The sequence below is a fragment of the Nipponia nippon genome, unplaced genomic scaffold (assembly GCF_047370975.1).
Source record: "Nipponia nippon isolate SJK-2023a ecotype South Korea unplaced genomic scaffold, ASM4737097v1 scaffold_3, whole genome shotgun sequence".
Taxonomy (NCBI): Eukaryota; Metazoa; Chordata; class Aves; order Pelecaniformes; family Threskiornithidae; genus Nipponia; species Nipponia nippon.
The window spans coordinates 27930099-28218456 of record NW_028262347.1 but is presented as its reverse complement, the minus strand read 5'-3'; the positions used below and the strand labels follow the sequence as shown (position 1 = coordinate 28218456).

The 288358-nt window shown below is 41.7% G+C and overlaps 4 protein-coding genes across 10 annotated transcripts; 2 read left to right on the top strand and 2 right to left on the bottom strand.

Moving 5' to 3' along the window:
- The first annotated feature begins 7927 nt into the window (after positions 1–7927).
- Positions 7928–39742, top strand: CAPZA2 (capping actin protein of muscle Z-line subunit alpha 2). 2 transcript variants are annotated; one of them, XM_087764064.1, is made up of 10 exons: positions 7928–8078; positions 23622–23685; positions 25766–25817; positions 26531–26594; positions 27091–27297; positions 28452–28531; positions 31380–31458; positions 35085–35156; positions 37789–37851; positions 38761–39742. In XM_087764064.1, exons 1-10 carry the CDS (start codon positions 8040–8042, stop codon positions 38899–38901), a joined length of 861 nt encoding a protein of 286 aa, XP_087620190.1. In that variant the 5' UTR covers positions 7928–8039; the 3' UTR covers positions 38902–39742. The 2 variants fall into 2 exon arrangements, with proteins under 2 accessions (XP_087620190.1, XP_009464384.1); XM_009466109.2 differs by lacking the exon at positions 7928–8078 and having other exon boundaries at positions 23577–23685.
- Positions 39743–57429: 17687 nt separating this feature from the next.
- ST7 (suppression of tumorigenicity 7) lies at positions 57430–213233 on the top strand. Of its 6 annotated transcripts, none has more exons than XM_087764673.1 (16): positions 57430–57613; positions 116667–116756; positions 141436–141518; positions 151184–151343; positions 155930–155984; positions 156555–156670; positions 157790–157865; positions 160226–160380; positions 163653–163750; positions 176067–176181; positions 186239–186311; positions 187850–187952; positions 197989–198139; positions 203038–203130; positions 206217–206356; positions 212909–213233. In XM_087764673.1, exons 1-16 carry the CDS (start codon positions 57463–57465, stop codon positions 213002–213004), a joined length of 1755 nt encoding a protein of 584 aa, XP_087620799.1. In that variant the 5' UTR covers positions 57430–57462; the 3' UTR covers positions 213005–213233. The 6 variants fall into 6 exon arrangements, with proteins under 6 accessions (XP_087620799.1, XP_087620800.1, XP_087620801.1 ...); XM_087764675.1 differs by lacking the exon at positions 116667–116756 and adding an exon at positions 90869–91100 and having other exon boundaries at positions 57473–57613; XM_087764678.1 differs by lacking the exons at positions 57430–57613; positions 116667–116756 and adding exons at positions 107845–107958; positions 110937–111131.
- Positions 213234–219996: 6763 nt separating this feature from the next.
- On the bottom strand, positions 219997–237553 carry WNT2 (Wnt family member 2). The gene is made up of 5 exons (XM_087764609.1): positions 237474–237553; positions 235895–236118; positions 232085–232362; positions 228790–229054; positions 219997–220313 (listed from the first exon to the last, which is right to left on the bottom strand). Exons 1-5 carry the CDS (start codon positions 237551–237553, stop codon positions 220084–220086), a joined length of 1077 nt encoding a protein of 358 aa, XP_087620735.1. The 3' UTR covers positions 219997–220083.
- Positions 237554–245711: 8158 nt separating this feature from the next.
- On the bottom strand, positions 245712–287114 carry ASZ1 (ankyrin repeat, SAM and basic leucine zipper domain containing 1). The gene is made up of 13 exons (XM_087766661.1): positions 286992–287114; positions 285383–285479; positions 279929–280051; positions 276647–276758; positions 266410–266521; positions 266005–266139; positions 263448–263560; positions 259740–259815; positions 259301–259357; positions 253527–253639; positions 248271–248376; positions 247722–247835; positions 245712–245858 (listed from the first exon to the last, which is right to left on the bottom strand). The coding sequence occupies exons 1-13, from the start codon at positions 287094–287096 to the stop codon at positions 245712–245714; spliced, it is 1410 nt and encodes a 469-aa protein (XP_087622787.1). The 5' UTR covers positions 287097–287114.
- Positions 287115–288358: the final 1244 nt, after the last annotated feature.

Genomic DNA, 288358 nt, shown 5'->3' with positions numbered 1-288358 from the left:
ATCCTAATCCTGCTCTATCTCTGTATTATCAATAGCTACTGGTACAGCATTCCTGATGTCCGAGTAGAAGCTGCAATAAAGGCAGTACAGAAATACAGCCCTCTTGGTACAAAGTCCTTTGTGGGTAAGTGTGTGATTTACCTCCCCGAGTACAGGTTCCCTGAGGAGCACAGAGCAATGATGAATTACAGATATGGTCCTTTCTCCCTTCCCTTAGCCTTGTAACTTCAGCTGTCCTTTGTGGTTTTCCCTTAGCCCCATCCCGCTTCCTTGGTCCATCACCTTCTTGCCCTTTGATCTAACACTGAAAGGGGGTTTGGCTGTCATAACACAGGCACCTAATATTTAGACAGCCGGGTCTGAACTAGCCACCTCATTACAGCCAATAATCCTATCCTAAGACAGACATCTTAACTAGGTCAGATGAATCTCACCCTTGGAGCGCTTATTTCTCTCTGTTGATGTAATGGGAGCCAAGGGTCACCAGCTCAGACTCAGGTTAAGTATCAAAAATACTCCCCAAATAATCCCATTTCAAATACTTTACTAAACCTTTTTACAGACCTTCTATTTGACCCTGGTCTTCCCTGTTTCATTAATACCCACTCTAACCTCAGTAATTTCCCTGGTACTTTTTCTTCGCTCCCTTTTAAAAGCCAGGTGCCCTTCTGTACTCCATCCTCGCTGGATCCAGTTTATTACACTCCAACTATACTCTCTCTTTGGCTTTTCCATGGAGCCACTTCCATTCTCACCTGAGTTTCTCTCCACCGGTTGTTGGACAGGAAAAGGGCTCAGAGAATCACGCCGTACAACATCAGAGAGATGCTTCAGGATCCTCCTTGCTACTTTCTTCTGCAACACAGGCCACAAGACTCCTTGCTGAACTGTAGAATATATCTTTTAGAAAAATGGTCAATCTTTACTCTAAAATTGCTAGTGCCAGTGTTGCCTTGGTTAAATTGTTCCAGTAGTCAACTACTCTGACAATTAATACTAAGTTTATTTATTAATACTAAGTTTATTTTTAGCCTGACTTTGTCCTGTTTTAACTTCTGGCCATGAATCCTGTCATATGCTAATACATCAAAACATCCTATTAACAAATTTCTGATCTCCCAATAAGTACTCACAAACCTTTAAGCTTTCTGCTGATAAACAAACCAGATTGGATTGCTCACATTTTCCAGTCTCTGATTATTTTTTGAACCTTTTGCAATTCATAAATGTTCTCCTTGAAACCCTCTAGCTCTACCTGTCTGTAGCTAATTTATTTATCTTTGAAAAACAGGCTGTAAAATAGGCATGCTAATACTCTTCTTTCCAAAGCACTGTCACAGCACATGGCTATGATATAATTTATTAATAAAATATTTACCACCGTAGCACAGACTAATGTTTAAGTTAGAAACTTTTCCACAGACACTGTAAACAATGCTAGAGAAAACTTTTCTAGTTGTCCTGTTTTTCCTGAAAACTCCAGTGCTGTAATTTAAACCCTAAAATTGCTCGGTACTGGCAATCCATCACGCACTGCTAACTTCAAAAATACTTTTAGAATGCACTTTTACTATGCTGTTGTTCCTTACATTGCGTCAGAATTAAATAAATTAGCATTGAGAGAAGATATTCTGTAATGAAAGATGTTTTATAAGCAGTCACTAATCTTCTTTGCTTGACAGTACTTCACTGTACATTTCAGAAGGAAATGAGGATTCTTTCATCAGAGAATTTTGGATGAAGCGCTTTTGCAAGTCTGACAACTTTATCAAACAATACACTCAAGAAGTCAACGGGCAGGTGAAGAAAAGAAGCTGGTGGGTAGAGACAACATTTTAAAAGCTAATGCTGTGGCTTTTAAATAGTTAACATACTAAGACAGCAAAGATAACAAACACGTTAGGAGAAACGTACCAACACATACCCCATGTATGAAGACTACAGGCTTCAGAATCAGCAGAACATGAAATTTTTGGCACCTCTGAAAATTTGTACATAATTTGGAAGCATCGCTCCTTCCAAAAGATAGCTTGGGACTGACTAGAATCAAAAGTGGATGTTTTAGCATGCAGGACTTCATCCTTATCATCTTCTTGTTGCCTTCAGCTCTTTGCAGATGCAGCTGCACTATGGCCTGTTGCCTTCAAAGACCTGCAACCTCCTTATCTCTGCTGGGGTAGGAGTAGCAGCCAACAGGACTTAGGTGTATTTCCTTCCTTTGGTTGCCTTCCCCTAAAATGCTCAACACTTGCTCTTTTTCACCCTACTTTTCCGCATTCCTATCCCGGAATAAAAATTCTGTATCATCACAAATAAACAATCCCACTCGTAGTTCTTGAAACAGTATATCTGCTTCAAAGCACCTCAATTTATGGGAAAACTAAATCTTGCTGTAACCAGTGAAGTAAACTACTGGACTGCATTTTAAGATAAATTTAAGAAACAACATGGATATCTAATTCCTAAAACCTAGGTACATGTCAAAAGAAGGCAAATGCAAGACTGAATTTGAATTACATAAGGCAAGATATATAGCTGACTATTCTTGGAGGGGATGGGGTGGAGAAAGAAGCCAAGAAAACTCCCAAGAATAGAAACAGAGTAGGAAGTCACAGAGTAGGAAGTCACAGAGCAAGCCTGCATGAGATCGGAATGCAATCCTAAGAGGAACCTAAAAGAGCTTCTAGGGTAAATGTGGTAATAAAGGCCCCTAAAACTGACCAAAAAATCCACTCTAAATATTGACTTTGTCATCTAAATAATTATGACATGCATGGTCTCCATGAAAAACATAAAATATGATGCAAAATTAATAAAACTTGTAAAAATATTATGGTTGTGAAGCATAAAGAATGTTGTGACAATGTTAAAAATGCCACAGTAAGCAAGACCGTGAACTTGATGAGCAAAGAAACTGAAGGACAGTGGATTCTAAGATATCAACAAAAACCTTGATGTAAGAAAGACATTTTTTACAGTGAGAACAATCATTAACTGGAACAACCTCCCCAGGAAAGTGGTAGAGTCCCCATCAGCGGAGGTTTTCAAGATGCAATTGGACAGGGCGCTAGATAATCTCACCTATGCTCCCTTTCCCGTGAAAGGCTGGACCAAGTGATCTTTCAAGGTCCCTTCCAACCTGGGCTGTTCTATGACTCTAAATGGGACCTCCACAGTAGGTGAAGGGCTACCGAGTCATTCTCTGGAATGTCTGTTGTGGCCTAAAAGATCCCAAGTGTTATCTAAGAAGGAAGCTCAGTCTCAGGTTTGCTCTACAGTTGCACTTTATTATAGTTTTCTTCCTGTCACAGCTTTCTTCCCAACACTGTTGCAAGGATTTAACATTCATCTTCTGTAGAACAAACCTACTTGCTTTCTTCGCTAAGGTTCTATATAGTACAAATTGCAAGGTTTGCAAACACCAGTTCCCCCCAAAATCTGGACACAAATTGGCAGGCAATTCCCAAGGCCCTAAGATCTGATGGGTATTTGGGAATCTCAGGAGCTGGAGTATGCCTCCCACCAACCAGAAGGAATGTGAGGATTTATACCAACAGGTATCAGGATGCAGGGAGACGCTTCCCACAGAAAGGAGGAGGCAACAGGGACGCAGCCCGCCACACCTTTCTGGGCGCTCCTCCTGTCCCACTGCCAGGAGCACCACCTGAGTGGGGCTCAGAGCTTGGCCAGAGTCCACCTTTGTCCTAGGAAGTCTCCTACAGAGACTAGGAAGACTCCTACAGAGTCAATACAGAAAGAAATGACAGAAGCAGTACAGCAAAATAGCAAGGTACTTGACTGGTAGTTCTATCGTGTCCAATTAGATTAAGTAGAACTCAATAGCTGCTGGTTTTTTTTTAATTAATTTGTTTTTCGCTCATCAGTAAACCACACACTGCTCATCAAACAGATCTGCTAGCACACAGAGAGCTTCATGTAGTGGAACTAGACATCTACTAAGACATGAGCTAGCTAGTTACCAATAGGATGTTTTGCAGTTCTGTATGTGATTGTAGTGCAAATTAACCTTTGATCAACGTGTAGAAACACTGGCACATGAAAAAGATCGTTAACGTGGGTGAATTTTATAGCGTGAGAAGATTTACTGGCTGGAAATTGGCTGCATTCAATTTAAAATAGCACGTAAAGGTGTATGACCTCAGATAAGATGCATATAAATTCCAAACTAAGTCAGGTATCATTGCTATTTCCTAAGTCACTTCTTAATCTTGACATCCTTAAGCCTCACATCCTGAAATTTGTTCTGCATCTTCAGGAATATTTTTAGTCCTCCTTTAAATTCCCTCTGAAATTTCCATATTCTTCCTGAAAACACACACAAGCACTCCAAAACACTGAGTCACAAGGCAAGAATGGTACTTATTTCTGTGCAATTATTCATTTCCCATTAAGTCCTAAGGTCACGGAAAAGTACCTGCCAGGGTACTATGCAGAAGGTTCCCATTAGTATCTACGATGACTACACAGTCACTCTCTGAATCATTCACTTAATCATGCTAATTTCAGCAACCTTCAAGAAAAAACCTGGTGTAAACATGGTACGTCCAACAGACAGATATATTAACTTATGAGAAAACTATTCATGTGCACCTGGTAAGATCTACCTTTTTGAACCATCCTCTTAATACATTTTAAATTAAGTAACATGCTTGGCAACATCCCCTAGCTGGCAAATCCCAAGGTGTGTTAAAAATTAACAGAAGCATTTCCCAGACCTCCTCAGCCAGTTATTGTTAAGACTCCTGGGTGGAAGTTATGAAGTCCTGCTGCGGGAAACTGAATGTTGTGCAATGGTTTCCCCCGCTACAGACCATTACCTTTTATTATTGAGTCCAAATAATATATGTGAGATGCTCCAAAACCAAACATCCTTTAGACGTACCTCTTCTGCTCTACACTTCACCACTCTGCATCTAGCAGTGGCCTTATCAAACACTAGGTTTGGTTGTCCTTTATTTTGTTCCTGACATGAATAAACTACTGCCCATTATCCTTATCCTCCATGGCTACAGGTATTTTAAATCCCTCTTCAACCTTCCTGAATCGGTCACATTGCTCCAACTTGTACATTCATTATTTTGACTTTTTTTCATTTTCATCCTTTGTTCATATATTGATTTTTGGTGCCACTGTAATTTACACATATCCATTTGACTGTAACGACTTCTTGTCCAATATCACCTTCCTTCACTTCCACGCAACAGTCCTGTTAGGGCATGTAGAATGATAGCCTTGAAAAACTCTACAGACATTGGCAATATTTTGCTATACTGCATGTGACAGCATTAATTGTTGTGTACAAATACTCACGCAAGAAAGACAGATGTGGAGAAACTCTATAGCATAACAAGATCCTTTGGCTAGAAGCTGGCTACATTCATACCACTAACCATGACCAACTTTGATCATAGAATCATAGAATGCTTTGGGATGGAAGGGACCTTTAAAGGTCATCTAGTCCAAGCCTCCTGCAATAGGCAGGGACATCTACAACTAGATCAGGTTGCTCAGAGCCCCATCGAGCCTGGCCTTGAATGTTGCCAAGGACGGAGCATCTACCACCTCTCTGGGCAACCTGTTCCAGTGTTTCATCACCCTCATCGTGAAAAATTTCTTCCTTATATCTAGTCTGAATCTACCCTCTTTTAGTTTAAAACCATTACCCCTTGTCCTATCACAACAGTCCCTGCTAAAAATTCTGTCCCCATCTTTCTTATAAGCCCCCTTTAGGTATTGAAAGGCCGCAATAAGGCCTTCCCGCAGCCTTCTCTTCTCCAGGCTGAACAGCCCCAGCTCTTTCAGCCTTTCCTCATAGCAGAGGTGTTCCAACCCTTTGAGCATTTTTGTGGCCCTCCTCTGGACCCACTCCAACAGGTCCATGTCCTTCCTGTGCTGAGGACCCCAGAGCTGGACGCAGTACTCCAGGTGTATCTTCACACCTCTGATCTTCCAGTCAACGATCAACTTTTCCTTGTCCATCATAACTAAGGTGAAGTAGACTGTGCTGGACATTAAGAAAACGTATTTGTTAAATGTTACCAAAGAGTTATCACTGGACATAAAATTCCTCCACCATACTTCCTTCAGTTTGAAGTAATGATAAAAACTTTATGCTTCCCACACATTAGGAACAGACTGTTAAGAAGTTCAACTTATTCTCTAGCAAGATCAGGTGGTCCATGGCAATCATATTTCATTTAATGAACTAAAACTTTAATTTATAAATAATTTCTTATTCTTCTGAAGGTTCTCTGACTTTGAAACAGCTAATGGCCACTCTGGCAAAATACACCAGCCTTTTTACCTTTTCCATCCTGAAGAACAAGGTTTAACCATCAGTTTCAACACCATACAAGACTCTACCCACTAACTTTGTTATACTAATCATATAGTCTTTCTCAAGCTCCAAATCGTCTTACATATTTGAGTTTCCTAACACGATAAACTGAAAGATGTACCCCTTACAAACAATGCAACATTTGGATTTACTTCATAATGCTTTAGGGTTGTCCTTTTTTAGAACGTGGAATAAGGATATTTATTTTGTTCTCTCAGCTGTCCTTGCTCTTGTATCATTCAGGAAATTGGCACCCATATTAATGAGAGGAAGCCTACAGACACACAATTTTATTCAGACCTTATCACAGTGTTCCGCAAAACCCAAACACTCTCTTTGGCTAACACCAGTATTTCCCATGTTCCTTCTATTTCTCTACTTGAGGAAGGATTTCTCAAAAAGGTCATCTGACTCCTCTTTTGGTTTCCTTCTTAGGCCTCTGCATTTTTTCACCTTCTGCAGAATGGAGTCTGCGACTGTCTCACTGTTGCCAGAACAGATCATTATCAAAGCAGCTTCTCCTGGTTATCCGTTTTCCCAATCTGACTTTGCTCCTAGAAGGAAACAAAACTTCCCACTGTCTACCTGACCCTTGAAGAATAGTTCAACAGTCCTCGTTAGAAGGAAGTCACTGAGGAGGATGACCATTTTCTGCGCCGCGGCTGGCTGGAAGCGAGGGAGCATTCCCAGGAAGTGCCAACACGAACTGCCTTGTTCTCTCACCGGTCCCTGGGCATCTGCCCCTGGGGCACTGTTGGAAGAGGATACAGAATTGCACTGGCCTCAAGCCCACATGGATGTTTTCTCTCCTCTATTAGTTTTCCTCAAAACTTCTATTATGTTTTCTTCCAGGCAATCCTTGCAAGCCGTCATCTCAAATGCCGCTCTGTGTACCTGCAATGTCACACCGCTGGAAGACACTCTTCACATTTTCTTATTCTTCTGGTAGAAAATTTCCAATCTATTTATTTTCCTGTTTCCTCCTCTTGACCACACTCCTTTTCCGTGTCCAATCACGTACAAATCATTTCACGCAATCTATTCCCTCAGCCTCCCGTTGCTGGCATCAAGCTGGGGGTCCCAAAATCTCCTCCGGCACCCTGCAGGGTAGGCCAGAACACCCCGCCGGCCGGCGCCCCCACCCCAACGCTCCGCACCCGCATCCGCTAACCCGCGCTGCGCGCTGCCAAGGGAGGTCTGAAACCTGCCCATCTTTAGTTCTGCCTGCCCCAGTTTCCAGCGATCTGACTTAAATGACTCATTTTGCTATCAAATCAGAGGTGGGAACCCCTACTCTTCACTCCGAAGACGCCCCGAGGGGCGCAGCAGGCCCTGCCGCCCTGCTCCCCCCCGACTCCCTCTGACACCCAGCCACCGGCTGAGGCCCCCGCTTCCCCCGAGCAAGCACCACCCCAAGGACCGCCCCACGGACACGGGCACCGGCACCAGCACCCGCACCGGCAGGAAGCCGGAAACCCGCCCGCCCTCGGTGCCTGGTGCCTGCCGCTCCCGCTCCCGCTCCCGCCCCCGCCCCACAGCGGAACGCCCGCCCCCGGCCTGCGCATGCGCAGAGAGGCCGCCCCAGGCCCCGCCAGCCGCTTACCGAGCGGGGGGGCCCCGCCCTTCCTGCCCGGGAGGGAGGAGACGGGGGCGGCGGCGGCGGCCGGAGCCAGACGGGAAGATGGCGGACCTGGAGGAGCAGCTGTCCGACGAGGAGAAGGTAGGGGTAGGCGGGGGTGCCGCGCCGAGCCGCGCCGCCCTTTTGTCCCCGGGCCCTCTGAGCCGGGAGGCCGCGGGGCGAGCTCGGCTCTCGCCCCGTGGTTCGTATTTTTACCGTCGCCCCGCGGCCGGGCCTGTCAGTCAGGGGGGCGGGCGGAGGGTCGGCGGGGAGGCCGGGCGGGAGGGCTGGCCCGGCGGGCTGGCCCGGCCGCCGCGCCGGCCCCGGCGCATCTCCCGCCGCTCCTTGTACGGCGCGGGCCCGGCGGGGGGGCGGAGCCCGGTGCCCGGTGAGGCGGCGGCCGCCGCTCTGCCGGCTCCCCGCTGCCGCCGGGGCGGCGGGCACGGCCGCTGCGTGCCGCCGCCCCCGCCCGGCGTGTGGCGGGGGGGACGGTGAGCGGGGAAGGGCGGGAAGAGGCAGAAAAGACGCGGAGGGACTCTTCCCTCCCCTCCCCTTCCCCCACCGCCGCTTCCCGTTTCCGAGGCCTCCGGCCCGTGCCGGCCGGCCGCCCCGGAGCACCGGCCCCGTCCTCCCGAAGGGGGGTTCTGTGCCGCCGGCCTGGCCCCGCAGCGGGGCCGGCCTGGGCCGTCGCCTCCCCTGTCACCCCCGCAGGCTCCCGGAGATGTGGGAGAGGAGGGGGCTGTGGGGATGAGCAAGGCTGTTTTACTTCCGATTAGACAGCAGTTGGGCAAGTGTAAGGTCAAGGGGCAGAGGGTCCGTGTTAACGAGATGTACGTGTAATCTCTGTTTGCGGAGGTTGGAAGCTGCTTAGGTTTAAGATTTTTTTCAGAAAAATCTCAAGGAGCGGAGTGTCTTGTAAGACCTCAATTATCCGTGTCCCTTATCTACCTCTGTTGGATCTAGCTTCATGGTAGCTGCCTGTTTCACAGCTAGGGTGTGGTGTTTTGTGTACATGGTGCTGGTGCACTGCTCGTGTCTTTATGTAATGTGCTGTGTTATTAATTTTCAACTTTAGAAACATGGGTTTTCATGGCTGTGGAAGCTGTGAGGTGACTTACATGGGAGACATCAATAAATGATGTTTCAAACTTTTTTGAAGTTGGAAGGAGGATGTCTAAAATGTCTGCGTGGTTACAATAAGGCAGATTTTCTGCGTGCTTGAGGTCAACAGGACCGTGTTTCAGAACTAGAGATGCACTGGTATGCCGAGAGATGCATAGCGCCAGGATCTCACTGTCTTTTTTCCCAAGAGGCTTTAAGACTGTGCCTTCCTCTACTTAATTCACATTCAAATGCCACCTCTTTGTTGGTGCAAGTAGTAATGTAATCAAGAAGTATATGTGCTAATCCGTGATTTTTTTAGCCTATTGTAGAAAATACAAGTAACTCTAATTCAGTACGTTGTTCCTAGAGGGTATGCTTGAAATACTTAGACTACAAGTTATCTTGGCATCACTGAATGGTTGAGGTTGGAAGGGGACTCATTTTGTCCAATGCTCCTGCTCACGCAGGGTCATCTAGAGCAGACTGCCCAGGACTGTGTGCAGGTGGCTTTTGGAAATCTCCAAGGAAGGAGACTCCACAACCTCCCTGGGCAACCTGTGCCAGTGTTTGGTCGCCCTTGCAGTAAAAAAGTGGTTCCTTATGCTCAGATGGTACCTTCTGTGTTTAATTTTGTGCTCGTTGCCTCTTGTCCTCTCAAATAATAAAAGATACAATGACAGTTTTATCTTGCCTCTTTATGATCTGAGAAGCGCCGCCTGTGCTTTTGTGTCTGATGGGGTTAAGTTCTGAACTTTCTTCTATCCATTAATTCCAGTTTTTCTTTTCTCCCAAAATGGGTACAGACCTAGAGACGCTTCCTGCATCAGTGTAAATGAAGAGAATCAGCACTCTTCCATTGTAAATTTAAATTGATTCCTTTATCTGCTTCAGTCCTATATGAGTGGAATTTTCCAAGCCTGACAGTATATTTTATTGGCTAATAAAGCAAAAATGGGTAACACTGCAAACTCTTGGAAAAGGAGGCAAATATCCATGCAGATCTTGTGATGCTTTAAAATTTTACTTCTGATATGTTCAAGTTGTGCTATTATTTTACAATAAAAATGTGTATTGCTTAAAAGCTTTAATCATTTTCTGATGGTATTAAACTGAGATCTAGATGATTGTGCACTCTAAGTGGATTAAATAGAAGACATACTCAGTTTAGAGTAAAATATTTTGGGGGGGTGTAAGTTACTGTGATTTTAAGTGGTCAGATTTGCCCTTTACTGAGCCACTAATTGAATACTGTATAAGGAATGAAATTCAGAAGTGCAAGTTATTAATATATATGGAGATCTTGAACTGGATTTCTTCAGTTTTGATTAATTTCTGATGTCTCACTTGACACTTGTTATGAAAGATAACTGCAAATATTTTTGAAGTTAAAACTTGTCTAACTCCATAAAAATGTTATCTCAAACATTCAGTTTCACTGAGCTAAAAAAAAAAATCAGCTGGATAGCATTTGAAAAGCACAGCCTTCTCACCTATCCAGTTGGGACTATAAATAAATGTAGGAGTAGAGGCAGACAGACAAACATTCATTTTCACAGGGAATAAATCACATTGCTCCTTTATATACTTTTCCCCCATGATATGGAGCTGATAGTATTGAAGGCTGACACAGATAATGGTGGTGGTATAGTTTTGTAGGTAACTTCGATAGAGGCATAGCTATAACACTGGTCAAAACTGCTGAAATTCAAGGAGGGAAGAAGGTGAACAAAATAATGGAACTTTTTTGTACTAGACTCCTAATAATGCTGTAAAAGCGTAAGTAAAGAGGAGATCAAGTGATGTAGTGATATGACAGGTTCTGGAAGGTCTTTGATTCATGTCTTATTTGTGTATAGTCAGTAGATTTAAGTGTTGCAAAGGCAGTAAGCAGTTCCATTTGCAGCGGCTATACCTTCCTGTTGCTGTCTGGCAGTCACTTTAAGATGGCTGTATTTAGCTCTAACACAATTCAGGTTTAAAACTTGCAGTGTTTAGCATAATTGAAGATACAGAAAGGGCATGAATTGGAATAGTGGCAAAATGGAGAGTTACAGTTCAGGTAAAGAAGCTTTAAAATCAAGGAAGGAGAAGAGCCAGTTGCCAGAAATAACGTGATTTCAATATGCAAGATTGCGTAACTGGTTTTGAACCCAGTCTTGTTCCTCTGATTCACATTTTAGCATGAGATTTTTGAAGCCTTGCTTATCTTTTAAAATGGTGATAGTGAGTGTGAGGATAAATTTCAAAAAGCTTTTTTAAAAAATTCTGAGAACTATTTCTAGCAAATACGGTGTGTAAGATATGTGTACGTCCAAAGGTTTGAAGTTGGGCCATTGCCAGTGAAAGTTACTGGCTTTAGCATCCAGTACCAGAGACTTCCCAGTGCTGAAAACAGCTTTTGTGAGGCACAGTGTTTTGTAGATGCTTTATTCACGTAGGTCACTGAAAGTTCAGAAGCTTTTAGATAGGTGGAAAAACATGTTTGTGCTTGCTTCAGTCTGTAAATAAAAATTAGGTATGAGAGGTGGAAATCTTGAAGCCCTGAACTCTTAAGGGAGATAGCAATGGGAAGTTGTCACTTCTGTGCCCTTCCTATGGGTAATGCATCCTCACTTAAGAAGTTTTGAATGCAAAACCTATTTATTTATCTGGCATATTTGAAGTAGTTTTGTTAAAGTCTAGTAACCATTTTTTGAAGTTTAATTTTATTCTAGTTTCTGTAGAAATTGTTTTCCTACCTGTGGTGATGTCAAACTAATAAGTATATATAAAAATGTTTTTAATGAGCATATTAGTGTGAATATAAAAGCTACAATTTATCTACTTGAATATAGGCAATGATTAATGGAAGGTACTGATTTAACTGTAAAAGTTGCATTTACTAATGTAAATATTCATTAACAAACACCAGGGCAAATGCAAAACAAGACTAAAACTATTTAAATCATAAAACTAGTGCTCTGCAGTCCATTTTTGGTGACTCGAAGGGATGTGTTTACTGTAGATTTTTTTTTTAACGTGAATCCTGTTCTCTACAAAGCACAGGAGTTAAATAGCTCTGTTGATATCAAGATAAAGCCTGAGAAAATCAGGATGCCTTCAGGGAGGAAAGGGGCGAATCCTCATGGGAAAGGATAACGCATCAGTTTTTTAATGCAAAATTAGCTCTTGCATTCCTTAAAATGGTAAGCATATAAATATGGGAATTGTCCAACACGATTTTTTTTTTTTTTTTTTTAAAAAGAGAAAAGAAACCACACCTCTTTCAGTAAGGTTATGTCTCAGTAGTTCCACTTATTCAGGAAGGCATATTGACTAAGGTGGAGTTTGACACTAGGTGAGCTTGCTGTAAGGAGAGCAAACCTTCTCTTCCGATGAGGACATAGTCCCATTTGTGAAAATGAGCCAGCATTGCTTCCAGGTATTTCCTGGTGCATTGGGTAACTGCAACTTCTTAAATTAGGTGTCAAAACCTACAAATCTAAGTAATAAAGGTGGATGTCTTACACCAACAAAACTCAGCAGTGTAGTTTTGTCAGATTGTTTAAGGAAAACTTCTTTCTTTAGTCAGTGCTTTGAGATGAAAAGTCTATGCCAGTAAAATGCATTCTCTCGTGTGTAACTCCATCTTTAAAATGTAATACATTGACAGCAGATCTCGCTTGCACGTACAACAAGCCCACAAATGCGGGAGGTTCAGGTGTTTCCTTAATGCAAACATAAACCTTTTTCCTGAAACTGCTTCGAAAGTATTAGCAGAATTTTTTGACAAAAACTGCTTTTAAAAATCTTTACATGTATTAAAGAAATATATGTGCTCTAAATCCTTCATTTTGGAAGGATCTTGAATTCTGGCTTCGGAATTGCCCTGAATGAGACTTGGAGACCATTGACGATTAGAAGCAGAATATGTTGAAGTAGAAGCAGGATTTGAATAGCCTTTTCTGGGTATAATTGCACTGTAATCTATAAGGTAAACTTAAGGTATAGTTTTGCAAGTGTCCTTAATGTTCTTTCTTTGTCGTTCATCAGTGTATGCTTTGTTTTCTATTTAAAGGAGCAGCTTTGCTAAGGTGTCTAGCAGGAGGACCTTGTGAGCTCTCTGGTTCTTTTTATATTCAAATTCTGAATGGAACTGGAAATGCTGTAGCAGGTTCTGATGACAGGTTGAAGAACCTTTAATACTTAAACGTGAAATAACTCGGTTACTGTTTAAGCATATCTTCTGTTTAATTTACTACATTATCAAAGCTGTGAAAATTAACATTTTTCCACAAGTGAAATGTAACAGAAGTTGCGTAGAAGGAATTGTTTTTGCAAAAGTGAGGTTCAATTCAGTGGTTACGCTTTGAAAAGTTTTTGAGGCAATTCTTATTAAAGAATGAGGAAGTTGGGAGTGCTTGTCAGACTGACACGTAATTCTGAATATAGCAGTCCTCCCAAGGTTAAGATTTTTATATACATCCTGAGGTATCGTAGTGTGTTGACTTGAGTTAGGAATTAATTTTTTTAAAAAATGCACCAAAACAGAACAGACATTTTAATCACTTTATTGGGAAATTACAGAAGTGTTCAACACTGTCTGAAAAAATGATCATATACTGTATGTATAGCTGCAATTAATAACTTCATTTATTTGTAGAGTCATGCAGGCTGGAAGAAACTTCTGGAGGTAACCCAAATGCTGCTTGCTCAAAGCGGGCCAACTTAGATCAGGTTGCTTAGGGACTTGCACTTTGAGTTTTGGATATCTTCAAGGATGGAGACTGCACAGGCTCTCTGGGTAACGTGTTGCAATGTTTGACTACACCCATGGTCAGAAACTTTTCCTAATATTTAATTGTTGCAACTTGTGTCCAACGCTGTTTATCTTTTCAGGGTGCACTGCCATAGAAAGTTGTTATGCAAAGCAAAATTGTCTGCATTTTTGACAAGTTAAAAACAATTATCTGAAGCTTGAAGATAAATACAAATGAAACCTGTTATTCTAAATATAAGATCAGTGATTTCTAAAACTGCAGTTCATATTCTTTTGTTATTAGTATTTTGAAGAAATTAGATACTTCTTGTGGATTACAGCTTTTAGTGTGTGGCACCTCAGGACCATCAAAAGCCCTGTTCTTGTTGCCTTTGTGCTTGCAGAACTCTTGCGGAAGGTTGCTACCCAGGAAACCTCATAGTCTAAGTAGATAAGAGAAACAAATTGAACCAAAAATAGACAAGAGTAATAGAACGAATTATTAGAAAATCCAGTAATGAAACTGGAGACAATAATTTGTGATATAACAGATAAGGTTCTATTGCCCACCAGTACAGTCATCAGCCTACAGTTCTGCTGTGAAATACCATCTTTGGTTGATTACAATTTTGGCAGCCAAAGAAGAATAGGGTAAGGATTCTGGCCACATTATTTAGCGAATCAGTGTATTTTTCTCAGGCAGCACTGTATAATATTCACTTCCAGTTTCTGAAAGCAGGGCATAAAGGAGTTTGACTTGCTCATGCAGAAATGAAAGCAGATTTTTCAGCATATGGAAATTACTTTTTTTTTATCCTTGAGTAAAAAGCTTCTGAAATGTAAAGTATTTCAAATACTTTCTTAACTTGACAGAAGGCATTAAAACTTTCAAAATAGGCAACTTTGAGAGAATTTTAAGACACTGGAATTGGGGGGGGAGAGGGACATACAGTTAAGGTAGCACCTTATTCTATGACTTTATTAAAGACATTTTTCGTAGAGCAAGCTGTGATCTTCCTTTTCTCTCCCCGATGCTATTGAATCCAGGCTTGATGTCCTTGGAGTATTTAATTATAAATAATGAACTTGGAGCAGTAGGAAGGATCACTTTAAAAATTTAGGCTTTGTGGTGGAAGAATGCTTTGCAAATGTCAACCAAGTGCTTTTTAGGTTATGGCAGATACCACTCTGTAAAGACTGCTGAGAAAGAGAGGTCTCGTTGCTGCAACTGAGGAGCACGTGCATTGGGCTGACAGAACATCTTGATTCTGTATGTGGGAGATGATGCTATCAGTTGCTTTCTTTGTGAAGTCTGTTAGCCATTTCTTATACCTTTTACTTCTCAAACAAAAGTTAATGCTTTTACTTTTCACTAAATGTAAAATTTTACTACTTTTTCAGTTTTCAGTTAATGACTTTTGCAAGGAAATTCGGAGATTTTATTTATGCTTATGATCTGTTGTCTACCTGATCCATAAGCAAAGTATGCAATTGCTCAGCTTCTAAAGGTTTTATGGATAAGGTTTCCTCATAAATTTACATTAGACCAATGTCTGCATTAGACCCTTGTCAAATCATGTGAGATTTCTATTTAGCGAAGGGAGTCCTAGCCTCTAGCATGCTTCCCAAAGCAATATTTTTTTCTTGAGTTGGTTACATATGTTGGGGCTTGATCCGACAATAAAACAGGAAGTACCAAAGAATGATGCAGTTTGAGATACTGGTATGTTAAAGCACCCAATGTATAGTCTCTTGAGACTGGAACTTACTGCTACTTTATGGGACATACCTCCTATTCATACGTCCTTTGGAAGTTACTGAAAGCAACTTTTGTCTGAGTTGTGAACCTGAGATGTTATTAATCTTTTTTTTTTTTTTTCCCCCTGGTTGCTCGTATTATGAGCTTTCATGTACATATCTCGAAAAAGGACTACTACATTAAAGATGAAAACTTGCAGTAAAGACGCTGCAGGAAGCATGCTGTGTATGACAAATTCGGGAGATGCAGCGCTATCAATAATTTCAGAATTATTTTTGCATGTATGTGGTTTTCTCGGCTTATTTGTTTTCCAGCCAACTACTGAGAAGACATAGGCTTTCAGAGAAATAAAGATATGGGGAAAAAAAATATAATGTATTCTACTGTCTGTATTATAAGCAATTTTTTTCAGTTCAGAGCTTTTAGTTATTAATGGTGATAGCTGAAGCTGAAGTTTCAGGTTGGTCTTGATCCTTTAACGTCTACAAACAAAACATTCTTGTTTCACTAATTTGAGAACAGTGCAGTTCTTTCAATATGTTTCTAAACTAATATATGGGAAGTGCATGACATAAAAAGGTGTCGAGTTAGATATCATCAGGGGTAATAAAAGTAACTGCAAAATTACATGGGGGAGATTTATCTTCCCTAATTTTTTTTTCTACTTAGACCTGTATTTTACCCAAGTAACATACATTGCTTTTGTATTCGTCTTTGCTATCTGTACCTGATACAATGACTTTCAAAAGTCCTGTTTCGGGTTTGTTTTTTAATCCTTCATCTTAATATGATCTTGTGTTTAAAGTGATTTTAAGATGGAGACTTTTATAATATTTAGATACACTGCTGCTGAAAGGCCCTACAGTGAAACAATCAGCACCTCTCAGAATGGTTATTTTTGTGAAAATAAATCTCATTATCTGAGTCGCTTCTTCAGGTAGAAAGAATGCAGCTAGAATACCTCACACTGTGTAAGATTTATGTTTTGCACCACTATTAAGTGCTGGTACTGCTACATACTCTTAAGTACTTGTGTATTAAAATTGAGGAAAACACATTCTACAAATGCAATGCAGCTTCAGGCATTACTATGAAGGAAACGTCTGTTCAGTCGAAGCCATAGGCATGGAATGTGCCCCTCCTTTCCTGTGCCACAGAACCACATTTTTGCAGTGTTTTCTTCCTCAGCTCTCCCAGAAGCAGGAGTGAGTTGAATACTACAGTGCGTTTTTTAGTTGAGCTTGGTAGGAAAGCAGTTGCAACACTACTTTTTATATTAATTCCCTCTCTACCAGAGTCACTGTCTTTGCTCCGTGTTTGTGTGAGATGCTGCTTGTTTCGGGATGCTTCTTCACCATGTGAAGTTACGCCTATGGGTATGGATGAGGTTTCATGAGATGCTGAGAAGACGGTTTGCTGCTGACATGGGGTAATCCCTTTCTCGCGTATTTGTTCTCAGTGCTTGTCTGGCTCTTTGAAGGTTTATTCACTTCACTAAACTGTTAGCAGCAAGAAGCAATAATTATTTAAAGCTCTCTTGATAAGTGAATTTGTTGCTCTGTTCTTGCCACCTTCTAAAGCTGTTCTTTAGCTGGATCAATTTCCTTCTCTGGATGCTTGCATAAACAGATGAGCACTGGTGATACAGAGGAGTTTGTAAAAAAAAATGGATCACAAGGCTTATTTGGGCGGAGGCAGGGAGATCAGTCCTTTTGGTGGCAGCAGCGGCATGGTATTCAGTCACAGTTTATGCCACTTATGAAACATCCCCAAATCTTTCTTATTTTTAAAAATGTATTGTAATTGCTGGTGTAACATCCTGGGAAGTATCTAACCTAAGAATTTGATGAGCAATTGGAGCCAGTAATACCAAATATTTACCTGTCCAAAGGAGAAGCCAGTTACCTTTTTTTTAAACATTGAAGGGTTTGCAACCTCAAAAACTATGTTGATGTTTGCAGTACTGACAGATCATCAGGCATGGTATCTTGCAGATGATTGACACTTAGACTGTGTTCCTTGATGTGCTACATGTGTCAATGCAAAATTAATTTTGACTGGTAGAAGATGTCAGAGCAGTTTCGTTGTTCATTAGAAAGTAAAGCTGGATATTGAAAAATAACAGCTCAGCTGAACTCAAAACGCAAGTTTGAATCAAACTCCAAACGCAATAAAACTAGACAAGCCTTTTGTCCCGTATCACTCCAGGTGGCACAAGCAGGATCCCTGAGTGACTTGTGTTATTCTGAGTGTGAATTACAGGGTCCTGAGAGAATTGAAACTTTTAGCACAGTTAAGCTGATTCAAACTAGATTTTAATATTTCTGTAACTACAGGCTAATTGTGAGAAACCCCAGTAGCTGCCTGTAAATAGAGTTGGGTGGGTCAAGACAAAGCTGTTTGCTTAGTTGCCAGCAGAAAGGTTTCCTGACCCAGCAAGGAGAACCGTGGCAGAAGGCGTGAAGCCAGGAATGGACTCGTTACTGTACCTAGAGCAGAACCAAAGAGCTCACTTCTCCTAAATGTGATGTCTCATCTACTTCTTTTGCCAAACATGGGTTCCTGTGAATGGGAGATCTGGTTTGTTTTGTAAGGAAGCAAGGGTGCTTTCAGGAATCCAGAATATAAATGCATGATACACAATGCCTTGCTCCTGCTATAACACTTTTTATAATCACTGATAAAAGTAACTGCTGGAAGCTCTTTTTTCCCCCTCCCTGTGATTAGCAGTAAAGTTGTCTTTGAGTGGAAATGTATTGTGGAGGTCTTCTGTCACTTTTTTTTTCCTTTCAGATTTGCATGCAGTTTTTAGGTAAAAAGGGCTTTTAGTATGTACTTCACTATTTCATTTGTATTGCTCCAGAGCAGTGAAGTTTAACCTGTTATGAGTGCAGAGGAAGGGTGGGTCTCCCTGCTGCAAGGAGTTTGCACCTGAACTTGAAATAAGTGATGTGTAGGAAAGAGTAAGGGCAAAGTATGTGGTTTCACAGCATCTTGCTTACCAGCGTGTTTTTGCTGCGCAGCATGGTTGTTGATTGAAGGAGTGAGCTGTCAGGGTGCCTGGCAAATACAGCTGTATTTCAGTTAAGTTAAAAAGCTGAAAAGAAAAAGGGAAGGGGAGGGGGCGGGGGGGGGAAGAAAAGCTAACTTAAGTTTTAATGTCTCTTTTATTGCTAGGTGTACTCTAGCTGATTATCAGGAATGAGCATATCTTAGCAGAGCTGACCATGGCGTGGTAGGAGTCCCTGCACTTCTGGGAGCACACATTCATGACCATATATAGGCACATACAGCGCAGAAGGTCGGGCTTTTTCAACCAGTGTCAGTTCCGATGTGCCAGGAACAGGAAGAGTGGTTTGGGGGCATTTGAAGTCACTGTGCATAACTTCTTTAAAATAAAGCAAACTTCAGAATGTCACAGACTGGAAAAGGTAGAGAAGTAGGATTTCTCTATGTATCTGATGGGTGTCACACCTTGAGAGACATTAGATTGTGAAATAAAGGCAGAAGTATGAAAACAAGGCAGATTTAGCGTAACTAACACCATTCTGTATATTGCTACCTTTGTGCATGCGTAATCTGAAAACTGCAAATACCGTAGTAACTGAGTGTAGGCATTTGATGATAGACTAATCATTTTAATCTCTAGCAGAATGAGGAATTAGGCATTTTATTATGCCTAGTATCCATGCGCATCGCATACAACAAACCTGTCCTTTTCTTTTTCACTAAGCTCCTCGGTCTTAATTTCTACCTTAACTGAAATAGTTGACTTTATAAAATCAGAAAGCTTGTAACTGATGTGATGGGTAGCATTTGGCTTCACTTGAATTGAGGAAGTAAATTCACTAGCTCTTACCTATTGATACCAGACTTCATTTAAGTGAGTCTGTGACTGGTGTATATGTGAAAACTGGGTAAAGAGAACGCCTGCAGTGGATGCTTCCCTTCTCGGTGTTTCAGAAGTCTCTTTTTTTTTTTTTTTTTTTTTTGTAACTTCCTCTCAGCTTCTGTATGATTTGTCCAAATTAATGCTCAAACCTGCAGGAAGTCATGTTTCATGAAAACATATTTAGATTGGTTTTGTGCATTCAAGGAATTTAATATAGTAAATGTGCAATTCCTTACATAGGCTTGTGGTAAAAGCTGTTTGCAAGACCTGTTTTTTGTGAATCATTGATGATCAGAGTTCACTAATCCAGAACATCTGAAGTTTATAGTTTCTTGCAAGCTGCTCTGCAGACATTTAACTGAAGACAGTGGCTGTAAGTCTATCTAATCTTGGAAACTACATCATTAAAACACTGTCTTAAACTTTAGGTGGTGTTTTAGGAATAAGTAGAGTAAAAAATGGAGAAACTTCAGGTGATTTCTCAGTCTTAGCTTTTGAGTTTTCTAAAGGAATACTCAACTGTAACCTAATTTTTTGTTACTTGCTGATATGTGTATAAGGCGCTTGTACTGTGTGTGAAGGTGCAGTTCTCTTGAATGAAAAAGGTTTTGTCATTTAGACTTTGAGAATATTATGTTTTTTTCTGTTTTGACTTGTTCAAATCAGTTCTAATCAATTTTTTAAAGTCTCAATGTATTGAATAACCAGCATTGGTTTCAACTGTAATGCATCTGATTGAAGTGTTTTCTTAATCAGTTTTCAGTAAAAATAACTTCCTATCTCAACTGGACTATATTGCAGTTAAGTTTTTTACCTGTTGCTTCATATTACAAGTAATATGCCTCTTGCTATATGTGCATTTTTAAATTTTTTTATTTGCCCATAAACACCACATTTTGTATGGACTGTCCCTTTGTTTAAATTGTGCTTCCTCAAGTGATAGCTGAGCCAGTGGCTTTTTACTGCCAAAAGGGGGAGATCTTCATCTCATTGAGGCTCATGAAAGTGCATTCACTTATCCTTCGGTATCAGTCTGGTTTTGGAAAACAGAGGAACCTCCTTTAGAGCATTTATTTCTGGAAAAACTCAGTGGCAATAAAGAAGCTGTAAGTCCTTTTCAGTTCTTATGTGTTAAGTGAGACTACTGGATGTAATTCTTTTATGTGGACTTCTTGTATGTATGAGTTGGGGAAATACGGCTTTTTCAGATACTCATCTCCACAGATAAGTTAATTTGGTTTAATTGCTGAATAAAAGTGGATTAGTTTTAAATGGACTTAACAAAGGCAGGTTAGCAAAATGCAGTGTCTTAGCTGACAGACTCTCATCTTCTGAAGACACATTAGGTTTTCTTCCTCTGTAAGGATGAGTATACTTTATACTTCTTGATGAGATATTCATTGCAAATTTGCATGATTGTGTTTATCTGTCCTATGAAAAGTGGCATCTATGAATAATAATCACACTGAAAAAGTTCTTATTGAGGAATTGAATTTATTAGTAAAATGTTCATTAAAAGCAATGTTTAGGTTGGTCTGTCCTGAGGAAACATCTGTTACTATTGAATATTTCTGAATGGATATTACTCATACTATAGCTAATCTGACTGATGAGAATAGTTCTTACTGATAGCTAAAAAAGAAGCAAAACCAGTTTTACATTACCAAAACAGCTGAAAATGAGGTATCGTTCCAGTTTTAGTACAGACTTAATATCTCACCTTACAGATACTACCACTTTAAAGCACATGGTCATTCAGAGTGCAGTTTGGGCACCTAGATTTTGCTTACTTTTGCTCATTTAAGCATGTCTTGTTTCTCTGCTTGCCCAGAGCTCACCCAGCCATGGCAGGGATAAGCAGTCCTGTTCATGTCCTGAAGTCACGTTGGAACCAAGAAGTGGTGTGCCTTCATCTAACTTTGAGCTGGGAGTCAGCCTGACAGTCATGCTGAAAGCACAACTAAATACCTGCCCTTAAGCATGAAGCCTAAATTCTAGTCTGATCCCAGACTCTGTTAATTGGTCATTTGATAAAATGGCCTTGTAGTAGAGCCTTGGAGCCTGTCTTGCCCTTCTCCTTCATGAGTGCTTTAATAGTACTGTAGGTTAGCTATATTGCACATCCTTTAGATTGCTTTGGGTTGAGCATTCAGCTGTGTATACCACGTACAGAATGCCCTGACTTCAGCAGGAGAGGTATGGAATATGTCCTCACTTGGAAAAAGTGTACAGACCGGTGGTTGGGGTAATGTCTGGCTAATGCAGATGAGTTTGCAGTCCTTTGGGTCGAAGGAGACAATCCAAGTCGCTTTCTAATCGGGGCAAGTGGTTTAATAAGCTGCCATAGAAGAAGATGCTCTTGCCTCTCTGTGTCTCTTTTGAGAAGAGTAAACCCTGTGGCATTTATCTCGGTATAATGCAAATTTGTTTACATGGAAAGAGGAGTTCTGATTTAGGTATTTGAGGTAGCAGATAAATGCTGTCTGCAATCCAAAGTGTAGCATTCAGTTCAGAAAGTTGGGAACTGACAGCCTTTCCATTTCCATTAGCCAGCTCTGAGTGGCTGTGTGCTGACTGTTAGGGAGCGGAAAGCTGCCTGGGCTAGTCATTTGGGATCTCATTGAGGTTTGAACACTGCTAATGAGGCAGCTAAGTGCTCTCTCAGGGCACTCTTAAGCTTGAACCATCTCTCCTGGAGACTCTTGCCTTAACCTTGGGCCCTGTCAAGAAGCTGGGGTCCGAGCACTGGCTGTATTGCAACCCTCGACTATAAAAGCTATTTACAAGTCAGCTCAAGAGCTCTAGCATGCTCAGACAGTTCTTCTGTAGTTTCAAATATATATAAATATATACATGTAAAACATCTTTATTTTTAGATATTTGTTAATGGAGTATGTGATTCTCAAACACCTTAATTTCAAACAGGAAGCCCAGAGAGTGCAGACACTCCCAGCTCTTTATTCCATAGAAATATAACCGAAGGTATTAGAAATGAGAACTATGGTTCAGGTAGTATCCTGTATTTGAACAGCAACATCGTATCAAGGATGCAAGAGAGCATTGTATGTCTCCTGAACTTAGATAACTGTAAAATGTGAAGGATAGGAACTTTTGTCAGGTTAAGTTAGGAAACCAACATTTATTTACTTACTTTTATATTGGGTCCCTTAACAGTTTAAGGGGGAAAGAAGAATGAATGAAAGCAAGTCTGCTGAGTGACATTCTACAAGTAAGGTAATAGTTGAAAAGTTTTAAGGTTGCTTCACATCAGAAAAGCATTTTTGTGTTCCTTTTGCAAGCACATGTGTCTGCTGCTGTGCAGTGAACCAGTTCAGGGACCCTGTCTAATAAAAAAAGAAAAATAACCTTTCTAATTTTGCTCACTGTACAGTTGTACAAGTGCTTGTGCAAGCAGAAGGAGGGAGAAAGCCAGAGCAGGTGTATGTACTTTTAGTGGAAGTACTGGCTTGTGCCGTGTTTTGTCTGCAAGAAGTTGTGGCTGAAGGCAATTGCTTAATACAATTGCTTGAGGACTTGCATTAAAGAAGTTCTCAAGGTGGTTTTTTTAAACTTTAACTGCTGATTCTGTGATATTAAGAGACCTTACAGGTATATGCAGGTGAAATTACATGCTTTAGTGTCTACACAAGTGTTTTTAAGCTTATGTAAGCTATTGATTACTGTCCACCTATGGGCCTTTTGGAAAGTTTAGAACCATAGGATGTGTAGTTAAATTATTAGAGGAGAAGCTTTGAAGATTGAATGTATCTTCACCATGGTTGGTTTTTGGCTCTCTTGGAATGTGTGTTGACAGGCATCCATGGACTGAAAGTTGAAATAGGTTGTGAATATATTATTGATCTCATTTGTTATATTAATCTTTTCCTTTTTGCCATAATACGAAACATGAGTGACTCAATTTCTCTATCTGCTTCCATCACATATAACCTCCTCTGTTCTGTTTGAAGAGGTAGAACTTTATATTCTGTGTTTCTAACAAAGACAGAGTAGTTTAAGTAATGTGAACAAATACATGAAACAGTGGGAGCTGTACAATTTCATGTCTGGGTATTAAAGCTATACAATGCATCATTGGTTTGAATAGGAATGAATACAAGTATATACAACCACATAATTGTTTTTGTATTTAAGGTGCGTATAGCAGCAAAATTCATAATTCATGCTCCTCCTGGGGAATTCAATGAGGTGTTCAATGGTGAGTATCTGTCTGCTATGTCCTTTCATTTAAGGCGTCTATATCCAAAGTTGTATTGCCAATTACTCTTCTGAATTTCATGTAGCTTATATTCTAGCAGCTCACTTGCTGTAAGAGCTGGTTTTGTAGCTTGGCATAATAAGCTTTGCAGTCACAAGACAGCTTGGAGTTTAAATGCAAAAGGAGGAAAGTACCACTTTCTTTGTGATGTGAGAATGAGCTTGCTTTCTGTTTTTTAATCAGTCATGAATTAACAGTTGCTAGGGGTTTTGTTTAGAAGACACACGTACTCTTTTTTTTTTTCCAGTCTTCGATAGACAATTACCTTTTTCAACAGAAATTAAACTAGCTGAAATTAAAATGCCCCCCCCTTTTTTTTTAAATAAGGAATATAATTACAAATACTTAACCTTGAATATACAAAGGACTACTGCTTAACGCCCATTGTGGAAAGAATATTAATCTTCTCCAAACATTTTTAACCCTTAAATTTTGGGCACACTTCATTTTACTGAGTGTATTGGTAAGCTGAAAGGAAACTTGAAATTAGCTTCTCTCAACTATTGTTGCCTGAACTTTACCTAAGATGTTATTTTTCTTTAAAAATTGTTGCGTATGTCTTGCATCAAGATACATGGGTGTCCATACTATGTAAGAAGGTATACATTTTGTAGCTGTAGCTTACAAATAGCTCTGGTGCTATTTAAGTAAAGAAGTAGGTTTAGTATACTAAACTTATAGTCAACATCAGGCTGGAGAGAGCTTAAATTTGTTAAAGAATGTAATGTTTTTAGAAGTACCTTGCTCTTCAGTTAGACTGTGACAAGCTGATTATTATTTAAGCTTAGTTTGTACTGCATTTGTGAAATGAACTGTTGGTGAGCAGCTCATTAACCCAGCTCCCTAAAGGTTAAAGCAATTTCTTATAGCAGAACTGCTACGAACCTTATTGTTAAGCTAGTTCATAGTTGCAACTACCTGCTCAATAACTGAGTATAATATGTTTGGAAACACATAACAAAACATTTGATCATAAATGTGCGATGAGTGTTCAATGAGATTCAGACTGACTTCTTAGAAAAAGAGAGAGAGAAAGCTTTAAATTCCAATTCTGTAAATTGTGATTTTGTTTGGTTTGGTGTTGGGGTTTGTGGGGTTGTTGTGGATTTTCTTGTTGTTTGGGTTTTTTAATTTTGGGTGTTTTGTTTTGTGTTTTGGTTTGGGTTTTGTTGTGGTGTGGGGTTTTTTGTTTGTTTTTTGGGTTTTAGTGGTGTTTTTTGTTGTTTGTTTTGTTTTGTTTTCGTTTTAGGAAAAATACTTCAGATACATTCTGGATTTTTTTTTTTTCTCCTTGCATGATATCTTGGGAATCTTCAGAAGAGTTTAAAATGTTATAGTGAGAATAATGGTCAGTTAGTTAATGATCAGTGCATTAAACTGGTATTAAGATACTACCTAGTAAATAATAAGGCAGTAAGTCAAGTACAACAAGTAAAGTAAATAACAATTTACTGCATAGAAAATAAGAAGTCATACTGAGGAGAGTATTGACTTTATTCTGTACTCCTATGTTTCTTGTATGATGGTAGAAGAAAAGGTATTGTGATATATTGTGCTCTGACTACTAAGTGTCATTAAAGAACGAAAGCAAAAATGTTAAGGCTAAAAAAAAAACCCACATGCCATATTAATGTTGTCAAAATACAGTAACCACTACCATCAATACAGTGTGAGGGATTTGGTAGTTTACATCTTAAAAGTGAACTCATTTGAATCCTGTGCTGTTCTCATTCAGAACTTGTCTAAAAACTAGTTTGACAGATTCCTAGAGCTGTCACACAGCCTGTAGAATATGGCTTATATGTGTTTACTGGATTGTGTTGGAAGGGATCGTACTAGTTTTCTCATTTTGTTCAGTCAAAATTATGAAATATGAAGCAATAAATTTCCTACCTAGTAATCTGTATGGGTATGGGGTGGTTTGGGTTTTTTGTTTTGTACAGTCTGTTGACATTTGTCATGTGACTGAAACAAGTTTCTGAGTTAACTGTACTTTTACGTTGTAAATATCTCCTTTCAGATGTTCGATTGCTGCTTAATAATGACAATCTTCTCAGGGAAGGAGCAGCCCAGTAAGTACCAGATGCCACATATTCAGTTGCATAAAAGCAAGATGTTTTTCAGTAAGACTTTCACTGTCAGTAAGTGATTCGTTTAAAAAGATGTGTGCTTGGCAAGTAAAACCCTATTATGTGTGTTGTGCATCTTTGATCAAGATTAAATTCTTGGCAGAGGAGAGATCTGTATTGTATCCTAATGATTAGAGGAACTGTTTTGGAAATGGGTGACCTGGATTTTGGAACTAGTCTCCACCTTTTTGGATTTCGTTTTCTGTTTCCTGGTAGTTTTTATAGGCACTGAACATCTGTAAGATACTGCTTCCTTAGACCCTACTTTTATATCAAAACATTATGCCTACTGTGTTTTATGCCAAAATTAGTTTCATCTGTAAGAATAAAGATGTCTGGTGTAGTAGTTCGGATCCCTGTGGAATTTAAACTTTATCTGTTCCTCCAGTTTCTATGGGTTACTGTAAAGTTTATGTGTTTGTCAGGTTACTTTTGAACAGAAATCATTGTGTAATGGTGGTTGGAATCTGTAAGATGAGCACTGAATGAACCAAGGTGATTCCAAGAATTTGGGCTTGCTAGATAATGAAGCATTGATATAATTCTTTGATGCATCATTGCCCAGATTATTAGCTATTATTTAAATCTCTTACAGCTACTAAGGAAAAAGATTGTGCTTGCTGCAGGCTTTTGATTTTTTTTTTTCTCTCTTGTAGTGCATTTGCACAGTACAACTTGGACCAGTTTACTCCAGTAAAAATTGATGGTTATGATGAACAGGTATGAATACAATTAAATACTTTCAATGCTCCTTAAACTGTTGAAGATGTTCTGGTATTGGAACATATCTTGGCAAGAAAATGGAAAGAAATGCATCTTGCCTGTCCAAATATAGATACGGCCAGTACCAGTTCCATAAGCTAATCATTTAGGGCATATAAAGAGCTTGAAATTTCATTCTATGGTGTTGTCCTGAATTCAGTCAGACCTGATTTGCAGCTGTAGAAACAATTTACTCCATCTTTACTACTAGAAGACATGAATTTCTATATTGCATTTTTTATTGCAGTAAGAGGGTAAGATTCAGGATTTTTTTTCTGAGTCAGTATGTCATGTTAGCCTCATTCTCTCTTGCTATATGCATATTTTGTTTAAAATGTGAGTCTTTGGGTATGAGTAAGCTCCAGTTAAATGTGGGATATAATTAGATTTGGCATGGTATTTTTTTTCTCTTTATTCAATAGCAAATGTTATTAACTAAAATTTTATAATACAGGTTTTGATAACAGAACATGGTGATCTGGGAAATGGAAAATTTTTGGATCCCAAGAATAAGATCTCTTTTAAATTTGATCACTTAAGAAAGGAGGCTACTGATCCTAGACCCCACGAAGTTGAAAATGCCATAGAATCTTGGAGAAATTCAGTTGAAACAGCAATGAAAGCATATGTGAAAGAACACTACCCAAATGGTGTCTGCACAGTAAGTACTAAATTATATAACCACTGTACCACTACAGATAGAAATCCAAAATAAAAGTGTTACTCTTTGTAAACCAGGAAGATGGGTGGTTTCAACTGTAAAGAATTTAGTCCTGTCAAGGGTTCATACAGGGAAATGAGGGAAAGCTTCAGAAGTTTAATATTTTAGCTATTGGATTACTAGTGGGTGGTTACTGCAGGTCATAGTGAAGACTTACCTCTCGGTTCTGATGAATTTTTATTTAAATTTTTTAAAGCATTAAGACCTTCTGTAGATGATTGCAGGTTGATCCCGTTGATCCTGGTTACTTTAAAAAAAAATAAAATCTATAAGATACAAACGTCTGTCTTGGCTCAGTTTATTGACAAAACTGTCAGTAAAGCAAACTGTGTTCTCTCCATCACATTTCCTATATATGAAAGTGCTATATTCTTACCACCAGAATCAGTGGCTTCTGATGGCTTCTTAAAATAAAACCTCTCAGTCTGGACTAAAATAGCATTCATTTGCTGTTAGGAGCCCTATGACCATTTAAAGTTCACCAAACTGATCTAATGATAGCTGTCCTGTGCTTTATCTTAACCTGATGGGAAAAAAAAAAAAAAATTGTTCAGTTAACATATGTAATTCAATTGCCAGGCAGTCGGATGAGTTCCAGTTTCTGTAAAGGAAACCAGATTGCGTGTTCATTGAGATCATTTTGAGCAGTATTTGATTTTAGGGGATAAAGCAGAACAGAGGACCCAAACCACCCTTTTAATCACCTTTTCACTAGTCTGTAAAGGCTTAAATCATCACTTAGTTGTAGAATAACTGGTATCTGAAATCCAGCTGGTAATATATATTGCCATAGCAGTCACTCTTATAGGCTTAAAATTCCTATAGTTGCAGAAAAATGAGTTCGTAGTATATAAAATTTCAGTTAAGATGCTTGACCTTCACATTTTTCTAATCTTAAATTTTTCTGTATTGTAATATACACTTTAATGTTTCAAGTACTGAATATTATGTAAGAACCATAGTGGTTGTAAAATTAAATTTTACAGATTATGTAATGATAATGGAACTAGGTATCTCTAAGCAGTTTGAACAAGGCAGATACTGAAACTTTAACTCTGTTCTTTTTTTTTTTTTTCCCCTCCTTTCTAATTAAGGTGTATGGTAAGACAATTGATGGACAGCAGACCATTATTGCATGCATAGAGAGCCATCAGTTTCAAGCAAAAAATTTTTGGTAAGTTTTTCTCTATGCGTACAAATACAGTAAAATACAGCAAACTGAATAACTGTGCTAGTGCCATTACACTGATAATTCTTAGTTCAGAGAAGGAGGTGCATGCACATCTTGCATGTAACTTTTTTCTCCCTCCACCCCACCCCAAGTTTTTCTGCCAAAACTGTGTAGAAATCTCTTCCTTTGTGGTAGGTAAAATGGCAGACTGCACGTCTGCATCTCCATTACAGAACTTTGGGAACTTGGTAAAATTCCTTATGGCTCTTCCAGTTTATCACACCAGCACCAATACCTATGCCTGTGTTCCCTCATACAGTTGCTTCTGCTCATGTTGCTTCCTTTGTGACTGACAGAATAAAAACAACTCCATCTAGGCATGTCTCGGAGAAAGAAAGTGACCAAAGGTGAATTTACTGTAAGACTTGAATCATTGATTTTTGGGTTAGGTAGATAAAGGTGATCTTTGATGAAATGAACTCTTATAAACTGCAGCTTGATTTTTTTTTTTTTTTTTTTTTTCTGTACTTGGTTGAAAGATGTTTTCCACAGTCTGGAGTGAACTTTGGATAGCTCCTTGGAGGAAACAGGCCAGAGTTGAGACAAATATCACAGTATGAGATTTGGGTTAAGGAAGTATCTCCTAAAGATAACGAATGTATGCAAATGTCTGAAGAAATGTATTTCGTTATTATTTTATTTGCTATTTTGCATCTGCTTAAAATTATATTTAGTAATCCCACGGGTAATGAATGGAAGTGCAGAAATTTTTTTCTGATGCTGAAGGTGAATATTACGTATGCATAGTAATTTCAGCACGTGTCTATATCAGTTAAATTATTTGCCCAGTATACTGTTCCATAGATTTTAATTTAATTTGCACAGTTTAATGAATAGTTTTTCCTACTGACTTAAACCTGACTGGTTAAGTCTGCATGTTTTACATCAATGTTAAAAGTAACTTGAAATAATACTGATTTTCTTTTTAGTTCGGAAGTACGAATAAATTCCGGTATTCCAAATAGTTACTTTAATATTATAGTCTTTATATTAAAGAAGACGAACAGATATGCAACAACGTTTTACAGATGGAGAAAATCTTTCTTGAAAGTTTTCTCCAATAAAGTTATGGTCAGACATCTATGGGTAAATATTGACCATGTTTCTAAGAGTTTTACAGGGGGATAATCAGACTAATTCTCATTCTTAGCAAGTTTTAATAAATGCATATTGATTTGGGGGATTTGAGGATGGAGGAATAGATTCAAAGTTAACCACGCTCTTCAGCTATCCAGCTGTATGTCTGGATATCCAGCCCAAACCACGGACATTATTTATTCTCAAGGTGTCCTAGCTTTTTAGGCATTTGGAAGGCTGGCAGCCTACCATGACAGCAAGTTTGGTGGATGATAGAAAACCAATACATGCCAAAGAAAAATGTTCTATGAATTTCTGAAATACGATCAACATAGTAGGATAGATGGCTTATTAAAGAATGTGAAAGAAAAGGAATGACACTTAATCTTTTACAAAATATCTTACGTCAGCAGAGGTAAATAAAGTAATGACACATTGTTTTTAACTTAGAGCATTTCCTACAGAAGGATCCTTCTGAACTTGAACTGTTTTCTTGGAATAGCATCTTAAGGACAAAAAAAATATCCCAGGGTGGAAACATTGTGGTCATCTTAACTTCAAGGACCACAAAGTGACTAAGAAGCAAACAAACCTGTTAGCTAGTCATTGAATCCCATGCATTTAAAAACTAATATTGTACCTAAAATGTAGTTCAGCATGTAAGCTTTCTTATAACTAATGGATCGGTCTTAAAGTTACCAGTAATATTAGCGTCACTGAGTTGGGTGACCCTTTCAGTTTTCCTAGAGATTCCAACAAGCTTCTGAATTGCCTTAGTCTGAATTTTCAGTGATAATCTATAATTTGGATAGTGTCTGAAATAATAACCAATGGCTTTATAATTGAGTTAATGTTGTTAATATCTAAGGTGTGTCAATATAGATCCATTAGTAGGTGTTAATGTCTTTATCTCTTTCTCTTCCCTTGTTGAATGCACTGGAATCTACACCTAACATTAGTAGGAATGGAACTCATAGTATCAACTTTCCTTCTTTAAATCCAAAGGAGAAATGGAGAGACAGCCGCAGTACATTCTTAATATAGCTCTAATGTACTAACCTTCTAATCCACTAACTTCATAACTAAATAAGAAAATGTCTCGTCTACAGGAAAGAAATCAAGTGAAACTACAATCTCCCCATACTGTTTTCCAGATGTTTGAAACTCCCTTTAAGCAATTTGGCAAGGATATTGAATTTGTGGAAGGAAACTGGAAGGAAATAGTTGTCCTGGAACAGAAATGCTAGAAGAGCTGAAAGGCCTGGTTACAGTTCAGCATAGCGGAAAGTTTTGCTACTTTAATGTTCCTTCCATTCAAGGTTTTCATAGCCTGATGCGAAGTATGACTTCGGCTGATCCAGGAAGTCATCCAGGTCCCGGAAACAAAAGATTGACTATGTATACACCTAATTAATAATAAAGGAGGGAAAGAACATTGGAGGCTTTAGGTATTTTCAAAAGTTAATTCCTACTGTTAAAAGGTCCGTACTAATAAATCTCTTTGGTCCACATCTAAAACTGAGGGTAAATATTTTGGGAAACTCTCTTCTCTTCTTGACTGACTATGGGGCTGAATCTTTAGGGAAAGATCTTGTGCACGTGTGGCTGCACAGCGTATTTCATTCTCTGTTTTCCCTTGACTATCAGTTGTATGTTCGTGGTTTTTTTCTTAACCAGTGGGGTGACATCTGATTTCTATGTTATTTTTTTAAAGGAATGGCCGTTGGAGGTCAGAATGGAAGTTTACAATCACCCCTTCAACCACTCAAGTGGCTGGCATCTTGAAAATTCAGGTATGCTTATCTCAAACTGTGTCCTGATCAGTAAAGTCTCCAGTTATTATCAAGGGAGACTCAGGCCAGTGTATTAAGTATTCTAAGAGAATTTGGAGACCCAATAAGCAAAGCAGAGATGCCCATTCAGTTAAGTGTTAGCGGCTTAATTGCATATTTACCTAATCCTTACAAACACAAAATATGTGTTTACTGTAATGATTCAGAAGAGTTCAGAAGGTATATTCACCTCAGCTAGGTAGTATACCTCTTTGGTTTCCTGTTTCTTGAATTCACAGTGGCACAAGCCTTTCCTGAGGGTAGACCCTTTCTGAAGTAGAACTTTTTTTCTTTTTAACTGATAGTAGCAGGTTTTTTTCATGTTACCCATCCTATTGTTCAGAAAGGTGGGAACCTTTGGTTTTAGTCATTCCACCATCTGAAATTTTTGAATCCATGTTTCCTTCATTCAGAATTTGCCCTTCCTGTTGGCTTTAGGGCATTCAGAAAGGAGTACTGTCTAAGCAGGAATGCAAAGTCTGACTGTCATGTGGTCGGCAGGGGGACTTGACTGCCTGGATTGGTTCCCTGGAATGTGTACACATATTTTGTAGGAGTTTATTAAAACGATTCTGGGATCAGGGACTAGAATCTTAGTGCAGTTTGGCATTCAGTGTAGTACTTCATTATTTTTTTACAAGACGTAAAGTCAAGTTCTCTTTTCCTGCTCTTTTTGTGCCCCCATGAGTTTTGCAGTTCCTTACTGCTCAGTGACTTGACTTCAGAAGGAAGATGCAATGGAATGTTTTTCTAGCCATAGCCTGAGGCTAGGATGTTATTTTAGGATGTGGTAGCTGTGTTCAGATCCACCCAAGCAGGGGGCCTGAATCTGATTTCCCTTTCTGGGGCGAATTCTATAACAACTGGAATGATAGTCAAAGTGGGGACAGCCATTATTACATTATCAGATCAAGATGGTCATGGTAAGCACCCTAAGTAACTCCTAGGCTTCTCAAGACATTGGGAGAATCTAAGTAAACTGTCACTTAAATCCAGTCTGCAGCAAAACAGGCATTTTCTCCACAGCATGCACTTTTGGTTAAATGTCTTGACATTAATTTTCCAGAACAAGCAGGCAGGTGTCTACCTAATTCTGGGAAAGGTTAACCCAGTAGCTTAGAAAATAACCTGACTAAATTCCCTATTCAGGCTTTAATCGGCACCTCAGTTTGGGCACCAGCTGATTTTGTCTTTTATTACTATTTCACATAATTAATCGAGACATTATTTACATTCACTAAAGTCTGTGTTTTGGGGATTGATGAAAAGTTTTACTTTTTTTGCTTGTATAGGAACTACTTGTTTCAGCAAGGAATTTTGAACTCATTTTCAAATTTTTAGAAATTGTGTACAATTTCTTCAATGTATGTGGGAGTGCTCCCCTTCCCCTTAACAAACAAAGTGCCTTTTTTTTAAAGAGCAAAATCATTTTCTAGAATATGAACTCACCACAACATTAGTGAAGTTTCAGAGTACTGAAATTTCAGTGTTATTTGCAGAATCTTTAACAGCAATACGGCCCTGGCCCTGTTTCTGATAAGACTTTTTGTGAATATGTTGGGGAAAATTCCAGCATCACCTGCTGTCTTCAGGTGTCTTCAGTATTTTTAAGGTCACTTGCACAACTTCTTCCTTTTTTTTTTTTTTAAATTCTGTTGTTAAATTGTAATATAACAGAGTCTCAACTGTCTTAATCTCTTCTATTGTTTAATTTTCTTGTAATTATCTGTAAGGGGAAAACTGCAACAGCAGAGTCTTTTACTAAAACTAAGTCCCCGTGGTGCTTGACATGCTCCAACTGTGCATGGAAACAACTGATAAGTGTACTGGTTACTAATTTTATCTCTTAGATAATTTGTTATTCTCATCCCTCCTTAGTTAACCTTTCCAAGAGATTCTGTTCATAAACATCATCCTTCTTGTAGTCTTCTGAACCCAGACATAGCATTCTAGAAGGATGTCAGCAGTGAGGTATAGTACAGAACAGTTGCTTCTCATATTTTGTATAAGATATAACATATCCCAGAATTAGATTTGACTCTTCATTGCTGTTAAGTTTTTAGGCCTGAGTGTTTGTCAAGAATGTGAGTCGGTGAGGCAGATGTTCATGCTGATGTTAGCCTCAGAGCACAGGGGAAGTTTGGCCCCTCTGCAGTGGATTGTGATGGAGAAGGGGGGAGAGTTATACCTCTCTCCGTTCTGCTGTTTTTTTGGGAGGTCTCAGAATTTTGCACTGAGTAAGCACTTCTCATCTTTTAGGAACTGGATTGAAAAAGTCTGGCAGAAGTTTCACTTAGTAATGTTTGATTTGAAAAGAAGCTTATTTTATGGTTAGGATGATATCTTTTTTGAAAAACAACTATTTGACAATAAGCAAAATAAGAATGTAAGATGAATCATAGGAAATAATGCTTTTCTCGTATGGGAAACCTTTCTTTTGCCTAAGTATTATAGCTGTCTTACTCTGTGTCGTGTTTTCTCTATTGTTGTTTATAAAACTGAGGGTCTCTTGCACAGATCATGATCATAATGTGTATGAAATTATAGCATTGTGCATTAATCTCCAAATTAAAACGTTATCTTGCCTAATAGGGCAAGGCACATATTCTTCAATTCCTCATATCAGCTACGTTAACTTTATCAAAATTGTAAAAAATCCTTAAAGATACGTTTACATGTCAATGAGCTGCATAACTCCTGTGCATCAGTTTTTGTGAATGACTACATGTAACTTTATGTATGCTTCCTATTTTTTTTTTTTTTAAGTTTTCCAACAGTTGCATTAGAAAATGAGTTTTCAGATCCTTCCTAACTGAATTTAAATGTACTAAAGCTAGCTTGGGTAGAGTTTTTACTGGTCTCCTCCTCCTGCAAAATAATCAAGCTGTTCTGTAGATATAACATTTCAGGAGTAAATAGATTTCATTCTGCTTTGCTATCTAGCCTTGGCAGACTTTGTCCCAAAGAGCTCCTTTATCTAGATAAATACCAGCTTTTGTTATGAGCCATATCTAATAGAGGAAAATACCAAAACCAAGCAGATCTAGACAGGAAAGCTTAATGTTGCACTGTCCCTAGGAAACAGTTTGGATGAAGCAAAAAACAACTTCACAGTATCATGAAGCCTTGCCAAAGCTATTCTCGTTTTAAATCTATCTTCACCATTTCAAGAGTTTCTAGTAAGGTCACGTAAATAGTATGTCATCTTCATGATGTTAATCAAAACCTTGGTTTAGTGGTGGACGTCGCAGTGTTAGTTTTACGGTTGGACTTGATAATCTTAAAGGTCTCTTCCAACCTAAATGATTCTACGGTTCTGTGATTCTAAACTTCTTTGCATGAAATACTACTTAAGGCACATCAACACAAAAATGTTTCCAGAGTAGCTTCTTTACTATTCCCCCTCAAAAATATTTAAATAGTACAACATTTTGGTTTTCCTGTTTTTGTTGTTCTGTAATGGTGGGTGTGTGTGTGTTTGATTCATATAGGTTTGTTATTATAATAAATAGTACAATAGTTTGATTTTCCTTTATGTTGCTGGTCTGTAACATTTAATATGAGGTTCTTTGTTTAATTTTCTGTAGGTTCACTATTATGAAGATGGTAATGTTCAGTTGGTGAGCCATAAAGACATACAAGATTCTCTAACGGTGTCTGTAAGTGAACTTTTAAAGACCTTAATGTGTATAGTGAATTGACTTTTTTAATTTAAAACAGAAGCAAGCTTAAAAAAAATCAGAAGTTTGGAGGCTAGTTTGCTCTTCTGCATGAATGGGAATTAATGTTCTACTTTATAAATATTTTGTATGTGATATTTACTACTTTTACCTAATATGTAGTTGCTGTTTTTTAAAAAAAAGTTTAAAAAAAATTAATGTATGCTTGCATGTGGTGTATATAAGCTCAATTAACTTTGATTGTAAATCTTTAATTAGCTTGCTGTCAGTCTTTCTGCACTTCTGTTGTATTTAAACTTTGATCTGCAGAGTGACCTGTAGAAGTAATTTTTGAATATGAAGGAGGTTTGAGTTAGAATAACACAGTTAGTAGTACAGTCTCTAGACTGCCTCCTTTGCTCACTGGGAGAAGACCAGTATGCTAAAAATAGTAAACAAATGCTACCAGTTGAGTAGTAGTGGGTATTCTCCCTTCATTTCCTCCCTGTCTGTAACTGGTGCTGTCAGCCTCTTGCTTTTCTGTACGAAAAGCCCTTTCAGAGATGCTTCAGCCTGAGAAGCATAACACTATATTTAAAGCATAATTTTATTCAACTTCTTTCCAAATGGATCATTATAGTAATGAGGAGCAGACAGAAATAAAAGTTGTTTGGAAATAGTGCCAGATGTATTCTTTTCAGAGCTGGTAATGTTGCGACATGAACAACTACTTTTGAAATAATGCTCTTCTTGCCTACTGGAGATTGTGTTTATAAACAGTAAGATTTTCTGTTGGAGTGTTCTTTAATAAAACTTAAGCCAGTGCAGTTAAACTGGCAAAGGGAAATTGTAAAAGTGAACAGTAGAAGTATTTTGATGATAATGACTGGTAGTGACCAATTTGGCTCAAAAGCTCAATTCATCAATAAAGAACATTGTTTGTTAATATAAAGCAAGGCTTGTTGGCTTTCCAGTTGCAATAGCACCATAAAGAATGGGGGAGTGTGGTGCCAATTGATAATGCTTCTGAAGCTGTAAATATAGAATTACTTTTGACCTCCTAAGCGAAGGGATCTGTTTAGTCTTCCGTTCAACTAAGAGTTGCTTCAGGGAAGATTATGTGGAAGAAGTTCTCCTTTCAATAGCTTTTGCTTCACTTTCTATTGGGAAGAAACTTAATCCTGTTCCGCAATTTAGTAAAGCAGCAGAAGACCGATGAGTAGAAAAACATCTTTTACATAACTTTCCTACCTCCTGCTAGAACAAAAGCAAGTATGTTGCTGGTTACCAATTTTTAGCCTTGGCTTTGAGCTTCATAGAGGGAAGAGGCTGTATGGGCTCTTATTTCACACAGAAGGAATGGTAGGTAGATTTAAAGGAGTCCCAATGACTTCTCTTTTTTGTTGTACGGCAGGGAAAATTCTGAGCCATCAATGAGCACAACTGAAATAAATAGCTGAAGAGTTCTCTTGTTGCTAGAGCTATGAATCATTTTGCTAAAGGTTACGTTCTTATCCCTAATTTCTCTCTGAGCCAAATAAGACCTCATACCCCTGAATACTTCCTTTCATTAGCAGAGCCTTTGAAATCATTGCCTCAGTTCACTGAAAAGTCAAAACCCTTTCATTTGTTCTACTTGTTCTCTGCCTCCTCCTTCATCTCTTCTTGCAATGTCCAGGAGCACTTTCACAGCTGCTAGCTGCAGTTTCACTGAAACTTTGAACGAGTTGTAGTTGAAGCTGCCATAGCTTTCTCCCAGTCTTTGCCTCTGTAGGAACAAGGGATCATGTGGGGCAAGAACGCTCCTATCTTTGAAGAGCATCTGCAAAAGCACCCTTAGGAATGTCTCCAACACGAAGTTGGAAGTTTCGAAATTCATGAACCTTGACTTCCTTCTTGAGACTTCTTTCAAGCACGTCAGCGAATCTGTCTCCAGATTGACTGATGGGTCACTTTTTTATTTTTGCAACAAACACACACTTGAATACTTAAGGATGAGGCCCAAAGCCAAGAAACTCTTTATCAGCCACGATGAAATTTGGACACTGGTGTGTTGCACCCTCATTTTTGCAAGATATACTTGGGGATGTTTTTAGAAGGTCAGGTATATGAAGTCTAGTGTTTGCCTCAGCTTAGTCTCCAGATTCAGAATGTTTAGAGGTGAACAAATTTGTTTTGGTTTTTTGGTTGTGTTCGCATACTTCTGGGTTAGCTGGTGTTCTTTAAGTTTTCCTGAATTTGTACTGGAAATTTAACACTGATAATGTTAATATCCATACTTTGCATGTTTTTAGACTTGTGTGTATGCATTCTCCTATTTCCAAATGCTGTTCTGTTCCATTTTTTTTTATCGTACCATAAAATTTTAAATCTAAATATCTTACTCAGCTCCATGGTAATCTTTATGCTTGTTGCAGTTGGACTGTTTTTATTTTTTAATATAATAATAATAATAATATAAATATAATAATAATGTGGCAAATGCCTTTTGGATGAATGTTTTTGTTCAGTAAATGGTCGTGTTCTCATGGAGTCTGCCTGCTGTGTCTCGTAACTATAGGAAAAAACCATAATCCAACTGGTCTTAGAATCATGCTGTACATCAGACCTAATTCAAATGCTCTTTTTCTAGAATGAAGCCCAGACAGCGAAGGAATTTATAAAAATCGTAGAGGCTGCAGAAAATGAATATCAGGTATGTTGGAAAGAAACACGATATCCTTGCTCACATGTATAACCAAAGCTAGTATTCTATAATTAGCTAGCTTATGATAGTAAGATAATGCAGTTCCATACAAATATAAATAGATTGCATGCTGCTATTAGCTGTATCCTCCCTTTCCATACCTCTGGTGATTGCACTCACCTACTTAACGTTACATTAGAAGTCATTTTTTTGAGAGCAGAAAAGTTCCTAGCATGATCAAATATCAGCAATTCTGATCTCTTTCAGTATTAGTGCATTCCTTAAGTGGAATTCTTTTACAGATTCTGTTCGGAGGCTACTCTGTTAGACAGCTTTGCTAAATACGACTATAAGCGTTATCCATTTCAATTAGTCATTTTAAAGTTAGAAAAGTATAATTGTACTAGATATCCTCTGTGGAAGTGGATTCATGTTCATTTAGGTCTTGAACATGAGGTAAATTTCAGACACCATGTTCTGTCAGTTTAAAAAAAAAATGCTCTTTAATAAAAATTTACTAGGTATGTATCGTATGCGTTATATTCAGGTTCATACAATGTTGTGGACTGACTCTACCATCCCCACAGGAAAAACGGTGGAAGACTTTGGTGTCTGAAATTAATGATGTATGAGCTAACTCTGATCAGCACTTTATTCAAGCCGCTGATTAACTATACACTGTGGTTTGCTGAAACACCTAGGCTACAGCCAGGTTTATTGCATCTGTCTCACTAATTTTCTTCACATAGTTTCAATCTAGATCTGGTGGCTTTCCTTCATAAAATGTTATTTTAATTTAGCATATTTTTATTAAGCTTGTTTAAGAGGTAACAGACTACTCAATCATTTAACTTTTTATATAACATTCTAGTTCTGTTCTTCATGTGTCTTTGTTTTGTATGACTTTGTGTTTAACAGACTGCTATCAGTGAGAATTATCAGACTATGTCGGACACTACTTTCAAGGCCCTACGTCGACAGTTGCCAGTTACCCGCACCAAGATTGACTGGAACAAGATCCTTAGCTATAAGATTGGAAAAGAGATGCAGAATGCTTAAAGTGAACGTTGCATGACTGGATCATTTTAGTGTCCTTGTAGACAAATAAAAATTTATTACAAAAAGTATTCGGAACTGTCGCATCACCCAGTCAGCATGGGCTTTTGCCATTGAAAATCACTGTAAGTAGTTTGGTTAGAGCACAAAGCTTAGCTAATTGACTTTTTTCCTTTTTCTTTCTCTTCAGAGGGTTGCAACTTCAGTATAGCTGAATATCTTTCTTTAGAGTTTCTGTTGTACCTTTATTTTTTTATAATGAAGAGACCATGCCTTTAGTTTTCAATTACATGTTAAGAACAGTTTGAAAAATATTTTCGCATATGATAACCCTTTCTCTTGCTTTCATGTGAAATGGACAACTTCCAAAATCTGCTGGATTCCTTGTCGAGATCAGTAATGACCTGTAGGTCAAGGTCAACGTGGAGTTAGCCATAGGTGCTGTTTTTGAAATCATCTGTCCTTTCATTGTATGTAAAATTGGGAAAAGCATTTTCTATGTCGTTTAAACCTTTCAGAATACTTATTTAGCTAACTCCGTGGTAACTAAATTTTTTTAAAAAGAAAAGGCCAAGGTTTAATGCTGTTTTAAGATTTTGAAATTAAATAAAAGTACTTATTTCAGAATTGCATTTAATGCTTTGTTCCTGACAGTTACTTAAATGAGCTCAAACTCCGTCTGCCCTTGAGGTTTTTTTATCATAAAGCCACAAATGTATTATAATAAGGCATACTGTAATATATATAATCCTGTACGCATTACTATGTCTGTAGGTTTATTTTTTTTCTTGGATTGAAATGTACTAAAATGCAATGTGACATTAAAATGCAAATTTTCTATTTATTTGAGTATCAGATTGGTTCCTGATATAGCCTATTTTTGGTGTTTCTATATGTTTTTAGAATACCACTTAAAACAGCCACAAACTTGTGGCCTATTGATATTTTCTCAGTGTATGTGGAGATTGTTGTAATATCATCATCCATTGTTTCCATCTGTGTTTAAGAAACATCTGCGTATGGAAGTCTACTTAAAACAGGTATCTTTTAGCTTCCTATTGGCTACAGAGGATGGAAGAAATTACAAGACCAAAACCAAGACATTTGTCTGGAGAATACTTTCCCTGTCTGATATGTCATATTGAAAATGGACATCAGGTATCTAAAAACAGATTTCATTAAAAATGCTGTATAATACTTCTGTGAAATGCATAGATTTCATTTTTAATTGGATGAAAACCTGTTTTAAAATATGCTCATGATGGAAAACTAAACAGCTTGTTTTGTTTTTTTTTTTTAGAAGGCAGGTATTTATGCACCGTCCTAAACCAGTAAAGCTTACACAAAGGTTTTATATCTTTGTTTACATCATGATCCAATTAATTACCTTAAACTGTTAAGTTACAGCATAGCAAGAGAAAGAGTTGAGACTTGTACTGAGTATAAAAATGTACACACAAAGTGGTTTACTGTTTGAATTGTAATAGCAATACCCCTATATTCTGTTCTTCAGTGCTCTCTTATAAAGGGGTATAGAATTAACTGAAGTTCTTGAAACTGCTGCTACTTTACAGTACTAAACTGTATAGTAGAAGAGTGGGATTTGTTCTGCCACAGTCTTCCTGGAGAGTTGCCCTCCTAATTGTCTCTATAGATCAGCTATTGAACCATGTTGTTCTTTAAAAGGAGGCTTATAAAAGCTGTATGTGAGCTAATAACAGATGCTGAGTCACTGTCAAGTCAGTCTGTCAATCTTAACTAAGATCTAAATACAGACCTTGTTTGAAGAATTTCTTCAACATATATAAGAACAAGCTAAAAAAATAAGACAGTGCATGGACAGTTAGGAGAACTGTTAATGGGCAACAACATTGCAAATAACTTTTCTAGCTGTTAGAATATAGTGTATGACCGAAATCAGCACTGGCTAAAAGTCAGAATGCTATTTTTCTTACCTGAAATAAAAAGCTAATTTTAAATATATTCCTAATAAAGAGGTGTTTTACTGTAAAGTACTCTATTACTGTGTTTCCCTCTCTGTTCATTCAGTCCTGTGATAGTCTTAATTCCTTATCTTCAAATAATAGCATCCTACAGGTTCAGTTCTACCAGTAGGGTGATACAAGTAGATTTGTATTACTTACATTTTTTTCCTCTTGTGTTAATTTTTAGTCTGTGAGATAATTTTACACCTTGAACATCAAATTTATTAAGTTATAGCTTCAATAAAGCAATTTATAAGTAAATCAACTATTCTGTTACTTTTTTGCAATGGTATGCTGTATCATATTTAGGGGTAATGACTCCCCAGATGAAGCTGACCTGAGTATCAGCTGAGGCAGATGGCACATTTGGAGTTCTTGATTTCTCTCGAAATTTTGGATGTCACTTGCCCTTTATTTTTGTTTCTACCCCTATCCCTTTTAAATTGGAGAACTTTAGAGCTTGCTTGGTAGGCTTTAGGGTGTTTTGTGTGGGTAAAGCACTTCCTCTGAGAAATTTTGCTGTGGCAATTGTCTTAATGTGAATTACTATTTGTTTATATTCTATTTTTAAATATAAAGACAAGCTTTGTGTTGTGGAATGTTGATGTACTAGACGTTACGGCTTGTAATATGGACTTGTAAAATGCTTGCGTTTATGAAGTGTATTACATCTTATGCGTCTCAGTGCTCCTTTATACGAAGGAATTTTTAACTTATGCAAGTAAGCAATTGTTCTTTCTGAACATCTGCAACAGGAGTGAGAATTCTGCTTTCAGTTTCTCCTGAGTAGCCCCTTTTTTGTATGTCTGTCTTAATTCATACTGCAGGCAGAATGAAACTTTAAAATCATTGTAATTTTGGTTACATCACTACTGCTTCTTATGCTCTACAGGCTGAAAGCAATTCTGCTGGCTGGTTCAGTTGGGAGCACTGCAATGCAGTTCATTAGTAAATGGTCATTCAGCCCAGGGTTAAAAGTATTGTATGAGACTGCACATCCTAATAGATGTGCTCTCTTTAGGGGATGACTCCAGCCGCATCTACGGCAGTGATGTAGTTTGTGCAGTTTGGGAGTAAATGCCTCGCTCATCCCCGCTTGCCACATACTGGTTTGGCTGAGAAGGCAGTTTTGGTGCTTTTGCATTCACTTCCTTTGCAGAAATCTAAACTGGGAACTGGGCTCTGGGTGTGCACCAAATGCCTTGCAGCTCCTAATGGTGACCTGAGTCCATAGCGGTTTCCTTCAGGCAGCTGGAAGCCACCTATGCATTGAGGATGTCCTGAGGATCAGGCTAAACCTGGCCTTCAAATTTCCAGACTCTATGTACTGTTGGCATTGAGTGTGAACATCATCTGTTTGATTCTATGGATTCACTGCTATCATACTGAATTATTTGCTGACACAGACATAGCTTCTGTTGCATTCGTTTACTGGAAAGACTGAAACTATTCTTCCTCTGATGCAACTGTAAACTAGGTTTAGATTAAACTTAGTTTGTTCATAACCTTGAAGAAGTGTCAATTTTTGCGTGATAGTGTCAACTCTGAACTCTTTTTTTTTTTTTGAAAGGGGAATATTTGCATCAGATTTAACCAAAAAAGTCAATTTTTTTCCACAGCTAAAGGAAAGGAACTGTGAATATGTACTTTATTCCTTCTGTGAAAAGGAATGCTTAATACTTGGTAGGGTTTTTTTTTATTAGCAATATTTTCCTCTGGTACTATGATTGGCTTACCTGTAACAGATGTTGCTTAGCATGATGTTATCTACGTGTTCATCACAAGAGAGGAGAAGAGCAGTAATCGTTGCCTTAAAGGATATATTCTGTAAATACGTTTAGACTTTTCTGTGCATCTTTTCCTTGCAAATCAATAAAGTTGTGCAGGGGCAAATCTTAGGTTTTTTCCTCTTAAGTCAAGAGGAGCACGTAGGGACTTATGCCTGACTAGTTGTAGTTTGAAATAACTTCAGGTCTGAAACAGCTTCCAGCTTACGGGGTTGTAAATGTGCCTGCTAAAGTAGCATTTGGTTGGTTAGCATGTGGGGGTGTCCCCCCAAACCAGTAATGACTTGTGCTTAATATTTTTCAATGTCAAGTGTATGCTGAGTACAGCTACTGTAGGCATCAGTGAAAGAATTGAGAGTACTGCCTTTAATAAGTAGTTCCCCAGTTTGAGTTACCCTTCAAGATTATTTCAGAAATTACTTAGGAATGATAATGTAGAAGGCTGAGCTACAGCTTTGACACAATGCTATGAATGCAAGACAAGCAGTGTTGTGAGGAGGGGTTCAGAAAAACATGCTCACGATCTCTTTCTTAGCATGTAAAAATGTCCTCAGAGGGATTGCTGGTTATCGGCAACAGCCTGCTAAGGCGAAAGTTATCTCTTGTGGTAACACCTGGAACCTCGGCTACTCTTCTCAGATGCAGAGAAGAGAGTTTTGGTCCCATGAGTTAAAAGAAGGGACTCAGTCTCTCTGGAGCAAATGTTCTTAAAACTGGCTAAAAGAAAACCAGGCTATCTCCTTTTTGCAAGTAAAGCGTTTATGAACGTAACTGAAAAATCACAGCCGCAAGCTTTCGAGTGCAGGAAAAACACTTACCTTTCACTCTCTTGGGCTGCAGTGGATTTAAAATGTTTTCCTTCTGCCTGCTTGAGCTGCCTCCCTGCCCGGTGTGCTGGCTTTCTTGGGTACCCGATGGTGGTGTGTGTTGTCTTGGACTGGGCATCTGTTGCAGAAGTTGGGTACTAAAAGTTAAGTCCCCAAAGGCAGAAATGTTCAAATTCTTGCTGTGCTGTGAAGGTGTCAGAAAGGCCAATGGTGCAGCAAGGGGCGCAGATCTCAGCCCTGGGATTTGGCATGCCGTCATGCTGCCTCTTCCCAGGTAAGGCAGTCCATCCAGTTATAACGCAAGGTGTGCCAGTAAGACTATAAGAGGTACAAGAATGTGATCTATTATGATTTTCCTTAAGGAAGAAAGGTGCTATGTGTTTCCACTCAACCAAGTCTCTTGTTCAGCCTGAGAGTGGGAGCCTGGTGCCGCAGCTCTGGGGAAAGTGTCGGTTCAATTCAAGTTGCGCTCCAGGAGCGCAGGTCTGGGGCAGGCTGTCGGAGCACTTGCGACAGAAGTCGCTGGTACACGGTGCCTGTGAGCTACAGCCTCTGCTGCCCGCCTCTCTGGGTACGCATGCTGCTCCCGAACCTGTGCTTGCAAATGGCAATGGTGTGCTTTAAGTATTGCTTGAGCTGCTGTTCTTGTCCCAGCACAGTCTGTCTGAACCCAGACAGAACTCCTGAGGGTGCCGCTCCAAATGCCCCTGTGTGCCTTCTGTTAATACCCTGCGATTTGTGTAGTGACGGAGCACCTCTTTCTCTTCTCTCTTGGTCTAACTGTGCAGTAATAACTTCCACATCATTTAGAAATTAGGGAAGGAGGCTTGGAAAAGGAGTAAGCTAATTACAAAATAAATCAATATTCAAAAGATGAACAGATTTTTTTTAATACATTTTCAGCTTTGCTGTGACATTTGAGGTTACTGCCTGCACAAGCAACTGGCATAGAAATCTGAGCTTTCAAGAGCCATTAGCAGTTTTAAACTGTAACAGGAGAAAAATCTGCTTCCTTCTTTCCTTTTACATGACGCTGCATTGTTAAACCAGCTTTCAGATGCTGTAAAACTGGTAAGCTGTGCAAGTCTTTCACTTCATTGTAAAAACAGGAACATGAGGTAGCAAAAAAACAGTTGTGGTTAAAGACTCCAACGTTCAGATATTTGATTGGAAGATTTCTGAACAGCAGTGGTGTTGGAAATCTTGAAATCCTTGAGTGGAAAGCAAAAGCTCATCTTGTTTTTTATTCCACAGTGTGGCAGGATCAGCTGCATCTCAGCCATACGTGGCAGGACAGAGACTTGTCTGCTCCGCAAGAAATCGCTAATAATAAAGATTATTCTTCTTTTCCAAGTTCTTGTAGGGCTTTGGTGTTACTAGTATTAAGGTAGATATTAGGAAAAGTTAAATTGTCCTTGCTGGATCTAAACCTCTTTTTATCTTAGCTATGGGCATACAGAACAGCTTGTTCCCATTTTCTTTGCAACATGTTTGATGTATTTGAAGAGCATCTCCAGACCCTGTAGCTTTTAGGCTAAAGACTGAATCCAGCAACTCTTAATTTCTCCGTGAAATCCAATACTTCAAGTCATTTCTCTACATCTTGCTTTTTTGTTTCTGTTCATTTTGAGAAGCTTGTTTTTTCTCTGCATATTGTTTATTTTGGTCCTTCTGACTTGGCAGGCTATCATGATATTAACACAGTACTTAAATTTCCTTTTGCTAGAATCTGGCCTTGAATGCTGTAATACTTTCTAGCATTGTCTTCATCAGCAATTAGAAGATTGCTGTTACAATTTCAAAGCCCATGCTAAATTAAGGAGGGGAGAAAACCCCAACCAACCAGTACTACGTATGTGTGCCTGCTGTTATCCTTCTCTACTGACAAAGTAGGCGCTGGCAGCGTACAAAAATGAGACTGTTCCGTAATGATGTGGACCAGCCAGCAAACAGATTCTGAGCTAAGAGCATCCTGGAATGAAGAGTCAAGGGCTGCTCTGAACTTGTCGAGGGTGATGAGCTGGATCCTTGTTATCTGGGATATTTGTGCCAACAGCAGGCGGTTTGTCTGTATTTTGTAGGCATTGATGTCAGTCAGAACTGAGGAGGTGAAACGCGCAGCCCTCTCTTGTGCTAGGAAGTACATAATGTGCTGCTTTTCCTACCTTTTTTCTATGTGGAGGAAAAGAAAAGGAATCAACGATCAGAGTTGACAAGGCAGCCTGAGCTGGGGGTCCAGGAGGATAACTTGTCCTGTTTGCAGAAGCACACCTCAGCTCTCCTGCCATGCGCTGGTGAAGACTGGATGGTAGCTGGTGTAACATCCATGCAAGCATTTTCCATATGTCCAAACAGTTCTGTGTGTAGGGATAGGTAGTATCCTCCAGCAAGCTAGCCTGAACTTCTCATAGAGTACCAGAAAAGCCTGTGTCATTCAAAAGCCTGTTTAAAGTTCCTGTAGGCATGCACTTAGTATGAAGAGTCCTTCAGCTGTCACAGATGCCTGGAGCCAGCTGAATTGCAGAAGACTAGACCTGAGAGATGCTGCTAAGAAAGTAAATGCCATATGCTCATGAAGAATTGAAGTGCTGCTCCTGTTCCAGGGCTTTGCTGCAAGGCAAAGGCAGAGGTTGCTACATAACTTATTATCTGGGTGCAAAAGAATCTGTTAAAGTCAGTAACAAGTAGGTGTCCTGTTCCAGTGCATTGCTAAATTTAGTGAGCCATCATCTTCCATTTAAGAACTTGTTTGCCTTTTCTTAGCTCTTTCATAGAATCTTTATGGTTGGAAAAGACCCTTAAGATCATCGAGTCCAACCGTTAACCTAGTACTGCCAAGTCCACCACTAAACCATGTCCTCAGGCACCACATCTACCCGTCTTTTAAATACCTCCAGGGATGGGGACTCAACCACGTCCCCAAGCAGCCTCTTCCAGTGCCTGACTACCCTTTCGGTGAAGAAGTTTTTCCTAATATCCAACCTAAACCTCGCCTGGCGCAGCTTGAGGCTGTTTCCTCTTGTCCTATCGCTTTTTACTTGGGAGAAGAGACCAGCCCCCACCTGGCTACAGCCTCCTTTCAGGTAGTTGTAGAGAGCAATAAGGTCTCCCCTCAGCCTCCTCTTCTCCAGACTAAACAACCCAGGTTCCCTCAGCCGCTCCTCACAAGACTTGTGCTCCAGACCCTTCACCAACTTCGCTGCCCTTCTTTGGACACGCTCCAGCACCTCGATGTCCTTCTTGTAATGAGGGGCCCAAAACTGAACCCAGTACTTGATGTGCGGCCTCACCAGTGCCAAGTACAGGGGCACTATCACCTCCCTGGTCCTGCTGGCCACACTATTCTTGATACAAGCCAGGATGCCATTGGCCTTCTTGGCCACCTGAGCACACTGCTGGCTCCTGTTCAGGCGGCTGTCAACCAACACCCCCAGGTTCTTTTCTGCCAGGCAGCTCTCCAGCCACTCCTCCCCCAGCCTGTAGCGTTGCATGGGGTTGTTGTGACCCAAGTGCAGGACCCGGCACTCAGCCTTGTTGAATCTCATGCAGTTGGCCCCGGCCCATTGATCCAGCCTGTCCAGGTCCCTCTGTAGGGCCTTCCTGCCCTCCAGCAGATCGACACTTCCACCCAACTTGGTGTCATAATGGTGTCCACTTTCCGCTGGATACTGTGTGCCTTGCAGTCCTACCAGCAGTTAGTGTGACCAGAGTTACTCTACCTGAATGTAAAGGAAGAAGGTAGGGAGTGCCAGTACGTAATTTCCCAAAGAACAAATCCAGCTACCTGATACTTCACCCTCCTGATAAGATCCTTCCAGATGTAGTAAAGTTGCTACCCGAATTGTAGCTGCTGACACAGTGCCTAGTGTCAAAACACAGATGATGACAAGGCTGAGAAGCAGGGCAGTAGCAGATGCAACCTTGGCAATCCTACAACCAAGGATCATTGTTCTGGGAAAAATCAAAGTTACCAACAAAGTAACGGACCCAGTGAAAGACGTCCTAAGGTTATCTGTAACAGTGGATTTTCGCTGCAGATGATGGGTTTGCTATAATCACGTGGCCATCTTTGGTGGTGGAGATCACCATAGAAGCTGAAAACATGGGAGCAGCAACCATTACTATGTCCTTTGCTCAGAACCTCTTGTAGTCTGTTGGTGAAATTGTAAGGAAAAAACCCTTCAATGTGGCCATTTGCACCTGCCAGCAAGGTTAGGAAATGCTGAGGGGAAAGAATGGAAGTGTACGGGTGAAGCTCCCTGCTTACCCACCAGGGTTTTCATCTTCTTCCCTGCTGCCATGCAGAGCAACTGATTTGGTCAGCAGGATGAAGACAGACTGGCTTCTTTAGCGGCACTGATTGTGTCTAAACAGAAAGTGACCTGAGCCAATGCTGGAGTCAAATGTTAACAAGGATCCATCAGATGTGCGTTCAGCCGGAACCGAGAGGGGACAGAAGAATTCCTGTTGGAGCAGCAGAGGGGAAGGTATGCCATTGAAACCAGTTAGCCAGAGCAGACTGGGGCTAGCCTGTAGCAGAGGGGTTCCTAAAGATTTAAAATCTCCTCCGCACAGAAGATAAAAGTGCAAAATAAGATAAAGACTTTGGGAACAGTCTATATCTCAGGATGGAAAAAGCCTAACAGCTAATTTTCTGGGGTGTGGGAGGGCAAGAAGAATAGACAACTATCTCTAGTAAAAGCAACGAGGGAAGCAGAAGAAAGTCTTCCTTCCTGAAAATGGCTAAATAGCAGCAGCAGGAGTTAATACTGAGTCCTGTTTCTAAGCGGCAGTGTGTGGAAAGAGCAGGGTGTATTGAGAAGGGAAGGAACTGGAAGGCACTCGGATAACGACCCCTACGTGTGTCGCTTTCGCCAGCGCGCAGAGCACCCCTGATGCCGGGCAAGTCACTTCTGTCGCACCTATCGTGGGGGCTGTGGGAGGGCAGCGCAGGCTGCCCTTGCGTGATCACTGTTTGGCAAGGAGAACGAGCCGGCAGTACCCAGCCTCTCCTCTCGCAGTCTGTATCTGCACAAAGCTCTGGTGTAAGTACTGCTGTGCCTCAGTTATGTGGTCAGAGCCATTGCACAGCGTTTTGGCGCCAGACCTGAGCCTGCTGCCCTGACCTCGGTGCCCTCTCCCAGCCGCTGCAGCACTCTGCTCGCCCTACAGCTGCAGGGCCACGACACTTTTCCCCACGCAGCAGCAGCTGTTGGGATTGAGGAGGATTTTGTCTCCATTTAATGCTCCTTACAATCCTCCTTTGCCATGGGTCTGCTCATGTTCCTCACCTTGGGCTGTGCAAGCCCCGAGAAACCCAGATGTGCAGAAGCACTCGCTGTTTCAAACTGATGTCGGGCTGGAGTTCAACAAGAATGATGTCGTGAGTATTCAGCAATGTGCAAGATCCCATATTAGTGACTATATTTAGTGTTATTCCTTCTCCATCACAGCTTTCTGTTTGCAAAAGAAATTATGGAGAAAGTCCGTATGAAGCCTATGAAGTACTTGGTACGATAGTGACAAGCCTCATGAAAGAAGCCATCAGGGAATGAACAATATTGTATGTATAGCAGGATTTCAATAATAGGTGTTAAACGGGGCCAGGGATGTGTACTGAATAATGGGACTGCAGGTGTCACCTGGTGCTTGAGCACAAACACACCTTGTCCCCAACAAGCCGGTTGGGGTATGTGAGAAATCCACGGTGTTTTGGGGCTGCAGGCACCCACCTCGTCCTTGCGTGTGTAACAGTCTTGGCTAAGGCTGTCCAACTACGTCCGGCTGTGCAGTAAATTCGGAGCTGTATGATAAGAGATAGTAAGCGGGATGTAAGCTAGCAGTAATTTATGACAGGGAAAGTCACTTCACTTTGGGCTTACTAACACTAGTGGGTGTGAGAAGGAAGAGAATCTTCTCAAACCAGGTGGGACTCCGTTGCATTACTCTTCTGCGTTCTTCACAATCAGAAGGAGGCTGAAATATTAAAATGTTATATAAAAGCATATCTATAATGTAGAATTTGCCTATGTCTGAGTTTGGCTAAAGAGCATACAACCTATTTGAATAATGTAGAAGAGGAGAGATATGAACTATTCAGATTAATATTAACGAAATATTCAGATTATACTAAGAAGGGAAGAAAGGCCTACTCTGAAATTAATGAAATTTCTTCTTGAAACATGGTTCAGGTAACAAATGTGAGTATCCCACTTCAACGCAAGGTAGGAGGCTGGCACCAACAATTAACGCTGAGCTTGGTTTTAGGATGTTGGGCAACCCAGGGGCCAAGCTTCTTTCTCTCTTTCCTGGACCCATCACCTGCTCACACAGGGCCTGAGACAGGCTGCGGGGTCTGTCAGCTCCTGCTGATGAACAAGAGATGTTTTATAGGCAAGGGCGGCATTCCCCAGCCACCTTGGAAGTGAGAAACGCTGCCCGCGGGGTTATTCTGCTGCTTCGTGAGCATTTAGAGAGTGGATTAGCTTAAATCTTAGGCCAGGCTTACTCTGAAATGTCACTTTTGCAGCCAGTCCACTTTTACTCAAGAAATGGCCATCATGTTTTTTCCTTTCCAGAAGTCTCTTTCTCCTTAAAGGACTACATCAGGGTTATCAACAAGGCTTTCTGTTTAGGCGGAGATTATTGGGTACATTTTCTCACTACACATCAGCAAAATATGTTCCTCCTTTTTCCACAATATTATAACCTAAATATAGTGAGGTAACTGTAATTTGGGATAGTGATTGCGTCATTACTAAAAAGGGAGGCAGGATGGGCTGAAGGAAGGGATGCTGTGAGAAAGGAACGTGGATGTGAAGAACGACTACTGGGTGCAGAAGAAAGAATGCCATGAGCCAGCAAGAATATAGATCAAGCAAAACAGACTGAAGAGCAAAGGAGAGAAGAAAGTAGGGTATGATGACGCTAACATGTAAGAGAGACAATTGTTCTGTAGCCCAAATTTAAAGACAAGAGCTCATGGAGACCTTCATCTGTGGAGAGGGAAAGAAGGTGGGGGCTCCATGGTCTGCAGAGAGAGGTTTTCTCAGCAGTGATGTACTGGATGGATGTGAAGAGGCGAGACAAGCAGGCCAAGGAGGAAAGAATTGTGTCAGGCAAGGCAAAAGGGTATTTTGGGACTTGATTTTGCAAAGGTTTAACAAAATTTGGCTCAGGAACCAAATCTAGCTGTCATCTTAAGGAAATTTGGATGCTACCTGCTTCCGTGGCAGAGGATGTGCTGCTTGCTCCATCCCCGTCTGCCTACAGCCAGAGCTGTTCTTATCCTCCGTAATAGCTGCCAGCCTCAAACAGCAATAATTATCTGTACGTGACCCAGCACTGTGAGTGCTCAACTGCCTTCATCTGAATTTCTGGAGATTAAGTGAAATGTAACTGTCAGTGGATTTCTGTGTTTCTGCTGATACGTAGCTGGTAAAGATGCTGTGTTGACAAATGATAGGGGAAAAATAAACTGTGCTCTGCTAATTGCAGATTTCAGAGGAGAGTTGAGACCTTTTTCTCTCATAAAAAGGTTTGCTTATTAAATATAGTATCAATGCTCAGCAAATTAAAGACCACTCTCAACGTCTTTTTTCTTAAGGAAAAAAAAAGGACAAGATACCAAACAGTGAAAAAATTCCATGTCTTCTCCATCTCCTGCATCCACAAGTGCATCTCCTTAAAAAAAAAAAAGGCAGATTTACTGTTTGGCTTCAGTCCAAGGCATGGGTATGGGAGGCTGAGCTCTTGTCCTTTCCCTTAACGTAAACAGGGGAGGGAGAAACCAGGGCTGGTTCCCTCCGGGCTTTTTGCCATCTGTCTCTGCCTCCCTGTTTCTCCCACAGCCTTGTTTGCCTCCCGTGATGTACAGAATGCACGGATGCAGATGCCAGACACTGACTTGCCGAGAGTTCTTTTTTGACCAGGGGCCAACCTCACAGCTCGCATCATTCCTTTATGAATCCTAAGCACGTACCATCTTGTATGAATACTGACGTGTCTTGGTCCACCACCTGATTTTTTATAAAGGATCTTCATAAAATGCCTCAATGAATGTGTGTGTCCACCTACTGCATAAAAATATGTAAGTGCTACTGGGGGATATTTCCACGGATTTAAAAAAAAAAAAATAAAATTTCAATGTGCTTTTAGGAAATGCGTGTGTTCGGGTTGAGGCACTCTGCCCTGCGCTGATGCCTAAGTGTGCCGACGGTCAGGGTGGAATTCCCATCTCATTTTTAGGAAGAAAAGTCATTTGTTAGGCAAAAAAGCGAAAGAAGAAAACAGGTTTGGGTTGGTTTTTTTTTTTGTTTTGGAGTTTGGTTTCTTTTTTTCTGGTTAAGATTTATTTTGAACACTACCTGAAAATACTGAAACGCTGCTCTGAGTCGCACCAGCTATTTGGTAACACCTTTCTTTGCCCTGTCTTAGCATTGACATCTGATCCTTAACTGAGCCAGTTCTAACTCAGCTTTTGTGTCTTGTCTTGCAATTAAGGCAGGTTGTTGGTTCATTTTCTTGACAGTAAAGATCTTAAAACGACTTTCAGGCGGTCTTTCCTCCCTCCCCTACAACTGCCCAGACACGTTCTGCGTCACCTTGTTTTCTGGCAGAGTCCCCATGGCCATGGCCAACCCCAGGGGTTTAGGGGAGTTTGCTTTCCCGTCGTTTTCTCCATCCTCCTTCGGTTTAAGCAGATCTGGGAATCTGAAGATTCAGCTCCCTCAAACTCAGCTCCCCTGCTTTCTGAACTGATAAAACAGGCAGAGCTTCATCCCCATGTTCCCACCTTCATACTGCTTTGGAAGTAATAAGGAAGACAATTTTTTTAAGCTTTTTGACAAGCAGTGCTCGAGGCATGTGAATGCTTATTTGACTTTTCCTCATTAGTAATGGTGGCACATATTTAAACATTACTGTCTTCCTTTAAGCTGAAGAATATTCCTGTAATACCGTAATATCTCACTTTTAAGGTGGAGAACAGAAACTTCAGCCTGGGCACACTTTTCAGAAGTCTGTAGTTGCATACTTTTGAAATATCTTTGCTTTAATGAAAATACATTGATTAAATTGTAAAGTAAGCATGAATTTTTATTTCAGTCTTTCTTAGCATATTTTCAGTTCTCCAGACTGTGACTAAGGATCGTGTGCTTTAGCTGAAAACAGGTTTTTCACATGTGTTTAAGCCATTTTATTCAGACTTTAGTATGTCTGAAAGGTGCTGGCTATGGGATCCCATGAACTCTCCTCCCATGCTTTCACATTGGCATCCTGTGTCTCACCATCACTGACTTCAGTTTAGACTGCCATCTCCAGTTCATCCCTGATATTGTTTAATATGCATCTGATAGCGTTTAATATGCATCTGATATGTTTAACATGCATCTGATACGTTTAATAGGTGCCCTATATGCATATGTATTTATGTGTGTATACATACACGTGTAGATATATGCATGCATGCATACGTATATATATTGTTGGTTAACATGTACCTAGATTAAAAGGTGCTGGGCATAACACTGCTCAGCTGGATTCAATTGCTAACCGGGCATCAGCTGCAGGTCGGGGGATGTCTGCCTCCTTTGAACCAAGCTGGCAACGCTTCCCAGCACTCACCGATGTCTGGAGCCGACGTGGGTCCTGTTCGTGCCCTCAACGTCCTCAACAAATGTGCCTGGCCATCTCTCGCCTGCCAAGAACCCTGATGCAATCTTATTTTATAGCTGGGCTCCAAGAGGATTGTACATTGTGGGCCTAGAAAGAGTTATTGATCTCTGAAATGTTCAGACAGAAGATATTTTAAGGTTTATTTAAAAAAAAAAAAAAACAAAACAAACAACATTAAAACCCCCACTACTTTGGATCGTGACCCATAAAAAGATCAGGTGGGCAGAATTTTCAAACTAGACTTTTGCTGCATAGTGGTCCCATCTATTCTTTCTTACTTGTGACGACCCAAGTTCAAGAGCGTTTCTTTCTTCTGGAAAAAACCAGTAACTTCACTGTACCTCACGTTTAGTAACTGTCATCACTTCTACTTCTTGATTTCATTTAGCAAAGTCATCAACAGTCGCATGAGAAACTAGGAACCCTGAACTCAGTTTATGGCAAACAAATTAGTAGTGTTTGCACTTATAGATATTATTTTGAGGTAGGAACTGCGGTACCTGAGGGGTTGTGTGACAAAACACTTAAACGAGTGAGAGAATTGAGTGGCAAACCTTAGCAGAAAGGCAAAAGACTCCTTTCAAAATGATTTTTGTCCAATGGTCACTTCAGCTGTATTCTGTTATGTCTTGACTTAGCAAATGAGTGCCTGGAGCCAGATGACACTTAATAAAATCGTGCCTCTTTGTAGTACTGGACAGTTTGCTTCTTCGACTTGCGAAATGCCTGTTTTAAGGCTTTGTATTAATCCTTGGCACTCCTTTCGAACAGAACCGAAAGAGGAGATAATTTGTGTTAAACAGAGCCTGAACTGTGAACTTGTCTTGACTGTCAGCTTAGGTGGTGCTTCAATGGGGACAACAGAAATGTAATTTGTCATATAAGTGCACCAAGCTAGCCATGAGTCAAGAGATCCTAACGGGTAATTGCTCTTCACCTATGCAAACATCTGAGTTTGGACACATGTTTTTTCTTTCCTGTTTTTTTTTTATTATTGTTGTTGTTATCAGTTTTTGTGTGTAGCGCCCAATGGGAAATCCATTGGAGTGTGCTACTGGGAGCCTGAAGAGCTGGACTCCGTTGGCAGCTTGGTTTTTAAATACTTTATGCTCACTGTAAAAACACTGGAGATGCTGGACTGCAATGCATAAAATTACTGCAAAATATTAATAACTGCTGTAATTCCAGGGGAAGAAGAAACAGTGGTGCTTAAAGGAAAAAGACATAAAATTTGTAACTGTGCTTTAAGTGGGCACAGTTCACAGTGATTTGATCTTCTAGTGATACAGAGGATATAAAGAAAGCATAGCTGAAGAAACCAACACAGTCCACTCCAGTCTTTCAATAAAAGACAGCTTAACAGAATGCAAAGGAAAAGTTGTTTATAAAAATAAATTATAAAAAAGCCCCATAAGCCACCTCTGCCTTTCATACATAACAGGAATTGATCATAGTTAGTTTTATAATATAAGGAATAATATTCTGAAAATTAAAATATGTAGAGGAAAATTTATAAAAGTGAAAAAATTGCTTAATTTTTTTGGCTTTTTACTAACACATAAGAGAACGTGAGATGAGTATTTTGATTTATAAATAACTGCACGATGGAATAATGCTGAGTTTTTCAGACGTGACTTATGTGTTAAGTATTTCTTGCCTTTATAACTGGAGGGGGAAGCTGAAATATTTCAAATGTGGTTTTCTTTGGTATGTAATTAAACTATAAATGACCTTTTTGTAGTGAAAGGCCATTTGTATATTCTAATTTTAAAAGTTTTCTGATGTATTAGCAGGAAAAACTTCTGTCATTCTTGCACCATATTCCGATCTGGGGACCGCACTCCCTTAATCAACAGATCCTGCCATCTTCGATTGCACAGGACACAGCCAGCTTCAAGTTTCCCCGTCCAGCTTCAAGTTCCATAGCATAGTCTGGAAGAAAAGATTTGTGAGTTTTGGTGCTTTTGCTACTATATGAGAAGGTATGGATTTGAATAACTACAGATCTATTTTGGTTTAATGTCTGTGGATATAGTAAACATTCTGGAAAAGCTCCTATGTTTTTCTCCATGATGACTTTTTCATTGGCAGACTAGAAAATCCCAGGACAGAGTGGCTATTACCAGTTGGAAAAATTCTCCAGGATTTTTTGTTCTTTTGGTACTGCTTCAGAAATACTACCTGTTTCTTAAGATGCTGGAAAGTATTATCCCACTCCAAACAGATTGTGGAAACACAGAAGGCGAGAGATCCAAAGAAACTGCAATATACAGCGCGTGTCTGCTTAAATGTTTGTAACTCGCGTAACAGCAAAAAAAGTAGGGATCAATTGTATTAACTGGCCTCTGAATTTTTGTCACATTCTGTTTAATGTCTTTATCAATGATCTGGATGAGGGGATCGAGTGCACCCTCATTAAGTTTGCAGATGACACCAAGTTGGGTGGAAGTGTCGATCTGCTGGAGGGCAGGAAGGCCCTACAGAGGGACTTAGACAGGCTGGATCATGGGCCGGGGCCAACTGCATGAAGTTCAACAAGGCCAAGTGCCAAGTCCTGCACTTGGGTCACAACAACCCCATGCAACGCTACAGGCTGGGGGAGGAGTGGCTGGAGAGCTGTCTGGTGGAAAAGGACCTGGGGGTGTTGGTTGACAGCCGCCTGAACAGGAGCCAGCAGTGTGCTCAGGTGGCCAAGAAGGCCAATGGCATCCTGGCCTGTATCAAGAATAGTGTGGCCAGCAGGACCAGGGAGGTGATAGTGCCCCTGTACTTGGCACTGGTGAGGCCGCCCCTCGAGTACTGTGTTCAGTTTTGGGCCCCTCACTACAAGAAGGACATCGAGGTGCTGGAGCGTGTCCAGAGGAGGGCAGCGAAGCTGGTGAAGGGTCTGGAGCACAAGTCTTGTGAGGAGCAGCTGAGGGAGCTGGGGTTGTTTAGCCTGGAGAAGAGGAGGCTGAGGGGAGACCTTATCGCTCTCTACAACTACCTGAAAGGAGGCTGTAGCGAGGTGGGGGTCGGTCTCTTCTCCCAAGTAACAAACGATAGGACAAGAGGAAACAGCCTCAAGCTGCGCCAGGCGAGGTTTAGGTTGGATATTAGGAAAAACTTCTTCACCGAAAGGGTAGTCAGGCACTGGAAGAGGCTGCCCAGGGAAGTGGTTGAGTCTCCATCCCTAGAGGTATTTAAAAGACGGGTAGACGTGGTGCTTAGGGACATGGTTTAGTGGTGGACTTGGCAGTGCTGGGTTAATGGTTGGACTCGATGATCTTAAGGGTCTTTTCCACTTCTATGATTCTATGATTCTGTTGACAAATCTTATTTCATGAGGAAATACCTCATTGACAGAGTCATGGAAGAAGAAAAATGCATTTCACAAAAGTACAATTTTGTGACTGGATGATTATGTGTCATCAACGCTATTTTAATAAGACACACTTATTTCTCGTGCCATATAATATTTTGGGGGGGGGGCAGTTTTACAGTTCAGGACTCTGCTGGGCACCGTACACACAACTATGTCCAAGCAAAACTGCAGTTTTATGCCTGTGATATTATCCTAGCAGGACTCTCAGGCGAGTAAACTGCAAAAAAAACATCCTACGAGAGCCCTTTTTAGGCTTAATGTCCTGCTGCATGGTGAAAACACCGCCTGAAATTCTTCCTCAAAGTCGCAAAGACGTGAAAAAAAGTTGCACGGCCTTTTTCCGTTTCTCTTTTTCCCTTTCCCCCCCTCCTCGTCCCCGCAGCCTCTCGCCGTTTCCCCGCATTTCATCATGCAGCTGCCGGGGTGCGGAGCGGCGGGGCGCGGCCGGGGGCAGGTCCGGCGCTGCCGCCGCGGCGCGTCCCTCCCGTCCCCCCCCTCGCCCCGCTTTTGGGGACCGCCGGCCGGGGCTTCTGGGCTCGGCTTTCCCCTTCCCCGCCCCTCGGCGGCGGGAGAGGGGGGAGCCCCGAGTTACAGCGGGGGTGGCTTTGCCTAAAACCGCCCCGCTCGGCGAGGGGAGCTCGGAGGAGTCCATCTTAGCGGGCCGGCCCTCGCCGCCGGCCGCCGGGGCGGGGAGAAGCGGCAGCGCCCCGGGGGGACGCGCAGCCCCCCGCGGCCGCGCCGCGCCCCTCGGCGGGAGCTCCGGGAGGGGGAGAAGCCGAGTCGGGGAGGCGTGAATCATCCCAGAAATACACGCTGAGAGGCTGTGGCAGCAGAGAGCAGCGTTTGGCTTCTGTTTCTTTTTTTTTTTTTTTTTTTTTTTTCCCCCACCGCCTTTTTTTTTTTTTTTTTTTCCCTCCTCCAAAAACATGGCTGAAGCTGGGACGGGCTTTTTAGAACAGCTGAAGTCTTGCATCGTTTGGTCCTGGACTTATCTCTGGACGCTGTGGTTCTTCATCATGCTCTTCCTGGTCTACATCTTAAGGGTGCCCCTGAAGATCAATGATAATTTAACCACAGGTAGGGTGCGATCATCCCCGAGGGGCTCTCCCATCCCCGCTTGCCCGACGTCCCCTTCCCCTTCCCCCGGGGGGCGGCTCCGCCGCCCCCCGGGGGAAGGGGAAAGGGACGTCGGCATCGCCGCTGCCCCCTCGGATGCAGGGGGACCGGCCATTGCCTCCCCCACCGCCTCCCCTTCCTCCGCGATCGGCGTAAAACCCGCGGCGGGGCGCGGAGTCGCTCGGCTGTCCCGTCCCGTTAAGGCCGGAGGAGGGGAGGGGGTCCCTTCCCCGAAACGCTCCGGGGGCGGTGGGAGGCTACCGGTTGCTTGGTGTTTTTTTGTAAAAGGGGCTGGGGTGGGGAATGTTAGCTTGTGAGTGACAGGACTTCAGAGAGCTTGAGCAAAAACCTGCAGCTTGTTCAATTCACGCGAAGTCGGGAACAACCACAAGTAATTTACATCTCGTATGCGCCTGGTCTCAAATCATTTCCATACCAGGCTTATCTTTGATGTAAACTGAGTAACTATGTAAATAGTTCATCTTTAGTTGCAGGGCAGTTCATTCTTTCTGGGAGCTCGCTTAGGAGCAGGTGGCGTACGCGTCTGCGAGGGGTTCCACGGGAAAATTGTGTTTGTGGAAAGTCCTCGGCTTCTTTGAAGGATAAAAAAGGACTGGTTATTGTGGGGAATATGCTTGGAGTCGGGCAGTATATGGAGTGGAATTAATATCTTTTCCTGTACCGTTTATATTACACTTCAGCATTTTTTAACAGGATTAAACTTTTATTATGTTTATGATAGAAATTAGATATCTGCTTATTCTTTTGAATGATAATAAATAATATGCATGCAAGTTTGCTGGAAGATTATCACTGGTGCAGTGGACTTTGATCGTTACGACTCACTAAGGCAGTATGCCGCTACTATACTGAATCAGCAGTAACTTATGTAGTGTTAGCCAGTCTGAATTGGGCAGTTATGTCTTTATCCTGAAATTGCTTATTTTTCCTTCCTGTCTACCGTGATCATTTAATTCTGCCCCCCCGCCCTGGAGAAGGCTGTTTGTTTTGGGGGCAGATGAGTTGTAACCCATGTGGCATCCCTGCTGCTGGGAAGCCGAATGTTATCTGAGCGCTCTTCACCCGCCTTTCTGGCCTGTAATCATTCGATAAGCCTTTGGCAAATCCAGCATCAAAGAAGAATTAAGAAAAAAAAATTCAGCATACTGCAATTTTCACTTTAAGCGTAGACAGTAAACACAATTAAAACCATTTTTGAAATACAATTTTGGTCAAACTTTCTCAATGTGTCTTTGAACAAGTATCCTGTTTCTTTTGACATCACTGCATACTGATGAGAACAGGGTGTAATTCTTGTTGCTTGGTTATTAACAATGTATGTAATATGTAAGTCCCAGGTAAGCATTGCAGGCCCTCGTTGTCAAGCAGCAACACAAGAATGCTTTTTATGATCATTTTCACTATTGGAAAAAAATTGCAGGTGTCCATCTGAGACCTAATCAAACCCCTCTGATTTTTTTCCTGAGTTGGAACAAACTCATTCTTGATGCACTTACTTTCTCATTTGAAATGTTTGTTACTCCAGCCATCTTCAGCTGAGTCATCTTGGTTTTCGTTGAAATGTCCCAAAATGCAAGTGAAATGGCAGTGTGAAATCTGCAGATCGGAGAGGCTTTCACACCTGTGTGTTTTAAAGCATTGAGGGGGTTAAAAAGACTGACGAAATTGCCCTTAAGTCCCAAAGCGCGTGAGGAAAATGAGTTACCAGGGAAGGACAACAGGCACAATATGGCCTTCATGCATCATCTGTTCCTAAATGGGGTTTATTAAAAAATCAGCACTGGCAATAACATGAGGGTTTTTTTTTGTTTGTTTTGTTTGTCAAAGCTTTTGTGAATGGATTAAAAACAATATGATTAATTATGGGTTTTGTTTTTTGTTTTTCCCAATTGATCACAATGGGATACTGTCAGTGGGTTAAGGTTGCTCATGAAGTACCACAGCAACTGGCCCCAGATGCGATACTAATGGATACTAAATGGATCTCAGTGACGTGAAAATAAAAGTATAAATGTTGCTACTAAAACTTCTGCATGACGTAAAGAAATAATAAGCTGATTAAAACCAATGACTGGGCTTTTGCCCAGAACAAGCTGGATCTGTTGGTGAGTCGAGGTGAAACAAACTGGTTTTCAGTACCACCAGACGCAGGCTTAGACAGCCGGTAAGGAACTGCTGTTCCACAGGTATGATTTGCACCTCACGAAATAGTGATTTAAAGAGATTTGAGGTATTTAGCTCAAACGTCTTAACCTGAGTCCACAGCGGGCTGCTGTGATATGAGGGACTGGTGTGGCATGTACGGGAGAGTACCTGCCACAGGGACTGGTGCTTCGTACTGCTGTGTGATTTTGTTTTTCCATGCCTGACGTCAGTATTTTTAAAAGGAAGTTGAAAAGCTGGAGAAGATAGTGGAAAAATTATTTAAGGGCTGGAGAGGATCATCAGAGTAAGAGATTTTGCTTGGGAGGTGACTAGATTATAGTAAAGAGGTATTGCCATGGGGGAGAAATAAATGGCCTTTTAATCACGAAAAGAATAGTAAGAATTGATGACTGGAAGCAGAGGGCAAACTCAGTTTAGTGATAATCAGGCATTAATTTTTAATGAACCGCAGATCAGCTGCTAAAGGAACCTTTGGGTTTCCCATGCCTGGAAGTCTTCAAATAAGATGGCGAAATACAAGTCCCTAGTGTTCATACAGCCTTACATCGGTTTTCAGCGAGGACTTGGGCAGTGCGCTGTGCAACGGCGGCCGTCAGAGTAGCTACGGATGGGTTCACCAAATAGTCCAGTGGTCACGTCTAGCTGTAAGTTTTGTTAAGATGAAGTGTGGAGCCCTTTTTCCCCCTCTCTTGCTGTTGTACAGATGTGCGTGCCCCGAGCATTTGGTAGCTCTGGTAGTGCAAGTCAGTCATTCTGTGTGTTTCATTGCGCTTCCAGGCTTGAAAGTCCTCGCAGTTTGGGGCAAGCGTAAGTTCAGTATCATCCTCAGCGGCGTAGATTACTGTGATATAATCAAAGGGAAATGTAGTCTGTCATACCAAAATATTAATGTTAAATCTTATTGTGGTGTTTCATGGGTTTTGCATTTTATTGAAGCTTGATATACAAATCAAATCATAAAATCCTTTATGAATAACAGTGTTTCAACTGTTATAACTGTACCATACCATTAGCCAGGAAGCAAGAGAGGAGATTTAATATGCCAGGCGAAAATATTAAATACAGAATAAGTAGTTGAGGAAGCGGATGTTATCATCTTATTCCAAAATAATTAAAATAAACATGATTATTTTATGTAACAGGCTGTATTTTCCTCCCATGTTGGCACCTGCACAATTTCTGAATGCCACATTAATCTGAACTAAGACACACCTCTTCTAAAAATGTGCAACCCTGCTTGTTTTTCCTGACATAACAGTTTGGCTTTCTAGTCATATCCTAAGGAGAAAGTCCCAGAAGTTAAACAGTTTCTGATTATTATTTTATTTATCCTTTCGAAGCGCAACAGAAAGACGGATTTAATAACCAGAGCATTAAGTGCAACTGGCTTGTGACGAGGCAGACAGGAGGAAACCTTTGGGGTAGAGAAATCGGCAAACCTGATTTCCTGAGAGTGTGAATAATAAATGTATGGGTATGAGCTCTGGGTTGAACCTGGCTCCCTCAGTGCTGCAGAGTATTACTGGCTTTCTGTGGGACGTCCCGCTTCGGCTGCACTGTAGCAAGGCCCCGTGCTGTTACCGGTTGAACATCTAGAGAAGGGAGGGTTAGAAACCTACCGCGGGAAAGGCAGTGAGTAACGTTGTCCTGCCGGGCCCCCGAGGTCAGCGAGCTGGGGAGAACCGCAGCCGGAGGAGGAAGGGAAGCCCACGTCGCCTCGGTGAGGAGCTGGCGGCTGTGACACAGTTGTGTTCTGGGGAACGCGGTGGTTTTCTTCATTATGATTTTTTTATTATTACTCTGACGTTCCTACTGAAATAGTTACCTAGAATTTTAATTAATGTGGGATTTGTGACCGTGTAATAGGCTTCTCGTAGAGCCCAGAGCCTGAAACACCGCGCATGGTGCCAGCCACCTGGAGAGGGGAAGAAAGGCTGACGTGCACCGCGCTTGCGGCAGTGGCCAACGCCAGATTACTCACTCGCAGTCAGGGCTTGCGCATGCATGGGCAGGAGGACAGAGCAGACGTGATCTCCTCTGTTCCCTGTAAAATTAGGATAGTGACACTTTCTCTTCATCCAGGAGTCCTTCTGAAGACACGAAACGGAGAGATTTTTAGGCAGCCAGATGCTACGGTGATCTGGTCCACCTCAGATGCATTCACTGATGTGTGCATTCCACAGGCTTCAGTAAATAAAGCAGTTGGACCGCTCCTGTCTCACTGAACCCTCATTTTACGAAAACGATCCAGTATTTAACCATGCAAGAAAGCTGGGTGTGATTCTATAAGCAGAAATACCGCGGGAGATGGAGAGATGGAGCACCCCTCTCAGGTTTAGGCTATGCTGCCTTAGGGTGGTGGTTGCTGTCTTAGGGGGTGGTTGCTGTCAGTGAAGCTCATCTCACCTTCTGATCTTCCGTTTCTGGGCTTCCTGACCTTGCAGATACATGCTCTGTACTGGTGCAGTGTGCTCCAATAGGTTGCAATGTGAGAAATAAGTAACTTTTCGTTCCCATGGTTTCAAATTCAAGCAGCAGAAAACATTCTCCTGTTATTAAAATTTAGCTAATGGTCACTTTTTTCCTGCCGGTGCTGTTTGGCCATCTGGAGCTGCGTGTGTGCAGACCTACGGTGATAAAGCACCCTTAGGGCAGAACCTTTTTTGTTAGCCAGGGATTTGTCCTCCCCATGGCTGTGGGTGTGCTCGGTAACCGTAGCCACCGTGCGTGTCGCGGTTTGTTTGCTGTGATAGCATCTTGACAGCACGGTCAGGAGGTATTGTTCCCCTTCATAAATTTAAGCCCAGGAAGGTAATCATGAGGGTTGGAAAACATTAACCTGATGAAGGCCAGGGAATTTCAAATGGATTAAAAACAAGTGAACAGCTTCTTTCTTTTGAGAAGAACCGAAGGACAGTTATTTTTACATTCACGGACTTGCTGGTAGTTGCTTGGCCTTCTTTCAAAGTCATCTGCCATCATTGGGATGGGTTTCCCTGTAAGCGCCTGCTGTGTGAACTACAGAAGTGAGGGTGGTGATGTGACCACAGAAGATCTGGAGCAAGATTCCTATGCCGCCAAAAGCAGCTGGAGAACCTCGTAACTCCCTGCAAGTGCAGTGCTGAGGTTTTTTTTTCCATATGAGCTAGACTGTTGAAAGTAAAATTTTAAATACACGGCCACTTCTGGCAAGGTCAGCATTAATTCTGCATATGGATTTCACAGAATAAATTATATCAGTTATATATAGTTTGCCCACTGACAACAAATCACTTGTCTTTTAATTTTTGTGTTTTGCAGAATGTAAATGAAGTCTTTCCTAAATACTGATCTTATTTTTCTGCAGTCCTAATGGCACTAAAGTAAGCAGTGTTTTGTTTACTCTTAACCTCCATCTTCAGTTGTATCAGCTACTGGACCGTGAGGCATTCACAGTGGCTGCTCAGCCTCCAGACAGGGTTTGGATGTTAGAAGTTTCTTTGATCTGCCTTTTGGGGTTTTGCAAAAAATTAGTTGTTACCTGGATATAGGATAATATTCATTATTATAAAACAGATTTTAACCGTTTTAAACACGTGTTTTTTCAGCATGGTACGCTTGGAAACTCTAACTTTTATGGAGAAGGATATGATGTTCATGAAAGTAGTGTGTTATTTTTGAGAAAAGTCTTTATAGATGAAACTTGGGATTCTTGTGGGGGTAAAAGCCCTAACAAAACTTGTTAGATCAGTTCCCAATGGATGCAATGTACAATGATACTTGTTTTCTACAAATTTTGGCATTTCTTCATGAGCTTGATTTTTTTGATTGAGCTTAATTTTTCACTCAGCATCAAATGCAGGAAACTGAGTGAAGTTTGTAGCAAATGCAAGGTTTTCAGAAAATACCTCTTTAAGAAATTGACTTTCATACTACAAAAGCTCTAGAAGATTTGCAGCCAGTATTTCAGGGGAAATGTGTAAGCCAGAGCCTTCAAAATAATCCTTGATAAAATCTTGAGTGAGCTTACTGTGGCACTGGCTGATACGCAACCACGGAGTTGTACTGCCAGCTTCTAACTGAAGTTAAGTGTCCTCCGTGTGCTGACGAAAGTCTTCAGAAGTGCTCCTAAAACTGCATGTATTTAGTGGGATTTTCCCAAAGCATCTGCTGAGTGCCCGGATAAATTTAGCCCGAAAGAACATAAGCCCCGTTGTTCACAGAGGTCGTAGGTCCTAATTGTCTGAGCGGCCGCAAAAATACTACGATTCTAAATTAAAAGAAAAATTTAAAATGGATTTTTTTTATGGTTATTCTGTAAACAAAGCAAATATAAAAATATAAATCATAAATTTGCATTTGTGAAAGATGCAAGAAGTGCTAAGTGGTGTCAGTGCCTAAAGGACTGAAAAGAGGGAGAAACACATAATTCTGTGCCAGAACTCTACATTAAGTGAAAGACAGAAGGACGTGATGCTTGCCTTGAGAGCAACACCTAGCAGGAATTAGGAAGATGATGTTGGATAAAACAGGGCGTTGGGGTGGAATGGTATGCCTGTGTTTTAAAATGGATTCTGAAAACTGCAGCATCTCTGAGAGGAACTACGCAGAGTCTAGCAAAAACACATTGCTAGCATAAGGAAGCTCAAACTGTTTACCTAATCACAGAGAAGCTACAGAAGCAACTTGACAGTAGGGAAGGAGTAAGAGCTTTAGTCTAGTTGACAAACATATAGCGAGCTTCCTAAATATTTGGAGTTAAAATGCATGTGATACACTTGGCAGAATTGGGGCCAAATCATTTGCGGTCTGAAGAAGCAGCCCGGCTGTGAGACATGCTGCGTGCAATGCCCTCACTTTAATAGAAGCAAAGATTTGAGAAGTGGTTGCTTACACTGTAAACCATATGGTGGGAAGAAAATAGCAGGTACTAAAGTAGCCTTTAATACAGGGGAGACAACTCTCACAAAACTGGGTGGCTGCAAGCTGAATCCAGAGGAATTCACATGCGAAGTATGTTTCTAAAGGAAATTTTTGAAGGTATGTGTGTTTGGACCCAGCTGCTATGGCAAGCGATGCTACTGCTTTGCAGCTTTGGCTGTGGTGGTATTAAGACCGTCAGCGTGATGAGGATTGCCAAACTCAGTAGACGGGGAATGGGAGCAAAACCTAATGGCCTGTGATAAACAGGAGAGCTGACTAGTAAAAATGCTATCATGTTGAGATTAAAAAAACCCAACACCCAGCTGGAAGCGATTGCTGAGGGTGTGCAGGTGCGTTGTGCAAGCACGGAGGCTCCGACAGTCCCCGGATCTGCCAGGACTTCTGTGCCTGCGCCAGACCGCCGGCCCCGCCGAGTCCAGGGCTTCTGTGCGCAGCTCGGTCAGCTGGCAAGCTCTGTGCTTAAGGGAGAGTTATTTGTCTTGTTGGCAAGCGGTAAAGCAAATAAAACCACCTAAGTGGTGACTTACACTGGATGACTGAGCAGTTTCTTCTGGACTTAAATCTACAGAAATAAACATCACTGTCAGAAAATGAAGAAGATATAGATAGTGTCTTTTGTGCAGCAGTCACAAGTCAGGATTCAGCTTTTTTATAACAAGGCTAGTTGCTTAAGAAGATATTTTATATTTAACAAAATAAGCCCCTACTCCAGACATCTGTTGGTATGTTGAATACTACTGAGAGTTACGTTAAACTGTACAGGGAGAACCAAGGCAGAGGAAAATGAGACCCTGATCCTGCAAATCTTTCATGGCATGATTGCTTCTGCAAGCCTAGGTCCAGGGGTTTACTGCAAAGGTAATTAATGGGCATGAATTCTTAATGACTGGGGCATAAATACTTTACAAAGGTACTGCAGGAAGCCTGTAGCAAAATTGGGGATGGAGTCCCCAGTCTCTTCAGTCCAAAAGCAGTTTTCCCTCTTGTAATTTGGCGGTCACATCTAAGTTTTACCCTTTTTACCGGAGCTACTTCAGGAATGTATTTAGGGCATTTGTCAGAAAATTTAAGATAAAACCTAGCTTGGTCCTGTGGCCAGACTGAGGTGCTTGTGGGGATGTTGCTCCTTCGTTGGCTGTTAAAGGGGGTGTCTGAAGGCCCCTTCCACCTGTTTTTAAATTAGCTCTTTGTGGCACTGGAGGCATCTATTGAAAGATTGTATTATAAACTCCAGCTCGTCCTCGTGTCTCTGAAGTGTCATGTAGACCAGTGATGCTGTGTAAATACTAATGAGTGAAAGGTGCTTTGTAAACTCCCAGCACGGGCTAATTGGATTTTTTTTTGTGTTTCTTAGTTGGGCACTGCAGAAGGGCAACCAGTTTTGACACCGAGAACACTAAGCTTAAGCAACGATAATGCATTTAAAGGCAAGAGTTAATGTGCTCTCAGCAGACAGAACAAACAAGTTGTTACTGTTAAGCCTGAGGAAAGGACCTAAATTCAAAGGCCAAATCAAAACTCGCCAGCTGCTGTGAGAAGACAAAGATTTATTATTGTAGAGTCTAAACTGGAGATTTATCACTGCGGCAGATTCAACGCTTAAGTGATTAAGTGCTCTTAAATATACCAATTAGAAGGATGAAAGCTATAGGGCAAAAATGAAATGCAGTCATCATAAGATTCCTCTTCTGCATAGTGTGCCAACTGCAACCATGAGATTTAATATCCAGCTCACTTTCTAGAAATAAACTTGGCTTATTAAATGTCAAGCCTGTTAAGTTGATATGTTAGGTCTTGTGCTCAGCAGCAAGACACTCAGAGATCAGATTTAAAGCACAAGAAATGTTATTGTCATCGTTGTTTTATTTTGTAAGGCTGCCATTCATTTCTCAAGAAAATGTGGTTGTAACCTGAGAGTGCCATAGATGTTGATCTTCACATACCTAAATGTTTTGATGGCACTGCCTGTATGTTTTATGCTGAGGACTGAAAATTGTTTACAGCGCAGCTTGGTCTGGAGCAAGGTTATATGATCTACTAATGCACTTAATCTTCCATGTGAAATTTCTCTTGCTATTTTTAATTCCGAAGTGAACTTGATAGCAGCGTACCCAGCTGATATGTTTTACACAAATCTCAGCTTGGAGTCCCAGACTAGTCATTTCCTCGGTTTTTGGAGAGAAGGTTAAACCAGACCCCGTGAGGAGAGGGCGTGCAGCTGGCCCGTCGTACCCTGTGCAGGGGACGAGGGGCCGGACACCAGCCCTTGGTGCTCCTGGAGCAGAAGCCGCCTGTGCGCAGCAGCAGGATGCTGCAGCGGAGCTGACGAGCCTTCCCTGCTGGGAGAAGGAGCTGAGGAGGTCTCGTGCAGTGCTGCACTGATGCAGACCTACTGCTTTTAGGAGCAGAAGTGTCTCCTCGATAACACTTGACTTTTTGGATTTATCTGCCCACTCGAAGTAGGCTCCTGTACCGTGCTGTGTTGGGTGGTATAGAAGTGCCTTCTAGTCCTTATGTCTGTCTGTCCAGCTCTTTGGGTTAGGACAAAAGAGGAATGATAGAGGCAAAGGAGAATCTCCTTCGCAGTGAATGTTGTCTTACATACTCCTGACTTGGATTTCCCTCCAGAAATCCTTGTCAAGAGTCTGTGGTTTTAAAATGCTGACTGCAGCCATGTTAGCAGCAGCCCCAAAAGCCGTGTAGTCTTGGGGGAAACACAAGCCATGAGGAGCTCTCATTAGCTCCAGGACTTCTGAAGATGCCCGGACTGCAGGATTTGCCTAGACCTGGCGAGCGAGGCTTTGACCTGTCTTACAGTCGGGTTGTTTTGTCAGTGGCTCCGCGGGAGCCGGGGTTTTCACCCTTGATGTCCTAGCATAGCTCCCCTTCCTCCTGCGAGGAGTAGGTAGGAGCTGTGCTGTGTGGGACTAGAGAGGTGGATGGGGCTCTCTGGGTCCCCGACTGCAGTCCCCAGCCATATTTTACATTATCTTCTCATAAACCACTTCACTGAAAGATATTTCTGGAACTTGATCGCTCTGGTGGTTAGAAACCTTGGTCTTACTCCAGCCCAGATGTATTCATGTCTGGTTTGCACGCATTTGCCCTCATGACAGCTCTCTCCTTTACCTTCAGAAACTGCACCACCGCCATGAGGACTGGTTCCCCATGCACGTACATGGGGTTTTCCCTCCTCGTCCTCCCCTTGTGAGGCTGAGTCAGTTAGGCTGTCCTAGCCTGCTCTCCTAAAACGGCTGGATGTCCTTGATCGTGCTAGTAATACTCTACTCTTTCATTTTTTCATACATTTCATAATTGGGTAACCAGCGTTGTACGTCGTATGCCAAGGTAAGGCTTCATTAACTGCCTTAGGTAGTGTAATTAATCTTTCCCTTCTTCCACTGGAAATATTTTGCCATGTAGTCATATGGTTAAAATTGCCTTTTTTTTGGTGTTGGTATCTCCTTGGTGGATCGTAGCAGTACGTGGTCATACAGGAGGTGTGGACCTGTCACGCCAGCTGACCAGCTGCGAGCAGAAACCCTTGCTGGCCCCTTGCCATTAATGCTGATCTGGTTTCTCTGGCAGCTCATACCAGCCTTCTTCTGCACCCTTCTGGTTTTGGTAATGAAAATATTCAATAAGGTTCAGTTGACAGCTCCATGGGCTCTCCTCATAGCTCAGTGCTCCCAGGCAAGCTGCAGGTTTCTCCATCTCTGCCAGTTCCACCCTCCTCCCCACGTCTCCTGTCATAACTAACTTCCTATGGCGCTGTCAAATACTTGACTGAAATCTAGATGGTTTAGAGCTACTCATTTTTCTTGGCTAGAAAACTGGTTATTTTTAATAAAGAGACACGTCTGGTTGGTCTGGCATGACTTATTTATTTTGTGTTTTATCCAGTTTTTCATTCACCTCTGCTTAATTTATTGTTACCTTTAAAATTCTGAAGTTTCGCATAGTACTGCTTTGTCAGTAGTGCAGTAGCTTTGGGTCTGCATATTAAATATAGAAATATGAGGCATTCTGGCATAGTTTGGGGAGTTTCATCAGTTTATTAAAACTGATTGATTTATTGATGATTTATGTGTATTCCCTTCATCTCACACTCAGCCGTCTCTTGAACATGTTAAGCTCTTTGCATTATGTCTCTGTTTCTCCTAGTACAATATCTCTTTTCTTGCACTTACTTTTATTATTTCTTTACTCCACAGTCAACAGTTTTCTTCTCATTCAAAAATGAAGTAAGTATTCACTTTGTTTTGGGGGCTACTGTATCCTATTTCTTACCTTGCTGTCTCATTATTTACTTTGTTGAAGTAATCTTACTGGTTTGCTGGGTTTGTTTTTTATATATATTAAGTGTTTTTATACAACTCTTAAGGTATAACTCAGTCTGACTTTTAGCAGATACAATTTTATTTCTGTGCCTTTTGTCCTCACCAAAGCAGAGGGGAATCTCTGAACATCCCAGTTCTTGTGGGTGTTACTTGTACAACACTGATGTTGCTTTATTTTAAAGCCTTGGCTGATAGATTGGCGTCTGTGAGGTGGAAATGGAATTTAACTTTCCATTATTATTTTGAGAAAGTCTGTGTTGCAGTTCGGGCCTCCTTGAAGCAGTCAGCAAAATTCCTACTGACTCTGATGAAACGACTGTGTTGCCCCGAAAGTTTTTTGAGGTTAGGTCCTGGGAGAAGAAGGTATTTAGTGTGAATGACTCCCAAACACCCCCCCAGCAATTTGCACATTTGCTGCCTTCCTGTGCTTGGAACATCATAGGTATCAAGAAACTGAGAACTGATAGCAGTGCAGGTTAGACAGCATTAAATAAAGATATTTAGTGAGTATTATGTGTTAAAAAAAGCTGGCTTGTCTAAACCTAAACTGCAAAGTTTCTCAGGTGCTTTTATGTTTAAAGAGTTTTAATCAGTAATCTTCCCACAAGTTTTCTGAAGTTCTTGAAGTTGCAAGATAAATTTTCAGTTTTACAAGGTATTGTAAGCTTCCTGACAATATGACAAATTTTACACAATATAAGCCAAACCCAGTAATTAGTAAATCACTCAGCTGAAAATTTTGGGTACTTCAAGTACTATTCTGCTGTCTTCTAAAACTCAGGTAGATCTAAAATTCCCAGTTTTTCTGCAGGCCACATTCAAGCTGGCAATGACTGATTATGGAACCACATCCTTATTAGGCAACTGGTTTTATTTAGGTTTCTGAATAATTATATATTGCTGTCCCCCTTGTGTTTGAGGGTCTAAGTCTACAAGTACACAGCTTTACAAATGCTCTGTCAGTTGGGGTGCAGATTCAGCAATGTGCAGGACTAGTCAGCATCATTTGCTGCTTTTCCTTACGTGAGCTAGTAATACAGGCTTGAAATAAATATCCTATAAGGTCTTCATTACAAATCTGTTCTTCCCTTAGGTGTGGTGGAGTTCTTGCTGGATGGCAGAAATGCGTGGGTTTGTACACCTCTATACTCTCCACTTTATCGCAGGGCTGTTAGGGGCCATTTTGTTTGTTGGTGCAAATGAGACCAGCTGCTGGTCGGTTCTTGTAAGGTGGCTCAGTGGCTGTAAATGCTGACCCAACTTGGTTCATCGGGAGGGCAGCTGCCACCTTGGGGATCATCCAAGGTGGTGGGATCTCAGATCTTCCTATCTGGGTTGCGACCCCTTTGCATCTTTGCAGCGGACTCTTAGAGCTACAGCGGAGTCTTTGGTTTAGCCCAGGGTGAACACTGGACACTTTCTTAGTTTAAAAAAAAAACCACCCCAAAACCAGGCACAGAGAGAATCCACACAGGGTTTCTCTGGCCATTGAGCTCCCTTTTATACACAGCCCTCTGTAAATTGCAGTCATCCTTTTTCCAATGGACGTACACATGACCCTTCTGTACAGGTGCAAAAATCAATAATAAACAGTAAATGGATAATGAAAGGCCTGCCAAGCAAAATCTCTCTTGTTTAATTTTGCATTTCTTTTCCTTTTCTAATCTAATGTATCAGAGAAGCATTTAAGGGAGAAGGATGCCGGGAGCAATGCAATTTTATGAAGCCTTTTCTCACAAACGCCTTTGTTTTAGGCGCGCAGGGGCTGGTGGTGCCCGGGGGGCCGACGTCCCTTCGCAGGGCCTCGCGCGACCGGCACTGCAGGTTGCGGCAGCGGGGGTCCCGGGCTTGCCCCTTCAGAAACCTTCTCCTTGCATAAGAATCAGAAACCCGTTACGTTGACGGAGCAGGTAGTGATGTGTCTTGTGCAGGACGCGCTCAGCAGTTCTCTGGACCTATTTTTATTTGTATATGGAAGCAGTACCATATAGCTGTGCCCTCACCAGCTGTACCTGAGCCCACCTGTTAACTAAGGGCTTTGTCCTCTTCCTTTCCCCCTCCCTCCTTAGATTTTTATCTGCCTTTGGTGTTTAAGGTGAAAATAAATTGGTATTAAAAGTATCTTCTCTGTTCCAGTTTATAGTGTTAGTTTATTTGGGGTATGTATTTTAAACACACAGACTGGAATTCTGTCTACAGGGCAATGTTTTCAGAAGCACCCGTGGTGTTTCATCATCTAGATGCTTTAGTCAGCCATTAGTTTACTTATTAACATGTGCTTATTTAGATATGCTTTATAATAAGCATAGTAATAAACCAGAAAGTGCTTTGCTAACTGTAAGAAAATCATTACATATCTGATATACAATATAATATGTGCATCTGTAATGGCACAATATCGTTTTACTTGTACACTAGTGTAATTCTCTACTGTGCATCGTAGCTGCTGATTTTGCAGGAAGTTACGCTGTCAGTTTGGAATAAAAGTTAATATTAATGAGAGATGTGAGAACACCATAAAATAATAATAAACCAAAAATACACGCCAGTTCAAACAAATTTGGTTACGATGTGTTTTCTCTCTGAATGCTGTAGTTCAGCAAGAGGAACGTTGGCTGACTCGGGTCCTCAACATTGTTCTTAAAATACGCGTCCCTCTGGTTGGGGCGGATTGCAACGCTGCATGGCAGTAGATGGGAACGGTCTGAAGTTTGAACTCTGTTCTTAATTTATAGTGAACAAAAGAAACTGTATATTTATTTACAGAGACCATTAACATTACCATTTGGGATCTTGCAGGTTAAGTTTGGTAGAAAGGATTCCTTGAATTTGTTTAGGAAGGGGATAAAATTATACTTTCGATTCTGCAGATGCTTATCATGCAGAAAACTAACTAGAAGCCAAAGCACTTGCATTTGAGGCACTTGCATTTCCTAGTGGTTGCTATTCAGGTAGGAACAGTAAGATTAGACTTTTGTTCCACACTATTGGTTTGTAGGTATTTTTTTCCCCTTGTCTTTGCTAGTTCCCTTCTGGTCCTTTCCTTAGTGCTTGAGCTGGGCCCTGCAGTGTGCCTTGCCTAGGCCTCCTTAAACAGATTTTGCATTTTATACGCAGTAATGTGGGCAGAAGTGTAAATGTCTATGTACAGTTTACGCACTAGAGGGCATCCTGTTAAAGATGCAGGAGACATCCAGGGACAGGGAGAGGTGGCTGCGACCTGTGGGAAATGTAGTCTGAAAAAACCTTAGGCCTGATTGTGCATCAGAGCCCTAACGAAGGGTCGTCATCAGTTGCCGATAGTGGACACATGCACACACAGAGACAGCCCCACGCAGCAAACTTGTGAATGTGGTGGAGCCCCTTCACACACAAGCGGAGATCCGTAACAGCCGTTATATTGCATCAAATTATCCACAGAGGGGAAGTATTAAGTTCAACACAGTCATGTGGTAGGTAAGAAATATAGATGTAAGGCCATCCTACAGCTGATGTAGCTGTAAGGCAGAGTCATGTCCCACCCTTGAGCTTCAGAAGTCTGCTTGTGAGGTGATCCTCTCGATTGCTTTTACAAGGTCAGACGAAAGATGAAGTCCTGGGCTTCGGTAAATTGGAGCAACAGTGGTGCCTGCAGTAAAGCCAGACTATCTTAAGTAGGACAAAAGGTGAAAAATACAGGACTAGAAGACTGATTGTTGACTTAAGGTGTCTCATATTTGTCTTCCTGAAGAAATCACTGCAAAATAAGCTAGACTGCGGGTTTGAAACAGTTGTGGTGATGGGTGCTACATCTGTGTGCCAAAGCTCCTGCAGACTGGGGGCTTAAAGACAGCGGGGACAATTTGCATTGAAACGCTGAGGAGGTAAGTGCTCCCGGCCTGCCTGCCTTTGCTCAACCCACTGCCTCAACCGTTAAGGTCACGAATTTTTAAGGCTCTGGAAAACTCATGGTAGTTTATCCTGCAGCGTTGGGTGGCAGGCTGCAGCGGTCGAGGAGCTGCCCCCAAACACAGAGCACCGCCTGCGCTGTGCGGCCGGAGCGGGTCGGGCAGTGGGAGGGGAGCAATTCCCTGCCAGAGCCTCCGGCTGCCCTCCTGCAGCACAGCCTGGCCCGCGGCAGAAGGCTGGTGCAGAACATCTCTGCACATACAGCCCTTCCCTGGACCACGGCTCGGGGTGCTTTCTTGTGGAGCCCAGTATGGGCACAGTCCGACGTGTACCCAACGCTGGCTGGCTTGTTCTGTACAAACGGCAAAATTAGCTTCATTTCCTGAAGGTTTGTCTCCTCCTCAGCTGTTATTAGATAGATCTCCTGTATCGTCTGTCTGAGCGTTTGTGTAGGCATTCAGACAAATTTTTTGTTGTTGGTTTTGTATATGTACAAACAAATTAGAGGTGGTGGTTATTTCTTCCGCCCCCCAAATACAGCTGATCCATTCAGGCACCTGTGGACACTGATGCAAGTCTTAAAAAATGTCCCCTTTGATTCCATGTAATCTTTATAAAAGAAGAATATGTGTGTTGGTCATTTTTAGCATTTGACATTTTTTATCGGGGATTTGTCAGGAGAGAAGTCATCGCTTTTCTTTGATGCTTATGTCTGCCTTGCTAAAAGAACCTTATAGAAGATTGTTCTTTTATAAACCATTGTTCTTTTATAAATCAAATCAGCCGAACTCTAATTCTGTTCATTCAGTTTGTTCCCCAGCTGCTTTATCTTCTTTATCTGGACTACCATTGATATTTTGTTTATGTACAACAGCATCATTTAAAAATAGGAGTATGTAGGTGGTTGCAGCTGCTGAGACAGTTAAAACAGACTCTTCAACATCAGGTGCCTCTGGAATAACACACATCTGCTTCACTGGGGTTTTATCCATGAGTTTTATTTGGGGCGTTCCAACTAGATTGGGGCTCTGGTGACTTGTCTTTATGCAGCTGTGTATTAAATGCTAGTTCCCACCTTTATGTGATCTATCCAGATAGACCAAAGATAAATGTAAGCAATAAAAAATGAAAAATAGCATTGCAGGTATGGTTTAGAAAAGGTTACAAAGAGCTGAGCAGGTCTCAGTGTTTTGTAATGCCAGGTCCCCACCTGCTTTGTGGTTATTAAATTGATTTGTGTGTGTGGCTTGTTTTAAGTGAAGGACTACCTCAGCTAAGGAGACTTATAATGAGGCATACTAGGTAGAAGCAACTTGAACACTTAAAATTTTTGTCTGTAAAGTATTTTTGTAAGAGCAGTCTCAGCTGTGATGTGGTTTTATGACAGATATTCATAAATGGAACAAAAGTATTTGCTGGTATCTATCAAGACAGCAGCTTAACTAAGATTTTAGAGAGATTTCAAAAAGAGAATACAAGAAAACAGATTTATATGGCTACCAGCAACTCACACTGAATGTCAAGGGTGTAGGGATAGGTGTTCTGGTCTGGTGACTCATCTGCTACATCTCTTTGCATAATATATATTTCAGCCTTGTCCTCTCTTGCATTTAACATGGTATAAAATAGCATGTTACCTGGAAGGGCAATGAGTTTTAAAGAAAGCTACCTTGGGAGACAAGCCCTTGGCCCTTCCTTAGCTTACTATGTCTTCTAATGCTGAACAACAATGGCAAGGTCAGAAGAATTAAAAGAAGTTTACATGTTAAGTTGCTTCCTATGGAAGTAGTTTGAAAAGCTAAATTTGTCCAATTGTATTGTAACATCTGAAGCGGAGAACATATAAGTGAATGTGAAATATCAGTGGGGCTTACTGCATATTTTGCATGAAAAACAGTTCTTCATATGTGAAGGAAAGGCCAAATAATGCCTGATGTATTGATTTATTTCTCAAGTGTTGTTATCCAATATCATTTTAGCGTCAAGTTCTCATTTGCTCTCCAGATCTTAAATGAGTGATAACTTTCACACTCCCCCTCCACTTGTGTTTGAATTTACTTTTCTTTTGCTTCAGCCATGCCACCCCGGCCCCTTCCCAAATTGTGCAGCACATGGAGGAACACGGACAATGATACGGAAAGGATTCAAAATCCATTTATCACTTTCTTTTTACAATTTTAAATGCAAATTTAGGTGAAAACCTTTTAACATCTAATTCTGTGGGGAGAGTGAGAACATAAGGCTTGCTGTCCATACTTGCATCCTTTGTGAAACCCTCGCGGAGCCATTGCAGATAACGTAAAAGGTATTGCGTCTTTGCTAGCATACATTTTAATTTCTTCTACTCATGCTTGGAACTAGGCTGTCTGCTTTCCTGGGAAAGGTCCTTTGACTGAAAATAAGTAGACAAGAAGGATGGGGTTTTAATTGTCATGAAAGTTCATTTTTAGTGATCAGATGTATGAGTTCAGTGCGTTGTAGGGGAGAGTGGGAAATGATGCTTAATAAGCTGGAGACTGGCATCCAGAGATTACCGAGAAGCAGTGTCTTCATTACCAAAACAGTGATTTTTCTCTCTTTCTGCCTCATGCGCTATAATTAACACCCATTTGCAGTACTGCTGTAAAATCTTAGTGGAGGCAAAATCTTGACGTTTTTACTCCAAAGGCAAATGAATCCCTGGCTGTTTTATAGCCCTGGCCTGGGAGTACGGAGGGTAAAAACCAACTGAATCATGGTTAGATTTCATTCAGCGTGAAAGCCAACGCACTTGAAGCCTCCTGTGGGAAATGCCACATCGCCATTGCCCACCTGGCTTGTGCTGCAAAACCAGGTGTACATCTGGGCAGATGAGGCAAGACGAAGTGATCTCAGTTAGCTCAAACGCTTTTTCCATACAGTGGGTTTGCTTGGTTCTGGTTGTGACCTCCATCCCTCAGCAGGGCTGGCGCGTGGGTTGACTGTTGTGCTCTGCTTTGGGGGTTACCCCAGGTAGGGAGAGCGGTGACGACAGGCCTTTGCAGTGAAAAAGCACTTAATGCCTGACCTGCAGCCAGAAATACCTGTCAGACCGCAGCCTTAGTCTTGCTTTTGCTTTTGCAGAGTATCACATAGCTGGAGTAAGCGTGATGGATTACGGTACTAACTTGGCAAGAAAAGACGGTCTCCTGTTCAAACATAATGTAATGTATGTTGAAAGCTTCTTCAAGTTAGTCTGGAAATCATCAAACAGTTTCTTATTATCTGTAAAGTGGGGTTTTTAACGTGTTCTTGATATTTTCGAGCAGCATAGGGGTTTTTGTGTGTGCTAGTAGGCTGTGCTCCAGAAACTAGGCGGAACATTGAAACCTCTGTGGTGAGGTCACTCAGGGCATTTCTAGTGTTGTTTTGCAGGAGGTGGGAGGTTCGTTATTTTGGGGGAAGGTGTATTTTTTTTCCTGGGAATAGGTAATACCAGATGCAGCCGACAATGTAAAATCACTCTTCATGAGCAGGTGCCAATCGTAATCTGCCTCTCCTTCTTCATTTGTAATTTACTTTCACATGCAAGTTTGCCACTTGGCTTTCCTTTTGTTCCTCTTCTGGACAGTCTTATTGTAATTCCAACTTTGAGTTTTGCTAGTTCATGACTTCAGCATCATCTTTTCGTAGTGATTGCTGCAAGTAAATTCTGTGTTTAGTGAAAGCCTGTTTGCTTGTACAGTTCTCAGTTTGTTGCTTACTTTATTGAATGATTGCTTTTTTGCAATTCTGCTTCTTTATTCTACATACACTTGGAGTATCCCATCTCCTTTAACTCTTACATGACCTGAACAATACTGATTTTTTTAATCTTGCCATTTTTATTGCCACTGCTACATCTCCCTCTACAGTCATCCTTTTTGGATAGAGTGATAGCACTCATAAAGTACAGGCGATCTACAATATATAAAAGAGATTATATATTTCATATTCTTTGGCATTCCTAATGTTGTGTTGGTTGGCTGGTTTTGGATTTTTTTTTTTTGCTTTTTGTTTTTTCTTTTTTTCTGGCTTTGGCTGCAGCTGTTCATGGAGGGAGGGGATTCTGTTGAGCCATGTACAGCAGCGCTCGGATTTTCTGCTCAATCTGTTGCTTTGTGTGGGGAGAGAAGAAAATGTAGTCGTTGTGTTTTAAATTTAGTAACTTCTAGTAATTTTGATGATTACTAAGATCACTCTTCCGATTATAAATAAACCACATTGTTTAAAAATATTTTTTACCAGACTGAGTTCTGTCCCAAAATTGGAACAGGCTGAGGAGAGTTTGGGAAAGAAATTATGGTCAAGTTTTTGCATTCTTAACCGTAAATGGAAACAGAAGGGCATTGACTGTCCAGAAGCTTTAATTTTATAGCTCTTGTAGCTAATGGAAAACATTATTTACTAAAAATGCTGTCAGATTTAGTTTGTCATGCTTTGGAGGTTCCTCTGGAGCTCTGTAGGTGGTTGAAGCCTTGAGCAAACCCTTCTGTCTGATGCTGCTTGGTCAACCTGAAGAGCGCTGAAAGCTGAATGTGAATAGGTGTTAGGCATCCTCTGGTGTGAGCGAAAGAGGTAACCCAGCATCATTGTCACTGGGAGAGTAAGGCCAAGCTGGCAGACACTTGAGAATAACCATGGGTTGCCACGAAGCCAATTTCAAGTCATTGAAAGCAAAGTCTGAGGAATTCATTGTCTTCCTTGTCCAAATTGCTAGGAAAAGTCTGCAAAGTTTGATGAAGTAGCAAGGTGATTAGTTGAGCTGAAGGAGAGCTTGCCAGGAAAAAAAACCCAAATCTGGTCACTGCTTCTGTAGCTATCTTGAATCCATTTACTTCCATGGACGAAATTGGCTGTACAGTTTATTTACACTGCTTGAGAATCATCCTTCTTTTTACGTAGTTTTGCCAAGATTTATCAATGGAGGAGAGGGATAACATGTGGCAGACAGGAAGGTCATTGAGATGAAGTTATTGATGTAGCCGAACATGAGCAAACTGGTGGTTTGACGCTCTGGGCCGTATCTTTGCCCTCCAAGAGACTCACTGTTTGCTCTCCTATGCCATGTGGCATCTCTCTGTGTGCACATTACGCGAGTCTTATGCCTGGGAGATGGAAATGAATCTCCTTCCAGTGTCCGACCTTTAAACATGATGTGTGTATTGAGGTGTCACTTCTGATCTCTCATCCTGGGGCCAGAACACCTCTCCTATGAAGAAAGGCTGGGGGGCTTGGGGTTGTTCAGCCTGGAGAAGAGAAGGCTCCGGGGAGACCTTATTGCCGCCTTTCAATATATAAAGGGGGCTTATAAGAAAGACAGAGAGAGACTTTTTACCAAGGCCTGTAGTGATAGGACAAGGGGCAGTGGTTTTAAATTGAAAGGGGGCAGGTTTAGATTGGACATAAGAAAGACATTTTTTACAATGAGGGTGGTGAGGCTCTGGAACAGGTTGCCTGAGAAGTTGTGAATGCCCCATCATTGGAGTTGTTCAAGGTCAGGCTGGACGGGGCTTTGAGCAACCTGATCTAGTGCAAGATGGCTCTGCCCATGGCAGGGAGGTTGGACTAGATGATCTTTAAAGGCTCCTTCCAACCCAAACCATTCTGTGGTTCTATGATCCTCAAATCGGCCTCTTTGGAAAATCTTTACAACAAGGTGCCAAAGTGTTTTACAGTGTTGGGAAATATAAATAATTGTGGATGTTAAAAGTTTGACATTGTAAGGTCATACACACGAATGTTTCAGCCATAACAAGATCTTGACTGTGTATTGTGGTTTTGACTGTTTAATTTGTATGATGTAGACATTTGATGAATTTTTCCCTTACTAATTTTCTCTAAAGCCAAGATTAAAGGCCTTTTATGCACTACTTGATACTTCTTTTATGGACTTGGAAGAGTCCATAATCTTGGAAGAAATTTCCAAACAGGAGGTATGTTTGAAAAATCTTGCTTCTCTATCTCAAATCAGTATGTAGGGCTCTATTTTAGGCTACTAGGTATTTGTCTTCTTTCTGCTGTTGGTTTGTTAACAGTTTTTCATCTTCCGCATTAACCAGAAACAGAAACTTAAGGAATCACTGTTACTTTTTCCTTTATTTACTAGTAAGTGAGAAGCTCAGGAGCTTTTAGGCGTGTTTGTAACCATGTGTGAAATGGTTATATATCCCTGTATAAAGTTATGAATTCCATTCTGGTGTATGAAAACCATTGATAGTTGTAACTTGTGTTCTGGTTCACAGCATTTCTATCTCAGCACAGATGTGATACTTCATGGACAGTCAGGGCCAGAGGAGATTTTCTGGCACAGCAAGGTACGATCTGAACTCAACAGCTTTTCCATGCAATTGCGGCAGTCGTTTTCTGCCAGTGAGGCCCCCGGCTTTATAAAATCTCCCCGTACAATTAGGCAGAGATCAGCCGTGCTGGGGAGCCGAGATGGATTTCTGCTCTGTGAACTGCATGGATAGCAAGAGAAATACCTTTGAAAAAAGGAGATCCCATAGGCATAGAGGCCTTTTACCCTAACAAACAAAAATCAGAAGAGGCAAGAAGGATTGTGGGGATCTGGGGTTTTGGGTAAATCCAGGGCTTTAAGATGGGATAAGGTCCAACTGGTAGGGTGTGTTGGGTTTATGTTGTTTTTCAAGGTAAGACATTTGTGGCTAAAAACTTTGTTTTGTTCAGCCTGTTTCTTTGGATAGATTGTCCCACGTAAGTACAAGTAGGGCAGTGGGACATCCATTCCCCTTCTCTGGGAGACATCTGCCTTAAATACCCAGGGGCTCCAGGAGGCTGCGTCTTGAGCCCTGGGTCTGAGACCACTGGACTCTGCTGGGAACATGAGGTGAGAGCCTGCTCGTTAGTGATGACAAATAGGTTTTCTGAGGGAATCTAATTGCAAAAATAACTGTGGAGGTGCAATTGCTTTTCTTATTTAATGTCATGTTAATACTGCCGTGGAAGGTAGATGTCCTTGAGAGCTCCATGGCTATGGAGATGAATGTCCTCTCCTCCTCAGAGTACAGCAGGTACTCAAGCAGGGTCCGGTCTGTGGATGTGTAAGGTCTCGGCAAAGACACAGATACTGTTTTCTGCAAATACTTTCTGTCAGGTGCAATGTATTCTCTAAGAGAAATCCTGTTCTTTCCACTCGGCAAACCATGGTGTCAGCAAGGCAGCAAATGCTATAGCTTTTGAACATCAGACACGGTCCATGATTCTGCCCATGTTGCCTCTGTTAAGCCAATTTTAGAAAACAGTGTATTTATTACTGTCTTTAACCTTTTAATAGAGTTGACAGAACTTTCATTCATTTTTTTATGAATGGTCTGACCTGCTCCTAGTGGTGTCAATAGCTGATTTCTCACTGGCTTCTATAGATAAAAGTTCATGGCAACAGGAATAGAAGTATGTTTTCATGTTTGGTCATGAATTTGTGGTTTGAACCTAAGTGGTGTGTCGTTTTGAATAATTTTGTATGAAATATAGCAGCATAACTTTTATTATTTCATATACAGCCTATTTCTACTTGTTTTTGTAGAAAAAAACTTAAAAATAAAAAATTGTGACAGTGTGCAAAGCCAAAGTAATAATTCAGCTAAAGGAGAGAAGAAATGTAGCAATTTAATGGAAATTTATTTGCATTTCCTATTTTTTCTCCTAGCTGCACGCAGTAAGGTACATTTAGTCAATACAGTAACTTATTACCTACAAGATCCCTAAGTGCAGTGGAGAGATTAATCTGCTTTTACATTATATGGCAGGAACACTTTTGTACCAAAGTGTAATGCAGTGAGCAGGGGAGCAAGGAATACTTCCTGATTGTGAGAAATTGCCTACCCAGACTCATGGGGTAGCTCCATGGCCTTGGCATTTATAAAAGCTTAATTTACAGAATCTTAAAATTTGAACCTGACACTTCAGACCTGACATGTACCCTTCCTCATCACTGACACAAAACACGCTTACCTTTATTTATCAGTGCTATGGGGAAAAAGAAGGAGGAATGAACTAGTTTGTTGGAAGTACCAGGCATTTAACCTCACTTTCTGTGCATATATGATGTGCTTTTAAGAAGTAACAGGGCATTATGGTATAGGAGACCTTCTCTCCTCATCTGGGATAGAAAACCTTCCTTAGGCAGGCCAGTTGGGATCAATGAGAATTTGTTTGAGGAAGGCAATCTAGTTTTAGACCTGTATTATCTCCTATTAAATATTAAACTTTATTTACTTGAACACCTAGAAGGTCTGTCATGCTCCTAACACAGACAACATAATTTAAGTGTTTGTTTCAGTAGCTGACCAAGTATGTGCTACTGAAATATGGTATACCTTTCAGACAGATCTCCAGTTGTTGATTAGTGCTATTGCAAAGAGTCGTCTTTAGTCAAGTTTTTATTACTGCAGTTTTTTATTATTGCTGAGATTTGAAATGAAGAGCTGTGGACACTTGCTAATAGAAAACTGTTGTTTTTTATTCTGTTGCTGTTCTGAATCATATTTCCTGTGAAGGGGTTGAAATATTATGGAAATGATGACTAAGACCATTTGTTTTAAAATATATTATGCTGCATTCTCAGCCATGGATTTAAAAATAAATTGTCTACTGAGGAAAAAATGTTGGGCATGTTCCAGTTTCACAACAAAAAGTGGGGGGTGGGGTCAGATACTCTGCTTGGGCTGAGAAGGAAAAGTGCAGAGAGGCTGGGTAAAAGGCATTTCACGGAGAGCCAAAGGAGATGTCCAGCTGCACGTCTTGCATAAGGGCAAAAAAAGACTTTCTCAATATTTCTGAAAGTTGGTTCAACTCTCTCTCTATAATCGGAAAAGGAGAGTCGATAGATAAAGGTGGCAAGAACTCTATCACCAGATTAATTCTACTTTTCTTATTTTTTTTTTTTAACGTTGCTCTTCTGAGGCTTAGTTATTTTGTGTACTGAGGCTGTGCTACAGAGAATGGAGTTAGTCTGAGTGTAGAAAGCCGTAATTTGATCTGTTCCATGTCAAGTGTAACATAGGAGGAAACTCTTCTGTGAATGTTGCAGAAGATGCTTTATTACTAAATGCTTCCAGCTTTTGGACATCATCCTTCAGCCTCTGGTTTTAATCCTAGACCTTCATAGTTCGTATGATTTAAACAGGTGTGAACACACAGACCTTTCTGGCCTCTGCAGCATTCACCTGAATATCAGTGATAAGAGACTTTGGTAACAAATGATCTGGGTATGGGTTAGTGGTACAGGTGAGCTACTGGACTGGTTAACGTCTCCAAAACGAAGTTGTTCTGAATTTCCTTCCACACCGTCACGCATCTAAATCCTAGTTCCAGAAGTGACGTGACTTTCTAGGAAAGCCAATGGTACTTGAATAAAGATTTTCCTAATTAACTTTTGAAAAAGACACTTAGGTTTCTAAGAGTTTCAGTGACACAGCTGAACCAATATTTAAATGAATACATGTAGGTAAGGCATGAAGTGTATTTTGAAACAGTAAGAACAGGACAATAAACAATCATGAAAGGATGAATGATAGAAAAATAGATCTACCACATGCAGAGCACATGGTATAGTGATTTTGATAGCATTGGACATTGCTCCTTTCAGGGCTGTAATTTCTTTCTGTCTGCAATATGGGCTTTTTTTTTCCCCCTTCAATAAAAATCCAGTGGCACTAGATAGGATGAAACTAAGGTATGTATAAAGGTCCTACTGAAATGAAACAAGCTTCGAGTGGTGTTTTGGAGTTCTGCACACCCGAACAAAACACCACGAAACGATGCAAGAAAACACAAGGCACCTTTGGGAAGCGGGCCAGGCTGGGCTGGGCTGCGGGTGCTGGTGGCTGCATCTCAGGACACGGGTGCCCCGCTTCACATCTCTGCCTTGCCTGGCCCCGGGTCGGTTGAATTGGCCAGAGCAGGGTCTTGTGGGGGAAGAAGCTTTGGTCAAAGCCTGACTCAGAGTGACCCGAGGTGAAAAAAAGGAGATTGAATGCATGTGCTCATCAAATAGGGTCAAGTCTGGTCTGTCTTACCCCAGGCCAGTGCCCTGAGTGGGGGGCGCTGAGAGGTCCTCCTTGTTCCTCGTGGCCTGCAAGCCTGTCCGGCCTTCCCTGACAAAGTGTTGCTGAAATTCGCGCACTTCCATGAGATATGTTGATACAGTTGAATACGCTGCCAGCAGAAAAATCCCTCCTCTCATAGGGAGACAGTGAATAGGAGGCTACTGAGAGATATTTATTAGAATTAGTCTTATAAACCTGTCGTAGTGTAATTTATGCTTTCCTCTTCATGTAGGCCACAGCTTTCCTGCTGTAAGGACTGTGAGAAAGCATAGAGTGGTCCCAGACTGAAAGAAAAACAGAGTGGCTGTGAAATCCTGTTCTCATATGAACGCCGAGAAAGATTACTTGAAAAATGTGTGGGAAGAAAAATAACAGTGACCATTACAGATAAGAAGAAAAGTCTAACTTTTAAGAGGACGTAAGCTTTGCCACATGTTAGGGAAACTTAAAAAAAGAGCCCTGAAAAAATCATTGGAAAAATTAGGTGTTTTTTTCAACAGTGAAGCACGCAGTGTTGTCTCCGTGGCCATCACCATGTTCTCTTCCCACTGACAGATCTGTGAGATTGTACAGGTAGAGAAAGCACTTCAGGTTCTTCAGTGTTTCTGTTTCTTGTTTATTCTTTTTTTTCTTCTTTTTTTTTTATTTTTTTTTTCCCTTTTGGTCATGTACATCCATAAAATTCAGTCACTTGCTTTAATCTAATGCCTGGGGATTTCTGGCCTTTTTCAGCTTTCACTTGAATTCACAGGTAAGGTCAAGCTTGGTTGTTTGATCATCAGCCTTTTAAGGTTTATTAAGATCTAGTCTCCGTTGTTCACCTGAGTTCATGTCACTGTGCTTGGCCATGTGGTCAACATGTAAAATACCTGCTGTAGTGCAGCCAAAAGAGCATTGCTCCTCATTGCTTCAGCTGCTTCTCAGAGTTTGCTCGTGGCTGAGGTTGGATGTTTTTTCTCCTGTCTGCTGGAATCCTGGGGACGTGACAATGCAATATTGTTCCTGGCACAGAGTGATGAATGTGATCCTTACTGTGGGAAAATGCCTTTGACAGCCGTGTTGGTTCAGAGGAGTTTTATTGTTGATGCTCTCTTCGGTCACAGGATGTGGCTCAGGCAGCCGTGATCGCACAGAGGGACGGGTGATGCTCCCTGCCATGTTACTCTGTAAACTTTTTCCCATCTCCTGCCGTTCATTTTCTCTTGTGCTCGCACCTCCGTCTCCCCTGACTGTCTGCCACTTCTCTGTGGCCTGTTCTGATTGCTCTGGCTTTTCAGCAGGGCCTGGTCCTTGAAGCGCAGCTGCCCATTGCAGTCCCATAAGGATTTTAGATGAAATGGCGTTGCAAATGCAAGTGCATCCCTGTAGCAGCAAAAGCCTTGGCTGACCTGTAAAATAACCCTGGTCTGTTGTGTGGATCGCTGCCACACAGCAAGCCATCAATATTTAGCTTGGGTCCTTCACTATTTGCTGGAAAGAGCTCTGCATTGCACTGCTGTGGCCACACTGGACAGTCTCTTGCATAGTGCTTTCATTAGCCGCTTATTTCTCAGACATGGTTTTTGCTGTCCTTTGAGTCCTGTGAAGGTGGGTTTTGATAAGAACAACTCATGGATAGTTTTTTAGCTGCCTGCCAGAGCAAAATCAGGGATTTTGAAAAACTGGGATAGTCAGGTCTGCTCTGGGGATGGGAGGTGCGCTCTGAGGCATGCAAGGAGGCTCGTGATGTGAGTGATTTTTTGGGGGGTAGGGTGAGCGATGGTGGTTGATGGGGAATCTCTGGACCCTGGCAGGGTGGGCGCTTGTCCCCTGTCCCTTGAGTGGCCACTAGTTTCTTTCCTCAGTCAGAGGAAGGCTGTGTCTGAACTAGAAATGAGAGGAATAGGAGCACAGGGAGGAAGACTTCTCTGCAAGGCTTCAGTCATGTCTCTGTAAAGGGCAAGTGCTTGCCACACAGGAGAGCTAATACTTATTACTGCAGAAACGCATCTGAGTACTGCATAGAGAGCACAGATTTGAAATTTGACAACCCAGCTCCTTCTGGCAGGGTCTGAAGCTTTAAATAGAAACTTTAAATAGAAACTGTAGTGGAGCTCCTGGGAAGCTATTACCCAGGATCAGTATCTGGAGGTAGGAGAGGTACTAGGAGGCTCATGGCACTCTGCTGTCAACATTTTCCTATAAGTTGTGCAGGTTGTAGAAAGAAGTCTTGAGAGTTGTGGGACGGAAGAGGAAAGAGAAAGGGTTTCTCTTTGAGTGCAGGAGCAATTAGGTGAGACTTTGAAAGGGCGAAAGCCTTCCTAAGGTCCTGCTGGCAGCTTGAAGACAGCAAACTCTATGCAATAAATAAATAAATAAATAGCTAAAAGGGCAAAAGAGTTAGAATGAGTGAAAGATGCCTGGTGAGCTCACCCTCCGCGGTAGGAATTCAGAGACTGCACCAGATCCACCTTTGTGGGACTATCCTTCACTTCCCTCAACTACCTTGTGCCTTGAGACCAACTCTTGTCATTTGAGGTGGAATACTCTGGTCCCGTATAAGCAGCACCTTTAAATCTAGAGAACCTTACATTTCTTTTCAAACCTTATTCAGAAATCACTTGAACCATCATTGAAATGAAAAAGGATGGTTTATATTTCCCATAAGAACTGTACTCTTTTTAAAAGAATAGCTTATACATGTGGTCTGTTGGTATCTAAAGGCTATTTTATCCAACAGCTGAGTTCTGCCTGTTTGGAGAACAGTATGTTAGATCTGTTGGTCTGGTATGTAGGGGTGCAAAGGTGACCGAAGGCTGTATTTTTAGTTAGATTGATCATGACCACAGTATTTGCTGCATTAATAGCATCACAGGTGACGGGAACCCACAGATCAGTAAAGGTGGCAGAGATGGCCGTGAGTCAGTGGTGAGTGTGCTCCATTGAACAGCTTTCTGCAGGTGGGCAGACGGTCTCGTTGTGTGCTCTTCCCCGTGTTCTGCTCAGCCAGGTCCGTTCCCAGACCTGGTTCCCCGCATGCCGCGCGGGAGAGTGAGTACTAAAAGGTGGATTTAAGGAGCACGAGTTCACACAGGTTGAGTGAGCACATGGCTGCTGAAAGGGGAGTAGCGGTGCTGGGCCACAACTGCATGCAACCAAAGGGGATCACAAAAGAGCTCTAGTAGAGCCTCTAAAGGCGTGGGTTTTTGAACTTTTGGTGCTGAGAAATACAGAAATCCATAGCTGGCTGCTGTAGAAGCGATGAAATTATGCTGCCGTGTTGCCAGAAGTAGTATGGATTTCTTTGATTGTGAAAGAAAATTAAACAACTCAGTTTTCAATATTCACCCTGAGCTAAAATGATGCATCTTAAGAGGATGAACAGTTTTGTTCATTGCCAACAGTATAATTCATCTATTGATTGGAAGAAAAAAATAAAGACTTGATTGAGAAGGTCATCTTTTTCTTTGAGGTCAGTGATGCCTCAAATCAAGGAAATTCAGAAACTCTCAACTGTTTTGCAACAAAGGCAAATAAGTAAATCACTTCTGTTATTATTTTCAAGAAACAATAAAAAGCATTGTAACTTTCAAAAAATATAAACCATTATTTGTTTCTGAACTACTGTCTAGCCTGTGTACTGTGCAATATCCCAAAGTACATTACGGACAGGTCCTTGATTTGGGAGGATAGGAAATCAAAGGCTTTAATGAACTTTCTGTATCTGCAGAAACTTGAGAACTGCTCGACACAATCATCTGTTTCATTGGGCCTGATGACATGGAAACGTTTAGTCATGTCTTCACAGCATGGTTTTTCCCTTAGGCTGCAATTGAAAGAGTTACTTCTGTACTACCAGGTCTGCAAAACAGTCCTGTTAATATTGCAATTTCTGTCTTTTTTAAAGATGCTGAAAGGGGGAAAGCAAAGACACTTTCTGTGGCTTATAGCTAGTATTTATTAATGTAATAAAAACTATTTATTCTACACTCTGAAGCGTAGCTCAGTCTATTCATTAGCATTATGGGGGACTTAATTTGGCAAAATTTGACTTTATTGTGTGTCTTTTTACCTCAAATACAGTGATGGACAGAATACTTTTCTTGCATGAATAGACTTGGGCAGATTACAGAAGTCTGAAAAATATTCAGCTGTTAAGGCTGAGTTTCAGTTTGAGGTTAATTCCAAAGGCATGTGCAAAACACATGATTTTTTGATTTTAGAATAAGGAAGAAAAAATAGTTATATGGACATCTGCTTTAAGTGACATTATTTTAATAAACTGTGCATATTGTTGCCTCCTTATTTTTATCCAAGGGACCTCTGCCTGAGATGGAAGGGTATTTTGACTGGGAGATGGCAAGGAATGGTGGAGTCTGGGCCAGGAGGTGCTGCAGCCTTTGAGGTGGACTGGATACACAGATTGGATTCCCAGTGGGGCCCAGTGGCAGGACAAGAGGCAACGGGCACACACTGAAACACAGGAAATTTTGTCCGAACAAGAGAAAACACTTCTTTACTCTGTGGGTAGTCAGACACTGGAGCAGGTTGCCCAGAGAGGCTGAGGAGTCTCCATCCTTGGAGACATTCAAAAAAGCTGGCCCTGCTTGAGCAGCGGGCTCGGACTGGATGATCCACAAAGGCCCCTTCCAACCTGTGCTTCTGTGCGGTGATTTAGGAGAGGCTTAAAGCAGAGGATATGGAGCAAGGCAGAAGAGAGGAGCAAGGAAGGTTTTTCCATGGGCTGGAGAAGAGGAGGGACTTGGCTGTGCATTGGGAAGGGCTGGGTGCTCCCCAAGGGGAAGGACGAACACTGGTACAGCAGAGCTGTGGGTTAGGAAGCGTAAGGCAGGCATGGGGTAGGTCTGGGAAGAGCAGGGATGGGACCTGAGCTTGGCTGTGACTGGGCAGGTGGAACAAGTAGCCACCTTATTATACCCATTTCATCTAACTTGGATTTTGGCTTGAATAAAAAGATCTATGGACATGACAGTCTTGCTCTGTTTCAGCCATCCTCCAAGAGTGATTTAGCACTTTGCCGTGACTTTTTGCAAGGGGCCTGTCCACTCTATCCGTCAGCTGGTCCTGTAGGTTTTTATTTGATTTGTTTTTGCTTCATGCTGGAGACATAGTAGTCCCTGTCTGTTATAAACTAGTAAAGCACTCTGTTTTAAATAGGCAATATTGATAACAACACAAGAACAATTAAAAAGAGAGATTTTAAAGAAAATAAATGCTTTAACTGCAATTCACTAACTAGGAAATTACCCCTTCAGAAAGCTCCTGACCTGGAGACATCTCCTGGCTCTGTAGCTTAGTGCATGTAAATCTACGGCACTTTGTGGCAGAGCTGAACTATTGACTGTGGGTATTGAAAGTAAAATATTCCAGTTGCCTTTTGGCTTCCACGGTGAGCGTGCAGTGTGTATCTGTCCACTGCCTGCGTTAGCGCAGGTGCTTATCAAAGGACACGTAGGGCACATTTCAACAAGTGGGGTTTTTTAAATCCTTTATGTTATTTCAGAGCAAAAGAAAAGTTATTGGCATTTCTTTAAGTGACTGTTATCTAACTAACTGCGTTTAAATTGATGTTAATTCAAGCTAGGAAATGACAATGAAAAGCTGGTGAAGGGTTAGTTTGCTGATGAAATACAAATTCATGTATGTGTTGCTTTCATTTGCATCTGTAATGCAGAGCTAAAGTTGAATCGAGTTAACTATTTTTTTTGTGGAATATGTTTTGTAGAAATAATTGCTCCGGTAAGAACCAATTATTGCGTACAATGAAAGCAATGTTCCAGAAGAGTCTTAACTCTCTGCACAGACACGAGAAAGATATTTGGAATAAGGGGCATGCTAAGCATATGATTAAGGCATAGTGGGACTTTCCACTGAGGTCCTTTCTCTGGGACCTGACACTACATGCCAGGGGAGACTGTATGTTCATAGTTGGGACACTTGATATCATGTACCCTTTTCTTATTAAAGTACTTAACCCTTTGCTTTTCCCTACCTGTAATGTGTTGTACCAATTTCAGTCAAACATGCAATTAGCAACAAGAAAAGTAATAAAGCCTGAAAGTCTGTTTTTATCAGTTTATAAAAAGATGCAAGGGTTGAGATCAGGGAAGGTGCCATACTGGACTGCGTTCATCCAATGCACTGTTTCCAGTGATGTTTGGTTTGAGCCAAACCAAATGTTTGGTTTGAAAGACACAATAGCCCCTGTCATTTATTTTCAAATACATTTTCTTGAGAATTTTAATAAAAAAAGATGAAACTATTTGCACAAGTTATTTCTCATGCTGCTTGACTGAAGTTTAAAGGACTGGTGAGCCTCTGACCTCGGGGTGCCCGCAGGGGTCCTGCGGCGTGGCCGCCGTGGTGTGGAGCCAGCCTGAATCAACTGAATGCAGGAGGAGAGTCGCTCCTTGTGCTTGAGGTTGTGTTTTGGCCAGCCACCAAACCATCTTCCGTGAAGGGTAAGTGGTGTCAAATGCTACTTGCCTGTAGTGTAAACAGGGCCGGAGGCTGAAGTGGGTAAATAGCATTGCCTGACAACAAATAGAGCTAAGCAGAGCCCGTAGCCATCTGAAGGCTGATGGGTTTCATGAAGCATCAGCGAGGAACGCTCGGAGGCGATCTTCCTACCGTGCAGGCTGAGCAGAGCTGTATGCACGTGCTCTACCAAGCTGAAGCTCTTCAGTCTGGTTTGACAACTGATTAGGTGGCATTAAGTAAACAAATCAGGTATGTCAAAAGGGCCACAAACCCTTTGCCTTGAAGAAAGGAATGCATCTCCATGCTTAAATTTGTTAGGAGGAGGGATGTCTCCGACAGCAGGGGAGACTTGCTCTTTGGTGAAGTGACACCTGCTGATTTTATCCGCTTTGCCTATCTGCAAACGCTGTGCTCAGCATGACCTTCCTGCCTGGGGTGGTGAAGTTGATAAACTCTGTGTGCCATCTAGTACTGGACACAAGCCCTTGAATCTTGCATGATATTGAAGCCAGAGGAGTGGCACAGTGCTTCCAAGTATCGAGATACTGTTAAATCACTGGTGTCATGGAGCTGCAGCGGGGAAGAGGGTGTTTCTCTCAGCTAAGCACCTGCTCTTTGGGTGACTTGATCATGCGGAAGCCTGGGACCTGTTCAAGAAGAACTTGCACCCGTAGTCAAGGTCGGTTTGGAGTGCAGGGATCTACTTTTCCTTCCTTGAAGTACGGGGCCGCTGACCCCAGCACAGCCTTCTCCTTCTCCTATGCTTCCCCTAAAACTCCCAGACACATAGGAGTCAGTTCTTCTACGCATATGTAAATGTCTGCATCTGAGCTGCTCCAGTCTGACTCTGTGTGTAGTCTCTCTGTAGTCAGCAGAGAGGAACAGGCACTGTTGGGGTTGGCAACCGCTGCACTGACAACAAAAATACTCGGAAAATCAGGTCTCTCTAATCATGCTGACAAGGACTTTCCTGGGATGGGTGCTGTGGAGGTTGGGAGCCGCAACCTCCGTGTCTCCATCCTCTCCTTGCGCTGCTGGAATACAGCAGCTCCGTGGGTACCACCACCCACCTCTCCAGGGGAGAGGCTGGGAAGGGGGATACAAGCACCTTGGCCCTGGGCAGTGTGGGCTGCTCAGAGGGAGGCCCACAACTAGTATCACGTTTCTGTGAAACTTGAATAATGTCTGATCATGTAATTGCCGCTAAGTTGCCATGCCACTTGTTATTGTGCCTGTCTGGAATCACGGTTCTGCCATGGTGTTCATATGTTGACCATCAGTGGGCAGAAGGCGTAAGCCGTAGTTACTGAGGTTTCTTTGTGTTTTGGCAGCACGGTGGTTTGCTGTGAGAGGAACCCTGTGAACCAGTAAGTGCCGTGAGCTCCTAGTAAGGGTCTGCTGTACGTCCTAAGTTGAGTTCCTGCATGGAGTTGGACATGGGAGTCTCTGCAGTTTTCCCTTGTGACTCGTGCCTGGCGGGAAGGATGTTGGTGCAATTGAATCTGGTGAGAGGAGGGCAGATGCCACCACCCTTTCCAATCTTATTTTCTTCTACCTGCATAGGTAAGCCTTCCGTTACCATGACTAAGTGCCTGAAGTTTTCTCTAGTGCTTTGTTTAGGAGAACATTTCCAAGGTGTCTGTCAAGTTTAAGAGCCTACTTCTCCTAAGAGCCAGTGGGACTATGCTTAAGTGCTTCAGTGGAGGCTTCCTCTTCACCATACGTTTGTTCCTCAGGCTGGCCCTTATCCAGATAAGCCTTTTTTTAATTTGGAGAACGTTGCATTTCCAGAAGAGGTTTTACTCTTCTGCTGTTGAGTGTTCAGCAAATGAGACTGTTGTGTCCAGGCTTGCTGCCTGAAGCCTGCAGTCTGAGCCTCATTGACGGACGTCTGTGCCTGCAGGAACCTAACGCCGATCAGACTGCAGGTTCAGGAGAGCCTCTTGCTTGAATTGCTTTCTCGACTCTTAGAAGCTCTTCTTTCTCAATAAAAGCTATGATAATCAAGTTATCCAAACATTTACTGAATTTTGTGGTTAATTTTTTTTTTTCTGAGAGAAAAATTTTACATCTCTAGTCCGCTGGGCTGGTACTGCATGGAAGCTGGATGGAACCCATAGAAAGAGGGCCTGGGACACCACTGCAATGCTGCGTCTTGGGAAAACTGAAGTCCTTAAATGACTACAGTTTTGTCCAGTGGAACTAGTGAAACAATTTCCAGTGGACTTGGTTTCCCCACTGAGTCCACAACTGTATTATATTTACGGCTGCAATGGCAGCTTATCCACTGTTAAGTACGCAAGTATCCGCATAGGAAAATAAAATTCTTGTTTGACATTTTTCCCACGGTTATATTATGGATTCTTTTATGTATCCTAGGGAGTGTGCTCAACACAGCACTCGCTCATCCAGCAGGGACCTTCATAAGTTCTCTTCCCTATCTAATTCCTTGCTGTCACACCGCAGACGGGATAACTTTGTTTCTCCTATCAGTTTGCTAAATTGGGTTGCAATGGCTGGCTGGTTCCTGAGTTACTAAGCAGGGACACACGGAGCATGTTCATGTGAACAGCAAATTCCTTGGATACCTTCTTACACTGTTTTGTGGGTATTCCCTCCTAGGCTTAGAAGTCCTTCTTAATTTTTCCCATATGTACGATGAAATAATTGCTATTTATAATGTCAGATTTAACGTTCTTACTATGTTTACTCAGACTGAGAAGTAATTTAAATTTGATCTTCCTCTCTCAACAATGAAACTTACTCCTAGCCGTGAAGTTCTGGCATTAGATCAGACATTATTAATGTGGATCGTAATGTAATGTTGGCAATGTTTAGTAGTGTTCTAAATCTCTCTGACTTATTTTTTATGCATATAAATTGGATACTTGTGTTTTTTCTGGGGCACACACGTTCCCTCTGATGCCAGTTTGCATGCGGTTTATTATGAGTCGGCCTTAATCCTAATCTGTGGTCCCTCAGAGTTGCATAAAAAATGATGATAGTTTGTTTATAATCTGTTCTTTAATTCGTTATCCACCTCTGTTCACTCTGACATTTGAGGCTTTCATGTGTACCTTGTGTGCAGTCCTGCAGCATAAATCCTTGGAAATGACCCTGATATGAGGATACAAGAAACCCAAACCAAAATATTTCGGGTATTTCCCTCAGTGTAGAAAAGACACACTTTGTTTCTTCTTCTAATACTTTACTCTTTTAAAAATGCATTTAAACAGGTGGTTATTTAAATATATTTAATTTAACCACAGTGCTGATTGGTTGCTTCCTTTGTTTTTAAGTTCTCCTTGGATCATATCGAAAGGTAGTGTGTTCTGCTGGTGCATTTTCAGATATGGTAGTGGCCCCATTTCCTCACAAAATTGCATATGTTTGGGATAAAAACCGCTCTCAGACTTTAACGAAGCCATTATGTGTGCTCTGTTGAGCCATGGGGCTTGATGTTATTGAAAAAATAATGCATTTAATTTGGATTTGATATGTCATTTGGACACAGTGAGTAGATTGTCACACTGTGTTGGTAACGGTCTTAGATATTTGTGGATAAACAGTTTTATGTTTAAAATGAAACCAACCAAACTGAAAACCAAACCAACAAAACTGAAATAAAAAAGAGGTGAATCATCATCCTAATCTTTTAACAGTACTATGCAGAAGGTGAGCTATACTCTGCCACTTATAAAATAATATTGCCTTGTTTTCCAGTCTCACGCTGAATATTGGAAGGGAAGTGGTTGTTGAAAATTCAAGATTTGTTCTGTATCGTCTGTTGTAGGGAATGGAAATATCTTTCTGTTCTGTTGCTCCCTGTTACTAGACCCCAGGTATTCAAGTAGAGTCCAGAGGTTACTACCAGAGGAGAAGCAGATACTGTATTACTTAGTATCTCAAGGCTCTCTCGCCTACAGAAGTTCCTGGTTCCTATGAGAAGACAGGAGCCCAAGATTTGGGTTTTGTTCAAGATCATGAGACTAATGAGGAGCAAACACCCAGCCCTCTGAAGAGAGCTAGGCACCTGCCTGGGATCCACAATCTCAGCCTTACCCTAGAATTGAGTTCTTAAACTGGGCTAATCCTTTCCTATTTTCTTTCTTGTACGCAATATTCTTTACATATAGCTTTCTGCATGTAATACTCTACCATAACTGCTGGAGCTTCATGTCCATTAGATGTGTCCCAGAAGAGAGGCAGAACACGCAGAACTTCCTCTCGTAATTGCTGAGCATCTCCTCGGAGCTGCCTCTTGCTGCTGGTAGTGAATGGCTGGCAGTAATCATCTACAGAGCAGTGCTGAAGCAAAGATCTTTGTTAAAATTGAAGTTGAAAGACATTGCAGTAATGTAATGATTGGCCACTATGGTTCATTGTATCTCTTTTTAAAAAGGCAATCTGTCTTTTGAACTTCATCTCTCAGGTAAGGACCAACACAGACATAAAGAGAATTTTTGGTGGGGAAATTAAGTACTTGTTCTTCAGCCTTTCTTGTCATTTGTGTATCTGTGTGCATGCATATGTTTACTCAAAAAACTTAGTTGTTCTAGGCATTAATTGGCTAAAAATGCAGCAGAAAAAGAATTTTTACATGAAATGGGGTTGCATAAATGGAATATGGACTACACAGAAATATTTGAAAAATCAGTACAAGAGCAAATAATAATAAAAGGAAAAAACATTCCTGCGATCAGTAAATCAGTCTGTTCTAAAATCCTCTTTGTATGTTGAACAGGACAAAGACCTTGACTTTTTTTCTGCTGTCAGACTCTTTCCTTTCTGTCCCAATGCAGTAAGGGAACAGCGAGTTGCAAAGAGGGAACGTGGGTGGAAAACCTTGAACAAAAGGTGATAAGGGCAGGCTATGAGGAGAACGCTGAGGACTTCCAGACAGCTCAGATGTGCAGGGATATTTTCCACTGTCCGGCTAGCCAGCCCCTTTGCCTCTGCGTCAGGGCTGCCTGGCGTGGTCCTGGCTTGGCCACCTGCCTTGTGCTCGGGCTGCTCTTCTCCCCGCTGCCCAGCCTGGCGCCCAGTGGGAATGTGCTGGCATTTTCACAAATCATAGAATCATAGAATCGTTAAGGTTGGAAAAGACCCTTAAGATCATCGAGTCCAAGCGTTAACATATCACTGCCAAGTCCACCACTAAACCATGTTCTTGAGCACCACGTCTACCCTTCTTTTAAATACCTCCAGGGATGGAGACTTAACCACTTCCCTGGGCAGCCTGTTCCAGTGCCTGACTACCCTTTCGGTGAAGAAGTTTTTCCTAATATCCAACCTAAACCTCGCCTGGCGCAGCTTGAGGCCGTTTCCTCTTGTCCTATCACTTGTTACTTGGGAGAAGAGACCGACCCCCACCTCGCTACAACCTCCTTTCAGGTAGTTGTAGAGAGCGATAAGGTCTCCCCTCAGCCTCCTCTTCTCCAGGCTTAACATCAGCTGCTCCTCATAAGACTTGTGCTCTAGACCCTAATGAAGCACCTCCGACATTTCCTTCCAGTGGGATACGCTTTTGTTTGCTCTCCGTGGCTCTGATTGCCATGTAATCCAAGCCACAGACCCTGGGGGACCCTCCCCGCGGGGCCCCTGCCCCGCTGCCCTCTTTCCTGCCGGGAAGTGGTCGTCAGGGCTGTCCTCCCTCCCAGCCACGGCTCCAGAGGTGCTGTTTCCCAGACAGCGGCATCATTTAGCGAGGGAGGTAGGAACCTGTTTGGAAAAATACCCTGCAGATGGGTAATCGCTCACACCTCTGTGTTGGGGACTCGGCGTTGTAGCATCAGCGCAGGCCGCTGGGTTTGGTTGTTTGGGGGTTTGCTTGTACCTTAATTACAGGATCCTGTGAGATGAGAAGCTGGCGTTGTACCATCACGTTAGCTTCTCCCTGGTGTAATTGTGATGTCAACCTATTTCACCAGAAACATTTGTTAAAGCTAATTAAGGGTCAGTGAAGTTGAGCACAACAAGGCCAGAGAAAGTGTGAAGTCCAAGAGCTGTGGCTCAGTGATGCGTGGCCTGCTATTTGGCTTCATTTTTCTCTAGGGCCTGAAAAAACACCTTTTTCTTGGTGTCATGTTGATCAATAATTGGTGTGGCAGCTGTTGGCAGAGCTGACAAAAACTGCAGAGGCTGGAGGTTGTCACAGCATGGGTGACTGGGGGTCTTGCTGGGATTTTAGGAGGGGTAACATTCCTAGAGGCAAAATAAATTCCTTTTGGGGGTTGCTGAATAGTGTGAATTAAGTACACAGTCGCTCAGAGATTTCCAGTAGCACCTTAAATGCATTAAAATTTTTAATGCCTTAAAAAACCTCCAGTGCCCTTACAGAACAGGAAACTTGGAAAGTGAAGTTTAGCTAACTTAATAAAAATCCTTACCCATCTTTGAGGACAATGAAGGTTGTCCTCTGCTTTCCCTGTAGAGGGGACCTGTTCCTGTTCTCCAGGGGGAGACAGGTGAGACCTCCCCTGTTGAGGGGAGCCGCTCAGGGCAGTAGGGCGGGAGAACCTCACAGGTGGGATGGATTCGTTTCCCATTCCCAGAGTTTCTCCTGTGGAAAACGAGGTTAAGCTCAAAATGAAATGCTCCTCTAGTGACAAAGAGAGAATAAAGATTTCTAGTTTAGTGGATCAGCATAAGGCATGTGTACAGATCTACCTCTGTTGGTAGCTCATGATTTCCTGCTTCCACCGTTTTTCTTCAGAGAAATTACTCAAAAGCAGAAATTTAGAGCTGTATAAAAATTTAACATTTCATTATCCAGCCTCTTTGTTAAAACTCAAACTCTGCTTTAGGCTTTAGACACACATCCTTACAAAAAAAGTAAAATATATGTATTATTTTTCTGCGGTAATAGAGGAATAAAGAATATCTGCTCAATATTGGCAATGGTTGAGGAGCACATCCCTTTCTCTGGAAAATGTGAATGTATAGCAGAGAGCTTTGAATAGCAAATATATTTGCTGCTTTAAATATTTCATGCTGGCTTGTGGGGAAATGTATGGAAGTTACATTGTAAATGAATCTAACACTTGAACAATGTCTTTTGCCCATTGTAAGCACATCAGCAATGCTAACACTTGCAGGAGATTTCATTTGATGTTCTCTGTATGCTAATTTACATTATCTTCACCGCTGTATAAGAGAGAGAAGCTTTCTCATAGGAGGAGATTAAATTTGTTGACCCTTCTTCACAGAATAAACCAACAGCAAAACTCAGGGTAGGAAACAGAAATCTGTAGTTCTGCTACCCAGTTAGCCTAACTATAAGGTTATGGTCTTACAAGAGCTGTAGATCAGAAACAGATTTTAACACTTTCTCTAAGTCATTTTACAAAGTGTTTTAGGTAGACTTGAAAGAATTTCAGAGAAAGTCAAGAGTCACCTTCCCCACAAGGCAAAGCACTGACCTGGCAAGCCTAGCGCTGGCGAAATAGATCGTTATGAAATCCTTCCACAGATACTGCATGGGTCGCTTAGGCTTTTCAACCTCGTATGTGCGTCAGCGTAATGAGAACTTGGCAGAGGGCCTGGGCTCCGTGACACCTTCAAGGATGTCGCTGGAAAGCCCTGAGGTTTTGCATCTTCCTTGGAAACGATGTTGTGGGAAGTTCAGATCTGCGCATCAGAGCGAATCTTATTCTTCAGCCATGCACATGAACACTAGGGTTTTTGTTCCAGAGGTTTGTGTTTAAAGGTGCTGGGAGACTGGCCGGTACATAATAGACATGTCTCCTTTGTGAACTTGGCTCGGTTGCTGGAAAGCGAAGCCAGAACACTTGCTTTGCTGCCTGCAGCGCAGCTTCTTGTCAAGCTGTTATGACTGAAGGAGGTGTTACTGGCTCTAAATAGTCAAAATAACTAGTTCAGTTCTGGGAACAGCAAAACAGGGTTTGTGCCACGGTCTTTATGGCATTATGGTCAAAAACAATTTGGACATGTCTTCCTGGTGCTGAGCATCCATGCACATGACTGCAAATATTCATGACGGTTGAACAGCCAGGCCATTAATTCAGGTGCTTAAGTACAGACTTGAGGACATCTGGTTAGTCATTGCCTAAGGGTTGATTTGAGTCACCATGCACCCGTGTCCTGCCTGCCAATGGAGAGAATAAAAGTTGCCTGTTAGAGAGTGTGTTGTGAGATGTCTTACCCCAGGGTGTGGCTTCTCCCGTGGCTGTCTCCCAGAGATGAAATGCAGTTAAATGCTCCCAAAAGCCTGCTGGTCCTAAGTATTCTCATGGTGAGTGCAGAACACAAAAAGACTGTTCAACGTGTGGGGTGGAAAGCAGGGAAACAGTTGAAGAGCGTTTTGTGCCAAGGGAGGTTACCAGGAGAGGAGCTCGGTGTGCCTTGCAGGTGCCCCCCACCCTCTACACCAGGATGGGGAGGACAAGGAGGTCAGGAACATACAGCTTTTTGATCTCTCTCCTTCCTCACAGCACCTGTGGGCCAGAGTTGTTGAGGGTCCATACGGACATTGGTGGGCACGCACACTGTATGAGCGTGGGGCCGTGGTCCCCCTCCCCAGGAGCAGAGGGATTGGCGTGGCAGCAGATGGCTGTGGCTCCGACCCATACGTTGCTTTCCAGTCTGCTCTTAGGGCAGCGGTGGCCCCAGCCAACACCGGCTTGGTTCCCTAACGATTTAAGCACATTGAGATCCTCCAGTGGCAGGTCCTGCCAGCCTTCAGTGTTACTTGTTTTCCCAGCCTGCCGCTCGAGGTGGCATTGCGTATTCTGCAAACAGCACAAACCCCCTTCGCGCGCAGAGCAGCAGGAGCGTTTGGGAACGGTTAACCCACAAAAGCTCAGAAATGCAGGGGTGGTGGTTTTTCTTTAAGTGCTTCACTTAATGAACTTGCATCTATCTTCTTTCTCCTCATCCACCAGCAGTGCTTTTCAGTCTTTGCCATTTTTGGAGCTGCATATACTTGTTTGGTGAGACTTCAAAAATGTTCTCGGTTTTGCCCCCTCTGGACAGCCATTCCTATGGATGGCCCCAATGTCTGGTAGCTTCTGACCATCAGCTTACTGCTTGGCTGCTCTTGCCAGCACAAGCCAGGCAAATTCCTTTTGTCTGCGGGAGGATCGGAAGCAGCCAGCTTCGGGCTTTGTTCCTATGTGTGAACATTTTTAAATGACTGAGTGTCAGAAAAGAATACACTCAATGCACTCAAAAATGCACTAGCAGAGGCTAAGAAACACTCAATCTAGATGGTCTAGAAGAATAAAGAAGAAATAAGGAAAATATTTCTTTGGTTGCTAGGATGCCTTTTTATCACTTAGATCAGTGTGGTTTGAGGTTTTTCTTTTTGTTTAAATGTGTGACTTACGATGGTTAGAGCATTGCTACAGTATATTCTGACAATACATTTAAGTAAATGAGACAGTTGGTTAGCTCTTTGATGTGAAAATTAGGTTTGAAGTGTAGATTGGCCCAGGATTTTAATTTTTCTTTGAAGGAAAAATAATGAAGAGAATTAGTGATAGCAAGTCATGGTTATTCTTTATTGTAAGTGCTGTTAAGTGGCATTTCCTTGGACATTTGTCCCCAAAATTTATTCTGTGTGATGTGTTTGCACAGAAACACTTGGCATCTCGTGCAGCTGAGGAAAGGAGGGTGAATACAACGTAGATATTTTCCTGCTAGCATTACAGCCCCGGGGTGGGGGTTTTATCACCACGGAGGGAAATATATGTCTGGTTCTTTGTCTTCTGCTTTTTGTGACAAAGGAATTCCCATTTGAATTGCTCTGCTCTGTTCAAGCCCCCTCCGAGCCTCTGGGTTAGCAGCAGTCAGTCTTTGCAGTGTCCTGACGTCATCCAGTGTATGCATAAGCCCTGCTATTGTCTTACGGAGAGCAGGGAGTGGGGATTGCAGTATCTGGTGGCTGCTACCTATTTATGCCTGCCGGTATCACGGAGGGGACGCTGGCCTGCCCTTATCTCTTGGATTTAAAACAGAAGCTCCTGCTTTTTGCTTCCTGAAGAAGGACCTTTGCGGCGGTTGCAAGGAAAAGCTGTCTGCGGTGTGGAGCAGAGGAGGGGAGAGGAGAGAGGAGAGGAGAGGATCTGGCAGCTTGGATAGCCTGGACTGCATTGTCTGGCTTCATGACCCCTGCTGTGTAGCACTCATCCCTACTCTCATACACTCCCTCTCTCTTCCACTCTTTTTTCTTCTTTCTTTTTTAAAATAGCAGCATCTGGGGCCAGCCATGTTTGGCACTGAATCTTCATGTAAGTAAATGCATCCCACTTACATCCTTTTTCTGTTGAGAATAGGGCTTGTTTTATCCTTGCTGTACCCACCGTGCTTACATTGCCTTTGCTGTAGGTCGTTGGCTGAAAGCTGCGGTCCTCGCCTGTTTACGAAGGGACGAAAGATGCCGGAGGGGAAGCATCTACCTCCTAACTGTGGGTGCATCCTCGGTGCCGGCAGCAAGGCAGCCTAGGGCTGTCAGCGCTGCTGAATTCAGGCCACTGAAAGATGGGGAGAAAAAGGCAGTTTCGCTTGAATGTGTTAATGGATAAGATCGCATCTGTCAATGATCGGGAGTTCGTAATGCTCTAATGAATGCGCTACTCGGATGATATGTTTGGGGACTGGGAATGCTGCAGCATTAGATGGGCGAGAGCTAGGGGAGAGTGATTTAATCAGCAGGAAAAGACTATCTATCTCATTTGCTTCATTTTTGTTTCTGGGAAAAAGGAAGCTTGCGTGGGATTCCCCCCTGTAACTGCAGAATCCAAAATTAAATCAGGTGGAATTCTAAATATGAGGTGAAAATTGCAAAATAATAGGATCATTTATTTGTTTCTTCCTAATCTTTGTGCTGGAAAATCTTAACTGAGGCAGCCTGCTGTATACTAGCAGTGCAGACGCATGTCATTGAAAACAAGCCAGTTTTGCTTCAACGGGAACAACAATTACCTACCTGGCAAATCTGGCCGCGGAGGAAGGCTGGGGGTTTATGTATAAATAACGTTGCTGGTGACAGTGCGGCTGTGTGGAGACCAGTCTGATCCAGTGACTATCAGGTGACTGACAAATACAAAACAGTCAGTTTACACTGTGTTTTGTGCACAAATAGTACTGCATGTTGGAAACGTGTCTCATTTGAATATGAAGCGGTGGCTTTTTGAGAGCGTTATAACGTGCAGCGTGGTGTAATGCCTCCGTGCCGTTAGGCTGGGGCCCGTTCTGCGGCTCGGCTCTTCCTGCGAAGTGGTAAGAGCATCGGGGTACCTCACCTCCTCCCGGCTGTCAAATCCCCATGCTCCCAAAGGGTTAATCGGTCCTGTTGCCTGGCTCCAGCAGCTCCCCACCTCCTCTGCCACAACACCTGGTCAAGGTCAGGCAGCATGAAAACAAAATTTGCCTTTAGATTTCTTTTGTTTGGGGACCCGTTTTTCATGGACGGTTGTAAACATGTTTGCAGCTCTGGGTCAGTGGAGCATGAGCAGAGATGCCGAATGCTGTAGCTGCATCTGTTTATACCCTGCCAGATCTGTAAGCCCCAGCCTGTGCGTCTATGGGGTCTGCCTCTGCAAAATGCATATTAACGTGCTCTGAGATAAAATCAGCGGCATGCCTGCCCTCTTGCAGAAGGCGCGTACTGCATACCTGGAAAGTCAAATTATTCAGCCGTGTTCATTTTCGTGGTCCTCTCTTGTTTTATGAGGTGCATTAATAAATGGGTTGCTTGTCACATCGGGCTTGTGGCTTGTGGCTAAAGTCACTGGGCTGTACCACCAGCAGCTGTGGCTGCTTTTGTTTCCATGGTTCCCACAATTTAGAAAAGGGCGACGGGAGCTTCCGCAACAGCCACTACCTGTTTCCCAGAAGGGTCTAGCGGCATTATTTGCCTTTAAAAAAGAGGTTAAACGCAACATGGCTAGTTGCCATCGATCCAAGCAAAGGCTGTGGCCAGTCCTTGTCTGCACTCGCTGGCCTGATGCAGGTGAAGGCAGTGTGATGGCTTCGCCTTCGTTCAGGCCCCCCCCCCCGCACCTCTGCCTAGGCCTGGGCCTCGTAGCCAAGGGGCCACTTGGGCCAGTGGTGTTCCTCTTCAGGTTGGACTGGCTGTCCAGTTGCCTGCTGCCGCCAGGTGCGGGCAGACAGGAGGAGAGCGGGGTCAGTGGTGATGCCCCCTGCGCGCCTGCCTGCACAGGGCGGCCCTTCTGTCACCAGCCCTGCCCGCGCCACCGCCGGAGGAACGGCGGGTTTGCTTTCAAAGAGAGAAAATTTTATCAAAATTAATTTAATCACAATGCAGTTGCAGCTAGGGGTTTTTGGTCTTCCCTCTCCTCCTGTCTTCTTCATATTTCCAAGCTGTCACATGACAACAGTGCATCTAATTGTTAATATTTCTGTTCATTTAGAACATAAAATAAATAAAATAAATTAATAAGATTCAGCATCATCTGGTCCTTGAAAACATGACAGGAGCCATTTCTGGTGCTGTCCAAAAAGCATGAAATGAGCAGATTACATCTTTTTAAATCCTGCTGTTTACACTTAGTGTTTAGGCTTTTATTTCTCTTTTCTCTGATTAAAAAAACAAGAAAAATGGTCAGAAGCAAATCCTGGTTTAGAACCTTTATTCTGTCACTCGGTATCAAAATATTTTAAATGTCCGATCAACTCTCATTCAGCAATCCTGGTTTTTCTTTTTGCTTTTAACAGCAGTCAGAAGGGCAATAAAAGCTAGTCCAAAGGCCATTGTAGAAATACAGGCATCTGCTTATCGCCTCCTGGATGCAGGGAAAGACAAACAGCAGGCGACGTTGGCCTGTGAAGGGGGATAAGGCAGCAGGCGATGCACAAACAGCTGCTACCGCTCCGGCGCATGATGAGCAAGGAAGGAGCGCGCAAAGCAGAAACCCCGTGAAGTGTCCGTGGGAAGGGCTGCGCTGTGGCCAGGGAGCTGCCGTACGGTCATGCTCAGTGTTTTCCATCGGTCACGTGTCCTCTTTATAATCCCCACGGGAAATGTATGTGCCGGAGACCCTTCATCTTCAGTGCTTTTGTGCCGACCCCCTTGCAGCCGCGCCGCCGGGGGGGTGCTGGGGGGCTGTATGTGTGTGGGGGGGGCAGCTCTCCATCCCACGCCACCTCTCCGGCTGACCTGACAGATTTATCTGCTCATCATAGTTGTTTCACATTCTGTAGCGGGTAAATAAAACTTGGTTTGATAAAGCATGGGGTTGAGAATGAAGTCTTTCTGAAGGTGAAATGATGTTGCAGCGCTCCACCAAAGCAGGGAAGTGGTGGGGCTCTGAACAAGTGATGAGCTGGTCCCTGCGAGAAGGACACCCTCAGTTCAGGGAGAAGAGATAACCCCAACCCTAGGGGAAATAGCCAGCAAACATTCCTTGTCTAACTTGTAATACCAGCAGCTGCAGGCCTACAGGGGAGACAACACAGACACAGATTAAACCGAAATGTGAGAGCAGCCACAGTCGGTGGGGCTCACCAGTGCTGGGGGAGGTCAGGGCATTGCGGCTCCACCAAATCTGTCTGTAATGGGAAGAAATGGGGCAGGGTGCGGTTCAGAGCCTGTAAAGCGAGCAAAGAGGCGCTCAGGGAGCCATTTCATGCATATTTGAGAACGCGCCCCATGTGTGCTTCAGATACCCCAGACAGCAGGGAAGCTGTGAGGAGGGAATCGCACACACATGTGTATGCCGCTCGCCCCGACGCTGTTGAAGGGACCCAGATGCGTGCTGTGGAGGTCTGAAGTGATGTTCTCCATACTGCTGCGTTTGTTCATGCCAGGGTATTTTAACCTAGCAGCAACGCTGAACTGTGAGGGTTACACGGGAGGTTGTCTGGGAGGTGCTCTTCCAGCCGGGGCTGTTCAGGGAGATGCTCATGGTGGTCCCTGTCTGGCAGATCACCAGCTGCACTCTGGAAAGCGGAGAGGCTCTGGACCGAAGGAGAGCTGACCAAAGGGCAGGAGAATTGCCAAACCAAAGGGCAAGCGGCGCTTTCCTTCGTCGCGAGGCTGATGCTGGCAGGCTGCTCTCCATGGGGAGGCTGGGGAATGCTGTGGAGAAGGGGAAGCCCTGCCCACTTCAGTGTGCCAGGGAAAGCTGCTGTGCTTGTCCCAGGCTCACTGTACTGTCTTCTGCTCTGCCTGTTGAGAAAGTGCTTTTGTTCCTGGGCAATTTTTTTTCCCAAAGTCTCTTCCAGCCGGAATGGAATAAATGGGAAAGGTTGCACCAAGATAATTGATTTTATGGCATCAGAAAAGTAGTCTTATAAACCCCTGCAAAACAGCAGCAGCCAGCAGTGAAGAAACGAGTGATCTTAGCGTCAGATATTAAGAGCAAGGACGATCCGATCGGCACGGGTGCTGCCATCCTGGGCTGGTGTGCCTGCCTCCTCCTCTCCCCAGCACTGGTACTCACCCCCACCTGTGGGAGAGCCAGCCAAAACCTGACCACTTCTGCAAGCAGTCAGTTTTGAGCATGTTGGTTCCTCAGGCTGGTTCATGGGGTGATTAAATGAGCTGCGGCACAAGGGAGGGTGGCACACGGCTGTTGAAATTCTGGTGGGACGGCAGCCTTGGTGAGAGTGGGCTCCACTGAACCAGCAGATGACCAAAATGCTCCTTTTTTGAGCATAAATAGCCCACTGCCGTCCTGAATTGCCAAGACCAGTAATAAGAGTAAGTGCGGGTACCTGGCATCTGTTTCTCAGGCAACTGTATGTCAAAGAGAGGTTACAGGAACGTACCAGAAGCTGTAACTTTAAACGAATATCTTTGGCTGCTGAGGTTCCCGCTGTTTCCCATAGTCAGGACTGTTGAACAAATTGCAGAACCAGGTCAAAGAGAGGCTTGGCCACAGCAGCATCAAATGCCAGAGTAAACCTGGATTATGAAAGGGACTGAGATTGCAGGAGCTGTAATAAACTTGACAAATTCAGCAGTGAAACTTCTAGATATTTGCAGGAAAATGTAGTCTCACCTGCTACTTTACAGTAGATTTTGAGGATTTACCGAGTGCTGTTATTGTTATTTTTTAAATAAATGTATTTTTAAAAAATACAAACATGAGATGAAAGGGTTCTGCAGGTTCTGTAAACTTTGGCTGTATTACTTTGTTAGATGCCCAAGGTGATGTCTCCAAGGGCTTGACTGTATGTGTGCTCAGGAGGACGCGGGCTCGAAGCTCAGCCCTCCGCCTCAGACAGCACTGCTGGCAGTTTGAATGCGCTGTGTTGAGCTGTTTACAAGCAGGCGGCTGTTGGGAAAGTTTAAGTGCACCTTGCCCTTTCTTCCTCCAGAAAGAAAAAGTGAACGGAGGCATCTCCCAGGCTAGATTTGACTCATACCTTTGACAGCCTTAGACGGTTTGGCTCTTGCAGCCCTGGATCACCTTTCCTATCTCATTGGTTTAGAGGTTGGAAGGATCTGATGTAAAGTTACTGAACACAGTGCTAGTCTCCAGTGTAGCTGTGTTCACACACAAGCTTCTGGAACGGGGAAGAAATCTCAAGGTGCATGCAGTGAATAGGGTAACCTTTTTTTTTCAGATTGCCGAATTGGTTGGTCCTTGCCATAGCTAAAAGCGTGAGCTGTCTCATTAGTGGAGGGGTTTGTGATTGGTCAAAGGTGCAAAAGATCTTTCAGATTTAAGGCAAAAATCATAGAATAATTCAGGTTGAAGGGACCAGCCTCTCCCTCAAAGCAAAAATCTCCAAGTTAGAGCCAGTGAAAGATACCATCCCAGTCCATCTGCATGGTTGCAAAATGGCCTCAGATCAAAACAAGCTTCAACTTTGACCAGTTTAATTTACGGGACCAGAAATAGGGATAAATCTTTATGCCCGAGGACGACTGAAAGATTATTAGAGTCCCTTTGAGCTGTGTGACCCAGATAGGCAGTGCAGTACATGCAGCGAGGACTCTGTCATATTATTTGAGCTGGGGTAGACGCAGTAGAGTTTCATGTAATTTGGGGGTAATTAATGGGTATGCCCAGCAAAAAAACCCTTATTTGCAGAACAATCTAAGTCGTCCCTTTTCATTTTAGCTAGAATACCCTGCTTGATCCCTGAAGCACCAGGAAAAGGTCTGTAAAGTGCTACGAAAAGAGCATGTGGGATTCAGGGAGACAGAGTATTCGAGGTTTCAAGATTAATGGATATCTTTCCTGTTTGGTGAAAATACTGATGTAACATCGCTGTTTAGACCCTTTCATATGAAGGTCACTATCTATAATGAGAGATTACAGAATCTTAGAAATGCCATTATGTCCCCTATTGTAAAGGATAGGATGCTGAGGCTCTATAGTAGGGAAATAAGCTGTACAACTACAGAGTATCCAGAATCTGGTGTGGCTCAGTGGAAAATTGGCTGGTTTTTCTGTGTTTGATCAAGGTGAAGCTTATGCTGAGAGATCAACTTCAGATGCTCAGAAACCGGGAGTGCAAGTGAACCCATATTCTACCTAGACCAAGAAATGTGCCACTGCTTCCCAGCATTAGATGGAAAGTATTTTAGGAGTTTCTAGGGCTCTCTATGGATTTCATTTGGAAATCGCATCTTGAGGTATATCGAGTGCTTTGATCGGTACATGGGAAGTAGAAGGGAAGTTCTTGTGAGACTACGAGGCAGCGATACAAAATTAAAGTCTGATACGTTTGACCTCTTTTGAGAAATCCAGTGGCTGGGAAGATCTTTCCTCGGTGCAATGAAATGAAGGATGCTAAGGTGACCCTCAAAGCATGCTTAGATAGTGTTTCAGCCCAAAGCAGGAGCCTAAGGTGAAAACGGTACAAAGTTGGTGAGCTTTTCAGAGAAAGTATATAGCTATAGTGGGGACTTTCCATGTTTAAATAGCCTTTACATAGCTTTTGTAAAGGTTTGACTGAATAGCGAAGAAGGATGAGAGAGTGGTGGGAATGAGCTCTGGAAGATCGTGCCTTGTGCTCAGAAGATCTGTAGCCTAAGAAGCCATGAGGAGGTTTTGAAGATGCCAGTGGAAAGATTATCCACTTCCCTTGGCCTCTCATGTTTAATGTGCCACTCCTTAGCCCAGTGATTTTGCAATCTACAGTAATGATACGATTTCACGTATATCATCACTCCAGCAAATGCTGACTTACATTTTACCACTAGGAATGAGTCTTGGAAAGCTGTTGTGTATTTGGACTTCCTGCTGTACTCGCCTGAGTGTGGAAGCACCTGTGTTGTGGTGCATCAAGGAGTTTTGAGAGGATATGGTCTTGAGGTTGATGAGTTGTGGATGTGCAAGTGCAGCAAAAGGAATCTTGAGGTTGATGAGTTGTGGATGTGCAAGTGCAGCAAAAGGAAAATGTACTCAATTACATATTTTAAAAGTTCCTGGATGGGAGTAGAAAAAGGAGATCAGATATTTTTCGCTTTATGTGTTTGCTGCATTTTTTAAAAGTAGTAAGGGATTATATGATGAGGACACCACTAGAAAGCAAATTCTGAGGGGAAGGGCATGTATTACAGCTCCATGGAGCTCAGAAAATGGCAGCTGACTCTACTTGTAAGATCTCTGCTACAAGAAAAGGAAAAACTGCTGTAAGAAGATAGCATCCCAAGCAGAACCTGAACTGCGTAAATCACTGGCTTACTGATACTTAAAACATGAGTCACACTGACTGAACTGACTTGGCACAAGGAAAATACTGCTGGTCGCAAATATTTAAAAAAAAATAAATAAAAGCATTGTAATTAGCAATACTGAAAGATGCTAAAAAGGTATATTTAACATTCAGGAAAAGAGCTGAATGTGGAAAATATTAGCACCACTAACCTTTTCCCCTGTCAGCTGCATTCATTACTGGCATTAGTAAGGTATCTAAGACTGTCACAGTGGTAGTAAATTGTGCCACTGTATTTGCATAGGGGTAGTAACCAGTCACTCAAACCATCCATCTGCTGATAAAATACTCTCAAGCTTTGATTTAGATTATCGAAGAGAATACACTAGATTAGAAATGTCAAATGAGCTGGTAAAGAAGTGTGTCGAGTTGTGTGTGAAGATCCCATGCTGTGCTTTGCCATCCACAAGGGCATGAGCCCAAACAGTTCAGCTAAAAAGCCCTGGAAATTTTATAGGCAGTGAGTGGAGGCAAAGGTCTGCTAGAGGGTTAACTAAGCCGGGGAAAGTGTTCCTGTAACTCAGCAACGTATATCAGCCTGGTTATTCTCTGTGTCCTCTGCTGCTTGCGTGGTCCACAGTGATAACTCCAGATAAGCTGTTATTATTATGTACAGAACGAAGAGGGTGATAATCAGGCTGCCTGTGCAGATGGATGGAGGAAAGCTCCGAATGGTGGAAAAGAGCAGTCGGATAAAAAGCAGCAAGACCTGAGCTGTAAGCGTCGCATTCAAGAGTGGAAGTCCCTCCAAGAAGTCACCCAGGTGTGAGAGGCCTGATGCAGGTTGTGCGGGAGGATACGGTGTCTTTTGTCACAGGACAGAAGAGAGGCTCTGTGACAGTACAAGTGGGAGCAGATTCCTCTACGACTGCTGACCTGCTAGTGATGTCTTTCTGGGGCTACAGCTGGGATGTTATGATAGCACAAGGAGATGGCGCTGGGATGAAGGATTTCTCAAGTGTAGACATAGTATATCCTCTTTAATATTATTTACACATGCTGTAGTGGGACTACTGGGTGTTGCCCTAGCCCATAGGGATACAACAGCTACAATGACCAAGAGATTAAGTTGCCTACCCAGGATAAAGTGCTGGTGGTCTGTCACGGCAGAGAGGGGTCGCACAAAGAATGGGCGTTCAGAGGCCTTTACAGAGGACCTTTTCTAGAATTATCTTCATAGGTACAAATAGTTTCACGACTGGGGTTCTTGCTATGCTAGGATGAACCTCCATGCCGTGGAAGGTGGCATTGCTGTGGGCATTGCGTGTCACAGCCTGCTGTGACCTGTCTGGATGCAAAGAGACATTAGCTTGGTTGCTCTGGGGCATTGCATGTATGCTAATGACTTAGAGCCTCTGCGGGTCTTGGCTGCGTGTCAGAGAGGAATGAAGCTGTAGATTGAAAACCAGTGCCCTGTACTGCGGGAGTTGAGTGCACTACGTGCCTGGCATTTAGTTAGGTTATGTCTTGTTTGTGTGTCTATAGAGACATTCAATTAATTCTTCCATAAAATAAAGTATAGATAAATACTCACACAAATTATGCAAAAAGGCAAGAAGAAAAGGCTCATGTTTGGACTTGCCATCCTTGATAGTATCCCCTTATACACCAGGCTTCCCCGAGGGAACGAAGAGATGTGACTCCCTAATCTGGAACGTCGGCGCAGCCACCGTCACTGTAGAGCGAGGCACTGCGGGCAGCAGCTGCTGCCTGCAGCCTGGCAGTAAATACGCGGTGGCTGCATTTTCGGTTATTCTCCTTTAGTTCACTGATTTGCATGTACTCCAAATGTGTTTCGGTTTACACTAGGAAGAAAGAGGTGTCTTTATGTCATTGAACAATCGAACTATGGATGAAGGAGTTAAAAAAACCTCCCAGTTTTTATTTATGTGTGTAGTATGTGTATATATATGTTTTTAATTTTTTTTTTTTTTTTACTTTGATGGCTGCTGTGAGTTAAAACTGTAACTGCCTTGTTTTTATTAGGATTGCAAAACAGACTAGTTGGCCAAAGCTAAAGCAGTTTTTTCCTAGTGAAGGGAGAGCCTGAAGCCATCTCCCATATAGTGGAGATGCTGGTGTGAAGCTGTGGTCTTACTGCTTCTCTCTGGGAACGGGAAATTCAGTACCACGGTAGCTAGTAACTCGTGTTGTTCCCCTGTGTGGGGAGCCCAAAAGTGTTTATACATCTGGAAATCGAAGTACCCTCTTCTCTCCAGAAGCATTGCAGACATACTGACAGAAGAGGGTGGAGGTCTATCGTGGGCGGCATGGGCAAGCCTGCATTGCAGCTGACTCATGTGCTGCCTTATGGATAGGTAAGGGAGGATTATGCTGCCAAGTTGGCTTCCAGAAATTGGAATTTCATCTCTGAAAATCAGCTGCTGGAGGTTATTGATTGCTTTGTTGGTTTTTTGTGGGGTTTTTTTTGTTTTTTTTTTTTTTAAATAGGCTAAAATCTGGCTGTTAGTCCTGTCTGTATTTCAGAAGTTCAGTCTAGAAATAACTTTCAAAGGGAAAGTTGTGCAACAATTAACTGCTAAACTTGAATCATAGTCGTTGGGACATGCTTCTGCTTTCCAGCATCCAAACTCACAGAACTGGGCTGATTAAATAATTTTGAAGAAGAAAATGAGGATGGCCAGTCAAATAATAGCAAAAGTTACCAGTGGATATAGTCAGAATGAAATCAGATCAAAATAAACTTGTGATCAGCAATCTGAAACACTAAACTATAAAATAACTGGTGAATGAGGTAATCATGATATGACAAGAAATATTTTAGAACATTTAAAAAAATCACCTCGTTTTCCAACATTTCATTTGCTTTCATTCTTTGTAAGAAGAATAGAACGCTAGCTATGAGCAAAAGTAGAGGTAACTTCCTTTTTTTCTTTATAAAGCTGCTTTTTCCAGGGCCTCATACATGACCCCAAGGCAAAACATGGCCTTCACAGACTCAGGTTTTATCTGATTGCTTCTGTGCAAGTGATTTCACACCAGCTACTGCAAGATGTTAATGTCCAAAAATAAGCCAACAACAGCAGCTGACTTATGGTAGGAGTCACTGCAATTGAGTTTGAGTATTGGCCATTTACAGCTGGTCACCTTTTCTTTGGGAACAGTGTGTCAAGATGGTTTCAAGCAATTAAAGACTTGTCCTAAATAGGTGTTGAAAACCTTTGTGCTGGGCTCTTAAGAGCTTAGGCTGATTGATGAGATCAGTCTTTTCTGTGATTACTATTCTCAGAAATAGTACATGATCTCTTACAAGGTTTGCCTGTATGTGTCCTTACTTAGGTTTAAATAAAAGTGTGATTTTTTTTTTTTTAACAAGGTTAATTAAGCTGGTACAAAAAAAACCTACACAGATTCTCAATTAGGACTATATTGAGTTAACAAGGTTTAAGATTAATTGAAATAAATTTTCTTAGCTGAAATAAGAATGTCCATGATCTATACTGCATCAAAATATGAGTGCAGGCAGGTCAAAGTACTTTAAAGTAATATTCATGTAAAAAGGTCAACACGGTTTATTGTTTCTGTTTTTAATGTCTTCTATAACAATTCTTGTAGTTTCCAGAAACTCAAAACGAAATAGCTGCTTGTTTGCTGTGCTCTCAGATTTCTTAACAAGCATGAATGACCTTTGATAAAGGGTTTGAAGTTCACATCTGCCGAAGATGAACTACAGTTTCTAAGCATAACAAATGAATAACTTTGTTTTCTTTGATCTTGCAGTCAGCCCTTTGGTGATGTTTCTGCAAAGCTAATGATACATGTTTGGAGGACGCCAAGAAAATGGATACTAGGTAGTGGTAATTGCCCTACCCCTAGATATGGCCATGCTTCTCTGAGATGCTTGCTTGTAGGAAGGTCTAGAGACATTTCTATTGATCCGCAGTGGCAGAGCATCAACCATTCTGAGAGCATGAGGTGAGAAGGGCCTTCTTAAATTTATGAGGGTGTTATCTGTCATAGTTCAGCACTTAAGCCATTGTCCAAGGTGGTCTAAAAGTTAGTCTTTACACCAGACAGCCTACTGTTTATGTTCTGTTCTTGATCTAAACTTGAGCTGGTTTTAAAACTTTTGAGATTCTGACAAAAACAAGAATCGAGCACAAAATATATTTTGCAAGCTGTTGCAAAATCAAGGACAAGCTAGATGGCTGATCTGTGGAGACTGAAATAAGCTGAAGAATAAGAACAGTTGGAAACCTGAAGAACAGTTGGGAACCTGAAGGAGGAGGTCAGATCATCTTCATTCTTGAGCAACAAGAAAATTGAGGAGGTGTGATGAGCTAGAAGAGAGAAGGAAGTCTGCAACATGGAAGATCCTGGAATAGTAAATTCTCGAATTGTGGGGGATTTGGAAAGTGTGAGAGCTAAAATCTCATATGCCGAATAGACAGCCAGGAGTATGTATGGGTAAGAGAGGGGGGAGGATGAGAGAAGCAGTAGGAGAGGCAGAACAGGTTTGATGGTGGAATGCTTAATCCTGCCCACCCTTCCTTCATGAAGACCTGCTGCCATTCCCATGAAGAAATCAAGAGACATCCTTAAGATGTAAAATGGAAATGCTGGAAAATGCTGGAAATGCTGTTGAAGTGATTTTAGTAAATGAGGCCATTTTAGAAATGAAAATCAAGACACCAGTCTCCCTTTACTCTGGTACCTAGATGAGAAGGTGGATAGCAGGCAATTTGCCGTACTAAATGTTATCATGCAGTCCTTGACTGCTGTATGAACAAGAGTTTATCGTTTCATGGAGCCGGTCCCTCTGCTCCTGCGTGGCGTGGGAAAACAGGGCAGCGTCTCTAGTACTGGGGTGGTGAAGCTGTGACAACCCAGGTGATGCAGGGTTGAGGGGGTTGACACAAACCCTACTTTATTTCCAAATCTTTTCAGAGTTTGGAGTGGAAGCAGGCTCCTTTTTCCTTCCCTCACTTTCTGATGGCTGCTTTTGTGATTTTTCTCTAGGTCTGTCAATCCCGACTGTACCCTCTTTTACTGAAAGCACCAATTAAGTAGCTGAGCATTTGCTCTTCCTCCCAGATGGTTCCCTCTTCAATGCAGGAAGCAATCTGTGCTGTAACAAAACGGGCAGGAGCCCAAGCTGTAATCTTGTGCACAGATCGGTGCAGCCTGCCGTTGGAAATGGAATTAATAGTGGGATGTGAGTGAACGGTGTGGTTAGCAGGAAAGAGCAGAACCGGGGCGGGAGTGGGAGAGAGGAGAAACTGCCTGGTGCTGTTTTGTTTGAGCCTGGCTTGCTCCTAATCCTGCTAGCCATTCAGCCTTGATGGTAGCAATAAGCCTGAGTACCAGCTGTGCCTTCCCATGGGCTGCCGTGTTATTTTCAGCTCCTGTGAAAATGAGGCATTTCCATTTAATTTGCATCTTTTTTCCCCTTCTCTTTCTCTAATGAACAAGTGAGTACAGCAAATGCATTTATGCCCTCCTTAGTGATGCCTTCTCTCCTTTCAGCTGCATCTGCTGTAAGATTCCTTTCAATCCATTGCTTGCTTTAGATCTAGCATCTTGTAGTTCAGGGAAAATAACTGAAAGTCTCTGCTTATTGATGAGATCTCCTGCAGCTTCCAGCTGCTCCGTGGGCACTTTTGTTCAGAGCTCGGATAACTGAGCGTAGGCCTATTCACCCATTGAGCATCACGGAGATTTTCCTGCTGGGTAGTTTTCCCTTTACTCTCAAAAATCTTGTATTTTCAGAATGTGTATTGGGAGCTTCCTGGAAGAGCTACCTCAATTTTCCTCCCGATTTTTCAGAACTCTAAAGATGAGAGTGGAGAAAATCACTGAACATGCCACTGTTTCATGTGCTGTATGATCACTTCCAACAGTCCGTGTTTCAGGTTCTCCCTGGAAGCTTAGTCTTTTACAGTCCTCAGCTGTAAAAAGCATGATGCTCTCCTTTCTCTTACAGCCCATACAGCATGCCATGTAGGTTACCTGAGCATAAAAAGGTGCACTGAATTAATTCAGTAAATCTAAAAAAAGCCATTTCTCACTCTGTGGTGGACAGACCAGGTCTAGAGAGCTTGGTCAGCTACAGAGAGGGCTTAGCTAGGTCTCTGGCATGAACAAGTCAAAGTATCCAAAGTATAGGTAGCCAAAGGATACGTATGTATTTTCAATTAACAGATAGGCACTGAGTATTTTGAAAGTAGATATAAATCTGTTCTGAAGCTGAGAGACTTACTCATTTTTTCTAGAATCCCTGAAACGGTAAGGAAGAGAAGTAAGACGAAAACCAGGCTGTCCTCCTGGAGAAGGGAAGCAAACAGACATCTAGAGAAAATAGTTACTGTTATCTATGACATGGCCTTCAGTTATTTGGCTTGGAGCGGTCTCTCATATTTTTATCTTGAACCTGTCGCTTTTTTATTTGTTGCTAGTGACTGACTCCCAGTGCTGCATGCGGTTTGGCTGATCAGGCTCAGCGTGATGCACAGTGCATCTCAGACACCAGAATTCCTCATTTTGTCTGCTACAAACACATCTGGCTGGTCTTCAGGCTCCATCCCTTTGCTATGGCCACTCTGTGGTTTGTGTAGTTATAGTACTTGACATTTTCTTGGAAATTGTTTCGTGGACTATTTTGTTAAGCACCTAGTTTTGAGAGGGGACTTCTCATCACATCCTGTTAGGTAGTTAAGTTTTCTGCTCAGTGGGACTTTCTGGTCTCCGAGTGGACTGACAAGGGTCGTCTTTAACAGGTAAGGAAGAGAATTTCGCTCTTCAGCTACAGCTTCACTGCTGGAAGCACTTTCATCCCAGTGCATCTCTGCACAACACAATGTTTCTTCCAATTCCAGTCACTAATTTCACCTGCTTTGAGCAAGATTTAAAAGCTCTTGAGCAGCAAGTGCCTGTGGTGAGTGGAAGGTAGCTGCTGTGCTTGCAGAGCAGCACTTGCTTGAAGCAATGGCAGGATTTTACGTTGTAGTTATTTATGCCCCTATTTTTGTGTTCTCTGGTTGTGTTTGTGGCAGTTACTAGGTGAAAGAATAAAAGCACATGTATGTTCATGTAATAAACAAGCTATACGTTACCTTTTCATGTTACACTCTCCATATAACACCCACTGCTTCAGGGAGAAGGCTAGCTGTCAGTTGTGGGTTTGGGGGTTTCTGCTGTCAACTTTAGTGTTGGGATATAAAGAGAGGAACTGAGTCAAGGCTATGAAAAGTAGTAAATTTGGAACTGAAAACGGTGACTTTAAATGTAGCAATTTTCCAAGCAAAGACATTTTACTCATATTCCAATCAAATTTTAGCGCTGATCAGCCCGTGGATGTTTCCATTGCTGAATTCTACTTTGATTCTTAGTATCATTTCAGGTTGAAGGAAAACAGTGGTTTTGTCATTAATTTGATCATATTATTTTAAGTAAAACAGCGCATTACAAAAAGAATCAGTTTCAAAATTCTCTGGTTGTTTTAAGTAATTACTTTTTAACAATTCTTTTTAATTCCTTAGTATTTCAGCTCGGCATTAATGTGAAATCAGTCTAGGTTGAGGTACTGCTTGTACACTTAAATTATAGTTTTTCATCACATCTTAAATTTTATTCTATTGCCATTAGGCAGAATCCTGGAAAACATCGATGTCAGAGAGCTGAGCTAGGGAAAAAGACATATCTTCTGAATAAAGGTAGTCAGGTGCCTCCTGAAAAGCCACTAAGGAGATAACAAACATCTATCAAAGCATTCAGATAATTACATCTTCTCCTGTGGGCTAGTAGTCCTGAGGCTGACCAACTAGATTTATCCTTGAAATAATGTCGTGGGTGTCGATGGCCCAGGCTGGGGTCATTTTGCCCCACTTACCTATACAACCTCTGGGCTTGTTTTGTTGCTGCATTGTCCTTCCCCAGCGGCAAGATGCCTTGGCATAGGGACCCAACTACACAGAGTCTTGAAGTGTTATCCCTTAGCATCTTCTGTCGTTTGCCCTAACCACATCTGTCTTCAGGCTTGAGCATTGTGTTTACAAGATGATTCTCTTGGTTGAGAGTCTTGAATATCTGCTTGTATACAGAAGGAATACTACATCTTTAGTCTTTGTGAGTGATTTAAGATGTGCTGCTGTCGTGGTTTAGCCCCAGCCGGCAACTAAGCACCACACAGCCGCTTGCTCACTCCCCCATGGTGGGATGGGGGAGAGAATTGGAAAAGTGAGAAAACTTGATTGAGGTTGAGATAAAGACAGTTTCATAGGTAAAGCAAAAGCCTCGCACACAAGCAAAGCAAAACAAGGAATTCCTTCACTACTTCCCATCAGCAGGCAGGGTTCAGCCATCTCCAGGAAAGCAGGGCTCCATCACGCGTAACCGTTGCTTGGGAAGACAAACACCATCACTCCGAACGTCCCCTACTTCTTCCTTCCTCCCCCAGCTTTATGTGCTGACCATGACGTCATATGGTGTGGAACATCCCTTTGGTCAGTTGGGGTCAGCTGTCCCGGCTGTGTCCCCTCCCAACTTCTTGTGCGCCCCCAGCCCACTCGCTGGTGGGGTGGTGCGAGAAGCAGAAAAGGCCTTGACTCTGTGTAAGCACTGCTCAGCAGTAACTAAAGCATCCCTGTGTTATCAACACTGTTTCCAGCACAAATCCAAACCATAGCTCCATACTAGCTACTATGAAGAAAATTAACTATCCCAGCCACACCAGCACAGCTCCCAAATGTACACACTGTATATATTTGTACTTCAATATAGGTGCTTTTTAATAGCAATACTAACCCATTTTTATTGGTAAGTGATGCAGCTGAAGAATGCAAGACATGAAGGGGCCTTTTGGGGCTCAGGTCAGTTGCCTAAATGAGGCATCCAGAGCCATTTCAGGTGCCCTAGGACTTATTTCACGTGGCCTCCAGTTGTCGGACCCTGGGAGTGCTCTGTCTGTGCCTTGTGTCGGTGTATCAGCTACCCTACGCACCTCAAACAGCTTTGGATGCGCACGCTTAGACAACCAAATCAAGCTCTTTTTGTCATTGGGGTTGTCGTTTATGTAATCCTAAAGAGATCTGGCTGTGTTAAGTACTGTGGGAATCTCAGATTCCTGAGTAATTGCAGGGTTTTTCAGGGTTTTTTTGTTTTGTTTTGAGCAGTAGAGAGTAAAAGTCACAATGATGGTGTTAAGCTTGGACTCTGGCAAGGCACGCGTGTCAACTGTTGCCGTGATTAACGCCGGCTGCTCAGCAGCATGGGCTCGGGGATCAGGGAACATGCTGTACTCGAATTATCTGGCTTAGAAATGCCCTCCACTTGCCATTTGCAAGCAGGGACAGACAGAAGACAAACATTTCTTCCCCTAAATATGGGACTTGTTATAGCTTAGTTGCTTGGCAATCCACTTGACTGTAAAATAAGCAGACTATTAAGCAATGCTACTGGTTTCCTTCCTTCTATGGCTTTGCGGGATATTCTGTGATCTTTGTACCGTTACAGCCTTTGCAACCATCTGCTTCACTGCAGTGGGAGATGCGCACTGCTGCCATGGGTCTGTCTTTGGGAGAGAGAAAGTCACCGCGTTTTCAGGTGTCCCTCCTGTTGTTTTTTTCTATATGACACTGCATTTCTATTCCTACCACTTCCCTTTCTCCTTTTAAGCTTATTGGCAACATCTGTTGCTGCTGTCTATAATTACACTCGGCGCTGGGAGAAGGGGAGACACTGAGTGCAGCAACTGCCTGTGTGTTCCCTGTAGGTATTCCAAGTCATGTATTAATATACTGACACTTCCAGATTCCTTCATCATTTATTTCCCCCTGATCCAAAACAAATTCTTCTCTCTCAGCCCTGTATGGACTGAACATCCTCTCTTGGTGGTGAAAAACAGAACCAGCTACTGTCGGGAAAAAACAGCAGTTTCCATATTGGATTATATTTATATAGCATATAAATATAAATATATCTATTTATATTTTTTTATTCAATTGTATTTATATTTATTTATGTGGCTCTCCTGTGATTGAAGTAGTGTCATCCACATCCCTGACAAGTCCCTGAAAGATGCAAGTGTATTTTTGATCCTAAGTAGATAGCTGTACTTCCTGTGATCAAAATAATAATGGTAATTATTAATAATTATTAATAGATATTCCTACTAATTATAGTTCTGAATAATACTAATAAATACAAATAAAAGATTCCAGATGGTGAGCAAGGTTTGCCTCAGGGCCACTGGAAGAAAGCTCTTCTTAAAATCTGGGTTTATGTTTGTAGAAATTACTTCAGGTTCTGGTATACTTTATCTTGACTTGCCCTTCTCCCGCTGTTCAATATAGTAAGTGACCAGAGCATAATAATTTAACCAATAGCTATAAGGAAAAGGAATAGAATAGAAAGGACAATTTCTATGTGTAGCTAACTATAGGATAAAGAGTGACAGTCTCAGCTGGTGCAAGTTCACAGTACATTCTTGTATATTTGACATTTAGAGTTGAAAACTTGCTTTAATCTTACTCTTCTCATATCATGTCATTTGACTTCTCCAGCCAACGAGCCCTGAAATGTAATTACAGTCACCACAGGAAGTACTAAACGAAAGAGCCTCCAGATATGGGAATTAGTAGAACTGTGGTTAGCTAATGACTGCAAACGCGTTTGGTAAGCAAGACATGCAAATTTCAGTGGGGCAACATCTTGAATCTCTCTCGTAGTAGTGGGGAAAAACCCCCGATTCGTCATTCTTTGTTACTCAGCCTGCACACAAACCCAGGCCCTCTGTAGGCTGACGTTCTGGTCCAGCGGTGTGTGGGAGCAGGCTGCTGTGGTTGCACTTCAGGACAGAAAGCTGAAGAGTCTTGAAAGTATAGATCGGGGTGGGTTCTAAGCTCAGCAAAGCACCTTTTCAGGTATTAAGCCAGCTCTGTGAAACCAGCAGCAAGATAGACGCTAATTAACTCCATTGAATACAAAATCCATATAGTTCACACACACACATATATTGTATAATATATATTGCATACATGAAGTTTACCTACAAAATTAGTGTAATTTCTGCTTGCTTCAATGTATTGCTCTTTAATACCAGAAACAGATTTACTGTCAGAAAAGAGGGAAAATAGAGGCATGCTCCCTGTCTACACATATAAAATGCACAGAGGGAGTCCTACATTAAACAGAATTATAGATATCACTTTTCAAAGAAACCCGACTTTAATTAAATCTGTCAGATGCCAATCGTACAAACATGCTTTGATGCCTTTAAAATGATAGATCATTATTTTTCCAGAGGGGAAACGCATATACAGAACACAAATTTTAATTATGCCTGAGAAGACTGAAAGTTTTTAACATTTCAAATAAATATGGATATGACATTTCATCGGAGTTCTTTTAGGATTTTGGATACAGGTCTCATTAGATTCATCTGCTGCTTACAGCATTCAGCATACCGGCACTATATTTAGCTCCAAAAAGCTGAAGACAGGAATTTAATATAAAGGTTGAGGGACTAACTGAGTCAGCAGGGGGTTTTGTCACTGGATAAAGGGAGCTAAGGTTTTCCTATGAAGAGCATGTCTATATTGTACAGTGGAGAGAGCTTCAAGTGAGCTAGTGGAGTAATACCAAAGCAATATTGTTCTTCAGCACTGTGCTCCAGCTAATGAGTCTGTCAAGCTGTTTAATAGGGTTTTACTGCTGTCTTGGATGAAAATGAGCGTCTTCACATGGCATTGTCCTGCAGCACCACGCGGGGTTTCTGAAGCAGTAAGCAGTCGTTCAGGGCGCTCCGTAGCACACCTTGCTGTAGCGTTTAGCTGTTCTCTCCATCTTTTACAGCGTCAGGTTTGTTCAGGTCCATGCTAAATTTATGGTGAAGGATTTTGTTGTTGTTGTTAGAGAGGCTGTGTGATGATAGTTGGGTTTTGGCTTTTCCTTTTCTACCAGTGCATGTTCTACCATGAACAAAACCCCCGGCTTTTCTTCTAAACCAACTCTCAGTGATATTTTTTAAATTCTGTTTTACTGAGCACTTTATCTAAGACCTTCCAAAGGATCCTCCTGAAGATGTGCTCTGTTCCTCAAATTAGAAGTTTTTAAAGTGCCTTAATTTAAACCTCTAAAATGATAAGGTATTTTCAAAAATCTTGATCTATCTTTGCTTCTTACTGTCCTTCTGAGAAACATTTTATCATCAAAATGTGCTGATAATTTACATACTTAACTAGTTCGTTTTAATCTAATTTGCATAAGTTTAGATTACCACACAGTTATAAGTGGAAAAAGTGTTTGAAAATATTGGACAAACCTGCATTTTATTTTTCCTTCCATGGAAAAAAAATCTGCTTATATCAGTACGCTGAGTGAGGAATCAGACCTCTCAAATTCTAACAATTGGTCTTAATCTAACATATCACATTTTTGGTTGCTGTTATTGCTCATACTTGTAGTTCAGCCAAAATCAATATACTTCTCAGTAGTATATACACAGAGCCATTATTTGGGGACAGACTTTTTAGTAGGGCCTATAGTGACAAGGCAAAAGGTAATGGTTTTAAACTAAAAGAGGGAAGATTCAGACTAGATATAAGGAAGGAATTTGTTTTATGATGAGAGTGGTGAAACACTGGAACAGGTTGCCCAGAGAGGCTGTAGATGCCCCATCCCTGGAAACATTCAAGGTCAGACTGTAGGGGGCTCTGAGCAACCTGATCGAGTTGTAGATGTCCCTGCCCATGGCAGGGTGGTTGGACTAGATGACCTTTAAAGGTCCCTTCCAACCCAAACCATTCCATGATTCCATGATTCTGTGACTCTATGATTATTTTTAACTAAAAGAAGTATAACCTTCAAATATGTTCAGTTAGGGCCAAGAAAGTCTGCGGATTATTTCATTTGTATCTCTCAGAGCCCTTCAACAGAACATGTGGAAAACCAGGCCATTCTTAATAGGAGGAAACTTCCATCAAGGAAAACAGGCTTTACCAAAACCAGAAGCTCTGGTCAGCCTGGAGAAGCATCGCTGTATTTCTCAAGCATCTCTTCTGAAGAAGGTGTGAGGGTGTTTGTGCTCTAGTCGCTCAGGCTGTTCTCCAGGAAGATGCAAGAAGACATGAAATGAAGTTCTGAAGGTGAAAAACAGTTTGGGGAAATAAAATATGTCTCCAATCTATTTGTAGTGCTAACATCCCGCATAGAGATTGGCAGGAGGATTCTAGCTTGCAGTAAAGGGAAGACTGGAGGAAAATACTGGGAGATAACTCTATCAGATGTGATTACAGTGCTACAGTTGCAGGTCTTAGTAAAACAGATGGGCTTTCTAAGCTTTTTTGCAAAGGCATCCTGAGATATTGTTTTCCAGCATGTGCTACATAAAACAACAGCTAAATACATAAATAAATACATTTCAAGCTTTCTGTGCTATAAATAAAGGCCTCTCTCTCCTGCATGCCCATTAAAGATCATGTATCAGAGGACCACTTTTCCTAGTTTCTTTGCTCAGGTAAAAGATGTCTAAGTAATCTTAAAAGCCTGTCTGTAAACTTATGCAGAAGACAGCTGTTTGAGTGTCTCCCAAGGACTCTTTCTGACGCCCTAAGTAGGGTGGAGAGGGGCATTTCCATGAGAGCTTCATCACAAAGCAAAGCTTCTGCGCTGCACTGTGAGCCCTGAGACATCCCTGCAGGATGATGGATTTGGACCTACACGGCTATCCGCATTGCACCGGGGAAGTGGGAAATTCCTGTCTTTTCAGCAGAACTGGGAAGGCGTGAAGCAATCTTATCACACACTTTCGGCTTCATATTCTGTATTGCTCTTAGAGGAAAGTGAATCAACAAGGCTTTGGATAGTATCAGGTATGAGGTGCCAGGATATGTAGTGAAGCATGGAGCTTTTTGTTAGTTGTTGTGAATCACTCGTAGATTCTTACTAGCATACAAAAGCAGTAATCAATATGTGGTGCTTTCTTAATATGTTACAGAGAAGGTACCTGAATGACTGTACAGGATACCTGGGCTCATTTCTTACCAACTGTCCTTAGCCAGCAGCTAATGTCAGAGTTGAAGAGGATGAAGGTTTCATCCCCTGAAGATAAGAAGGGGAGCTAAGCAACCCTCCTTTCACTAAAGCATTACTGTAGACAGTCAATATCAAGAGAGCCTTGTCCCCCCTAGGTTGGATAATGTCAAGAAGGTAGATGATGAAAATGGAAGGCAAAGTGAAAATGACCATCAAAGCTGTAAATAAAAAACCAAACCAAGCCCAAAACACAGCCAAACAAACAAAGAAGGAACTTGCGGCTGTCCCATTTTGTCTTTGTCATTCCCTCCACTGAGGCATGCACGTGCTTACATTCACACATCAATATAGTAATAAAGTATAATAAAAATCTATATAAAAATTACATAACAATTGTACAGGAAAAAAAGAGTGCCCAAAAGGAAGCAGAAGAAGGGTCTTCCCGTGGTGGCACAAGAGGACTTTGTTTAAACAAGGAGCTGTTGTATCTCAGTAAGGTTCTTTGGAAAAGTCCCTGCAGTGACTGGCTTGTTCTGAGTATCTGCAGTGTGACAGATATCCAGAAGAGGCAGCAATACAGAGAACAGTAGTCAATCAAGCAAATTATTATTCTTTAACAACTATTTCATTAGTAAAAGATTCTTATGAAGTAGAGTGTATTAACACCCAATGAAATGAACTGAGCAGATGTACAAAATAATGAAATCGGCTCAGAAACAGATGGGTTTTGTCTATCAGGTCTATCTTTCTGGGTGCTCTAAGATCATTAGTGCTTGGAAATAGGGCCCAGATGATGCTTTCTTCTGTTTGATGTATATGACTGTTAATCATAACCAATGTGCAAGGGAAAAAGTATCGCCCAAGAGCTGCGCATTCTGCCGCAACCACTTAACTATCCCCCTGAACAGCTTACTGCTGTAATGATGACAGCCTTCTGGAGACAAAATTAGCAAAATGGCTTTACCTGGATGAGATTTTGGTGGAGCTGTTAACTCTACCAGGGAAATGGCAGAGGCATCAGATGGCTAGGGTGAAATTCTGGTCCTGCTAACGTCAGTAGCAAAACTTCCCCTGGCTTCAAGGTGGGTAGATGGATTTCCCCTGTGATTCCCTTCTGAGATCAACCACTGACTCAGTGTTTACACGTGCTTCTCTGTATCTAAGTTTCCCCTTCTAAAATGCAAATTTGATACACACTCTGTTTAGCAATGCAGTTTGAGATCTATGATGGAAAGGACGCTGAAGTGCTAAATAAATTTGTTAGAAAGGACAATCTCCTCAGACCAGTTCTTACAGTTGGAAAAACCAAATAAGCTTCCAGGCACACAAGCCTTTCTGAAGCAGAAGTCACATCACTTATTCTGGCTTCTTTTTCCTGTGAGTTATAGCGACTTTCTTTTGGATATCCAGTTTTGGTATCTTCCATGGTTGTGGTAGCAGAGCTTTTATGGTTGTGATGGCCTGAAGACAGAAGTGAGGTTGAGATGTGGAAGAATTAGTAATGTCATGGAAGTATGGTGGCAAATACAGGAAGAGATCCGAACTTAATTGGAAAAAGCCATTTGGAAGAGATTACAGTCACATCACTAATTCTTTACCAAATGTCATTCAGTCCATTCAGATACTGAGATCTGTTTAGATTTTTCCTGGGATTGTCCTTTTTACTTGGGCACAATAACATACCAAATATGGAAATATGATGGCAAATTGCGAAGGGTTATAAACGTGCTTAGTATGAGCAAAATGAGTAATTAGACAAACTCTGGGAGATTTTGGTTGGCAAGAGCTGCTGAGTTCTGTTCATTTCTTTCTATACCTGCTTTTACTCCTGTCTCATGATAGACATGCACGATCCATGTACTGCAGATGCAGGCAACGTACCCTGCTTGCTGGTTTTTCATCAGTACTTCATGTTGTATTGTGAAGTGATCAAAAAAACAACATCAAGAAGTGGAGTGCTCTGGCCATTCCCTGGAGGCCCAGATTTCCTTGCAAGGGACATGTTCCTGCACGTGACTTCATTAATAAAGTCCCTATTATTAGATATCCAGAAGTTATTCTATTAGTTTTATATTAGAAAGCACCATTATTATGCTACACTCCAGCAGCTGCAATTAATCCCACTTTAGAAAGTGGCTTCAGACCAGACTGGAAATCTAAAAGGAGAACGTGAGGATGAATGCAAAGCAAGGAGAACCAGAGTTTTGGGGTACACCTCTCAGTCCCTTTAGCTCTGATCATGTCACTTTGAAAATCGGCATAATATTAGGCTATTTTTGGAGGATTAGGAAGAGTCTTAATTCCTATTTGCTAGGTACTTTGAGCATTGAGACAAAAGATGCAAGTGCAATAGATGATGTTTATTAGCATTTTATAAAATCCTCATCAAAATGATGGCTATCCTCATTTGCTTCAGGTTTTCACAATGTTGTAACTTACAAATTAGAAACAATATCTATGTGAAAACAGATAATAGAAGTCTAGTTTATTGGAAGATTTTTTCTTTCGTTGCTGTGTGAAGTGCCAAAATAGAGAAAGTGTCTGGCTGAAAACATTAATCCAGAAGAGACTCCAGGCAAACAGAATGGGGAAAAAAAATAGCATCAGTAAGATAGGTTATCATCTTCTTCATTTAACATCAGAAGTTCGCAACACAGTCTTTTTTGTTCACCGGGAGAAAAAAAAAAGTGCCCGTTAAGAAATTATTTTAGGCTGACAGTGTCCCTTTACCTTGAAAGAGGACAGCAAATTATTTCATTTTTGTGGTTCAGAAGAAGAGGGGGAAAATGCTACCCAAGGACATCAGCCTAAAAATCACTGAGCAACTGCAGTCAATAACTTGTGGGTATTACTGGCTGTAGGGCTGTCCTGAAGGTTTCACTACTGGAGCAAACAGCTTTGGAGCAGTTCTTGAGCTGAATCAATCAACCAAAATCTAATTAAACCCCTCAGCTTAAATAATAGTGTGGGTAAGTGCTTGGTGCTACACACAAAGGCTTAGCTGCTGAGCTGCCGGTACTGTTAACTGGAGATGGAAAGCTAAATCTCTGCGCTGGAAATCTGCTCCTTGGAGTCCATCTTAAGCATAGGTTAGATGGGAAACTGCCTGGAGAGTCTGTGGCTCAGCATCACGTGAAAGTGAGAAGTGGGGGAAGGGGAAGGAGAGCTGGAAGAAGAAGAAAAAAATACAAGAAGTGAATTTTTTTTTTTCTAATATATATTCTGACAGGTACTCTTTTCTGGCATTAGAAGGTGGGTTATAATAAATCTTACTGTTCTGCTCTTTGAATCGTGAGTCAGAAATGAGGTTACGTAAGGTGCAGCACGTGTGACTGGTGCCATGAACTCTCGCCGTGCCGTTGTGTTTGCTCGGAGCGGTGACCACTGGTAGCTGCAGCTCTGGCGCAGAGCACCTCCGTCCCCGGCAGACCCCCCCACCCGAACACAAGGCGCTGTGCCCGGGGCAAGATACTGCGTGGCGTGTGATAAGGGAACAGAGTTAGACCTTGAGCCCTTCAGCGCTGAACTGGTTTTAACCTCTTTCTTAGTTCTTCTTTCTAATGGAAGAAGGAGCGCCGTGGCTCTCCGATTCCCTGCTAGTGCACTGGAGGAGCTGAGTCTGTTGGGATGGGTAGGAAATGGCAGTACCCGTAGGAATTTAACACCCGTGGAAAATCTAGGAAGAGTAGGCAAAAATAAGGCATGTGCCTTTTAAAACCTATGGAGAGAAGTGAAGGTAAGCAGAAGGTAAACTGGGATTTCTGTGTCCAAGGGTTTGGGGGCCAGGGCACGGTAACCCACCACCACGAGGCCGGGCTTCCCTACACCGCTCCTCCTGCCTGCTGTGCCGCCTGGGCAGCATCGTTAAAGGACCTTGTGCAGAGAGAGCCTGTGTCGTCCCTCCCCTGGGCTTGGCCGATAGCGCGTGGCAACTTTTTCAGTTACTGATTTCAGCTTCTTGGGGCTCCCTTTCAAAGCGGGGTTCAGTCATACAGAGGCAGTGATGCCCCGAAGTGAAAGGGGCAGCCGCTGCCACCTCCCCGGGTTATCCTCACGGATGGGCAGCCCTCTGCGAGCCCCTGCGCCTTGACCCTACCAGGCGGTACAGAAATCAATCGCGGACTTCACTCTTGCAATAGAGCCATGGCAGTGACGCAGTTTCCTTTTCTTTAACAGGGTTATTTTCCTTCAAGGTTAGAGGGACTTTTTATTCTTCCTTTAAATAAGTGGCTGTATTTCCTGATCATTCCCCCTTCTCCTTCGAATCTGTTTGTTCATCGGTCACTTTCTTGGAATTTCTTCCCTGCCTTTTCAGCTGAACTACAGAGAAATTTGATCTTAGGGAAAGCTTTGCAAAAGGATTTACTGAGAAAAAAAAAAATTGTTCTGTCTCAGTGGGGACTTTGACTAGAGTTTTTGCCCATCAGCATTCATTATGCATTTGGCCCATCGTTGTTTGCCATATGATTACATCGTATAAGGAAAAGTGGCAACTTCTGCTGAACTCTTCAGAAATAGGTGCTGTTATCTGTTCCTGGCAGAAGAGACATAAACAGAAGTTTTGCACTCTGATTCCTTCTCCTTTCTGAGGCCATTCCCAATGCATGCAGATGGGATAGGATAGGAGGATAGATCTGCTCTGCTTTTTTCAAATGACATTGCAAATTGGAATTAAATTGAGCTAGATGACAGCCAGAATGAATAATTTACAAGTCGAAGAGGAAGGAGCTGGAATGGAGGCAAGCAAGGGGATGCACAGAAATGAAGGGAAGAAGAGGCTTTACAACTACTGCAGCATGACAGAAAGTAAAAATGGCCTCGTGAGCTGGAAGCTGGTGTGCTAAGGAAATGAACTTACAAACTGCAGGTGTGCCCTAAAGCGAGGGAGGCAGAAATAATTCAGTCCTTCGGAGCCATGAGACCACCTCAGCTAATCTGGTGTATGGAGAGCACTTTGGTTTCCACTGATGCTGGCCTCGAGCAAAAAACCTTAATAGAGCCTGTCTGCTAGCAGAGCCTCTGTGCTTTCCCTGTCAGCTCTGTGGAGTGCTCCTGGTGATAAACATTTCAGAGGAAGGGAGTATAACTGTGGTGAAAAAATTTCTGTCTGCTCAGAGCAAACCAGAGAAAGAAACAGTGGTCTACACAGAAAGAAAATGATATGGTTAATGACTGTCAACAAGGAATCCCAGGCTTGTTTCATTTTAATTCTTGATTTTGCTTTCTTTTTTCTGCTTATTTGAGCATATCGGTCAGGATTTGGCAGAAATTGCTTGGTTCCATATGAACTAAGTGTGAAAGTGCAGGATAAAAATTCTGTTTTCCCTTTGCAGGTTCGCTTTGGAGGTTCTCCAGCCCCTGAGAACATCCTGGGCCACTTCAGTGAAGAGGCCTCTCCTTAACCACTCCTCAGGGGCTTGTTTTCAAACACCCAGGCAGCACGCTGCAGCTCAGAAGGGTGTGCTTTAATTATTCATCTGAATTTCTGTGCTACATCTTTACTTGTAATTCTGCCTCAGTGATGCTCATCAAGCATTGCTGCCTCTGTAATATTCTCCTGCATTTCCCAAAACTTCAGTATGGGAAAAATGTCTGCGGCATTTTGTGGCGCTTCAGTTCTCTTGACATATATCGATGCAGTCGGCATTTTCTCACAGCATTGACAGGAGTGGGACTGGCAGATGGGGCAAAGAGAGCTTTGTTTTTCTAAACAATGTCCTCTCGCCTTCCTTTTTTGCTTTGCCTCATAGGAGCAATCAAGCATAGGATTAAAAATGTTTCCTTGTTTGTGAAAACCGGGAAGAGCAACATACTTAAAATCGCAGAAAAAACCACTGCAAGTCTTCTGCCTCACGGATTTCTACCTCTGGTTTGAGACTAATCTCTGAAGGATTTACCTATTTGGCAGTAGTAAATTAACTTGGGAAAACCGACAATATTAAATTAACTTGGGAAAACTCCTACAGAAAAAAAACAGCTTTAGGGAAAAGGTAATGACTCTGTTGCATTTAGTTAATTATCCAAATTACGAGTGTACTTCATGAGCAGCGAACCTGGAGTAGTCTCCTCAGGAGTCTGAATCCTCGGCAAAAGGAAACCACTACTTCGGAGAAGTCTAAAAACCTATTATAACATTTCCAATTCAAGAGGTGCATTTTTCCCACAAAGCCATGTTCATAACTCCCGGGTAAAAGAAGACTGGATTTATTTATTTAATGTAAAAATTAAATGCTTTGAGGGCAAAGAACTTGTTAATGGGAAAAAAAATTCTGGGTTTTGAAAGACAGTTAAATATTTTTTTTAGTGTTATGCTTCACTGAGAAAATTGTGTATGGTTTTGGGAAATGGTTAATGCGATATTTCTTTATTGATGCATTCATGCAGAAATAAACAAATCTTGCCCCGCTGCATGTCTGCCAAATAAATTTTTTAATACAGCTACAAAATGGTAACATTTCTTGATACCATTTCAAGCTCGCAGACCTATTGGCATCTCCTGCCTTTGGCTTCCACTGCCGGTATCAACTCTGGGCTTGGCTTTGCTGGCGAGCTGTAGCGTGTATTTGGGCGTCATGCAGTTTCCTCCAGGCAGCAATGCCTTAACAAGCTCCGATGGTTTTCCTTAATTCCCCTGACTCACGATGTTTCCTATTTTCAACATTTGGGATCTTCTTGCTCAGTGGCAGCTCTTCACCATGTGAACTATTAATTGCATAATATGAAAAAGAGCTCTTCAAGGGACCCATTCCTTAATAGTGCTAATGTTGCTGGAGCTCTGAGGAGCCTCCTTTGGGGAGCTATTTTTCTTTGTGAAAAGTAACAAAGAAAATAGGGAGATGGTAGCCAAATACAGAGATACCCAAACCCAACACGGTAGGTTATGTGTAGTCTTCATCTTTTCTGCTGTAGGGAGTTTTTACGGTTGCAAAGCTGTGTTAGATTTTTGTTCTAATTACCTTTGCATACCCTATCATGTTCTACTTCATCTTCCAGCCCATTTATATAATGAGAGCTGGAAAGTCTGCTTCACAGACCACAGTAGCTTAGACTACTGTGCTGTCCTGGGGCAGGCTGGACCAAGATCAGGGCTGATGGAAAGCACTAATTGAAATACCTTTCTTTGGATGTAATCAGCTATTTTCTGTAATGCCTTTTTGGTTGGGAGGATGATAGTACCAGAAACAGCCCTTTGAGAAGGCCAGAACAATTCACTTTGCCAGTGTCTTAGGAAAGTGCTACATATAAGTGAAGAAACAAATGGGGGCTATAGAGGAGTGCAAAGGTCTCTGCTGCTTCTGCACACAAAATATTACTTAGGTCTCTTCCCAAAGCACAGGCAGGGAACGCAAGCCCCAAAACACCGCATTGAAAGACTCACAGGCAAGCCAGCCGTGAAGCTGGGAGCAGAAGCCAAACTCTACTGCAAATTCCGTGTTGCTCCAGTATTATATATCCCTAAGTGCATCTCTCTAATGGGCACTGCTAGCCAGAAAGTCAGCTCCCCTTCTCTCGGTGGTATTTCATGCTTTGAATAATGAGCAATAAGGGCTTTGTTGGTCATTTAAACGCCACAATTCCAAGCACTTAAACACACTTAGCAGGTTCCGAATCTCTCTGTTTCTGAGCCAAGTGGCATTTTGAAAAGCATTAAGTAGTCCCCGACAATAATTTTGCATTCCCTCTTTGAGCTTTCTGTACCAGAGCGCGCTTTGAATGTATCGCTGTATTGATTTTGGTATTCTGCCATTCTCAAGTCTTCTGGATTTTTCTACTGAAGCAGTTGCTCATTCAGATCTGTGTGTTCGGAGGGGAATCGGCTCCATGTGCCGCACACTTGGAGATCACTTGCCTATTGCTCTTCCTCAAGGGCCAGACGGGAAGCTAGTTCCTAACCACATCTGTAAGGCAACCTGGGAGTGGATGTGAGGTCCCCCGGTTGTTGAATCTTTTTACTGGCATTCCACCCCTGAAAAAATTCCAGAAACTTTTGCTACTGCATTAAGAGAAAACATGGCAAGTTTTAGCTTCAAAGACAATTTTTCCAGGGTGGTGTGAGTAGGTCAACTTAAAGGACAGCAGAAAAAAATCCCAATGCAGTGATTATCATAATTAACCACCAGTATCTGAGTATTAGCATAGCTATGGTTACTACTCCTAGATACACTAATGTGAACAGAAGAGGAACAAGCAGATGCAAGAAAACCACAGCATTTTGACGGGCTGTTTTTGCAGCCCAGGCTTCTCTGGTCACCGGGTGCACTGGTGGAGTAGCGTTCGGTCACATTCAGAATTGAGTACAGGCAGTGGTCACCGGGTTTGCTCAGCGCCCAGGTCTTACCAACCCTTGGAGAATGGAAAGCCGAGCTCCTGAGGTTAGTCTCACCTCAGTGATTCACTGCCTGCCTCACCAAACTTTCAAAACCAGTTTCTAATTGCAGACATTCGATTTGAGCCATCCTGGCCTGATTTTTGAGGAAGTCGGAGTTCCCATAGCTCAAGTCAGAGTCAAGGGGGGAACTTGCAAAGAGGACCTTCAACCATTACCTGCCTGTTTTGAGACGCCGATCTGCGTGATGCAATGGAAGGGAAGGGCAGCGTTGCTAACCGGCCGTGCTTCTGGCATGCCCCCCCTTTAGCTCACAGGGCAGTGCGCAAAACCCAGTGCAAAAACCAACACATAGCCTGTTAATCACAAAGAGAAATACTTTTTTTTTTTTTTAAAAGCTGCTTTCTGCATCATGGTATCTGCAATCCAGCTATAGTTTGATACGGCGTGACATGCAGAATATTTCCCTAGAGTTCCTTACTGAAATGTGGGGGTTCACTCTTCAGCTCCTTGATGTCCACCTGGAGAATTCAGACAGGTAAATGAGCATTTACTTTTACAGGTTCCAGGCTGGACCTAAACGTGGGAGCTTCCAAACACAGCTTTGAATTTTCACGTTAAAGCCAATACAGTATCTGACTGGGTCAACAACAGGGGTGAGAACACAGGTTATAGTGAAGTCCTGCGCAGGTGTTATTTCTCATGCAAGCTTCTCGTCTGTCAGGTGTGCTACATTTGGCTAATTTAGTCATGCATTTTTCACTTCTCTCTCCACACTGTTTGGCTTTAGAGGAAGAGAGATCTGACAGTAGCTGGTGGGTAACACAGTGTGCTGGGCTTAGTGTATTTGTGTGGTGTTTCTGAACAGCCTGACTGCTGCGGCAGTCCAGTGAACGTTCTGGATGGCGCTAACGCAGCCCCACCGAGTTCTGCCTGCAAGTCCTGCCCCGCTCCTTCTGTGGTCCTCCTACCTTCATGAGGAGACCCACCTCTGAAAAGATTCAGTCATTTTAAACAGAAGAAAGGAAAATTAAAGAAGACACTATTGGACAGAATGCTATTTCACAGTTGTTTTCAGCCAGGTCAGCCACGGCTCATGTTTGAAATTAAAACCATGAAATATTCAGTAAGAAACATAGTGGGTGTCTTGCGCTGCGTTTTCTCCTGGGATTTCATCAAAGGCTAAATCAAATAACATCCTTCTTGGTAATGAGGTAGTCTAAGTGGCATTTAATTTGTCTTCTCATGAAAGAAAACAAGCTTTAAAACGATGGACACTCCAGTTTTGTCTAGCAGACACACGAGACCTTTGGAGGAAATTGCACTGGAGAGAGACTCGGGGCCTGTAGGGAGAGGAAGACCACCCTGGCCACAAGATGATCAAGTCTAACTTCATGCTATACTTCCATCAGGCCGTGTGAGAGGGGTGCTCCCTCAGCCTCCGTGGCGCCATTTGCCATGCATTTGGTTGGAAATTCTTTCTCTGGAGCTCACTCTATTGAAAATCTTTATTATGCAAAATTCTCCCCCAAAGTTTGTCTCCTCATCAGTCAGGTCCTGAATGCAGATTGCAGTTCTGTCTACAGAGTTACCACAGAGCCTTTTCCATTTTAATAAGTTCTGGGTGTCCCAAGAGACTGGTAGATAATGGAAATTATACAGCGCTTGTCAAACCTGCTGCTATGCTTTCTTTGAAATACCCCAAAATGGAGGCAAAGAGGTAAAAGTTTTCTACTTTTCTTCTTTTCCATTTGGTACAATTACTGTGTGAGTCACTCAGCTTTAAGAATGCTTTGAAGGGGAAAGTTGATTATTAGACACATAAGAATAATGAATCCCACTCGATGGAAAATTCATTTTTCCCTTCTTTTTGTGCCATATTACCCAGACCATCCATTACTGGGAAAAAATCCCTGCCGCATATAAAAAATTATCATAGGTAAAAATTCTCATAGGAGAAAAATGGCATGAACACCCTATTGATTTTGTAAGTAGGAAGCATAGATGAGTTTTCAATGACAGGATAATGATATTACATATTGTAGATCTCCAGGGAGTTTTCCTGAGGTTGCTGGCTCTAATTATGAAAATGTTATCCAGTCACCTCTATTCCAAGAAGCACCTTGCAATTTCTTGTATGCGAAGAGATCAGTATCTTAGAGACTCTGAAAACAGATGTGCTATATAGAGTGAGGCTATCAAGGTTAGAACAGAAGTGTCTGGAATAGAATATTTCTCCAGAATTTAAAAAAAAAAAAAGTGTATGAAAAATAGTCAAAATTTTAGTCAAGATGCAAATTTCAGCCATATTTTCTGAATTTTTTTCATTGTGGAGACCATTTTTTTGGATGCATCAAACATGATGATCCTCATCTTTGTACGCCTATGAATGCAACACTCAAGCAAGGAAGGAAGATGTAGCACCGCTCATATCTGTAGGTTTAGTGCTCATATCAAATCCTGCCTGGAACAAATGGAGGCACAAAAGGAGGCTGCAGGGCAGCTGAGGGTGCTTTGTTCATGTGCCTCGTTTTGTCTTAGCATGGGAACAGCTCCTCCAAGAGAGGTTCCCAGATAATGTGAACCCATAGGATAATTTCTCTTTTGTGGAATGCCAGGAGTTGGTGGTGAAAACGCTTTGCATGATTTGTCTTTCCAGAGTAGATTAGCCTTTGTTATCTGTGGCACTGGAATTAATCACTGTGGCAAACTTTTAGTTTAGGGTATTCTTTAGACAGCTAATGAACCAAAATCAAAAAGATTTAATGGAGCCGTTACCTCCCTGAGTGTTGCATGAAAGAAGAGTGCAAAACTTCACCCTGTTCCATTGAGAGAACTGTGCTGATCTAGCACTTGGAACAAAAGCCATTAATTGTCTTAAATGACTCCAGATAATGAGGTTTAGTAATTGGCTTTTGTTTTAATACAGCTTTAAAAGGCTAAACCACGTAAATCTGTGTAATGCCTCAGAATAAGCAACAGTTAAGGTAACAGGTAGGTTTGACTTCACAAACAGTGCCTGTCCAAACTGGATAGAGCCGTATCAGTTCCGTTACATGAATGATTAGTTGATGTTAAGAATAGTTTTAAAATATGGATTTGTTTGAACACTTTGGGGTGCAGAGTGGAAAATAAGGTCATTTTGTCGCAGTCCTTAGGTACATTTTTGCAATGAAATACATTACTATTGATTTTCAGTAGAGCTCAATTGCCATGTGCCTTAAATTGAAGACTTAGAAGTCTTAAAATCATCTACCTGATAAACTGTGCCACAGCTGTACTCTGAAGAGCTCAGTATACTCCTGCTTTCTCTTACAAGTGTGTATCTAAAAAAAGATAGAAGGTGTCTATACACGGTGATATGCTGCAGTCACATGAGAGACCATCAGGGAATGCATCCTCATTTGACTGTAGCATCACATCAGGATTTCCCCTGCTTTTGTGTTGGGGAAATTGCTGATACACACACATGCTGATATATGTGTGATTAGAAAAGGAAACCACAAGCTAACTGTGAAGGTGCCTTCTCTAGTATCTAGACTGGTTCTGCCTACAAAAACGCCTTGTGGTATTGCACAGTGAAGGAAATCCCCCATCACAAATCTGAGAGAGCGCTTCCTCCTGCAGTGCAACACTGAAGTAAAAATTAAGACAAGGACTCATATGTTTCTTGAAGCTTTAAAATCTGCACGGGAGACACGTATAATGACAGCATTTCAAATCAATTTGCAAGCAACCTGACTTTAGAAGAATTGAGGTTGAACGTGTTGCAAGAGAATTTCACTAAGAACCAACCAACAACCCAGTTTTACACATCCACATCTCTAAAAATCCAAATATGAGTATCTCTACTCAATACATCATTGCTCATCCTTCGTGCCTCATTCTTATTTGGCCCTGTTCTTCCCTTCCACTTGTATGTTATTAACACCAGGAGTCTGCTTATAGCATTAGAACACTGTGATGGTCATAAAGAAATGCACAGTACTTCAATCCCTGACAGCTACCGGCTGTAAGGTCCCAGGAAATGGTTTCTCCCTCATTTTCTTTGTCTTTAAATGGAAATGCTGTGGGGCTTTTTTGGTTTTTTTTTCGGTTTTCTGGTTGTTTTTTGTTTTTTTTTTTTAACGGGTTTTTGCTGCCAATATATTAGCAAATCTTGATGTTCATGCAGCATGCTGTGCAATTAACAGGAGCTGTGTAATTAACTCATGTCACCACTGCATTGTGAAAGCAAGAGGAAATGTCCCTGTCCCTTGGCAGGGGCAACTGTATGGCAGCAAATTTACATTATAATAGCTGCTTTTGGGGGGGGGGGGAAGTTGATCTTTTATTCTCCCCAAATCCACAAGGTAGGGAGTTCATGATCTCAGGTAAATGGAATAGCAAAATACCGTGCTTGAGTCTAGCTATCCTAAGTAGGTTTTAGTATTTAAATTCACACGAGATTTTAGTATTTAAATTCACTCCTTGGGGTGAGTATAGTGCATCCTGTGCCCGTATGTCCAGCCTGTCTGCTCCTGGGGGAAAGTGTAGCAGCTGACCTTAACAGGACATTCTGGGAAAATATAGTTGGGAATGGGAATCTTTAGTAGCATCTTGTGTTAAGTGCCTTGGTTTGTGAGACAAGGCTTTGGGGTGTATTTGATATCAAGGAATAACTTGTTGACAGTATCTCTTCTTAAATGACCAAAGCTGTTAGTGTTGGCAGCCTTGTTTCTCCCAGTGAAAAGATACTTCTGAATCGCAAACCATCTTTTGCTAAAGTAAAAATAGCCTTTATTTACATTCATGTTGCATGTGTAATTTCTTATGTATATTTTTTGCTTTTGCTGTTCTTGTCTCTATCTTCTTTCTACGCATGTTAATTTTTATTGCCATTATGTTTTTTAATTTTCTTTTAACTCATCTCTGTATTATACTTGTCTATCTCTAATCTGGTTTTTCTTTTCCCTTTCCCAAGTCATAGTAGTGTCTAAGTGTTTTTTTGTCTTCCAGATCTGGTTTCCTTGATTCACCTGTATGTCCTTCTGCCCTCAGTTCTATGATGGCTCCTGTCTCTTACCCGTTCTGTTTCACTGTATGTTATTCTAAGTGCAGATGAGCAATCTTAATGTCTAACAGGCTGAACAGTTAATGCACGCTGAAGGACACAGTATATTCATCTAAGTCCCAAAAGCTCCAGAACCAGCACAGACTAATTCCTGTTAGGACTGAGACGGAATTTTGACCCATCTGATTGATAACTTTTGGACGTTATAACATGAATATAGACCTGGTGCTGAAAAGCAGGCCAGCACTGATCTTTGTGTCACTGTGGTTTACAGATATTTAATGCATTAAAATGTTGAGGAGAATGATGAAATTGAATTTGTTAGCAATCCTCAGGCAGGGTTGTTTGGGAAAAGATAGACTGAATTTGCTAAGGCTTGTTTCAGTTTTCCATGCTGGACATAATTTGGTCATTGGTCACAAAGTGGAGAGAATGTTATTGCCGTCATCTGCAACCTTCAAAATTCTCTGTTTTTTAGTTATAAGTAAATGAATGGTTTTGACCTGGAACTGGTACTGTATTATTGCCTTCTGCTCTTTCTTCTCTTTGGGCTGAGCTTTGTGGCTGAAAAGCCTCTCCCGTGATACCAACTTCTCTCCAGAGTAGACCATCCCTACTCAACTCTCCCTTTTTATTGTGGTAAAGGTATGCTGTTGAAAGGGAAAACCTACATTTAAGATGTGGAAACATGGAAGAGAGAGTGTGGTGGTCTTCCCTCCAGAAAGTTTTATTTCACTAATCAGTCAGAAATATCTGTAAGGGCAGAACTTTGATTATGTGCAACTATGTAGTTAACCAGAGTTCATTATTTATCTGAAGTAATCCGTAGCTTTTGGCACACCACCATTTTCTCTCACCTGGGCTCTGATCCAGCATTCGCTGAGAGCAACAGACGACTTCGCTGGCCATTAGCTTAGGCTCCAGACGTCTGAATGTGACTCTCATTCAGCCTCATGCCTTTAGGACAAGAGTAGGTGGTTGAACAAAGTGAGTGGGCATCTGGATTTCCTTGTGCGCAGCACAGAGACACCGGCTGTTTCTGCCTGGAATGGCCACGTGTTTGTTTCTGAGTGGCAATTTTTTTCAAGTTTTGAAAACAGATCTACACAAAGCCCTTATAGAAGGAAGTTCCGTAGCATTTGCAACAAGTGAAAATGAAACTCACTCTGCAGCATTCTTAAACTTTTGAATGCTTCTCCTTTGGTAATTTCTTCAAGAAGTCTGAAGAAGTTAGAAAAAAATCTTGGTAGCTTCCCAGGGAAAGCCCTGGTAAATGGTAAAAGATATGTTTTTCTGAGACAATACCCCATGCTAGCTTTAAATCTGGTGGGGTTTGTATTTATATTGAACTGGAGGCCATCATAGTATATAATGCATAATTCAGCCTGTTTTCCCAAAAGTGTGTTGTTAACATTCTTACGAGGAATGGGTTGAGGGTTCAAAAAAGTTATGTATAAATAGTTCAATTAAAGTCAAGGGTATGCAGCACTTCGTACTCAGAGAGGGGAATGTTATACATTTATTAAAAAGTTTATTGAACTTATTTTGCCCTCTTTGCTGACAATTTGGTAGAAGGGTTTTTCACTGCTGCAACAGCTTTGAATCGGGGGGCTGCATTAATGCATGCTGAGGCCCCTGTGAACTAAGGCAGTCGCTGCCCCATCCTCTGCACCATGTTTGAACACCAGCTTGAATGGATGGTTGCAGTGAAAAGAAGCTGAACTGCTGTGTCAAAGGTCCTCAACGATAGGTTTCTTAGCTTGTCGCCTGTCTAAACGATTTGGGCTCTTGGCACTGGTGTTATAAGAATCCGCATTGGTCTGCATACCAAGCAAATATTATGGAGGGTGAAGACAGAAAGTGCAGCAAAATTTCTTAGTGACACAGATATTATAGCCATGATGACTTAAGGACCACTAATGCACAAGAAGGGCTCTGTGGCTATAAGCTTTTCTGTGTTTTCTTACTATTCGTTCCCATAGAAGTTACTACTGTACCCAGAAACCTTGTCTTACTTAGCAGCACAGAAATACTGGCACAAAAAGAGCTGTGCCTTCCTGTCTATTTCAATATATTTGGATTGTTTATGTTTGATCTTTATTTCTGGGTCTATAATGCATGTTTTTATTTGTACTAAGTTACTGATATATATTTATCTGTATTTTAAGATAACATTCTGTCGGGGGAATTATTTTTCCTCTTAGAAGTGCCATAAATGATGCAGTCCTGTCTTTCCTTAATCTGTTTGTGTATATGATTTGTGTCACATTGCTATTAAATTTTATTTGCACCTTACTGTGCAAGCTACATAGCCTCACATTCAGAAGTAGGTAATGGGGCTGTAATTTTAGTAGATCCACACGTGGGAATAGTAGGTAGTTTGCAATGCTCCCTCCCCTAATGATCTTCTAATGTAATTAACTGATACAGCAGCACAATGATACTTTGAGCAGTTTAACCCCAGTATTTCCCTCCTACTGTGGTTCCTCTCATGCTTGAAATCCGAATACCTCAAGTCCTTGAAGAAATCTGTAAAACAGCATAGTGCTTTATCACCTTGAGTGATACATTTTACATAAAGATTCGAGGATTTTGTCACTTGAAAAATATCTGGATTTTCCTCTCTTGTTTATTCCCGTGTTGAGAATGAATCACGGGTATTGGCAATGAGTAACATACATAACAGGAATGAAACGGCATCAGCTTTCAAGAACATTTCAATCGCCACTTTTGATTAGCCTCAACAGGGAATATTAGATATGACTTGTGTGGTTTTTTTAGCTTGTCTGCCATGAATTGAATTGGATGTAAATTAATCTCTGTAAGCATGCACAGTTAATAATGAAATAACATTCCTTGCCTAGATATTATACACTAGGATGGAATGATTTACCAAGGTAACATAGGCACCTTTGGAAATGTAAATAGTACCTTATTCTGAATGATTCAAGCATGATTAAAATGAAAGCCATAAAGAGAAGGGAAGAAAGAGGAGGGTGGGTATTTGTAAGGCCAGGAGCCTCTCATAAGCGGACATGCTTGGCTTGTTTAGAGCGCATTTATAGGTCATGCTGGTTTTCTTTAAAAGAAAGCAGGCTGTACTGTATTCCATCATCTCTACTAACACACCTAAAATAAATCATTCATCGTCAAAAGCCTGTGGGAATAATTGGGATTTAACAGTAATTCAAATGAGTAGGCAGTGTAGGAACATCAGGCAAGTGCCTTTATCTAGATACTCATTAGATGCCCTTTTTAAGTCCTACCGAGGTACAGACAAGAGATGAACTCCAAGCTGAATGACTGCACCGTCTGCCCTTTGTGGACAGAAATAATTAGGCGCACACTGGCATGTTACGAAGTCAGAAGAAAGGACATACAGTACCACCTTTCACTGGTGATTCCACTTGGCTTCTATATTCTGCGGTCATCTTCTGCCGGTATCTTCAACTCTCAGTTCTCAGAAATCTCTCTCTGCTCCTCAATCCTGCTATTTCATCAAATTGAAACAGAGAAGAAAAATACTGCTATCCAGATTTAGGCAGATGGGCTTTTAGCATTATCTAATGGCTCTAGTTTGCTGCAACACCCTGAAGGAAACCTGTGTACACTACAGGATGTAGACGTTGGATATGAAAGCGATTTCTCCAGTGTCCGAATGCTGACTGTAAAGAAATACTCCTTTTTGGATAATGATACGTGTCAGATAACCTCAAAGTGGGCTGATTTTTACTTTGGGGATTAATATTATGAGAACTGAGCCTTGATGTAGTTTCCACTGAAAGAATGACTGAATTCTCATTGACTTCAGAATAAAAATAGTCTGACCACAGATCCTCCAGTGCTTAGTTTTACTGTTTTGGAAATATGTTTCTTATTAGAAAATGTTTGCTTTTGATAATAATATTTATGGAGACAAAGGGACTGGGAGGGTACTTAGTAATTGGCAGAAGCTGATAGTTTTCATAATGGAACAGTAGATTCTTATATTTCATGAGTGGGAAGAAGAATGGCAAAAGGATTAGGGAGATACAGTCCAGATAAGCAGCTCTGGTAGTTGAGTGCAACTGTAGCAAATCTACTGAGCTATTCCAGGTAGCTGGGAGTCTGGCCCATACAATCTAAAAGCATCCAGCGTCGTACCTGTTCACCTTGCCAGTTCCCATGACTGAGCTGTGAAAGTGAACAATTGTAGCAGCCTCTGGTAAAGAGCATGAAGGAGCACCAGTATACATGCAAGCAAAGAAGAAAGCAGTAACACTGGTGCAAATGACAGATAAATAAAATCCTATCTCCATTCAGATCTGAGGGTTTGTAAATCAGTATACATTGCTTGTAAAAGAGTGGTGACAGAGAAAAGCTAAGAGCATTTCCTAAGAGCCTCATTCATTCTACTCCATTGATGAGCTCCATGGAGCTAATTTGTTGAGAGGGCTCTTCCAAATGGGGATGCATTTCCCAAGTGAATTTTATTGATGGCAGTCAGTAATAAGTGAGTATCTCATCACTGCTTAAGAAACTTTGTTCTCTTTGCAGCATTTCTTAGTGAAACAGGCAATAGGAATTCAAAGCAAATAGACTATCTCCGTATTCAGTGGATATCCTCATGTGGAATCTTGTAAAACACAGGAGGCTTAGGTGGCTTCACAGCTTTGGAAATCAAATTTCCTCCAGGGTAATGGGAAAAATTTTTCCAGTTTAATAGGAAAAATTCCAGCATTCTGTGAGCTGTGAAGCTATGGCGGAGGAACGGAAGAGAAAGCACCTCTGTAAAGTCTCCTGCTGCCTGGCTTCTCATGTTATTGTTGGCACTGCAGCAGCACTGTGCTCCATGGGGGACACGGACGTCTATATCCCATCATAGCGTGTTCTCTCTCGGGAATATTCTAACCTAAGCAGAGGAAGTAATTTCACTGGCAGTCTGAAATTTCCCCAGTGACACAGTTTGATTATGTCTCTGGCTTACGTTTGCATTCCAGAATGAGGAATGTTTCTTCTAAAGGACTCATGGGTGGTTTGTAGAAGCCAAAGCTATTTCAGTCTCTCCATTCCTCTTCCTTCTTAGCAGGTACTGGGGCTGGAGAATGCAGGGACTAATATTTCAAAGTCAGCTTGTATTAGACTTTAAAAAAAGAAAGAAAGAATGGGAAGAGGAAAAAAAGAAATAAGATGTGGGAAGATCCCAACTATTGAGCCAGAGCTGGCATAAATCAGTGTAGCTGTGTTGTACACAGTAAAATTGGGGATGTTATGCTGATTTACACTGGCTGAGAACCTGGCATCCAATTCATTTGTGAAAGAAAATGTACGATGGAATTAAAAACCACCAAACTAGTTCTTTATTATATCAGCTTGGTGCTTAATGCCACTCCAGTGGAGCAGAAAATGACACTTCCATTTTAACAGTTTATGGCTTTTTCAAGAAAAAAAATATAGAAAATATGCAGCCAAAACCCAAACAAAGCAGCTGAATTGCAGGGTTTCAATCTCTTTTAGTGATGCATTTCTGGAAAACAATTTTCTGTTTTACTGGTCATGGAAAATTAATCATATGTTTGATGATTTGTATCCTGCTGTTGTTGTCTTCTCTTCATTTTTTGGCCCCATATTATTTAATTTCAGTAAGTGTCATTTCTAAATGGAACAGAATGAACCGAGGGCCTCCCACCTACGTATCCAGGTCTTTTATCAGTGTTTTTTAATGACTGACTGGCAGTCTGCTACAAGCCTCTTAAATTTATCTGCTAACTATTATCAGCTCCCTCCTCAGTCATGGATGCATGTATATATACAATATATATGCGTGTATATACATTTATGTATATATGTATGAGAAATACTTTGGCACTGGTTAAGGATGAGACCAGTAGGGTTTTTTACAGAAGGTATTCTAACCCTCCATGTAGTTTAATAGAGGATGTTTTCATGTGGGGAAGATGGAGTTGATGGGAAGTTGAGAGTTTTCTTTAAACATCTAGAATTTAGTGGAAGAGCTCCAGTTCTCTCTAGTAGCTTCTGTGGAGTGACTCAAAACCTATAAAAAGATTATTTTATTGTCTTAAGGCCCCAGGGATTTTCTGTGGGGGGCCGAGCACAACTACCTGCTGATTCTCGCAGCAGCTTCCAAAATGTGATATGACTAGAAAAGGCCTTTGAATTTCCAGAAGCCCATACAGATGGCATTGCCATTCCTTGCAGCTTGTCTGGCTTTGCTTCTGCCCTAGATTCCCGATAATCTGGACAGCTGTCATTTTTACCACTAATTATCAGAAAGCAGTTAGGTCTTTTCCTAATCTGTTTTATGCATTTATTCACTGTTGTCATACTGAGTGGTTCACCAACTTTAATGCAGTGGAATGAGTTAGGGAAATGCTATTATCTCCTACTTTATAAGTGAGGAACCAAGGTAATGAGAAGTAAAAGACTTTTAAAAATTTGTCCAGATAGTTTCACCAAGATCATACAGGATGTTGCACAATGTTGAATGCAGGACATTGAGATCGATTCCTAAGATTTCTAACAGTAATGGAGTAGCAAAGGCAGACAATAAAATGTCTTCCATATATCCTGGGGAATCCCGAACTTGGTGTCAGTGGAGCGCTGACTGGAATAGGAAAGACCCAATTGTGTGTGTAACTGTTTTCCAATGCCTTGTGACTGAGTCTTGTGAAAACAAAATTCTGCATGTGGCAGTCTAGCGCTCTGCTTTATCGCATCAGGCAGATGGAACAGGATGTTCTTTAAACTTTTTTTATCAGAATTAAGGTAATAACCTATCTGAAGTTGGAAAGCAGTTGGGAGGAGGAGGGGACACGTGGAGAACATGTCCTGCTCTTGTACTCACGGTTTCCTCTCTTTTTCTTTTTCAGTGAGTATGTTTTTGAACACATTAACCCCCAAGTTCTATGTTGCCCTGACAGGCACTTCCTCATTAATCTCGGGACTTATTTTGGTAAGTACTAGATATATTAATATCACTGTACAAATTGATTTTGTTATCCAGAATGGAATTTCAGGCTTTATCCAGATTAATATGTGTCTTTTTCTTTTTTTCCCTTAAATTTACATTTCTGCAGTACATAAAATTTGTATTTCTTTATTTGTATTTCTTTTTCTGTGGGGAAAAAAAAAAAGAGAGAAAATGTTTCAGTGCTATGTGTCTTTGAAGAAAAAAAGTCTTGAAGGACAATGTGCCCCACTAACAACCCTATAGTAATTCATAACAAATGTTTGCACATTAAGTGTTTCCATCAACAAGTACTACAGAAATAAAAGGGCCGGTAAAAAGAAGAGGAAGAGAAGTACCAACTATCTCAGCTTAGCATTGTCCTTTTAGAAAGTTATGGCAGGACACGCTAGAGAAACAGTGAGCAGAATATTAGCAATGAACCCAGTTCTGATGCCAAGATTCCAAGGCATAATTATTTCAGATCTTCACTTTTAAAATCTCTCGCATACATATCTGCCTATTTGCTTAAAGGTCTGAAGAGTATTTTTAAACCATTTAAAACCCCCTCCTCCTATATGTAATCCCTGAGGGCTTCGTTGTGCAAAAATTGATGCAGTGGAGTGAATCATAATACCATCACAGTGCAGGAGTCCAAAGCAGAGCATTTGCTCTGGATTTTACTCAGTGTCTTCATAGAAACAAATGGAGGTAAAAAACCTCTAAGAATCTGCATGGTGTACTTAGGGTATTATGCTTATACTGGGCGGTTCTGTATCCTCACTGCTCAGAGTTGGCTTTCTACTTACACAAATGCATACAATAGAATAGAATAGAATAGAATAGAATAGAATAGAATAGAATAGAATAGAATAGAATAGACTATTTCAGTTGGAAGGGACCTGTAACAATCACCTAGTCCAACTGCCTGACCCCTTCAGGGCTGACCAAGTTAAAGCATGTCATTAAGGGCATTGTCCAAATGCCTCAAACACTGACAGGCTTGGGGCATCGACCACCTTCCTAGAAAGCCTGTTTCAGTGTTTGACCAACCTCTCGGTAAAGAAATGCTTCCTGATGTCCAGTCTAAGCCTCCCCTGGCACAGCTTTGAACCATTCCCACGCATCCCATCACTGGATACCAAGGAGAAGAGATCAGGACTTCCTCTTCTTCCTCAGGGGAAGGTTGTCTTTCTTTTAGTCTTGTTTGTTCAATCAGTCTTAGGTCCTTTGTCTAAAAACAAGTTGTATGCTTTTACAATCTGCTGGATACATGCTGCAGAGCCTCCCTCACCATACCAAACTAGACATGTGATTGGGAGACCGATGAGACCAATTTTAGGAGTGTAGTTACCATAGTGGTAAGTGGAAAGAGACAGACATGGCTAGGGGCTGGTTCCCATCACCTCGGATCTACTGACCTCAGAGAAACCTGAAAGCAACTAGGATCCTAACTAAACTGTATCAGTTTGGTGTGGGAAATCTGCACCTCTCACTTCCACATTGCCTGTAGCTGATGCAGACAAAGAAATGGCATCCTTGACTCCTGAATGCCTGTGAGACTCTCATCACTTAGATGATTTCAGGTATAAAGCATCAGGTGCACTGCTGCTGTGCCTTGCTCTGGGGTTTCCTTGTAGCAGAAGGCAATTACTTAATGCCTGCATCTTGGGCATTCATCATCCTTGTATGGATTGAGCCCCAAAGCACAGGACAGAGCTCCAGAGACATCAGCAGATCTTTCAGAATATGAACAGGAGCCAGACCTGTAAGACTTGGATTCAGTTCAGCACAACTCACTCAAATGCACGGGAGGAAAATACTGCATGTTACATTCAGTACTCTCACTCAGAAAGAAGAAACCTTCAAAAGGCCAGGCCCCACCGCCAAGATGAGAAGGAATGAGAGAAATAACATGGGTTCCACAGGCACAATTCCATATTTGTTGTTGGGGACTGAAGACAGCGGGAGGAGGTGGCAAGAAAAATACAGTTTGTGCCCTGTGGAAATACCTTACAGAATCAAACAGGAACAAAAACCCTAAAGAGAGACTACATTATCTGTAGCTAAATTCTGTGTATAGCATGATTGCAAATGTAGGTACATTTTGTACTGTAGTCATGAAGGCAGTTTCTGAGGAATGAGCTCAGTAGGAGGTTTGTCAGCAATAAATTTCCAAGTGCTGTACTTTGATGGAAAGTATAAGAAGGAAGTAGCAAGGAGTATTCAAGGCTGGGATATGAAGAGGGAGGAAAAGGGCACCGATAGAAGCCTTCCAAGAAGAGATTAGTGAAGAAATTCACTAAATGCTCTACGACAAAGTCCATTATGAACAAGTTGAAGGAACAGTGAGGTGATGGAGGTGTAGACACAGACTGAAAGAAGATTGAAAGCCTTTTTTGTGGACCTTCTCTACTGCTATCAGTTGTTCCCTGCTGTTCATATGCCACCATCCTAAGTGTGCAAAAGATAGGTTGTTAGCTGGCCAGGCAGGTAACAGCCAGGAACCCTAGGTTGTAGGGACCGGTGTCTGTGCTGAGAGGAACATGTGGTCTGTAAAGTGGAACACACCATGCATCAGGAAAGACAGCTGAGTAAGTTCTCGTGAGGTAGTGCTAGCCAGTCACTAGCCCAATTATGCTTTGGATTAATTATTTCTTAATAATCTTGCTCTTTACCAATGGCCCTGTAACATGCTGAATTGCCTGCATTACCACCCACTTACCTGTCACACTACGCAGCATCTGCAGTTCTAAAGGATTCTTAATCTTGCTAATGGTATTAGTGAACCTCTTTTATAAAATAAACATTCTCTTGTCAAATCTACATCGCTGGGGTATTTTTCAGACTAGATGTACTAATATTCCTTGGAATTTTCCACCATATGGTCTGGCAGATTTCTTTCTATTATCAGTTGGCTGCAATTCCTAATCAAAAGGAGAAATCACAGCACTGCAGGTTATGAAATGATGGAAAATTCCATCATTTCAGAAGTGTGGTAACCAATTGGAAAATGAATGCTTTTCCTATTTCATGTTTGGGTCATGAGTCTGCAGAGTTCATCTTTGGGCAAATGCATGCTACGTGACTCCTTTGCAAAACACTACTCTCCCATCGTATTTTGTTTCTTACTTTGTTTTCATTCTTTAGGTAAAATTCTGGCCTTGCTGTAGGCAATGTGACTTAAATGAAGCAAGGATTTCAGACCTTTTTTCTTTCCTGGATAGCTGAGAACCGTACAGAAAAGAATTTTCTATATCTCAAGTGTTCTCCTTAATAATTACTTGACTACAGCACATAGTTTAAAATGAACAATTCATATTCATTTCATCCCTGCACTGTTTTAGGCATCAAAAATAGGAACCAAATTAAGTCCCAAGCTGCATTAGAAATATTGTATTGGAAACTTGGTTCCACCACAGTTACTTCTAATCCAGTAAAAAACAGGGTTCTGTCTCACAGAGTACAATGAGCTGTATTCGGTGTCTGAGAGGCTAAGGTTTTCCACAGGTAGGGTAATAAAGCTGTCATGAAGCACAACTGACGTCCAGTAAATGCTGTGAACTGGAACTACGTAAATGCCACTGAGATTTCTAAATAAGGCCACGTATTTAACGTACAGTTGTCACCAGAGTGAAAGTTGTTTAGCAAATGCGGGTGGCATTTGCACTGCAAGCTGATGGAGTCCCAGTTCTAACACAGCACAGGCAGAAGTGAACCCCAGTCTTCAATCTCCACCAAGAATGCCTTGTTATTCTACTTCAGAGCTTGGGACAATAATGAGAGTTTTCTGCTACACAACGAGAAACATTCTGCAATGAACAAATACCAGGTCTTTCAGAGATAAGAATTAGAAAGCCAGTCTACAGAGGCACAGCATGAGTGCTGAGTCTACACACTGGCTAGCGTTGAGGAGGTGGGCTGTCTGCTAATACCCAAGTATGTGTATAGTATGGGAGGGTCCCAGCCCTTTGTAGCCAGTGGCACAAGTACAGGAAGTCTGAGAGGACCTGAGTAACACAGAAGGGACCTGTCTTATTTTCTGTAGATATTAATTGTTCTACTTGTTTTGTTACCTTTGTGTAGTCTGCTGCAGAGGGGCAGAAAGGTGACTTTTGAGTCCTGGGTGTTGCCACAGACTCCAGGCTAGTCTGACAATTGTGTAGGGACAATCTGTGGCAGCTGAAAAGCGGTATGTGGTAATTGTTCAAAGTTTCTGCTCTGCTTAGCAGAGGCTGACAGGTCAGGGACGGCAGCATCCTTGTAGGGAGTTCCTAAGAAACTGGAAACACTTGCCAAGGAGCAGATGAGAGAGGAAGGGTCTGTAGGAAGGCAGGCTACAACCCAGTCCACAGACAAGAGAAAGGTATCCTAAGTAGCTGGGGTCTACACAGTGTTGAAAGAAGTACTATACTTAGTCCAGGCAATACGTTATTTTCTTTCCCATTTCTGTATTTCCAGAGGTAGGTGAACTGTAAGTAAATAGCTATTTATTTTGAATAAGCTGCTTGTTAGCACTGCATGTATCTTCTCGTGCTGACTCCTTGAGATAAGACAAGTGGGGGTTCGGTAACCAGGAGCAGAGTCCAAGAGGATGCTAAACGGGGGTATTTTAACTAGAAGGAATGGGGCTGCATAGCCTTCAAGACTGATACACTGAGAGCATGGTCAGAGGCATACTGCTTCCTAGAACCAAGCTGGGCAGGACCGGAGGATCTGTTTGAGTCACTGGCTACCCCTAACAGCTAAATAAAACAGACCAAGAGGCTTGCTTTGTCCAACGGCAAGTGCCATTGTATAGTCACATCCTCCCAAAACAGGATGATCTTTTCCATACTGTCTACTGGAGACAGCCCCTGGGCTGCGATATCCCCAGAACATGTCCAGTCCTTGCCTGGGAGAGTTGGCACAGGCCAGGCAGCGTGCTAGCAAACAAACAGCATGGATGACTGAGCCAGCCAAGCCTCTGCTGCGGTCCCGTTTTATTTATCAAGTAGGCTTAGCCATTGAATCAAGTTCTGCTATCGTTATCCTGTTCCTCAAGAGAGTAAGTTTAATTTAAATCCATTAGATTGGTTGTTACCACCCCTCATATTAGAAGAGTATGCCAGATCTTACTCCTCTGAGACCTGGAAGTCTTATTACAAGGCTGAATGAGAACTCTGAGCTGTGGAAGTTGCTGGCAAACAAAACCCTTTACTGCTTCTATTGAAGACTGAATACACATACACTAGGAGAGGACTACAGAGAGTGTTCGCTGTAAGAGAGGATGCCTGTCTTGGATATGATAAACAGGAAAGCATAATTCAAATCGCTGATAGACATCACTACTTGGTCCAGTGAGAACCACCCTCAAAACCATCCCTTGTGAATTGATGCATTTATGATGGAATATCAGTTCTGAAAAACCAGCCGCGAAGATGAGATATCCAAGTGATGCAGAACAGATTTGTTGCTCCACAGAGAAATAAAATGATCCGGGATTGTCTGTACGTGAGAGCAGAGATAAGAAAGAGGATGACTGTAATGTTTTCATTGCACAGAGGAAGAGAAGTACCTGCACAAAGAAGCAAAAGGAAAAAAAGTCCAAAGCAAGTATCTGAAATATATTAGGAAGACTTATGAGTGATTAACCAGCTCTTACTTAACCCAAATATATTTGTCACCTACCAGTTGTTTTTTCATAGCCACGCATTTCTAGAAATCATCAATATGGGTTTTCCAAAATCAAATACTCTTACATTAAGCATCACCCATGCCAGATTAAAAAATACAAATTCTAGATTTGGATTTCTAAACACACAAAGCTGGAAATGTTCAGAACAGGGTTTTAACTTGGCCTTTGTGAACGTAATGGTTTCAAAGATCCCTTGAGGGTTTGGAGATGTTTGACCCTGTTCCAATTTGAAAGCACAGGCACCAACTAGAAAGAACCCAGAGAAGTTTACCACTGCTGTGAGGGGGACAAGGTCTGTGAAGATGAGCTCCCCTTCCACTCTATGACAGAAATGAGGTGGCTTTTTCTTTCAGAAGTGGTGCAGAAATGATCTTTTGCCTTAATTTCCTCTCTGATCCAGATCTCTTTCAATGGGTAATTAATTCTTATAGTCAGCTATTGTGCTGCCAGATGATCTCTCATCTGCTGAACTGTCAAAAGCTTGTTGGCTTCACATTGCTTTCAAAGTGGCTGGTGCAGTTAGAAATCAAATTTGATTTATAGAAATCGGGTTTCAAAACAGCTGACTGTCTGAGACAGGTGCAAAAATTCTGCGAAGAGAATTTATTGTTTTGACTTCAGTACCAGATTACAGATTACCTTCTCATACACCCTGAACAAATCACTCCAAGCAAAGGCTTATTATGATGATGATTTATGGCTTTAATTTCTAAGAGACCGCATGCATTGAGATCTGGCTGATGTTTCCTGGCACTGGATTCACTCAACATTGCAAATATTTTTCAAAGCTGCCTTAAACAATTTACGAGCTTTAATGCCATTTTTAAAAGTAATTAATGTATTAGTAAGTCTAGGGAGGCAGACTTACAGCAAGTTCCTGTCACTCAGCTGAACCGTGACCACATATATATACATTCTTTCTGCTTGTACCCTCAGTTTCATTGAAATTCAGTGTGACAGTTTTCCAGCTGGTGTACATTTGTGCGGGGCAAGTGGGCTCAAGCATGCTCTTCTGCTGTTACTCACTCTCTCTGGGTTTTACTGACTTTTTATCTAAAAGCTGATTATGATTGAAATAATGAGCAGGAATTTATTAGCACATTTTGAGAAATCTATTTTTCTCTTCTCTTAAAGAAAGTACAAAGCTTATTGATGCAGTCTATAACTGCCAAGAGTTTTGAGTGGCCAGTCTGGCAGCTGTACTACAGTCCCTGACTTACGTTACAGTGATACTCTTACCAAGCATCCCTTGCCTCAGACAAGACTACAGTCTCTGATTCATAACAACCACTCCCTCTGAGGCCTTGGGCAGGTAGAACTGTGGCTTGTGTGCCTTGATTTGTTCAAGCTTCAAAGTTTCCAAAGATAAAACAGAAACAGATGCTCACAGCAGATCTGTGCCTGCATCTTACGGCACAGCCTTTCTCTCATGGTCGGCCACATGCTGCCTGCTTAGGTTGTGATGCTCTCTTAGATCATAAGATTTAAATTTTAAACCCTTTAGAAAGTGTTGTGTGCCTAAGAGCATGAGAACAGCTAAAACCGAAGCTGGCTCACCTGTGCCAGCTGCCTGTCCATCTCCAGCGTTTGGAGGCAGTGGTGCATGCCAGGGGAAGCGTATCAGTGCAGACCTAGTGTTCAGTGATACCTCCTCAGCATTCTGTCGCTGGCTGCCGGGATACCCACCTGGGTGCCGCAGCAAGCGCGTGCCGATGGAACGAGTACGGTGACGAACGCGCTGCGGAGCCTGCGTAAGGAGGAACTGTCCAGGCTGCGTGGGTTTTCGGTGATTTGCCTGGGATGCAGAGTTCACAGAGATCTGGGTGTGTTTACATTCTGGTTTCTCTGTGACCATCTGTTTATCTTCCCAAGTGCTTGTGACCCTTATGTGTTCACATAGCCCTTCTGTCTTCTCCTCATCAGGCTGCTCTATTCTTCCTTTTTGATGTCTCCTAGAAGAGCCATCAGATTGTTTTGGGGATCGAGTGATCTCCAGGGCTGCCTCGCACTCTTGTGTGAACTTGTCTCAAGTGGCCACCAGCTACGTTCCCACTCCATTCCAATGCAGCTGGGGTCAGCTTCCTCCATATGAATGCTCTAGACGCTTTAACAACACAGATGAATTTAGGGGAAGCCCCAGTGCAGAATCTATTGGAGTATTCTTTGGAAACGAACATTTTCTTACTGTGCCAGAAGGTTTATCTTCTGTTTTTCCCCTATGGAATGGTTTAAAGGGGGAAAAAAAAAGTATGTCTTGTCTACAGACAATCCCATGGAGACAGAAGTCAGTTCAATTATATAAAGAGCTCAAGAGAACTTAACTTAAAAATGACAAAATATTGTGGGAGAGAGAGTGTGGAGCCCAGCCTGAGCCTCTTCGCAGCAGGCAGACTCCTAAGAGGCCTTCCAGAGCCTGCCGGCTCCTGGCCGGCCCACCAGAACCTGCTCGACAGCACGCGGATGGTGTCAAAGATGTGAACACAGTCCTTTCACTTGTTGCTGATTGTGCCTAGCTGTAGTAAGAATTAATAAATAGCCTTTTTTTTTTGGTAGAGATTTGGTGAAAGCTTTCAGCACTGGCGTAAAACATGGAGACACCGAGTAATATAGAAAGGGCAAAGATCGTTCATTCACAATTTCTAGTGCAATCAGTATTACAAAGTACTGCCAAATTTTTCAAAACCCCTTTGATTTGCTTTTGTTTCAGTCGGTATATAGATGTTTGGGTGATGATTCAAGTGCAACTGCAAAATACACTCATTTTTACATACTCATTATAAGCCTGTGTGCCTTTACATTTTTTACAGTCAAAACCTTTTCCCTATTTATATGAAATAGTCTTCATTTCCAGGTTTATGTGGTTTCCTGAAATATGTGTATTCTTACCCAAGAATATAATTTCTCAGTGAAAATACCACAAATATGTATTTATGTATATAATTTCAATTATAAGGGGTTCTTTTAGGCTGTGGAATGATTTTCTAAGTAGAGCTCTGTAAATAATCGTTTTTTTTCTGATTTGGTAGCTGAACCAAAAGCCTGAAAGTAAACTTCATTCAGAACCAGCCCAAGTCAGCCAAACAAAACAAAACACAGTTCAGTCGGGGAAGAAAATCCTAAAAGGAACAGGATTCAGCTTCCTGGAGTTTGCTTGGTATTCTTAACATTTTTTAAAATTAAACTCAGTAAATTCCTTTGGAAGCATGACTGGGAAAACAAGCAAACCTGCTTTTTCTCACTGTCCCTTGACTGCAGAGGGAGCTGGGGAAGGATGAGGCGAGAGCGGACTCCTGACTGCAGCATCCCGTTTACGTGGCTGATGTCAGGCAAGACGCAGCTGGGCTCCTGGTTTTTTCCAGAAGTCAGTTTAAAGGAATGCTCCTAACAATTTTAAAAAGCCTTTGAAATAAATAATTTGATGTGACTGTAAGGTTCTTTGGATTAAAAAAAAAAGAAAAACAACACATTTTTTTTTGCTGAGGAGCTGGGCTGCTGTTTTTTTCCAGAAGTCAATGTAAAGGAACACTCCTAACAATTTTTAAAAGCCTTTGAAAGAAAGAACGTGACGTGACTGTAAGGTTCTTTAGGATAAAAAAAAAAAAAAAAAACACAACAGATTTTTTTGCTGACAAGACTGGGATTTTTCACCCCCTGTAAACTAGGTTTTTAGAGCGACTGGCCGGATTCAGCACGAACTTGGATCAAATTTAAACTCTCAATATCCCAGAGGGAGGGAGGGCGGCGAGCGGGTCTCGGGTCTCGGTGCGCCCCGGGCAGGGAAGGCGCTGGCAGGTGCCTCCCCCAGGACGCGAGGGGAGGGCGGCGCGGGCCCGTGGGGAGGCCGGAGGCTGCCCGCCGGCGCCTCAGCCCTTCTACGGCTCCGGCGCGACGCTGAGGGACGGGCGAGCGGGCTGAGGGGACGGGGCAGCCGTTAACGGCCGGGCGGGGCGCGGGCGCGGGCGCTGACGCGGCGCGCTCTCCCTGTGTGTTGCAGATCTTCGAGTGGTGGTACTTCCGCAAGTACGGGACGTCCTTCATCGAGCAGGTCTCGGTGAGCCACTTGCGCCCTCTGCTGGGCGGGGTGGACAACAGCGCGCCCAGCGCCGCCAGCGCCGCCAACGGGGACGCGGACTCCAGCCGCCAGAGCGTCTCAGGTGAGGGGCGGCGGGCGGCGCTCACCCCTCCGGCGCCGGGAGCTGCCGCCTCGCCCTCGGCTGTCGAGGCGGCGTAGAGCTCAAACTTTGCTTCTTAAGGCCGCTGGCGGCGGGGCGGGCGGTTGGTGAGCCGTCGAAGCGGGTGCGGGGCGAGGCCGGCGGCTGGGCCTCGGCCGCCCGGCACAGCGGCTGCGGGCGGCGCGCCCGGGAGCGCCCACGCCTGCCTCCCCCGAGCGGGCCACGCTCCGCTTTCGCCCAGGCCTGTCGTGGCAGCGGAGGCTAGGCGTGCCTTGCGCAGCCCGCGTCGGCCCGCGGTGCACATACCGTCTCATGCCGAGCCGTGAGACCAGCTAAGGCTTCCTTTAAACTTGCGTTGTTGTCAAATAAAAGGCAGAGCTGCTTCATTAATTGCTCTGGCTAATTATATCTTTCCAAATCCATGCAGTGCCTGTTGCTTAGGCTGCGTTGCCAGCACATCTATTTCCCCCTTGCTCTTGTAGCCCTGCTAAATTGCACGTGCTCTTTTTGCAATACCGTTTCTAAAGGCAGGAGGTATTTTTATTTAAATTCTTTCGAATAATAACAACATTGTAAAAAATAATTCAGAAAAAGATGTCGGGAATGCCTACCTGCTTTTGCATCACTTTATTTTTTAGATAATGTAAGTAGTGTGTGAACAGCATTTGAGTCTCACTTTAGTAAGTGGAAGCACAGTGGCTTTTAATAGCTTAAGGGCTTGTTCTGTTCCTGACTCTGCCACCGATTTAATTCGTGACTTTGGGCAAGTCATAACACAGTCAGGTTTTAAAAAGAGGCCTCCAACTTAGGGGGCCTGATATTAGGCATTTGGGCTCGATTTTCGTGAGTTTCCAGGCATTCACGTCTCCTATGAGTTTCCGTGCAAGGAGTGGGTGCTGCAAATCAGACTGAAAGTGTCTAAGTCATTCAAGCCTTTCAAGTTGACCTGGACACTCTGGGGCTTCTTTTCCAATGCGTATGATTATTCTGAATGAACATATGATTGAGGAGGTGTTTCGTGAGCCTTACATGAGTGGTATAAATGTATGGGTTGTAATTTTTGTTATGCATTTATATATTACTACAATGAATCCACATTCATTTGCTCTGGTGAAAAAGACAATGTTAAATCAGAAGAAAACAGCTCTTACGTGATGGAGGGGAGGATGTCAGTTTTGAACGGAGGCAGCTTGAGTCCTTTTACAGTTCTGCTGCAGGAGGACTATCCCTGCAGGTCACAGGCTTTGGGATTCTGCTGAGGCGCTCTGAGTTGGGTGCCTGGTTGCCTGGGGATGGTTCCCCTGAGAGGCAGGCCACTCTGCCTAAAATGAATCAGTCTCCCAAGCACTGATCTTTGCAGACTCAAGAGGAGTCCCGGGGGAACTTGTCTCCCTGCTTGGGTGGCTCAGCTACCTGGGGGGGGGGGTTAATTGAAAATTTAGCCCATGAGTGATGAAGATGCTGAAATACTATGGCTTCTGACCTGAGCTGGACATACTCACTGTTAAAGAAAGTCAGGGCAGGAGCATCTCGGCTTGTGTTCCTCATCTGTAAAATGAAGCTTGCCTGTTTCAGCCCTAGCTTGGCATACAGGCCATAATCTTAATATTAGAAATTAATTCATCTTTTATTAGGGATGTGCCCCTAGAATCAATTATGGTTTCATTAAATTTATTTCCTCTGCAGGCTTTTAAAATATATCAGAATTAACAGGTGAGGAAAAGTGAATGGAAAAAAAAAAAACAACAAAACAAATTCAGTTATGGAGAAAACATCATTGTTCAGCAGCTGAGGTGCCTATGTCTGTACCTGGCAAACTTTATTTTTGCTCTTCAGAGTTCATGAAAACAAGCAAACAAAAATTAGCTTTGAACTCACAAGTTAAATAAAATAGGTGGCCTCAAAAAACCTTGCTCTATACTGAGTATTTCTACTTAAGGAAGCCTCCATATAGCACAGCAAATTCAGCTGCTGTCATTCCCATCTGAGGAGAGGCTGTGAATAGCAGCACTGCATGATCCAGCATATTAGATTTGGGTGAACTGGCAGAAAGCATGGGGTGGCTTGGAAACACCTGTGTGCACTCATCAGCGTGCTCAGTCACACTTCAGCAGCTCTGAAATAACTCCCATCGTTTTAAAGCAGAAGGCACGGTATTTTGACTAACGAGGTTCACCCAAGCATCTTGACTTTTCTGATATAAAGAAATGGTCTAGGAGTGTGTTTGCTTTCAGTGTGTTGGCACTCGAGTCTATGAGTTGGGACTCACAGTGTCTCTGGATAGTATGTCTGTACAGATAGCCTGACATTCATACCTTCAGAAAGATACCGATGCTCAAAACTTGATCATTGAACAAGGAGCTGAAAGATTAATCTTCAATAAATCCTAATTGCTTATATAAAATAAGGAGATGGTTATATTATTAGTTTGTAATGTAAGAGAAAAGACAACCTTTTCAGTTTACCATGCATCAACACTGGGATATTTCTTTCACTATCCAACAAGGTGAAGATGGCTTTTTCACTTGGCTCACCATGTTTCCCTGTGTAGATGTTTTGACTATGGTAGAATATTGCAGTAGATATCTTTGTCTTCAGAAGAATGGTTGTTGTACTGAGCCCGCAGTATCAGCAGATACCAAGACAAAAGCAACAAAGAGCATATCGTGTTTAACTAGCCAGACAGATGCCAAACTACCCCCAGGGCAGGAGGTGGTAATAAAATCCCTTCTTCACCTCCCCTTTTTGTTCCCCAGTTACCCCTTTCCCTGCTACAGTGCTGAGTACTGCATACTTTGGATAAAGTATAACCACTTAAATTTAAATAAGATGAGCAAAAAGAATGGTGTCACTGTGATCAAATAGTTGTTGCCTGATCTTGTTGGTTGCAAATAGAGTAAGCCAAGCCATTGAATTGTACCTCTGAACTGAGAAGGCTGATGTTTATTTAATATTTACTATGGTTTGAAAGTCATATTATGTAAAAACTGTCAAATTGAAGCTTGTCAAACAGCCGTACCCTCTGGCTGCACAACAGAATGGCTGAAAGTCGATCAAGCACTTCTGCTGAGTAAACTAGTGGAGCTTTCTGGTATCAGCTACCTGCTGAAGTGGTGAGTTGAAAGATGCAGATGTATAATCAATGCTCTCTTCCCATACATCTTCCCTTTCTCGTGTCTCTGTTTCATGCACGTTAGGTGATTTAGGGATTAAGCTGAGGGCCTGCCTCCTATGCCGCTTGACTAGTTTTTGTGTAGCTGCAGATGTCATTATGTTATTGTAAATAATTTATGTAAAATGCTTTCTTGCCATGCCATTTTAGCCTCATACTCAGAAGTGGGAGCTAGGTCCATGGGAAAAGAGGACTTGACTTGCCATTCTGTATTTCTGTCTCTTTCTTTAATGGAATGGACATAAAGGGAACAGGCCTATACTTGCCAGTGTTGTATAAAGTAGGGTAGATACCCTGCTGACTCAGTATCTCACCAGAAAACTATTGCTGTGATCTCTTTAGAAACGATGTCACAGAATTTCATAGGGAAAAATGTGCTCTTTGACTTTTGGTGGTGAAAAGCAGCTGGTGAAATGCTGCAGGGCCGATGCTACTAACGAGTTTTTGCAGAGCACCATGTGAGGTGTCGTCCAGTAGCAGATTTGTGGTGCCTCTCAGTAAGGCTTTGTGGCAAATACTGGGTTTGATTCTGGTCTCACCTTGACTGGAGTGAATTGTCTTTGTTGAAATGAAGAGAACAAATCTGGTGTTAAATTAAAGGAAGAAAAGCCAGAATCAAGACTTCACCTTTTCAAAAGCTATAGAAAATTATTTTTGATTTTTGGGGTTTTTTGGGGGAGTTCTGTTCTAGATTCCAATGTTGTGGATTTTCTTCTCTCTTCCTACCTGTAGTTTGAAGAATTTGCATTTTTTTCCCCCTTGAGAGAAATGTATGAAATGCTTTTAGTGTTTCCAAACCTTTGCAATGCAATGAACTTTTCTCTGCCAATCAACTCCAGCATCCTTTGTCAACCCTGGATGCTTATAACCTAAATAAGGTCAGCAGATGTTGCCATGGATTTTTTTTACTTCATGAGCTTAAGGAGGAATTAAATTTGGCAACTGTAGCTGAGTTTCTCAGTGATTTACAGTATTAACTAGACAGCGAAGTTTTTCTGTAGAAATAACAAGTCCATAGGGACGGAGTTAATTGCTGGTTTTCAGCGCAATAACCCAGTGTGATCCCTCTTCAGTTCTGCATTATGGTAAATGTGAGTCCTGGCACTAATCAGTATTATCTTTTCATCTGGCATTTGGAGCTCTGTTAGTGGTTATTTGTCTGGAATAATAATAACATTTGTAGACACTAATTTATAACGAAATTATTATTTAAAAAAGGAAGAACGGCCTGGTTACCTGCATCTTTATGCTCTTGATTTTTTTTTTCCATTCACACCTGTAAAAACTAAAAATTATTTGATAAGGCTCATTAGCAGGTAACTGATGTTTCTGATAAACCTTAAGTACCATTGTGATTTGGGAGGGATTCATTATTGTGTGTTTCTATTTCTGACAGAATGCAAAGTCTGGCGAAATCCTTTAAATCTGTTCAGAGGAGCTGAATATAATCGGTAAGTGCTACGATGTTACAGTTTCAGGCGTAGTACTGAGTTAAGGACCTTAATTGTACTTCTCCATTAATCTAACTCGAAGATGGAAAAGCAAAAACAACTGTGGACATGTGCTCATGCCAGGTTTTTCTGTTACTTGTAAAATGTTTCTGAATGAAAAGGAACTTAAAGTCATGGTCAAGCACTTGTTATTTGTGCAATTTTTGATGATCTTATAAAAAAAAAGGAAAACCTAAGTGCAGTGTAGCTGGTACTGTGAATAGAGTAATTCTGTTCAAATCAGTTATAGAAAACAACCTAATGAATTATGTCTAGGTTTCATGTAGTCTTAATGTTTGAATATGTGTGTTACCGATTTCCAGCGTGTACTTTCCAACATCCTCATTAGCTTAAGTTCAACTACTGTTGCTCCATCACAGTACAGTGAAATGCAGTGTATGTTGGTTAAGAGATTGACTGGGTGAACTTAGTAGGCTATGTCCATCTCTAATGCCTAGGATTCTTTTCTAGATTCATTTTGCCGAATGTGACCTCATTAACCAAAATGTCTCTTTGTTGGCATGTTTGCAGGTATACATGGGTAACAGGGAGAGAACCTTTGACTTACTACGATATGAATCTTTCAGCACAGGACCATCAGACATTCTTTACATGTGACACAGATCATTTGCGGCCTGCAGACGCTAGTAAGAGACCTTGTGAACAGCTGTTTTTGCTAATAGGTTAATGATTGTTTTAAACTGATGCAAGAAAAATGCAGTCAGACATCAGTTCTCTTGGATAGATAAGGAAAGGCAGAAGTCTGATTGTGCCCGGAAAGCTGTTGCTGTTGGATTCTAGATCTGAACAAGTATCTATATACGTATAAACTATCTAATTTGTGTCACTATTTTTGTTCTACTTTCTTGCTGAAGTCATTCAAGGACCAGTTGCAAGTGTAAAGACTTATTTTTTCCTCCTGTTTCTTGCAGTGGCTTCAAACATGTATAGCTTAATTTGCCTCCAACTGCAGTGTAGTATGTTGAGTTACATTATCCAGGACCCATTTAGTCTACGCTGACAGAAGAGAGAGAGCTTATGTAAAACTTGAGTCCTGTGTTTCATTCCCTGATGTAGTTAGAAGCTCTGTAAAAAATGGGAACAACACATTTACAACTGGATTTGATGTAAGCAGCTTTAGTTGTATTAAGCCTTTACTGTTAAGTCCACGTGCGGTTCTGCTAAAAATGTGTCGCAATGATTTTGATCATCAGAATTTGCCTCTGAAGAGACAAATCTTCTTTGTCTCTTGGGAAAGGAGAGATACTGACAGTTGGGCGCTTCATTCTGAGGGCATAATTACAAGGGAAAACGTAGTGTGCTTTTTTGACACACGATAAACATGAATCCTATTTTCTGAACTCAGTGGGCCAATTATGAGGTGGTCTGATTGGCCTGGATGTTGTTTCCATTTAACATTCACCTAAAGCAACAGCACAGTAAGGAACTAGAGTGAGAATCCCAGCTACCCGTGTATTCTTTTGTGCCCTGTGGAATCTACTTCCCCAAGAGGAAAAAGCTGCTTATCACCTCTGTATGTGACAGTGCAGATGGCATGATGTTTAATTAAATGAAAGAATAGAGCTGAGTATTTGGGACAAAAGCTCATGTTGATTATGTATCTTCTGAGTGATCACTGAGCTCTTTGAAATGCTCTGGAGTGAGTCAGGCTGGGAGCAATAAATTCTGTTGTTATAATGCAGTAGATTCTCCTTGTTAACACTGTAATGACTGATATGCCCCTGTTCTGCTTTTTTATTGAATAGTAATGCAAAAAGCCTGGAGAGAGAGAAATCCCCAAGCCCGAATTTCTGCAGCACATGAAGCTTTGGAATTGAATGAGTGAGTGACAACAACATTAACATTTATTTCCTGTCATTTAAAAATCCATTTGATGATGGCTTAAGGCAAGGGGTTTGCTGCAGTAATTTTTAACCATGATTACAGGCCTGTCACAGGAAGGCCTACAGTGGGAGGAAAAAAGCATAGCTGCATGTTGTGCTAGCTGCCCAGAAGATCCTTAGGGCAGTGATGACAATGGGAGTCTTCCCACTGATGTCAGTGGGCTTTGGATCAACACAGTGAAGTGTTAATTAGATTGCCTCCTGATGAGCATATGAAATATGCATTTATGGGATGGAGAGTTCCCTTTTGGATTTCTCAGTCGTCCTGAACAGAGGCAAGAAAGAAGGGACTCATAAACACCTTCTGAAATATTCATTTCATAATGTGAGAGAATATGATGTAATTTTCTGGGACTTTCGGTCTTTGAGACCATTCTTTGTTTTCTCAATGAGAAGTGTAGTATTCTGAGATCCCACAATAAACTCAATGCTGCGATGCTTTACTGGCATGGCAAACTGCATAAATGTTGCCAAAGTGCATGAAGTGGAGAGAGTCCCTTAGGTTGCTGTCAGAGATTACTGCATTCTAGAATTCCATAAACTGGTGCCTTACAGATTGTCCTTCGTGTGTTTCATCAGAAGAAGAAAAAGAATTGTTTGTTCCTGGACAGCAGTTTAACTGAGGGAGCACGTAGCATAAAAGGCTTTTGCAGAAGTGAGCTATAAGCCTATCCTGTTCTGCTTGTATGTCACAGAATCACAGAATGGCTGAGGTTGGCAGGGACCTCTGAAGGTCATCTGGTTCAACTCCCCTTCTCAAGCAGGGCCACCTACAGCACGCTGCACAGGACCATGTCCAGACGGCTTTTGAGTATCTCCAAGGAGGGAGGCTCCACAACTTCCCTGGACAACCTGTGCCGTGCTCAGTCACCCTTACAGTAAAAAAAAGTGTTGCTTGATGTTCAGACAGAGCCTCCTGTGTTTCAGTTTGTGCCCGTTGCCTCTGGTCCTGTCACTGGGCACCACTAGAAAGAGCCTGGCTCCGTCCTCTTTGCGCCCTACCTTCAGGTATTTACAAACATTGATGAGATCTCCCCTGAGCCTTCTCTTCTCCAGGCTGAACAGTCCCAGCTTACAGCTTTTCCTTATATGTGAGATGCTCCCATCTCTTAGCCATCTTCATGGCTCTTCTCTGGACTCTATCCAGAACGTCCATGTCCCTCTTGTACTGAGGAGCCCAGAACTGGACACAGCACTCCAGGTGTGGCCTCACCAGTGCTGGGTAGAGGAGAAGGATGACCTCCCTTAACCTGCTGGCAACGCTCTTCCTAATGCAGCTCAGGATACCGTTAGCCTTCTTAGCGGCAAAGGCGCATTGCTGGCTCATGTTCAACTTGGTGTCCACCAGGACCCTCAAGTCCTTTTCTGCCAAGCTGCTTTCCAGCTGGGTGGCCCACAGCCAGTACTGGTGCCTGGAATCTCATTTTCACCCGGACCTGTTGTTTCCTGTTCCTCAGCTGATGACTCTTTGTGAAATGCAACTAGAGGCAGCTGCAGCCTGATTCTGTTCTATATAAAGAAGAATCTTATCAGCAGTGTGCTTTGGATCGGAAAGAAGTCAACAGGCTATGTCCCACCTAACTTCAGCTGCTAAAAATGTGGCCATCGAGTTTCAAGTAGTTGTCTGGGCTCCTTCTATAGTCAATAAGAGAGGCACCTCCATTCAGCCGTTCACCCTATTCTTAGAGAGATGTTTAAACACGTGAAATTAATGGCTGTGTGAAGATGCTCCTTGATGGAGGTAGAGGGGCACAGATAGTTAAGAGATCTAAATTAGACAGCTAAAAGCTGGATGAGGTGACTCCCACAATACATTTCACCTTTCTGTGTATTCCTAAAGCTGCTTTCCTGATTTTGGAGGTTTGTTTTTGTTTTTTAATCTCTACAATTACATTCATAATCTGTTCTTTGCATATGACAAGTCTATTAATTCTCTTAATACCATTACAGTAATGGAGACATTTTGTGTTAAAACAATAGTGCATAAAACTAGTCTTGGTTTCCAGAAGGAGTTTTAGTGATGTAGGCCATGATTGCTTAGTGAGACAGTACTTTACTTTCTGGAGCAGTTGTCAGTAGGTTTAGTCAAGTGGCTGAGTGATACGTGATACAGTACCTACAAATGAAAGTCGTGATCTGGTTGCCAGAATATTTATTCATCAGAATAGTTCATCAGGAAGGTATATGAACAAAACTCCATTGCCTCTGTATTTGGTACATCCTTGCTAGTCTGCATGTCTTTGTATACCTTTTACTTCATGCAACTTTCTCATGGTTTTTCCTCTGATATTTTTGCAGGTGTGCTACTGCCTATATTCTCTTGGCCGAAGAGGAAGCAACAACGATTGTAGAAGCAGAGAAGCTGTTCAAGCAAGCTCTAAAAGCCGGAGAGGGCTGTTACAGGCGCAGTCAGCAGTTACAGCACCATGGTGCGCAGTATGAAGCCCAACACAGTAAGTTTCTTTGGAGGGAATAGCTGTTTCTAAAGAGAGAGAAATTCCAGAGAGTTCTTTGGGTTTTGTTTTTTTTTTCCCCCCTCTCAGAACTATGTACTCAGTATTTAACATTGGCTGGAATATGGCCCTAGAGTCAGACTATTCTGTTTCAGTGTTTTTGCTTGATTCTGTTGCTGAGCTAGCAATGCTTGGGTTACAGATGGACCTTTTCTTTGTCGTGGCAGAAAATATGTAGCATGTACTTAACAGGAAAGAAAAGGTAGAACAGCCAAAAGAGATCGGATATTCAGAGAATGCTGGACACTGTTTTAGGAAGTTGCACTGAAGTGCCTTTAGCCGTTTTGAAAACACGGGCTCATGTTGTGAAAAGGCAGTGAAGAGTGATGGAAACAGGAGTGACGTGATGCTTTGCCAGCTTTTTTCCATCAGCTGTGAGGGTAAATACGTACATTGTTCTGTGTAAAAGTTAATGAGACCCATTAACCAGTGTGACATTTGGAAAGTTAGTTGCATACATTAAGAAAGGTCACAGAAACAGAAAAATTAACAACTGGAATAATGCAGTGCTCTAATTGAAAGTCTAGATTGTTATTTTTTTTAAAATTTTGAATAAGCAGACTTAGCTGCTGGGCTGATATTTATTAGATGCTTCTTAAACCGAAAAAAATACATGAGGGTTCACTGCCAGCAAATGAACAAAAAGATAAACAGTCTAGGTTATTTCTAGTCTACAATGCATACCTCAGGCAAAAATAATACCAATTAATTATGTAAGTACAAGCACTAACATACTTCGGACATCTTTGGGTTTCTCAGGACCTGAATTCACAGCCTCTGGCTATCTCACGTAATTTGAAGATTGCTGATAAAAATTGTACACAGTGAAATTGTCTGTGATCTCTGGTTTCAAAAGTGTACACAAGTCTATACCTGAAAACCTGAGGTTTTATAAAGCTTGGGGGTAGTATTTTAAACATTTGTTGGTTATAAAATGATATTTAGGATGATTTGCTTATTTTTGGAGAAAATAAAAATATAGAGCAGTTGAGCACTTGAAGCAATTTTCAGGCTCTAGCAGGCTTACAGTTGTCTATGAAACCTTAATTTGTGCACTCAATCCATCCTGAGTGCAGAAAATGACAGCAGTTCTGTGAAAAATACACAATAAGAGTAATTAAACAATGTCACAATGCTTATGTGCAAGATAACCTGGTTAAGTTTGTGCGGGCAAATATAAGTATGGTATTTTTGTTAACCTGTGTGTGCTAGATGGCTACTGTCATCGTCAAATTTGACACCGTGAACCTTCAGTATTACAGCAGAGGAAGCAACCAGTTGAATTGCAAAATTAAGTGCATTGCCACAGAGCGGGTGGGGCTGAAAAGTGACTGCCAGCTCTGACCGTGGCTTCAGGAGGAGCTTAAGGAGGGGCTAGATCATCGCACTGCTCTATACCACCCAGGCTCCCCTTAATAATGTCAGTGTGCACCCACAGGAGTTAGAAAAGTTGCAGCACCAGGCGGTGCCTTGGACACAGGGGCTTCAAGCAGGATTGTCTTGATTATATGCTGGACTTCTGCATGATTTACAAAGGTGGAGAGCTCAGATCTCTCTAGAGACGAAGGACCATGGACAGATGTGTTGCAGTTGCTCCATGGTTCTGAGATGTTTGTCATTCCATTTCTGGTCCTTGAAGTTGACTTTGGGATGAAAAATGGGCATTTCATCTTTTACAGGTGAAAAACACTATGTAATTTCTTAAACAACAGCATATTGCTCTATATTTCTGTTTATTCATGTGTTCCATCTCCTTCATACAATATTTTATGTTAGACCATGAATTTTAAGAGTAAATAATGACTTTGAGTATCCAACTTAACCTCTTTCAAAACGTGCTAATTTATAGAAAGTGCGGGCAATCTTCTCTTGAAGATGGCTCATGTTAGTCACCCCAAATCAGTAGTCACCTCAGAAAATTTTGGCCTGAAAGGTCATCTTGATTTCATAATAAGTAAATGCCTTTTGATCATTTCTTCTGAAAAGAAGCTTGGCCTGAAATGTATACGTCTTAGTAACACCACCTGTTGCAACAGATGTAACTAATAAATTGTTTATTAAATATATAGGTATCAATACAGAGATAAGGAATTACATAATATAAAATACAGCTAAAGAAATTCCCTCCCTCCCTTATTTATTTTTTCTTTTAAAGTCGGACCTTTCAACCTGCTGCTTAATCTATCCAAAAATTGTACTCACAACTTTTTAATTTGTAGGTACCTGGAATGTTTTCAGTGCGCATCTTGTTCTTATTGTGAAAGACTTGAAAATGTTAGGAACAGACTAAAATCTTTACAGGCTGCATACTATACACAAAGATAATTTGTAGCAGGTGTCTTATATTTTCATGATACAGTAATTTTATAGATGATTAGCTGTCCGCTCATTTCCTGTTGGTCCAGAAGCATGTGAAGAGTTCACATTGGAATTATAGGGAAGAGAATGAGGAAATGAAAGGAGTAAGAATTCTCTAAGAGAATAATTATTGCAGCTGTTTATTTTCGGTCATCTTTGCTGTTAGGGCATCTTCCAGCACATAGGACTGTCATATCTGAAACATGTTAATTTGCCTTCAGTAATTAGCGGTGTGAGGAATTTGAAGGTGATAACTGGGTAACAAGTAAAAGCTCTCTGTAAACTGGAAGTTCAGGGTATACTTCTTTTCTTCTAATCATTAAAGGAAAAGACTGTTAGAGGATGAGGATTTGTTTGCTATGTCTCCTATTAATAAGCATGTACATAACTTACAAAAAAGGCAGGATATAACATGCATTTTCATGGATGCTCTTGTCTTAACCATGTATATGAATTGGTAAATAATTTAATGCTCTGTGTGTGACCACAGAGTTTTGTGGCAATGTTAACTTCATAGGGGTTCTCCTTGCCTCACTTGGTTACGTGATGGTCTATACCCTATACTGTTCTTTGGACCCTCAGATCTGCTTATGTTTCATAGGTGTAAGGCCAACCCATGGGTCTTTATTTATACCACTGTATATCTGGAGTAATTCCACTGATTTCAGTGATGTTATGCCACATCAAATCAGCAGAATTTGGTAATTTTTTTATTAGAATTATTGTGAAAACATTGATGATAGTGAATAACAAAAAATGCCAAGAAAATTATGTTTCCTTTTGTGTTGGAATATTAAATGAAGCTTTGTTTTATCTTTTTTATCTTAATGCTGTTTCTTTTTTCTCTTATACAGGAAGGGACACCAATGTGTTAGTTTATATTAAGAGGAGGCTGGCAATGTGTGCAAGAAAGCTGGGAAGGACCAGGGAAGCAGTGAAAATGATGAGAGATGTGAGTTTGGATTTGTTTTCGCATGTGATACTTAAGACAATAGTAGCATAGAAATGATATGCATTTGCTTACAAGTTAGCATCCATTCCTGCTGCATGCAGCACTGCTGATAGTCATTTTGTATGTGTAATGTACATAAAGATGAAGTTAAGAGATCATTTACAAGGTTGCAAAAGCAACACTATGAAATCATAAAATACCAGATGGACGGTTGCCTATACAGACTGAATTTCCCATCCTGGTACTGTGGAACGGAGTGCAGTCTTTAATTATTTGATCATGAGGTTACATAACATTTTTTCTGAAGCATGTAATGAATGCCGCTAACTTAATAAACAGGGCTCAAGTATTCTGTTTCCTCCTTGCAAAGTTGCAGTTTGGCTCCATGCATTGTTTACGTCACACTATTCAGAGCTGAGGACAGTGTTATTTATTCATGCAAAACCTATTACTGAGAAGTCAGAACAACATAATCTATAATGAACTGATTTCCCTCTGAGACAGGGGATGATTATATCCCTGTTTTGTAGGCAGGAGAGCTACCAATGGTAGTCATAAGTCAGTAAGCTACAAAGCTACAAATTTGGAACACCGAAGAGTAGCTATTTTGGGGATGGCAGGAGGGGCAGCTGTCCACATAAGGCACTGTATATGTTTCAAGTGTGTAAAATGCCCAAGTTTAGAAATAGCTGCAAATGCCCAGCATTTCTTCATGTGACATCCCCTGGATGCAGATTAGGAACACAATTCTCTGAGGAGGTGACGTGCTTCACCCGAGGTATCAGGTCTGTGACAGAAGGAGGAATGGAGCCCTAGAGCTCTGGGCAGATGATGGTAAAACTGCTTACCAGTTTCCCGTGTTCTCCTTTCTTACACTTCATTTTCCAGCTCCCACGAAAGTGAGGTAGAGGTGAATCTGGCAAGATACAGAGTTCTGCAAGTTAAGCTGAAGGACCTAAATTTTAAATGCACAAAATGGAATCCCAGACCAGAATGAAGCACCTGTAAAGTGTGCTTTAGGCAGCTCAGATGAATGATCCCAAAACCTGCCTAGTGGAAAGGGAAATTCTTGCTGCAAGTCAGTGGGAATTTTAATGTAAAAAGGCAAGTGACTTTCTCTGGAGCTTAGGCACTTGCATCAAAGGCAGTAGGGCAAGTATGTCTGCCAGCTTGGAATCCAGCACCCAGCATCTTCTCCTGGAATGGGGGCAGTCAGGAATGTTTTTTGAAAACATTGAGCAGAGTACACTGTAATGATGCAGGTCCTCATCCTAAATAATCTACCAGATGGCAAGTGGTAAGTAACTTTGTTTCCTGTCTCTAGCTGGGGTTTTTCAGGCACACAACTCTCACTCCCCAGAATCACTAGGCTCCCAGGCAGAGGTGTTGAAAAAGAGCTTGCCAAAAACCCAGCCATTGTACAGCTAGGAGTGTAAGAAAGAGGAACGAGGAAGAAAGACCTGGTTTTGCAGTCTTGTGGTCAGCTGGGAGAATGTTGATTTCAAAAACGGTGTTTTCAGTCCAGTCAGCTCCACTGGTTCTTCATGAATTTTGTTACACAGACACTCTGGGACAAATACTGAAATGTTTGGGAACAAACATTGGAATTTTAAGTTCTGGCATTAATATACAAGAAAGATACAATTTTGAATTTCACATTCAGATGTCACACATCATAATTATGGCAACTTCTGGAGCTTACTGTGGCCTGCTGAATGTGTTTTGTGATTTGTAGATGGGGCTATGTGAAACAGATACTCTGTGAAGCCTCCTTCTGCTGATGTCAATATGTATGGTTAATTGTGTATGCAGAGCACTGGATTCAGGGACTTGGGTGGACCATCTAGTCCAAGGTTTCTTATGCAAAGCGAGACCCAGAATGCTTTGATTGTAACGAATGGCTTGTTCTGTCACTAGAGAGAAAATTGTGTGTTGTTGAAGTTAAGTCCAATGTGGATCTCGAAAAGCAACAATGACAGAGAAACCCAAAGTCATCATTTGTCAGACACTTGAAGGATGGAAAACTTTCTCCTCAATAGAAACGTTTTGCTAAAATGAAAGGACTGGATGCAAGACAAAGGAGATATAAAGATAGAATTCCATCTCCTAGAGCTTCAACTCAGATCAATGCATTCTGTATTTTTCCACATAGAGACATTGAGCCAAATCCTCAGAACTGAATTTAGATGCCTCTAGAGCTCTTCGTTGTGAGCAAGCAGAGCTGAGAATTAGCAGGTCCCTAGATGAAATATAAAAGCAGCGGGATCTGTAGGTCACAACTCCAGTACACTGGGAGCAAGAGTAGGGTCAAGTCAGCTTTGCAGATGCTTTTCTTAGACTGACTTGGAGCTACTTACTTCTGATGAATGCATATCCTCCATTTCTTCATAGAAGACATAAATAATATACTTACGAAGAAGTTTGAAGAACATGAATGTGTCATTGAAGGTTTCTGTGTGATTGATGAGGGAGGAGATGAATTTATTCACCCTAAAAAGAATATGAAGAATATGTTGGCTGGGGACTGCTGAATCTAGCATCAGGGGACAGAGGGCGGAGGCCCTGTTTGTGTTTGAAAGATTGAAAACAGATTTCTCAAGACATGGAACATGATGGAAATGAAGTGTTAAGAGGTTCATGACACCATCTGGGAAATATGATTGGGATGTAGTGAGTCTTTACCACTTTGAAAAAATAAAATATTTGAGAGTGTTTAATTCATTGCATATATGAGGCCATCTTGAGGACATTACTGATGGATTAGATTGTCTTACTTGAATTTTATGTAAGAAAAGACTGAGATCCTGCTTAAAACACCTTAATGGAAAGAAAATGAGTTGTTGGTGACTTAAATAAGATTTTGATTTTATGCTTATATACACTGCTGATAGGAAAATCATATTCTTGAATATTATATTGAAGATACTTAAAATGAGTTTTTTTAAAACTGTTTAAAAACCTGTTTGAAAACGGGGGGTTTAGTTTAAAAAAATTGGGTAGGGATTTGTGTTGCTTCTGTGATTGATTTTGAGATAGTATTTTGTTGCTGGCTTTGTTGCTTGGATGTCATTCATTTAGCTGAGTTGAATTAATGAGAATTACGAACCTGTAATTTTCATGGAAGCATGTAATTGAATCATACATAGGAGTTGCTTTTGCTTGTGTTTCTGATGATAATTATTTACTATATTTTTGCTATAGAAACCAGCAGCTGCCACTATTTGTATATATTGAGTTAACTTATGATCTCATTTTGATTAGTGTATTGTTGGAATAACTCCAGTCTAGTCAACAGACTTATTCCAGTTTTATTCCTCTTTATACAGAGCATGATAGGGTCTGCGAGGGAACTAGATCTCTTTTACTGTCCCTGAGGAGGCAGTCTACAGTGCTGGTTGTTGTATTGGTTGTGCTGATTATGTTAGGAGGATTTAAACCAGTGTGTTCTAAATGACATTGGAAAATTTGGTATGTGCAGAGGTGAAAGGCCTTAATGGTGGCTGTGGGGAATCTACATGGCCCTTCACGTTGAATTGTCAGTGCAAGCCCAGTAGCTACATGCTGGTGAGCAAGGGTAGCTTTTTGTACTAGCTGCTCTCCTTCTGCTCTTTGCCAATTCCCTCTGTCCTGGTTTCAGCTGGGATAGAGTTAATTTTCTTCCTAGTAGCTGGTATAGTGCTGTGTTTTGGATTTAGTATGAGAATAATGTTGATAACACACTGATGTTTTAATTGTTGCTAAGTAGTGCTTACACTAAGTCAAGGACTTTTCAGCTTCTCATGCTCTATTGACTGAAAAGGCTGGAGAGGCAGAAGAAGCTGGGAGGGGGCACAGCCAGGACAGCTGACCCAGACTGGCCAAAGGGCTATGCCATACCGTATGGCGTCATGCTCAGTATGTAAACTGGGGGAAAGCTGGCCGGGGGCTGCTGCTCAGGGACTGGCTGGGCATCGGTCAGCAGGTGGGGAGCAATTGCATCATGCATCACTTGCTTTGTATATTCTTTCATCACTATTATTATTACTACTACTATTTTACTTTATTTTATTTCAATTATTAAACTGTTCTTATTTCAACCCATGAGGTTTTTCTTACTTTTACCTTCCAATTCTCTCCCCCATCCCACTGGGGAGGAGTGAATGAGCGGCTGTGTGGTGCTCAATTGCCGCCTGGGGTTAAACCATGACACCCTCACCATTACAATGGAAGAAAACAGAAGTGTGCTGGGTTTGTGTTTCATATTTTTGAATTATTAAAAAGAGAGAGGATGTGGAGGGTATGCAAAGGCACTTCTCTCTGTACTTTGTGGGTGACTGGATCAGTGACTGCGCTACTGAATTCAGGAGCAGACCGACATGGTATTTCCCTTGGGTGGGTCACTGGAGTATCCAGGTGAAAATGTACCGTGCAAGAAAGAGAATTGTCAAATTAATTGAGCCTCTTGGGATTGTTCTGGAGAACATTTGGACTGTGGAACAAGCTTTCATCGAAGGGTGATGTACGTTTAGGAAAGAGAAGGGTGGCAGGCAGAAGGCATGCTAGTGGACGAAGTGAACAGAAGCTCTTAATTGTTTCGTCCTTCAGAAAAAAGATGAAAGAAACTCATTTTAGAGTGTCTTTATCTCCTACCCCATGGCCCTGCGCTCCCCTGAAGACTGCTTTGTAGTCTTAAGAAGTATATGTTTCTGAGGCACAGTGGAATTGCAACTTGCCCCATGCTTTTCAGCTTTGTTTAGAAACAAGTGAGGTTTAGGGACAGAAGAGACTCTCCAGGTCTTTCCTCAGCTCTGGAGAAGGATAGAAACCAAAACATTTTTGAAGGGTCAGAAAAGTACATTTTAGTTCTGAGATCAGTCATATCTGCTGAGAAATTACTCTTCAGATCACAGTAAAGGACCTAGAAGTCTACTTTTATGTACCTACCTCTGAGAATCTTGCTGAGGATATTTCAGTTGAATGTGTTTGTGTGTTCATCTTGGTGCCCACCTGCAGTCTCTAAATGTGTATTTTATGCCACAGGAGACACTAAGGAATTATCAGTACCTAAGCAGCTTGTATTGTTAGAGTGCCGCGTGCTTATCAATGGGTCGCATGGTAAGTTATTTAAACAGTCAGGCTGCCCTGAGCATTTAAAATGGTTTAAGAGGTTATGTCACTTGAAGGCTTCAAAAGGTTACTAAACCATACTAAAACCATTTTAATGATATGGGTAGGTTGGGGTTTTTTATGACATATTTAATAACATATTAGTGATTTTTGTTGGTATGATGGTTCTGCAAATCTAGCATACTTTCTTGGCAACCTCTCTTGCTGGCTTTGAATTAGGTTTTCTGTTCAGTATTCTCTGGAATTCTGTGTTCGTATATGCATTGCTGATTTGCTCTCGGGCAATGGGAATACATAGCCGGGATAGTGTTCTGCACCTTGAATTATCAAGCTGTGTGAAAGAAAGAGAGTACTAATTGCTAATAAAGATGTTATAATCCCTAGCAACTTAACAACACAACTTCTGCAGCTACTTGCATCTGCAGCTACTGTCTGTCTCTCGCAAGTACTTTGGTGCTTGAGGCAAGGATTAGGGAATCAGATTCTTTGGCTTGTGTTACACAGGTCAGGTTAAGCAGGCTGCTCTGCCTTGAGTGGGATTCTAGCTTTATTAACATCTGTAGCAGTTATTTAAAGTACCATTTATTAAGATTTGAAGGAAAAGTACTCTTGGTTAAATGAGACCAAGAGTTATTTCATAAATTTTAGAAGAATGCTGCAGTCGTGAATGGTGACATTTACGAATCTCTACCACAGAGTAGTATCTTCATTTAATTCTTCTGGCACACAAACACTGCAATGATAGCAAGCGATAAATCCTGATTTTAACATTTCCATATGTCTGTATGTTAAAAATGTGGTTTGTTTTGTCATAGATTCACATGTTACTGGCAAGTGGGAGGGGTGGGTTGGAACATCCCTCATTTGAATGGGCTGTTAAACAAAATGGAGACTCCTGTGATTCCCCTGATGGTGTTTATCCCTTCCCTTTACTTACATGCGACTCAGGCCCCTCACTTTTTGTCATGGCTGTGATCCTGTGCAAAACCCTCAAAACCTAGAAATTTGGTGACTACTACCTAAACCCAATAATAATGTTTCTCATATAGATTATGGGTTTCCAGCATTTTGATTGTATTAAGATAGAATGTAGTCTTAGAATATAGTCACATAGTCTTGGTAGGAGCCCTAGTAACTTGGACTCCTTTTTGTCTGCCCCCTTGCATCACTCCATGTTCAGGGGCTTTGTATTGTCCTTGAATTCTGCTTTTCCATCTCTCTGAAATCTCCTAGCCCATTTTTGAGCTACTAGATCATTTCCTCACTTTAATTTCATTTAAAAATCTACTTTAAAAATAAGGCAGAGTTTCTGCAAAAAGTACTTTGGGGTAATGCAAATAAAGGAATGTTTTTGAAGAGGGCTATGAGTAATGACTTTATTTTCATGCTTTATAAAGTTACTAATCTGTGGTGTAACAAACATTATTTTATCACTATTACTACTTTTACATTATGTGATTGTTTAGTAGTAAATGTACATCTGGAACAAATTGCGCTCTTCTGGTTTCATGCCACATCTGCCTTTAAAATTCTCTTTATTCCTGAAATAGGTGCATTTTTACAACACAGTCCAAATAACAGCATTTTCTTAATTATATTGCTTAAAGAACTCAAGTCATACTCTGAAGGCTTTAATCCTCCAATTAAGAGAGAACATAAAGATTGCATGTTCTAACATATTTCCTTAGAGTTTGCATACTTGGTAAGATATTTTTGGCTTTATTGATTCATTGTTAATCCTACATTGAAGAGAAGTCATATTATCTATGAATATTGTGGGGCACTAGGACTAAACTCGCATTTGCCAAATTAAAAATGGCATGTCAGCAAATTTTATACCTGTGCCATCCCACAGTTAGCGTAAACTGGATCCGGGTCTCTCTTCTGACACTCTGAAGTTCAACTATTACATGACATGTCGAATTCCCTGAATTCCACACGTGGATGAAAATATGTGGATCCTACTGCTAATCGTTTCCAAGCTCCAAAAGAGCAGGATCTGGCAGATTTGGCTTCTTAGCTTCTATCCTCTCTGAGCTGTAAAAGAGTAACTGTGGAGCTGCTTCCAAACAAAACAGTGATCATTTGCCAAAAGGAATATAGTGCACAGAGAAGTGCATTAAACGACAGAATCCTACTTTTGCTGTAATTAAGTAGAACTTGAATTCAGGTAGATCCAGTGTATTTCAGATCATTTTCCAACTCTGAGAGCTATGAGACTGTTTACATCACGTGAATCCCACTCACAATGAGACCGCGCTGGAATGAGTTGCACTTTTAGGACCAGGAGTTGGCCTAATTTTTAAGCATCTGACATTGTTAACAGAGCCTTTTTGTGTGCTAGCCTTAGTCTGCTGACAATGTTTCTTCCCTTCTGTCCTTGCCAGGTGAGCTGGCCAGGAGGAAAACTTAAGGATTAGTGTATCTTATTAGACATCAGAGAGTCAACGTGGAGTGACATGTTGCAAATGCCTCAAGCCCAGGGTAAGCTTCAGTCAGAGCTTAGACATATGAAAGCTCAGCTGTAGACAATGAAGCCCACAGAAGTGGAGGTTTCTGTTTTTCTACTCAGAAATGGCGTGGAGTTCTGCCTTTTCTGCCTTGTTCGGTTAACAGTTCTTACACTTTACAAGTCAGATACAAGAAAGCAGCTTATGCAAAGTGCTCGTGAAAATAACAGTGTTATCCATACTGTGTGCTTGATGCTTCACTGGTGGTGGCAGTTGCACCTGGAAGATGGCAGCCTCAGTCATTCCTCTTTTAGGAGACCGATTTTACCATTTTGGATACCCACTGTGGGAACAGATACACTAGGAATTAAGGTTGTAACAGTTTCACTGTTTACATTGAATTTCTCTTGTTTGCTTGTTGTTGTTGTTTCTTTATTTTAAGCTGAATTCAGTTTCCATATTTATGAATGCATTCAATTGAATACATTGATCTAAAAATGTTTTTGTTTGTTTGAGAAGATAAAAGCAGCAAAGAATAGTTGCATGCACTGCCCGTAAAATATGTGACCATGCATACAGCCATAATGCAAATGGAGAATAAATGTGTCAACACCAGGTTATATGTAAGATCATTCATTTATCCACCTCTGTATTCCCTTGAGTCCCATGGTCTAGTCGTAGGCATAAACTGTAGCTTAGAGCTGTTTTCTACACAAATGATGTATCACAGCTAATTGATGCATGATGTTAATGTCATCACAGGGAGAATAACGGATGCAACAGTTAAAGCTGCATTCCTTGAAAACGTTTCAAAAATTAGATCTAAATGAGAAAATGCTGATGACTGAAATATTCTCAGGGAAAGGAGTCCTCTTCATTAAACTGTTCTGGGAGATAAAACTTCTTCCTCATCCAATAAATCAGATGTGGATTTCCTTGTCTTGTAAAGCATTTTTTGTGATCATCACATTTTCATATCTGTCACAAAATCATTGAACCTACGCCCCGCAATATGGATTGGGGTGAGTCTGGAAATACGGCCCTCCCAGGACTAGTGATATCTGATTGTGTCAGACTTATTTCCAGAATTTTTCTGTGAACTTATACTTCCAAAATATTATCTATCTAAAAAATTAAAAATTATTCATTATCTGCGAAAGCTAGCATTTCTTTATATTTGCAGTATACCTAATGAATCTTTCAATGAAAAGCAATTTCACTTTCTACATGTGTGTCTATTTCCCCCCAAGCATGCAGAGCAGTTAGAACAGAATATGGGCTAACCCAGCCCCAGGTCTGACTTTCATCACTAGAAAGTGTTTTGACCAATAAAAGTTCAAAGTAAAATCCTTGTGAACATAGACTGGGTATAATATGTTCAATAGCTGTTTGAACATCCTTATATTGTAAGGGAATATGTTCATAGCCATGTGGTGTCTGTTTTCATATGCTATGAAAATAAGCTTCACTCAGTGGAGCACAGCTCTTTTATACTGCTTGAGAAACCAACTAACTGGAATTTTACAATGAAACTCTTAGTCCTAACTAGTGTTTATGTAAAAGAGCTGTAGCGGCTTTGGTGAGAAATCTTGAGTGCTGAATTTGATGACAGTCTCTTGAGATATTAAGGTGTGGAGAAAGATGATAATGGAGCCTTTGTCTTTTCTTTAAGTGCAGTGCTTGCAACTCAAAACATTTGTCAGGTTATAGTAAAAACGTGAAGAGAAGTAAAATTGGTAAGTCAACAATTTGGCAAATGCTAGTCTGTAACTTCACAGAAAATAAATCTTTGGGTGGAAAGGGAGGTCTGTGCCTCTTAAACTAGAGTCCAGATTAGAGCTCGATGCTGTACAGGTCTGGGGAACTCAAGGGTGCGTTCTTCATCTCATGTTCAGGGATAACATGCCCATCTTTAAATCTCTGTGTGGAGTATGAGCCAGCCTCCCTCTCATCTGCTAGGGAGGAGAGGGGAGCAGGCTCACGGGCCGCTCTCCGTTGCTCCTCAGCATGACGCAGTATTTGGCCTGCCCTGACCATCCAGCAGGCCTATGTTGCAGCCTTTGTGGCTTTTTTTTTTTCTTCCCCAGTGTTTGCTTTCACTATGAGGCCTAAATGATGACCTGTCATAATATTCTTCCATCTAAGTGGCTTTACTTCCTGGGAAGTTTCTCAAAAACCAAATTTTTACTGTGACTGAAAAGTATTTGCAGTGAAAACTATATACATCCTGAGACGACAGAGAAATGAGTTCATGTCCTCTCTTCTTTTTTTTAATAGCAAACGTGCTGTCATTTGTGCACATTCATACTCGAATAGCTGAGTGGCTACTTAGAGGTGCTTTATTTTTGTAGCTACAGTATCAACTGAGTTCATTATAACTGGGTTGGACTTCTTAACATTCGACCTTGCCCAGATGAAACCTCTATTAACACTTGTCAGTTTGGAGGCCTGGCAGTCCAGACAGTGACCTTTATTCTGCTGCTGTCTTAGGCAAGGTTTATCACTCTGATAGAACCTAATTAAAATAGAAAAAAATAATCAGTGAGTGATGTCAGTGAGAAACGGAGAACCAAAGTAAGAGCTTTTACTGGCCACAATGCATCTATAACTAGCTGCAGCTCTTCCCTTTTCTTCACTGATGGAGGGAATGTTATTCTGCCAGCCATTATTCATTCTCAATGAGCAGGGATAATCTTTCTTAATCCCTTGGAGGGGTTTCTTTGCAATATGTTCATTCTGAACTTTAAATCACTATTTACCTAGGGCCAGATTCTGTCATGCTTTTTCCTGCCAAATAGTAGCTTCCTCTGTTAAAAATGCAACAGTGAGTAAGGACAAGAGTGAAGAGTAGTCTCTATGCTAGATCCTTAACTGATGAATCCAACTATGTGAATTTTCACCTGCAGTTATTTTTCTTCATGGGCAATGACTTAAACTTTTTTTTATTGTCAGATCCTTCCACTTACCTAGATGAGCACCAAGGCCTGTGGTCCATTTTTTTGGAAAACTGGAGAAGGAGAAAAGCCTACAAACTATGCAGTTTTGTTTGTGTTCTTTTTCACAGGGTCAGCTCCTACCATTGAAACTAGGAGCTTTATGGCCATCTTCATGCCACTAGCATCAAAAATTCAGTGAGCTCTTGCAGCTGCTGTCTCAGTGATCATGATTCTCACCAGAAATTTACATAATCAGTCAAACAAAACAGTGCCATCCTTGCCTTTGATATTTTAATAATTCTCAAACTGCAGCAAGGTCAGTACTATCCAGATAGTCAAATTTAGACAGACTTATCTGTTAAGGTCAGAATAGTTTTTCCATTAGCTTATGCCAGACCATTAACACAAGGAAAAAATTCTCTGCGCGTTGCATCTCTGTTTACCTGTTAAGGTCTTTTCCTTAACAGAGTGAAGAAGCTCTAGTGCGTTACCTGTTTCTCATTTTCTAAAGTTCTTGGTGAATCTCCACCCCTCTTGTTTCAGTCCTGGCTTATTTTTGTTTATGTTACCTGTTTGTGAGATTAAGATTTGCTGGTTCTCATCAGTTTCTCTATTTATATCTTCAAAGGTGGGTTTATTAAGTGACAGAGTTTTCAGGTCCGGTCCAGCGTACTATTTTCAAATTGAGCAATGATGACCTTGAATCATTTTCTTTACTTGGCTTGTTATAGTATTTCTGTTCTCATAAACCATCTCAGAGAGATTGTAGACGATAGTGTTCCCCTGCAAGTTCCTGAAGAACAGCAGTAATATCAGCTACCCTAGTTCTACACTGTGTGGGACTTTTTTGTGGTGAGTGTACATCATGTAGGTAGTTAAGGTATAACAGCCATAAAGAGGACACAAGGAAGCAAGGATCTTTTAACACTTCAGTTCTTTAGTGAATCACTCTGACAACAAAAAAATATTATTTAATCAATTCTGCAGTAAAAAACATGGATGCTTCTAATAAGTGTGGCTTCAAAAAGGAGATACAATAGAATATCTGCTTCAGTCATTTGAATCTAGGCAAACACTGAAACTGAGGATGTCTAAGAACAAATCCCTGGTATCCCTCAAAGGCCTAGTTGATAAAGTAAAGGCATTTACATGTAAAAGGATTAGATTATTTTAACTACACATTTCATCAAGTTTGTCATACAAGATGGATTCTTTAGTTATAGTGTTAGATTTGTATAAACTTTACCTTTCGTATTGTTGCTGCCTTTCTTTTTTTTTGGTGTCTTTTTTTTTTTTTTATATTGGCTGCAATTGCGATTGTGTTCTAAAGTATCCACAATTACAAATTGTAATATCACATACTTGATAATATAGTTGCATATATGTAAGCTTCTCTCATTTGTTTTTATTCTGATTTTTTTCAATGTATTTTCTGTTTTTTCTACTAATATACCAGAGAGGTGCTGGATTACTTACTACTGATACGCAGGGGCTACATTGTTGAAGATTCTTTTCCAGTACAATAAGATAACTCTTCTTCACTTTGAAGAAGTCTGTTAATTGAAGGAGAGTTACGTATTCAGGCAGCTGTGTTCTTGGATTTTGACTAATTACATTCTATGCAAAGCAGGTCTTGTCCAGAAACCTGACCCAGTGTCCATTAAGAGCTCAGAAATTTCTGAGATAATAGTGAACTCTGGAAAAGAGCCAAGAACAAGGGGAACTGAGGGGTTTTAACTTGGTGTTGGTTATTTCAATGCATTTTGAACAAGAAACCCTTTTCTGTGTTAATAATCTAACCCTTTCGTATGTTCTTGATTTTAGTTGATGAAGGAGTTTCCTCTGCTCAGCATGTTCAACATCCACGAAAACCTGCTAGAGGCTTTGTTGGAACTGCAAGCCTATGCAGATGTCCAGGCAGTCCTAGCAAAGTATGATGGTAAGTTCATATATCTTTAAGTTTTCTCTATATGGTACACACAGAAGCAATGTCTCTAAGTCAAACTCTTAAAATTTAGGAAACTATAATTAAGGTGACTGGCACAAGCTTCATAGATCCCCTTATACAGTCCTTAATCCAAAGATTAAACATTGTGCATTTTTTCTGCCAACCCATGCTTAATTCATTGTACAGAGTGAGGGAACTTCCTTACTAGCAGCTCTTCAGTGCTTTCTTTGCTTTCTGTTGATGTTAAAAGAATGACTGTTTAGGTTCTGCAGACTTTTTATTGCATGCTTTTCAAACCTTGTCTGAGGAAAGGATTATCAGTTCCCTTGTGGACTTCCTATGAATGTTGACTTAGTAGCATGCAAGTGCTTTACAAACATTAATTGATTTAACTTCACAGCAGGCTAGTGAGTAGCAGACTTCATGTCTTATGGGGAAAACTTGGAAAGCTCAGAAGACTAGGTGAACTTTTCGCGTTAATTTTCAGTATTTTTCAGCAAGGATTGGTCTATGCAGCATTACATCACTTTTTATGTTCAAATCACAGCTCCTGCTGACTTCAGCTCTAGCCCTTTGAACTCGAATTCAGACACCAGGGTCTCAAACAGAGAAAGGACAGAGTAAGAAGCACTAACTGGCATACTTTGTTTAGTTTAAGTTAAATGGGTTTTCCTTGTATTGCGTAGAAACTTTGTGACAGAAACAGGAATACAATCCAATTCCCTTGAGCAGCGTTCATCAACCTTCACAGTGCCACTCTTCATCCTCTTCCTGCAGTCCCTGGCTTACTCAATATCCACATTCCAAGTTCTGCAACGAGTGAATCAGGAATCCTACAGCCATCAGTTTCCTGTTGTGTTACTACACAGTCCTCAGTCATCCTCAGAAAAGTCTCATTCTATGCACTGGAGTATGGCAAGGGAGTTTATGAAAGGAATATTAGGTAATCATATAACTAAAAATGAAATCATAACATGCATGAATCAAATAGCTGAATTAAGTGAAACAGGTAGCCTTAATTTTGATGTTTTTTAACTCTTTCTCTAGATTGATCTTGTAGCCTTTAAAATATTCTTAATTACTAGCTCTTACAGCCTTTCTGGTGTTCTTTGAACAGAGATTTTAAGGCTTGTAACTTCCAAAGTTTTTGAAAAGGTAGATGGACATCATTTGAGGTACTGTTGTATAAATGGCTACCAATATGGGCTCTGCAGCCTATATTCACAGTGGTTTGGCCACTCTTTTTCTTTGATTCTTTGAAGGAATTACCATCTTTTCCAGCCTGCCCTTAGTTGATCTGCTGTCCCATTTGTCTACTGAATTGTCTTCTGCTTCTCTTTTGCATGGTCAGTTTCAGCTTTCTGTTGCTCCCAGTTCCTACCAGAGGCTCCTCGTTCAGCCAGTACTGTTCATTCCCAATTCCATTCTTCTGCCTCTCCTAACTACCTATACCAGTCTTCTCTTCAGGGCAGTGATGGTCATGATACATCTCCTCTCCCACTTTCCAACTCCTGTCTTACCAGACATCTTTTCCATCTACCCTTTTCTCTGAGGCTTCTGCCTCCTCTTCATTTGACATTCTCTGCTGCATTGCCTGGATGCCAAAAAGCAGAACAGTAAGCGCATGCAGACAGAAGCTTCTCGCTGTCAGCCCCAGTACTTGGCCCCATATCATCACATGGAACAGTGGCAAGAGGATGATGCATAAGTTTAGTGGAGTACTGAGATGTGTGTACTTGATGAGCAAACAATCTTTGGAGGGTATAACCGAAAAAATTGCAGAAGCTTCCACTGAGTATGTGCTAACTGCTTTCTTCTAACATCTTATAACTTAGGCAATTAAGATAAATTTTAATGAGGCTAGCAATAGACCATTGGCTTGATACTAACATGATCATCCTGCCAAATCTGAGAGCCCTGCAGTAGACAGTGGCAGAGCTGAGGTTATTTATCGAAAGATAAATAAGCAGCTGATTACAGGCAACATTAGTGATAGTCACTGCTATCAGTCCAGCCTGGAATGTTTTCAGCTCTTTCTGGAGTCAGGTCATTCTAAGCAGAGATCAAAATGTCACCCAGGCCCTTGAGTACGGCCATTCAGTAGCAGTAATGGCTCTGGGAGAGAGCTTGGTTGTGCTTAGTCTGGTTGAAAAAATCTGCAGTTAAAGTGGTAACAGCAGAGTCTTTCTTGTAGCTCTGTGTATTTCAGTAATTCCTGTGACACAGATGTAGATCCCCATGGACTTTATTTTGGCACATTAAGAAGCAAGTAAATAGAAATGCCCATTTTTATGCCCCAGGCACCACAGGACATTGGCACCTTGTAGTCTTTAATGTAGTTGTGAGATAATAGCCCTGGGAGATAGCAGAACTGTGACAGAAGAGGGAATTAAACCATGCCCTCCTAAATATCAGACTAAACTCATGTGCCAGCTCTACTTTTGCATATTAAAGCACTGATCCCTAGTTTTAAACAATACCATGATGGCGCATTGTGTCATGGAAGCTGATGAAACTCAAAGGTGCGTTTTGTTCTCTCAAAAGCATCTGACAGAGTCAAAACTGAGGTTGTAAATGTAACAAATGAGGCTTTTCAAAACAAAACTCTTCTTACTTTGTCTGTTTGAACCCATGCAGTTTCAACTCATGCTTTGCCATATATCAACAAAGGTGTGTGTGTACACTAGGTATGCACAAGGACTCAGCAAACACAGGCTTAACCAGTATAACCCTTACAGTTCATGAGTCTCAGAAGACCCGTCTCAGGGAGTCTCAGCTCATTTTAGAACTCATCAGCTTCATGTGTTGTAAGATTTATTGGAATATAAAACAATGAACTCATTTATACTTTCCTATCTGCAGTTTCTGTTGGTCCCACTCCACTGCCTTTTTCTGACTAAGACCAAACCTGATTTATTGTATTTTGATAACATATGAACAAATTATTTCCTTGAGCAGTCTGCCCCCACCCTGGGCTAAAAAGTTGGATCACATTATGCGAAACCTCAGCCTGTGCAAGCAGACACACTGCTTTACCAAAAGCCATGTGTTAAATTGTGTTTATATTATGTACCTGGCAACAGAGCTGATGTCCATACTCATTATTCATGGAAAAAGGGCCTCATTAGTGGAAAGGCATGCACTGTTGCTGAGCTACATCATTATGGTTTCAGAGTTCAGTGCCTGTCAATAGAGTGCAGATGACCTAAATACTGTTGAATTCGAAAAGGATTTTTAGCTCTGATTTAACACATATCCATGTTATTTACAGGAGAAATAGTTATGACTGCTAAAGAGACTGGAATGAGCTTCTGATATTCATAGTAGATAAAGTTCCTCTGCTCCTCTTTCCTTGCTTTTTAAACAGATTGTTTTCCAGTGGAGTAGGTCTGCTTGTTGTGATGCTTAGAGCAAATGATTTATTAACTTCCCTGCACAGCCAGTTGCTTTGATTGTTATTATCTGGTAACCTGGACATTGTGTGAACACTCAGACCTTTCTGGCAATTGAAAGTCAGATTTAAAAAGAATGGATGCCTATGTATTTAGTCATAGTGATGCAGTGGTTACTCCCTAAACCTGTCCTTGCTTTCCTTTTTTTAAATGACAGTGTTTTCCAGTGAGACTATACGCCTTCTGGTTTGCAGGAGGAACACCGTGTACAGATTCCCCTTTCACTTACCCCCTTGCAAAGAAGGAGAAAGACCATGTCACTGTGTAGACAGAGTCCCAATTTCAGAGTACACTTGAGAAGACAATTTAGACCAAAGGATACATAGGAAGAAAGTGGTTTTTAAATACAAAAGGTCTCATTCTGCTCTAGGCTATGACACTTGTTTGTTTGGTAACGGCTTACTTCAAAGAATCCTACTTCAAATTAGTGTGAAATCAAAATGCAGACCTTTGAAGAAACACTTTAGAAACAGAGTCTTCTTTGTCTTGGAATACTTTCAACTTAGTGAAATACAAACAGCTAATGTAGAGAAATTAGTTCTCTAAAATGTAGCCTACTCAGGGCTACTCTCCTTTCTCCAGTCCCCCTCTGTCCAATTTCTTCTTGTCCTTATGGACTTATGAAATGGGTAAATTCTATTTACATTGCACTTGAAGGCATTCCTTTTGTAGAGAGTTGCAGATTGATGAACCAAATGCATGGAGTCTTCAGTTATATTAGCTGTGGTCTTCATGGGTTTTGTGTATATGTATATATTTGAGATCACAGCTCCACTCTATCAGTTTCATTACTTGCCATGATTACGTTTGGTGTTTTTGAGAAGATGTTCTACCTGGTGGAGCTAACTGGGTAGATGTTCTAAGTGCAAGAAAGGGTTTTCTTCTGAGTTAAACATGTAGCGGCAGTATGGAAGCAACCATTACCTCATGTACACTATTTTGTAATCCTTTTGTTTCTTTGAAAGAGAGACCTTAAGAGAAAGTTCCCTTCAGTTAAGGTCATACCAAAGCCCAGTCTACCTTCTCCAAGAGATGCAAATCAGGTAAAGCCTCCAGTTTGTGTAACAGCAGTATCAAGAGAATAGTTTGTCTTTTTTCCCATTACATCTTTTTCAGCTTCTCCTTCTAAGAACTGGTTTCTTTCTGCCATGTCAAAATCACTTGTCACTTCAGCGAGGTCCCTCTGTCTGTTCATACCATCTGGTCTCTTTTTTTGCCATATGATTCTGTGGGGTTTTTTGTTTCTCCTGTTTGTGCAAAAGCACAAAAAATCTAAACTAATTATAAACTAATCGTACCGATCTTGCTCATTCTAATCTCTTGTAGGAGAAATGATTCCTTCCCCTTGATATGCATTTAGGATTGAACTTGGTCAAATCAAAAGGGGCTGACACCTGCCTGGTCACTCAGATATTCGTCTCGGCAAGAATTATATATGAAGTGTTTACAACCAGCAGTGACCCTCAAAATCTTTCTATAACTGAACAGTTTAAGTTTTAGTTGTGGTCATGGCAAAACAAACACTTCTTTTTTGTCCTGAGGTGTTTTTCCCATCCTATCAGGGGACCAAAATCCAGGCCTTAACGTACACAGTGGCTATGTGTTTGTGTTTGACTGGGGTGTTTCCTACCACTGAGGAAGAATGTCAAAAGTACAGAGAATCGAAACTGCTTTGTTTTGCAAGCACAAAGTAAGTGTTAGATCATTGTGTTCATAGTTTTGCTCCCTCCAGCATGTTTTCTACCATGTTTTGTGGAAAAATGCAATGACTATTCTCATGGGAGATAATACTACAGGATATTAGATCTTTTTGACAAAGTGTTTTTCCCCTGATGTTCAGTTCATACTTTCCTTTATTGAATTCCATCCCATTACTCCTGCTTTTAACCATTTGTATCAGCTTAACTCACTTTCTTCCTTAATGTTTGTGTCTTTATAGATGACTGCATCTCTCCTCTGTCATCACTGATCCAGCCTGCACATATTTATTTGCTAGAGCCCTTTCAATCTTTCCCATAAGCAATTTTTCCTACCACCTGTGCAAAAGCTGACAATCTAGCCTGCAGGTGCAGAGAACTGGGGGAGTTCTGTGCTGACAGGGCAAGTGTTGGCCTGTCACTTAAACGCTAGAGTCTACAGACAGGCTGAGGGAGAGAAAATCAGAGCTGGGGTTCACCCCCGAGCCATAGCACAATACACATCCTGTATTCCACCATTTTTTTGTTTACCTCTTCACATAACTTCTTCCAGTTTGTTGATACACTTTCAGTTACGTATTTGGAAATACGTGAATGATTCCAGCAGCTTAATGTAGTCTGTCTCCAGTGCTATAGGAAGAACTAGCAGTTTGACTGGAAGGATCTTACTGTGCAAATTATGGCCCCCGATCTACAGCTTATTTCAGCAAATATTTAAGTCCTATTAGTGTTGATAAGACTATTCAACTATCTGAAATTAAGCCCATAGGGATCTGTATTATTGACTGAGGAATAACATATGCTTTGGGGTCAAAACAGGGAATAATTTCTGATCAGTGACTTAGATTTTACATTTATTAATGACTAAAGCAATTGCAGCATGCCTGTCTCTTCACATTTAGGGCCTTCTGATGACTTGGATAGGGGATATTGCACCAGTCCGTATCCAGATTCATCATTTCTTGGTTTAGTTGCTATTTTATAAAAGCAATAGATCCCATGATGTATTTAGATGATATATGGCATATGCTAGATATCTTGAATCAGAGTAGTAGTGATATTATGGTTGCAAGTCTCTATCCGTAACATCTTTTCATTAGTTCACCATCACAAGCAACTGCTTCTGAAGCAAATGACCAGTAAGAATTCATTTTCCCAACTCTCCCCATTGTTGTCTGGGGCTAATGGAAAGAAAATGCTCATAAATGAAGTCTAGACTATTTTGTATTCTGTTTAAAGATACAAGCAATAAGGAAGAAGGAGAGCCTTTTTTAGGTTGACACATCAGTTCTTATTAGGCAAAAATGTCCTGATGGTTTTGACAACAGAATAGCAGTCACATCTTTCAGCACATTGTGGGAGCTCCACAAGTGATCACAGGAGGGTGGGAAACAGTGCATGTGAAGATATTTTGCCAGATGGCTCACAGAGCTGGACACAGTCATTTATGAAAAACCTCACTTTGGTTCCTGACAGAGGATGTATCTCCTAGGGCTAGTTTATACTTTATTCCCTTGCTAAATTCAAGTTGTAACCAGACATAATTGTTTTATGCTTTTCTCTAAAATACAAGGGTCCAGTTCTGGAGATGAAGCCTAAATTATATGAGGATTTGGAAGTATTGTAGTGATCAGACCAGGATATAGCAGAATCAAATACTTACAGTCTAATATGGAGCAAACAAAAAGCAAAACGCTTCTGGAGGGAAGTAGGCATGGACATACTGAGGGCTATCTCCACGGCAACATAAAAATGAACATTTTTATGTATTTCTTCCATTGCCAAGGGACTGTAGATATTATCCTCAAATAATTGCTGCATGCTCATTAGGAGCATAGTACTGGAAGAGGCCTCCTGGGTGAGTCAGGTCCCCCACTGTTGCATTCACTACATGATATTACCCCTTCCATGAGCTGAGCAAGCTCCATCCTAGAATTAGCTATTTTGTTTGCCCCACTATTCTACCTAGAAATCTGCCTCAAAAATTCACTTCTTGGAAACTTGCTTTTAATCTCCAGCCTAAATTTAATTCTGAACTGTTTATTCTTGTGCCAACATTATCTGGTACCTAAGCAGCCCTTCTCCTTTCCTGGTGTTTCTTGTCCGTATGCATAGGGAACAGCTGTATCTTCTCTCAGACTTTATTTCATTTGGATTGTTACAAAAACAATCCAGTCTTTCTGTTTGATTTTGTTGTTCTTGACCATGAGTGATCAGATTTGAACACAGCAGTCCTTGAGAAATCCCATTTCTTCTGAAGGAATGATTCAGGTGGCCTACGTGAGCCTTACCTCACCTCAGCACATTTCCCTTTCTTACAGATGCCAGCAGTTCGTTGCAATCTAGATGCACAGATGTTTCCAGTTCAGGAGCACTTACTACTACCTACTAGAAGATATTGTTTTGTGATACAATGTTTTGTTTTAGTGTATTTAACCCTGTATCAATCTCAGTTCCTACTGTAGGATATCTTAATCTCTTAGCCAAGAATTGTAATAATCCTCACAACTTGGTCCACGCAACTTCCACTGAACATTCTCCGTTCAAGTATTAATGATCTGATACTGAAACTAGCCTTCATACATGTGGTTAGAGGGGTTTTGTGTGTTGAATGGTCTCATTGTTTAACCTCATGGTTTGTGTATTAATGACTGAATTGCCATTTTCTTGCTGTCATTCTGTTTTTTGCTGGCATACCTGCGTTCTTTGATGAAATTGAGCCAGCAGCTTTCATCGGCATAACAACTGTTTTTCCTCTGCTACGTCAGTTATATACTCCAGACCTCTTGATTTCTCCTAATTTTCAGCTCCTTCAAACAGATAGGCAAGTGAAGTGGTGCTCTCGCTGCATTATTCAAAGAAGTCTGGGCAAACATTCTCTTCTTGGTCCTTTCTTTATCTATCTGTGGTGTTTGCCTTTTGCCTGGGAAAATTATTTCCAGGGACTTAGAGGTATAGACCTTTTGTTCTGTGTCATTCATGCAGAATTTTGTAAAGGTCAGATCGTGAACCAACATTACTAGGTTTGAACTGATGCAGGGGAAAATATTTCCCGTGCCGTAATGGTGGCTTGATGGCCCAGAGGAACACTTACAGGTAAGGGGAAAATAAGATATTCTATTGACCAATTGAAAACCTTATAAATGACAGCACATCGTTGGTTTTCTTGTATTTTTTCTTTTCTTTTCTATTTCTCTACCTTTCACTCCATCTATGATTTGATGAATAAGGTTTATACTGAAAAGCAGAGACCAGTATGTTCTGAAAAAGGTCATTTCAGTTTATGGGAAATAACTTTTAACTCCTAATGTTAAGGAAAACCTGGTATAAGCAGGGTTATTGAAGGTGCTTATAAATATTTTCTCCTCCTGTCATTGAAGATGTGCTCAGGTGTCTGTAGCTAGCTTCTATTAGTGGAGTAATTAACATATCTGTCACCCAGACTGTTTTGCATGCTGTTGATTTTAATTACTTTAGTCACTACAATTACATATTCCATTGAAATTATAGTTGGAATATATTATAGGGGAGCCTCCAACAAGATCTTTACATCTCATACTTGAAGTGCGAGTGCATATAAAGACAATAGAAAGGGTTTAACATGTAGCATTTTCAAAGTGCCTCAGTCATTCTGGCAATGTTTTCTTTCTAACAGAACAATGTTTTGCTTCATAGTTAATAAGTGAAGGATGGTGACTACTGAGGTATGACTTTCTTGTCCTCTTTAATTCCTGTTTGGAGCCCTGTCTTGCAAGGCACTGGGGTTCAGTAAATCACAAGTTTCTCTTAACCCTAAAGTTACCAAGCTCTGTGGTAATTTCATCTTTCTAATCAACTTTAATGACAAGCTAAGGGACAGTTTCTTATAACAATAGTCAGATTAGCTGCTCTTCACTTTTGCAGTGGGCCTACTCCAGAGCCTTGTGTTTACTACAATGTGTATTTGCTATTTACTATAGGAAGCTGTAATACTGCAGTGTCCAGAAGCGTTTGCAGCATCCAGCCTTTAGTGGGGGTTGTTCCTTTTTTTTTTTTTTTCTTTTAGCTGTAATCTTTAACTTTTTAACGCTGGAATATTTCAGTCACTATGTAATATGTATCTGCTGGGTAGATTACTAGTGTGGAAATCAATTCTCTGTAACAGTGGGAACAAATCTGTAACTCAAGTCTGTTAAGCAACATTTCTCTCTACCTTTTGGATGCTTTGTGCCAGTCTCCTGGTAGAGAACATAAATTAAGTTGAACTAATGGGTTAAGCCAGGTTTATGGCTCCTTTGTGTCTCTGGAACAGCATAAAGTGGCCAGAGACTGTCTGGTGAATATGTTGGTGCAAGATTTCTGTAAGAGGCAAAACACCTTATTTTACTGTTGATCTTTAACTGCAATAAATCTAATGGTTGTTTGCTTGCAAGTCAAATCCATTATTACTTAAATTGTTGTCTTAACTTGTATAGCTGCCACATACTGATATTAGGCAACTGCTCCTGAGTGAAAACAAGAGGAGTGAATAAGATAGCCCTCAGCTATTACTTAGATATTTTGTGAGCTATGGAAAAATTCATGTATTCCAGGTTACCTATACATTTATGTATGAAGTAATGAATTCTTCCATTATGTCTCTGTCATGTCACTCTTTGAATTAGTTCTCTAATGAACCCAGTTGCTGCTTAAATAGCAGTTCCAGTGGTCATTAACACAGGTTTTAAAGCCTGTATATTGGGTGGAAATTTAAAAATCCATGTGACATGGGAGTACAAGTCCCAAGATCAGAAAGTATTCCAAATTCACGTAATAATTTTGTGTATGCCATGCCTACTCTGAAGTATCAATCAAACACTTTTCTTTATGCAGACTTCTAAATTTTCAGATGTTTACTTTTTTTCCCTTTCTTTTCAACAGATATAAGCTTACCAAAATCAGCAACAATATGTTACACAGCTGCATTGCTCAAAGCCAGAGCTGTCTCTGACAAGTAAGTGCATAAGAACCACTGTCCAGCAAAATTCCTGATTTAACTCAAGATTTCTCTTAGCTGAGCCCACACCCTAACAATCTGCTGGATTAGCAGGAGAATTCAGTCCTGCAGTAAATTCATACAATGACTTTATATATACGAAAAATTTGCAGTGATCAAACATTGCACTTCAAATATTCCAGAAGAAGAAAAGAAGAGAAATAGCATAAATTCAATTCCTGTTTCAGTTTTACGTATACTGTCTGGGTGAGCTTTGGCTTCCTAGATAGTATAATGAAGATGCAACTAAAAGGTGTTGTGTGGCTCAACCTCCTCAACTTTGTATAAACCTGACCACAAAAAGGTAATAAATAAATGTGGATGCACTGGTAGCAATGTCATTTTACAAGTGCTGTCAAAAGACTGCTCATCTACTTTAATAGTGGCAAGTGGATTTAGCATTACTATGTCAGGGATTCCGAGAGGTAGATGACGTTCATATTTTTAGAGACACAAATGTCTGCTCATTCCTGTTATGGTTTTCTCTTGGGTCTCAACCTTCCAAGGTGCTGAGCACATCTACTTGATGCCTGTGGACTTGAGAGCACTAGCCCACTCTGAAAGGGTGCTCAGCTCCTTGTGAGATGGAGCTCACAAATCCCGATTCTGCTCTCAGATGCCTTCACACAAATCCCAGGCAGAGTTGTGTCTGTGCACCTGAGGGTCGAATGCCTCCCTAAAGTTGGAAAGCAAGTAGAGTGGAAAGCCATTTTCTTGACTGACATCCTGACAGTTTTTGCTTTTAAAGTGTATGTACACAGCAAGATCTAAGTAATTTTCTTTCATTCTTTTTATCCTGTAGATCGCCAGTACCTACTGCAACATCTTTCCTCCCTACACAGCGACTCCAGCTTGGGAGGGCAGGGCTAAGGTTGTCACAGCTTTCCCTGTGGTGTCTGCCTGCCAAGTACAGCTCTGGAGTTAGCCGTGGGGTGTGAGGTGAGAAAGAGATTGCATGGTCTGGTTTTTCATTCACTGGGGCAGATGATTTGCCCACAGTTTGGGCATGCTACCCTCAATGGTGCTGCGGCCAGTAGACCACCCGCTACTGCTGCTGCATCGTGCTTCCATCCCAACCTGACCCAGGGGCATTGGGTTGGGAACCTCCCTAAAACCTCCCCAAACCTGTTTTTAATAGAAACCCTCCAACAATAATTTGGCATTGTTGGTTTTTTTTTTCTTTTCTTTTTTCTGCAACTTCAGCCTTGAATATGCCCCTTAGCAAGGTACCTAGAGCAAATTTAGATTAGTGACAGAGAAAGGACTGTTTGAACTGACTTTCTGCCACGATTAGATGCAAACATGCTTTCCACTTCTGCTGGGATTTTCATTGGCCTTGATGTAATAGATCACTCAGAGTTTCCACTTGCTATAGAAGTTTGGAGAGCATAGGAAATTGACTCAGTTTGGTTAGATGGGCCCATGTTCTAGATTCCTTTTTTGGCTTTTTCTTACTGGCATTTCTGACCTAATGTGTTTGTTTCTTTCTTTTGTAGATTTTCTCCAGAGGCTGCCTCAAGGCGAGGGCTGAGTACTGCAGAGATGAATGCAGTAGAAGCTATTCACAGAGCAGTAGAATTTAATCCACATGTGCCAAAAGTGAGTATGGAGAAAGCATTGTTGTAGCTTTAACGCTGCTGAGGACCCAACTCCTGATTTCTGTGTTAGATTAATGAGTGATGTTGTGGAAGGGGGAGCGAACAATGGGAAGGGAAAGGAGGTGATAGTATGCACAGGTTTTTTTGGTTAGTATTTCACATTCAATGTCTTCTACTCTGGACCGTGCAACTTGAAATTTTAGCTGAAGTGAGTCCTTTATGTGAGCAACAATTACATGGTGGATTGCAGTAGCAGACACCACCAAATGCTACGCTGCAGGACAGAACCATACATAAAGACAGATTATTATTTACAAAATAGCCATTAAAGATCTTGTAGTTCAAAACAGCATGTTTTATTTGTTTTGATGATTACATGTAAGAATGTTTTTGGCATGCTATACAAAGGAACGTATTTTTGGAGTTCGTGGGGTGCTTCATATAAGTTGCATTACTAATTCTTTATGTAGCACCCTGTCATTAAGTTCTGAGGATGCAGAGCTCAGAGATGAAGAATTGCTGAGAACTACAAAGTAAGAAAAGGGATTTATGTTCTAATTCCCTAATCCCCTCTATAGATATGTATCTCAGCAGTAAGAATCTTGCCCAGGGGCTACTAAAGGCTAATGTATTTTATGATTTCATCACCTGATACTCAGTATTGCAGTCTGCGAGTTCATTGTAAAGGCAAACTAGAGGCAGATGCTTTTTGGCCCTTGGAGATCTGCCTCTGAACCTCACCCCACAAACCTTTGGACCAGTATTGCCCTTTGAAAGTAAGCAGCCTCCACTGGAAAGCAGAAGACTGGTGTGTGTTAATGTAGGGAGCCTATTCATTAGGTACAGCTGAACACCAGGTCTGATCAAGATAAACCCAAAACCTCTCCCATATCTACACATGAATTGTAGAAAGTTCATTCTCGTGCACTGCAGGAGTTGAATATTTTCTCTGTGAGCTATATCTGTTGTGCCAACCACCAAATAGCATGGCTTAGCTATCTGAAAGTTAGGCTGTTTGTTTAATAAAATCATCTAGACTTCCTCTACAGGCAGTGGAAAGAAGGAACTATCTTAGACATCTCTAGACAGACTTTCCCTCCGAGGTGCCTGTTTCTGCATTGACTATGAAAGGAGCAACTATTTTCCAGTAAAAGCCTGATATTTAGACAACAAGATTTGGGTGAGATGAGTCCCTTTGTATTATTAGCTGATCTTCTATTTTTGTACCAAGCTATAAAATGAAAATATTAAATGAAATTTGGTTCCAGGACTGCTTTTGTGGAACTCTGTTTACTTTCTTCCATCCCAATGGTTCTTGCACCAACACAACCATTGATATTTCTCTTCTGCCTGGTTGCCTGTTTAGCTCTCTATTCCAGTCCTGTTCTGAGTGAATCTTTCTGAATGTTTTACTGAAGCCCAGTTAGAGTATTCTGTCCTTGCTGTCTAAAAAATGAGCTGCCTTGCCAAGCAAAAATAGCAGTTTAGCCTGTCATGAGTAATTCTTGGGAGCCTGTTCCATTTTCCTCACTTACCTCCATGCTTTTGACAATTCTTTCCATCAAAATCTTTTTTAATAGTTTGCGTACTAATGATTCCATATTAACACATTTTGTTGCCTTCCTCTTTAAATGGACGGCATTGCATTTACTTCTCTCATCACTGGATTCCTTGATTCTGAGTGGGGATCTTTTTGTTTTAAGTCAGTTACGCTAGTCTGGCCATCTCTGGGACTGGTTCATTCACTGTTCAGGGACAGAGATCATTGGCTGCAGTGGCCTCCACTTCTGTATGTGCTCCTAATGTTCATCCTTCTGTTGTCTCCACACTTTGCACTGCCATGAAACTGAGGCTAAGTCTTCATTTTCTACCTTTTTGCTTGTTCTTTTTCTGTTTATACTTAAGACCTTGCTGTTCTTTGATTTGACTTCCTTTGCAAAATCTTCCTTACTGTAAGTTGTGGCAGTTGCTCCATAACCTCTGCATTTCCAGACCTCCAAGATCCTGCTTTTCTTGTAGATCAGTACTTTCATTCATCGCACGTGACCTGCTTCTCACTAGCCAGCTTCTGTTTAGGTGGCTGTTCAGTACAAGGCTGAATCTCCTTTCTGACAAGTATCCCCATGCGTGAAATGCAGATTGTGTGTTATTTTTAGTATTTTTGATTTAAAGAAAGTCTAGTCCTCTTCCTCACTTAAGTTCCTGAGTGTTTCAGTCAGTTCACATTGTTAATTCATTCCCTCAGTTTTTCAAAGTCTGTCATTTTGAAATTGAAAACCTTTGTGAAACATAAATTATCAGGATAACAAGGTACTAATGGGAGCAGACTCTAGGGGTTTTTTAGTTCATATTTTAACATTAAAACAGTGTTGCCTAATAGAGATTAATATGCAGCACTGCTGATTTAATACTCATTCTTTCTGCTATTAGCTAAAGGATATTAAGGTGACAAAAATATATTTTTCGTTATAATTTTATGCACAGTATGGATATTATACCTCAGTTTCCACTCAATTATGATTGAAGTCGTATCCAATTTGTTCTTAATGAAATGGAGATAAGTTTTAGCAAGCAGCATCACAAGAAATCTTAACAGTGCCACAAAACTAGTATGTCTTAAAAGCTTTAGGATTTAAACACTAGTGAGTCTGAGTCTCTTGTTCAGAGTAAGGAAGAAATAAATTACAAAGGTGACAAATTATTTAAAGCATTTGCTAAGTTCCCAGCAGAAGCCTTGAAAACAGGGAACTGTACTATTGAAGAGAAAAATGGTTTGATACGTTTCTGGTTTGTCTCAAAAGGAGATTTTACCATTTTCAGTGCAAATAATTAAAATTTAGAATTATCACATGAAACATTATTACTGTATATGCATTTTCAAGACATTTAACTGGAAATAGCAGATTTTTGCTAATGAGATTCTGAGACAAAGGGAGTGCAGGGAACACAGTCTGAACATGCTGAGAGATGCTGCTGAGCTGCATTTAGCAAGAAAGGGAGACTGGGTCTCCTGTTGTGACCTGTTGCAGGTTTGTGTAAAACAACCGTGGGATTCTGACACTGCTGCTCACTTTTCCCTAAGAGATTATGGCCGGATTGTAGTCCAGTGTTCCATAGTGATGTTGCAGAGGTCTGATATGCTTCTTACACTTTCTTTTGAATGTAATCTAAAGATGTAGGAACATCTAGCTACATGTAGCTTCTTAAGAAGAAGCAGTTTAGAAGTCCCAGATTTCCATCTTTACATAGAGGTGAGAAACCCTGCAAAAACACCTACCTTCCACATAGAAACCTGTGTGTATGCATGGTTCTGGGAGTCTTCTTAGTATGTCGTGAAGATGTTGGCACCCACTTCCATTGATTCTAGATGACTACATATCACCTTGGCCTTTTACAGAGACAGTCTTTCTTCAGGCCACCACCCTTCCAGCAAATAACCTGCTTTTGACACACGTATCTTCTTCCATTTTGGAGTACATTTCAACAACAGTTTAATTCCCAGAGATCAGTCCATTAAATCTCAGCCATAGGTGATAAATTCTCATTGGTTTTGGAATACACTGGAGTCAAGATGTGACACGTGGAGGTACCAGAACTTGGTTTAGGTGAACAAAGGCAATACAGAGCTCAGTGCAGCCTGCCAGATCTCTCCAGGAAGCTGGGCAGCTGACCTGGCTGTGTTGTTTCTGGGAGCTGAGCTGTGCAAGATAAGGCCAGCTCAGGTGTTTCAACTATGATCTCCTTCTTGACTGCAGCGAAAATGGAACCACTGTCAAACTGATCGAGACTTCTCGTTCTGAAGACATCTTACCTGCAGAAAGGTTTCTGTGCTTAAAAGTGGCAAAATTTTTTAAGCTGTACCAGAAAAATACCTGATAAAAGATATTACATCTCTACAGTTTGTCTTATTTATGTTACTGATACAACTCAGCTACAGTAAATTGCAGCTTTATACTTTGGCAGAGATTGCCTATGTAAAAAGAAAGCACTTCACCAGGCAGAGTGTTTTCAGGTTTCTTTTTAGTAGAAGAAAAACTTAACCAGTAGCAAATTAAAGTCAGCAGTACAGCCAGAAAGAGAACAAAGCAAAGAACTGTGAATTTCACTATGAGAAGAACCACAACAAATTGTGAAGATTTGTCTGATTATTTTTTCAACCATCTTTGTCTTAAATGAGATTCTATGGACTAATATTCTTCTGTTTTAATGTAGCGCTATGCACTGTGGAGTTTTGGTCCCAAGGAAATGTGCTGACACTGTCTGACAACATGCTGCTCAAAAATTTAAGAATTAAACAAAAAGGTCTTTATTGCCACTGAAGCAGTTGGAGTACCACTGTAATTCCAGAGGGTTTTGTATGGAAAAGAGAGTAGTACATCCTATGCCATGGAGAGTACATAACTTGTGGAGTGGGTGGGAAAAAGTGTATGTGTATACACACACACACACACACAACTTCATTAATATTATTTATATGTTGTGTTTGGAGCTTCCCCACTTATATGTAATGCAGCTATCCCAAGCTAATGCTGGTAAAGTACCACAGCTGTTTCTGGAACATTCATCAATTGTGGAACACCCTTTCTGAACTGATTTGCAAGGCTCCCTCCCTGCATTCAAACACCTCCTGAAAAGCCCCCCCATTTTTCTGTGATCTATGAGACACAAGCTATTCAGTAAAGTCAAAGGGAAGAGAAAACAGATGATGGTCTATGTATCTGGTTGTTAAAAGTAAGTCAGAAGTATGCTCTGCACACAGTTGTATGGATTTGCTATGTAAGCCAGGAGCTGAGTTGATTTAAACAGAGTACCTGCTGAAGTTTGCTGCATTTGAATCAGATATCTTAAATATTGATATTACTTTAAGAAATGCCAGTTTTGTGTGTAAACAGTTTCTTAAAAGGATGTAACAAACCATTGACTTAAACACTTTTGAAGATTTATCTGGTATCCGTTTCATCCCTTCTCATTTCTTTCTTATTTATTTTATTTTTTTCTTAATAAGAACTATGTCTGTCTGTATGCTTGTGTGGTTTCTAGTAAGTTGTAGTTGCTAATAGAAACAAATAATGCAAACAAATTCATATACCAGATGGGAAATGAATCTGTTCCACACACCCCATGATATTACAGAGAAACTATTCCAGTCATGTTTAAGAGAGTTTTTAACTGTTCAGTGAGACAGTGATTTGGTTTTATATCTCCAGCAAAAAGGCCAAACTTCTTAATTACCATCAATCCAATGCGAACTTGTAAGGTGACCTAAAAGTGGCTTCTCTGGGCATGTAGAAACCAGTATTTTGGAACTGGTTTAAGCTTGTGCTGTTCATCCCGCTGGGAGGAGGAGAGTTCCTGTTCAAACAATGTTAAATTCTCAGTTTCTGGCCTGGAGGGATGCTGTCACAGGTGCAGGAGTGCCTATTGCCTATTTGCGGCCTGAGCTGTACTTTCAGAGCCAAATTGCACAGTTGAGGAAAAGAAGGAAACCTGCCTGAGATAGGTTATTTTATTTTATAAAAGGGCACTGAAGTAGCTCATTAATGTGGCATGTTAAAAGCACTCCTAGCAGAGGAGAATTAGTAGCCAGAGTGCTGTCAATGTTATGAAATAAATAATGTATATTCAATCAATTCAAGTAAGAGAAATATAACCTCTACCATGTTGCACTTCATGTGTACAAGGTCCGTTGTCATCCTCCAAATGGTTGTTCAAAGGCATATTCCCATATGTGTACAGAATGGCTATAGCTGAGCAGTTATTTATTACAATGTCGTGTAACTGGCCCAGAAGTCCTCTGTGGAAGCACATGAAAAATACTGTTACCCTTGTTGTAACTCCTAAAATGCAGGTTTCTGACAGGAAAAAGTTTGGGGTGAGAGAAGAGAGAGACCAGAAAAACAAAAAAGACAACAAAAAAAATCCAAGCCAAAACAAAGCAGTGGAGAAGGGCTGATTGAGCCATCTGGTGATGACGGAAATCATTGCGCAACTTCACTCAGAACTTGATTAAGACTAGGTCATTCTGGCAGTAATTTTCTAGACTGTCTTTTCTGAGCTGATTCCTTTTTTGAAGGAACATGATAACGCGAGATGGTGGTGACATGCTGTTTCCTGCTCTAGTTGAACTTCTTCATTCGTCATTGAAAAACAAATGCAGTTGGACATGTGCTGGGCTTGCTATCTCCATTTCCTCCATGATGGCTAGCTCTTTGCTAAGTTTTTTATTTAGCCTGTTACTTGACTCTCACTCTGAAGTGGAACCACACTTGGGTTCAGAGCCCCATCAGGATGACAGAAGGGCTCCCATCTTCCTGGTGTATTCAAAGTATTGAAAAGGTAGTGAGGTTGTATTACTTAAATTGTAAAGATTGTGGTTGAATCTGAGAGGACGCCAGTGTATCAGGAGTTGCAGTTAACAGGGAGTCTGTCAAGAGGTGTAGGCGGTTTTCTTGTAAAGCCAGATAGAGTTCGTACTGGTGTGAATTTTAGTGATATGGTAGGATCTTGTGTCCATATTAGTCCCGTAACAACAAGGGCTGTGCTCTGGACTGAGGCCTTTGGAAATGTTGAGATATAAATAGTCAGATTCCCACCCTGAAGTCCGTGGTGGCTGAAGAGAAGACTCTGCCTTCCTAGTGTAGTATCTTTGATTAAGAGCATTAGCAGCCTCTTGGAAACTATAATCAGATGTCTTTGGCTGATTTTTTCCAAGAGCTGGAGATACTTGTTGCACGCAGAAGTCCATCAGGACTGTGATTCACACATTATATGGGCAGCATGAGGACTGCAGCTTACTGGATAGTTTTCAAAGAAAGATTTTTTTCATTGAATTTCATTTCACTGGAATTTGTCTGCTTGTCCAATCCCAAAAATTTCAGGAGGGGGCTGTGTTGATTTCATGGACAATCTGCTAGAAACCCAGCAGATTGCTGGGACTCAGTCCTGCCTGTCAAGTATCTGGGTGCCAGTAGCCCGCAGTTACCCTAAAAGGGGGCTGCCCTTGGCTCTGCTGTCTCCAAGTAGACCCTGAGCCCTGTCAGCCAAACCTCCAGCAACCTGAATGCCCTCCAGGCTCCTGAACTCTCCTTGAAAATAAAGCAATGCACGAATGGATATGATACTCTAGGACATCAAGACCACCCTAATTTTCATGTACAGTCGTATCTCTTCTTCCATAATAATCAAGCCCTACCTACAGCTAGGTACCTTTCTGGTACCTGATACTCCTATTTAGAGAAGTTAAACAGATGGAAGCCTTCAAGTGCCCTCTTGCAAAGCAGACTTGCCATTTCTTTGATTAGCTCTATTCTGTACTTGTGGAATTTGATCTTTACATTTCTGAAAATGCCTGATGAGAACTGTACAGAGTGTTCCAGGCGAGGTCTCTCTGGGGCTGTGTAGAATTAGCATTCCTGCTGGAAATGCCTCCAGAATAAATTCATTGACAGCTTGTATGCCCAAAAGGTGTGGCTGGCCTTTGTGCATAAAACAAAAACTATTATGAGGCCCAAATGAGACTTGAGCCATCCATCAACTTTATGTGTGGGTCTTCTTGAATATCAAAAAAACAGATTATGGACTTTTTGTTTGGGAAAGTAGCTGTGATAGAGTAATGAGGGAGGAGTGTCCCACATTTTTGAACTGAACAACTTTTAAAAATAGTTTTTTCTTTCTGAAACTGAGAAAAATGCAGACTGCGAAGTCAATGCAACTGAGTGAGGACTAAGAATGATTTGCAAGTGTCAAGATATATCCTTCCATCTGGTATTTTGAGTTGATTTGTTTTTAATTGCTGATAACAAGCAATGCATAAGAATCAAAATAACATGTTTTCATCTCAACGCTCCTCAAAATAGGACATTCCTTCCTGGTTATTCTTTTCCTACAGATGGTGACATGGCTTTGGGGTTGGAGAACTTACTTTCTCATTTACTTTTGCAAAAAGATGTGGAAATAAGAGTTATGTTCTAAATTAATAAAACAGATAGAAACCTGCAACTCTTGCAGCTGTATTCCATTCTGCTCAACAGGTATAATCTGTGTTTTTAAAAGGGTGACACATGCATTGGGGCAGTGAATAAGAACGTTTGCAGTATCTCTGTAAGCCTGGCAGCTCCCTCCCTCTTGTCAGCTCTTTATTCTGTTCTCTCTGTCACCCTTAATCCCCTGTCCTGCCTACTGAACTGCAGTGTCCTCCATTAATCCACCTGCTCTGCAGCTCTCTCAAATTTTTCTGAAAGGCTTTAGAGAAAATCCAAGTATCACACATGTGACTCCCACTGCTAATTCAGTTTCTCCTCCTTTAATACTGTTACCTGCATCAGAAACACGGGTGATTTCTCTTTCCTCTTTGAAGTATTTGTATGTTTCCCAGGGTTGACAGTTCTCTGCTTTGATGACAGTCTCTTCAAGTCCTTTACCTGTTTGCTAGCTCCTTCCAGGCTCCTTCAGGTGAAGGGGTGACTAGCTCTAGGATGCCCTCCACAACATCATGGTGTTTGTGCTCATTTCCCTCTGGCCTTTCCTCTTCCTTGCCCCAAGGCTGATTTTGAATTCTCATTTATTTCTTTTGCCCTCTTTTTCTCCTCTTTTCTGCACCCGCTCACACACTGAATGGGTGCTCAAGCACGCTCTGCGGTGTCCCGTTCACAAAAGTCAGCGTTTAACAGGAGCTGTGGAAGGTTAAGGCCACCCGCGCCTCTGTTTCACCTCTGGTGTCAAGTTGCCTTCTCCCGGGTGCCTGCACGGGGTTGTTGTCAGTGCCTCGGTCCTGCAGTCCTCCTCATCCAGACCAAAGCAGAGACCAGTGCGTAGGCTCAGAGGCCTCAGTGAAGTGGATGGGGCTGCACGCTCACTCTCTTTTTGCCAATGGTTAACCATAACTTTCCTTTCCGAACCTTGTGTTGGGGCCTGACTGCCTACTGCCTGACTCACCTGCTGCCTCTTGTCTTAACTTCAGCAGTGTGCTGGGGAGAAGATTTGCTCTTGGCATCCTGGAAAAGAGCGACAGTTTCCTTATGCTATTGCAGAGCAGTCAGCGCGCAGCCGGGAAATGTTACACTTCTCAGAGGAGAACTGACGAACAGGAGCTGATTCGGCACCCTGTGATTTCTGTCTGTCATTCCTTGCCCTGCAAAGCATGCCGACAAGGGATGGATGTGTCTTTTGCCTCCGCTGTATCTTTCCCCTCTGCTGGAACGTAGTCACATCAGGGATGAGATGATGTCTGCTGAACTGGTAGTGGTCTAGTTCATGGGCTGGGGAAGGAGGAAAAATCACCTGCTTGAATAATGTCCAGGACCTCTGTCTGCTCCTGTGGCATGAACCCTCTGTGTGTTTCATCTGCTTCTGTTATGGGGGATCCAGTAACGGGGAGAATTGCTTGTGGGTTTAGTCAGTGGTGCTTTTCATTTTCATACCATTTTCAATAAGTATTTCAAGTAGCAAGCTTAAACATCCAGTACTTGTTTGGGGTTTTTTTCCTGGACATCAGGTGTTTGTTACATTTTGTAACTTCCTTTACTTTGTAACTTGGTGCTTAGGTGGCTGCCAGCTTTGCATATTCATAGCCTCAGCAACCAGCTGATGGCAATGCAGTGCAGCAACGTGTGTGCAAACTATGAGTACTGCGTGTTTCCTTACAGAAAGACTATGTGCATCAAACTGCTTAATGTCTTCTTCATTTTATTATAAATACGTGTAATTAAAAAGGTCTTGTAATTAGATTCTCTTTTCTGCTTTGAGCCCTTTTTTCTGTCTCCTTTGATAAGAGAGACATCTCATTTTGATATTCTCTATAGTCCCCCTACTACAGCTGAAGAGCAGAACATTAACCATCTGTCAGCATATCTTAGTCTTTGGGAATAATTCAATAATTATCTTCAAGTGCAGTTGGTGATGTTACACATTCGATGAAACACTTATGAGGGAAAGTACTTTAGGGAAATAGACCTTTCAGTGTGCATTGTGGAATTGCAGGCAGCTTTTTGTGTTTTTTATTACCTCTGAAATAATTGTGCTCTGCTTTTTTATTGCAGTATCTACTAGAAATGAAGAGCTTAATTCTGCCCCCTGAACATATTCTGAAGAGAGGGGACAGTGAAGCAATAGCATATGCTTTCTTTCATCTTCAACACTGGAAAAGAGTAGAGGGGGCATTGAATCTCTTACACTGTACATGGGAAGGCAGTAAGTAATTCTCTTTCTTACCAAAGAGCTAATAAAATATTTTTATGGAATTTCATGCAAAAATAATAGCTTTTTGTGAAGTATGGTATGTGGGACTTTTGGACGTCAGTTATATCCTCACCAGCATTGAAATATTTGAAATTCAAACTGAAAATACAAACTTCATTTAATGAGGAAAAAGGTTCTGAAGTCTTGGATTGTGTTTTCTGTGTGACACTGAACAAAAATTCCCATCTTCTGTGTGACATATGTCCTTACTTGTGGATAAGGGAATTAATATTTTACCTTCTTCATTCCGGAGCTGTAGAGATTTGTTTGTCATTATTTGAATGCTTTGATATAGGGAAATTATGAAAGTGCCTTATAAGCAGAAAAAAAACCCAACAACAGCAACATAAAATACTGTTTTGTTTTATACTATTCATTAATATTTAATTGACAAACTGGAGTGAGTCCAGTGGAGGACCACTAGGATGTATAGGGGGCTGGAACATGCAAAGTAGGAAAAGACGCTGAGCAAGCTGGTTTTATTCAACCTGGAAAAGACTGCTGGTAGGTGAAGGAGGGATCCAGTTGCTGTCTTGCTCCACCCAATGGAGAGATAATATGGAAGACAGGGTCAAAGTCTTCTCAGAAGGGCACAGCAAAAAGACAAGAGGCAGTAGACACAAGCTGCAGCAAGAGACATTTCATTTAGACATAAGGAAAATATTTTCAGAATGAGAGTGGTGATGCACTGGAACAGGTTGGTGGTAGGCTGTGGGGTCTCCCTCCCCAGAGATGCTCAGAGCTCAACTGGACATGGCCTTGCACAACCAGACCTAACTTTGAAAATGATCCTGCGTTGAGTAGGAGGTTGGAGTCATACACGAACCTTCTAACCTAAATTATCTTATCCTGTCTTTGAGATGTGCTCCTTTCAGGTTCCAGAGAATTAAAAAGTGCCATTTAGAATCAGTCTCTGTGGGCTTTTTTATTGCAGATTTTTCTTTCTGTAATCTGGTTCCCCTTTTCTGCTCTGCTCTCTCCTGTTCTCTTTTAGCCTCTCCAAGTGTTAGTATATCACCATTTTTTTTCCTTCCTCCGTTTGCTGTTCTCATTTAGGTTTGGTATAAAAGATACAGTTTGTCACCATGATAATTCCTACAGAAATGCACTTAATACCTCCGTTGTAAAAGTGACTTACTGTCTCAGTCACTGTATTAAATGGCCTGAACTTGCCTAATTTGCAGTGTAGGCTCCCTGAGGAAGCGATGGCTTTATTTCTAGGTGTATAGAACACCTTGCTCAGTAATCCATGCAATTGCCACCTGGGGTTTGCTCTGCTGCATTGTTCTCTGTCCTACCTGCTTGCTCTTTTCCTGTCATTTCTCCCAGACTATTATTTTCTCTGTCATAACTTCCTTCCCAGTGGCTTATTTTCAGTGGTTTGCTTTTACGTAGTGTTTCTCCTCTTCCAGATGCTTGCAGAAGTCCTTTAGCCCAAGGCTCATTATCCTATTGTTATGGAGCAGTATTTTTCAGGGAGTATCCTGAATAGATCTTCTTTTGCTTTGTCAGGCTGAGGAGTCCCTAAGGGGCTGTTTACAAGGATCAGCTTTTGGCACAGGAGGCTGGCTGCCCTGCAGTCCTCCTGCCACGTAGGGAATCTAGTCATCTGTGCCTGAAAGCAGTGTAGGGCATTCCCATCCAACTACATTAACTGATTCCTCTCCGTATTACCTCCACAGCAATCAGATCATGTATTTTATTAGCTAATATTTGTATACTAGCCTGTAAAGATGTAAATTATTATTGTTGCGTAACCTCTAAAGAAAAAAACATAATTCATATTGCTCAGTGATTTCAGAGCGAGATGAATAGTGCACCAGTCCTCAATAATTTTGTTCAGATTTTGCTCATGCATGAAGACTCCCATGGGTTTTAATGGTTTCACCAGTATCTAATCCAATAATCATAACTTTTGGTCCATATGGACAAGAGAAAATGCCCTCAGGTTGCACCAGGGGAGGTTTAGATTGGATATTAGGAAAAATTTCTTCACCGAAAGCGTGCAGTCAGGCACTGGAACAGGCTGCCCAGGGAAGTGGTTGAGTCCCCATCCCTGGAGGTATTTAAAAGGCGGGTAGACGTGGTACTTAGGGACATGGTTTAGTAGTGGACTTGGCAGTGCTAGGTTAATGGTTGGACTTGATGATCCTAAAGGTTTTTTCCAACCTAAATGATTCTATAATTCTATGATTCTATATCTTAGTCTGGGTAATATTCTTTACAGATGTAGTGAACTATTTATGTCGCTCTGATGTCCTTTACTTGCAAAAGATTTCCTTGGCATCTCTGCACAATTGTCAGTTAATACCAGTGGAGACATGACAGAGAAGTTAAATTTAATTAAATAGTAGTTCTAACCAACAGTCTACATACAGTACATGGTCAGTTGCCCTCACTTTCTTCCTAGCTATTTATGTACTTGCCATGTCTTTAAAGTGTACTGTTCTGTCAGTGTGCTTAAATAACCACAAGTACTAAAGTCTCACTTTAGTAGCTTGTATGTAGGAATTTAATACACTATTCAATTCCGACCTTGTGGGAATTGGGCAGAATTAAGTACATTAAATCAGTCACTTGGGGGGTACATTTTGAATGCTTATGAGGAGAATAAGGTCACTCCTAATTAAGACAGCCTCTACCAAAATCTATGCAGAAATGTCTTTGTGATATTTTGAACTCTGAAAATCCCACAGAGTGTTTTTCCCAAATTACATTCAACAGTTGAAAAAAGTGAAGTTATAAAAATAATGATCGTCATCAAACTGGAATGTTGGTTGTTTCCTGCTCTGTCTTCATTCGATCAGTCAAAGTACAGTTTTATTCATAGTACAACTAAAAAAGCCCAAGTGACACCCCGTGAAACGTTGCTCTGGGTTTGGTCCAGGTGCTCTGTGCAGAAGGTCTGTAGTTTCAAGTGTAACCAAATTTCAAAAGAGTCTGAGGTGCTTGTTTGTCACTGTCGGTTTCTAAACATGTGTCATGTTTCCTATTGTTTGCACGAAGAAGAAAAACCTCGGGGTTCTCACATCGTGCGGTAGCTTTTACAACGAGCACACGGTTGAATGGCAAACAGCCTCTGTGCTACCTGAATTGGTTAATGTAAAATAGGGTCAGATAATACTGTAAGAGCAAGGCAGAGAAGTACCTGTGTAAACACAAACGATACAGATGAACCAGAGCACTTTCTTCCATGGCTGATAACATTGCTAAATAAACTATTTTGCTGTAAATATTCCATATTTGGTCTCATGTCAAAGATGACTGTTTAAATTCAGCAAAATCTATTCAGACATTTTTCACTTGTTTTATAAAAGCAACATCTTTGCCATCCCTTTTTATTTTGATTTGAATCTTAATACTACTGTGATTTAGGGTAAGGCAGAAGAGGCTTGATTGTCTGTTTAAATGTTAAGCCAAATTGGAAGGGAAAATTTGGGTTAGTGATTTTGAAGTAATGAGCATTGAACATCTCTCCACATATGATTTTGGACAGACACTCACATTTGTTGCATGTGAAGATCATACAAGGCTTGGATTATTGTGTTTGTACTTGGGTTTTTGAGGTGCTACGGAGAGGGGGGTTTTAATAGTGGAAGAGCATTACAGCCCAGGTTGGTTGACAGTCTTTGAGGATTTCTGCCTTCTTTGCTATTGCTTTAAACATAGTAATCAAGAATAAATGCACTCATATAATTGCACAAAAAATACGGCTAACTATATTTCCAATGCAGTGTGCACAACTGAAAATATTGAGGTATTGTGTATTTTAAACCGATTCCTCGGTTGCCTTGTGAGCAAGAGATAATGGAGTGTTATTGTGTGGTGGTGGGCTGTACCTAACGTCTGAAATATACAGTGCTTCTAGGACATCTGTTGAGGAAAATATTGCTTCAGTGACTGATGTTCATAGAAGCAGTGAGAATAACACGTTGATGGCATTTTAACAGTGAGAATAATATATAGGATAATGGAAAAGGATGCCTTGATTGCAAAGCTATAATTCAGTCAAGTATTCTGATGTTTCCATAAACCACACTCAGATGGCCTATGACATCATCACTGTCCGGATTTAGTAATCCATTTCCCTCCCTCTCTGTTACTATTTTCAATTTTAAAAATGCATAAGATTATTTAATCCATGACCTGAAGATTTATATTGGGAACCTGACTTGATCTGCTACATTTAAAAAGAATGCATGTGATGAACCTGGTTTTAATAATTCAGTATTAATCTTTGATTGCCAAGTATAAAATGAAAACATGGCTGTGTTGGAAACATGGTTCTCTGGGCTTGAGTCATCGGTGTTACCTGGTTTGCTGGAGTGCGATGGGAAAAAAGTAGTGTACTTTTTTCCATGCAAAACTTTTATTATGCTTGAGGTACAGAGGTTGTGAGTATTGGCCTGAATTCACAAGCTTGGCTGGTCATTTTCGTAGGCTATACCTGTTATATCAGATACACTTCTTTCCCTTGAAATTTTAAAATTCTGCAGCCTAAAAGCCTAAGACAAAATGTGTAAATCTGGCTATGGAATTATAAGTACAATGAGCTCTGATCATGCAAACATTTATGTATGTACTTGTAGTGTGGTCTCACTTGACGCTCATGAGCCTTCTCCCAAGAATAAAAATACACATAAGTGTTTGCAGGATTAAAAGCTAAGTGTAGATTTATATTTTGTATTTTATATTTTGGCATTTCATTAAACAATTTATATGCTGTTTGCAACCAAACATAAATGTTATGTTTTGTCTGTGTTTGTTTTTCAAAATTGTAAATATAGCTAAGTATGTCCAGTGACTGCCACACACACAGTAACTTCTGCACGGTGTTGTTTTCTTTTCAGCTTTCAGAATGATCCCCTATCCACTGGAAAAAGGACATCTTTTCTACCCTTACCCTATTTGTACAGAAACTGCAGATAGAGAACTACTACCATGTACGTTCAACTTTTCTTATCATTGACGTCAAAGAATCGTTTACCTGAGTCTTGCAGCACTGCTCTCCATTGATGATGCCTTTTAAATTGAATACACTGGATTAGAATAATTGGGTTGACAGTGAGTCTCTGGAGCTCCCCTGACTGTTAAGAGGCAGCTCCTAGCCGTAGTTCATAATGATGAGCTGTTTTTCTTGTTGTTGACAGTGTAGGGACAGGGAGGGAGATTACTGAAGAGATATAAATCAGTTAGATCTTGCTATTCAATCTTGCCAAGACACTGGAAAATATGTCTGATCTTTCATCTAGGGTAACATCCCATCACACCAAAAGCACAGTGGCTCAGCCTTGTTAGTCTCTTGTAGACACACTAGCTACTTAAATTCCAAGGCAAGATCAAACCTGCTTGAGGACGGCTGGATCATTAACGCACCTGTTATTCTGACAGATGATGCTGATGTTTTCTGAAAAGCAGTCTAGGGCTTCTCTTGGTGTAATGCTATGTGCGCTATTATGAAGAGATTGATGTGAAGTTACCTCTGTCATTTATTATATATGTTTATAGCATGTATTAGCAAAGTGCCAACGGTGTTCCCAGTGCTCTGCAAGATACAGATAAAAAGACAGATCCAGCCCTTGGGAATCATTACAGTCCAAGCTAACGGGACTTCTTGCAGTGCATGCAGTGAAGCACAAGAATGCAGAGGAAGAGCCGAAGCAGCCGATCTTGCAGTTATACTTCATTCCCACATGTTTTCTCACTGAAGTCAGTGGGACTTTGTGTGAGCACAAGTGGAACACACGCAAGTGCGGAGGGGTTAGCAGGGTCAGGGCAGAGGAGGCAAATGCAAGTTGATCCAAGGAAGGAGATTCTTCTCTCACCTTCTCTATCCTGAAGAAGGAATAGAGAGAAATCTGTTCTGGAAAAAGTAAAATGTATCCTGCATCTGCTGTGAAGGCTGGTTTTGAGGGCATTTGCCCTCTTTGTAGTCTTTCATAAAGAACCTGTCTGGTTTGGGCTGAAAAATGTGTTGCCACTTTCTATAAGCCTATTTGAGTAAACATTAGGTGAGAATAATACAGTGAAAATCCACTCATTGCAAGTGTCTCCTTCACAGTACATTCTCGCTGATATTACACACAAATCCTTGGCAACTAACAATATCTCCCCACCCCATTATAATCACCCTAATTATAACAACACCTCTTAGAGTGCTCTGCTTGCTTTACTCAGAGGGATGCTGAGCTGGGGAGGGTGGAGCGTCAGGAGATTTAGGAATGACAGAGTCATGCAGAATAGCTCAGCATTCTCTTTTTAGATGCAAAACTAATCGTTCTTGTCAAATGTTAGAAGTGAGGGACTCTTTAACAGCATGTGCAGGCAGTCATGTTCTGCTCTGGCGGTTATGGGAAATGCCTTTCACTGCAAAATCTCTTGGGTTTGAGTAGGGAAGGGTTTAACATACCGTGACAGACACAGGTCGATTAAAGGGGTTTTGCATACCTGTCCACACCCTTTAATTGTGTGTGCTTTAAAGGAGAGTCAGCTGGAATTGTGTCAGAACACTAAGATAGTCTATCGAAATGAAAAATATCAATCACAAAACTTTTGCCATAACTGGGTAACAGACCGGATCAACAAGTTTGAGCCTGTGTCAAAAGCAAGGGCAAAAAACTGAGCACAAGAATTCTTAGACTTATAAAGTCCATGATCTGGTATTTCCCGATCTCTAAATTTCATTTAAATCAAAGAGAAGTTGCAAAATATCTGTGTTTTTCTTTTTAAACTGAATGAATTAGCAGACCCCAAAATTGTACATATTTTTAGTTTATACTATTTTAATTTAAACTCTTACAAATTCCTGCTGTTGGTTTTGGAAACCACTCCACTCAGGATGAATGCAGTCAAGGATATCGTCCTGTCACGTTGCTGGATTACCCTGCGCTTATGTTGTCTGCAAGTACGATGAGATGAGAGCTGGTCACTGGAGCAAAGAAAGCTGGCAAAGTGAAGAGTGGCGTTTTGTGTGTATAGTCATAGGATTTGAGTATATGGGAAGCCTTGAGGTTGGTCCTATACGAGAAAAAAATGTTTCAAAGTTCGCATTTATCGTGACTGTATGGACTGAATGAGTGAAGCAGACAGATAAGAGTTCACCAGACCTTTTGCCAACCCAGCCAAATTTTCACCTTGAATCTGAGCCACCATAAAAGTTTAAGGGATATATTCTTCCACTAAAATACTCATTATCCTCTTCTGAACCTTTTAACCTTCTCAGTGCTGCTTTCTCCAAAGGCCAGTGAATGATTTTTCATACCAGAGTCAAGGAAATTTCTGTATTCCTTTCAGCGTGTACTAACAAACACCTTAAAAATTCACTATTAATTTAAATGTCAGGTTTTAACGCTTTAAAAGTTGTTGTATTGTTGTAAGCATACAGAGAATTCTGAAAATCTTAATTTGAAGTACGTGTTTATATGTTCTACTTTTAGGATAACTTTTCTCGGTTCTGCAGCTTAAACCATCAGAATTTACTGTGACAAAGGCTGTAGTTCTACAGCCTGCTTAAACTGATCTACAATCATGCTTCTGCAAGGCTGGTCTCACTGCTGCTCCCGGGTGCCTGTTTCTGCCCTCTCTGTGTATCAGCATTAGCAAACATGCAGCCACGTGGCTAGTCAATGACCTGTGTAAAAAAAATGGAAGTTTTATTTGTAGGTTAGTTTTCTGGGGTTAGTTGTTGCCCAGCTGCATTATAATTAATGTTGACACCAGGAAGGCAAAAGTAGCATGTACGTAGGACCAGAGTAAGCCAGAAATATGACCTTTAGATGAGAATTACTTGGCATTGAGACGACTGACACAATAATGTTGACCTTAGATGTTTCAGACCTTCTATGTGTTTCTTCTTTCAAAAGCATCTTTGGGTGTCTCTGGCTGTTTAAACAACTTAAGAATGTTGGTTTGGTTTGTTTGGGGTTTTTTGTTTGGGTTTTTTTGGTTTGGTTTGGTGGGGGGTTTTTTGTTTGTTTTTTTTTTTTTTTAAATGTATAATGCATTCCTGGTCCCATCTTTTTTTCTACAGCATTTCATGAAGTTTCAGTTTACCCCAAGAAAGAGCTTCCCTTCTTCATCCTCTTCACTGCTGGACTATGTTCTTTCACAGCCATGCTAGCCCTCCTGACACATCAGTTCCCAGAGCTTATGGGGGTCTTCGCAAAAGCTGTGAGTATTTTCTGCTGCTGCTCTCTTCTGATAAATAAAGACACAGATGCAGGAAGAGCTGAGCTAAATATTGCTGGTATTAAATATCTGCGTATTCAGTAGCATAAATAAAACATCAAGAGATGTCTGAGCATGGGGACATTTGAACAACTGTTAAGTGAGCTAATCAGTAAAACACACTACTGGCTGTCTTCTCTTTTGTTAGGCTAGATCTCTTGTGGTTTTGCCAAAAAAGGCTTGGTGGGAGAAGGGAATATCTGTGTTTTCATATATAATCCAATAAAATAAACTAATAATGGTTCGCAGACCCCTCTATTTTGTGTAGAGCCATAATGACTGTGCCGTGCTTTCCAGTGCAATAGAAACTATTGGGATGAGCAGACAGAGAGTGTACTGTTAACCAGGGCAAATTTCTGAGTTCCTTCCCCAAACTGCCGTGAAGGAAATAGTCTCAATATTTCCCTCATAACTTATCTTAACTACATCCAGGGAACTCTCTGCTAATTCTGCTTTTTTAATCCACCAAGGATTAATAAATTTTGGAGGGCAAGGGGGAAGGGCCACGAATTATGCTAAAACACGCTTTTTTCTTTGCACAACCAAAAACATCACTGCTCCAGTGTGCTAGGATATGAAAAATCCACTTACAGAAAAATTCTAGGATAATAAAAAAGCTGTCTCCTTCTTCAAGAAATACTGAATATCCTGTGTTATAATATATAAATATAAATAATATAATATAAATATATTTTCTCAAATATATTTGTATCTCTTATAGGTCTTGTGTTTCCAAAATAGCCTCCTGGGCTTGTTCTTAATGTCTTTGGTGCTTTTGATCTGGGGGGCATAGGGGTTGGGGTAGAGGAGGCAAGGCTTGAAAGGCTTTGGCAAATTCCAGACTGTAAGTACTTTCTCAAACTCCTTTGCAAATGGTGAGAGACTCCCTGTGCAGGTGACCAACTCTAGAGATCTGGTACAGCAACAGTTCTCTCATCAAGAATTTTCTTTCATTAGCTCTAGAAGGCAGAAAATGAGATTAGCTGTAGCAAAAGATACCACTTCTATCAGCAAAAAGTGCTGAAACGTACCTGAAATATTATTACTTTCTCTTCTTTCTTGAGTGTATACATAGGCATTTGGTTGACAATAGGTGTGTAACTCAGGCATGTGATCTTAAACTTCTTTGTAGAGCTTTTTTTGTGTTTTTTTTCTTTAAGTCGTTGAAATGCATGATCCTTGTTTGGGGGCTTTTTCAATGTAATCGGAAGTTTTCTGATACTGTCACAGTTAATGACCCCAAATCTGTCCCTGTTTGTTAGCCTTGTTCCTGTGCTTGTCAGCCTTGTATCCTGAGCAAAGAATATGTCTCAAGTGGGCAGCATGGTGAGGTTCTGTACTTAGTGCTCCTGCTACAGGCAGTGAGCTACTGGAATTGGAAAGAACTGGTAGCGTGTTTGCATGGGCTTAACTCACCTGGCTTTGGTTGCTGAGTGCAATGAAACAGAGAGAGCAGAAGGGACAGTGTGTTAGTAGTTGTTTCTCCGTGGTTTGGAGCTTGCAGGTTCTGAAGCCCTTTGGGGAGCAGAGTCAGACCAGAAGGATCTGTTTCCCTGATGTGTAAGTGCAGCTGCCACTGACGTTAATAGAACAGATACCCCAAGACTCTGTATGTGGTTATTAAGTTCTGCGTATCGGAGCAGGTAAAGCTCCTAGTTAGTAAAATAAGCAGAGACGAATAGAATTGAAAGGTGGGCTGCATTACGTGCATAAAGTTGGCAAGATTACTCAAGACCTCTGAACCTGTATGGATGCAGCTGGTGTGTCAGTTAACATGTATCGTGACTTGTTTTAGCTATATCTTAATCTTCATAAACCACCGCATGTAGCAGCTGAGTTTTTGTTGTACATGGGAAGGGTAGAATTTAAGCCTGTGACATTCATTTAGTAGCTTATAGAAGGGTTTTGATTCAGAAGGCTCATTTTGTTGTCTCCTCTGGGAAAAGTAGCCCAGGTATATGAGATATTGAAGAAAATCATGGCAGACATCTCTTTGAAATGCAGCTGTGTCAGAACAGAATAGAAGAGGTTGGCCAGCCCTGGCTCTTCCCTTTCAGTTTTAGGGAAGATTGTTTCATAAATAACTAATTTCATAAATAGCTAAAAGATGAATGTGCCGAGTGTTGCTGTGGTTATGTGCATTGAATTACCTATTCCTGTATGGTTGGTACTCATTGTGATGTGGTACATTGTGACACGGTGCACATATGCTTTAATTTTAATGGGTCAAAATTACTCCTTCTTTTACGCCTGCCAATCCCAAAAGCATTGCACAGATGTAATATCGCCATAGTGGCCCAGGCTTATGTTACTGCAAATTGATATTTACCATATTTCACAAAAACTGAATAGGTTAGCGTGATTGGATTGGGTGCTGCAAACTGGCTTTGACCTGTCGTCCAGGCAGCATCTTCTTGCACGTTTTCCGTACCCCATTAACCCAGACACTGGGTTCTTCAAGGCAGAAAAAGCCCTTGAAATGCTGAGGACCTCTTCCACATGTGAGACTGCCAAAGGTGGCCTGTGCCAGTCCCTTAGGGCAGCGCACGCTCCCCCGCTGGATGCAGAAGTCAAAGGTATTTTAAAGCTGCTTTCCTCTTCTGGGAGGTTCAACGTAGGATGGAATTCACCAGGCTCCATCAGTGCACCCAGGTTTTAGAGCCCGAACCTGCTCTGAACGCTGCCTGCCAGTTCAGCAGCAAGTTTAGATATTCCCAGCTGCATCCAGCCAATTCTGTAATGTTGTACCTGGAAGTAAGCTTGATTCTTCCCATAAGGAAATTGAAAGAATCCACTTCTTTGATTATTTTGTCGGACTGAATATAAGTAACCTTAAAATGGCAGTAGATCTTAGCATTTTCACTTGGTTAGGGAGAAGCATGTTCATAGCTTGTGGTTTTAATTTTTGCTAGGCTTTCTAACAAAAGGCTTTTGGAGGTGACTAAAGATATGAATACAAGCAGAACAAATTTCTGATTGCATGGCTTGGATAAAATGGTCAGCACGGTGTTGGTAGTATTTAATTTCTCTCATTGTCATGCAGAAATATAACAATATCTGGGCAATTGCTAAAAATATGTAAGGGTAGGTCCTTTCATAATATAGTAGCAATAAGAACGTATCTTTCAGAAAACTGAGAGTTTTATTAACAAGGGGGTCACTATATAATTGGAGTCAACAGTTCTGTCTAAAAGCGTAGTACCTAGTTAATTTTTTTAAAATGAGGGAAACTTCAGAAAGACTAATTTTTCTCTGATTTGATTCCTTTGTTTGCCTGAGATCGCTGATATAATCTGTTCCAATTTTTCCTGTATGATGGATGAGACCTCAGTTCGGCAAGCAGGTTTGCCCAGGGAGATATTTCATCTACTTGGTCCTCTACAGATGCTGAGGCAGGGAACATGTAGGTACGATCACAGGGATGGAGCGATAGTCAGTTCCTCCATGCAAACACCAACTACACAGTGGAAAAGCTTGAAAAGATACTTTTGCATATCTGTTTTAATCAAGTAGTGCTATTCAGAAGGTGCTCCCAGAAAGCTGCTTTCTGCCAGCTTTGAAATAGCGAGGCTGCCAGTTTTCTTTTAAAATAGAAAATAATAGCAAACTTTTTACAGGTCTCCCATCACCAGTTCTGCCACCCTGAATTCTTACTCTACTGCTGGTGCTGTTTTTTCTGTTCCATGTGGAAAAAAACAGTCAGTGTCAAAAGGAAAGGTAAAAAAATAAAAATAAAAAACCACAAACATATCATGCAGACTAAGCCCTCCTGAGTGCTACCATGTGACAGACAAGCTGGATAGGCAACTGCCAGTGGTGTCTGAGGACAGGAGCAGCAGGAGGTTTCCAAGGGCCAGATCGCCCCGGCACAGATGTTGTTTACATGGGCTTGTACAAGAGAGTAGGTGGCATCCTGAACCTCTTGCTGTCAGCAAAGGTTTTGCTTGGACTTCAGTGAAGCCAGGCTTTGGTATCCATGAATGTAAATGTATTTTGTAGACCAACTAATTTTCCAGGTGGAGAAAAACTTGGCTCGTTTTAAGCTACAGATACTTTGCTGAGTTTTTTATAGGATACAATCAACTACTTCAGCAACAAAATTCCTACGAACTGGAATAAAACTTACTGTCAGGCAAATTATTATTGTGTCATTGATTTAACAAGCGTGTAATTTGCACTGGTTACAAAGCTGAGTTTCATCCAAGTCGATGTGATGGTGCAAGCCTACCACATAGATCAAGTGCTACTCAAAGAGCAGAAAATATCCTCTAGTGAGCCTTTTGCATTTGGCAAAATTAAAGGGACATATTTATTTAAACGGTTCCCAGCTTAACCAGAGGGAATGCTTCTACTTGGCCCAAGCCACTTGAAATAGTAATAGCAAACTCTAAGATTAGGTAAGTCAGCGTTACATTAATTCAGCTGCGATTCGTGTTACACAGCTTGACCTTTAGCCCTACAACTGAAGTACTCCGCTCAGCTTCAGTTAGAAGTCTTTTCTTCGGCCTGCGCTTACGACAGAATCTCATTACCAGTGATGGTGTCAGCAGGTTTTCCCATGATGCACAGGTTGTCCATGATGTAGTGTCTGTATTGTATACAAACATGTCTAAGAGGAAGAAAAGAATTTGAATGCTTACTATTGCCTTTAAAATGCATAAGCATCATAAACAACATACATTTTTACAGTTAAACTCTGCACAGAGCCCATTTTGGTAAGCAGTGAAACTGTTTGCAGGTATTTTCTTGCTTGATCCCATGAAATGGTTATAATCTCTGGCTGTTGGATATTGAAATTTTGAAACGTTTTAAATACATTTGCCACATATAGCTGTGTTTCAGCAGCACACAGACCTGTAACAATTTTTGAAATTGTATTTTTCATACTTAACTTTAGACACTGAAGAGCCTAAGTTAGAGACCAAGGACATGTCTGGATTAAGTGGTGAGATATTGTTTGTTCTGTGGCTCCAAAGGCAAGCGACACATCGCAGTCCACGTCTGTACCTCTAACCTCTCCTCCCTTCAAAGGCGGGACGGCCCGTCCTCGCTGGCTGCTGGAGCTGTCCCCAGACTCTGCCGGGGCTTTGTTGAGGAGAGACGAACTGGCACGGGCCAGGACTGTGTCAGGAGCTGTGCTAGCCGTTCAGGAGCGTGGCTGGGGCAGGCCAGCACCCCGCACTGTGCCGCAGTCCTCCTTGCTTCACGGGAGAAGACAGACCCTAGCCGCCCCGGCTCCCTCCGCAGCTGGGGGTGGAGAGGGAAGAGACCATTTCAGAGGGCGGTTCTGGGCCTGGGATGCATAGAATTACTCTCTGGAAGTGCTTAGTTCTCTTCAGTGACTACAGGGGGACCAGACCCCCGCGTCTGCATTCCTTAAGTGCCTAAAGAGACATGGGACAAATTCAGAACATGAAAAGGGATGTAAGTGTGTTTATGTATAAAGTCTGATGTCTCTTTTGTCACGAGAGAGAGTTCTTCTAGGGTAAAAAGAGAACACATCCAGCACCAGATTTGCTTTAATACTGACCTGCCAAGCAGACTTAATATACACATCAGTGCAGTAAGCGGAGTTTATCTGTTTTGTGCTGACTGCAGAGCATTAACTGAAACACAAACCTCTCGCGGCTCTTTGCCGATCGGTTCCAAACAGAACTATTTCTTCTTAGCGAAGTCGCATTAGCCTAAATGGTTTGAAGCCATGGGGTTTGCAGTTGAGGTGGCTGACTTTGCATATTATTGTACTCTCCCATACACGTATAGGGCCCCAACATAGCTGTATGTAATGTGTATGGTGGAATTGCAATTAAGGCCAAGCACAGTTAATATGTATTTCCCAGCATTTTAGGAGTGCTTTGAATATTTGAGTTCTGAGATGTGTAGCTGGCAGTGTTTTTTTTTCCTGCGATCAAATAGTCTCTATTCGCATAATTTTTGTCACATATGCCTGTCCTGACATTACTATATTGAAACCTCTTTCAACATTGCCGACTGTGTTCTGTAATAGAGGGAGGAGGTTAAGACAAATTCCAATTAGTGATGTCTCAGTGTATATAGCAGATCTATAGATAACCCAGAACCATTTTAAACCTGAATCTAAAGACATGCTTTTTGTCTCTGAGAGGTGGTCTGGCAGATTCTGCCGTGATGAAAAAGCCTCTTTTCCCCTTCAGTCAGTTTTGGTTTGAGCTTTCAGTGGCCTCAGTGTGAGCCTGAATCTAGGATGTGAGACGTGTGAAAACTTCTGTAGTTCATCACTCTGATCTTCATAAAAATGAGGCCCTTGCCTTTTTTTACTGCAAAATCCAGAAATCTGTATATAGGCAAGGCTCAGAATCTGGCAGAAAGTCTTTATACGTGAAGTATATAACTTTTGTCATGCTGGAGGATTTTACAGAGAACACAGCAAGAGTTTCTTGTCATATTGGACCGCTTTCTCCTGAGGTGTATTGTCTCCTGGATTTTGATCTGAATGTATTTCTGGTTTCTTTGCAGTTTCTCAGCACCCTCTTTGCCCCTTTAAATTTTGTGATGGAAAAAGTAGAAAGTATCCTGCCCTCCAGCCTGTGGCACCAGCTGACGAGGATCTGAGGGAGCACGCCCGCTGACTGACTGCCGTGACATCTTCTGCGCCAACTTTTTGTTGACCACAAGAAAGCATGATAAAAAAGGGAAGCAGTTCTAAGACTTAAAAACTCTTCATGGATTGTCTGTTCTCATATAAAAACTGTTTTGTTGTACAAAATACATTGATGTTAGGTTCTATTATATTTTGCCTTCAGAAAAGAAAAACTTAAAAATAAACTTTTTGTGTATTGCAGCATCGCTGTCTTTTGGCTGCTTCTTCAAAGCTCAGATTGTACTTTGTGTTCTTAAACGTGTGGCGTATCTGCTTCACCACAGCTAGGGCTTGGCTTTCCGTTCAGTTAATGAAAAACACTAACAACTTTACAATTAAGCAACGGTACCACTGCCTTTTCTTACAGAGTTCAGTTAGGGTGGAGCCCTCACCACTACAGACAGTCTAGACAAGGCTTCTAGACAGTTAAAGCTCTTGTTTAAAGCAGCTTTAGGCTCTCCAGGCCGTTTGGATGGCACCTTGGCGTTCTGATTCCCATCCCTGCGCAGAGGTCAGTTATATCCTCATGTGAATTTTCAAAAAGGCCATGTACTTGACAGATTTTCCTCACACCGCTGTTATTTCAAGTGCCTCCAGAAGCTCCATGCGTTGTTCTCTGCCTACAGAACAGAGCGTAAGTAATGGCAGAGCACTGAAGACAAATTTACCTGTCGTGAGTGATCATTACGTTCACGCTCTTATGTATTTCTTGCTGAGTTCTTATTGCATTACTAGTATTTTTCAAGTATGAAAAAGCAGATACTTTTTCCTGTACAGGTTAAACATCAGCTTTACAAACTGTTGCTTGAGACCAGAAGCTCATTAGCAAAACTGGTGTTGGTTCATGCACAATTAATAGAGAGGCTGGTGTTTCATCATTAGTGCTTACCTCAGGAAATCCTACCCTTGTGCTGTGAGCCGTTCAGACAAAGTATTCATTTGTAACTAACTTAGCTGCTGTAGATGGAAACTTCCCGCAGACGCCTCTGCTAATGCACAAGGCCAGCTCTAAGATCAAGAATTTGATCTGGAAGTTGCGAAGCAAGTAGTCCTGGCTGTCAAGAATTGAAAGTGCATCCTTACAAATGCCTCAGGGATGAGATTTTTTTTTTTCAACTCCTCTCCCAGATAAGGAAGCATAAACCCACCGCAGCAGATCAAAAAGGCCACGTTGCCAGTTCATCTGTGCTGTTCTTCTAAAAATGCTGAGCAGCTTGAGGGACGGTGATCACCAGCAGATAAGTTTGTTTAGCAATGAGGAAATGACTGAGCAAAGACAAAACTCCCATTATTGGAATTGGTGTAAAAAGAAAATGTTTCTTAACAGCAGGAGATGCATTGCATTATTTTTTTGCCCTCTTGATCACAGATACGCTAATCTTCGTAGAAGAAAGATTTTTGTCCAAGTGAGCAATGGTACTGCATTAAAGCAAACACTGCTGTGCTGTGAGGAAAAAAGGCAGCCTCACACCAGGAGAAATCAGCTGTAAGAAAGAGACCTGAAGGGAGGATGTAGAAGAGCAGAGAGCCCATGGCTAAATGGCAAAACCGGTGAGGTGTGTTGCTGTGGGGGTTTCCATACAGGTTTTTCATCTCCGGCCATTATTCCTGCAAAACAATTCACTGTAATGTTGAAATTAGTATGGCTTACATTTAATGTGGGATGTGGCATAAGATGAGAGGTAGTGGGTTGCTAGCGGACAGCATGTGGAAGTGTGAAATGGGCCAGTATTTGTGTTCTCGGCTTTGCCTCCGAATTGCTAGAAGAGCCACAGAGAGCACCTTTACAGCGGGTGCTCCTGTGTATCTCCAGCTGTAAAACTAGGGATCATCGTACCATTTGCCTCACAGCAGCGCTGTCGGAGTTATTTGAGGTCGGTGAAAATCAGAAGGATCAGCTCTTGGTGTCCTGTGCTGCTTTGCGTCGCTTATTCCCAGCCACCTCAAAAACCTTTCAAAGATCATTTATATATATCCTACATTTCAAAAGAACAAATTGCTGTGATTAACAGTCCTAATATATAAATGTGTTGGCCTATCAGTGTGTACCTAGCTATATACAAATGTCCATGTTTGTCAGCAACCAAGGTAGTACTTTGGCCTTCTGTTAGAAGAAGAGATAATGATGTGAATTATGATCAGCGTGGGAATTACGGTCTGTAATAATCTGATAAAAAGGAACGCTTAACTCCTGGAAGAATCAGATCCTTCCCTTGAACTATGGGGAACGTTTAGGAACTCAAAAATATCTTTATGCAATTCTGTTTCTACTGTTTCTAGTATCCATCTCCCTTATACGCAGCAATGAGCCATGGCTTTTATCTAGAAAATATCTCTTTAGCTTTAATTATAATTCTAGGCACCTGGGAGACTAAGCAAGTCAGACAAAAGGATTTTCTTTTTCATCGGGCAGAGTGTTGCCTTAGGCTTTTCTGCCTCTGACATGTTTCCTGTGAAGTTCAGCATGGCTTAGATCAAAAGGCAAGCACAGCCCGTGATTATAATGACGGAAAGCCTCTGGCTTAGTGCGGAGATGAGCCTTCTGGAAATCTGCTTCAGATAATAACTCATCCGAATCTTCAGTTTGCAGATTTATGGAGGGGGGGCTTTTAAGCTCCAAATGTTCACAGCTCCTGTTTTTTTCTTCAAAGACAACCTAATATAATTTGGATGCACACTCTCTCTTTACACTGTAACCTGCATAGAACAAAAAAGGAGAGAGGCCCGGGAGTGTCAGGTCAGTCAAGCTGGCCACCTTCTGGCCCTCCCACCGGGCAGATCTACGGCTGCTCCAAGGCGAGGGCCACACTCAGAGGTGAGTGCTGCACCGAGGGAAGGCTGTTGTTGAGGGCTTGAAAACCTCCGCGGCTCTAGTTCAGGCACAGCGTGTGAGGGAGCCCCTGGCCCCGTGGGCCACCGCCTGGTTCCCACTGCCGAGGGAGCGGAGAGGCACCCCCGGAACAACGGAGGAGGAGCAGGCTATACATTAACTCATATACGTTTGCTTCGTTCACACAAGAGAGGATCTTGCGTTATGAAATCGTATCCATTTAATCAGGCAAATGAGCTGTTAGAATAAAAACGTTTGTGATTACAGCCCATGAACTGCTGCTGTCTTTTAGGTAATAATACAAGTTCATTTGCATCATTTGAAGTGGCAGGAGGAACCTGCAGGCTCTCACATGTGACCACAAAGCCACCGCTGCCCTCAGAGGTGGCCATCACCTACACACGAAGGCTGTAGCCCTTCCTAAGAGCGTGGGGCAGAACCCACAGAGGTGAGCAGGTGTTGGTACGCTTCGTGCTGCCCACTGCATTAAGAGCTATTTTTTTCCCCGGCGAAAGCACCCTCCCCAGCCCAAAAGCTGTGTGACCTTCACTAATCCCCAGTAAAACGCTCATTTCCCCTTTGCCACCATGCGCCGAGTCCTGCGAGAGGCTGGGCACGAAGCCTGCAGGCAGGGACCACCGGCTGCCTGCCTGCCTGCCTGCCTGCCGAACGCATCCAGGCTGGATGCCCCTCAGCAGCTGTGCAGCACAGCACCAGAAATGCAGTATTTTATTTCTAATTCACATCTGCAAAGAAGGTTACACAAGGGTGCGATGCACAAATTGGGTTTAGTTTTGCAGGGAAAAAAGCAGCAACACAACAATCTCTCGAGCTACAATACCCACATGCCCTGACATACACCACTGTTCCTAAAAGTAATTCCCCATCTTCCATGAAGTAAAAGAAAATGATACTTTTTTTCATGAGATTTCTCCTAAAACAGCTCAACGTGCTTTTCAGGGTTAAGTTTGCTAAAAAAGAAAAGAGTGGGGAGGGAACAATCCCAAAAAAGCTTGGCAGGCTAACAGCATTTCAGATTCTGATTTCATGCAGCAAAAGTAAAGGGAACTTCCTCAAGAAAATTGGACTGCATATTTTAAAAAAAAATTATCCTACAACCTTTTGCCTCAGCTAACATTATTCTGACACTAAAGTGTCTACCTAGGGACAGCTGTTTCCTCTTCGTGACTAAATACATGTATAAATTTATTCCATAGAACAAAACACAGGATTATTTCATTTGCCTTGCCTGATTTCTGTTTCTTCTTTTATCCCCCTCCCCTTTTTTTTTCTTTATTTGAGTAGCTGAAGGTCGAGGAGGTGCCTCTCCTAGCAATATTTACACTGCTGAGCATCTTTTCCCACTAAGAAAGGGCAAAAGCTCCCAGGAGTGTTTTCTTCATGGAGGAGGCAGCAGAGATGCTTGCAGCTGTCAGAAGCCTACCTTGAGCTCTTTTCTTTAAAAAAAATCATAAATACAGCAAAAAATGTAATCAAATAATTGGCCAGCTCAGCTGTTCCACATTTGTTGTGCTGCGGAATAGTCTGGTTTTCCTCTGGTGAAGTGGGTTTGGGGGCAGGGGGGGGGTTGCATTGCAGCTTATTAATACGGCACGTGGCGTGGAATAGGAAATTCAGCCTGCTGTGCTCCTTTGGCGGGCCCACTGCTAGACAGGGCAGGGATCTGGTGACAAAGGACACCAAAAAGGCCAAGGTGCTCAATGCCAACACCTTCCTGGTCTTACTGGTGACACCAGCCTTCAGGAACCACAGGGCCCTGCGACCAGGGGGAAGCCTGGAGCAAGAAGACGTACCTGGGTGGAGGAGGACCAGGTCGGGGAATAAAAGTTCCACCTTTAATACAACGACCCCAAAACACTTCACCTAGGACTGCAGAATTTAGGTGCGTTTGTTTTCTGATGTATTAACCAAATGATGGAGTTAAGAAGCGATCTGATTTCATAACCTTTTATTCAACCTCCTAGCACAAGTTCCCTTGCAAGACTGAGGCTTCCTTTTTTCCAGAACATTGAAATATTTTCTGCATTATTACATGGTGAATTTGTAGACTGCTCAAAGGGTCCCTGAATCTTTCAAGACGCTTGGTACAAAAAGAAATTAAAATCTTACACTGCTTTTAAGTTCTTTAAGGCTTAAAATGTGATATTGCTCAGGCTGTGAACTACAAGCGGATTTAATTTCACAATGAAACCCTAATAAAAATTCTGCTTGGGGGCTTACCTTTAAATACAATTAGGCGTGAAATTGTCCTTCTCCAGTGCAGAGCCAGAGTTGCCGGCAGTAACGAGGCCCCGAGTTGAACCGCGGAGCTGAACGCGTACCCATCCGTACGCACTGCGTGTGCACTAACGCATACAGGGCCCTTCCCACCAGCAGTTGGTTTATACCCAGAAGCGTAATTAGTCTTACTTCTAGCCCTGATCATTATATTAGTGCCGTGAACAGCAACTGAAACATTATCTTATTGTCCAAATAAATACCTTTCTGGATCCTCCTAATCTCTTAATGCCAGCTGTGCCTTCTGGAGATGACTTGCCCATTTTAATGACACAAACTTGTTCCAAAGCATTTCAGATGTAAATGACTGCTCTCCCAAGACCACTGAATGCAAAAAAAATCCCATTCTTTTAAAATATTCTTTAAAAAAAAAACCAGAACCAGAGTACTCACGTTATTGCCATGGTATGCTACTCATATATTACTTTTTCATGCACTGTTTGTACCCGCTAAGGTTCCTCCACTCTTTTTCATTTTCATATGGAAATTTTACCTGCATCCACAATATGTTCTATCACCCATTCAACCTCCTTTTCCTACATTATTTTTTCATTACCTTGCCTGTCTCTGCACTTCAACGGTGCTTTTCCAGAGCCTTATTAGACTTATCGGCACAGGCCCCATCTTTCGTCTCGGCTCATTTGCTGGCCTCTGTTCGGAGGCGAGACGGCTGGTCCCTCGCTGAGCCAGCGCCTCTCCAGTGAGGCTGCGATTTCTGGGCCTCGTGAGCCTGCACATCTTTCCAGCCCTTTGTTGTCTTGTGCTGATCCCCGCCCAGCCTACGGACCTGGAGCAACCTGTGACGGCCTCCATCAGAGGCCAGTGCACCCTTATTCCTAGGTGTAAGTTTTTGCAGAAAGTATTCAGTGAAAAATCTCATTTGGAAGTCCCCATCTGAATGGAAAGTATCATTCTGAACAGAGGTAATAGATTTATTAAATTTAAAAGAACATAGAAGTTGATAGGTTCTTTAGAAACCCAATCATTACTGAGACAAGGTATTTCCCGTCAGCTTTCTGCAAACATTTTTCTGCTTATTCAGTAAGTGAAAAATAGGAAACTTTATCCTCAGGTAGTTGAGTGTCCTATACCCAGCTCTCACTAAGCTGAGAAACAAATATCTTCTCTTTAATCCTTCAGACCACAAAAAAACTCAGCAGTTAATATTAATGACCTTTTAGAAGCTTTTAAGGCAAGTTTGCACAAATACATAACTAAGACGTTTGCTTTGAGTCTTCAATAGTTTATGAAAATGTTGTGGCTGAATACATCTCCTGCAGTTTCCTTTGCTTTTCACTGTCGGCCAGTTTCTGCCCCACGGGAAGCCGCAGCACGATAACGGTGGCCAGGGTGGCCTCGGGTGGCCACCTCACTGCAAACTCCAGTCCACCGGGGATGGACAAACACCCCTGCAGGTAAAGCCTGTCACCCAGCCTGGCCCCCGATTTTCTCTCGTGGAGGAATCACCAACCGGTGCTCAAACTCCCGAGCACTTCAGTATCCAGGGCACGACTGTGGCCAGCACAAGATCCCTTGGAAGATGCTTGAGCGAGCTCAGCCCATGCAGTTGGTGGTGGTGGTCTTGTACTAAATGCCCCATCTTTGCGTCTTGCTGTGTTCCTGATGACGGGAATGAGTCGTCACACGGAGTCCGGAGGACAGTTGCGTGTTGGTTGGAAGAGTCCCGCCAGAAGTACGGCCTTCCAGAGCTGCATCAGTTTATGCACGGACAACTCTGCAGCAACACTGTCATGCAGAAATGGGAAGTAAATGCTGCAGAGTTTGTATTAATTATTCAGCAGCTTCTGTGCAATGAAAGACAAAGGCAAAACTGGCATAAAAGTAGAGAAGACCTCGGACACATTCCCTGCATGGACCAGGAAGGGCAAAGGCGGTAGCCCTCAAGCATCAGTAGCCTGTGCATCATGTCCGAGAGACCCAGCCAGCGCTCTTCGGCGCTTTGCAGGTGTGAATATCTACCACTTCTAGGCAGTCCTGGCAGCGCACAGCACAACACCAGTGGAATTTGCACTCGCATTTTGTCATTCTGCTGACGCGGGAGGTGTCGTAGCCTCTCCCGCAGCACATCACTTCACAGCTGTCCATGCCGCGGGAGGTTTGGTTACAAACCCGACCGGCTGTCCCGAGGGACCCTGCAAAGGAAACGCAGGAAAGGTCAGGAGGTGGATTTTAAGGAAGGACAGAAAGCATATGAAAATAGGTATAGGAGCCAATATTATTGCCATAATTTGCAATGTATTTGATCCTTCAACATCACATCACCTGGGATTCAATATCAAGCCAGAGAAATGCCTATAATAAGGCAAAATTGCTCTCAAATTCTAAAATTTATCCTGGAAATCAGCTTTGGAGATGAGAAGAAGTAAAATGGACGAAATACTTCAAGGTGCAGCCCCTCCTGCCCCCTGCGTCCAGTCCCCCAGAGCTGTATGAAATGGGGCGCCCAGGAGGAGCACCCCCGTGGTGCTCGGGAGCTCATGGGCTCTGCGGGGGAGCTCGGAGGGGGCAGGGGAGGGCTGGGAAAGAGGAGACCACTACATTTGGTGGCCGCAAGGGACATGCTGGGCAGAGTAACCATGCTGCTGGTGGTTTAAGTCTTTGCAGAAGTGAGCACAGAAGGACCCCAACCACTTGGCATCACCGCTGCGCCCTCCCACAACCCCCACATCCACCAGTTCAGGCGGCAGCTGAAGAGTGGCTGCTCTGTGCACCTCTCATCTCTGCAGGGTGAGCACCAAGGGTTCTTCTCCTCTTTCTTGAGAGAGATTAGGAGAAACTAAATTGCAGCCTGCTGTGGACAGAAGGACGGGTAGGGGAACATACCCCACCTCTTCATGTTCTTACAATCTCTCTGGAGTGGCTGGAACGCCTCTCCCCATCTCCACGTGGCACAAAATGGCTCTTTAAGGCATGTCTTAGCCCGAACCACATGGGAGCTGCTGCTCATCTAATACAAACTTATCGTAGGGTTCACTTCCAGACCTATACCACAGCTGTTGACAGATTACTATTGACCATCTGCAAACTTCATCAATACTCATGGCTTCATCTAATTTCTTATATATTGCTATTATAAATCAATTTCAGGTATATCCATGAGACGAACATTGTTCTGACATTTTCCCTAGACCTGACTATAGCTCCATTCCTCTGTTCTTGGCCAAAATGGGATTCCCTAAATATCGACCACAGTCATTAAACTCAGTGGAAACATTTTACAAAGTGTATTCACAGGTGTACATCAAACATGAACAATTTACATTCTTGAAGAAAAAAAATACGTGCAGACATTAATTCAAATTTGCATGAGCTAGGATAGCAAACCAATCTTAATTAATAAAACTTAAGCTCTAATTAATCTGTAATTATTCAAAATCTAAGCTGCACAAATTCTAATTTTCTTTTTTTTTCCCCTGTGGTGTATTTATGGTTGTATATACCATTGCAGCCAGCGACTGCAGTGCTTCACAACATACAAGTATTCATTGTTCCTCCATCCTCTGCCATCCCCAGCACCGGGGAGATTTCGTGTCTCGTCAGGCCTGGGCCCAGGCACTGGGGCAACAAGTGGTCTCAGGCACTTGAGTAAAGTCACCTTTCTCAGACTGTGGTTTTTCAAGGGACCGATATGGGATTTAGCTGCTTAGCCACGGTGAGGGATGTTTTGCTCTTTTTGCATCTAAGTCAGGACACGCTTCAACTGCTGCCCTGGAGGAGTGTTTCAGTCCCTAGAAGGCATCTCAGCCTTCTCTTCCATAACCTATATTCCTGCATTTATTTAAATATTTAAATATTCACTGGGTAGAAATATACACCTGGAAAGCTTCAATATCAAATCGCTGGCCCAGGTCTGCTGCGGGCAGAGCAGAAGAAGGGTGTTGCATGACCACCTGCACTCCAGGCTCAGCGGGTGCCCATGGCCGCCCCGGCCACCTGCCCTGGGAGCTGCTCGTCAGCTGCTGCCGATGGTGGAGACACAAGCCCCAGCTCAGGGGTCCTGAGCCACAAAGGCGCTGTGGCACCGGCCAAGTGGAGACCTGCTGAGCCACCCAAAAGGGAAAAGGCAGAGTCAGGAGAAGACACGCTGAACAGAGCCAGAGATGGGCTCCTGCAGCCTGATAAATCCCAGAGCTCCTCGGGGTCCAAGCCCGCTCGCGCTGCTGCCCATGGACCAGTGCTCTGTGTAGCATCCTTGGGGAGGCAGCTGAACAGCACTTCCAAGTAAGTCTCTGCTATTTGGGGGAGCACCTCGCGTTGATGTAAAAACCAGTGACGTGTTGCATGGGGCACGCCCTGCACCAGGGAACCAGCAGCAACTCCCGGTCTCCTGTCCCCGCAGCCAGCGACGGCACCCGAGTCCCAGTGCAGGGGGTCCCGGGGAGGAGGAGGAGAGGTACCACCAGCAACGATCCATGCAGGCGCACACCACCCCTAGCAAGCCCTCTGCCATGCAGCTCTCCCTGCAAGGCCAGCTGCACTGGGGCAACCTGCACGACAGGCAAAGCAGTGATGCCAAAAGGCCTTTCCCAGATCCTTTTTCCAGGAATTGCTCCACAATGGGGGAGACAGAATTACAATGGCCGCCGCTGCCCCCAGTCTAGGCAGGGCCGAGGAGTCAGGAGGATGCAGAGCTTCGTGATCCACCTGTGGTCCCTGTGGCAGAAAACAAACCAAACCCTGCTTCCCAGCTACCACACTCTCCTCCATCCGTGACCCTGTGCAAACAGCTGGGACATCTGAATGTAAGTGCTGGTGCTTGTGTCAGTCCACAGCAATATCCATCGCATCCCAGACTGTGCAAAATACAACTGAATAACCACTTTTATAGGCACTTGTCCTGCCCTCTCTGCTCAGACAAAAAAAAGGTATAAAGGCCAAGCTTGTGACTCGTATCATTAATGTTCTGCGTCAGGAATTTGGTGTGAATTCTTGCTTACCTCCCTGCACCGGCCTCCCCTCACCTCCCTTGCTCTGTGTGCTGCTTTACCCTGCTGACAAAGCCCAGCCCCAAAGTCCCGGAGTGCCTGGGCTGTGTAACGCAGCATGTCTGGGACAACGTAATCTCCAACAACCGTGATTTGGGTTAGATTTCAAACCACTCGGTGCTTTGCTCTGCATGTGGTTTGTGTGAAACGAGCTGGACACTTGATAGCCTTTGCTGTGCCACCATCGCACAGACACTCCATAGCCTTTGCTGTGCCATCATCACACGGCAGCCGGCCAGGTGTCCCTCCTCCAGTGGAGGCAAAGCAGAGCCGCTCTCCGCCTCAGCAGAGCGGAGCCGAGACCGGGAGCAGAGCGGGGCCGTGCCGCCCGGCTGCTGGGCTGGAAGGGCCCCGCGTCGCCCTCTGCGTGAGGCCCGGCACGGGGCATCAGGCCCGGCTGTGATGAGGTGCAGGAGCTGCCCTGGGAAGGTATGACCGCATTCCTCAGCCGAGGCACAGGTTAGTTTCCAACTCCAAGGTTCTCATTTCCAGATGTTTGGGGAAAGCGCACAGCAGCAAAGGAGAACCTGAGCGGAATATGCCTGCTGGTTTCAATGGGAGCTTTGCCGCTGATTTCAAAGCCAAAATGATTTCAGCCCCTAACAGATAGTCAGAACCCGGTATCATCTGATATTGCCCACAATACAACATCAACATTTACTACGCCACTAGGAGAGGAGACTAAATTATCCACAGAACGTGACAAAAGGGAAAACAGGCTCACATAAAGGCTTAGTTCCTGAGCAAAACCAACATTTTTTGAAAAGTTCAAACAGCATCTTCAGCATCTCTGCAGCTTCTCTCATGAGAAAGAAAACGAGCAATAACTGAGAGCGGGCAGCCAGGCAAGTTACCGCGCTCCTGGGGGCACTCACGTACCCAGGTGATGAAGACAACAGAAGACACCAAACAAAACACGGCAGAGTTTTCTGAGCTTTGCCTGCTACCTGTAATGCACCTCCTCATCACTTAAGAGGCAGGAGTATGTTCTAACTTGTAAAAGGTTTTCGTGCAACCTCTTTGTTTTTATTTCAAGTGTTGGAATTGCCATGCCGACACATAACATTATACCTGCCAAAACATCCGCAGCTTTTAATACTGCCAACTTCACGGCCCATACATCAACCCCTTTCTTCTTGGTTTGCACAGTTGTTTTCTTAAGCAAACATATGGTAAGTTGAAAAATATTTTTTCCCATTCCTAAAGCACTAAAATGTATTTATTCCTTTATAACGTGAGATTTTTCCTTCTATTTCTATTAATTAAAAATCCAGCTTCAAGCAACAAAGTTCATTACTTGACTTTCACCTAAAAAAAAAAAAAAAAAAAGGCAGCGAAACCCCTAACAACAATAAACTAGTTTCCACAGGAGCGTTTGGAAAAAAAAAAAAAGGAAATATTCACAGAAAAGTAGCTGTGAAGCTACTTTTCAAACCAAGAAACATCCACATGTGTCATGTACACCACCTCAGTACATCAGGGCTGGAGAGGACAAGCCGCGCACGGCGGAGGCAGCCTTGTCCAGAGGGGCTGCGATTTCCCAGGCCAGCAACGAAAAGACAGCAAGATGCTGATAAAAACAGCTTATCCAGATTCAGTTTAGAGCAAACGTGTCTCGCGCTAATTTCCATAGCCACTGATAGCTGTCATAACCTCTCAGCAACCAGGGGCTCCTGGGGGGATTGTGCTGCTCCCTTGCTGGACGGTGCTTGGAGGAGACCTGCCCTGATGGAAGTCATCGCAAGCTTCACCGTCAGCTTGCATGGGGCTGGGACTGCGCCCAACATGTTTGCAATGCGTAAATTGGGAGATACGGGCCAAGAAGTCGCACAGGGACTGCCTGCATGCAGCTAACCTCAGTGAGAAGTTTTTGACATAGATCAGGATTGGTTTCCCTCCATGGGTTACATACCTCAAGTACTAACACATCTTGCCCAACACCAATACTTTGCAGGCTACACTTTAATTTCACATTTTTCTTTCACTCCGGACTTGGCTTCGTTCATCTCAAAACTTCAGCAAATGGCTTACGTGGGGCAGCAGGGGAAATAAATGAACATGAAAATACTCCTGTGAAGGACCCAAAGCAGGGCACCCTGTCCATGTGGTTTGTCACCCAATGCGCAGCTCCCGGGGGCTGCCCCTACCACTGCACACGCATCCCCACAGCGCTTTCGACCAGGAGACCAGGTGCAGAGGGTCCTCAGACCCAGCTGCAGCACCCTGCCTGCCTGTTGGGGACACAGGAGATGGCCACCGCAATCCAGGTACGCAACCCACACCTTAGGCGCAGGCAGCGGCAGCGATGCTGGCTTTGACAGCACCCAAACCGAGACCATGTGAGTGTTGGGAGAAACCTACGGATGACTTGAAGCACACGGCACATGGGTTTTTAGCAGATCCTGAGGGACTGCTGCAGCAGCTCAAGACCATCTACATGTAGACATGACCTGCCTCTGCTCCACCACCACCTCCACACGGCCGAAGCCTCGTTGCTACCAGAACAGTTGTGAACAGTCAACACGCGCTCACCAATGCCATCCTGTCACTCGCCCACCACCTCCACCTTGGTGTCCATGCTTGGGGACGCAACCTCCTCGCTCATAAGCACCACCTCAACGTGCGTAGCTGAGCTCAGCTTGCTCTACACGCTTTGGTGGGGGTCTCCCTGCAGGAAGAGGCTTCACTCAAACACTGCCTACGTTTTTTGGTTGCTCTGTACAAATTAATTTTTAATAAACCTGTTCTAAAATGTTTTCTTTTCCAGGAAGACATTACATTGCTTTAATAGTCTCTATGAACAAGAGGCTGTAACGAAAGCTCGGCCAGCAAACTGGTGGTGCCCACGCTGCGGCCGCTCATATCTTTATTCCTAAAGCAGTCTCTGCTTGTCCACTGGTACGTTCAAAACATGATAAACTTGCAACAGCTTTCAATCAACCTAGCCTGCATGGGTGGTCAAATAGTAATATTTCAAAACTTAAAATGCTTCTAACAGAAGCTTATAAGAAGACAAGCAAGAGTTTTTTTAGAGCATTTCAGAGGTGATGTTACACATTCAGGGTAAGAGAGTACGTGCTACAGAGGCACTGCCGCTTGCATAGCCATCGCTTTAGTTCCCTCCACAGCTCTATCATTTCTAACAGGTCTCTCCCTCTGTAGTCCTGGGTATGCTTGCATTGGTTTTGGGAGCTGGAAATTTATGATAATACAAGGGAAGACCATGCAAAGCGTGACAAAATTTGTACGTTCATGACAAGATTTTCAAAAGCCCTCTGGGATGTCCTACCTCTGTTTCTATCCAATTATGAGTACAAAATTGTAAGTAAAAATTATTTCAGCATCCATGTGAGCAGAGTTAAGTGAATTCTGAACACTTCTTAAAATCTTCCTTTGGTCTTTTTCTGAAAGTCATGGATCTTAATGCTAGACAAGAGGTGGCCGGGTTATTACATTCTCTTGCTATTCAGCTGCTATTAGTGTTTTCCACATATTATCTCACTCCCAAAAGCAATGACTCCTCTTTTCCTTCTAGGAAAAAAAATAATAACAACAACACATTTTTCACTTTGTAGGGGTGATTCATGTATGCATGTACAATAATCTCATTTCATTTCCAGTCATTTAACAGGGCTGCCACTCTGGAGTGCTCAACAGGGCAAACCAAAGGTAATAAAGAAAAAATGCTGCTCAGCTGCTGAAATCGCCTCTCTCAAAGCCAGATCAATTCTTGTTCGTCTGATTCTTTCTTTGCTCCACGAGAGCAGCATCCCTCATCCCGCTAAAGGTTTACTGCAGCTTGCCAAAAATGTGCTCTTCCAAACAGCCGCATTCTCTGAATTCTGGGCAGCAAAGAAACACCGCCTCGCCCCCAGCCTTATCTTGAGCTGAGCCAAAGCACGTGTCAGACTCTGCCGTCTCTGGGCAGGCTTGACAGCATCAGGCAAAGGGCGCGTAATACACTGCGGTGGAAAATGCCCACTCTCCTCAATAACAAGACTGACAGATGAGATTAGGCTTAGTGCAAAGAGCTTATTAAATGGCTTTTTGACATAGAACTGGGTCGTGTATGGGGTCTCCTTTTTGGGGGAAAGAAATCACGGGTTTTACAATGAATGAGGCAACTTCAAGAAATTAAGTTTTGAATAAATCCTAGTCTGCAAAGTTAGCCTCTGCACAATGCCACAATATGCCCATTTATTCACTTGGATTACAGTATTAGACTTTACAGTATCTGTCACTATTCAAGGAACAATATGTGTTTGTGCAGGTAACAAGCATCACCTGCAAAAGCCATAAATGACATTTAAAATTACCTTGACTACTCAACTAACCAGAAACACTGTACAACATAAGCGTACTCGATGAAATTCTGGGTTCACTGAAGTCAATAGTACATGACCAGGATTTCACATATTGTTCTTATTTAAGTACCGTTGTTTTGCAATGCTTGTTCCAAGTAAACTTGGATTGTAAATATGCAGCAGTGCCAAAAAGAGCTGAGCTGCATTGCTATCCAGATACTTACGGATATGTCATACTGGGTGCAATCTGGTACGTTATACAACCTATTAATTAGTTTCACAACATCTTTCATACATTACTCAGTCTGGCTCTCTTTTCCAAAGCTCTGGTTTTCTAGTTGCTAGTTTTTAATTGCCACATCAGGAAATACTATACACGGGTCAAGAACCATTAGCAGGATTTGTGGTGCTTGGCAATGCCTTGAATCCTGTAACACTGTTAAGTGTCTCTCTATCAAAATCTCTGACAGCAGAGAAATTCAGTGTTAATAGCAGCCCTGAAACTTTACCCCTTCCCACTGGGGCTGGCACAACTCTTCAAAAAATGTGATGGTTATCATGGACAGAGCCAACACTGTCTTGTTGAGAGGAGTAAAGAGTGGTGTCACTCGATGCAGTGTGCTGTGCCCCACCGACCTCTATTCTTTTATCCACCTGCACGTCCTCCAGCTGCCTTGCACCACGTTACCGACAGCTGCATTGACCGGTGCAAGCAGGGTTTGCACCAAGCTGCAGTACCTCCTACATTGCCGATGGGGAGGGATGTGTCCACACCTAGGGGGTCCGTGCTCCACAGTGAGCTGCAGGGAATGTGCAGATAAAGGAGGATACTGGTCTCTTGGCAGTCTGCAGCAGCAACATAACGATATGGAAGAGAAGCAATGCAACAGGAGGTGGTATCATAGGGACATCACGGGGCTTGGGGCTGCTGTAGTTACATCTGGCAGCTCTGGAGTGAGCTGTGTGATACAAGCGTGTATGTGGCTGTGTATGGTATGGACCTGCCTCCAGAGCATAACTCAAACTTGTCCTAAAAGCAGCTTTTGCCTTGCAATGTCTCCAGGGCTCCATAGCATCTGGAAGAAACTGCTGAATTATATTAGGACAACTGGCTGTCGTACATCTAGGGCCATCAAGGAGCTGTTGCCCTTGTACAGAGCTGTCCTTCCAAAACATCGTCCTGCCTGTTTCCTGCTGGTTACATGCATGGATTTATATATATGTATATATACACACACTCAATAATAATGATAATTTTTTACCTTCAAAGTATCAAATGTCTGAAATAAAACCATTCATGTGTAACAATAGAGGCTTACCTACATCCCTGTCCCTGATACAGTAGTCTGGAGAGCTTTCAAAGTATACCAGGTCATTCTTAGTTGGCTTCTTAAATCTCTTATTAGCCACAGTGAAACCCGTGCCATCTTGATTCATGACCACCTGAATCGCTCCATTGTATTTCTTCCACAGGTAATCTCCTGTTTTCCTAAAGTCTGCCATGGCCAGCCAACAGGTCCTTAGAGTGCATGATCCACTCACACCGTGACATTTGCACTCCTGTTTCAAAAACCGCTTCACAGCCTGTTCAGAAACGCAGTAAAACACACACAGGTAAAACAAACGGTAATTTGTGCTTCTCAGCCCTTTTCCAGTCATCCTGTAATGCCAGGCTTGCAATGGGTCTCCAAACCACGGTCTGTAGTGACACCCACTGGTAGCATCAAGTCATCCCCACATGGTTGGTCTGCTCTGGTTGCTTGGCTCAACCGTACAGGCAATCCTCCGGCTGGTGAGCTTACCTTCCCCGCTCCCACCAGTCTTCCCAAGGATCGGGATGGGCCGTAAGGCTAGGGGACAGACTGGGCAGGAGGAAACGATCTGGGAAATGGACAGAACCACTCAGGCCCTTGGTAGGCGAAGGTACCCCCTTTCCCCATCCTTCCAGCTGCAGCATGGCCATGCTGACCTTCTCTAGCAAAGGAAGTTGCCCTTTGCCCTGAATAGTGTTTCAAATATTGCCCAGAAATTCATAGGCATTTCATATTTAAATAATTTTACAGAGACTGTGCAAAGCATCGTACCTGGGCTAGGCATCAGATCTATTCAAAATTTTTGATTACGGTATTTTTTAAATGCTTATGGACCTTTTAACAAACATTTTAGAATAAGACCTTCGTTAGCTTGCACTAGAGAGATCACCTTCATCATTAATTTAATGCCTGGATAGCACTAAAGCCATTTCAGCTTCATCTCAGACATTTAAGCTATCTGTATGATGTTGGAGAACAACAGATGGGTTCGTATACAATAAATAATTCATTCCTAATTCTGAAGATATGGATATTTGATCTATACATATTATGCCTTAAGGGTTCATGAAATATGAACATTTTAGAGTTTGTACAAGAGGAACAGCATCACGGGAGGAAGGTAAGAGAGAGGAAAGCTCCAGGATTAGAAGTGAGACTGACGCACAGTGGGGCGGCATTTTTCAGCCAAGCGCTTAGTAATAAAGTGAAAATGTTTTATAAAACCAAAGTACTTCTAATTTTCTTTCCAACTCGTAAAGCAATATGACTGCTTCAAAGAAGTCACTGACACTCCCACAGCCCCACTTCATTGCCAATGGTACTATCACAAAACCAGGAGTTTAAGCAGATGCTTGGTTTTAATTATCTGAGTAGAAATCAGTTTAACTACTTGTACATTTAAAACAACTTGCTGGAATAGCGGAAGAAGCATATAGGAATGCAGGACTTTTTCTTTGTCAGTGGTATTCCTATACTAGTAGACGGCATATTATTTTATATAATTCATATGGGAATATTATAAATATTTATGCTATGTATTTTTGACTTAGTAAAATCTGAATAGTCTAATTTTAAAAGAAACCTATCAACACCCCTTTTGGGGGTGAGAAAAAGCCGAGGGCACAGCTGGCCTTACCCAGATCCTAATGCCAGGCTTGTGGGTGGGCTGAGGTAGCGAGATCCCTGCAAAGCTAAACCTACACTATTGCGCTGTGGATACAGAACAGCATCCCTTTCTGTAAAGCAGGTCCTAGAGCATATGAGAATGTGTTGATTATTTTTAATCTAATATATTTATTAAAGTCTCTCGATCGTTTTCTAAAAAAACTTACCTGCTTACCAATACTGTCTTATTATTTGGCATATGTATTTTTTTAAACTTACCAAGATACTCAGCTCTTTCAGAAAGTACTTCCCAGCAGGGAGCTATTTCACCCCTATAAAGCCTTTGCTTGTGTTGTAGACTGCAGTCTCTTTTGGGCAGTAACATAAATACAGCCATAGTATTTGCTTAGGGACATGGTTTGTGGTGGACTTGGCAGTGCTAGGTTAATGGTTGGACTTGATGATCTTAAAGGTCAACCTAAACGATTCTATGATTCTATTGCATACGCATATCACTGATCTGAACAGCCTCATCCATCTATATTACATATGAATTACACCTGCTGGTAATAAACAGGTGGAGGAAGGATGTTGAAGGAGAAACATTTATCAGAAAAATCATCTACTTGCAGTGCAATTCATTAAAATTGGATCTTTTCTTCTAATAAGGGCCAGCTAATATGGAACAACTTTACAGTTTATAAAGGGAACTTTTTAATACAAAAAGATCAGAATATGAACAATTTACTTCCTACTGAATATATGTTAAGGAAAACCAAAGATAAGAAACAAGAGGTCTCTATGAATCATTTTAGAAGGGCTTGGTCTAGCACTATAAAATATTTGTCTCTATTATTTCAGATGTCATAGATGCAGCAAATTTTGGATACGTTTTGAATAATGCAACAGCGTATTCCAGTTTCATGCACTAGTCTTACGATTTATAGCTACCACCACAAAATGTTAGTGCATGTATTCCTCAGCCCTTGCACCAGCAGTGGGCAATACACCTAGCAACTACTCCTTCTACTCACCCACAATAAGAAACTAAGGACTCTTCCTGTTGAAATTCAAGAAGGGTATGTTCATGCAGTGTTTAGAAAAGGGTTTTGTTTAGAGCAGGTCATGCGCCAAGGCCAACGCCTTTTGAAGGGACATGTATTTTGGATTTGTTTTCTTAAAAAGTGAAGTAATTGTATTTTATCTCTGCGCATTTTGTGTTTAGGTTTACTGTATGCATACAGGAATGGACGGGATGGTTTTTTTCTCCAATGCTATTTTGAATTTGCTCTTTAATAGTCAAGCCTGTTCTTCAGTGTGGTCTTCAGCCTCCCTTAGGAATTTCTATTCTTTATTAACCAAAAGTAAAACTCCTCCAAATATAAAGATTAGGCTCAAAACAAATCCTCCATCCAAACTGATCCTTCAGTGACTTGGGCACAGGCTTAACTTCCCCCACAAGGAGCCACAGAACTGACTCAGACGGGAGCACTGTTAAGCAGTTGCGCTCAGCCTGTTTGGAGCTCTCTGCCACACTAAACCTCCAAGGGAGACAGAAACAGCATCTCAGGCTCCCACTCATCCCATACTTCTTCCTAACTGCTGAGACCAGTCAGCAAGGGCCAACCGTTACCTGCCCCAGACGCGTGAGAGCTCACCGAGAGCATCTCCAGGCATCTGTTGGATGGACACCCACCTTCCTTCCAGCTCTGTTGTTGTGGAGGTTCATCAACGCTCTTGCATCTTTTCCTTTCCGTTCTTTGGCATCCACAAAGGCTCTGGCAAATTTAATGCCGTAGTCGATGTTATCGCTGCAGCCACCCCAGTCAAAATGGCCCTTGCTGTCCTTGGCAGAGCCTTTCTTCTTGGGATCGCAGGAGCAGGATTTCAGCTCCCCTTGGCTACATGCCCTGGTGATGGCAAAAACAACTCCAGCAGAGGAGATGGCATGTACAAAAGCAGATTCCCGACTACCTGAAACAAAAAAAGTCGCTTTAAAAATCATTGGGGTAGTTAGTTTGAGTGGCTATCCTAACTGCAGCCATTTAGCCTGGACTTTTTTTGCTGAGCAAAAGATAAAACTGGGCTGAAATCACACATTCCCTGGAGCCAGAATTAGTCATGGCTTAGACTTGGACCCCTCCCTGGTAAAAGCTCATCAATATAGTGTTAGAGTTGGACAACATTAAACGTGTGCTTCTGATATTGATTAATATACTTTCACGGATCAGTTGTTTTGTACAGATCTATGAATAGGACAGCTGGTATTTCTGTCGTGTTTCATCGATTTAGGAAAATAGATGAAGTGCTATCTCAGAGATAGGTTTAAGAAATTATTAAATAGGGACACTGGAACAACATGCACATTGCAAAACACTGCAAATAGCTCCAGAAACTAGCTTTTTCTCTTCTGAAGCAGTCGGAACAAACTTCCCTGCTGAAAAGGCGGCAGGCAGAAATCTTGGGTGTTATTTTCTGAAAATAAGTTAAATTTAGGTTTTCTGCCTAGAACCAAGCCCGGTAACCGTAATTCACACAAACAAGTTCCGTTGAATCAATGGCACTGCTTGTGTCATGCTTGAGGCAGGATTTGGCCTGGCAGCTGTGACTTCCGCACGCCAGCTGTGCAGGCGGCTTCCCCTTCTCTTAAGGAAGATACTCTATTACACCAAAGATTATCTGCATTTCTAGACTATGCCTACTCTTAAGCTATTGGGTATGTATTTCAATGCAGTAATTGCTTAGGTTTATTTTAAGAGGTAGTAATTTACAATACAGAACTGTCATATATTGGCACAACTCTATTTGTGACAATGAGGTATATAAATATTTCTAAATATTCTAAACAGGCTGTGAAGCAGTTTTTGAAACAGGAGTGCAAATGTCACGGTGAGGGTGAGGCAGTGAGGCTGCACCTCCAATACTGTGTTCAGTTTTGGGCCCCTCACTACAAGAAGGACATCGAGGTGCTGGAGCGTGTCCAGAGGAGGGCAGCGAAGCTGGTGAAGGGTCTGGAGCACAAGTCTTAGGAAGAGCAGCTGAGGGAGCTGGGGTTGCTTAGTCTGGAGAAGAGGAGGCTGAGGGGAGACCTTATCGCTCTCTACAACTACCTGAAAGGAGGTTGTTAGCGAGGTGGGGGTCGGTCTCTTCTCCCAAGTAACAAGGGATAGGACGAGAGGAAACGGCCTCAAGCTGCGCCAGGGGAAGTTTAGGTTGGATATTAGGAAAAACTTCGTCACCGAAAGGGTGCAGTCAGGCACTGGAAGAGGCTGCCCAGGGAAGTGGTTGAGTCCCCGTCCCTGGAGGTATTTAAAAGACGGGTAGACGTGGTGCTTGGGGACATGGTTTAGTGGTGGACTTGGCAGTGCTGGGTTAACGGTTAGACTCGATGATCTTAAGGGTCTTTTCTAACCTTAGTGATTCTATGATTCTATAAAGTTTTTAGCATGGAAAGAGTGAGAAGTAGATTTTTGTGCAGTATCTAAGGCCACTAGCAGTGAGAGATCCATTCAGAGGACTTGTAAGCCTTAAGTAACGTTAGCCCAGTAAAGTAGGACCCTAAAGAGGGAATGTTATTTGTGATTTTATTGTAGGAGCAGCATTACACCATATAACTTATTATTTAGTATTTACGTTCCAGTAGTATCTAGATGTTTCAAATGGGAATGGGCCCTGGACTTCTGTAGGAAGCCTTCACCAAATGGCAACTAAAAGCTTGCAAAAGGACTGGGCAAACCCTGCCTTCCCTACACTGCCTTCAACATCAGGCAGGAGGTATTGTGGCTTGTTACAAATCATGCTCTTCTGAAGACTGATTTCTGAGAAAATGTATTCAGAAACAGCAAAACTTTTTAAAGCGTTAATTAAAAAGAAACATTTGATGTCGCTGGAAGAGAAGTGTTTAATTTGAGTTTATTAAACTAATCAAAAACATTTCATTTCGAATTAGAGCAATATCAAGCTACATTTCCCATTGCAATCACTGCCTGATCAGGCTCAGCGTAGAGCTCAGAAGCCTGACGCCTTAATTCTCGCCGATGAGCCAACAGTGAAAACTTTACTTTTGGAAAAATTACATTTTTTTTTTAATGAAATAGCCTCATCAGAATTAGGCCATGTTCTGCCAGACGTGTTTTCCTGAATGTCAGACGAACTTCATCAAGAACTTCAGCTGATGGGTGACGTTACTGGTTACTCACAAATAATTGCTAAGGGAACACGAGGCTGCTTACGATAACCGACCGCTTACCAGCAGCGGAGCCTGGCACCGAATGATGCTCCGTGGATGAAATCCCACTGCTTGGGTCAGCACGCCCAGGGGCTCCTGTCCTCCTCCCCATCCCCACCGCTGGGGCAATGGCCCCGGGGTACCTTCCTCCTCTTCTCCCTGCAGGTGCCACGCTGCTCACAGCCCGGAGAGGCTGTCCCCAACAGCGCCAGGGACATCGCAGGGACACAAGGGCCAGGGCAGGGCCAGCCCCACCAGCTGTGTGCCACGGCCCAGGTGTGGCATTTGGTGAAAAGAGCTGCAGTTTAGAAGAATCTCAGCACGTTTATCACTTGGATAGGGACACCCCGGCACAGTACCAGGTCTCAGCCCTTTCTTTGAGTCAAAAGGACCATACAAGCTGTCTGAAGACTCACTAGATGCCTTCGGTCCAGCATTTAGATGGCAACAACACCCTGCTTCAGTGTCCTCCCTCAGGGTGGGAAGCACACTGTAGTCCTCAGCTGCTGGGGGTCTGCACAAGCCTGGCTCACCCCTATCAGATGTGTCCCCGGAGCCTGATCCGAGGGACCGGCTGTTGCAGCCCCCGCAGAGGGCTGAGGGCCTGGAGGGCAGCACTGCTGGGCACAGGCGCAGACCCCGCAACTCACTGGCAGCACGGCGCTGGTGGGACTGCACCCTGCTGCTGAGCTTCCCCAGGGAATGCTCCAGCGGGAACCAGCTGTCGGCTGCCATCCCAAAGCACTGGGATCCTGTTTGGACACGGGCTGCCCCGTTCAGCCCCCCCAGAGTGCTGTTCTCCCCAGGCAGGGTGGGCTGTGCTGGAAAGCCCTCTGCCCAACTGCTGCATTCTGGCACCTCGATTTCTTTATAGCCCTTAATTTGGGGGTCCATTACACAATGAAAAAAGAAGCAGTTGGGAACTGCGGGGCCAGCCCCTAATAGGCCCAACTCCCCTTTCTGAACCTTGCCCATGTCCCTCTGCTCTGATACAGGTTTGTAAGCAAAGCAGCACTTCCCGTTATCGTATGTGCTGTTCTGCTGACGGTGAGACTCTAGGATAATTTTGCATTTCCCCTTCCCTTCCTCCTGAGACGTAAACCGAAGCTGCACCGCTGCTAGGCCAGGGGTAACGGGAGGGCCACCGCTTGCCGTTGCTCTCCCGGCGGCACCGACCGCGCCCGGGCGCTGACCGTCCCCAAAAGCCCCTTCGACCCTTACGCCCACCCGCTAAACCCCCTTGTCCCCTCAGCCCCCGCCCCGCCCCGCGGGACTCACTGCGCAGCAGGACGCGGCCGAGCAGGCGCTGGCCCCGCTCCAGGGCGTTGCAGTCCCAGCGGTGCCGGCGGAACTGGTGCTGGCACTCGGCCGTCCAGGCGGCCACGCCGCGGCCGATGGAGAGCATCGCCTCGGGGTGCCGGCGGCACAGCTGCCGCTGCCGGCTCACCAGGCCCGGCACGTTGTCGCACATCACCCGCGACGAGCCCACGGCCCCCATGTACCTGCGGGAGGGAAGGGGCAGGGCAGCGGCGGGGACCCGCGGCGACCCCCGGCACCGGCTCCGGGGGAGGGGGGGTCCTCGGCGCCCCGGCGGCGGGCGGGAGCCGCAGCTGCCTCTGCCTTGCTGGAGAAAATCCTGGTAAATTAGTCTCCGATGCTGTGTTTTTTAATAACGTGAAGCATTCAGGAGAACCCCAAACCCCGCTATTGCAGCTCCGTGCAGCACTTAGGAAAAAAAAAAAAAAAGAAACCTTGACAAAAATTAAATTACATCATCATCTGTATCCAGATGGTCTCTATTAGTCCTGAAATGCTTCGAAAGGTACCTTTTATAAAATCCAAACTACTATAGGTGTCTTTTGAAGGGATCAAACAGGAGAAAATGTCCTTTTCTTGTATTTTCATTATTTTATACGACCATAAAATCGTTAGAGCCCTGATTTCCAAAAAAATACATATATTTAAGTGGCAGTTAAAAGACACCATGACAAAAAGCCACCGCAATAAATAACGTTTGTACGGCTATGGACACAGATAGTAATTTTCTTGAAATATGCCCGGTCTGATAAATCAGGCTTTGATCCCGCGTCAGGCAGTGTCAAGGTTAAATGTGTTCCCCAGGTTTATAAGAAGCGGTTTAACTCCTCTTCTACGCTAAGACTCTTCAGCCTGGGCTCGGCTGGGGTCCCCCGTTGGAGGGGCAGCTTTCTGGTCCCCTTCTGACCCGCTACAGGGACCCGTGTTCGGCAGCCCTCCCGGACGCCCCGCAACGAGACCCAGTCTCATCTGCAGCGGGGTCCTGCGCTGCCCGCAGGGCTCTCGGCCCTTTGCACTTGCTGCTCGGCGAGGAGAAACTTGGAAGGAGGGAGGTGACGGGGCGGGTGAGGAAGAAGGAAAATATAATAATGATAATAATAATAAAAAATCGCTGCTGCAGCCAATTCCCAGCGGCGCCGGGGCGCGGAGGGCTGGCTGCCAGCAGCAGCCCTTCACCGCGCACCTCGGGCGCGCCCCCCCCCCGCCCCGGGGCAGCGGCCAGGCCGGGCCGCGCCGCCCGGGAGGTGCCCCGCTGCCCCCCGGCCCCGCCGCCCCCCGGCCCCGCTCAGCCCTCGCAGCTGCGCCCTGCTCATGCGAAGGAGGCGGCCGGGGAGCAGGGACGGGGTGGGGAAGGAGATGCCGAGACCGTCTAATCCCGCTTGCTTTAAGGCCGGGCTTTCTGGACCGGAGCAGCTGGCAGCAGCGAGCTCCGCTTGTACGAGCTTGCGAGGGAGAGGCTCCCCCCCCTCCCTAATTTACAATTAATCCGACCCCACCTTCCCCAAGAGCAAATAAAAATTCCTGGAATTGCACAACTTACCACCATGAGGAGGTGACTGGTGGGGTCGCCCAGACCAAGACCAGGGGAAGAGACCACCAGATCCCAGAGAGAAAGTTCATGTTAGAAACGTTTCGGTCCACATCAGGTCAGTCGCGGGGGGCAGAAGTCGTCCCATGGAGCACCAGCGACCGGCAGGAGCAAACGCACCCCGAGGGCGTCTTTCTTCCGTGGGTCAAGCGCCTCCGCATCCCCACGCGGGGTTTATTGATCCCCCCCCGGGGCCCGGGGGATGCCGCTCCGTGCATCGCGCCGGGTGCCTCTCGATGCGCCCCGCACCAAATCCTTCAGGGCAAGGAGCTCAGCCCCGCTCCCATCCTTCATCTTTGCCCCGATCCAGCTCTTCCCTGCAGTCACAGCAAAACTGAGGGGCTGGTGTGGGCTGCTCACAGACTGGGTGGGTTCTGCTTTGGGTTGTTTTTTTTTTTTTTCCTCTGAAACTCTGATGGATGAAATGATGTCAAGAGACACTGGGGGAAGAGGAGGAGGTAACACCTCTGATTAGGCAAGGAATCCCGAGGAGCCAGTTGCTTTCCAATAACCCGAAAGCAGACAGTTCAAACACGCCAGCAGATGCTGGGCGAGCCGCCGCGGAGCCTCCAGCGGCGACCACCCCGGCTGCCGGAGACCGGCCGCGCTTGGCACCTGGCAGGGTCTGACACGACGCCGCTCTATCGCCCCGGTTGCACACCCAAAAAACACCGAGCACGGAACGAAGCTGCGGCCCCGCGGCGGGAGGAGCAGCTCGGCGGCCCCGGGTAGGGCTGCGGCACGGCCCCGCCGCCTGCCCTCGCCCCGGGCACCGCGTACGCGCAGCTCCTGCGCGGCCTCTCCGCGGGCACCGGCGCGGCTCCCCCCCGCGGCCCCTGCCCACCCCCGGGACGCCCCGGCCGGAGCCCACGGACCGGCGGGGACGGGCTACGCCACCCATCGCCGCGCTTGAAGCCCGGGGCGAGGGATCCGCTGCCGCCCTGCCGCCTCCCCGGGTCGGGCGGCAGCGGGGGCAGGCGGCCGGGGAGCGGGACGATGCCCGCGGGGCTGCGGGTACCGCGGGGGCGGCCGTGGCGCCCGTCCCGCCACCCCCGCCCGCCGCAGCGGCCCCTTCCCGGGAGCGCGCGCGCGCGCCCGCCGCCCGATGGCCGGGAACCGAACCGGGGCGGCGGCAGCCACCCTGCCCTGCCCTGCATCGGCCCCCGCCCCGGGTACCCACGCGTGGGGAACACGCGAGCCCCCACTGCTGAACGCGTGGGTGAAGCACCCCGCTGCCAGGCCTGGCCCACCGCATACCCTCCCGCGTCTTCTGAATCCGTTCTTTCTTCTTCACCTGGGCAGCATTCGCTCCCATCACCTCCCCCTTACCTTAAACCAGCTCTTCACGGCGCAGGTCTCCCCTCTCCCTGTCCCCCCCAATGCAACTTCTCCGCCTCGAGACCCCAGAAGCCCACTGAAGGACCCTTCCGCTCTGCAGCTCCCCATTCACTCTTCCCGCTGCTGTTAACGCCAGCGTCTTCAACCGTGACAAAAACACAACCAAAGCACACCTGCAGAACAGCTCCAGTAAGACAGTTTTATCAGCTGCATCTCACCCACCACGCAGGCAGCCAGGCTAGTGCCACAACAGACAGCAGCTGTCCCTGAGCTCCAGGCCATAAGGAAAGTTGTCCCTTCACGCTGGCACTATTCCAGCACCAGCCCACACAGTGGCATTCGCACTGCTGGCACAGAAATCAGAGGTTCCAGGAGAAGCAGTCCGCGGCCGATGGCTGCCAAATAAGCAAATTCAAGAACAAGGAATTTAGCAACTTTTTTACTCGGTGTCACCTGTGTAGGGCAAATAGAGGACCACGATATTCCAAACAATGAACCACCATTAACAAGATGGAGATGCCCCAGTTCACAGTCAGCCCTCCTTGTCTGTAACAAACTCTGAAGGTTGCTAAATAACTTGGGGACTGCACAGTTCTTGTTCCTCAAAGATGCCTTCAGTTGTCAACCCCAGGTGCAAATCCTGGGAAAGTGAGGTAGGAAGCACCCTTGGAGACCTGTTCTTCAGGCAGCAAATCACAGCGTGGCTGCGTGCCGAGGACACCGGTCTTCCAGGCTGTCGCTCAGTCTGACTTCTGAGACCACAGACGTACAACCAGATGTAAGCATGGAGTTTCAGTAGAGTTGTTATCAACTTCTGAGGTGGGGACATTCACCTGCTTCTCAATTTAACTTTAAAAAAAACCCCCAAAACCCGAACACCCCCACAGAAACCAACCAACCCCCGCAATATCAGGAAAGCTTTTGGCTGCAAAGACTGGGTTAAGGGCTACTGAAGCTTGGAGCACACTGCTGCTCCTCCACCAGTACTGCTTGCCCAGAGGCAACCACAGTTCCAGTTACTAACTCCAGCAGGTCTTAAAAGCAACAGATGAGCATTCAGCATCTATTCAATAAAGTATTATCAGTGTGAAAAAAAACCACAGTCAAATTTTCAACTGCTGGCCAACTTAGTTTCTGAAGTTTCAGAGACACACCTGGGATCAGTTAGCAGGGGAGAGAAACGCCGGGGAGAGAAACGCCAGGGAGAGGACAGCAAATTCCAGCAGCATTTTAGACCCCTCTGAGCAGAGGCTACAGTCCTCCCTGCTACCAGCCTTCTCAGGTGTGCAGTAAAAAGCTGACCTGTTTGTTTTTTCTCAGATACCCTTCTGCATTAACAGCAGCTCCTTTACCTGTGGCAACCCCACCAGCGGCTCATGAATGCTGTCCCCTTCCTCTCCAGAAGGGCCATTTACCCCATCTGCATCCCAGCTTTCCTGCTCTCCAGATTCCTTCTCTGAGCACGACACTCTGTGCTGGCCTTACAGGAACTCACCTTGGAAACACTATTTCTCTCCATTAACCAATCTCTCTTGTTAGACAGAATGGGCAAGGTTGGAAGGGGCCCTGTGGGGCCTCTTCAGTCTAAGCCCCTGCTCAGAGCAGGGTCAGCCAGCAGGTTGCTGAGGGATGTGTCCAGTTTTGAGCACCTCCAAGGTCAGAAGCAATACCACCTCTCTGGGCAACCTGCTCCAGTGTCCGACCCGGGATGAATTATTTCCCCCTTTCAATGGCATTTCCTGCGTTTCAGTTTGTGCCCACAGCCTGCTGGCCTGCCCCTGGGCACCACTGAGAAGATCCTGGCTCCGTCTTCACTCCCCCCCCAGGTATTTATACACATGGATAAGATGCCCCAGAGCCTTCTCTTCTCCAGGCTGAACAATCCCAGCTCTCTCAGCCTCTCCACATAACTCACATGCTCCAAGCCCTTCAGTGTTTTCATGGCCCTTTGCTGGACTCTATCCAGTACGCCCATGTCCCTCTCATACCGGGGAGCCCAGGACTGGACCCAGCACTCCAAGGTGTGGCCTCCCCAGTGCTGAGGAGAGGAGAAGGATCACACCCTCGACTGCAGGTGATGCAGCCCTGGAGAGGCTGTTGGCCCTCCTTGCTGCCAGAGCAAACTGGACTTACAAAGCCGTACGTGCCTCCAATGAGTATATGCACGCAGCTTCTCATCCAGTCACGAAATCATGCCATGTGCGATACAGATGACAGCTGAGTAGCCAGGAACACTGAAAGCCCAATTCTTTGAATACATTCCTTATAAAATTGAGCTGACGTTTTTCAATACAATAGTGAAAATCATGTAGTTAAACCTGTATTTCTACATTCAAATAAAGACTGTTTTCAGAAAAGCTGAAGGCATGGAAGGCTCATCTGAGAAGAATAATTAGTAAGAAAAAAAACCCATCAAACCCTTAAGTAGAAGACATCATCCCATATATAGCAGTCAGTAGCACAGCTTAAAAGAACTGAAAATCCTTCCCAGAGGGATCCCTGCAAGTCCCACTTCCAGGGACTATGGCTCTCTATTACATGAAACTACACCATTTGAATCAGGATAAAAAATAAAAGTAATTTAACAGCTATTAAAGCTGTTAAGGATACACATCACATTATTTATTTAATGCCAGTAATACCCCACTTCAGGCCTCACCGCTTACCATTTCTGGTCTGTAAAATACAGAGCCCCATTTCTAGAACAGGGAAATATAAATTTCCAAATACACATTTCTCCCATGCAGAACAAAGAAATGACAGTAAAAGTCTTTAAAAGCAGAAACCTGCAGTTATGACACCTGCTAGACCTTCAAGGCTTTTTATCTGTGCAGAAAGATTCCCTCCCGTATGAATACCAAAACAGACCGCAAGAAAGCAGACAACTACCATAGACAAGCTATGGATCACCTAGTCGCCCTTTCATGACACAGGGTAAGATGGATTTATACAATTTATTCACAAAGAGACTTGTTTAGCAAGGCTGAAGAGTCAAAATCTTGCACCACGTAAAGCCCAAAGCCACATTAGTAGTATTTTACTTCTAACACAGTAGTTTTATTTGGGAAAGACAACCTGTAACTTTTGCGGAACTGCTGGAACAGAGAAGGCAAATGTAAGCAAACACCTGCTTACACATATGAGCAAGCTGCAGCTTTGGGGAACACCTGAAGGGGTTCAAAGACAGCAAGAGGAAAAAGCACAATCTACAAAGCTCAAGCTTAAGTCTTATCCCCAACAAGGCAGTTGGATCAAGAAGAGAAACCAAACACAGCACTTCTCTAAGTCAATGGTGAATGTAATAAAAAAAGCTCACTTTCTCAATTTAAGAATGCACATAACCAAAATTACTGTCTACTATTTGCAATTTGTATCCAACAGGAATAACTGCGCAATGTCTTACGACAGACCAGGTAGTCCGCAAGTCAACTTTAAAGAGCGGGGCAAATCCGAACGCACAGGAAGACAGAGACAACACACACAATGTGCAGTTTTATCTTGGGCAGGACAAATTAGAAATAAAAATTCTTTAGGTTCTTTCAGATCTCCACAGGATCACCCAAGGCCCTAATTTTACATAACAGTCTAAAGATTCAGAAAAGGCCATTGCATGAATATTCATCCGTATCAAGAGAAGTTAGGTATCCAATGGTATTGCAAGTAGGAACCTCGCTGCATCTTTAAGCAACCATGTATCTGCAGGATTTGGCCCCAGGTCCAATCCACTCAATCTTCCTGCATCTCAATTTGCACTACTGTAAGAGGAAAACAATACCTCAGAGGGCTGTGCAGCTTACCTGCTTAATGCATGCAAAGCTCTTTAGCTTCTCCTCCAATCCCCTCATAGATGTGCAAATCATTGTATTCTCACTGTTCTGGGATAATGACTTAATTTGATGACTTACAGAAGGAGGCCTCTCGGCAGGGACATTTTCATCTGAAGGCTCCCTTACCCGGTGCTGGCAGGGGTGAGAATTTTGACAGCGGAGCTCAGGGGACAGATGTTGAAGGAATCTCTTTCTTTGCTTCCTGCGCTATCACAACCAGATTGTGATACCTTCTTAAACAGAGAATTTGAAAGAGGCACAGGAACAACATGAAAGAGAATAAAGGACCTTGAAATTCATTGTTTAAGCCTGAGTTTGGAATGTGAAGAGGAAAACAGACATTTTTTATGATATGGTAGGTTAAAAAAAAAAAACAACTTTGTTTATTTGGCTCTTAACATATCCTACTCACGCAACACAGTTCATGACCGATCACTTAATGGGACAGCTCAAAATGGTTATTCCAAGACCCTTGCTTCTCCTGTGTGGTTTATGCCATTTTGAACACTACTCTTCAACAGTGCACCATGCTAAGGATGCTGCTGGCAGAAAGCCTAGGTTTAACCCAAATGCTGTTCACGTGTGTTTGCAATCATGATTACAAGCACCTGAAATAAGTGATCCATAAGATAACTTAACAGGAGCAGCTTCTCCCAAATGCCTTTTGGAGGTCAGCTCCAAGTGTTCAGATTTTTGACTCATTTCTGCAAAGAATATTTTATTGTAACACTCAAACTAGAAGACATTTATCAGCAAGTATCATGCATTATTTTTTCCCTCATAGGTATTTTACACTGATGGCATCATTCACATTGTTATACCTACAATTTAGCTAAATATTGATAAAACTATTTTTTGGAGCAGATTTCCTATTCAACTGCAAGACCTTCAAGGCTAGCTTAAAAGGCCTCCATACAAGTGGATGTTTTCTTCAAATTCATGGAAAGATAATTAAAATTTTTAGTTACTGCCTCAAATGACGAGATCTAGTAGTATTAGGAAACGCATCTCTTGAAATAGAAGCTACTTTCAGTGCCCCTTGAAGTGATTTCATTAATGCAAATTCTCACTGAAGTGGAGAATTAAGGAATAGTGAGGCTAAGTAACAGAACCTTTTCAAGAGCAGTATCACAGAAACCTTACTAGTGGTTGAAATAATACCACTTAACTAAAGTGAAAGTACATGTTGGAAACAATATGAACAAAATGCCTGCCCACCTTCCCACTCCTCCTAAAGAAGAAAAAAAAAAAAAGAAAAAAGGAAAAAAACCTCATCACCCAACAGAAAAAAAACCAAAAGATGTTGTGTGTCAAAGTTCTAATAATACTTGTAAGCCATCCCATCACTGGGAACTGCATTTGAATCGTATTTCAAGCTAATTAGAGAAGGAGTGCTGTGAATATATATAAGGTTCCATGCATATGACAAGCAGTTAAAACTGCACTTTACAGATTTTTGTATTTTCACGGATTTTTCCATTTCCAAGTATTCTTCCTTTTGTGACATGTGTCTTGTTAGTTCAGGATTAATTACAAGGTAATATCAAGAAACAGAGAACTATTTTTTAAATCTTTTCTATACTTTGCTGGTTCAAATCAGTACGCTGAGAGTATGTGCACTTCTCTGCCTCTGCTGGTAGATGGTGGTGGCAGGGAATATAGCTTATCTCTTCTGACCCAAAGTTGGGAACAGAATAGAAAAAAAAAAACCCAACTTATGTTGTATTTGCCTCCGGCCTCATCTCTCTGTAGGATGTTCCTTGCCTTGAAGGAGAAACCTGGGAGGAAAGGAGGTAAAACAATTGCAGTAACAAGGAAACATACTAACACCCAATGTAGTTTTCCAAAACAAAAAGCAGAGAATAACTGTGACAGCAATTGGAGTAGCACTCAGGTTTTTATCTTCTCCTTACTAGTCTCTGGAGGGAACATCAAAGATTAAGACTCCACACAACATCTCTGAAAACAGAAAAGAGCCAAAGCATGGCACACCCGTTGAGGCTCACATTTTTCTAGACTGCTTCTGTTTTATTTTGATAGAAGAATGTCCCTTCAGAAACATTCAGCATTTTTACAGATGTTTACTGAAGTCTGCCAAAACATAACTGTGATTTGAATTACTTACACCAATTCCCTTTTTTCCAACATAGCTGGTTTAGTAACCAGATGAAAAACAGATATTAATGTTTCACTGCAGAATTACAAACACCTTTTTATGTGGAGAAAATATGAAGAAAAAATTACTCTAAACATGAAGCTCCTGTGAGTGAAAGACCAGACCAAGAAAAAACCATGCTGCTATGCCTTCTAAGTTGCTTGCATTATCGTAGCAAAGGACTGCTATAATCCTTTTAATAGATGGGATGAAACTCTTAATAGAACTAAGTATCCCTGAGGAAACAGATTTCAGGCATAATTTGAATATCGCAGTTCAGGGGGAAATTACTTTTCAGGCAATGTGTAACAAGATCTCCACAGTCCTGTGATTGTGACAGAGAAAGAAAAGTACACCTCACCAGGAAGTTTTTCATATGATAGATTCGTATGAAAAATTGCAAGAGAAAAGATCTCTATCAACATAAAATTGCATGACATACTTAAAATATTTTAAACCCTCCCAACCCCCGAAACACATCTCCATCATGCTTTGAAATACAAACATGTGATATAATCAGAATTATTTGCTTATGTTCACCTCTGAACAACAGCTAAAGGTAAAAATGAAACTAGTAATTAGTAAGCAACAATTACAGCTTTATGCCAAAAAAAGTAGCTTTGATAAGATTTTAGACCTACTGTCTATACCAAAAATAATTTTGAAAATAAAACCTTAAGATACATTTAAGTAGCAGTTTTAATTTTTAGTAACTTTATTTCTAGATCAAAGTACTTACTGGATGCAAATACTACAGATATGATGAGAAACTACACAAATTTTCACATGACTTCAGCTCAGCTGCATATACTGAACAGAAGCATAATGTGACCAAGTTTTCCAAAATTATTCATAGCACTAAACTTAAAGTCAGGTTTTCTTTACCACTAACTTAGTTATAAAGAAGAAAAAACCAAATCCAAGCAATGTTACCGCTCCCATTTTTACTAATCTTTTTTCCAAGCTGGGTGCTTTTTCTGGAAGTTTCACTCGGCTGGGGTCATTCGTCTGTTCATGCTGAGGCAGATGTTAAGTTCATGTAAAAAGTGCAACAAAGAAAAAAAAGTTAGTGTGAAAGCTTCTTAAGTATGTGATAAAGTACCCAGTGCTAAGAATCTGCATGCATCTAGGATTGATATTATTTCTTTCTCACCATCTGTCTGTGCCCTACTTCAATTGAAATAAACGTGTGCAAATCTTTCTCTTACCTGATACTCAATCACTCTGTAATATATATTAGAAAGACAAACTGTTTGTTTACAAACTTAATTCATCAGGAGTAAAACACACTGCTAATAGATGCTACAAAAATCTAATAACAAAACATTTAAACTCCAATGGTCAAATATTTTAACCAGAACTTTTGCCATTTAATTATTAAAACAACTGTGTATTAAAACAGCAAGTTAAATATGCAACAGATTAGACTTCCTTGAAATTAAAGGGAGAGTGGAAAGTACCTTACAAGTGCCTGCTCAAATACATGTTGACGTTGAGTGGAGCCTTGTCACGAAGTGCAGCAGGGCTACGTCCTGATTCCCTACCTTAGTTTCTAACCCTTGGAAGGCCATCTCGTTTACTGTGCTTTCAAAAATTATATGCTACAGACATAACATGTACTGCTGGCAAAGTCTTGTAATGACTAAGCTTAGCAAACAGTACTGAAGATTTTAAGGGAATTTACGCAAACTTATTATCCAGGAGGTTTAACTGTTTCACTGAAATTGGCACTTTTCTTTAATAAACGTTTCAGTGCTCTACTCATTCAAGAGTGCCCCACCATAAATTAAGTAGCACAAAAATGTTTTGTATTAAAGTCTTTATCAGTGAAATTCATAAAACACTACAGTATTTTAATAGAACAGGAATTGCATTTTTGAAGTAATTAGAAGGCTGATGTTTAACACCTCTGTTTAACACTAGGTACAGAGCCACCATGCTTCATCTTAACAGCTATAAAACCTTAAGTACAGCTGAGAGCAAAGTCAAGTGGCACCTAACTCAGATTCCCCCAGCCCTTATAACTGGCCTGCACATACAGGAAGCAAATACATACATACATACAACTGATTTCTGCATATGCAAAAAAAAGGAACACAAATAGCTAAAAAGTTCGTTGCCACAACCCCAGTCTACCTCTTAAATATATTTGGTGTTAAGTGATTTATTGGGGGAAGGCTGTTATATTACATTAAATTTACTTAAACTACAGGAAATTGCATTAGTAGCATTATACTCCAGGTCTGAGCTCCACATGGCTTCGTTCAGCAACAGATTCCTTTCTGACACTGATGCTCCATTTACTCTATCCCAGCGGCCATTCCTTTTACTAGCCTGTTACTTAAAATGACCCCATCTGACAAGAGCGTGTCATTGTGCTGGTTTGAGAATGACTGATGTGGTGCTAACATCTAGCCTTGACCTCTCCCACCCTCTTCTTTTGTCACTCTGCAGAGTTATCTGGGATGCCTCCCAATCAATCCATAAAACTTCAGTATCTTCCTTGTGAGTCAATAATTCCAAACAAAAGATTCCTTAATTAAGGAGTAAGAGTGTAAGCATTCAGAGTGGCATTTATGCCACAGCAGTTGTCCAAGAGCACAGGGAAACATTCCACTTAATTCTTTCCTGTGGTAGAAAGAAAAAGATTGACTTTGCCTTCCTTTGGAGACTGTCCACGCTGCTGTGGAATATTCTAGATTATTTCTCATTCTGTCCATGGAAAGGTGGAAGGGGGAGAGGCAGACACAATGTCCAAGCTACAGCTAAAGAGCCTGTGCCAGACCAAGGTATGAAACATTTCACTGATGGATGTCACATTTGAGGTTGCACGCAGAAACTTGTAGACAGTATTTAATAGCCTCAGTTGCACATACTCACCTTCTCCACCAGGTCCTTCAGTTTAGTAACTTCTTCTCCCAGCTTTTTAACACTGCAAACCAAGTCTTTGCAGACCTCAATAAAACTTTCAGTCGGTGCCCACTGCAGTACTATCTGTTAATAGTTACAGTTATTTGCCAGAATTACTGCAGATTATAATTTAATATTCTTTAGTTAACATATCATAAAAGACAGTGTAAAAAAAAAAGCTTATAACTGCATTTATTCTGCGTTTTCATTGTACAAGTTATGCACAACATGATATACTACTCTCTATCAGCCTTTGTGGGAACCTTCTGCCACCTTAACTCCCCTATCAGCAGAAACACAAAGAAACAGATCTATTGCCTTTAATAAGGTGGCTTAACTCTTTGAAATAAATTATTTTAAAGTGTCCTTTAGAGAAAGAACATTGGACAGCTCTATGTAACTGTACAACAATCAAGATGGTTGATGAGCATTCATATTTTTTCATTTTACAAGGTAGAATATTATTTCTAGAATAGAATAATATACTCTAAATCAATCTTTCTTTCTTTGGTTGAATACCTTGTGAGAATTTTTGAGGAAATGCTTATTCATGGTCTGCACAGGAATGGTCAGCTTACTACACTCTTTATTCAACTTCTGAAGAAACTGGAGGAATTCATCTCCACTACAGAAATAAAACGATATTCCATAATTTGTTAAAGGCTGTAACTTTTTGCAAACTAAATATTATCTATGCATTTCCAACATCAGCTAGTGAGTGAATCAGAAATGCAGTTTCATTGCATTAATAAAAAAAAAAAAAAAATCCAGTGTCATTTTAACACAGGGTAGTTAAACAGTACATTTAACATCTTCGTAAGGTGGTGTATCATTGCCCTCCTCACCCCCCCTTTTTGGAAGGACAACAAATCATTAAGTTATCTGGAATATTCAGCTAGTAAGTCACACTGAAAGCTGAAAAAATGTCACCCAAAAGCTTTTCGGAAACATTCTGTTAACCTCCACTTTTGTTTCTAACTCTCATCAGTCCTGCGTTATCAATGAAAACATTTCATTACCTGCTGCATGAGTAATTTTGTAACACACTATGATAGTAACGGCAACACCCTTTTCCTGTGCGTGTATGCATACGCATCACAGCCTTGCAACATCAGAAACAGAGAATTTATAGCCAATTTTATGCTGACATATCAATATTCCTGACCTGCAGCTTACATTTTTGAGGAAGATATGGGGGGGAAACAAAAAAAATCTGGTTTGTACTTTGGAGCAAGGACTGAAATGACTAGGCTAGACTCATTTAGTCTCCATCACAGTGGAAGACAGAAGAACCTAATAATACTGCCTTGGCCTCTGATCTGGAAACACATTCCTCAAAGCCTAAAACATCTGATGTTCTCTACTTTGAAGAAAATTTATACTTAGTGGTCAAATACAAGCAGGAAGACAACTCTGAAAATTAGTTTGATCAGTATCGCCAAAGAGTAGCGAAAAGGATAGAAAAATTTAACAGACTAATTTCAATGCTACTTTTCTAGAGCTTCCACATGACACTGACTCAACTTATTTCACTGTAAGCCTCAGAGACTGGTAATTACAAGCCATGGCGCTGGCCAGAAAGTTGTTGCCATTGACCAGGCAGAGGAAAGGGGGGACAAGGAAGAAGACAATCCATTTGTTTTTACAGAGTGGGCTCTCAAGCCCTGAAACTCCTGAGAAGTGCCTGTACCTCCGGTAGAAAAGTCTCCACTAGCTGTAAGCCATTCAGGTGAATAACAAGCAGGGCCAAAACAAGAGACAATTTCTAAGTTCCTATTGCAGGACTTCCCGCTGTATTTATGGGAGGATCTGAACAAATTAATTCAGACCCCAACTTTCCTCTTTTCCCTAGGGCATTCTGCTACTAAACATAAATGCAACATAATCATGCCACCTTACTTGCTGCTGCTTCTAATGGCAAAAAGGTACACATGAAATTTGCCAAACAGCTAAACTAAGCTACATACCAGTGTGGTGCAAGTACCTAAAGAGAGGCTGAATTTAGCCCATAGAGTGTTTTCCTTCAACTTTGGCACAGGATCATTAGTGAGCAAAGTTTCCACCATTGCTCAGGACATCTGTGATTTGCAACGCTGCTGAACCGTTAAGACTTTAACACTTAAAACAGAAATATACAGAAGCATCAGTAGGGAAGCTGGATGCTAAAAACCAAGACTGTTCATGGTTTTTATGAAGACGGGGAAGTAAGAAAGCCTATTACCTTGTTTTTTATAAAATAAATTATTATTTATTTCAGAACAATAAAAGTGAACTGAATATTTAGAGTAAAAAAACCAAACACTGAACAAAATAATCACATCCGGAGATAGCCTGAAAGTTTCTCCCACATTATTACAGTCAAGCCATGCTCATGAAAATTTCCTTCTACTTAGAAAGATAACTTTTTAGCTGGCTAGGATCAGTTATGGCACCTTTGTGTTTTGTCACAAAGGAAATTATTTTTAGGAATTCTGGAAGGATTCTCAGCAAAAATGAAGTATGTCATGGGCATGAAATGGGGAAGAAAAAAATAGGAAAAGAAAAATATTTATACTTCTCATACTTCTTTATTACACCAATAATAGTTCTTAAATATATTTTCATAGAATTTTGTATCTGTTGCAGTGACATGTTCTTATATTTGTAAATGGAAGTAACATTTTCAAAAAATAATCACTTTTTAAAAGAATTAATGGCTGTCAAAACACCAGTGGCTAAACAGTGCTAGACACTCTGTGAGTTTATAATCAATCAGTTCAACATTTTCTACTATGTTAGTTTTTCTATGACTTAATGACTGATTTTCCTTCTCACAGAATGACTTTGAACAAGTGGGAAGTAAAATCTTTATGTAATAGCATGTAAACATAGCCCATGATTTTCGTCTCAAGGTCAGATTCCTAGAATACATGTCAAGCCATTTTCTAGAAAACGATGAAGTGCCTGCCGTAACTGAAATGCTGTCATATTTTGTGTATTTCAATCTGTAATCAATCAATTATTTTCTGGTTTTGAGAACTATATATGATCTAAAACCATACTGTACTAGGAATTCCATATGTCACTGGTGTCTGAGACTGTACCAGACATCATGTGGGTTTTTTATTGTATTTGGCCACACATGCAGTGTGAACTGTTAACTTTTTGTATTTCTCCACTTACTCTCTCTGTTCAAGTTTTTAAGCTGTTCTGCTTGATTGTATATACTAACCACCACTATGGACCAGTCTGAAAAAAGCATACATTTCTAGCACAAAAATGCATGAAGCTTAAACTGGGCAAAGTCCTCTTAAACTGTAGCTAATTATCCCTTGCTGAAGGGTCAACATCCTTTTCTAAAGGTGCCTAACCTGGACAGTTAGACACCCAGATGCCTGGCCTACCACCTCAGCTCAGCAGCAAAGCCTCCATTTTAACAGGAATGGCTCAGGTGCTGTCAGAGTATTTATGGTGTATCCGTATCATACCGGTTCATACCCTCTTGTGTGCTGGAATTCTAGTTCTTCAGTCACAGAGCACATGTACTAGCTTGCACCTGGATTCTCTTCTGGAAGTACACAGGTACTTGTTTTGATGGAGAAATCTCCTCACAGACTAGAAGCAGCATCAAGGTCCTCTATGAGGACACAAACGCCCTGCTCTCCCAGGCCGCCTCAGTCTTTCAAGAGGCTCCCCAAATGCCTTGCGTGTCCTCCCACATCCACAGCTCAAACTTGGCATCACGCTGCAAAAATGTACCTCAAGCAGGCTGCAAAGCCTCTTTAGTGTAAACAGAGTAACGGATACAGATAGAGGCACAGTGCCAGCATCAGGAGGAGTCAGTATTTGTAGGAATGACTAGACAGGAGTGGAGTACATACTAGACAGACGCACGCAACCAAAGTACAAAAGTCAACACTATGGCAGGACCACATCATGACATGGCTGCTAATACACAGTGTCAGTGCAATTTAGCTGCCTCCAAAGGGTGGTGACATGTACAGAATGAACTTGAACCCAAGCACATTCTTTGGTCCAATGAACAACATAACTAACGAAGAGTCTACCCTTATAATACCCAAATAATGCAGACAGCTCTCCCCAGTATTTTGGGGAGGGAAGAAACATCTAACAGAGTAGCAGCACAGCTGCCAGGTCACTAGTCAAGAGGGAGATACACACACTTTAAAGAGGAACTGAACTCTTACTTTTCTAGACAGTATTTAGTTATTTAGGGAGTAGACTGGATGCAAGGAGGAGTTTTTTCCCCAGTGCTACTCTAGCCAGGCCACTGCAAATAAGGCAATGCAATACTCTGCAAATAGTGGTGGGACTGGAAACAAGCACAGAGAACCTAACTTACTAGTGACGCAGCTACGGTACGAGGAAGGAGCAGTATCTCCAAACCAGTCTTCTCAAAGTTGAGCAAACACAGTTCAACTGATTAAAGCCTCTGAAAGGCATGCCAGAGTTTTCTGCCCAAGTCCACTTCTAAAACATTTGCAAATTAAAATATCAAACTAATCCTATTTTCAGGAGCAATTCTTCTATAGTTCTGGAAAGTAAAAAGAGGGAAGATATGAGCACAGAACATAAACTGAAGTCTAGGTCTCTCCTCTGGAAAAAAATGATATTTACACAACAAAACAGACAATAAGAAGTTCAAGAAACCTTAAGACACCTCTGCACTTACTGTTGCCTTCAATCTTCTTTTTGTGCTGGATGTGGAGAGTGTTCTACCAGTGCTTAGGGGACTGATGAAGTTTAATAAGGTTGCTGAGGGATGTTCCTCTCAGATCAGGCCTGGCTTTCATGGGACCGCACAAGACTATACTTGAAGTATGAGAGGTATTGCAGAGCTGATGCTTAAGGCTGTAAGAAAGACCCTATACTGGGAAAAATATCAAGTTGGAATGGATGTTTGAAGGAGTAACAATTTCTTAAAAAAGAGCTTCCTTATAAACCTGTTTCTACTGATACATATAATCTATGATAAGGAAAAAATCTTCTGTTCTTAATTTGTAATATAAAAAAGAGGTCTTTTAGAAGCCAGTTAAAACTGCTTCCAGTGGAAGAGAAAAACAACGAAAAAATCCTGAACCCATACAGAATTCACATTTATGATTTAAGACAGACATGTACAAGTAATTAATGTATCAGATGAAAATTAAAGCCCTATGCAGAAATTATAGGCGTCTCTCCCTCCCACACATCTTTTTATTGCATCTTATAATGAGACAAATTTGATTGCAACACTAACAGAGCCTGCCTTGTCTACAGACACAATGGAGAATTAGAGAGACATCACGTGGGGTTTGTAAGGGTCCATGACGCTCTTGAAGCATGGGGAAGCAAGGAGGACAAGACCCCATTTGCATGGAGAAATAAAAAAACCTGCACATTGAAGCCTATCAGAGAAACTGAAGAGCCCAAGAAGCCAGTTTCAGAGTTTATGATATGAACACAAGGTAGTGAAAACCCTGCACAGCGAGGCCATGAAACCCTGTCTGAGGTACAAAGAAAGAACTCATACCTCAAAAAGATGGCCAAAGTAATGGTGTATAATGGCAATATAACCCATAGACAGATTCCTACAACAGTAATCTATGCTCCCAACTTTCTTTTTACAAAACACACCTACCACGAGCCTTTATAATGCACTAACTGGCATACTCTCATTAATGTTATACATGGGATAAGGTGTGAGAGAATTTTACCTTTGAGCTACAGAATACAATGCAGTCACCTTAAACAGTTCATATTTCACTTCCATTTCCTTCGATACACAGTTAGTACCTTAATTCCAGCTTCATCACTTCAGGGAGGTCTCCAATTCTTATTTCTTCCACTTGTAGCTCATTAATAGCATCTAGGAGTTTCTGTTGATCTCCAGGATTTGTAATGCCGATCTAAATTTAAAGAGTAATTCTAAATATGATTTAATACTTATTAGACATAACTGTACAGTACCATTTATTGTGTGAGTTTCTAATTATTAAGAGTCAAAATAAGTTGCTTTTAAGTTATTGCAACCAACTACAATGTATGTAACTGCCAGAGGAAAAAATAAAACCACAGAAATTATTCAATGATGCAAAACAAACTTACAAGAGCTGAGGAAGAGCCAAACTGAAATTGGCTCAGAAAATCCATTTAAGTTTTATTAAAAAATTAGTAGCAGTCTTTATAAGTACCTCTGTGTCGTTAGGATGTTATACTCATCTATTTCAGAATCATCTCAGTCATCTCTTATAGCAAAATAACCAACCATCATGATGGTGATAAAGCATTAACTCAGAAAGAAAGAATGGAAACTATCAAATCAGCATCAAATGGAGAATTTTACAGAAAGAGGCCACATTTTAAGAAGGGCTTTTACAAGCCTCTGGGTGTGTATTTTTTTCCAGTTAGAGAAACCGGTCTCATAAGATATACCTCTTTCTGAAACCTTATTTTCTTACAGAATCTCATTTACAAAATAAGTTACTTCTACAAAGAAATCTAGTTGGTTTACACTACCTCCAAAAACTCAAATGATCAGAAACTAGTAGAGAGAGAGAATATGATCTGTTAAAAAAGACATTCAGCTGGATGTTTCTACCATGGAATAGTCTGTAAAAGCAGCCTTTTTATACATCCGAAGGGCAGCATACTTATAAACTCAGAATAGCTTTCTTGCCTCAAATTAAGATGAAGCCTAAATACTACTTGACATCAGCTTATACAGTCCCTAAGCTCAAATGAGTTCGTCTTCTATACTCTTGGCTAATACTGCAAACAACAACAGAAAAGTTCTGAAGTGTTCAAGGCTTTTTGTCTTTTTTACCTGAAGAAAAGCACAATTTTCTTTGGAAGATATACAGTATGTAACTGAGGTTCTCCAAGTGATGCCTGGGACAGAAAACATTGTCAGCTGTGTTATCCATCAGCTATCTCAGATTAAAATTTAACTTATATTTAAATTCTAGGCTGAGAGTTTTCTTGCACAACACTTTAAAAAAACAGGGTATTTGTTAAAAGGGAAGTGCTTGTGTGGCACATTCAATACTTTTCCTTGCTCATCTGACAGGCTGCTGTGCAACACAGGACTTCTGATGTTCGCAGCCCTAAGGACACTTCTCCACACAAGTAAAAAAAACAACTCGTAATGCCAGCTCCAAGTATGACTTTGTTCCTAACTCTCCAGATGAGCACCTGGACTCAGCAGGAGTGGACCATTTGGGAATTTGAGACCGCAAGGATCCCAGAGTCTCCAAAGCCAGAACATACAGGGCTCTCACTGATTTTCTGAGGACCTGAAGTTCCCTGCTGCAGCCTCAGAAATCTATAAGATGTTAGTGTTTGCAGTCTCCCAGCTTTCTGTAATTATTGCAGAAAGAATTTTGAATAAACAGCTGACAATACACATCAGATCAAAATGCCAGCAGTCTCTCTTCCTCAGATGCTGCCGAGCAGCAATTCTAGGGAAGAGAAGGTGCCTAGAGAAATGCTTGCTTTGTGTGAGACTGTTGTTTCTGATGCCCAGTGTTCATCATGGCTCCATAAAACAGTCCTCCAGGTTCTCCACCAGGTGCTCAGAAATGACAGGTTGCGTTTAACTATGGGCTTACAAGTGTGTCTTTAAACATTTCAAAACCACGTTATAAGTCTATAGACAACTAAGTTCTTCAGTAATATAAAATCCCAACAAGATTAATTGGGAATTTCACTACAGGTGTCAAGAACTTTTGAGTTTCCAATAGGTTGCCGTAGGTACCTGAACAAATTGTACTCAAGTCTCTTCAGTAAATATCACTACCAGCCTTAAGAGAGAAAGATCTAGGTTTCCTAGAAATAATTGGCTTTACTTATGTTCAGCTGTAAGTTTGCTCAATTTATTAGTTCTCAGGTTTGCCTTGTGGAGCCCTATCTGGTATGAACTAATGTTTTCTTAATGCTTACAAAGCATTACAGCAGTCATTTCATGATGCCAAAGTAAGCTGATTTACACGAGAGCAGCAAGTTTACTTTTAATTATAATTAACAAACCAAATGAGCTCTTCCAAGGACAGAATGGCAGTTATTCTTGAATATTAAAACTATTTTGCTTAAAGCAGGAACTATCACAAAGACTGGGATTGCTTTTGACTCCGTATTCTCATTCCTGGAACAAGCAAATCAGGATACAGCTTTCTGACCAGCGTAGCAGGAAGACATTGTACTTTGTTTCCCCATAAATAAAACATATCTTCATCCTTCTGCAAATGGAACAGTGACTGAGCACCACCACATCTTGAAGATATGGTTTAGGAAGTAAGGAATGTGATAAAAGTCATCATCGATAAAGCCTTCCACCACCACAGTAATTCTGAATTCAGAGGTACTACGTGAAGAAATTAGAGACAGAAAGTAGATAGACCAGTCCAAACTACCTCCCAAAGCAGACATTTTTTCCCTTTCTTGACCATCTCTGCTGAACATGAGGGTTACCCAGAACTTGACTATTCGTGCAATGATGAATGCATGGAACAAACACAGTGCAAGATGACCTACCTTATGGATAAGCAAGCTTTTAAGTTGGTGTTGGTTCAATTACACCCTGCAGTCCAAATAATGCAAATATTATTGTGAAGTGGCCATATGTTTAAGAATGCACAAGTGTGGTACAAGAACTTGCTTATATCTGTAACCCAGACAATGCGCAGTCTAGATTTTGATTTTAGGCACATCAACTCTAACATCACCTATTTTATTCTTTACTTAAATAAATAAAAACAAACCCCTGCAAATCTAGCCCCCACACTCACGCTCCAGCATCAACATGACTTTTGTGTCATCCTTTAGATGGAAAGAAGAGGCAAATAACACACTTCCTCAACACATGGAAGACGACATACTTCTCAGATAAAACCAGTGAGTTTATGCATGAACTCTTACATTCTTGCTATCTTGCTCAAGTGGCCACTATTTTTAATAACCTGATAGTTTTCTGCCAAATATTAAATGTTTTTTTGTGGGGAGGGGGGGCAGAGGAAGGAGAGTTCTGGAACTGTGATATGGAAGCACACAGACCAGGTAATTCTCTAATGATGAAGTTAAACTCCTGGGCTACATTTTGATGTGTCAACTTTTCATTACGCATTCTCATATCCAGAACAGGATGCCAATTTCTCTTATTCTAAACTAATAAACCTGTGAGAAAGGAAACATCTTAGTCCTAAATGCATCAAGAAGTAAAATTACTTTTATTGCTACCTTGTGAAACAAATACTGAAAAAAAATACAGACAAAAAAGATCCAAGTGTTATGAGTAGCACAGAATCAGACAACAACCTACAAATGTTGAGTAGACATGTCCCAGTATATTGAACAGACTTGTCTCAGTATGGAACAGTTTATAAGCTTAAGGAATGCAAGGATTTCAGCTTGAAAGAGTCATTGTTTAGGCTCTGTTGTAGAATACAGATAAAGGTATTTACAGAGAAAATATCTTTCTGATATTGTTTGATGGAAGAAAGTGTATCATGTTAGTGACAGGATTTCTCCCCAGCTCTCTGGATACAAAGCAGCTTGGTTCAGAGGCATCCATCAGAGGTCATCATTAATCTCTGTAGTAATAAGATCCAGGCTCTTTAAAAGAGCTGGCTGTTAGCTGAAGATCTGCCATCACACTAAAAACTTTCAACTCTGGAGTTACGAGGAAACAGATTAGATTTGTTCTATCAGCAGTGTGGAGAGAAACTGTTAGTAGAGCTCTAAAACTAGACTGCATCAAGAATTTAGGATAACTTATGAAGTGCTAATAAGCTGGGAGTGTTATGTCATTTTTTAAATTCTCAATTGAAGACTCGCTAATTAATTTATGTCCATGCACAAAGCACGACATTTTCCAGGAACTGTTTCCTGCTGTTGCACAGCTAACAGGCAAAACAATTCTGTTCTTATAGAGATTATCTTCCTGTGAAAGAGCAGCTGATCCACGTATTTATTTCAGTTTGTCCAAAAAAGCCCTCTTTATAATAGGGAGCCCCAAACATATTAGAACACTGAAACAGAAGTTATCAGTTTGTGTGAAATCATAACTCTTCAGTGAAGGAACCATAAGGCCATTTGAAGGAACCATAAGAACCATTCACTAAAGCCCACAATGCTTTCCCCTTCCCCTAGTGTCCCCTGGACAAAACCAAGTAACGATTACAACATCAAAATACGCGATCAATATGAACATATACTCAGTCAGATCTGCAGTTTAATGCAATCATGACCAAGAGAGCAGCTCACACAGTGATGAGAAGAAAGCCACAAAAATCTCCTTTAAGAGCAAAATTCCTGTCAACAGGGGCTTTACGATTCATATAAAGCCCACACCGGGATGCTGTCCAATGCACACGATCCCAAGGCTTCAGAAAAGCAGTAACATCAGAACACGCTGACATGCCTTGTAATATTTAGGTCTAAGTGAACTCTTAAAAAATCTCTTCATCGACAGAACTCCCCATACATGCACCCTCTGAGAATACAGAATTACTTGTGAGCGCTGTCAAAACACTGAAAGTCTACTCAGTTACAAGACAAAACCACGCAAAACATCCTTGTGACACCAACTCTGAAGGAATATTAACATCTGTACGCAAATGTTGGTTCCAGCTGCTAGAACACATGCCTCCTTGGTACCAGAATAGGGGGAAAAAGCTGACACTGAGCACATGGCTAGCATCAGTAGCAGGGAGCAGCCTTGAAGCAGCTATTTTAACGAGGCATCTTTGGTATCCCAGACCAGGTACAGAGTGCTCAGGAAGAATCCTGCAGCCTGAAGTACTTACGTTGTTCCAAGGAGACTTCTATAATTGGATTTTATTATGGCATCCTCCTATAAGCACAGGAAGTCTTTCATTTCCCACAGGAATAATTCCAGCGAAGACTAAGGAAAAGCAACCACCCTATCTCAACTGGAAACCAAAACCCTGTAATAATGCATCACATACTCCTGGAAAACAGTGAAATACCAACCTTCCTAGCTGCAGTAAACTGTGAGAAACCAAATCTTCTCCTCTTTTTTTTTTTTTTTTTCTCATATCCCACACAAGTTTGTGTGGATATGAGATTCCACAATGTTAAGTGAGCTCTCGTTTTTCCAACAGAAATTACTACCTCACAAAGGAGGACCACATTTAAAATAGTTGTTTAGGATTATCTACTGCTAATTGTAGCACTGATTTCCTTTCAGGGAAAACACACTTAAATACTAAAAATGGTAAGAACTAAAATTTAAAACAGAACTATTTGCTGCTCACCCCAGCTCCCACATCATTGCAGCAAACTAGTACTGGGGACTTCCACTTCATAGTCAGTTCTAGGCAGGGAAGATGCAACAATTCAACCCACAGAATTCAAAGCTGATCTGTGGTATTACATACTTTAGAAAAGGTCTGTCTATATTCACATTAAAATTCAAGAAGTTGCAGAAGATTCTGAAAACAGATCTTAAAAAAAAAAATGTCTTACAAGGTTAGACATTTATAAAGAGAAGACATTAAAAACATTTAAGAAACAGGAGAGAATTTAATTAAGTTCTAAAGTAGCAAACTGACCTGTATTAACTCATCTTTTTGCATGATCAGAAGTTGTCTTAAAGCTATATCTCTTTCCTGTATAAAACAAAGGGTTTTCTGCCATCAAAGAGAATTTCAGAAGAAAACAGTTTTCACTTAATGTTCACTGATGTTTTACTTCAGCTTTCAGAAACAAAAAGAGCTACACAACACCATTATCAAAGTAATGAAAGAGGTCTCCAGTTTAGAAACATCACACGTTGTGACTAATGCACATAATCAAAATTAAGCAATTCAATCCAGTCCACTGCAATATAACTTAACATTTTATATATAAACTTCTGTTTAATAAATTTGAATTAATTTAATAAGTTTACTTGAATTAATATACTAATAGTGATTGAACTTTTTTTGATGCTGTAGGTGCATTTTGCTTTCATTGATTACGTTACAGATAGCAGATACACCACAAACTTACCTTCAATAATCCTATTATGTGTTCTAGACCAAGACCATGTAAAAACACTTCCATGTCATCAAAAGTTGAAGATGAACTGTAAATATAATTAATGAGATTTGAGATGAAAACAGTGGAAACTAAAAAAGACACCCAGAACAAAATACTATAGAAAAGTTCCCCAGACAAAGCACTGGGGAGCAACCTAAAGTTGTACACACCTCCTGATGACAGCAGTATCTCATAAGCATCATGGAGTACAATTTATTCTATTGGAATTTTATAAATGGCTTTTCTGTCTAATGAGTTTAATTGAGCCTAAAGGGAATGATTTAATAAATAAATGTCATTTTAAGTAGCAAATTGTTCCAACTGAACCTTGAAGTTGGGTTGCAAAAGCCTGAAAAATTTGGAAGTGGGGTTAAGGAAGATAATGATGTATTCATATCAGGTAACATTCATATAAATTGGATTCAGCCCACAACTGTTATCCTTCCTGTTCCATTTAAACCAAAAAAGGTTATCAAGAAAACAGGAATGTCTACAATTAAAGATAGCGGAAATTAGTCTGGTAAGAAATTTGTTGTCAGAAGACTACTGTTTAGAAGGTAGACTGAGAAAGCAGTATAACCCACTGTAGGTTCAGAGTTTAACATTTATACGAAGGTAAAATATCAATTTTTATCCCCTGCCCTACCAAAAGATACAAAAATGTAAGGGAATATATATCTAAACAGCTTTCAACAATCAGATAAACAGCTGTAATGAACAGAATTAAAACAAAAAGCAAGTCGTACGAAATGCAGAAAGGACTAATGCAATTGCTACAGCAAATCCTTTGCCAAAACCCCAAGTTAAGAGACCCCAAGTTAAGCTCCATCTTATTGTGGGCCCTGAAATGGAGGTTTGCCCCCTTTTCACATCAAAGACTTAAAAAGCTCCTATTAAAATCTGGAGAAAAAAAAAAAAAAAGAAAGAAGGAAAAAAAAAAAAAAGGCAAGCAAACACTGCCCCCCCCCCCCCCCCAAAATGTAAACCTCTCTGAAAATTGTTTTGAATACATAAGAAAACTTTTCAGTTTTGCACATTGAGAATCTTGCATTCTAGGATTTCTGGTATTTAAGTATATTTATCCCTTTACGAGGATGGACACCTAAATTACATATGAAGGAGTTTATAAAAAAAGAGTTTAAAATAATTTTAATAGAGCTTAAAGCCATCATCCCTACCATGAAGTTGTGTACAATTGTGTTATCCTCTGCCTGGTTCCTCTCCTCTGAACACACAAACAGCAGCAACCAGTCTTTGAAGTACGCAATTCACATATACTTCCAAACATTGCATGTACAGCCAATGCCCCTCAACCGGCAAGAGGACACAGTGTCTGTGAATGACCTCCAGTAATGAAATCTTTTTATTTAGGCATTCAAAGTGCTGAGTTTGCAAAGTGTTAGGGAGTCCTTGGGTAACTCAAGACTTCTGGTCCTGCTAAAGGTGCAAGGAAAGGACATTTTTTTCCCAGGATCAAAGAAAGGGCTATTCAGCATCCAGACAATAACTTGAAAGCCCCTGAACCAGAAAAGGACCTAATCCAGGAGCTGAAGAAAGCAAATTCCTGACAGGTATGTGCATTTCCTTGTATAGTCCAGGGCTCTGGAGCTAGGACAATTGTCTAATTAGGATGACAGACAGCAACAACTGAAGCTACACTGACTACCTAAGGATGACAACAGCAAGGACGACAAGTTATACTCACTGACCCTGCATGGTGGGACACAATTGATACCCAGTACCAGATTAGGACCAACTGAGAGAAGAGGGACTTGAGAAGAGAAGTGGCAATGCCTGTGATGAAAATTATGCAGCAAATGGCAGGAAAGAGACATCCAGCTCAAGGAAGTATGATTGAGTAAACATAGGTACCAGTGTACCTCTTGGCTATCACTAGATGAAAAAAAACAACTCACTAGGGGGTGGGTATGTGTGTGTGTGGAAACGGATAAGCTATATTTGTAAGAACAGGCGTTTAACAGCCAGACATCTGGTATACTCCAGGGAACTGTTTCCTGAAACCAAGAGTTCTACTAATTACCAGAAATGCTCAAAGTTATGAAACATCAGAACTAGCTATTGTTAATATAAAAATCCTTGAGCTTGACAGAAATGCCTGTTTGTATAAACAAATCAGTTGCTCATCTGATGCAGAGAAAACCAATAGAGTTTAGAAAAAGACTACGGAAACACTGTGAAATCCTGGAAGCCCAAGAATTGCCTAATACAGAATTACATTTGGATAGCTAGACATCTGGCTGCCACAAAGTATTTTAAGTGGGCTTCAGGATTTCAGTGTCTTGTTTTAAAAGCTTATCAAGATTACCCAGACGCTGCTAGAGTGTCTTCTAGCCACCGTCAGGTTTCAACAGCACTACATCCATTTGGATAACGGCTGCATAGTGTTAGTTTATTTCCTTATACCAGAAAAAGCCTGGGAAACTTCCTAAATAAGCTAAACCTATTAAAAAAAAAAGAGAAAGATCTGTTCTAACACTGAGGTCATTAAGTACAAACTCTATCTAGGAGTACAAATCTTTGTGAAGAAGACCAATCTATTTAAAAGAATGTCACATTCATGGCAAGTATACAGGGACTCAAAAGATGATCTCCAAGAAGCAGACAGATCCCATGGGAGACCTGGTTCATAGACGGGGAGATATGCCCAGAACAACACCTTCAGGAATCTATGAGCAGTAAGATGCAAAACCAAAGAGGACGGCATAGATAATTGATTTTACCATGCAAAGCCTTCACCCCTCTGCTCCAAGAAGCACCTCTAAGATGACTGTGGTTGAAGCACTAGAAAATAAAAATCTGTTTGACATATACATTTGTCTAGCAACAGAACCTAGTGAGGCTTTGTCCAAACTGAGGTACTCTGTCGGAGACTGAGACTACCTCAATGTGAACTGCTACCTAGTGAACTGCCATCAGCCTAATGATACAGAACTAGGGCACTTCAAATTCAGCATGACCTAGCTGAGCAGGGACACAAAGAATCAATATGACCAACCAGAACAGACTATGGGCACTAGAAGTTGTTTTCTCAAGACCATGTAGCTCAAGGAGGCAAGTGGATGGTTTACTGAGGACTTCTTAGCCAACACGTTCTGGAACAAAACTGTATCAGAGGTCTTCAAAGTTGCTGAAGCAGGGGCTGATTTCAGTCCTAGGACACCTGTAAGCTTCAGGGTCAGGGTATGCTATGCAAAAAGTTCTAGAGCTTAACTAGTGTTCATACTTAATTTTGCCTCTCATATACACAGAAAAAAAGGGCATAGCTCTTCCTGGTGGCATGAAGCTGAAAACGGGCGTTCAGTGAAAGCATCAAAAATTTAACATCAAATGAAGATAACCACACAACAAGGAGCATCCAATAGGGGAGCATACAAATTGAACAGAGCTGAAATGAACTGAAGTGACATTGGACCCTGGCTCTACTATACTTTACACCAAGTGAGAGGAAAGAAAGATCTAGAGCACTCTCTTTCTTTATAACGCAAAGGAACTTTGCAATCTTGAAAAATTAATAGTACATTAATACACTTACTGTGGACTCTTGGTAGCACTCCAAACAATACACAATACATATCAGTACAACTTAATCATTGATATGAACAAATACAATCTCTTAGGAATGTTTATAAGCTAAAATTACATTATGACTGCATTTACCCAACTCTGTGGTCAGGGACAGCTGTCAGAAATTTGTAGATAGCCTCTTGCTTAGTCGTTTCATGGTATCTCCCTTGCAAGCGATTTGCAGCCAAAGAGAGTAAACTATAAATCTGGAAGAGCCAAAATGAATTAATTACTATTCAAACTCAAAATGCATAAAGAAATACACAGGAGTAAGACTACAAAGAGTTCTATCATAAATTACTGCTTACAGGGAACATGAAACATCTGCCACGTCTTCTTCGCTGAAGCATACAACTACAATGAGGAGTTAAGACTAAGCCCATGGAGTTTATCAAGAGCATTTCTGAATTAACCAAATTCCAGCACCATGAACTGACACAGAGCAAAACAGTATATACAGTAGTCTAAAAAAGTTAGCATCTGTCATTACAGAAGCAGCAATACACCAACATACTCATTTTTGTGGTTTGTAGACAAGAGTTCTACATACCCAAGGGAATAAGTTGTCTAAAGAGCATGAGGCATATGAGTATTTTAATGTCTCCATTTCCAGTGCATATATGGACCCAACATTTAGCAATTTACAACTGACAATCTAACTTAACTCTCTCTGACAGACAGGGATTCTTTCAACTGATTAAAGAAGCAAGCCTTCTGCCAGGCATCACCATGCATCAGTGATGGATTCCAGAAGCTGAATTGCCCCTGTGTGAGTTTTGAGATAGTTACTAGAAAATCCAGCAAAACAAGTAGAACCTCAGTAAACCTAAAGGAATGGTGAAACCACTTTCCTGAAATTCAGGTGACTAGCCAGTTTTGTATACATATACACATACACATATACGTATGTGTGGTGGGTTGATCCTGGCTGGCAAACAAGCCCCCACCCAGTTGCTCACTCACTCTCCCCCAGCACGATAGGGGAGAATCAGAAGGGTAAAAGTGAGAAAAAAATTCATGGTTTGAGATACACACAGTTCAATAAACGAAGGGAAAAAGATCCCAAAACCTTTGTGATGCAGAGGCAATCGCTCACCACCTCCCACCAGCAGACCAATGCCCAGCCAGTCTCCAAGCAATGGCTACTTCGGAAAAAATCCCCTGACAATTTTATTGCTGAGTATGATGTTATATGGTATGGAGTACCCCTTGGGTCAGCTGTCCTTGCTGTGCCCCTTCCCAACCTCTTGCTCACCCCCAGCCTACTTGCTGGGGGTGGGGGCCAGAGTGAGAAACAGAGAAGACCTTGATGCTGCACAAACACTGCTCAGCAACACCTAAAATACTGGTGTGTCATCAACACTGTTTTGGTCACAAACCTAAAACACAGCACCATACAGGCTGTTAGGAAGAAAAATAACTCCATCTCAGCCAAACCCAGCACAATAAGTAAGAAAAATATCTCCCCTCCCAGATATAGTTTCTGCAGACGCAGTCTATATGACAACCCAAGGGGCTGTCAACAGCCTGAAGAGCAGACCCCCAAGCTACAAGAAGCTCATGACCATTAAATATCTCAATACCATCTGCAAGACTTTGCAGTAACTGTGTGAAAGTTAGCGCTTCACAGGTCAAGAGGCAAGACCCACCTCTCAAGTGTGAGGAGCCTGTATTCCCTCCATGTCAGACAAAGTCGTGTTATAAGATTATATGGCCGTAGTCTGCTGAACAAGTCATTTATCAAAGGCAGAAAGTATTTGTAGCCCCTTTCAGTAACCTGAGCTAACAGATCACTGAGCCTCAGACACTGATCTTGCTAGCCTACAGTGACAGCTTTGCACATAGTTATCATTTTTGCTCCTGCCTAGCCCTGGAGTCTGGCAGGAAAAAAAAAAAAGAAAAAAAAGAAAAAAAGAAAGAAAAAAAGAAAGAAAGAAAAAGAAGCTGTAAAGTGAATTCACATAGATTTTTGAAGAGCCCCTGAAAAAAGCCACATCATTGGTAAGAGCAACTCAAAGCAAAACACACAGAAATCTGGTCTGGTTGATCCAACATGCATCATCTGGTAATAGTAAACAGATTTATTTTAGGAGTATAAATGTTGACTTCAGCAGCTCTTCCTTTACACTGACTGCTCTTTACAGTGGCTGCTCTTCCAATGATCTGATGACCGATTTTATACGTTCTTCCCTCCCAAGAATGGATTTTGAAGACGGTCAGTACCAACTCCCCCCTGCTTTTTAGCTTTAGCCTTTTCACTTTCCAATTGAATCAGAAACTATACACTGCAAATTAGTTTGATATCTACATTCTTTAACACACTTTGGCATACAGGCAAAAAACAACACATTTTTCTACATCTCATATCAACATTACTAACACGAATAATCCCTTGTTCTGTACCCTAAACCTGAAGTCAAGGATTTGGTGGTGGGGGTGAAGCTCCCGAAACATTATAGTATTTAAAGCCCTGTGAAAAGCTGGGATATAACAGAAAATAGTCTATATAGATGTAATAGCACAAGTATTCAATTAGCTGCTATAATTTAGTCATTAAAGTAACACTTCTACAGAAAATTATACAATTAATGAACAGATTTTTGAGGCAAAACACAGAATTTGCACTTCAAAGAGAAATGAAATCAAATACCTCTGAATGTTTATTGATTTTTGCTAGCTCTGCTGCTGTTTTCTCATCCTTAGTCTGTAGATTTTTGTCAGCTCCCAGCTCAAGCAACTTAACAATTACACTTTTATGCCCGTGCTGTGCTGCCCATATTAATGCCTGCAAAGAACAACTTTGTTTTACCAAGTTTACATACAGAGCAAAAAAGCACAGAGGTTCAATCAGTAATGCAACCTTCACAAGCTCTTTCTTACATGGCAGAATCCGGAGACAAAGACAAGTAATGCAAAACAATCTCAAAGTGGTGTTAAAGCAGAAGAATATACCAATGAGTATTTTTGAGGAAGCTGTACTTAGAAACAAGTTTGTGGTTTCTTACTTTTTAAAATTGTTATCATTAATTACAACACACAGAAGTAAATCACTTACTGAATATCCATTTTCATCTTGGGCATTTATGTGTGATCCATGAGCGACAAGAAGAGCAACAACCTGAGGATAGCCTTTTCTAGCTGCGTACATCAGTGGAGTCATTTGCCTCCTGAAAGAAAAGGGGACAGGTGAAAAAAATTATTTCAGGATATCAAAATCCAACTGCATTATCAAGTAGAGTACCTCAATTGTGTGAAGATTCTCTGTTCTATAGAAGAATTAAGCAGAGGATAAAAGCCCAAGACACCACATTCATGCTTCAGCACAAGGGTCAACTTAACAGAACGTACAGATTCAGCAATTCATTTATGTCCAGTTAGCAATTTTTAAATATTTTAAGAGTTAGCATTTATTTCCTGATTGAAATGAAGTCAAGAAGTCAGCTGTTGTCCTTCACAAGAGGGAAACTTAGAGGAAACTAAACAAGTCTCTTCAAGGAGTTTAGAATACAGGCTTATAATAGTTCTGGGAGAAAAAGTTAAAAAAACGTATCAATCTTTTATCACCTCCAAATTCAAGTAGTGCATTAAAACACAAATAACCTTAACATGTCCCAGCTATGAAACACAGTAGCTTGTTGACTAAACCATTTCTGTTTTGGTTCTGAACTACGCAAAACCAGTTTTTAAAGACCATCCCTCCTGCTGGTACCACAGACCCAGCGGCAGGCCTCTCATTTAGCACATGGACAAGCTTAATGAGAAGGGAATGGGCATAATTACAGATCACAGTTTTCACTCTACTAAAAGCAGAGAATATCAGCAAATCACTCATATTTTGCCCTCAGTTAAAAAAAAAAGGTGGCAGAGACTTTAATTTTTTACTTCAAAAATTATTTTTAAAAGACACAGCTTGAGTGACAAATTCTACACACAGTTTAATTTAAATCCAAAGTTCTGAAAAGAAATACACAGTTTTGTGGAGGGCAAGTTGTAAATCACAACTGAGTATTTAAGAGGAAGAACATTAAGAACAACAACTATGTACATACTTGCAAAGTCCTCTCTGGTAAAAACAATGTAAGCAAAGGAACCACAGGTCACACAACTTTTCCCGGTGTGCTCAGGTAAAGTGCAATAGCGCAGGGTGCACACGTATTATCAACATTCAGACCTGCTCCCCCGGCCCAGAGTGTCTGAGAAGAGTCTTCAGAGAATTACATACAAATAGCATACTGAAAATCTCAACTTTTCAAGTACTAAAACTAAATGTGCATCACAATATTTCTGTCCTTTATCCCATTTTTGTTTTCTGTTCCCAGAAGCGTATGTGTTGACACTTTCTCTCCTATGTATATTACTATTCCTTACAATTGCTGAAGAAGTGACTACTTACAGACACCACCTTTCCCATGATTCTGGTTTTGTTTTTTTTTTGTATCCCAAAACCATGATGGCAACAGACTACTGATCTTGTGCTTCTATTGAGATGCTTATAAGACGAAGCCATCATGAATTGCTCTGAATGTTTTAAAAGAAAAAAAAATATTGCTCAAAAGCTTCTCTTAGGAAAGTTATCTTTCCAGATGCCTGACACTTATTCTTTGGTGGAGTAAGATTGCAGAATTAAAAAAATGCAGTATTGGAGGACAAAGATGTGGAGTTTCTAGTTGCTATGAAGTAATTAGATTTAAGCTAGTGATGTTCAATTAAAATTTATTGTATCTTAAAATGTAATATTTTTTCCTGAAAAACTATCATGTATTCTTTTTACATAGAGTTCTGTGTCAAAAGTCTGCTGACAAAAGATTATTCTATCTTGTTAGGATATACTTGAGGGGAGGATCGCTCTTTCCAATATTGTGTTTCTTAATAATAAGTTCAATACCAACCATTAGAGGGACCCCGAAAAGCATATGGAAACCAAAGCAACTGTCTTAAAATACATACTTCCTGCCTCCTTCCAGAGAATTGCTAGCACTAAAGGCTCTGCTCATCTTTCCTTGTTATTGCTCATTCACAAAAGGATAATATTTTGTCTTATGCAAACACATTTAAAAGTACACTGAAAAAAATCCAGTCATATTACAAATTTGAAAGAGCTTTATGATAGGGAAAAGAAGTCAATTACTTGGAGATAAGCAAAAAGAAAGGTAACCAGGCCTTCAAGACATACAGTCAATAACAGAAAGGAACCTGGTAATGAAATGAAAAGACTTGCATCAGTCTATAACTAATTTGATTTAGTCCATCAACACTGCAAAAGCAGAAGTTCTGACTGAATATAAAGAGACATTTTTACCACAGGGCACAGTCTATCAGTGGAATCGGTTGCTCAGAGAAGTTTTGTAGTTTCCATCTTTGGCGGGTTTCAAGATCAATGGCAACCTAGCCCAATGTCATAGCAGAGGTGGCTTTAAGGAAGAAGACGGACTAGAGACCTCCTGAGGTTTCTTCTGACTTGAATTACCCTGTGATCCTATGAAAATTACTACAAAAATAGAGAAAAACACGCTATAATCTGCCCCTATAACTTAACAACTAACTGATGAGATAGTGAGATATAGATATCGATATATAGACATATACAGATATCTATTATTTTGAAGAATGAATGGAAATTGATTACAACCTAATAATTTGTAGCAACAGAAATCAAACTTGCTTGCCCAATGCGGACACTCACTCCCACACTTATTTCTATTCAGTGGCAGGTAACCTTTGACAGACTTTCCATGCTACCACATTTGAAGTATTCACATCTGACTGCAAAAACAGTCCATCCATGCTTGGTTTTTTTCTTTTTTTTTCTTTTTTTTTTTTTTTTTGAACTTGCACACTGCTACTACCTCACAATTACCTTCTGCTTTTTCAAAGGAAAAATACTGAACAAAAGTCCAGAGGCTACAGAACGGTCTTTTCTCCAAAGAACATCATATAGTGGTTACAGCTGCACAGTACTGCAGACATGGTTTCTGAAATCAAGGCAACAACTCAATGACATTAAAGCCGCTGAAAAAGATTCTTCATTTTTAAGTAAAACCCAATAAACATGACATTTAAAAGGTACACCAACGTGAATACGCAATTAGTACTTCATGCGTTCCATTTTAATGTTCAAGTTTTAATTTCAAAGGCTACAAGCCATTTCAGGGTAGAAACACATATAGTGTTCCATAAATTTGCAATTGCATTTACACACCGCTATATATGAGGGCTACCGTTTAATGTCTTGGACACATGCTGCATAGGCACCGCCTCAGAAAGCAAGGTCCATTTACACGTATGTCCACAAGAGGGAGACTAGAGCATTAGGGAAAACAAATCTTGTTTTCTTAACCCTGCAAAGAACCCCTGCAAATACAACAGCAAGCTGTAAGATGCCAAATCTACTGTTTCTTGCTAAAGTTGATGAGAAATTAAATGTATTGGTGCATCTTACCACAATCTAAAAATGTACATAGAAAGCGTAGTGATAACCATCCAGATAAAAGATCTGAAGAATCCTTTTGTCATTTCGAGGAACTGTGCAGACATTTGCATTTCAGCAATCTGGCTTGCAGATCACCTTCTTGTCCAAACACCTGTGAAGTCCTTTTGTATGGCACAATTTGCCACATGACATTTGCCCATATTGAACATGATACTCAAGTGATAGTCAATAAATAAATAAAAATCATAAAAGGCATATAAGCATCTTGCCTGTTCCAACTACGTTTGCTTCCAGCTATGCAGCACCTAAATAAAAAGCAAGGGATTCTTCGCTGGTCACATATAAATTAAGGGGGTTTTTTTGTTTGTTTTTATCTTTAGGTCTCCCTGCTTTTATATCAAGGCTGGAGAAAAAGACAAAACAAAAAGGTTTTTCAGTTTTCAGAGCCATCCAAAACTTTGTATGTGACACCTACGCAAAGATACAAGAGGTTCCTATAGGCTCACTTCATCTTCATCTTGTCAAAAAAATGGGGCAAAACATAATCACAGGACAGCAAGCTGAGTGGAACAGCCCTAAAAGCTACCACTTGGAGCCTCCTACCCTGGATAACCACATGCCATGATAAAACCAGGTGATACAGCGATAGCTAGCTATCTCATTGAAAAATTCACCACACTAGAGAAACACACATTCTTATGTTTGGGACCATGCTCTCAAGCAAGACAAAGCTCATCTTCCTGGAAAATGTCAGAAGAGGGAGGAGAGGAAGAGAAGATGTTTTCTATCTAGACACAGGTTTCCTTCCATCGGGGAGATATCTACAGAAAATTCAGTATTTCAGGTTGGTGATTTTGAGAAGCATAAACTGTATGTAAAGTCTCATAACTGGATATATGTTTATTAACTAGACCAGTATATCACTAACATTAGAAAAAATACAGCAGGTAGAAAACAATTTAACCTTATGAGTTTAATCTCAGTCTTTTCTTATTGAGATCCCAAAGGAAGGAAATGATGCTACAAGACAGTAATATTTTAGTCTATTGATCTGCAAACTGAACACTGCTTCAGACAACCAGAAAGCATCTTCAGAAGCTTTTGGAGCCAGTTTGACCACTCCAGTGCTGTACGTTAAGCTTGGAACTGAGAAACAAAGCAGTGACAGTGTGTCCACAGCAACACAAGGAAAGCTATTTGCCCCTTTTCTGGCTTACTGGGGTTTTAAGCGATGACATGGGAAACCCTATACAACAAGTAGTATCGGAAGAACATACTTTAGTGTACCGTGAGCTCCAAGACACTTTTTCCGGGCACTGTCTGCTGGAGAAAGGTAAGAGACTCCCCTACCTTCTTGAAGCAGAACTTGTTAGGAGAATGAGACATACAGCTCTAATAAGAAGGTTGGGCTGGAAAAGACGACAGCTTAGTTTCAGGTTCACTAGTTTTAGGCTTCATTTCAGATTGCCGGTTCTTGTACCTTTCTGCTTCTGAACTCTGTTTACATGAATGTTTTAAAATTAAAAAGGCATCTGTGTAAGTTCCACAGCACACAGAGGTGGGAAGGTAGACAGCTACAAAGTTATCATCATACGACTACAAAAATACAAAGGATGTGATTATAAAAGAGATTAGCATAAAAATTAACAAAGGGGATGGCAGAACTCTATGCTGTGACATTCCCAATTATCCTGCCCTGTCCTCCTTCATCCTCACTCCATCATATTTTTTACAAGCAAGCTGGTTTAGCTGAAGACATGCACACTTTGACCTAAAGTAGAAAAAGCAATGAGTTATCCACACAGTCAGAAACTTCTCAGACTGTTTTCAACTTTACTGTCAAAGTGGGGGTAACATCTCCAGTCAAGAAATTCACTACGTACATGTGAAATCTACTCCACTTTTCTAATGAAAGGGCAATTCTCTGTCATGTAAAAAACCCAAACCAATTCCAGGCAAATAACCCACGATCAGGGTAAATTAGTGGCAATATGCACTGGTTTTGGCTGGGATAGAGTTAAGTTTCTTCACAGTAGCTTCTATGGGGCTATGGTTTGGATTTGTGCTGGAAACAGTGTTGATAGCACAGGGATGTTTTTGTCATTGCTGAGCAGTGCTTACACAGAGTCAAGGCCTTTTCTGCTTCTCACCCGACCAGCGAGTGGGTTGGGGATGCACAAGAAGCTGGGAGGGGACACAGCAGGGACAGCTGACCCCAAGTGACCAAAGGGATATTCCACACCATATGATGTCATGCTCAGCATATAGAGCTGGGGGAGGAAGGAGGAAGTGGGGGACGTTCGGAGTGACGGCATTTGTCTTCCCAAGTAACCGTTATGTGTGATGGAGCCCTGCTTTCCTGGAGATGGCTGAACACCTGACTGCCGATGGGAAGTAGTGAAGGAATTCCTTGTTTTGCTTTGCTTGTGTGCGAGGCTTTTGCTTTACCTATGAAACTGTCTTTATCTCAACCCATGAGTTTTCTCACTTTTACTCTTCCGATTCTCTCCCCCAGCCCATTGCGGGGCGGGGGAGTGAGCGAGCGGCTGTGGTGCTTAGTTGCCGGCTGGGGTTAAACCATGACACAATCATAGGAAGTTTAATATACTTGTGATAGAATGCTGCTGATATAATGCTAATGGATTTCAGTGCAGGTTTTGTTTCTGTTTTACACAAAGGCTGCTCAGGTGACATTCCAAGACACCACAGTACGTTGTTGGAATGCCTCTTAAAAATAGCATGTAATGTTGCTACTGTCCGCAAGTATTTTATACCTCTGCCCATAAACTGTGATCAGTTGTAAGCCTGTTGGTACCACTGTACAGTCAATACTAGCTGGGAAAAGTACAATCATCTCTTTCGGTGCCTAGGCTCCTTCCCCCTACCAAAAGATCTGATGAACAAGGCTCAACACTTACATTCAAAAGCCACTCTTCCAAACTCACAGAACTCGCACATTTACCATGCTTTTGACTTCTCCCTAACTTGGTAAGAGGAGAGAAGAGCTATACGGACATAGCCCAGATGAACACAGTACTTTGGTAAATGTATTTTTGCATCTGATTTTTTATATTTAGCCCTGCTGTCCTGATATTTGATCAACAAAATAAAGTAAGTCTTTCTGTCCTGAGTTCATAGTGCTAGAATAAAACTCTCTGAAAGGCATGAAGTATAATATAGCCTAACACCACAAGGTATTTTTTGCTCTGATGTGGATCAAAGATCTTGACTCAATCACTATTGAATTCCCTGATTTTCTTGCCCCAGCCATAAAATGCACTGTAGTGCATTACCTTTTCCCAGGCTATTTACCTTTACTGAAATGTACTGTTTGTCATTTGGCATGGTTAACTATCACACAATGATAATGTCAAGGTCTTTGAAATTATTATGTGGTAGTGCAGGCTTACTATCTTATCAGTAGCAATAAATATCTTGCTAAAATTGGGGTGTTACACAATTGCTTTATTCTGACTACGCAACCTGAAAAAATTCCCCCTTGCATTATCATCTTCTCAAGAGGGCAAAATAGACCAAAACTTTCATCATGAAACCATTTTTGATACTGCTCAAAACTGCTCTGAACGTAAGCATAAGAGAACATACGTCGGCAACTTAATACCAGACCTGAGCAGTGATTATAATTTTCATGTATATGCATTCATGTACTTTTCATCTGTACAATGACAAAAGATAGACAAAGCTGTAGTTCTTATAATACTCACCCTAAAAAAAAAAATATAAAAATCAAAGACTTTCTGAAGACTTTTCTTTAAACATACACAAAATTCATAAGCATTTTAGAGCAGAAACACTGAAGACTTGGTCATTGACCAGGACTTATTTGTGCCAGAAACATTAAGAGTGAGGTAAAAAAAGCCACACAAACAAAACCAAACCTCCACACATCTCATACAGAACAACAGACAAAGAGTTCATGTCAAAATAAAGGAGGTTTCAGTCATTCACCTATTTGTACCTCCTTCTAACAAAGAGCTATTGGCATGAAACATCAACTCAAAACACCCTCCTTACTGGCAAAGCCATTAGGTTTCTTTTACTCTACTTTATGTAAACTAGAACTTGGAGGATGCCATCACTAAAATCCATATTTACTAAACAACCTATGACATGTAATCCTAGCAGCAGTGATTTAGTTATCAGTTGGTCATGCCTTTTCCTTCTGCCTATGATGAAATCACAGCTTAACATTAATAAAACCAGTACCTTTAAGAAAGTCCTGCAGGTTAAAAGAGGTTTTAAAAAAAGACTGTTTAAATATTTCCAGGCCTTACAAAAGGATGAAGTATAGAATTTACATTTTGGAGCAAGAGGGAGGTGAATGACACAAGATAAGTAGAACAAATTTCTCAAGGTATCATTCACTTAAATGAAGCACTCAGGGTATGGTAGCTCTACAAAGACTATACAGAGCAAGTCTTACAATGCCTTCTTGTTTCAACTAGTCATTACCTTACTTCTTGTTTGTCTTTCAAAACTCTTCAGTTAGCACTTATGCTTTGACACGCTACATTCTCATTAACAAAACTGTTTTTACAGCCATCAGTATTCAGTTCCCAATTATGATTTAGCAAAAATATTGGAAGTTACTCTACTGAATACTTTCTCCTCAGTACTCTATCCTACTGCAAAGAAACCACCTACCTACCCACTTCTAAACCCATCTTCTTTCTTAGACTGCATTTCAAAAATCGGTTTATTTCTCACTAGTCCTTCCCTGCTCCACGCACACTTCACCAATTAGACAAAAATAATTGCAGGTTTCTGCCTATCACCTCCAGATGACATGAAATAAAAAAGCCTACTGGCTGCCCTGACAGCCCAACAGAGCAAGGATAAATACTAAACTTTACCTTACATCACAGTTAAGTATTCTGCTTTGCATTCACACACATTCCAGTTGTTGGCAGACAAAAAGAGAAGCTTCCTAAAATCATTCTGGTTCTTAAGTGCTGAGACAGACAAATAATGTGAAGCTTAGTTCTTAACACCTGTGGTAAGCTGATCACACAGGAAGAACTCTCACAATAATCTCAACTCACTGACAGTTCTGATGTCCTCCCACAGAGCATCCTGCTTGCTCTAATGAAACGGGTGATGTGGGACTGCAGTGCCATATAGATGGTCTGTTTTGATCCCTTATCTTCACAGAACTTGGTTTGATGTGTTTCATCCCCCCATTTCAGAACACAGTGGAAGAAGCCCACAAGAAGCAGCAGCTTCTGCCTGAGCAGTGCCAATGATGGGAGTGGTATGCACCGATGTCAAATACTGGAAAGGAAAAAAGGCAGCACGAAGATTTTTGAAAAATCCTTATCATCTAACTTCTACTTTTGTTTGGTACAAACATGACATTTTTGATTGTCACTTAATTTGTCTTTTCATTTTTCAAATGAAAAACTACTATTGCAAAAGTGAAAAAAAAAAAACAACCCACTACTGGACACCGTATCTGATGTATGCAAGCATAACTCATATGTTAGCACAAGGTCTTAGGAAACAAAGAGATAGTGAATAAATATTTGTATATAAAGACCAACTATGCATAACGTACTCTAAGTTTATAAATACAGTTTTGCCCTTAAAATTCCCATCTCTTGTGTCAGAATCCAAACTTTTTTTTTTTCCCTGAAGTTTAGCCGAAGGCTTTTCCAAATGTAAACCTGCAGCTTTGCACTCTGTCTTACATTTTCAAACACCGAGGACAAAGTTTCATAATGCAAAGAGTTCCCCCATTTTTTAAAGTAGAATGTTTATCCTAACAGCCAGCTATCCGATGGCAACAATATGTAATTATTTCAGAGTCTGTAGCTTTCTCTTCTTTCATGAACAATTTTAGCCTCTCTGATAAGAATAAATGAATGGAATTTAAATTTGGTACCAGACATGAGTGGCACTTCAGCACAGCTATGTTTCCTCACTCTCTATCAGTACTATGCTCACAGTGAGGGTCAGGACCCAGACTAATTGAATTCTACTAATGAGAAGCAACAAGCCTCCAATTCTGTTCTTTTTAGAGGGCTACACAGTCCACATATCTCAGGTGATGTGGTGAAAGAGCTATGGTATAAAAAATGAATTTTGGTTAATTGAAAAACAAGCAGTTTCAATTTGATCCAAACAGTATCTTTTTTTCCAGCAGAGGGAAGACAGTTTATCCTGGAAAGAATTTCTTTCTTTTTGATGCAAAATGAAACACTGCATGAGACTATGCAACTACAGACACCTCACAATGCATTGCTTCAGACTGCTGAGACATAAAGTGGTAATTCAAGAAACAAGATGTTACTTGTTTTTAAAAGGAGATTAAATCTCCTTTTAATCTGGATTATTCCAGATTGTACTGAAATAAATGTATTTTATTTACAGAGGAGTTTTCTTTTTCCACAGAAGGCTGTCTGTGAAAGGAATATAGGTAGATACCCACAAAAAGCTCAAAAGGAAGACATAAATTTAAATAATTAACTGATTTAACTTACAGCCTTATACAGAAGAGGCAATATGATTTCAGAAAGGCAGAGGACATATTTCTTGCCCTTATACTGCAGTCTACCAAAGTATTAAGATTAGTTTTTATCTTAAATTTGTATCTTGTTCGGCTGAGGAACATATTTAAATTTGATAAATCTGATCATAGTCTTATTTAGTCAGATGAATGACTGTACTAGGAGAAAACAAAAATATCTGGACACTAATCTTTCCTTATACAGACAGCAGCAAAGTTAGAAAAAGCTAATGAAGTACATGTCATCTCAACCAACAACAGCTATGTCTATAAAGATGTCTCTGTACATTAATATTAAAATTTACGCTATATTCACAGACATGAGATTTTTGGTACCTGCAAGTAAGGTTAGGGTCAGCATTCCTTGACAGAAGCAGTTCTACGGTCTTCAAGATGTTTTCCTCTGAAGCATGCGCAGCACATGCTGCCATCAACACAGTGTACTTATCTGTTTTGAAACTTGCAGTTAGAGAATTACATATGTAAATGTAAATACCATGCTAATCCAGAACTTCCTTTAAAAGCCTTTACATTTGCTAGAGTTGTTAATCAGGTTCTGATACTCTAAGATATTTAGAAAAGGGTAAGAAACTTGTTTTCTTTCCAGTGAAAGTCACTAGAATTATCAGGTAAGATAAAGGCATCTGGGAAGAGAAGATACTCAGAAAGATGAGAGTGAATGGCAGTAGTAAAGCATCTATTCCTACTGAAGTTTAGGATAGTCAAAAAACCCCCAGTAGGAGCTTAACTATAGATGCTTGTTTCTCAAATCTTGTTCCACACCAGTAGATTCACTTCCTGTTCCTCCCCACCTCTCCCCAAAATACAGTCAAGGGGAGAAACAGCTTACAGGAATTTAACTGCAATGGATAAAAATAGTGCATGAAATGTATTATAAACACATAGCAACACCAATTTTAGGGAGGACAGAGGCCCATACAAAGGACAGCTGAAGTAACGAGGCTTTATTATAAGGCTTAAGGAGAAGGAAGTTAAGTTTACTAAACTAGACTACTATGGTGCAGTAGTGGCAGGAGGAGGATTAAAAGTATATTTTCATATGTGGATTTAAAGAACATCAACACAGTCCATAAAGATTCATCAGGAGGAACCAGTGTAGTTGCTCTAGCTCTGAAGCCAGCTGGGTGTTACATGCCACCTTTGCTCACAAATCAGAATTGTACACCACTGCTGTTTGCCCACAGAACAGGGGAGATCTCCTTTCCCATGGTTCTCCTAGAGACATGTGGAAAGCATCACACCTCAAGGACCTTAGCGAGTTAGTTGGCCCCAGAGTCAATTACAAGACTGCAGTTTGAATAACTGCCCGTTTTGCTTATTGCACAAACTTGTTCACAAGTTCAAACATGCCTTTAACAATTTGTTTTAACAAGTATAATTTTAGCTGTACCTACTTCAGACCATACCATGAAGTGTTACAACATATTTTCTAACTTTCTCGTAGAAATTTTAAGACCGTGTATATGTTAACACCTTTATTCTTCAACTGAGGTCAGATTTTATTATATTTAAACATGAGAAGTTTGTTATGTACTTTACCCTCCTCTGCTCTACTTTCTGTATTTCTCACCACTTCTTGTCCCCCAGCCCTCCAACCAAAGATCTTAGTTTTGCATTTAAATTCATCTGTTTTTTTAATATACCATCTTTTAGTTTTCAACTACCTCATGTAGAAGTTCTAACACACATAAATCAGTATGCTAAATAAAAATTAAGTTTCAGAGAGTCACTTAAACTCCTGAACAGTAAGCAATTAACATTTCAGTAAATTACTTGATACACTGACAAGATTTTACTCAAAATGTTTAACCTGGTTATCAATAACAACACGAATGGAAAGACAGCAGGACTTTGAACACAGGCAGGGATAAGCACTGTTAATCTGGGAATGATATTTAGGAGGAACCTGTAGTTATATTTGTATTCAGTAATTCAGGAAGTGATAAAGAGTGGGAAACTAATTTCTGTTAGCCTAACTATAGCTCATACATGTGAGCAAGAGAAGAGGAAGAAACACCTTAGAATTCTCAGGTTTCTCTTTTGCAGAGAAAAACTGGTAAGAGGCTGCAAAAAAGATTAGTTTATGTTCAGCCTAGCTGAAAAACCCAGAAGAGCCAGTGAATTTACTCCTCAAAGATGCTGCATTCTGATCCCACCACATAGTGAATGCTACATTAGCTCCTTGTTCTTCATGACTACTGAAAAGGGTAAAATTAAGCAACCACTTACAAAGAATGACAGTAATTAACACTATAGCTATTATTAGGGATTATAAGCATTATAGGATAATTAGTATAGGATCACTTATGTGATTGCCTGCTGATGTAAAAAAAGCAGTAGGACTGGTGACATTTAGTACCACTTTAGGATGGCATAGCTTTACTGAACATGTGGCCTGACCTGAACCAAAGACTTGCAAGACTGTTCCTGGCTGGACGGTACTCTGCTGCGCATATGCCCTAGCTACTGTTTCCCTACACAGACTAAAAGGGAAACAAGCCGAGAAACCTGATCCTAGCAAAGTGCCACTTAGGGCAAACACAGTTGGTCACACACTGAAAAAATGCCATGCATGTTGGTTAACTGGTCAGCCGAAACTGCTGCCCATAGCAGTTTCTGCCCCATTTACAGCCCTCTACAGCCATAAACAAGGAACAGGTATAAACAGTAGGCAGCCACAGTTGTAGATAGCTACATCGAAGTTCTCTGAAGTTGGCTACAAGGACAATAATTCAAAGGCATGATTGTTTTCGGTGCAGGCAATCTACTCTAACCTCACACTCTGATCAGCTGCTAAGAAGTTCAAGAAAATTTTCCGAGCCAGACTTGTACCGTCTACATTTCAGTCTACTATTACAAATATCGGCAAGTTACCAGAAAATAAGATCACTGCTTTTATGTACTTGACAGTATCGTGTGTCACATCAGTTTCTTCTGTATTGCAATGCCTTTTCTTGAACTTGGATAAATCTTCCAACACAATGAAAGAGAAGGAAAATAGCCACAGTTTAAGTAGGAAAAAGTTATTATTAAGCCATAAAAATTGACAGAGGAACCGATATTACTTAGAAGCTCCACTGAACTCTTGCAGAAAAAGATGATCTAGCAACACACTGAAGAATAGTTTTCACTTAATAGAAAAATTGTGCTCTAGTTTTAGAGAGGTCCACATTAGTTGCCCACAAACTGGAAAGCTATTCCTGTTGTTTGGGATTCTAGCTGGTTTCTGCATCTACATAACAGGATCAAATAAAGGAAGTTTTAACTCTACAATTTTATCCTAGAATTCTTGAATAATTATTTCCAAACACCCTTTTTAAAAAACTACTCGGGGATTGGGAGGTGGGGCGGGATGGACGGACAGAATGAGAAAGAACAATAAAACCCATTGACTGAACCCAGATCAGTTCTAAGAACACAATTTTTAGTTTAGAACTACTACTATTACTTCAAAACTGTGAAAGTTAGACTAGGTCTCAGTTCTATTGTGAACTTTGATTCCCCCCCCCCCCCCCCATATATGTAAAAAGAGAATAGGGATAGGACAATGTCTGGTACTGAGCATTTACTGGCCAGTATTTTTCATTCACATCTTACCTATTTCAAAACATGCATTAGCACCTCTGTCCAGAAGAAGACGCACTACTGCAAAATCAGCCACACTGGCAGCACACATCAGGGGAGTCCATCCAAACTGAAAGCCAGATTCTATGCTTATACCTGTCAAAATTTAAGATACTAAAATCATAAAACTGAACCACAACAAACACGAATTTTGTAAAACTTACTCTTAATACGTTCTGTTATAAAGGTTACACACTGTTTGCGTTTAGTCCTAGGGAGAGAAGTCTCTTATATAATTTTCATTTTCTTTAATACACCTTTATCTAGAATACCAGAAAACAACATTTAGAACTGACACCAAGGAAGCTCAGTTCTCAATCCAAGATGTTAAGCACCACAAAAAGACTACATTAAAAAAAAAAAAGTGAGTAATAAATTTAACTGCAAAAATAATTTCAGAGAAGTGCACAGAATCTCTGTTTTCTCCATTTATGTGCAACAGCTTTCCTCAGTCAAAATGAAAAATTTTGATTCTTGCCAAGCCAAGTGGACTGCTGTGGAAGCAACTTGCTTGTCAGGCTATTAAGATCGTATCAACTAGGGTTTTCCTGCTTCACAGCCCCTTTTATTCTCTGTTTTGCCAGACAGTTAGCTAGCAGATACCAGTTTTGCATTCGGTACTAACAAAACATTATCTCAAAAGAAAGAAGAAATAGAAGATTATGCAAGGTCCAGTCACAATCACCAGATTTGTTTGTCACTCTTTATAATAGCAACATCTTCCTTTGTGGCTAGAAGTAAGCTTGCCAGACAGCCCTCCCAAATTCAGCAAGAACCAAGTACCAGACCGAGATACTCATCTGACAACTTTCAAATAAAAATTTCTATACATTTTTGCAATAAGAGGAATCATCTTTCCTTCAACGCTTCCTCAAATATTACTTCCTCTATAACAGTTTCCATCATCTGGTTCCACATTAGCCCAACAGTGACTATGGATAATCAAAAACACTTCTTTACAAGGAGACAGTTCTGAAATAAAACAAAACCGTCCTAAGAAACTCATGACTGTTGAGCTACGTGCATACCTTTTCATGCAAAATGTGTATTTACTTTCCCTGCCTCGGTAGTTTGTCAAAGATGTGCTCAGTGTAGCAACAAAGTCATTAAAGCTGAGGGAGTAACAGGTCACTGCTCTGGGACTGATTCTTCAACTGTTTAAGATCACTGGAGTTGTAGACATGGTCAGTAAAGAGGAAACATTCAATGAAAGCCAGGTGTTGAAGCACTCTAACACCTGCAAGCCACAGAATTTATGATCAAGTCTTAGTAATGCATACATACTCGCTGCAATTCTTAGCGTCACAACATGCAAGTTTGTCTGCAGTACACAAAACATTTCATTGAAGCCCACAGCCAAGTTCTACAAAGGGAGCCAGTAAGTGTCCCTTAGCAGTCACATGTGAACTTCCTTGTAGACAAGCCACTGCAAGAATTTAGAAAGTCTGATATCCAACTGCACACTGAAGTAACATTAGTAGGAAAGGAATACCGGAAAGCTGGCACTCTGTCCCTTTTCCTCTTAAGAAGAAAAGCAGTCCATGTAACTAAAGCTCCCATCTAGAGCTTTTTATTTTAATACATACCTGAACAATAGTGACAAATGCTCTACTCAGGAGGCACATAGAGACTCTTGAGAAGGTATTCTTTTCACTGCTTTCTTTACACATATAGCAGACGGTATCTGCCACAATGCTGGTGCTTTTTCTAAGTCCTAGAAGTAGAATGGTGTTTCTGGCAATGAAATGTCAAAGCTGTGTTACAGCTTGTTTGTCCTGCATGGCCTCCTGCCATCTTTGTAGCAACGGCCTTGAAGTACCACGCAGTGTGAAAGTCACAGTGCAAACCAGCTAGAGTCTCCGAGGAAGACAAAGAAAGGCCAACCGAAACAGTAACAGTCATGTCGCTTCTTGGCTGCACGGTTATAGGAGTTGACTGAAGCAGAAATGTCTCCCCTTGGTTACTACTCAGACTCTCTCATTATACCAGCTGTTCTTGAAGTAAGCATCGTTAGTTTAGCATTTATAAACGGCCCTTAAGAAGTCCTATAAGGCAACAGTGAAGCCCAGAAAAAAATTTTTAGTGAAAAATCAGGCCGGATCCAACAGCCAGAGAGAGGCGAGGCTGCTGCAATTCCATGCCCTCAGGTCCAACCAGTGCTGATGTTGAACGTCGATTCCCAGCAGGCACACACATACACCGCCAGCCACACCAATCAACACAAGCAACAGAGCACTCATGTGAACACAGACAGCACCAATGGTCTCATCCTGCTCCCCTTTGGGATAGATATATCTCCTCTAGCTGCTGGCATCACAGGCACACGGGCCTCTGACCCCTGGTCCCAACTCCTCTGGCTGGCACATCCTTTCACTCGCTCCAGTCTCTACAGTTGCTGGCACTCAGGCACAAGTGCCCTATGACAGCCCTGGGAGTCCCTTCTTCTGAGCCCATATTTTGGGTTCCTGCCCGCCCTTGGGCGCCTCTACTCCTCTGGGTTTGTGGAGATGGGCCTGTGATGGGCTGACGGCTGCCATGACATGCCTGGGAGGAGCTGGGCCACGGTATTATTTGGACTCCCCCACCTGTCATTGCACCTCTGTGTTCCTTTGTGGGCACGAGCAGAGGAGCTTTTCAGTCACATCACCTCATGAATTATCTCTAGGAGGCAAAGCAGATACAAGATTCTTTCTTACAATCTGAGCTACAGACAACTATCCTCCTCTTTAAAAGGAATGGGGAGAAATACGTTCTGGCCCTAGATGTGCTCTACAGCAGAAACTATATGAAGCATATGAATAACGGCGAAGCAAAAGAACAGCAAAGGAAGAATTATGTTCTTTCTGTGTTTACTGCAGTTTTTCCAGTACCTCTTTCAGATATTTTGTTGACTGTGGCTAATAATAGTTATAGTAGAAAGGCTGTTTTAATACAGAAAAATGTAACCTCAAATTCAAAAAGGTTAACAAGGTAATGCCTGAAGAACTACAATCAATCTCTACATATAGCTTTGTATTCTAAATAATTCCATGTTTGACACCAAAGAAAATGAAGTCTTGAAAGACTTTCACTTAGTTTAAGAACAGCTCTTAGTATTAGAATCCATTCACATTCAGACCCAATTTATCTGAGGGAAGAGTTCTAAAATGCTTGATTCTAGAAGACTTCTCTCTAATAGAAGTATTGATTTCTTTTAAGTCTGTCAGCACTTTGTGCTGTGGTTCCACAATACCTTAAAGCTGAGTTAAATCAGAGTTGCTGACGTCTCCCACTGCTGGGCCAGTTACGGTTCTCATCTGACTCCGGGTTCAGAGTCTTAAACTGACTGCAAAATCATTCATACATCCCCCGCCCTGCCACTCCCATAGTTTATGACCACATTAATTCCCTGAGCTGGCTCACAAAAGATCAGATGAGCTCCAGCACTCATGCAAAGATAGGAGTGGAACAGACAGCTGAATAAAAACAGGAAAGAGGATTTGACTGTAGCTATATCTTTGATCAGCCTAAACCATCATGAGGTCCTAACTTTTAATTTCATTGAGGAAAACGAACATACGAATTATATGGTGTTAAGTATTTTACTCCCAAAGCAGACCAAAATGCCCAAGTCATCTTTGAACCTGCTACTTGCTTGCATTACTTTTTGTGACATGCACTTCAGGAACTTGTTCTTAGTATGTTGCCATTTTATAGGAGGAGTAAGAAAAGACATTGTTCTTGTCCATCTCCTGAAGGAGCTCTGCGAAACTGCCTCAGCACTGAAGATTCTTAAAGCAATGGCTAAGCAAGTCAGAAGACATGTTCTCGTTCTACCTGAAAGAAGGGCCACAACCGTTGCTAGGAAATCCACTTTCGACACAAACCCTGAGTTTGGTCGAGTGCTGGTAGCAGGCCTGCTACAAGCTCTACTGAACATACACTAAAGGCAACTTTGGAGGCAAAGATTTTATCTGATCGAGCACCGATCCTCTGAAGGACAATGTTACCTTTCTACAGAAACAACTCCCTGTTAGAGACGTGTTCTACTGCTCTGCAGGACAGTACTGGATAGGTCAAAATTTATTGTTCATCACATTTTCAGGAAATGATAGATTCTCTTGTGATACTGCCTTGTGCATTTCAGAGGACAGGGCGCTACACTACATGAATCTTTGGTTTGACCTTGCACTCTTACAGATACCCATCATCATCTTCCAACAGCATAGACCTGCTCGCTATGTGGCAGGCATCAACACAGAAAGTGAACTATTGCTGTTTGACTGAAATACAAGCAATTAAAAATGGATGGCTGTAACAAAACAATTAAGCCATCTGATGCAGAGACATCACTAAAAACTCTATCTATAAATAAGAATATATTTTCTCAAAGCAAGACGGAAGACGTATTTCACTCAGCATTACACCTCTGTGTTTCAGCTTGCGCAATAGTTTTTACTTAATTTAAAAAGAAAGCCATTCCCCACTGTGGTGAGAAACTGTTGTCTTCTAAAAGGGCAAGTAATGTCATTGTTTTAAAACTCAGAACAACCCATTGCTAACTAGGAAACTACTTTCTTCCAGCCATAAGACAGATTTTCCTCAGAGAACAAGCTCTTGGGTACTATATTCTGCTTGCTTGCTGAAGCAGAACTTCCTGACAATTATCACTAGGCAGGTCAACTCAGCTATGCAGTTTTTGATTGCCCTGGATGCTTCAATAAGTGATCCAATCCTCCTAACACTGAATAACAGAAATGCATTACAGAGAAATACTGAGTAACAGAACAGGAAGAAAGGCTTTTAGTGTTTAGACAAACTACATTTTAGTGACAAATGCCACATAAACCCTATTAGACCTTCCAGAATCACAAAATCTTTGTCCAGCTGATGTTGCTAGGACAGCAGTATTACATAGGGCACATACCAGAAACTTAACAGTGCTGTGAGTGAAGGAAAAAAAAAAATAAAAAATTGAATTTCCAAACTGAGGGAGCATTAAAACAAAAAAGCCAGCCTCCCCTCCCCATCCCCCCCCAGCAATCTTCAACACCAAAGTAAGACCACCCACTGAATTCTCACTCTAAATTTAAACCACCTCAAATTCAGTGTTTGTAATTGGTATTTTCAGGCTAAATAAAAATAAAGATGCACCCAAACCCAAAGAAACGCTTTATTTCACAGTTCACACATTACTGTTTTCTCAATTTTCAGGGCTCCTGACCGATGAAATAAATATAAATTAGAAGGAATTTGCTGGAATACAGCATGCTGAGCCACTGAAAAAGTAATTTCATCTTTAAAATAAGAGTTTGTATCCTGTATTGGCAACATTCACATATTCCCACGTGCACCCGACACATTATTTTGAAACGAGAAACTTCAAAGCTTTAGAATTCTTGCCAAGTTCAATTTAAAATATTCAACTTCATAACTGACTTTCCTCACCTGAGTTTAAGAGTTCTTCAATTAACGTCACATCACCACGAAACAGAGCCTTCTTTAACGCTTCTTTCTTCTCCGCCTGCAACATTTGATCCAACTGCTAGAGAAGCAAAGAAAAGTTAAGTCAAAATCTAGTAACTGTTTCAAGGTAAAAACTACAGCTTCACGTCAGTATAGAAGCACTAATGACCACTGTAAGGACAAAGTGGGGTGGGGGTAGGTGTGGAAGCAAGGTAAGAATTCCTTCTTCCACCTCTATAGACCTGCTTAAGCTCTACTGTAAAACATAAGTTTTAAAATTAACTTTTCAGAAAGAAGATATTTACATTTTCAGAGAATGGAACCTTTCTCAACAGACCTGCTATCCTCCTACACTGCTCTCAGTTTTTCTTAGTGGTATCTCATTTCAGTTAAGATTCCTTTTCATCTTTTGGTGCTAGAAAAACGATGCAACACATTTCTTTACCTTTTTTGTACAGTTCACATGTTGCAAAGCACAGCATTAAAAAAATACATCTAATACAATCAGACATAAAAGTTACAGTTTGGGGCAACACAGCCCAATGACTAGCTGTCTGGCTTAATCCAGCATGAATCCACTGCTGGAAAGGGCTACCATTCCTCTTTCCTCCTGCTCCTGTGGTAGCAGAGATATTTGTGTTGCTGCATCATAAATGATTTGGCTGAAAAATGCCCTGACCAAAAGGCTAGTTTATGCATCAGAGAGTTGCCTGATTCAAGTTCCTTTCAGAAGCATCGCAAATTTGTTCTCTATTAAAGGTGCAGATGTAGCTGAAGAGTGCTGCTGGCATTATCTAGATTATACAAAACACTTATGTACACCAGTAAGTTGAGGACTACTCACTAGCCCTTTGTAGACAGAAGCGGGTATGGAAAGAAGTTATATTTCACGGTAAGTTTTAAACTCACGAGAGCTCAGAATTATACAATTTTCCCCAGTGCACTGTAGTCTATCTTCCCAACAACTTTTGTAAAGATTTTAATAGGTGCTTAGTGTCTAGCAAACCAAAGGCAAGAAACAGCCAGTACAATAATTTAGCCTTATTTTTGTTCTACTCACCCAACAATTTCCAAATAACACATCTCTTTGGATGGGAACCTTGATTTAAAGATCAAGGCCACTGAAAAACTGACTACAACCTTTAGTAAGAGTACTACAATTATCCCCTTACTTCTTCATGTTAGCAAGAAACAGACTCAGAGAATTAAGATACAGAACAGCTTTATAGGCCTCCGGTCGCTTTCAAATTATTCTCATGTTGAAATAGTGACTAGGATCTGTTACTAAAGGGGAGAAAAGTGTGTAAAAGAAACATTAAGATTTTACATAAGAAGACAACCCCCCCCAAATTTAGGTTTTGTTTGCCCCTGGATTAAGGGGACACCACCATTACCCTACCAGGAGATAATCGCAGAGGAGGTGCCAGCCGCAGCCCCTCCTGAGGCCGGCCTCCTCAGCGAGACCCGCCGAGCCCCGCTCCCCCCACCGCGGCTTCAGGCCGACGCCACCTCCCTCGCGTCACCCCACCCCGAGGCCGCCCGGCCGCAGGCCCCAGCTCGAGGGGGTCGGGAGCGGCGAGGCCCAGCCCACCTGCGGCTCGGGCCGCACGACGCCGATGTCCCAGCCGTCCTCGTCGCTGTCGCCTTCCTCGTCGCCCCCCGCCACGACGCGGGACCCCCAGGCCGCGGCGGCCATGGCGCCCCGCTCCGCGCGCGTCGCCTCGGCAGCTCACGTGGCCCGCGGCGGCCGCGCCGCTTTCCCGCGCGCGTGCGCGGCTCTCGCGGGGGCGGTACCGGCGCGGCGCGTGGTGGGGGCGTCGTGCCCCGCCGGTGAGGAAGGGCGGGCGGCCGCCTCACAGCGCTGCCCGCTGGGCTCCTCACAGCGCTGCCTGCCGCCCCTGCTCCAGCGCCCCTTTCTGGCGAGGCAGGCGGAGCTCGTGAGGTGAAGGCGGTAGCGCCGTCCGTGCCGGTGGTGGCGTTACAGCCTCAGGTGAAAGAAACCTATAAAACTTAGGGTTACAAGCATTCGGGAATGTAACGTGGCTTACTAGCGGCTCAGCTCTTTTGCGGGGCGTTAGGTACCACAGCAGGGCTATGTATGAAGCTGACTCTAGATCTATGACTGGTATATGCGTGTAAATCCAAGGTAAAAGATAAGGTTTTCTCGCTTTTATTTCTGTCATCATTAATACACTCTTAAAATGTCACCTAGCCTAACAGCAGTCAGTTACATTACTTACGTCTATGTGCATGCACTGTTACATGGCCAAAGCCTGTGGTGGTGACAGTTAGATGGGGAAGGCTAAACAGCAGCCGTGCATAATGAGCTAAACTTTCACCCTGCTCCCTCCCACCTGGGTATATACAGGCATTACTTTCAGTTTTGGAATTGTGGTTAGATTTCTTTCTAATGACAGATAATAATGTCTCATCTGTCACAAGTTTCAGGTGAAATTCTTTGAAGAACAGATGAGGAACAACATTCTGTATTTCATCCACAGGCAAAACTGCTCTTTGAGCTCAGTGCAGACCTTGCACCAGTCTGAAATGAATTTGGTCTTCCACTGAACGAAAGAGAACAGGAGGGAAGAAGTTTGGTCTTGGAGAAGAGGCAGGTGCTAGTACGTAATGGTGAGTGTAGTGCTTGTGCTCATGAGAGCATAAAAGTGTAATTTTTGGGAAGTTCATTTTGGCAAAAAATTTCCTTCATCTTGATCAGAAGGTGACTGAGAAGCATTTCTTCCTTTTTTCTTTTTTTTTCTCCTTTCTTTTTTTTGGTGCAATGCAGTGTGTAAGGCAACTCTTACTATGTTGGGAATTTGCAGGTTAGCTAAAGCTGTGCTAAGAACATACTAAGTGCTATAAGAATTGCACTTAGTAAAAAAAGCATGGTCTGCATATTCCAATTGTGAACTCCTGACATTTTTAACAGCTGTTTTTTCTGGATTTTAGTTGCTT

Coding starts and splice junctions, on each gene's coding strand:
- CAPZA2 (XM_009466109.2), top strand. CDS start 23,577: ATGAATACAAGTATATACAACCACATAATTGTTTTTGTATTTAAGGTG. Junction 25,818..26,530: donor CTCAGGGAAGGAGCAGCCCA/GTAAGTACCAGA, acceptor TCTCTCTTGTAG/TGCATTTGCACAGTACAACT. Junction 35,157..37,788: donor AAGATTCTCTAACGGTGTCT/GTAAGTGAACTT, acceptor CTCTTTTTCTAG/AATGAAGCCCAGACAGCGAA.
- ST7 (XM_087764673.1), top strand. CDS start 57,463: ATGGCTGAAGCTGGGACGGGCTTTTTAGAACAGCTGAAGTCTTGCATC. Junction 141,519..151,183: donor TAATCTCGGGACTTATTTTG/GTAAGTACTAGA, acceptor TGTGTGTTGCAG/ATCTTCGAGTGGTGGTACTT. Junction 206,357..212,908: donor TGGGGGTCTTCGCAAAAGCT/GTGAGTATTTTC, acceptor GTTTCTTTGCAG/TTTCTCAGCACCCTCTTTGC.
- WNT2 (XM_087764609.1), bottom strand. CDS start 237,553: ATGAACTTTCTCTCTGGGATCTGGTGGTCTCTTCCCCTGGTCTTGGTC. Junction 236,119..237,473: donor CCAGTCACCTCCTCATGGTG/GTAAGTTGTGCA, acceptor TCCCTCCCGCAG/GTACATGGGGGCCGTGGGCT. Junction 220,314..228,789: donor TATCAGGGACAGGGATGTAG/GTAAGCCTCTAT, acceptor TTTCCTTTGCAG/GGTCCCTCGGGACAGCCGGT.
- ASZ1 (XM_087766661.1), bottom strand. CDS start 287,096: ATGGCCGCCGCGGCCTGGGGGTCCCGCGTCGTGGCGGGGGGCGACGAG. Junction 280,052..285,382: donor TGAAGAACTCTTAAACTCAG/GTGAGGAAAGTC, acceptor AAATTTTGACAG/GTATAAGCATAGAATCTGGC. Junction 259,358..259,739: donor ACATAATAGGATTATTGAAG/GTAAGTTTGTGG, acceptor TGTTTTATACAG/GAAAGAGATATAGCTTTAAG.